General features: G+C 38.3%; 21 protein-coding genes and 3 long non-coding RNA genes across 49 annotated transcripts; 14 read left to right on the top strand and 10 right to left on the bottom strand.

Annotated features, from left to right (window-relative positions):
* Positions 1–10,031: 10,031 nt before the first annotated feature.
* LOC144198778 (uncharacterized) lies at positions 10,032–11,714 on the top strand. The gene is made up of 3 exons (XR_013326779.1): positions 10,032–10,169; positions 11,452–11,523; positions 11,607–11,714. It is a non-coding gene; the product is annotated as an uncharacterized LOC144198778 (long non-coding RNA).
* A 983-nt stretch (positions 11,715–12,697) lies between these two features.
* LOC144198725 (uncharacterized) lies at positions 12,698–16,291 on the bottom strand. Of its 4 annotated transcripts, none has more exons than XR_013326775.1 (7): positions 16,177–16,291; positions 14,945–15,112; positions 14,685–14,770; positions 13,321–13,509; positions 13,150–13,264; positions 12,889–13,082; positions 12,698–12,718 (listed from the first exon to the last, which is right to left on the bottom strand). It is a non-coding gene; the product is annotated as an uncharacterized LOC144198725 (long non-coding RNA). The 4 variants fall into 4 exon arrangements; XR_013326774.1 differs by lacking the exon at positions 12,698–12,718 and adding an exon at positions 12,720–12,815 and having other exon boundaries at positions 16,177–16,290; XR_013326773.1 differs by lacking the exon at positions 12,698–12,718 and adding an exon at positions 12,720–12,834 and having other exon boundaries at positions 16,177–16,289.
* Positions 16,292–16,354: 63 nt separating this feature from the next.
* On the bottom strand, positions 16,355–22,279 carry LOC144198720 (GTP-binding protein 1-like). Its single transcript, XM_077719889.1, has 14 exons — positions 22,132–22,279; positions 21,679–21,862; positions 20,853–20,964; positions 20,075–20,255; positions 19,581–19,764; positions 19,337–19,501; positions 19,028–19,151; positions 18,738–18,852; positions 18,515–18,659; positions 18,139–18,321; positions 17,930–18,065; positions 17,246–17,424; positions 17,048–17,173; positions 16,355–16,858 (listed from the first exon to the last, which is right to left on the bottom strand). The coding sequence occupies exons 2-14, from the start codon at positions 21,853–21,855 to the stop codon at positions 16,727–16,729; spliced, it is 1,959 nt and encodes a 652-aa protein (XP_077576015.1). The 5' UTR covers positions 21,856–21,862; positions 22,132–22,279; the 3' UTR covers positions 16,355–16,726.
* Positions 21,859–25,095, top strand: LOC144197835 (galectin-2-like). The gene is made up of 5 exons (XM_077718501.1): positions 21,859–21,901; positions 22,846–23,009; positions 24,057–24,130; positions 24,212–24,371; positions 24,756–25,095. The coding sequence occupies exons 1-5, from the start codon at positions 21,859–21,861 to the stop codon at positions 24,900–24,902; spliced, it is 588 nt and encodes a 195-aa protein (XP_077574627.1). The 3' UTR covers positions 24,903–25,095.
* Positions 24,442–28,788, bottom strand: uts2r4 (urotensin-2 receptor 4). Its single transcript, XM_077719892.1, has 3 exons — positions 27,785–28,788; positions 26,509–27,129; positions 24,442–26,179 (listed from the first exon to the last, which is right to left on the bottom strand). The coding sequence occupies exons 2-3, from the start codon at positions 27,012–27,014 to the stop codon at positions 25,660–25,662; spliced, it is 1,026 nt and encodes a 341-aa protein (XP_077576018.1). The 5' UTR covers positions 27,015–27,129; positions 27,785–28,788; the 3' UTR covers positions 24,442–25,659.
* Positions 28,789–29,062: 274 nt separating this feature from the next.
* LOC144198721 (arf-GAP with dual PH domain-containing protein 1) lies at positions 29,063–33,324 on the bottom strand. Its single transcript, XM_077719890.1, has 11 exons — positions 33,008–33,324; positions 32,092–32,222; positions 31,938–32,029; positions 31,410–31,492; positions 31,027–31,139; positions 30,661–30,807; positions 30,491–30,574; positions 30,316–30,378; positions 29,654–29,725; positions 29,293–29,521; positions 29,063–29,129 (listed from the first exon to the last, which is right to left on the bottom strand). The coding sequence occupies exons 1-11, from the start codon at positions 33,084–33,086 to the stop codon at positions 29,101–29,103; spliced, it is 1,122 nt and encodes a 373-aa protein (XP_077576016.1). The 5' UTR covers positions 33,087–33,324; the 3' UTR covers positions 29,063–29,100.
* Positions 33,325–38,370: 5,046 nt separating this feature from the next.
* Positions 38,371–93,826, bottom strand: LOC144198723 (voltage-dependent T-type calcium channel subunit alpha-1I-like). Its single transcript, XM_077719891.1, has 38 exons — positions 93,456–93,826; positions 80,532–80,852; positions 75,245–75,357; positions 72,460–72,593; positions 67,686–67,783; positions 64,158–64,317; positions 63,048–63,390; positions 62,606–62,698; positions 60,604–60,943; positions 59,787–60,076; positions 56,965–57,116; positions 55,284–55,469; positions 54,508–54,625; positions 54,265–54,420; positions 54,047–54,134; positions 53,674–53,843; positions 51,830–51,900; positions 51,200–51,671; positions 50,719–50,819; positions 49,163–49,286; positions 48,763–48,831; positions 47,512–47,690; positions 47,305–47,431; positions 46,787–46,912; positions 46,592–46,681; positions 45,643–45,835; positions 45,394–45,545; positions 45,042–45,151; positions 44,710–44,843; positions 43,321–43,391; positions 42,829–42,907; positions 42,518–42,639; positions 41,985–42,434; positions 41,468–41,602; positions 41,271–41,405; positions 40,944–41,154; positions 40,638–40,801; positions 38,371–39,677 (listed from the first exon to the last, which is right to left on the bottom strand). The coding sequence occupies exons 2-38, from the start codon at positions 80,836–80,838 to the stop codon at positions 39,309–39,311; spliced, it is 6,432 nt and encodes a 2,143-aa protein (XP_077576017.1). The 5' UTR covers positions 80,839–80,852; positions 93,456–93,826; the 3' UTR covers positions 38,371–39,308.
* Positions 93,827–101,154: 7,328 nt separating this feature from the next.
* On the top strand, positions 101,155–107,671 carry fam83fb (family with sequence similarity 83 member Fb). Its single transcript, XM_077718630.1, has 5 exons — positions 101,155–101,718; positions 104,029–104,196; positions 104,670–104,791; positions 105,832–106,568; positions 107,332–107,671. Exons 1-5 carry the CDS (start codon positions 101,254–101,256, stop codon positions 107,376–107,378), a joined length of 1,539 nt encoding a protein of 512 aa, XP_077574756.1. The 5' UTR covers positions 101,155–101,253; the 3' UTR covers positions 107,379–107,671.
* On the bottom strand, positions 103,880–118,360 carry cyth4b (cytohesin 4b). 3 transcript variants are annotated; one of them, XM_077718634.1, is made up of 15 exons: positions 118,338–118,360; positions 117,512–117,623; positions 113,038–113,120; positions 112,896–112,966; positions 112,450–112,513; positions 111,900–112,018; positions 111,516–111,596; positions 111,245–111,357; positions 110,847–110,995; positions 110,485–110,596; positions 110,326–110,402; positions 109,589–109,660; positions 109,344–109,498; positions 108,782–108,888; positions 103,880–104,888 (listed from the first exon to the last, which is right to left on the bottom strand). In XM_077718634.1, exons 2-14 carry the CDS (start codon positions 117,579–117,581, stop codon positions 108,801–108,803), a joined length of 1,254 nt encoding a protein of 417 aa, XP_077574760.1. In that variant the 5' UTR covers positions 117,582–117,623; positions 118,338–118,360; the 3' UTR covers positions 103,880–104,888; positions 108,782–108,800. The 3 variants fall into 3 exon arrangements, with proteins under 3 accessions (XP_077574760.1, XP_077574759.1, XP_077574761.1); XM_077718633.1 differs by lacking the exon at positions 103,880–104,888 and having other exon boundaries at positions 108,495–108,888; XM_077718635.1 differs by lacking the exons at positions 103,880–104,888; positions 117,512–117,623; positions 118,338–118,360 and adding an exon at positions 114,044–114,239 and having other exon boundaries at positions 108,495–108,888.
* rac2 (Rac family small GTPase 2) lies at positions 115,980–118,914 on the top strand. Its single transcript, XM_077718639.1, has 7 exons — positions 115,980–116,123; positions 116,887–116,958; positions 117,168–117,285; positions 117,367–117,429; positions 117,558–117,717; positions 118,324–118,460; positions 118,758–118,914. The coding sequence occupies exons 1-6, from the start codon at positions 116,089–116,091 to the stop codon at positions 118,452–118,454; spliced, it is 579 nt and encodes a 192-aa protein (XP_077574765.1). The 5' UTR covers positions 115,980–116,088; the 3' UTR covers positions 118,455–118,460; positions 118,758–118,914.
* Positions 118,915–119,812: 898 nt separating this feature from the next.
* sst3b (somatostatin receptor 3b) lies at positions 119,813–124,104 on the top strand. 2 transcript variants are annotated; one of them, XM_077718631.1, is made up of 3 exons: positions 119,813–119,905; positions 122,353–123,109; positions 123,230–124,104. In XM_077718631.1, exons 2-3 carry the CDS (start codon positions 122,393–122,395, stop codon positions 123,791–123,793), a joined length of 1,281 nt encoding a protein of 426 aa, XP_077574757.1. In that variant the 5' UTR covers positions 119,813–119,905; positions 122,353–122,392; the 3' UTR covers positions 123,794–124,104. The 2 variants fall into 2 exon arrangements, with proteins under 2 accessions (XP_077574757.1, XP_077574758.1); XM_077718632.1 differs by lacking the exon at positions 119,813–119,905 and having other exon boundaries at positions 122,284–123,109.
* Positions 124,105–124,336: 232 nt separating this feature from the next.
* LOC144197916 (protein CutA homolog) lies at positions 124,337–127,261 on the bottom strand. The gene is made up of 7 exons (XM_077718642.1): positions 126,268–127,261; positions 125,583–125,648; positions 125,328–125,476; positions 125,079–125,138; positions 124,655–124,700; positions 124,536–124,585; positions 124,337–124,453 (listed from the first exon to the last, which is right to left on the bottom strand). Exons 2-7 carry the CDS (start codon positions 125,634–125,636, stop codon positions 124,354–124,356), a joined length of 459 nt encoding a protein of 152 aa, XP_077574768.1. The 5' UTR covers positions 125,637–125,648; positions 126,268–127,261; the 3' UTR covers positions 124,337–124,353.
* Positions 127,146–129,237, top strand: LOC144197917 (uncharacterized). Its single transcript, XR_013326619.1, has 3 exons — positions 127,146–127,238; positions 127,378–127,553; positions 129,065–129,237. It is a non-coding gene; the product is annotated as an uncharacterized LOC144197917 (long non-coding RNA).
* A 1,138-nt stretch (positions 129,238–130,375) lies between these two features.
* On the bottom strand, positions 130,376–160,402 carry ift27 (intraflagellar transport 27 homolog (Chlamydomonas)). Of its 5 annotated transcripts, none has more exons than XR_013326616.1 (15): positions 160,223–160,402; positions 160,022–160,101; positions 158,482–158,541; positions 158,159–158,218; positions 157,964–158,081; positions 157,713–157,822; positions 152,410–152,509; positions 149,538–149,640; positions 147,394–147,520; positions 146,552–146,740; positions 134,249–134,329; positions 133,424–133,600; positions 132,211–132,647; positions 131,985–132,073; positions 131,813–131,877 (listed from the first exon to the last, which is right to left on the bottom strand). XR_013326616.1 is itself a non-coding variant. In XM_077718640.1 (7 exons), the coding sequence occupies exons 1-7, from the start codon at positions 160,254–160,256 to the stop codon at positions 157,307–157,309; spliced, it is 567 nt and encodes a 188-aa protein (XP_077574766.1). In that variant the 5' UTR covers positions 160,257–160,400; the 3' UTR covers positions 157,248–157,306. The 5 variants fall into 5 exon arrangements, 1 of the variants encoding a protein (XP_077574766.1); XR_013326615.1 differs by having other exon boundaries at positions 149,549–149,640; XR_013326617.1 differs by lacking the exon at positions 133,424–133,600 and having other exon boundaries at positions 149,549–149,640.
* Positions 133,211–155,556, top strand: cacng2b (calcium channel, voltage-dependent, gamma subunit 2b). Its single transcript, XM_077718638.1, has 4 exons — positions 133,211–133,695; positions 146,051–146,134; positions 151,525–151,665; positions 153,630–155,556. The coding sequence occupies exons 1-4, from the start codon at positions 133,485–133,487 to the stop codon at positions 154,151–154,153; spliced, it is 960 nt and encodes a 319-aa protein (XP_077574764.1). The 5' UTR covers positions 133,211–133,484; the 3' UTR covers positions 154,154–155,556.
* An 82-nt stretch (positions 160,403–160,484) lies between the features above and the next one.
* Positions 160,485–167,293, top strand: LOC144197911 (synaptogyrin-1-like). Of its 2 annotated transcripts, none has more exons than XM_077718637.1 (4): positions 160,485–161,153; positions 164,187–164,424; positions 164,763–164,908; positions 165,204–165,826. In XM_077718637.1, exons 1-4 carry the CDS (start codon positions 161,052–161,054, stop codon positions 165,303–165,305), a joined length of 588 nt encoding a protein of 195 aa, XP_077574763.1. In that variant the 5' UTR covers positions 160,485–161,051; the 3' UTR covers positions 165,306–165,826. The 2 variants fall into 2 exon arrangements, with proteins under 2 accessions (XP_077574763.1, XP_077574762.1); XM_077718636.1 differs by lacking the exon at positions 165,204–165,826 and adding an exon at positions 165,833–167,293 and having other exon boundaries at positions 160,493–161,153.
* A 609-nt stretch (positions 167,294–167,902) lies between these two features.
* Positions 167,903–173,485, top strand: tab1 (TGF-beta activated kinase 1/MAP3K7 binding protein 1). Of its 2 annotated transcripts, none has more exons than XM_077719787.1 (11): positions 167,903–167,980; positions 168,276–168,406; positions 168,489–168,642; positions 168,917–169,012; positions 169,641–169,743; positions 170,016–170,132; positions 170,200–170,311; positions 170,658–170,802; positions 170,960–171,173; positions 171,642–171,795; positions 172,716–173,485. In XM_077719787.1, exons 1-11 carry the CDS (start codon positions 167,921–167,923, stop codon positions 172,936–172,938), a joined length of 1,509 nt encoding a protein of 502 aa, XP_077575913.1. In that variant the 5' UTR covers positions 167,903–167,920; the 3' UTR covers positions 172,939–173,485. The 2 variants fall into 2 exon arrangements, with proteins under 2 accessions (XP_077575913.1, XP_077575912.1); XM_077719786.1 differs by having other exon boundaries at positions 172,713–173,485.
* Positions 173,486–176,685: 3,200 nt separating this feature from the next.
* Positions 176,686–188,697, top strand: mgat3b (beta-1,4-mannosyl-glycoprotein 4-beta-N-acetylglucosaminyltransferase b). The gene is made up of 5 exons (XM_077719470.1): positions 176,686–177,209; positions 182,735–183,152; positions 183,486–184,087; positions 184,623–184,905; positions 185,039–188,697. Exons 2-5 carry the CDS (start codon positions 182,736–182,738, stop codon positions 185,519–185,521), a joined length of 1,785 nt encoding a protein of 594 aa, XP_077575596.1. The 5' UTR covers positions 176,686–177,209; position 182,735; the 3' UTR covers positions 185,522–188,697.
* Positions 188,698–189,181: 484 nt separating this feature from the next.
* epn3b (epsin 3b) lies at positions 189,182–195,166 on the bottom strand. Of its 13 annotated transcripts, none has more exons than XM_077719868.1 (13): positions 194,943–195,164; positions 193,382–193,521; positions 192,878–193,089; positions 192,619–192,777; positions 192,400–192,483; positions 191,944–192,247; positions 191,747–191,868; positions 191,458–191,544; positions 190,696–190,816; positions 190,446–190,568; positions 190,278–190,379; positions 189,860–190,141; positions 189,182–189,778 (listed from the first exon to the last, which is right to left on the bottom strand). In XM_077719868.1, the coding sequence occupies exons 3-13, from the start codon at positions 192,944–192,946 to the stop codon at positions 189,474–189,476; spliced, it is 1,758 nt and encodes a 585-aa protein (XP_077575994.1). In that variant the 5' UTR covers positions 192,947–193,089; positions 193,382–193,521; positions 194,943–195,164; the 3' UTR covers positions 189,182–189,473. The 13 variants fall into 13 exon arrangements, with proteins under 13 accessions (XP_077575994.1, XP_077576002.1, XP_077575997.1 ...); XM_077719876.1 differs by having other exon boundaries at positions 192,878–193,009; XM_077719871.1 differs by lacking the exon at positions 194,943–195,164 and adding an exon at positions 194,637–194,931.
* Positions 195,167–195,249: 83 nt separating this feature from the next.
* On the bottom strand, positions 195,250–201,286 carry mycbpap (mycbp associated protein). 2 transcript variants are annotated; one of them, XM_077719104.1, is made up of 15 exons: positions 201,176–201,286; positions 200,689–200,798; positions 200,383–200,530; positions 200,193–200,311; positions 199,883–200,066; positions 199,623–199,738; positions 199,295–199,445; positions 198,823–198,935; positions 197,749–197,870; positions 197,423–197,534; positions 197,142–197,334; positions 196,834–197,021; positions 196,607–196,717; positions 195,953–196,045; positions 195,250–195,705 (listed from the first exon to the last, which is right to left on the bottom strand). In XM_077719104.1, the coding sequence occupies exons 3-15, from the start codon at positions 200,474–200,476 to the stop codon at positions 195,592–195,594; spliced, it is 1,710 nt and encodes a 569-aa protein (XP_077575230.1). In that variant the 5' UTR covers positions 200,477–200,530; positions 200,689–200,798; positions 201,176–201,286; the 3' UTR covers positions 195,250–195,591. The 2 variants fall into 2 exon arrangements, with proteins under 2 accessions (XP_077575230.1, XP_077575232.1); XM_077719106.1 differs by having other exon boundaries at positions 200,193–200,299.
* Positions 201,287–201,782: 496 nt separating this feature from the next.
* On the top strand, positions 201,783–203,911 carry LOC144198297 (GTP-binding protein Rhes-like). The gene is made up of 2 exons (XM_077719225.1): positions 201,783–202,462; positions 202,941–203,911. The coding sequence occupies exons 1-2, from the start codon at positions 201,850–201,852 to the stop codon at positions 203,447–203,449; spliced, it is 1,122 nt and encodes a 373-aa protein (XP_077575351.1). The 5' UTR covers positions 201,783–201,849; the 3' UTR covers positions 203,450–203,911.
* Positions 203,912–204,761: 850 nt separating this feature from the next.
* Positions 204,762–206,899, top strand: LOC144198733 (GTPase IMAP family member 9-like). Its single transcript, XM_077719907.1, has 3 exons — positions 204,762–205,045; positions 205,223–205,294; positions 205,595–206,899. Exons 1-3 carry the CDS (start codon positions 205,036–205,038, stop codon positions 206,524–206,526), a joined length of 1,014 nt encoding a protein of 337 aa, XP_077576033.1. The 5' UTR covers positions 204,762–205,035; the 3' UTR covers positions 206,527–206,899.
* A 1,026-nt stretch (positions 206,900–207,925) lies between these two features.
* Positions 207,926–208,982, top strand: LOC144198735 (claudin-4-like). Its single transcript, XM_077719909.1, has one exon. The coding sequence runs from the start codon at positions 208,059–208,061 to the stop codon at positions 208,722–208,724; it is 666 nt and encodes a 221-aa protein (XP_077576035.1). The 5' UTR covers positions 207,926–208,058; the 3' UTR covers positions 208,725–208,982.
* An 845-nt stretch (positions 208,983–209,827) lies between these two features.
* On the top strand, positions 209,828–216,437 carry slc25a10b (solute carrier family 25 member 10b). The gene is made up of 11 exons (XM_077719908.1): positions 209,828–210,189; positions 212,043–212,162; positions 212,292–212,406; positions 212,469–212,517; positions 212,595–212,636; positions 212,732–212,775; positions 212,847–212,917; positions 213,394–213,486; positions 213,571–213,648; positions 214,244–214,300; positions 214,365–216,437. Exons 1-11 carry the CDS (start codon positions 210,070–210,072, stop codon positions 214,464–214,466), a joined length of 891 nt encoding a protein of 296 aa, XP_077576034.1. The 5' UTR covers positions 209,828–210,069; the 3' UTR covers positions 214,467–216,437.
* Positions 216,438–216,638: the final 201 nt, after the last annotated feature.

Genomic DNA, 216,638 nt, shown 5'->3' with positions numbered 1-216,638 from the left:
AACAACGGCCTTGAGGAATCACATTGAAAACATCACAAAGGTTAAATGTTTATCAAGTACATACAAAAAATAAAAAAGGCAAAGTGTCAGTTCTAGGATTAAGGTATTAAGGGAGACACTTTGTGTCTTGCCTCGATATAAGCCTCTTAAATAAAAAAAATAAAAAAGACCCTGCCGGCCACCAAGCGGTGAGAACATAACTTCGGCAGTGTTCTCTGCCAGCTAATTACGCTCTATCTGCCGGCTATTAGCTCATGCGTGCTAACAAGGGAAATGGAGATAATGAGGTTGAGAATCTAGAAGAAAGTTTTTTTTTTTGGTTCAAAGAATCTGGTGGATCTTTTTCGTATTAAAAGGGGAAAAAATGTCCGTGTCTTCGTCACGTTCACTAGTTTCTTTCATATGCCAACAATGAATAATTTATAAGAAGACTAAGAAGATCTGTTAGGTATCTTTTTTAGAGTTGAAGTTGGTTTTGTCATTGATCTGTGACCACTGTACAAGACATCGTGAAATCGACACCAACCAATGGAAGCCTTGCATTGGTACTTCACAGTGGCCCTAAAAGTAACTATAGCACTGTTTTATCGTCTTAAGTTTTCTTTTTATTAGACTTCCTTGTCAATGTATAGACTAATATGAATTGTTTATGGTTCTTTTGGTCAAATAGGTTCCTGACCACCATCATGGAATTTCACTTTACCACTGTCAGCCAACGTGAATACTACGGTAAGAAACGAAAATACAAAACTCACATTGCAATACAATATAAAGTATATCCCCATATCAAAGTGAAAAGAAAATGAACACATACACAATGTAAAACAATAACGCCATGTAGAAATGTAAAGTTGCTAGGTAAATAATAACCCGAAATTATAGACAGTTCAGGTAAGTACATCTAGGTCTGTAGTACTCTCATCCTTAGACTTATGGAGGAAGTTATTTGTGTGTTTTTTTACTATTTTCACCTTTTTTTGAACACATGGCACTTAGACATTTTGCTCTATATTTACTTTCTCTAACCTGACTCCTCTCCTTTAGAGATAAGAGCTACTCTTGTGCCTCAACACTTACGGGAAGCAACAGGGCGATAGTTAAAATCCTACACCCTTTTAAAAATGAGTCACTGTGTGCTTTCATGTTGTCGTGCCTGAGGCTCTGCGAAGAACTCATCCATTTTTCAGGCTTGAACAAACCAAATTATGTCCCGTAAATATTTCACAACTCCCTTGAGGAGGCATCTCTTGGGGCATCTCTGCCTTCTTCTGCTACAGTCGTCTCGCTTTCGCCAAATCCTCAGCATATTGGACAACACCATCGCAGGGGCCCCGCTGGGTTATCCATCTCACTTTTGTCCAAAAACAAGAGAGTCAGCACTGTGTGTGTTTTTTTAAGACGTGCAAATATAGTCACTGGCTTGCCTGCAGGTGGTTTGGAAAGCAATACTGTGCTAACTTCTTACTCCTGTTCTATTTCCATCTGTTCTCGCTAATCCACTAAATTCTTAGATTGGGTTTTCACATATTTACATGGAGTATATTGCCCTTTTGTTCTGTGTAAAGCACAAGACATTTTTAATTAAAATTTGGATTACCAAAAGAAAACCAGTAAACACTATCTTTAGTCAAGATTAGTATTGGATAATCAACATGTGACTCCGCTTTGTGGAAGGGATAGATTTCTTCATTAGTGTTGAAAGAATCGAGCTTCTTTTGGAGAACTTGGTGCAATGCACATTATTCACCAGAAAAGCTCACATTAGATACACTACTTCATCCATTTGTGTAACTTCTATTGTGTGTACTATACACAACTAGTTTGCAAGTAGCCTATCGTATTGTAGGCCGTAGACAAACAGATAAAGTACCATATTTCCTGGACCAAGGGTGGGCAAACTTTTCAGCCCAGGGGCCACATTGACTATAAACATTTGATAGATAGGCCGGGTCAGCACAAAATACGATACATATAAAAAAGTGCATCCGTTAACAGTACATATGAAACATAAACAGAAAAAGAGGACTAAAGTATTAACATACTCATCACTCATTATTAAAGTAAAAAGTATAGAGTACAAAGTCAAGTAAAAAGGAATGTAGTATGAAATATTAAAATGTAATTTAAAAAAAAGATAGAGGGGCTGTAAAACATGAAAAACAAATGAGTGGATAGAGCTACTGCCACTGGCTTCTGCGTGACGGCGCCATGTTGGGGAAAAAATACATAATTTGAACAAAATCGGCGGGCCGGATTAAATAGCTTCATGGGCCGGATGTGGCCCGCGGGCCGCAGTTTGCCCATGTCTGTCTTGGACTATAAGTGGCCATTTTTTAATAGTTTTGTGGGACTTATACTCCATGTCTATCACAAGTGAAAATATTCACTTATTATTATATCTTTTTTGCACACTGTCTGTTCTTTGTGTCGTATTTAATCAAATTCCCCTTTTATACTCCAGTGGAAGTTATATATGTTTTTATTTAATCATGAATTACTGTGTTGCCTCAACACCATATTTGATAAATAATTTTGCTAAACAGTTATTGCTGCTTTGTTCAAAAGTGATTGCAACCCAGAAAAAAATAGTGCCATGGGGACATCCGCAGGAGCTAATAACGAGATACTTTAAATGGGAAACAATGTGAGGTAAAAACAAAGAAACACATTTAATTGCGGGGGGTAAGAAAATTAGAAAAAGAGCGGTCATTAAACAGCATCGGAAGAAGTTAAATCGCAGTACCTGTCTACTTGTAATTGTGTTAAAACTCCTTACAAGCATCAGAATCTAATTAAAACAAATTGTATTTCGTTGAACTTGTTTGTGTGTTTAGATTGCTTTTAAGTGCATTTATTACAAGTGTACTTCAAGATAATTTTTTAAAAAATGTTTTGCAGGTATGAACGTCCTGAAAAGCAAGCAAGGTAATGAAATTATATTTTATTTATGAATATTACTTTCCTTTTTTTTGCTTTCTTGGTTTTTATCATGTCTGTCCATGTTCAGATCACCCATTCAGGAACTGTAAATGTTCTCTTTTGTCGTTAGTTTATTCCTAAAACATTTTTTTGCAATATTTTAGTAGTTTTTTTGATTTCTTTAGATTTTTTTGTGCTTGTTCCCTGCTTGTCACCCTTGCTTCCCTTTATTTGGGTTCACCCTGTTACATTTGGCCTTGAAACCTAGCCAGAGGCATTTAACATGAGTCTTTTGACAACCTGGTAAAATAACCTTGCAGTGCCATAACATTCAATACTTCAGTGACATCTGGCTAGCACTCGCCATCCGTTATCATCCAGAGGCGCATAGCCAGACCTCACAACTGGACAGTGGCATTTGACCAGCGTTCTGTATTGACTGGTGGATAATTCAGTTGGCCGCCAAAGCCACAACTCTGCCTTGGGCGTGCTATTTCCAGCCTAGTTGCAACATTTGTATTTACTTTTACTCTGACTCTTGAACTGGCCATCCAGCTCTTGACTTTTAACAACATTTTAGCAGCTCACAAAATACCCTCACTTTCTCCCTGACACAATTGGACAGCAGGGACCACCATGCATGTCCCCCCACTCCCCTTTATGAAGGATCTTAAAAGCCAAAATGGCTATTTGCAAAAATTATAGCATTTTCAAAAGCAGTATTGTTTCTCTATTCATATTGGTTGGTGACTGGAACACCATGTCGAGGACAGATGAGGAGAGTGACGAAATTGACAGTACGGAAATGCATAAATGACTTGATATTAGAAGAGGATGTAATTGGACATGGGCAGGAGGATACAGGGAAGGTCATACAGCTAAAAGATTCCTATTCTACACTATGAAAGAAACTCAGAGTAAGAGACTGTGATGGAGAAATGGATGGAGGGGACAGATGTAAGAAAGGTAATCATGCTATTAAGGAAAGAAGAGTGCATTAAAATAGACCCGTAGAAGTGAGTAATACTGTGGAGAATAGGTGAGGTCAAAACTGCAAAGGTACTTAGGGATGGAAACAGTTTGTAAAGGCGAGGAGCAGGTAGAAAATGCATTGGCATTGGGGAAAATTGTGTGAAGTAATATGAGTTGTGGGATTCTGGTTGATGAAGAGTTAGAATGAAGAATAATATTAGTAATGAGGAATTGCATGCAGTGAAAAACTGACTATGTATACCAGGTTTTGCGACTCTTATTCAACTGAATAGTGAAAAGTTTGAAAACTTATGAAGCGTGAGGGCCCCACAAGATTTATTATTCCCTTTCTTTATTGTTCCACAGATAAATTAGATTCGTTTTGGTAAAATCTCTTTGCTATGTTGATATTTGTCTGACACAAATGTCACTAGATAAGTGGTTTTCTTTCTTGATGGTAGATGGCTTTTACCATGGGTGACCACATTGCAGTCTTGGATGATGTCTTTCTATCTTTTAGCACTGTTTTGGTTTGAATGCACCTTACAAATATGCAACAATTCCAAGATCCTACTTCCTCCTAACTGGCACTACAAGCTGCTGCGACTGTTATTTTGGCTCGGCCAATGCCGTTGGTTGGCTGCCTTGGTGGCAAGATAATGCTGTGATTATCTCTTTGTGAGTTCATTAACTTTACGATTGGTGGCACAGCGACAGGAAATAAACGTCAGAGCTCTCGATTGTGACTGCAGGCTGCAGCTTTTTTTTTTTTTTATACTCCAACAATGAACCACCTGCTCTCTCCTGGTATTGGATGCTACTTTGTGTGTATGAATGTGCACAGTCTTCTTACACTGCTTGCAATCAAGACCTAATTGTCCGCATGGTGAGAGAAAATTGTCGTTGAATGGTTTTAGACACTAATGCTAATTCTACCTTATCCCTAGCCCCTGCAGCATAGGCCTTAAAATCTAAATTTTAAAAAATAAGCACTAAGTTTCAACGGTATTACATTGTATGTGTTAGTCACCAGACTGCAATCAAAATGGACAAATGTTGGGTAATGACACCACTTTTTCCATCATGTTAAAGTCAACTTTTTGCAGTTATGGCAGAAAAATGGTGATTGTTTCAGGTTGGCCTTTATCTGCCATACATGCTGGACTAAGGGTTGAATTGAAGCAAATATGAACAAGCTCTTCTTTTGTCTTTCTTTTGTACTGAAGCCCATTTGGCCTTGTTGTTCTTCACGTTTGAACGAGTCCCAGGAGCGGTGTTTGTTTGAAGCGTTAATTAGCGAGCCCACAAAAACGCCTTTCAAGAGAGACGGCAGGCAAAATAAAAGATGACTTCAAAACATCCATTCCCCTTTACACAGGAACAATTGTTACAATTATGCTTCCTTTTGTCTTTTGACGTTTTTTTTTTGCCGCGAGGACGCTGAGGCTGTTGCTATGGAGATGTTTCCTTTGCCCCTTCCCGTTAAGAATGCCATGTTGTGGAGACAAAGTAGATCTTTGCCAAATGACCATTGTGAAAGCTTACACAATGAACCCTGCATATAAAAAGCCGTACTAAACATTGTATTCATCATGGCATGAAAAGGTGTCCTTCAATATGAACACGGTGCAAAAGCACAGCAAGCCTGCTTTCTTGGATCTAAATGCTCCATATTGAAACCGTTTTATATTTAAATAAATTCTATGTATAGTTTAGAAATGGCGAGTTTTGGTGAATCTATATATTTATTATAGTGGCCTGTCCATCATGTGTAGAAAAACAAGATTCAGGAATCCTTGTAAAACAATCACTTGAGCTATTTTGCTGCATCCTTTTTTCACTTACATAAACAAATTTTGATAGACATGTCTATCATAAGTAAACCCATTAAAGTGTCAAGAAAAATTGCATTAAAAATTCATTGGATAGTCAAATTCAACACAAGGTAATTCAAAGTGCTTCAATGCCTTACAAAACACTGCAATTTTGAACTCTTGTTATTTGACCTATTTACTGATATGAATTCTTTAAGATTTCAATTCGCAGTAAAATACAAACCATGTACACTACAATAATAATAATAATTGGACTTAAGTTTTGTCGTCATCATTAACAACAAAAGCCTAATTGTTATCATACCCAGAAACTACGTAGTGCTTCTCCATAAAGTGTGTTTTCTCGGCAAAAGACCCAAATAATTAATAATTTCGGCATTTTGCCGTTATGGATACATCACATCACCCCCCTATCAGATCACTTACCTCTCACTGTCTTTTACTTACCTTCAGTCAGCCAGTAGGAGGCAGATAACCACCAGTCTTTTCACATTACCTCACCCTGAAGCTATTACACAGAAGGGATTCTGTGTTGTGTTACGGAAAGTTTAGAGTCCTGATGGATATGGGAAAAAAAACTGTCCTTAAGCCTATTTTTCCGTACTTTGTGGGACTTATAGCATCTGCCAGAGGGCAGATAATTGGTGATGAAAAGCTTTTTATAAGAGTTCTGTTCCAAATTGTGTTGGACAACAGGCTTTAGCTTCATTTGAGTTCTCGCCATTAAGAAACATTGTGATTATTTGCCATTTTTCTTTGTTATATTGCTCCTAGGCGATTTGAGTGGTCTCATACACTCACAGCGGTTGCTGTGACTTGCTGAAATTTTCATTTAAATGTGCCGTGAGTCTTCTCAGCATGGAGGCTGTAAACACGTGTGACCCCGCTGGCGACTCGCGTGAGGTCAGTACCGCTTTAATAACCTCGCCGCACGGAGGTAGCCGTGAGCGCAGTGTATAACGCCGTCTGTGAATAGCCCTGTCTTTGCCTATGTGTTAGTGTTTTTTTTTTAAATTATGGACCAGAAACCAGTTGCATTTTCTAAGAAATAGAAGCATTAAAATACATTTTCAGAGAGGGAATGAGGCCCAACGGTATAAAACGATACAATTATGTTAGTATGTGGAATATAAAGTATTCCTGACAATTTAAATTGGAACACCAAAGAATAGAGAAATGCTATGCATTGTGTTTCCAAAGGCAATATACATGTTGACAAGAAAGTTGACTTTAACTGCTGGTTGTATCATTTTTTATACTTTTCAAGCCATTTATTGACAACATAATGAGGCTGCAAATAGCTTTACCCATTCTTGAGAAAACCACAAATAACAATTGTCAGTCGTCCACTCCGGAATATTCAACCTGGAGGCGGCAAAGTAAAAAATAACAACTGATCGTTTCATTTAAATAAACAAAACAAATGGTTTTGCCATATGTTGGGGAAAAATAATTGTAACTTTGGATGTTATAAAAGGAAAAAAACGATATAAAACTTAGTTCTTGGATAGTTTTTAAGTATATTTGATGTATATAAAACAAATAAGCTTTGATATTCAAAAATATAACATTCATTTATTGATTTTTACGCCGCTTTGGATATTTATAAAATGAATAGGCCTCTTTGATGAAAGCTTCTATGTAAAAGTTCACTAGAGCCCTTTAAATGCCATAAATGGCCGCCATAGAATTCAATGCATGATGTTGAGTCATAACTAACAATTTCAAAGTCTTATTTTCCAACCTCTCACACTCATGCAATTGTATAAACTGCTTCTCACATGTTTTCTTATCTTTCTTTTTCTTGTTTTCCCCCCAATGCCTTTCTCCGTATTTGTCTAATTGGTCTTCAGCATTCACCCACCAGCTGTCAGGGGGGGGACAGCATTCATGCTGCTCCAAAGCAGCCAATTACCGTCCAGTCAACTAGGCTCCTACAGGACCCCTTCAGATAGCCGACGCCTCCCCGAAGTGTCTCGCCACACTCGCCCAGTGACAGTGTGGGTCTTCACGGTCAAATATTGGGGCAGCTCTCCTGCCATCCTCGGCTTGCCTCCACTTAATGGAACTGACAAACAAGAACGTAGTGTTGTCAAGGGAGGAGGGGGCAGCTTTGCTGATTCCGTAGCAAACAACAAAGTGTGAGTTGTGACTAATGGAGCGCATTAAACGTCAGGCACGACTGCAAATGTCCAAATTTGAGGTCAGAAAGTTGCAACAGGAAGGGGGGGAAATGTTTTTAAGTTTGACATTATTGGCGTCTTACATCGTTTCGTTGGAATGAGTGAAAATTTGCACAGTTTGTGGAGAAATGTTTCATTTTTTGTGTGTAACATTTGGGATTTCTATCTTTTCAGGTTAAGAAATGCTGTTCACTTGAAGAGAAAGGGCATTTTGTGTGTTAGAGTATGCTTGGACTCAGTCACCCAAGACAGTGCAGTGTGTCTTCTTCACTAATTTTGCAAAGAAGACACAAACTACACAACAATTTGGACTTGGCAACCAAAAAAATCGGGGAAACGGCTGGATTATGAGTTTGCACACTAACTCTGCTAAGACTCTTCCAAGGACAAAGCCAATCCACTGTCTTTGCTGATGTTGATGGCAGTCCTGGTGATTTAGGTATGCATAAGCACCTTTTTTTTGGAACTTTTTTGTATGGCATTTCTTAACCCGAAAAGATATAAATGCCAAATTTCACCCACTAAAACTTGAAACGTTTAAACACAAGCTATGAAAATTTGAAGTCATTCCAATAAAAAATGTCAAAATTATTGGCCTATAGAAAGGGGCCAAACATATTGGAACAACCATGCCTTGATTTATAAACTATATTTCTTAACATTATCTCTTCTCAAGACATTAAATTCCCATTGACAAAGTGAATTGCCAATAATCAACGACATATGTAGTTAAATAAAACACATCTGACATGCATTATCAAACAAATATCTAAAAAAATATATAACAAATTATAATGTATGAATGGCCCTAAAAATTCAACTGACTTTTGTTTCCTGCATAGTAGAAGTGCCCTTACATGTATTCTATTCATAAATCAAAGGCAAAAGCAAAAATTCTGTGTGATCTCCACTGTCATTTTTATTCTGTGGCTGTTTTAATTAGGACCATGGAGGCTTTTCTCGCACAAGAACTGAGAATCGATGCTTTTTTTTTTTTTAATCCCAAGAGGCCCAGGCGTGTAAAGTATCAAATATGCATGCATGGGAGTATAAAAAAGAATGAGTGTGTTAGTATATAGGACTGTGCTAACGAGAGGATTGATCCCTGTGAGGGAATATTTGGACCTTTTATCTAGCAAGATGAAGGACGTCGTGTTTAATAGATTAATGCTCGCTCTGCTGGTAGAATAAAAATAAATCTCATGCATTTAGCATATTTCCATTTTAGGGTTTTCATTTCAATTAGAAAAAATGACCGCTTGTACTTTGGTTCCCCCAAAAATAAAAAAATAAAAAAGGAAGAGTTGTAAAACAAAAACATCTTGATATCCAAGAATCTTTTTTTTAACTATAGAATTTATAAAAGACTTTGTAAAAACTTAAAAACACCCCTGGTGATCCAATAACTCATCATGTTAAAAAGTCATACTGAACTAGACATTTTTCTCTTAAATTGAAATTGCAGAAAACATTTGAAAGTATATTTTGTGTAATAGGCTGCTACATAAAATAGTATCTTCGAGTATTTATTTTGAAATATGATGAAACCAAATTGGGCTCTTTTAAAAGTGTCATCATTATCAGTGCACTTTTAATATCGACTGATTTTGTTGTATTTCCAGTGAGAGAAGGTTTTACAGTACATCCTATGAAGAAATAGGCAGTCCCTGCAAGGTATGTTTATTTATTCATCTGGAATCAACTGCAGGAAAAATAGCTTTGGGCATTTACTTTAGTCAGCACACTTTTCCCCTTTTTCTTTCTGTGCTACCAGACCAGCATGATGAATCCAAAGGGGCCTCGTCAGCACTTTGTTACCTGCCACACCAGAGAACATATGTGAGTGTGCACATACACACACACGCACATGCACGCACGCACGCACGCACACACACACACACACACACACACACACACACACACACACACACACACACACACACACACACACACACACACACACACACACACACACACACACACACACACACACACACACACACACACACACACACACACACACACACAAACACACAAAATGATATAGTATAGTAAGGCTTTTTCCTTAAAAACAACATAGTATAGTAAGGCTTTTTTCCCGAAAAAACGACATAGTATAGTAAGGCTTTTCCACTTTCAATGTGACGGGACAATGTGGGCGTGGTTACGCCCATTGTCGACGTTGCAGAGTTAAATGTGGTCATGCGCAGTGACTCTTCCTTTTTGGAACGCGTTTCCGGTGTTTGTGCACGCCAAGAAGGTAAGAAGTCGAGCAATTCACTGGCCTAAATGCGTTTTTATCACGCGATCGGGAGATTTTTCAGCAATTAGTTGAGCCCAAAACGCCAACAAATCTCTTTGTTTAATGCCAGGTTTAACACACCGTTGGCGATTTAAGTATGGGCTTCTTTTCTTGATCGGCTTTGTGTCACATGTTACTAGTCGGCATTAATGTTTGCGTCACGATTTGATTTTAAAAGCATGTTCTCCGTTTTTTCTTCATTATTGAGTCGTGTAGCAAGATTTTAAACTTAATCAAACAATGCAAGACATCAACCGACAGTTTCCTAGGTAAGTGTTCACTCTAGAATGACATCCAGGGGCACAACTTAGTTCCTGTTGTTTTGTATGTAATCGTTTTCATTCTGAGTGTTAAACACCCGTTCCCGATTTGTATTTGTTCTGTTTTTGCAAAAGAATCACGTGTGCAAAATTTAAGCCAACTCTCTCCTAAATCGCTGGTGTCAAAACAGTGGTCCGCGGGCCAAATCTGGCCCTCTGTCATTTTGTGCGGCCCGAGAAAGTAAATCATTTGTGCTGACTTTCTGTTAGGATCAAATTTAAATGAAGATGATACATGTATATTATGTTATATTACCTCATCTTCCCCTTTTTTTAAATCAATAATTGTATATTTTAATCCATCTTTTACTTTTTGTGTTTTTAAGTTTAAAAAAAGCATATTGTAAAATGCAAAAATACATTTATTTTAAAAATTGATTCCACGCTAATATTGAACATTTTCCCCAAAATGTTTTGTTTCCTTTTGAAATGAACAATAAATTATTACAAAATATTTTCCCTCATGAAGAAAAAAAAGCTCAAACATTTGTTTTAGATCTATAAAAAAATATAGGAAATATATAAGAATATTTAGGGCTTTCGATGCAGTTTTTTTAATCCAATTTAAATAGAAAAAAAATATCTAAATATTTCAAAGATAGTAGAGCTCACATGAAATCAAGTTGACACCCTTGCCCTAGCTGCATATTTAATCGCCTTGTCTGGAAAAGGGGAAATAGCACTTACTAACTTATTTTCATTCTTCATCTTGATCGTTTATTAAAATTCTTGTAAGATTTCTCTATGCTGTAATTGCTTGGCAACCCCCAAATGCCTTGGTTAAATTAAGTTTTCACTGTTTAGCATCAAGATAAAACTACTTCCCATTAAAAAAAAAAAAAAACTAAGCCTACCTGTTGAATCTCCAGGCTGTATATATGCTAACTTGTGCTTTTTGTGTGAAATTTTTCTCTGTTTAGCACCAAGATGCAGCTTTCTGTGTGCCTAGATCACTCTTGAGGTTACAGAAGGGGAGACTGGGACTGATCAAGGTAAAACCTACCCCCACCAAAAAAAAGTTGAATATCCAGTCTCTATATATTCTAACTTTTGCTATTTTTCTTGCACGCAACAGGCCTGAGGTATCTTGGTCGCAGGTTGCCCACTTGAAGATGTCTCTCTTGCATCATATGCTGTCTCTGTATTTCTGAAAATCCAAATTCAATAAAAGCCTAAATCATGATGACATTTCAGTGGCCATTCATTTCCACAGCTTTTTGACTAGATCTTTAAGGTAAGAAGGTTGTCATTTAATGTTGGAGCAAGAATTCTAAGTGTTGATGTTTTCTTCTAAATTTTATTTTTCAAGTGTTTATCCCCACCCAATCTTCTCAAAGATTTATCTTCAAAGTATTTATCCACACTGCTTTTTTCAAATTTTATTTTCTAAGTGTTCATCCCCCCTGCCTTTTTCAAAGATTTAACTTCTAAGTGTTTGTCTCCCTTTTAAAGATTTAGTTTCTGTATTTATCCCCCCTTTTTTCAAATTTTATTTTCATCTCCTAAAAGTTCCCCCTGCTTTCTGTCAAATTTTTTTACTAAGTGTTTATTCCCCCCCCTGCTTTTTGTCATTTTTTTTACTAAGTGTTTATCCCCCCTTTTTTGTCATTTTTTTTACTAAGTGTTTATCCCCCCTTTTTGTCATTTTTTTACTAAGTGTTTATCCCCCCTTTTTTGTCATTTTTTTTTACTAAGTGTTTATCCCCCCTTTTTTGTCATTTTTTTTACTAAGTGTTTATCCCCCCTTTTTTGTCATTTTTTTTTACTAAGTGTTTATCCCCCCTTTTTTGTCATTTTTTTTTACTAAGTGTTTATCCCCCCTTTTTTGTCATTTTTTTTTACTAAGTGTTTATCCCCCCTTTTTTGTCATTTTCTTTTACTAAGTGTTTATCCCCCCTTTTTTGTCATTTTCTTTTACTAAGTGTTTATCCCCCCTTTTTTTGTCTGTTTTTTTCTAAGTGTTTATACCCCCTTTTTGTCTTTTTTTTTCCTAAGTGATTTCTGTTAATCTACAAATGTTTTAAGTGTGCTGAACTTCAAATGTTTACTTGTAAATAAATTTTTTGAACTTTGATTGTGACTTGCATTTTTTGTTAGATAAAGACCAACACATGTAGACATTTCAAAGCTTTTATTTTGAAAAACTTAAATAAAATGAAGTAATTCCTCTAGTCACCAGCAGGAAATCTGGTAAAACAGGAAATCGGCTTTTATTTTGAAAAAGTTTGTAGATAGGTTCCCGCTGGTGTTACAGCATCGTAAAAAATCGAATCTTCTCCACCCCCTGGTGGAATTCAGGAAAACTGAAAAAAGGGGGGTTAGTACAGTTAGTTAAAAAAGCAATGAGAAGGGCTCACCTTTTATTTTGAAAAACTTCATAGACTGGTTCCCGTTGGTGCTCCAGCATCGTAAAAAATCGAATCTTCTCCACCCCCTGGTGGAATTCTGGAAAAAAATGAGAAGGGCTCACCTTTTATTTTGAAAAACTTCATAAATTGGGAGCTCCTGAGGCTATCTGTTCATAGGCAGAAACCAGGTCCCCTGATGGATTCTGGAAAAACAAAAAAAAGGAAGTCAATACACAGAGTTAAATAAAAAAAACATTGAGAAGGGCTCACCTTTTATTTTGAAAAACCTCAGACTGATTCCCACTGGCCCTCAAGCATCATGAAACATGGGTGTGCCTGAGCCTATCTCTAACATGGGCAGAAACCAGATCCCCCTGGTGGAATTCTGGAAAAGAGAAGTCATTATACAAAGTTAAATAAAAAACATTTGCAGGGCCTTACCTTTTATTTTGAAAAGCATTGGGTGGAATTTTGAAAAATAAAAAAACATTCACAAGGTCTTACATTTTATTTTGAAAAAACTCAGATATGCTCAGACAGAACAAATCTGAGTTTTTTCAAAATGAAAGTTTTTTTTGTTTTTCAGAATTCCTGGCTCAGGCAGGAAACCAGCTCCCCCTTGGGTGGATTCTGGAAAACAAAAAAATGGGATCAATACACAATAAAATAAAAAAACATCAAAATTTGACAAAACTACCTCCTACATTTAGCTTTCTTTCTATAAAACACCAAAAGGCAATATTAGACAGTCTGCTATAGAGATTAAAAAATGATCCATCTGTTTACCTCCACAAAAATATAGCAGGATCTTGATCATGTGGTGGGAAATTTGAAAACACTGGACAGGGGTCTACAAGGTTAAAATAAATCCTACCTCTGCCTCAAGTTTTCAGTCAATTATTTCAAATCCCTTCATTCTTCAAAAATTAAATACATAAAGAGCTTCTGTTTTTCTCATTACGTTTAAATGAGTCAAAAATGACACCTGCACTACTGTTAAATAAATCTGTTTTGTCAAAACCACATTTAAAACTAATGTGAAAAAGGTACAAGCCCTGAGGTCTTTAAAAAAGTTAAGGGGCTGAAAGTTTATAATTTCCACTACATGGCAGATTTTTTTTGTAAATTCAGAAAGATGTGAAAAGCCACATGGAAGCTACTCCTTCACTTGCCGCTACAGTATTTCTTTTAAATTAGCTTCAATAGGGATGAGCCTACTTTACAGTGTATCATTTATCTCAGCCATGTCTGGTCTACATTAACCGCGATAATCGAGGGATTACTGTTTATTCCTTACACATCCACTAATGCAGTGCTTCTCAAATAGTGGGGCGTGGTGCGATCCCTGGGGAACATGATTTTATTTGGCCGTACTAGTATAAAGTGTAATTGCGCTCTCATTTTTTTATTTCTGGCATCTATGCACTTAAAATCTTTTCTGTTGCAGACTCAAAACAAGATTTAATAAAGTTATTCTTTGTAAGTTTGACTATCTTTCTTTTTATCCTTTTATTTAATGTTAATAAGGATAAAATGTTGTACTTAAAACAATTTTATAAAATGATTTTATTTATAGCGGGGGGCGAAAAGTTTTCTTCTTGCTAGGGGGGGCCTAACAGAAAATAATTGAGAAGCACTGCACTAATGACTTGTGTGGGTGATTTATCCACAGTTTTTTGTTTAAAAAAAAAAATGAATGTATCATGATGAAAATCGAGCCAATTGCGCAAAGCCCTGAACACTGAACGCTGGCGTTTAAATATTAAACGGATAGAGAAAATCAGAACTATTTAAAAATGACTCACTTTGTTATGGCGTCGACAAGCTGCTCCTTTCTGGTCGTCTTGGCCACATTCTTGATGTTTCCCAGCAATCTGTGCTCGCTGAGTGACTGAAACACACAATGGAATGATTTCTTATTAAACAAGGAGCGATCGGTAACGCAATGTAGCCAATTTGTTTGCAAACATTTTGCCGTCTGCATGCACATGTGGGGCTACATCGCGTCAAAAATCACTCTTAAGACGAGAACTGGGGGATCGAAATCCCCAAAATGACAAGGTACCAAATGTGCAGCATCGTTTTGTGAGAAGTTTGGCAGGATTTCGTCGGCAAATCGTCACTTTTGAGGTGCTCTGCAGTTCACGCACGCACGCCAGTCCTCCATCCTGGCTCCTCTATCAGCCATCTTGGCGTCTGACGTCGGCTATTTGAACTCTGGCCTCGGCCACGCCTATTAAAAAAGGACACATAAAAAATATTTTTGTTCTCATAATAACGTGCATTAGTCAGTATATGTTTGTGTGGAGGGGCTGTAAATGCTTTTTGGTTGGACTTTTAATACTTAAAAGAAAAATACACTGTTTTCATAATAACATGCATAGGTCAATGGGTGGGGCGAGGGCGGGGCTGTAAATACGTGTTTCATACTTTAAAATACATTGTGTTCATCATAACGTCTTTGGGGGAAGCTGTAAATACTTTTGGTTGGGCTTGAATCCTTTAAAATACAGTAGTATTGCACATTATGAACATGGTGATGACATGCACTTTGGTGTTTGTTTTTTTTACTTCTAGACATTTAAATGATACTATAGTAAGGCATGTTGCAACCTAACAGTGAAATACTAAAACTTCATAGTATTTCTCACACTTAACTTGTCACTGACTGCAATCAGATCCTTGCTTAGCGTCGCCACCTCCTGTCCAAGTAAAATATCATGCACATTTTTGTAAAAGACAAACGTATAAGTTTTGCAATCAGTTGTGCAACACAAGTATGCACCCTTATTTTGAGATCAATGTACTTAAAAGTATTAATTACAACATTCCAAAAAGCAAGGACAAAATCCACTATTCTAATTACATTTGCATTATTTCTGCCATTCTTTTACATACATGTATATGTATTTTTTTCTTTTACCGAGCACCAAATTCAATTATGCATGTGTATCTTTATTTATTAAGACATTCATCTTGTGCCCCATCAGGTTTCATCCACTTTTTTTTTTATTTTATATATTTGTAGTTGTTTACTTCCAAGGGGTCTGATTAATTGCTGCATAATGTCAGCGTACCTCGTTTAAATTGTCTGAAAAGTTTGAGTAAGTCACTAGCTGAGGTTTTTAGTGACATTATGCCTCTAGGTCTCTTGGGCTGCCTTGTGGTGTTGAGGTTCACTCATCTGACTTCGTTGCTGATGGTGGTATGACTGAACCCTTTCGAGGATAGGCAGCAAGGGAAATGAAAAATGTATACTAATATTTTGAGTGAGTTACTAGTTATGATTTAACTTACATTATGCTTCTGTCTCTCTGTGTCCTACAGATGACTGGCGACCACTATAAGGTGAAGTCTTCCTTTAGCCTGACAATTGCTGGGTTAGACTCCAGCAACCACCACAACCTGAAAAGGATGGGTGGTATATGGAAGATGAATGAATGATAATTCAAACAACCAACACTGCCTAAATAAGTAAGTTATTACAACAGTTTTATTTAAAGCATTTACAACACAAACTGCAGCAATTTAGTTTTCATGAAGAAATGTGTTCTATTTCTGACATTATTTTTACATTAAGTACACAATAAATTGGGCCAACTTCAGGAGGGAACTTTAACTAAGAGCAAAAGAATGTGTAAACACATTTCAGTGAGGTAACTTGGATAACTCCATGTATACTGTTAATATTTTTAATAGTTTTTTGTACAAAAATACTGACTGATCATAGTTATATTTGGCATATTTTGGGTGAAAACAACTACTTGCTGAAGACTTCTAGCACAGTGTTTCATTTCTTAGATGAAAGTTGTTGTGTTTATCGCAGGATGGACATGTACAGTTGCATTTAAACAATGCCCATTGCTGCCGTTGTTGGGGTTGCAGTGGGGACTGGTGGTGTCAACATGACAATGTTGGTACTCCCTTTCCCTCGTTGCCTTTGGCCCCCTCTTCGCCGTCCTCCGCCTCCCGTTTTGATCTAAAAGTACAAAAAACATGTATGAAGCAAACCAATAGGTCAACGGGGCCCCCTGATAGGAATTGTCACAAGTATCCCCCCCTCACAGTTACTAACAATAACATTTCCTGAACCTCTACATCCTCACTAGGGCCACTGACATCACCGTGATTTGAAACCAAAACAAGAAGAGTAGGAAGGTATACTCACCGGAAGCGAATTGGAGTTGGGACTGCTTGGCCGTGCTTCGTCTGCTCCTTCCTTGAACATTTTCTTGCCTGCCAGCATTTTGGCCTGCTGTGCCTTGGCTGCCTGCGTACTGACCGACTGCAGGAGCTGAAAAAAAAATAATTTAAGTCACCGTAAACGAGCATCTCCAACGCCATGTGGTGGTGCCAAGATGGCTACCTTGGTGATGGTGCCCACGGCTTTGGTACGGCCTTCCCGGAACACCAGCTTGTGGTCGCAATGCAAGTACTCTGGCGTCTTGATGAAGCGGAAATGGACCGCTGCCTTGTCGCCAGTCCTCAAGCAGTCTTTGTTCATTGTTAATATGGTGGCTGTCTGTCTGATGCTGCCGCAGTGGACTAATGGGGGAGAGAAATAGTTTAGCAAGTGCGGCAAAGACTTTAAAGGTTTCAAGAGTGATTGTGGAAGATGAAACAAGGCATACTTAAAGACAATTTAGCAGTGAAGACAGATGAAATGCAATGTTATTCTGCAAACTGTGACAAAGTAGTTAAAGTAGACAGTGAAAAACCAGCAGTAGGTTAGAGGGGAAAAAAGAAAAAGATGGAAAACATTTTCAGCAGTGACAGACAGCATTTTTAGTGTGTTTTTGGAAATGATGGCAAAGTTGTGCTGGAAAAGGTAAAAAGCTGTAGCAAAATAGCAGCAATCCTAAAGACAGAACAGGCTCCAGAATCAGCAGGAGATTTAACAAAGAGCAAACTTGGAGAATGATTTCAGCACAACTGTGAAAAATGTGCATGGTGTCAAAGTAGCGGAAAAACTGAAAGGACTACCAGTGTGAAACGATGAGAAAACACTGTGAAAATAATAACAGAACAGTCAGAGAGAATCAGCTCTTACCCATAGCCTGGTAACGCGGTGATATCGTGGTGGGATGGTGCAGCACCAGAATCTCTGCCTCAAACTCCCAGGTGGCTTGTGGCATAAGCTTGGGGGAAACCATAACCATGCCCTTCCGTATCGACGAGCGCTTGATCTGCGTAGAAAATCCAACTGAAATTAGACATGAATCTGGAATCCTGCTTCTGCTCAAACAGTCTTGAGCTCACCTTTTTGAGTGCAAAAGACGCCGTCTGCCCACCTCGCACCTCCTTGACCGGCATCCTCTTGCGATGGATGGACTTGACAGCGATTGGGATGAAGACACCCAAAGGGTCGGGACCCAGGAGGAGTGTGTCATTGAGGCTGATTCTGCCACGTAACGTGGTGCCTGATACCACTGTGCCCACACCCTGGGGAAAGAGAAAAGTCACTTAGTATAATGAAAAAAAAATGCACAAGAGATATATATACCAATTTATAAAGAATGCAATGTAAAACAAATCATAATAATAAAGTTCACAGCACTCTACATAGATGTCATCCAATAATAATAATGTAAAAAAATAACACTTCAGTTCTACTTTAAGGTTTGATCCTACATACCGGTACAGAATACGTGTCATCTATTTGGAACTCCGCGGGCTCGTTGTCATTAAACGCAGTCCTGGAGGAGAGCAGGTTAAGGAACATTTTAAGGAGGTCCATGTTTTCTCCTGTCACATTGGAGATCTGGAATATTGGACACATCCTGGAAAACAGAGGGGGTGTGGGTTAAATCTAACACATATTTACAATTCCCTTAACTGTTTTGCAGAGCTGAGCCGACCTCTCCGAGCTGAAGTTTGAGGCCGTGACGATGACGTCATCCTTGTTCTGGACTAAAACGGGGATCTTTCTGCAGCCTGGAGACTTTAGTAGTCGTTGCAGTAGTTTGAGTGTTTCTGGAGACATGACAATAATAATTTTAATAAAAGTTTGACTTTAATAAAGTGTGTCTTCATTATATTGGGAAACTCCGTGTTCTAAGAATTGCCATGCCCATGTTGGACATAGAACTGTACTATGTCTCACCATGAGAATACTACATAGTGAAAAATGCAAGAAATAAGTATGTACCTTGCAGAATGTTGGCGGGACACATGTCAATCTTGGTGACCACCACAAATACGGGCACATTTAAGGCCAGCGCCAGGCCTAGATGCTCTTTGGTCATGCCTACGATGCCAGCATTGCTGCCAACCTGGGGGAAAAAAATGCAGACAAAATATTTTTGTTTGTTAATACGGTAGTGTAATTGAACCAAAATTGAGCAATTCAATTCAGTTTTATAGCAAAAATGATTAAAGCTTCAACAATGAAAATTATAAAATGCTTGATTAAAATATGGAATAGCCATAGTTGGAACTTTTTTTGTTGCAAACTTACCATAAGCATGCAAAAGTCAGGCAGGTGTCCGGTCATGCCGAACACAGTGGTCTTCAGATACTTTTCGTGGCCCGCTAGGTCTATAAAGGTGATCACCTTGGACGACTTCTCACAAATTGTTGTCCAGTCCAGGCTGCCACCATGACTGTCAGGCTTGTTGACAACCTGAAGGACCAAGAGGGCATACGGAGTCTTCCATCAAATTGGGGACTGTTTAAAAATTTGGTTTGTCTTCTGTATTTACCTGGCCTTCATGGTCAAAACCCAGAATGTCATTGCCCACACTGCTGGTCCTACCACTTTCCATCTCGTGTTTGTGCCTGAAGAGCTTCTGGCGCGCGAAGCCCCGGCCGTTGTCTAATTCACCGTGGGTCAGTACACCAAGCAAAGTGCTCTTTCCGGCATCAACATTGCCCACTACTGCAACCCTGGAAGAAAAAAATATAATGAGAAATAATTAGTATTTTGAACTAAAAACACAGAACATTTAAAAAAAAATCCAATTATTGATTTAAAACGTGGAAAATGAGGAAATTTAACATACATCTAAACTCTTCATTTTAATTTGATCCTAAAACAGAAAGTCGGCACTCATGATTTACTTTCCCGGGCCACATAATACAGCGGGCCAGATTTGGCCCCCAGGCCGCCACTTTGACATAAAGTACTTAGACAGTGAAGACCTAAAGGTTGAGGTTACCATAAAACCTATGGACTAATTGAAATCAACACACCCACCTGACTTCTAGGAAGTCTTGTTCGCCCACACGGCGTCGGATGAGGTAGTCGCAGATCTTTCCGCCGGCTTCCGTTCGCTCCCTTAGCGGGATGAGATCAGCTTCCACTTGTTCGCACAGTGACTGCACAGTGGCCACTGATGCCTCCATGTCTGTGACATTCAGGCCATAGTCACCTCCATCTGAAAAGCAAACAGAAGACAAATCAGTGACTTAGACTGGCCTTAGCCTTACACTACAATATCTTCTGGAAATAGAAATCTGATAGGCTTTAATGTAAACCTGCTCTTACAAGAGGATTGAGGAAAATCTGCAGTGCTACACACTACAAAATTCTATTCTGACTGCACTGGGCCTATATATGATAATAAATAATGAAAACAAAAGAGCAGAATGACACATGCTGAGCATGTTGAAGGATATATTAAACATTTATGGAAATTGCTATACAGCTGTAATTCCCACCGGGATGGTTGGCCATTTGTACTTGTCAGTTACCGACCGTGGCGCTGCAATTGCCGAGCATATAACATTCAAGTGAATGGGGAGCCACATGCCACTTTTAAACTTAAGTTTTCAATGAAAATGCTTGTCACGTCTGAAACAAAAAAGATATCCCGCGACTCGCTGAACTTGTAAAATGTCAGCTCATGAAAGTGGACTTGAAATAAAACTTTGCTAATAATAAAATGAAATTAAGGGGTGCTGTAAAGGTGCTCCTCAATTTGGGGGGAATGGATGGCGACTGGGTGACAGTGGATTAAATTAGACCATTTTACCTGAACCCATTCCGACCACAAAGATGGTCTCCCCGCATCCCTCATCCAGCCGCTGATGTAGGTGTTGCTGTAGTGCGTCATACTGTTCACCTGTCGGGCTGACCAGGATCATCTGAAATAAATTAAAAACGTGATCTAATTATGTTGCATGAAATTCAAAACGTTGTTGATTTATAAATCTATTTGTAATAATACAGAAACGCTGTTGCTGTTAATATTCCTCAGAGTCAACATTATGGAAAAAGTGTTGTTGTTTTTTTTTACACTTTTTAATTTATTCAGACTCATCATATTTTTTTTCTGTGATTTTAAGTAATTTGGAGCAGTGTAGCTGACACAGTAACGTGGGTTGCAGGTTTGAATCCTGGATGAAACTTTCGGCGGTCAAAGTATTTGTGAGCAAGATATTTATGACAGAGACACTGTTAAACAAATTGGATTAAGATTTAAATTGAACATGAGAAAATAGCAAGGAAATGTTATCATACAATAACAAAAAATATCAGTATTATATATAGTGCATAGTAGGATTTTTGAAAATCTGCTGAGGTTGTTGACATGACACACAATGAGGTTTGTAACGATCTGAATCAATTGTCAGTTTAACTAAATTTAAAACAGTTTTAAAGTACCCTAGGACTAAAAAACGAGTTAAATTCCAGTCCAAAACAATTCCAATGCAGTATGTATTATATAAAATTGGGCAGCCTAATGTACACGTCACGTGTCTCATGCTTCACAACCTGCACACAATCTATGGATCTATAAGCTTAGAAAAGTATTTTTAACACATCACAAAATACAAATCAAATCAAATTAGGCCTACCTTATTGCTCAAGTCCAAAACTTTCGGGGATTCGCCGTTGTTGCCCCCTAAGTCGTCAAAACTCTCACATTCAGCGTGGTCTGCAGCTGCAAATCCATGATCGGGGGCAAACATACACGCCGGGACAGGGCACTCGGCAGCGATCGCTGCCGACCCCGTCGTCACCGACGACGCCATGATATGTCTGTCAAAAAGGAGCAAGAAAAGGACAAAGTTCAGACAAGTTCGCGGCAGATATTAGCCGCTAGTTAGCTAAATACATTGAAAAGTCCGTCTAAGTTAGCCAACGAGCTAATATTACACACACATTCTTCCAAAGGAGTAATAACTTTCTATATGTTTTTGTTGTCATTGCATGTATTTGCAACCATATTTATTTTTGACAAAACAGTTGATGAGTCAAGATTTAAGTATGTTTAAACTATTTTTAAATGGAGATTAAAGTGTACCTACTTCCGTTTAAAATTGGTTGTTTACTATCCTTTGGCTTGGGATATAATGTGTGCGTTGGACTCGAAGAAACGACCAATCACAAAACACGCTCATACTATTGGCTGGAGGAAGAGTTGGGTTCCGTCTACTGCCCAATGTGTTGCCCTCGTTTATGCCTGAATTAAAATCCAATATCTTGACGGACGCGTGATGTGCTGTCACATGATTGGCTGCAGGGCACGCACTGCTGCTACAAAGTAGAGGGGTACCGTTGTGGGTTATGAATTCCCTAAAAAATGAGATAAAGACAAATTAAACCAATTGAAAAATGTAATGTCACATAAAATACAGGGTGTTTTAACTTTTTCTAAATGTAAATTGAAAGAACATCCATTGCAAAATAGTAGAAACCAATAGAAATGATGGGGGGCACTCTCCCATCAATGGCAATTGATTTATGATTTGAAAGAGAATAATTGAGTGTGCAATCACCCTAGCATGCATGTTTTTAGGAGAAAACTGGAGTACCCAAAAGAAACCCATGGAGGGTGCAAAATCCACCCAGATGGACATGACATGGATTTGAACCCAAGACCAGAGAGCTGTGAGGCCAACTCACTAACCACTCAACCCTCCAGGCCACCCAAGAATGAACCTAATTTTGGCAAATGCAACAATATAGCATGAGTAAAATATTTTCTTTTCAATTTTTTTCCCTTTGCCTTTTCCATGTAGGCGTTGTCATTTCAGGGAAATGTTTTACTTATTTCTCCCTGTCGCTTCCTGACCCCTGCCCCTCCTCACCTCACCGATGTCATATAAACCCTAGAACGAGCAATTGTGAGCTCTTATCCCTCAAAGCACGAATCGCTCTAGACCCAATCATCACCGCCAAGATGGTAAGTCAAGAACTTTCATTTTTGTGTCAATTTTCTTTGAATGGTTCATCCAGATATTTTAGATGGAGAAAAAAAAGTATTTTATGACATCTTTTTACTACACAGACATGAGATGGACAATATGAACTGTTGATCTGAGAATGGCTTAAAAAATCAATGTCCACATTTTCAAAATAACTATAAAAGGTAGATTATTATAATGATAATTAGTCTCTGGCAGAGACCCATACTTTTTTATTCACTGATAAAGTGGCAAATAGTATATCTATGTTTATAGGTTACTCTATGTGGGGTGTATCATAAATGTGGGGAGCGGCCAGGATGTGCCAAATACCAGTTGACCATCAGTCACTCAACCAATAGATTCAATGTATCAATAGTAAACTGTAAAGTTTATACAAAAGAATGTATAGGTGTACATTTTATATACATTTACACAATATACATTGTATGTTTTGATGTATCAGTACATGAAGTGAGACTCAAAGTAAACGTGGTTTATGGTGAGGTGTGTCTATATAGTTTTATCTGATGAGCGCATATTTAGCGAACAAACAACGCCTTCTTCTTGTGTGAGTTTATTGTGTGGTGACCTGGTTAATCATCAACAATGATAAGAACAGCTCACAGAATCATTAGTAAAAAAAAATGAGTTTCATTGTTTCAATGAACAGTAAGTCAAATGATGTTTTACTATCTACAAGCAATATATCTATGATAATGTACATATGACAGCATCAATACTACATTCTCTCATCCAATCATCTCTCCACTAATCCATCTAAAAGCAGTTTTTCATTCATTTATATCAACCAAACAGGTTTCATTTATCATCCAACCTTACAATGTAACGTAATTGTTACATTTGCATCTCCTCCATCCATCAATTCATCCATTTATGATTACAATCTATTAAACTTCCCTCCACACATCCCTCTAATGGCATATTCCCATTCAATCCAGATATAAACTGATCGACAAACCATCCAATAATCCACCAAACGTCTCTCTACCTTTCCAATCATCCATTCTTTTACTCCTTTTCAGAGAATCGAGGACATCAGCATTAGGGAGGGCCAGGATTTTAAGATCAGTATCAAGCCCGACAACGACTGCAGCAGGTCAGTTCCACATAGGTACCATTAAAATGTTTTCCAACATCATGTTAAACCATTCACCGACCGTAACTCAACATCTTTTAGATTCTCCATCAATATCGGCCATGACCCAGACAACCTCGCCCTGCACTTCAACCCGCGCTTTGACGATAGTGTCATTGTTTGCAACTCATTGTCGGGAGGCTCCTGGGGAGATGAGCACCGGGACGGAAACCTGTGCTTTGATAAGGGAGAGGAGAGCAAGGTGGGATACTTAATAACACTTTAGACAAAGTTAATAGCATTAAAATAAATGGCTACATAAGTGAGGGTTGAATATGCTTGCAATGAACAATTGTACTATAGTCCCAACGCCATTATTGTGTTCTTGTAATGAATTGTTTATTGATTCATTTCGGTGTATTTCTAGTCATTTTATTCATCTTAAATGTCATTCTTTAGATGAAGCTTGTTAATGGACACTATCTTCTGAACTGTGTCTGTCCTAACTAGGTTAACAATGCCATAATCATATTCCTCTTTATTGGGCCATAAAAAAAAGTCCGTTAAAAAGATAGAAGAACCTCACTCGACATTTCAAAGTCCAGTAACGTTTTTCTTTTTCTCCTCCTCTCTCTCTCTTTTACAGTTCAGCATCAACTTTAACTATGAGGAGTTCTTTATCAGGCTTCCTGATGGGTCCATGATGAGCTTCCCCAACCGATTGGGTGACGGCAATTACTCATATTTTGATGTTAGAGGCGACGCCAAGGTCATCAGCATTAAGCTCAAGTAGAGAGCACTCACTCACCGAGGATTGGTCACTTCGATGTCTGTCTGGGTTTGTCAAGAACCCTTTGAATGACCTTGTAATGTTAAGTTGATGTCTCAAAATGGAGCAAAAGTACACCAAAGCTCAATGGGTTGGCGAATAAAAATGATAAAAATGAAAGTTTTCTTTGTTTTTTGTCTTTTACGTCAGTGGAAAACAGTAAAAAATTAAATAGTGATTACTTTTGTGGAAAATGTTAGCTGGGGGACGGACGTATTTGGGATTTAGACGGTTGTGTGTGTTAAAACACCCCCCTGAAAAAATAAAATTAAATTGACATGTGAGACAATTAGCTAGAGGACTCCAAAGAGTGAGAAGAGGATGAGGAATGTAGCACAGTGACTAGATTCTCAGAAAGAAGACTGTGTCCAAAGCCATGTGGGAATAGCCTGCAAAAGGTTACAAAATATAGATAAAAATTGTAATACAATCTTAAATTAAATGGTCCCTCTCCAGAAGGTATGTTTTCAATCATAAATTGTGGATCTTTTGGATTTTCTCATAAAAAAAACAACATTTTGTCATTGATTCATAGAAAATCAATGAATCAAAATGAGATCAATGATTTATAAAATGTATAAAGCAAAAAAACCAAACTATTTTTTACCCCAAAAAACATTTTTGCCATTGGGAAAAAAGCAATACTATTTCTTATGGTATTTTAGTTGTGTGGAACATTTTGAGAAGCCCTAATACAAACCTTTAATCAAAACTTCCCAGTCTAAGAGTCTAAAGGGGGTGAGCTTCTAGTTGCCTCAACCCTGCTGGCCGCTGTGGACTGACTTTTCTGTGCCAGGTAGTCCTTATAATTTCGGGTGAGCAGCGTGTAGAGAAATGGATTGATGCAACTGTTGCCATATGTCAGAGAAGTGACGAAAAAATTAACGTAGTTGTGTGTGGCTGGGGATAGAGTCTTGAGAGACTCTGGGGAGAAGAGCTGGGTCAACTGCCATCCCCAGAAAGGAAGAAAACAGGCCCAGTAGGCCACCACGATGCTGAAGATCATCACCACTATGCGCTGTTTGAGCCCTCGCCGTCGGGTTGAGTGCCCTCGCCCTCCCAGCTGGGCTTGAGTGGCCCAGTAGCGCTTGGCTAGGCCCACGTACAGCGAGACCATGACCAGACCTGGTACCAGAACGCTGGTCAGGAATAAGATGCCCACGTAGACTTTAAAAGCCTCCAGGGTCCATGTTGGGAAGCACATCCTTTTCACTACGCCGGCTGGAGTTGGCTTGTCCTGTCTGAGTAGGGGAAAATAAAAAGGACATTGAAAAAATATTTAAATCTAATTCTAAAGTGAGCTGGCCAATGGTGTAATAGTTCGTTTGCTTGATTTTGGTGTGGGCATGCGTGGGAAATTTAATATAAATCTATACTTTTCATTTTAATTTGATCCTAAAACAGAAAGTCGGCACTCATGATTTACTTCCCGGGCCACACAAAATGATGCGGCGGGCCAGATTCGCCCCCCGGGCCGTCACCTTGACACCTGTGCTCTAAATTTTCCGTAGGTATGAGTGCCTTCATGAATGGTTAAATGAAGGAATGAAAGTGTATAATGCAGTCTTGCCTGAGTCGGATCATAACCATCATGGGCAGAGTGAGCACAAAAGCCGTGACCCAGATGGCAGTAGCCGCCATCCTACGGCTCTGTGGGGACGAGTTTCGAGTGCTGAGGGGCTGAGCCACCGCCCTGTAGCGCTCCAAACTCATAGCAACCAGGATGAATACACTGGCGTGCATGGTGAGCAGGTCCAAACTCAGCAGAACCCGACACCCGATGTCTCCAAATAGCCAGTCGTGGGCAAAGTAGGTGCAGACCACGAATGGGATGGTGGAGAGGTAGAGGAGGTCAGCCAGGGCTAAGTTGGCTACGTAGATATAGACTGAGCCCGGGCGGCGTGGCGCAGCTGAACGCATGATGGCTAAGGTGTAGACGTTGCCTGCTGTGCCAAATAACCACATGACTGATAGAGTGGTACCCAGTAGGGATGTCACCCAAAGGCCACCCGAACCCGTGCCAGCCACGTCGTCGATATTGATACTCTCTGAGGTATTTGAGCCATTTGAGTTCATGGCAGTGAGAGGCGGCAAGGTCAGAAATAGGAAGACGTCATTTGGGAGTCAAATGATTATTATATTTGTCTTGGGGAGAAAATATCAGGGTGCTCCATGTGAACCGTCAAGTGTCCTGGAAAAGAAAGAAATTTTTTTTTTAGCTGACATTATTTTATGACATATTTTGTAAAGCATATATACAATTCATGTAGTTGTGAATAAATAAGTAATTTCAAATAAGAAAATATTTTGGGGTTAGATTTTGTCATTTAATTTTATATGAAAAATGCAATGCTGCACAATTTTGAATTGGTTTAGCTAGAAAATAAATGTGTGAGGAAATATATGTTTCAAGTTTTTGTGAGGAAAAAGAGACTTAAAAATAATGTAATTGATTTAAATGGAGAGATACTTTCAAAAATAACTACTAAAAAAATCCACATTTTAGATGAAAAAAAAGTGTAATTTAGTTATGGTTCCTCTTAACCCAGTAAAATTTTACACAATTTCACATTATTGCACTATTTAGGAAATGGTAATAATTTGTTTTGTATAGATTTGTAGAAGAACATAATTTAACAATTACATTTCTGGTATTTCTGATTTAAAAAACTAATACACATTCACAATAATTAGTTTATTATGCCTAAAGAATAAAATACATGATTTGAGAAGAAAATAATTGTATTTTAGCTTGGCAGTTGAAAACAACTATGAGAGGGATTTTCTAATAAAAAGATAAACAATAAGTCAAAATATTACTCAAATAAGTAAACAAAAAGTCCTACATTTTCCACGTAAAGGTGAAGTGAAGTGTCACATCCGCATTAGATGTTTTTCTCCATTTTTGCTGATTTTAATTGAAATTCTTGCTTCCTGGAGGTCTCTTCAGTTCATCCAAGATGTCGTTCGCTCCTCTTTCTGTGTCTCTTTTCTCAAAGAGGTGTTAAACCAACCCACAGAACCCACAAACCCCACCTCACAAGCACCAATGTGAAATTTTGGACAGCCTTGAGTCAACGTTTAAACTATTTAGTGTGGTCATCTAGGAATGTTGGATGCACAATTGAAGGAGAAAATTGTACTAGTCAAACTGTAAAGAGAAATGATCCAAAATTCCCATTTTTGTAAAATTATTTTGTTGTCATAAATAATTGAATACAATAAGGCAGAAAATGAAATCAGGGTAAAGTATAGAAATAGTGGGAAAATATCCCATTGCTTGTGTATAATTTATCTGAGATCTTATGAGTACAGCAAGAAATTAATTTGGAGAGGACATTAGTCATGTATTATTTTTTTGTGTTGTAAAAGAAAATAGAAACCAAATGCTAAAAAATATAAACAACTGAAAAACAGGCTTTCAACCTTTCAACGAAGACACAGTACACCACATTGCAGATTTTTCAGGTTTTACTTTAGAGTTTGTAAAATGGTTTGTGTCTCCATCCACTGTTTTTGGTCTCACCCAAGATGTAGTTATGGATTTTTATTAGCTTTTTTAACTATGGTAAATGTGTTTAATTGATTAAAATGCACAAGATTTTTAATCCGCGGGAATATGATTGGCATCTAGTGAGTGTATTATGGACTGCTGTCACACACTTTTCGATGTGGCAGCATCCCATTGAACTCTCAGAGGTATAATATAGTGATTTTTACTGCAAATAGTACTATTAATTGCACTGTGTTTAAGTAGTTTAACTGCTTAACTGACCAAATCATATTATTATTATTGATTGTATTAAATCTTACATTTTTCTTTTATTTTTTTTTCAATGTGGATGGATTTCCTCTAGTTTTGGAATGTAAAAAATTGCCATAAAGGTCTGTACAAATCATAATCTAAAGGTTCAATGGCATTTTTGGAGAAGGACAAATTTGGGGTTAAGAAGGTCAAAAAGTTTAAGCATACCTGGTTTTAGCAACTCACACAATTGAGAAGATGGAGTGCATTGTGTGTTTGGAGACTTTTAGAGCAAAGAAACCACAGGATGGCGCCAGTCGACTACTAAAAGCTCAAAATAATGTGGCACTTGTCTGTTCTCAGTCCTTTTTTTCCCCTCTCCTCTTCCAATAAATCTTCTGTTGGGCATTCTTTGAATCAGTGTCTGTGCTTGAACAAAGCCTCCACTGCAAAAAATAACAACAAAAAAGACAAAAACATATTAAAGGGGGACAGGAATATCATCTTTGTAAAAATGAAAATAGAGAAAATTAAAAAGAAATTCAGGAAAGTGTAACTGCATGGAACTATTTGGAGCCAAAGTTAATAAATAAAGGATAGCTGTCTTACTGGTGTGTTCTTGCGGAGACATTTGAGCATTCATGACGTCGTTGAAGAGCTTGAGCCATTCTTGCTGATCAGTTTCCGATTCGCACGTGAATAGGAAGCAGCGGTCCGGAGTGACGATGGTGATGCCATGCTGCCACGCGCCGTTGCAGTAGGTCCCGGCGGGCAGACCGGGCGATGCACTGTAGTGTTCTTTGCTGCCCAGAAATACCTCACCCTTTGCAAAGGCATCCTACAGAATCACCACCAAAAATGTCCTCAGTTAATGTCCATAAAAAATATAAGGGCAAATTTATGCATCTTCCGAACTGTTTCATTCTCACGAGGGTCAAGAGGGTGCTGGAGCCTAGCGTTTTTGTCTTACCAGAGGGTCTTTAAAGTACATGAGTCGTCTTTGGTCCAAAGTGAACCATCGCTTCTTGAAGCCTTCAGTTTGCTGTATAGAAACAAAAAAAGAACCCAAAACAACACACTTGGTCAACTAAACCAATGGAAACTAGAGTCTATTAACTTAATTTTTGTCACTTTTTGGCAGAAGAATGATTTAAAATTGTGTGTCTGTTGCCCAATGTCTACCACTATAACCAACACTTGAGTGCAAGTGGAGTCTATTCAAAGATACTTTAAATCTATCAATGCATATCTTATAAAAGAAGATATATTACATTTGATATTCTAAAATGTGAAGATGCACCAGAACCCAACACCTGTATTTGACTTTACAAAATGACAAAAGTAACCCACTGTAGGTCTCATTGTTTTCTTTTCTAAATCAGTAAGTGGATGGCAAAGCTACAGTTTTTCCATTGAATGAATAATGGCACCCTTTCAGTTCTCAGATGGAAAAGATAGAAGAGGTGAATGTAAGCAAGTTGCCAATTCAGGTTTCTGAATGGTGAAATGATGACAGAGGCATGTAGTGAGTGTACTGTCTGGTATCATTGGAGAATACAATACTTCATTGTATACAAGTGATAAGCCATCATTTCATAAGAAACATTATACCCTATACAAGAGTGCACCTACCCTGGGACCTGTTTTCTCCATGTAGCCTTCTTTTAGGAAGTTGCGGGTCAGTTTGGGAATCAGCTGAGAAAGAAAAAACAGCAAAAAACTAAACTAAACAAAAAAATTCAACCGATTTCAACTGAAAATTCCCTACTTGACTTCAACTATCCAAAGTGTACTATTCAGTACTGACCTCAGCATCTGTAGCTCCAGGAAAAGCCACCTTCATATAGTGAAGCTGCACGGCTCGAATAGAATTGAGCCAATCAACAATCTCCTGGAAAGATAAGGTAAGACAGCAATGAAACATCTGGACCCCGCAAAACCTAACCCCCCACCATGTAGTAACATCCTAAGGCAGACCTTGCCGCTGTCATGGTAAAGGAAGATGTTGCGGGTACTATAGTCTTTAAGGTAAGTGATCTGCAAGCCATTTGGGTGTCCAATCTTTTCAGGTTGGAAAGTAGCATTGATGCTGTCCACCTTGATCACTGCTTTGGGCTCCTTGGCCTGTAAGGGTTAAGCAAAGTAAAAATATTTTACTATGTTATAGGAGATAAACAAGCATTTACGTTCACACTCATATCTAGAGGCAATTTAGATGGTTGACGTACATAAAAAATAACATCTTAAAAAGAATCAATAAAATGTGGCCTATTTTTTTTCAAGAAAGACATTTTAAGTGTGCAGTAACTCTTTTATTGAGTCCACTTTACTATATTTACTTACATCATGTTTGGTGAAGTACTTGAGCGTGCCCTCACGCTCAGAGAGGACGAAACGCCTGCTAAGGAACTGTCCGTTGTCCCGCCCCATTTTCATCAAGGTGCCATCCCTAGTGGCTACAAGGCAAAAGGTCATAGTCATCAGTATCATTCTTCCCCCAAATAATACAACACACATTCGTATGAAAAAATTACTTCAAAATCCAATTACTACCATTTATTTACCAATATATCTTGCAGGTTTGATAATAATCCCTTTATCCATTCTTGAGTTAAACACACAAAGACATACCAAATACCTAACCACCACATTCCATACGTTTAATCAACAGTTAAGAATGCTTTTCTTTTTCATGTTTTATTTAGATCGTGGTTGTGTTCACTTGCCTTGTTCGTATGTCGAAGTTTTTCCAGGTTCGATGAATTCATTACGCTCGTACTTTGCTCGTATCCATTGCTCTTTCAACACCCTGACGAACAAAAATATTAAAGCAGCAATTAGAATATGCTTAAAACAACATTGAGAATCATGTGGGTGTTCTTTGGACATGTCACAAATCCCAGTGTCATAAACAGATAGATAATAAGTGATATTGATTTATTAATCCCCAGAGGAATCCGCAGCATGTTTTACACTTTTATGTAATGCAAATTAACCTACCCAAGAGTGACTTAGACAATATAGATTTTTTCTCTTCCACATTTTATAGAGATATGGTATTGAAAATAATTTAGTCTGAAGAATCTTGCTTAATTATGCATTAATTTCTTTTATAATTGGTCATTAACTATTTTTTTCGTCTGTTTTAAAAAAAATACAGGAAAACAACACTCAATTCACTTAAACAGCATAATCGTAGCAATGCTATATTTCTATGATTACTTAAAACTTATGTGAAATATCTCTGGTCTTACTGGCAGTCTTTGTGCGATGGCTTGTAGTAGTAGACAGGAACAGCAGCCTCATATTTGCTTCTCATCCGATCATTTCCATTCTCTGCCATAAACTAGAACATAGCACTTTTCATTTTGAAGTTTTGAATTTATAGAATAGAGTTTATGGTGTTACCTGGACCTCGTGGTCTTCCCAGTGGGAAAGACTCAGTGATTTCACTTTGCTCGCGTCAGGAATGTTTCGGTGGATGCCCGAACAGGCCAAGCAGATCAAGACCCCCAACGAGGTTGAGCCCCAGTCGGGATCTGCAAGACCGTAAAACAGAGTCAACCGTAGTTATTATTTCATTCAGAATTCTATAAAAATATTCACAATAGGTCTGTGGCTTGGTTTAATACATATAGTTCGACTTGTTTTTTGAAGAACTATGTCTGTTTGTTTTTGTAAAATTCACTGTCATCATTTTATAGTCAAGGTTTGTATTTTAAATGACAAAAGTTTGTTACAAGGCAAAAATAAATGTTTCAAATTGATGCTTCATTCGCCTCCTTCATATCAAATGAGCAAATTTTTATCTTATCTCAGAAGACGGCAGAACACAGCATTCCTAAAAAGAAGACTAATTAATTTATTTTATTTACTAAATCTCCCCCAGAATACTCTTAACAGTATACTCTGTACATGTCATGTCAGAATAAGGAACCAACTAATAAGGTCATTTTTTTGTTTTGTTTTGTTTTTAGTTTGTTGCAGGTTTTCATTCCAAGAATTTGGGCCTTCCATTCATATTGTTTGTTTGTCTCCTCTTTATCTACACATACAATCTTTATACCCACTGAATTTTTACATCCAAACAATGAAATAGTAACAATTGCCAATACAGGTATTGTAGAATATAGAAAATTGAAATGTCCACCAGTGCATGTCAAGACAACCCGAAAAAGCATGAGGGCGTGTGCAGCATGTCAGAACTTGTACTAAACCCTTGAAACATTCACATCGCACAACCAGAAAACATTTTTCCCACCCAAATAGTTAATCCCTCAACTTTTCCCTTTAAATAGTCTAGAAAAGAAAAAACTCTTCTCACCTGGAGCCCCACAGTCTGCACAGGTGTCATTTCCTGCCTTTTGTAGGATCTCCCTGAGTGCTCGAGTCGACATCGACATGTTGGAAAGAAGGAATTTTCTTATCAGAAGGAAAAAAAAAAAGAAAAACTGGTGATGTGTATGATGTGGTTTTCCCGGGGTGTGTTTCTTGCTTGTTTCCCCGCCAAAAAAAGCGCCTTACATTCGGCTAACAAGATGACAAAGTCCTCATAGGGTAAGCATGTCCATGCTGTGGAAACTGTCTACTTACTTCTAAGTTCTAGCAGTGAGACGGCCCATGAATGTATAAGTATGTGTGTGTGTGCTTTTGTAACTTGATACTGTCAAGGAAGTCCAGGAGGTTGCTTTTTTTTTTTCCTTGCACGATGATGCAAAAATCTATTGCGCATGTATGTAAGAAAGTTGGCCTGGCGCCTAAGCAGGTGGGGGCGGCCTAAGACACGAGGCAGTCAAGGGAAATATCATCAGTATTATTCAGTTTGGCCAAAAGAGGGTATTAATGCACTGTTTTCGGATTTGAGAGTTTAAGTATACTGCATTTACAGTAGCTAAAGAGCAGTGCAAATATTTGCCGTATTCTTGATTTCTGTTTTCTTTTCCTCAATTTGCAAAGGGTTTGTTTTGTCAAAGTAATTTTAATAACAAATAGATTACACAAGGGAATAGAGAATACTGGTTCTGAAAAATAATGTTATTTGGTAAGGAAGGGAGTGGCCCATTGGTTATCGCGTTGGGCTCACAGGTATTCTTGGGATTGCATGGGTTATTGTCCGGCTACTTCGGCTGTATAACACATTTGATCAAAAGGACACATGGTCTAATTAAATTGGGTTGGAAAAACCTAAACCTTGGTGAGAAAAGAGACAAGATAACGAATAAGAAAAAGAAGAAAGCTCAAGTGATTGTAGGGGTATCCTGTCGAGGAGATTTCTTCTTCCTACTGGGAGGAAAAAAATAAGATCATTAACTACTTTTTACTTTGACCAGGGTTCCGTGTTCGGAGCTTTTCAAGTAAGAATTCCATCGCCATGTGACCTTTGCGAGGCCTCACCTGCAAAAGCGTTTGCGCTCAGCCGAGCAAAGAGGTCAAAGTCAGATTAACGAGATCTTGCCAGCACACAACTTCCTGTTGGGGTCATCATAGATTGGATACCTTGTGGATTATCCACTTTGCCCATTGAGGTTTAACAGTAATAATATTTGTTGTCATATATATTCTTAAAGAGCTTTTTAAACTGTTTATGTAACACAGGGCAAAAAATCACGAGTGGGCTGAGCCGTTAACATACATAAATAAATATATATAGTAAAAGACATGCACGTAAACATACAGTACGCTTACAATGTGGGCGTTTTGCACATATGCACATTAAATAATTGACTCGTGGTGAAGCGTTGCCTGCAACGCTTCATTCTTTGAGCGCTAATGCAGTTTTATATTTTGAAGCCTTTGAATATACTCAAGTACATGTTTCACAGTTGAACTTTTAGATAACCTTTGAGCGAGCTTGGAGATGTTAATATGTGGTATAAAAAAGGGAAATGGCTTTTAAAAAGAAATTAAATGTAAAGAAACATTTGGGGAAAATGAAAATAAAAATATTTCAGAATAAATGGATGCTATAAAACAAAAAAAGATAAGCGGTAATTGTAAATCTGTAGAATTCTTCTTAGAATTCCCTTAAAAAAACAAATGGAGGAATTGTGTACCTCACAGTCACTCAAAAACAACAAAATTATTGAAAATCAAAACGGCGGTTGTCACAATATGGCACCTTGCTTTACAAAGAAATGGTAATTGGTTGTCGAGTTATTTTTTGCCTGGTTCTTTGAGAACCTCCCAATAAGTCCTTCATCCTTTTCCTTTTCCGACCTTATGCATCTGCTTCGTTAACAACCAACATCTGCTGCTTGTGTCTCAGTAGCGAGTAATGAATGAGTGGTACTTGATTTTCTGTAATTCCTTCACTGCATTGTTAACATTTTATGCAACCACTCCACTTTGATTGAAGTGCTAATAATTCCGACTATTATGTTTACACAGAAACAGTTTTCTTATCGACGTTGTGGTGTGCAAATATCTGCTGTTTTATTCATGAAACTTATCGCCTAGCATGTTATAAATTTCGAACAACATTGTTAAATCAACCACTTTTTTATCCCAAATGATGCATTTTAATTATTTATGCGGAAACATGGCAATGGATGTTTGAATGACACATTCTTCATAATGTTAATGCTTCTACTGGAGGGCTTACACCAATAGTATTGAGTTTGTTGTTTTTAAACCATCCAATGGGAGGGCTCAAAAGCTAACATGCTTTTTTTTTGCTCTTCTTCTTAGGAATGAACTTGCTACTTTGCTGCTATTTGTGGACTGATCAGAATTAAATTTGGTAGGTATATTTTTAGCATTTTTCTATTTTCTTGTCTACAAAAAGTTAAAAAATAAATTTGAGAGTTATATTCTATTGCTATATACATTCAAAGCCAGTTTTTTTGTCTCAGGGCTGATTAATTAAATAAAGTATCTATGAAATTAAAATTGGTCCTTTCACAAATGGATCTGAATGAAATTTGACAGGTAAATTTACACTTCAATCCTCTGAGAACTATTTTTTACCAATAAATTAGCCCAGTTTGACTCCAATAAAAGTAGCTTTGAAATTTAATGGCCGTGAGAAAACATTAATTTAAGCCTTCTGGCACTCCTTTTCATTGTTATGTTTTTTTTCTTTCTTTCACATCAACATTTAGAGCATTACAAGACAAGAACACTGACAGTTTTATTCTAATAATAATAATAGTGAACATGAAAAACGACATCCAGTTTTGGATTAGGACGCATTTGTTATTTTTTATCTGACGGATTAAAACACGCCGATTCTTTAAGAATGTGTTAGGCTTGAGAGCTGACTTAATAAGATTGTTTGTACCACTGCATCCTCTGAAAGTCTGCAGAATACTCAGAATTCTTGGGGGGTAAATTGTTTTTTTTGTTCCTGTTAGCATGTGGAGAAAAATGGATTTGAGACAGCTGCTGAAAAGATCGTTTTATATGACACCAGAGTGACATTCAGCAAAACAGAAACAGAACTGCACATGCAATTTAGGGGAAAAGGAAGGTAGTGTGTGTGTGTGTGTGTATGTTTGCGTGTGTGTGTGTGTGTGTGTGTGTGTGTGTGTGTGTGTGTGTGAGATGAGGTGCGTGACGGCAGGTGGGAGTTTGCTGATACACATTACATGTCACACAACATCATCTTTTCTGTGACCTTTCAATCCCATTTCCATTTTTTCATTACATAAATAGAATTGTCTCTATTCCTGTTTTTCCCTCAAGTGCAATTCTACCACTACTACTAGTACTATGACTACTACTACTACTGCTGCAATATATTGCATATTTTCAACATGGGGTGGCATGGAGGGGACTCAATACTATTTAAAATTGTTGGTTCTCTGCAGAGGTTCATTGGTGACATCTCAGCTACTAAAAACACAGTGTTGACATCTCTGCGTCATGCATACATGTGTATGTGTATCCACCAGAGGTCTTCAAAATAAAAATAAAACACTTGGTCAGAAGGATCAGACAGATTGGACTAACCAATGAAAATAATTAATACAACAAATGGGAGCCATTTGTTCCATACCACTTGTCATAGTTTGTTTGTCCTTTTGCTACATGTTGGCAGACCTGAGTCAGATAAGAGTTTGCCAAACTAATTAAGAGGGATAAGTTTAGCATTGGTTTAGTAACCTTAAATATATTTATTCGTCCAAAAACACTGCGGTTCTGCGATGTAATGGATTGAAAAACTGTCGTTTCTGCAAATAAAGTGATTTTTTTTAATCCTATTGCTAGAGAGCTGACTTGAACTAGGAAGACTCATGTTTACATCCGTTATATGTGTATATTTACACACACTCTGGTTTTAATATATTATTATTGTTATGCTGACAAGAACTGGCAGGATTTTTAGGGAGGTAATATATTATTTTACAAACTCTTTTGGTGGTGAGGGTTTAGGGAACTGTATAATATATCTTACTCTAAAATATTGCTGTGCATTTTACTAAAGTGACAGTTTCAACAAGGACTCTTTTCTTCATAAGTCAATGTACCTAAAATGTTTTTCCATTCAGTACATTTTTCCTATTTATATATTAGTAGAGTAGTTGTGCAATTCAGTTTTTTATAACCGTTTAACAGATGTAAGGTTTGGAATTTTGTTTGGAAATTCATTTGTGTAACTTTGTGTGAGAGCTGACTCTATATTTTAATGCAAATTTGTATAAAACTATTAAAAAAGTCCCTTTACTACATACACCATCTTTTAGATGCAGAGCAAGAGTGACAAGCTAGAAAGACAATTATTGGTGTAAGAAACACAGTGAAAAGATAACAGAGGATAAGTAAATGGGCAAAAAGTTGGACTAGCCAAGATAAGTGTAGAAAACAGGTTTGACCTCAGGTGGACTGGATGATGAATTGACTGTTCATAATATACTTTGGATAAAACTACTATTCTACGCCTAGATATCAAAGACTGATGCTATAAGTATTTGGCCCCTTACTGTACTTCACTTATCACATATTTTTAGCCCTTTTTTTGTGGGTTTTTGAGAACGTACAAGCTACAAAGACTTGTTTCTTCCAAGCACGTGCATTATGGAACACAGCCTTCCAGGCTTTTGAGGTCTAATTTTAATTATTTGTGAAGGATGTCAAGCATACTGATAAAACTGCTACAGTCCACTTTCAGTGGTAGGTTTCAAGACCCGACGAGTTGAGAAGAACTGTTTCCAACAACATACCTGTCAACTGGTACGTTCTCGCCGTAATTGGTACAACTGAAAGCCCATTTTTATATTGGTACGCTGTACACATGAAAATGGTACGCTAAACGGTGATTTTGAGAAAAAAAAATAAATTAAGGCACTTTCTAGCCATTTTTCACCATCCGCCATTGTTTCTTCCCGGAAACGCATGTCTGCCAAGTGATATATGTACCGGCGCCTCTGATTGGCTAAAAAAAAAAGATCATGATAAACATTTCGTTTTGTAACACTTTCACCATGTGATTTCCGTTTCCTGTTCCCTTGTTTATGTTTACTTTCATTTGATCAGCTGTTTCTGGTCTGTTTACAAGTCAAGAATACACTCTTACACGTGGTACAAGTTGATTTATCTGACAATGGCTTCAATGAAAAGGACTTTGAAATTGGCTGTTCGTGATTTTTTACAAAAAAGTAAAGTGGTAAGATTTTCCATGTATTTATACATATATGTAAGGGCGAAAACAAAATTTGGTAAGATCACAAATGGTTCGAGGTTGACAGGTATGCAACAAGCAGCAGGACGGTTCAGTGCATTAGGAAACAATTTCATTTGGAATTTGTTGACCACAGTCTTTACTGAGAATAAAGCAAGTCAAACATACTGACATATACACGAGCTGAAGCTAAAGCACTTTTTTTGTGGCTCACTTTAAAAGTCGACAAACTTCAAATTCCTTATTCTACTAGGGAACAGTAGTTGTTAGGTATGGAATAAAACCATTTAGATTTCCATTTTTCAAAGCCTCAACGTTGTCCACAGTCTCTACCCTAACCATGAATCGGGTCAAACATAAAGGACATAATACAGATATAGGAGTTTATTTTCAGACTTGACAAAATCTGAAGACATATCTCCACCAAGCAGCAGCAGCAGCAGTGTGGTTTTGGTTTCTGCTTTCCAAAGACTACCAAACCGTAACAAAAGTCAGACATTATCATCAATAATTGTGCTGTGTAAGATTAGGCTATTGATGTACCCTCCAATCCACCAACTGGACTGGGACACTTGGTGGAAATGTGTCTTTGGAGGACACATATACAAACAGTCCTTTACAAAACATAGAACAGAACATATCATTTGTTGCTGTCCTTTACCCAACTGAACTTATCAGTAGGTGAATGCTATTTTTTTAGCAATGTTGCTATTGAAACATGAACGTAAGGCAGTTCCAGTTGGAACCACCACAGTTCTGTATCCATCCATTCATCCATCTTCTGTACTGCTAATCCTCATGAGGGTCACTGACAGCAATAAAATCCACCCTCAATTTCCTGTCATCTTTCTAGTAAGTAAATCCCTTTGTTCGCAACTCTTTCGGGCATTCCAGAGCGGAGAGAAGACAGTCGATCTCAAGTAGCCGTGCAAAATTGAACAGACTGTTCAAAGACTAGACACAATTAGTTGGAAGAGTTCTGAGCATGATGGGATAACAAAATGTTTCATCTGTTCTTCCGGGAGTTTGTGTCCCTTTCCTGGGTCTTTACATCAGTTTGTTGACAGGTCACTGTGAGACTGTTGAGGGTGCTTGAGAGACACTCCCCAGTGTCTTTATCAAGAGGCTCCGAAGAGTTCTGGTGGGGCTGGGTGGGACTCAACTGGTGCCCCTTGGTGGCTTGGAGGGGAATAGGACAGCTGTGGTTCTTCACTGTAGAGTTATTCGGTTGAACTGGTGAAAGATTTGACAGCTGGAAAGGGGGATCCTGGTGTGGAGTTGTTGAGACACTGAGGCTGGGGTCCTCCTGGAAAACCACCTGTTGGTAGCCATCTGGACTACCAGTGGTTGATGACGAGTCACTCTGGGACAAGTGCTGCCCACAGAAAAATACAAATGTATTTTAAACCAGATCTTCCTCCTTGACAACCAAACATGCTCACACTCACACTTAAGTGCAATTTGAGTGTTCAACCAGGGTACCCTGCATGTTTTTGGGATGTTGACATTGAAGTACCCAAAGAAAATCCAAGGCAGGTGCTAAATCTACACAGGGTAGATCGATCTGGGATAGAACCCTCGACCCCAGAAGTGTTTGGCCATCTCTTTAACCACTTTTGTACCAGACGGCTATGGAAATATATGTCATACAATTTGTTGACTATCATAATTTGTTTCTTGGATACAAAAACTTTGATGGCAGCAGTGCAAACAAGAATGAGAATGTTGACTTGTAATCTGGAGGTTAATAGAACCTCAAGAAAGGAGAGATCAGGCACTAAAACAAAAAAAGCAGATGGCCGGAGGAAAAAAATGATCCCCAAACAACAGCTGGCTGTGTGACCGAGAAAGATGTAATGAGATGAAGTAAAAACTGGAATGAAGAATATGAATTAAAGTGTGAGGAAAGAATGGGGGCAGCCAACAAAGATGAGCTGTGGCCATGCAAATGAGCGCAGTGCCACCAAGTGCTACTGGATCACAGAGCTTTGCAAAGCCACCAGGTAGGCGGGGAGATGGGTCGCCATGGATACACAAGAACTAGACAAAAAACAGGAATTCTTTGTTCTTGTTTCATGCACACACACAAGTCAATGCGGATTTAATTTGATTGGGTTATGTTCATAATAATTAATGGAAAGTAGTCTTGATCCCAACACTACCCCATCTCTGTATCTCACTCCCACGGTACATTTATGACATCATCAATCTAACCCTGTTCTAAACTCTTTGAAAATCATATCTTTGTGTGTCTGTAATCATTTAACAAATTGACAATGATGTCCATCCACGCACCACGCATACATCCGTCAATCCATTCAACCGGTCTTAATACCTGTGAGTGCGGCACCCCGCTGATGGCTCCGGGTGAACGGAGGGATGCCCAGGAGGTCGATGAGGCCAGCCGGGAATGAGGTCTGTCTCGAGGGTTGGCGGCAGGGTGAAAGAAATCAGCCGGGAGGTGAAAGACATCTCCATCGATGCAACTTACGTATTCATCTGCAAACACACCAAAATGTCATTGTTTTACTTTTCGTTATATCTCATGATAATCATAGTTTAAATTGTTTCAATCTCGAATTGCATTAAATTTGAAATGTTAATCATATTATTCTGCTATTTTGGCTACAAGAAAACTCACCTGTTTTGCTATCTATGCAATGTTTCAAGATTGGTCTTTCCACTGAGGGGGGACTCAATCGAGAATGAACATTAGTCTCAAAAAGCTGGTGGACTTCCCCCTCTTGTTCTTCCTTAGGCTCTTCTCTGGAAGTAGAAGGAAGAGGAGGCCCCTCAAAACACCCTTCGGTGGGCAACTCACTCGAATTGTGGGAGTCACCACTGCTGTCCCCCTGAAAAAAAATAAAAGCATCATAAATAAAGGTCTTAGCATTTACTATATGTGACTGTGTATCTTTTGAGTTTATGTTTGTGCCTTTGTCTCCATTTATGGGTTGTGTGAGTATACCTGGCTTCCTTCTATCAACATCTGGTAGCTTGCATGTTCATCCAAGCTGAGATCATCAGGCAGTGCCGGTGATGAGGATTTGTCAGACAGCTGCTCCGACATCAGTGAGGTCCTCTCTACCTCTGCCAAGCGAACCTGTGACCCAGACATGGTCAGCTTCCTTATTTGCTTGCACATGCGCATGTTTGAGTGTTTACCTCTTGTGCGTGTCCGTCACAGTCCTTGCAGATGGGAGAGTAATGATGGAAGACAGAACCGGAGAGGTTGTCGATCATATCACCTTCCGTTGAGTCTTTGATTAGCAAAGACACACTGTCCAGCCATTGGCTTTCCTGTCAGTGCACATATACATATAATGTAATTAATGTTATCTCAAGGGGAAAAAAAGTAGCAGGCTGGAGATTACTGTATTTAAACCTTAATTGAACCCTGTGAAACATTTATCCTAGTTTCAAACTGTAAACATTGTTTTTAATCCAGAACCTGTGTTTTAAAACCTGGGACTTAAATTTGATGCCTAAAATCTGATACGATAACATTGTCATGAAACTGAGATTTGAAAGATAATAAACCCAAATCCTAATTGAAAAATATACATTTGACTTCCAATCCTATCTTTACAAATTCAAATTCTAAATTCAAACGTACTCTTGCCACTATAAATTTTAAAAAGTTTCTCAATTTTAACCCTAACTAGTCCGAATATTTTTTTACCTGAGCAGGAGAATAAAGTCGACATCTGTGGTGGTGGTGCTGTCCCTCTTGAAGAAGACCCCCTACACCACCTGAACCTCCTCCATCTTTTGGCACACCCATCAAAGCTCCACTTGCCCCCCCAACTGTTCCTGCCACTGCTGTAGTCTCTGGTGTGCTAACCAATCCACCAATTACCCCACCTGTAGCCCCTGCAATGACCCCAATACCACCCATCATGCAGCAGAGGCCACCTTGGGCCAGTTCTAGCTCAATTTCAGCATCCATTTCAGCATCCTCTTGCGCTTCTTTGTTGGAGTCATCCAGATGCTTCATTAGTACGGCAACCACCACGTTGATGAGGACAAACTGAGCCGTCAAAACGAAAGACACAAAGTACAGTGGAGAGATGAACTGAAGACCTGCGTGGCAGCCAAAGTCGCTGCCTGGGGGGCACTCACGAAGTGTATCCTAAAGGTGCAAAACATACAACCAGCTCTTTAATTGAAAATATATATACATATTTAAAATATAGATAAAATAGATAGACAAACCTTCATTATACCATTCCAGTTGTCCCCAGTAGAAACCTGGAAGAGTGTGAGGAATGCCATTCCGAAGTTTTCGAAGGTAGCATGGCGGCTCATTCCTTCGCACGGATAGTCAACGTTGCAAACTGATGGATTTTAGAGAAAAAAATGTTGAAATCTTTAGTCTATAATGGCGCGTGCCACCGAGTACTAGAGTATGTGCAATCAATTTTTGTCAGGGTTAAGTTTAGTGCTGTAATAAACAAAGAATGTCTTTCAAACTTATTCCATTTCATCTGGAATATTAGTATTTTATACACCGTGCAACTTCTTACCTAACTCTCCAAAGAGTTCCACACCAAGGGCAGCATAGATAAAGAAAAGCAGCATAAATAGTAGGCCGAGATTTCCCACCTGAAACACAGAACCAAAAGAATGTTAGTCATGCAAATAAAAAATAAATAACAAAAAACATTTTTCATACAAATCACATTCTCCTGGCCAAAAAAAATTAATACACTGAATATTTTCTTGTATACAAATAGTCACATTGGCAGTGTCAATCAAATTGAGCTTCTGAAACCTGGAAAAATGTGTCTCATATTTCCTTTTCAAAAGTAAATGAAGCCATCTAAGGAAAATAAAAAAATATTTAATCAAATCATTCATTCTGAAGGTCACAATTCTCAGGGGAACCTCCTCAGACAGTGGCCATTGATCATTCAGCAAATGTTAATCAACTCCAGGGAGTTCCAGTGTTTGTGTGGTGTAAGGTTTAGTGTGTGTATTTGGCAAAAGGTGTAATAGTTTTGTGTTTTTGTGCTAACCTGAGGCAGAGCTTGGACAACAGTATCAAGTAAAGCTCTCATTCCAGTTGCCATTTTAAGTAACTTCAATACTGCAAAGAAAGAATACATACACACACAGAAACATGAGTGGACGATCAAGCACAGGATAGATAAAGCTAGATATGAAGTATTGGGAAAAGAATAGGATTACACATAGTCAATAGATGGAGTATCTCCAATTCCCTGAGGCCCAATTTCAAAATACTGCCAACAGTAAGCAAGAAGTGAAACAATAGAGCTCTCTGATAGAGGGGTTGAAGGGGAGAAAAATATATTCTGTGTACAATTCAATAATGTGTGTTGAACTATGAAATCAGTGTGACTGGAAAATGTCACTATATGATTGTTAATTAGTTGTTTTTGGTGTTGTTGCTCACATTTGAATACATTTATAAAATATATATTAAATGTATTTTTGTTGAAGACGAAGAGGTCTATACATAAGTGTAGAAAGTCAGTAGAATTTAAAAAAAAACTTTGATTAAGATACTTTTGGAACTAAAATAGTTTTTACTGAGAGAAATATAGGCTGTGGTTTTATTTAAACAAACGAAGTAATTTTACACGTATTATAAAGTGTCATACTTTCAAAAGACTAATATTTATTACATTTTTTAAATATATTGCTTTTTAAATATAAAGTTTGCCAAAATATTACGAGAACTTTTTGGGGAATATGACTGCTGTAAAACTAGAAAAACAAGCATTGCAAAAATCTTGCAGGTGAGTGTGGTAATAGACAGATGCTAACAATAAGAACGAGTGATAAAACTGCAAGCTCAGGTGACGGTTAGCCTCCAACTAACCATCAAACTGCCCCCCCAGCTCGCTCGTTAATTACCACCAGATGCCGTTTGATCAGGGGGTGCATTGAACTAGAGATAGAAATGTTGCGGTAGGGCAAGTTGGACCTGGCGGAATAAAGTGTGATTGGTGTAATTAGGTTTTATGCAACTCCATTCCAGCAGTTAATTCCAGAGAGCCATGACCTAAGTTGTGGGTTCGCGTGGAGGTGAATCAAATGCTTGGCTGTTGGATATTGACCAAAAACACAATATCAACTATACAGGAAAACTATATGCAATTTAAATGTCATTATATTTGTATAATGACAATAAAAGCATTCAAATCAATTCAATTCAATTCAAAACAGAAACACCATATTGTCGCCTATACTTTTGTAGAGGAAATTAACAACAGGGAATTTAAATACAGTGTTTAGCTTTAGGAGTTAATGTTTATGATTACTGTGATAGGAGGAGATCTAGTTGCTTAATTATTTAATCATATTTCTTATTTACATTCTTTTACAGAGTAGAATCGTAAGTGTGTGTGCATGTGTGTGTGTGTGTGTGTGTTTGTGTTTACCTCTAGCGATCCTAAGCACCCTCATGATCCTGATAATGGTTGGATTGATGGGCAGCGAGGCATTGATCTCAATCTCCTCAAGCGTGATGCCCATTACAGATAGCAGCACGATAGCCAGGTCCAACTGGTTCCACCTGCATTCATACACACATATAAATGCACATGCAGGCCTGTCATTGTCTGAAGAAGTAGGGGAGAGTCTGTGGTGGTAGAGTCTAGTGACTTGTAAAATATTGAAGCAAAAAAGGGTATGGCCATGACAATTCTCCCCCATATACAGTTTTTTCCCCACATTATTAATTACAAATGCATTTTATTGTTTTCTTCTGTACCTGTCCTTGAAGAAACGTCGAAATCCAAAAGCCACCAGCTTCAGAGTCGCTTCAATGACAAAGGTGGATGTGAAGAAGTAGTTGCAATACTTAAGCGCTGTTTCTAAAGACTGGTGATAAAAGATAGAAGACATTTTGTGATCAGTATTGCTACAGCAATGATTTAGTTGCACGAATGTCTAATTGCATGGCTGACAAGCTCTGTCGTACTCCCACATCACAAATTATTCTATGTTATTGGTCAAGCTGCATGACTATTCAACTTTATTGTTTTCATCATATGATAATGAATGCCTGACATTACATTTTAGATGTGCAAAAGACCATCTTTAAAATGCACAGTATACATTACCTGAGGCTGACTGAAGTGCTCGAGTGACATGGTGATGACATTGATGCAGATGATAAAGGTGATGACCAGGTCCAGGTAGTGGCTGGTGCACAGTGTGTGGATGGCCAGTCGCACTGGGCCATAGGAGGCGTAGTAAGGAAGTTTTTGGGCCTCTAAACATAAGTACATGGTGTTATATGACATTAAAACTGCGAAATCAAGAGAAATATGAACATGCTATTAGTTAGGCTTTTATTTCTGTTTTCTTACTGCGCCTCTTCTTCTCCATGCGTTGTTGTCGCTTCTCCTCACGCCGCCTGGCTTCCTCTACTTCCTGATGTTGGCGACACTTATGGAAGTTCTCGACAACCACACCCACAAACATGTTCAGCACGAAGAAGCTGACGATGAGCAGGAACGAGATGAAGTAGAGAAGCATCCAAGGGCTGTTGTTGATCACCGGCTATAAATTGAGGCCATAAGAAGGTGGGTCAGGTGGTTAAAGTTCAAGTCAGATTCTAAGGTATGCCAGACTTGCCATTAGTCCACTTCATTCATCAAAAAAAGAAGCTGATGTATATATAATTGTGTGAGAAAGAGAAGTGAAATCTAAAACTGGCTTTGTTTTGTTTCCCCCTACCCTGGGGCACCCTGACAGAATCATCCAGAAGAAAGGAGAAAGACTCCCTGTAGTGGATTACTTAATGGCCTTGAAATTAAAGCAATTGCAAGAGAGAATCTGTTCATGTCAGCTGACTTGTACGCATGGAGTGTGTGTGCGCCTGCAGGCAACATAATGTGCCACGCAAAAGAAGCCGGCACTTGAGTGAAGGACTTGAAGTGGATGCAGTGAATAATGCATATATTGGATGTCAAATTTGAAGGAGTGTTTTAATGACACATTTTGGCTCATAGGAGTGATCAGGGTTTATTTGCATACCAGAAAATGTTGCAAAATATGTGTTGTTGACTGCACAATAACCATATACAGGGTAGTCGTCATCAACATACTATCTTTTCATGTCCGGTTCGTAAATCCTTTGAAATACAAATCTTTTGACAAAGTCAGATATCTATTTTAATATATTAAGGTATTGTTAGGCTCCAGCTGCCACTAAAACCTGATTATTGATCTTTGAAGGCCACTTCTACCTCACTTTACGGCCGTAAACTCAATATTTCAGTCATTGCAATGTATTACTTGCTCAACATGTGTTACCTGTTGATCGATGCCAACTGCGTCTAGTCCGTGATACATGATGTTCACCCAACCATCTTTGGAAGCCAGCACAAACAAGGACATAAGAGCCTAGGGTAGGATATAAAACACAAAAAAAATCATTTCAAGCTTAGTTTAAGAACTCTGTTAAGTAGAGTATGTAGACAAAAATCAATGACGTCGGTCACGTTTTACCTGGCCAAGATTGTCAAAGTTGTACTTGTGGTGCACCCATCTGTAGTTGGCAGCCAGGCAATTGGACTTGTTGGTAATGTTCTTTATATCAAGGCCCACACAGTAGTAGAACTTGCCTTTGAACAACTGCCTCACAAGGAAAGAGATTTTTTTCCATCAAGGGAGCTATTGTTGTGATATGCTTTTCTGAAGTTCTGCCATAATTAGCACCCAATGCTACTTCATTGCACAGATAAAAAGGCTTTGACAGCCTGATTTTTCCTCTTGAGGAAAATTGTCATTCAGATGCATAATGGGAGATGCTGAGAACTATATAATGGGTTTTGAAGACATTGTGGAGGAATGCCATCTTTGTATTTCATATAGGAATCAAATTATTCTGAACATAACATGAAAACTACTTTTGTACTGCGACATCACAATGTGGTGACCACAATACTCACATTTTTTGTGAACCTGCATTCTGACTTATTTAACAATTATTGATACTGAAGATTCTCCAATTTAGGATTTTCTACCTGAACTCCAAGAATTCCAAAGATGATGAAGAAGGCACAGCAGATCAGTACAATATTCCCAATGGGTTTAAGCGAAGTAATGAGAGTCTCAACTACCAGCTTCAAACCTGGAGCTCTGCTGATGACTCTACCAAACAAGAGTAAGAAATCAAATTAATATGAAAAAATACAACAATACAGCTCAGGATATAAAAAAATGCCACCCACCTGAGAGGGCGCAATGTACGCAGCAACCTAAGAACACGGAGCACGCCAAGGATTTTAGCGCCACCTGCCATGGAAACTACGATGTCGATAAGAGACACAAAGACCAGGAATCCATCCAAAATGTTCCAGCTACTCCGCAAGTATGCTGCCTCGCCCAGGTAAAGACCCATAGAGACCACCTGTGAAGATAAAAGAACGTGAAGAAGATGAGAATAAACCCTGGAAAAAACACTTAATTAACTCACTTCTTAAATTCATTCTGGACAATATTTTATTCTACTAAGGACAGAATGATTGGTTGACGCTGTGTCAGATGCAAGGAAAACTCCTTGTTTTCTAGTAGGCACATTTATTTGTCCCATTTTTTCCCTCCAAGCTCTTGCAGACACCCAGGCTGTTACAAATGTTTCAACATTTAGCCCATGTGACAAAAGGGAAGGAATAAGAATATCCTAGGGAGGAATACAGGTATCCTGGCGGGCATGGATGACAGGGGAAAACGCTGGGGGAAGCGAGGAGGGGGTATGGAAGAATCATGTGTTTGTTAGATGTTTTGAAGAAGCATCATTTGACACCTGCCAGCACTTGCTTGCTTAAGAACTGTCAGGCAGAACATAATATTGCCTGCTTTCTCAAGGAGATAAAAAGAGAACTGTGTAGAAAAATGGGTAATTCTGTCATGAGGATTTCGGGTGAACAAAAACATTTTTTTGAGATCCATGTTGGATTTCTAGCAACACAGCCATATGTTCTAAAAAATACAGAATGTTTATTAATGGATGAGTTCAGCTCAGTGGCCATAAAAAGAGCGAATTTTGGGTTGTGGCCGTTTTAAATCTTAAGTCTTAAAAGCATTGCATTTTTTCTTTGTATATTTTTTTGTTGGACAAAAAGAATAGGACAAGTAAATATGGTAATCTAAATTCCATCTTTATGAGTGTAAGTCTTTCCCATTTCTAATTAGAGAACATGTAGTTTATGGAGTTACACCAATAAAAGAGGGGTCAAGATAAGAACAAATAATAGATAACACTGCATTTCCTGGACAATGGCCCGGTAAATTAAAGACTGCTTTCGTTGATGTCACGTCCACTAGTAACAGAAGGAGCAAAATGCATTCTGAGGATGGCACGCTTGCTAATTAACCATAATCTAGCTTCATTATCTAACCACTAATGGGTGGGCACAGAGGGAAAAGTCTGCATGAGGATGTTACGTTTCATAGAAAATGAGTTTGTATATGTTTCTTACCTTAAGGGTCATCTCGGCTACAAAGATGGCAGTAAAGACATAGTTGGAGACTGTGAGGAGAAGCCTTTCCTGGAATAGAGGAAGGACGTGTATTAATTTTGTACCATGTACATGGTTGTATGTGGTAAGCGTGCCTGAAAATGAGGAAGGGCGATACAATGGGTAACTTGGAAAACAGCTATAGGTTGGAAAATCTACATAAGTAGGAATTAGGCTGGAAAAGTTGGTACAGTAGACAGGTAGGTAGCTAGTTTGACTTTGGAATTACAGGTAATAATATTTTTATATAGAGGAATAGTCAGGAAAAACTAATGGGTGATAATAATAGATGAATCATCTGATGGACAAAAGTATACCTTTTCAAGTGGTAAGAGGTGAAATTAATGAGATGAAATGTTACCAGGCTGCCTTGGAGAATCCTGGGTCTCTCCAGGGCCACCGTGATGCAATTGAGAAAGATGAAGACCAGGACCACGTAGTCAAAGAGCTTATGGGCAATGATGGACTGGCAGAGTGCCCTGAACCTGGCAAAGGAAAATCACCAGGAGACCATGTAAGATTTATTCTTTTTAATAATGTCAGAGATAGCATCTGAGGGAATTGCAACATTGCTCGATCATTTTGTATATCCAGCAAAATTGCAAGTCACATTTTTGTGAGTGGTTTTGAAACAGGTCAAACAGGGCATTAGTTCATAAACATTTGAAGTCACTTTCACTGTAAGACAAAATTCAGTTGTGTACAAGAGTATTACTTTTGTCCATGATGCAAAACACAATCCCTGATCATTCAACGTCACAATGGGAGCTGTTTAGCATGCATTGCCACGTAAATTGCCACTGGGGGGGTGCCTGGTCTGACAGGCGTAGGTGCTCTCTCACTATCTCACATCACACCTGTACTGTGTTTCCCTTTCAGGGAGGAAGACAATAGTAGGCTGGAAGTAATTTTTCTTGCCATTTCCTTTCCTTTCCTGAAGAGGCTATGGTTTAGATTATTCACAGGGGGTTCTGGAGCCTATCCCAGCTAACTACGGGCACCAGGCGGGCAAATCAGTGGCCAGCCAATCACAGGGCACAAGAAGACAGACAACCATTCAACCTCACACTCATACTTTGGGGCAACCAGCCTACCCTGCATGTTTTGGGGAGTGTGGGAGGAAGATAGAGTATATCCAGAAAAAGACCACCCAAGCCCGGGGAGAAAATGCCAACTCCACACAGTTTGGACTGAACTGGCATCAAACCCTCGACTCCAGAACTGTGAGGCCAACACACTAACCACTTCTCACTGGACTGAAAACTAGACTGAACCAAGCACAATGCTTTCTCTCCCGACTTGCAAAGCCACTCGTTTTTCCCCAGATATCGAGCCTAAATTGACATTCCCTCTAGTATTAGATCATTTGTTTTCCTGTCGTAATTTTTCAGTTTTGGCACATTTTACAATTATAGATAAACATATGATGTAAGTGCCCAATATTCTGTAGGACCGTGCAAAAAATATCCACCCACTACCTGATAGATGGCACCTGCCAGCAATCTAAAAAAAAACAGCTAAGATCCTGACTGGCTTTCTTTAAGTGGCCATTGAGCGAGGCCTTCATGGGCGTTCCCGACAGCAGGAGAAAAACAAAAGGGCAGACGATCTTGGTAGTCAATATCTTTCTGTAGACGGGAAGAAATTCTTGAAATAGTTCAAAGGTGGGGTTTTGAAAAGACATTTGTGCAAGCATGATATAACCAAAGAGTTCCTTATTGATGGGCTAATGCTTGTTTTCAAGGCCATGCTCCCATCAATCCATACAAAGCTTGTTCCGCTAAGTCCTTGTCCTTGCTACCTTTTAAGCTTTATAATATCAAGTGTTTTGGTGCTGATTTGTTAATAAAAGAGTGAAAATCAAACAGACGGGTTTAGTAGATGATAGAAAGTAATAAAACCGAAGGAAAAACTCACTTGTTTTGAGGGGAGAAGAGGTAGACTGACCAGTCTTCTCTGCTCTCACACCAGTCCGGCTTGTATACCTCAATCATCTTTTGCATCCGGAAACAAACATTCTGAATAGGAAAAAATATTATTATATTTCTTCCATTTAGAACAAGATACTTTTAGAACAGATGTTAAGAGTATTGGGTGGATGGATGATCTAATTAAGTGGAATGGGCCCAAAGAGGGTTCCTTCATTTTCAACAAGACAGAATTGACCTTGTTGTTCTGTACTTTAATAGTTTATGATATGACATTAATCTAATTTGAAAGTTTTTTTTAGCTGAGTTTCTAGCTTAGAGTGTTTAGTGACTTGGATGTATAATTCAGGAAAACTGTTGCTTTATTGTTTTGAACTGAGGGGTAAAGTCTGGATTAGTGTTTTAAACCAATATGGAGGGTTGACATTTTTGACTTATATAAACAGGGCTATGATTCTCACACAACTCACATAATCAGTTTCTTCATCCAGGTCTCCTCGCTCCTTCTTTGCATTGACTCGTGGGAAAACATCAACTATCAGTCGGCTATGAGGTGCCTTGCCGTTGCAGTCTTTGTGGTCAGTTCCGACACCACTCTCTGTACCAGAGCCCCCCGTGACAGACCCCCTGCTCCTCTTCCCATGGTCCACCTTGGCATTGATGGGAGGAGGGAAGCCTCCTTGCCCCACTGCCCGGATCAGCTCCGGTAACTCCAGGGACAGAGCCCTACGGTCCCTCCTGGAGAGAAAAAGTCCGGCTGGGGGAGCACCCTGAGTTGTTGGGGGCTGTTGGGGATGCAGGGGCCGAGGGAGGAGAGACTCCTGTTCTGCAGGGTGGGGGCATGTATAACGGGTGTGGGTGCTGTGTAAACGGAGGCTTCCTCCTACCAGAGGGCCCCCGCCAAAGCCGTAGTTCCTCCGGCCTAGACTGTTGGAGCTGGACCTTGAGATAATATGAAAATCAACAAAGAAGCCATTGGTGTAATTATATATCATGAAGCTTTTCATTTACAGGCGCCAATTATTTCCAATAATTAAGCAGGTATGAAGGTAGTATTCAAAATCATGAACAAAAGTAGTCGAGTAATTGCTGTGTCTTACCTGCGGCTCCAGACAGATTGAGGGTGGAATGGGCGACCCCAGTTGTGATAGTTGGAACTGCGACCGTGCCGCTAAAAAAGAAGGAAATTGTGGATATTAATCTTCGATGCAGCTTATCCTTATGAGGCTACAGATACAGATTTCAAGCAGGATAAATGATTAAGAAATTAGGTCTGTTTACCCATTAATAAAGAAATAATGACCAAATCTTGCCATTTCAAATGAGCACCATTGATGATTTGCCATTTAAAAATGCTAAATCCTAGCAAGTGTCAGCCCAATATTACATTTATTTATTTATTTATTTGGTGGAAGAAAAGACAGCCGTGTTTGTCCCAGTATGCGTAATCCTCTCAGCGTGATGGACCTAATTATATGTTTTCCCCTTTGCTAAGACACGATCCTGAGCCGCTCCCCTACATTGGAAAAGAAATCCATGTAGATGTCGCTATGGAAACAGTAATGAAGTGTACAACAAGAGACGTTAAGTCCCATGTGTGTGTGTGTGTGTGTGTTTGCGTGTGTTAAAGCGTGTTTTAAGACACAGCACATTGCTATCAGGATAATTTGTTCCACATTGTAGGCCACAACTCATTGCCGCAAAGTAATATGACAACATGAACTCAGCACTATTGCTGAAATATGTCTTCTCTTTTTTAACTTTAGTAGTCAAAGAGAAAGATACTTTTGGAATAAAGATTGAAATGTGTGATCACATGGACATCTGAATTATCAATCACGTTTTTTTTTTCATGAAGAACTCATTAAAACTGCAAAACAAAATTGGCCATGTTTTCAAAGATCTTATATATACAATTAGATATAGTATATTTTATTGTCTGCGCTTATCATACTGACCAGATTCATGCAGGTTATTGGTTACCACCAAAATGTTCCAGCTAAACTATAGTACTTTTGATATACTGACTATTTTTTGAAAATGTTTTATACATTGAATGCGAAAATATTACATGTAAAAAGTAGTTGTTTAAATAAACTGACTCTGATTAATCTAACTTTATGTATTCTCTATATGGTTGAATTTTTTTGTGGCCATAAACAATATTTCAATAATATTTGTGCATAAATAGGATGTAAAAAAACCTTCACATCCAGAAATTCTCATTTAAAGAAGCAAACCTAAACCTATTCAGGTTATTTATTATCATCTAAGACATGGACAATAACTAGAAATTGTTAAATTATTAGGACGGATGATTAATTAATTTCTTACTTTTGATATAAACAATTGTGACAGTTGTACTTTTGCAGTTATAGTAGTGTATTGACACTATGCACTGTGTAAATTAATATCTTATCAGCGTAGTTAGGGTAATGATGCTACGTGATATCCTACTAACGAGTTAATCATTCTCATTTATATTCTTATTTGTCTTAATTAGATGGAATATTTGGTCTGATGCATCTTCATACAAACATCCTTCATTAATGTCTGACCTTCAATGTGGCTGACACATGGACAAATAACTGACACAGTGATTAAAAACCAAGAATGTGCTGTTATTCACAAGACTGCTGCATTTCAATCAATCTCCCGAGTGTCAGATGAGGTCAATCACAATGAACAGCTACTTTCCAAATCGACAATCTTATTTATCTCTTCATAATAGAAACTCTAGAGAGTTCAATTTTGGAAAGAAATCCAGTAGTTATATTAATTGATGCAGTGGTCTGTGGATGTTTGTATTGGAAATCCATAGCTTTGGAATAAATAAGAGTATAACGAACAAATCATTGTTATGTACTCCTCCAAAACGAGTGGCCATGAGTGTGCTTAAAAGTTAATAGTTTCACCATTATCACAGAATGCATCAGGAATTTACCAATGAAAGTGATCGTCTTTCTAGGCTCCATTTTCCGCCGCTAACCACGCTGCTGTTTCGGGATTCACCAGTAAAGCTCTGCCGTTTGGAAGAGAGCAATCCCCCCCTGGCTTCCGTTAAAGTTCCCAGCTCCACATGTCCATTGGGTGTCAAGGTACAGATTCTGGGATCTGTAAAGAAAACAATAAAATGAGAAGACTTGAAATCATAGATTTAGATTGGACTTTGATCCTAAATGACACTGACATCTTTTAAGCAAGCAAAAAATACAGAGAAAATTTAAGAATAACAAGTTTGTGTGGAGAATAATTGGGAATATAAAGAATTTGGAGGTATAATACATTTTATTCAGCATTCATTCCAAACATCTCACCTGACAACTTGATGGAATCATGCTTCTCACTATCATCAAAGTTAGAAGAGGAGCGGTCATCATCGGAATAAGAGTGATTGGCATCCCCCTGTTGTCACACAAGGCACCATTTGAACACAAATTCTTCTTACCAACACAAGAAACTAAACATGAAGCTGCCTCATGGTGAAGAAAATAAAAGATAAGGCTGCACAGAGTATGATGTGATGATGTTATACCTCTGCCTGAAAACCCTCCACCAAGATGGCTACCAGCAGATTGAAGAGAACGTAATTCCCGAAGGTCATTAGGGCTACGAAATACAATGCAGCAAGTGGCGATGTGGCCGCCATACCGTTGTACAAGACCACATTCCAGTCTTCTTGAGTCAAGATCTACAACAATAGAGTACAGTTAATGATGTCATTTCTGTTATTCAACGTCTCTAATAACAGTATAAATCCATCCGGGCAGCCTTGTACCTGAAAGACGGTGACAATGGCCCAAAGCAGCGAATCAAAGTTCTTCCTATCGGGCACTGTGTCTCCTGTCTCTGTCTTTAGGCTAAACTTGCAGCCAAAGATGTGCATTCCCAAAATACTAAAATAGAAAGATCACCATATATTAACACACATACACTGTACTATATTAATGTCATTACAACTATGGAAAACCACTCCTCATTATTCTTTTCTTTTTTATGTTTAATGATGTTGCCCAGGGTGGAAGCCGATTGGCCGTCAGACCACAGTTGCGTCCCGAGTTTGTACCCTGCACTTAAAGCTTGTCTAAAGCATGACACACAGCCTAAAGTGTCTCCTCATTTCATTGCATTCCCCTCCAATAGTTAACAACTTTGTTACTTCAGGGCTGCAATGGAGACGTGTAAAACAAAACAAATAAAATACTTGGTAGCTAGCAGGAAAAACTTGAAATTAGGATGTCCTAGTTAGTATGCAAGTGGGGAACTAACATGCAATGGATTAACAATAACATTGGGACAAAGACATTCTCACAATAAGAGCTGCATACAAATGACATATCCAAAAGATTATAGTATGTATCATTAATGTGTTGATCTATTTTGATTCAATTGAGCTTAAACAATCGACATCAATTCAGATGAATTAATTATGACACTCATTGTAATAAGTAGAATGGACTACTTGACTGATTGAGTAACAAAGCAACTTAATTTGTCATCAATCAAACAACATAAAAACACAACCTTTACTTGCAATGTATTGAATAGGCTTACCTGAAGATAAAGATGAAAAGCATGAGCAACATACAGAAAGTGGCCACATTATCCATGGTCTTCATAAGAACCACAAGTTGTCGTCTAAGAGCAGGCATGAACCTCACTAGTTTGAGAACACGGAGAAGTCTGAAGGTCCGTAACACCGATAGGCCACCATCAGACTGGCCCACGATTTCACACACGCTTGTCACAGAAACACAAAGCACAGGAGAGAGAAAATGTCAACGTGGGGGTGAGGAAAAGCAATTGTCTTTTCACTCAATGATACATTTCTCAAGGGTTTATGGTCTAAACTTTGTTATTCATTTTGGTTGAAAACAGAAGGCAGTCTTGTACAAAATGCCTTACCCAAAGATGAATGAAAAATGAAAGGTTTCGCTCTTTATTCCAATTCTATGAACGCAATACATATTCTAAGGACTCGAGGAGCACCCAATAAGATTTTTGGCCTAAATATTGATTATGTTCAACATTTTCGATTCTTATACCCAAGCATAAAACATGAGGAAATCCATAGTGAATTTACCACATACAAGAAAATGAATATTTTAGGGTAATCTTATAAAATAATCTGGCATTTTATTTGTCCTTTGACTGAAAAAGTTAAAATCAGCATAAAATGAGCCTGGTTATCCTAATGTATGCTTGGGAGATTTTCTGCTGTTAGCAGTTGGGTCTGTAAATTCCATGCTAATAAAAAGTAAGAACATTTACACAATGTCCATGAAATCCAGGGATTTCCCGAACCTTCAAAAAAATCACACGCTAAGAGTGTTCAATAATTAACATTAAAGCCCAGTGCTCCTCTTCTTTCGGGTCTATCTGTTAAGCATCAAAGTCCCTCCCTTCTGCATCACAAGAGAATAGCGTGGCGACAACAGTGCCATGTACGCTTTATTGAGCACATTGAGGCAGCTGAAGAGCGGGAAATTAGAGATAAGACAGTGATGCAGATACGATGAATGGCCCGGTGTGACGTGACGGCCTCGTCTGATCTCGCCGTGCTCGTGGGGGGCTTTCATGTCTTTGATGGAGGCGTCCTTCAAATGAATGCCGACAAACAGGAAACGTATTAAAAAGCACCTGAAGCCTCACAAAAGACCAAAAGGGGTTTTGACACTGTGGCATTCAAACACTTGACAAGGATTTAAGCAGGTGGCACACAGGCAGCGATAAAAAAAAGCAGAGAGAAGGTGCTTTCTCAGGTTTGCACATTGGCACTCCAGTCCAGCTAAAAAAAAGGGATTCAAGCTAAGGTTATGATTTTGTATTGCAAGTTCAGTACCAAAATCCGTTAACTGTGACATGAAAACCCTACATTGAAGATTGAAAAATGTGCTTGAAACCTTCATTTAAGGCCCAGACCTTTGGCTTTAAAACTTGAAATTCTCTTGTTTGTATAATTGAATCTGGCTTGAAAGCCTAATCCATAATTCTGATCATACTACTTCATCAACTACGGTATTTTCAGGACTATAAGGTGCACCCTCAATGACATATTTTAATTAATTTTTCCATATATAAAGCACACTGGATTATAAGGCGCACTGTCTATTTTGGAGAAGATTTAAGACTTTTAAGTGCGCCTTATAGTCGTGAAAATACGGTAATCATTATGAGACACACTTTTTGGTAAATGCCCATTCCATCAGGGATGGCAGGGTGCAAAAGATCATACCTGATAATGACAATGATGCCATCAAAGACGTTATAGGGGTTCCTCAGGTAGTTGAAAGAGCCAAACGCAGTGACTTTGAGGATCATCTCCAGGGAGAACATGCTAGTGAAGACGATGTTGCAGATCTCCAAAACATTGGTCAGTTCCTCAGGCTGAAAGTGAATAAAAAATGTTATTGTACCATTTGAGACCCCACATGTGCTTGAAAAATTCATTTAAAACCTTATTTTAGACTTAAAATTTGAAGAATTTTGAACTACAGGTCGGTGAAAAGAAGTACTAAGTCAGCCACTGATAGTACTTAAAAATGATGCCCTAGGTCAGTCAATTTAAAGTTACAGAATGTGGAAAAAATCCAGGAAATCACATTTTAAGTATTTATAAAATGCATCCGTTCTCTGAAGGTCACTCACTATTTTTCCTCGAGCCATTCTGGCATTTTTGTTCAATTTAATCCCAAATAATTAATAAAAACACACTCCCTTATTTACATTTGAATTAAAAAGAACCCTTGACATCAAACTGTAATTCAAACAACAATAACCCAAATAAAATGAGTACTAAGAAGCAGTTTGAGTTAAAATAAGTCACCATAGTGCACATTATTTATATCTGTCTTTTTAGTGTTGTGCTTACAATGTGTTTACTGACATTTGTACAGATATTTGTCCTCATACATACACACACACAGACACACAACCAATCCCATCGGCATAACATTTTTTGACATTTCAACATGACCGCTGCAAAATCGATGCGCTGTGTTCCTGAATTTACATGAGTTTGCACGGATGTGCTTGCCAGTGTGTTGTGACAGCGCTAATAAGAGCACTAACGACACTTGCCCAGCAGTTTGGTTAACGACCCAAGAAGCCAGCACAATTTTGTGTTATGGTCTCATTAGGGGCAGACCTGGCATTAGATCTGAAGACCTTCCTTCCGGTTGCTGGACTATAACAAGCACTCTGGTGTGAGGGAACTACAGGAGATTATACTCAGCAAAGACAAGGAAGGCAGTGCAGAGCTGGGATAGGCTAGATCCTAGCACCATAGAAGTTCAATGTAATTTTGTTTTTTGTTTTTAAACAAAGTATTATGAGATTTAGGATACGTAGAAAAGCAAAAACAACTGCCTGGGGTTTTTGCTGCTTCATTCCAGCACTTTTTCCGACAGCAATTTCTCTTCTGAATGAACGTAGTGAACAAAATCAGTCCATGACTCGACTGACAGATTCTTTTAAAGCAAGACAGTAGTGTTAAATTCAAAACCTCTTTTAGTTTTTTTGGAATCTTGAGCCAAGCTTGACACCTTAATTTCACACAAGTACAGAATGTCGACAATTATTGGCAAAATCCATTTAAGCATTACCGGTACTATACTGTCAACATTGGTACAAATCCTGTCTTGTGTCATCATGCTGACTCTCCATCCGCCTTTCATCACTGCAAGCAGCTCTTCATGCTGCATTATTAATTCTTCAGCTTTACGAGGAAGACTGATGCGACTTATGGGATGCAACATTTACGACAGGCGACTTATTCCACGTTTTTGAGCTCATAATTGCAATAACTTAACCCGAAAGCATTCCATGCGCATAAGTCTGACATTAAAACAGTCTTCTACCAGAATGTCACCACCATTTTTTAAAATAATTAGTTTAAGTTAATAAATATAATGATGATCCAAAAAAGAAGCCACTTGGGATTATTTTTTACATATTTTTGAGTAGTTAAGGGGCGTTTTTAATATGAAATTGTGCTGCTAGCCCTTGGTGTAATTGTATTATGGAAGAAATTATATTGTAATTGAAGCCCGATATGATTTATGGTAGACAGTGTGTATGGAGTCAAATTGAACCTGTGATTTTCCAGTTCAAATGGAAACAGCCAATGATTCAAGGAAGCAGCTTCCCCATTAAACTGAGTGGCGTGCCACTGTCATCTGACTATTTTTAGCCACCTTGGAGATGAGAGACAGAAGTGAGGGGGCGCCGCCGTGTATCGAGCGCCGGAGATGTCGATAGATAGACAAAGCAGGAGCGGGGAAATGGGGAATAAAAAGAAAACAAAAGGTGCCAAAAGCCACATCACCACCACTGCCTGTGGTAACAATTTGAGGACACATTTATATCAGAAAGGTGAAAACTAGACTAGACTATTCTCGACTATTTCCAAGTAGTTCTTGCATTTATTTCTATTGTGAAAAGTGCCACTCAAATCTTCCTTTTTAAAAGGTAATAATTAATAAATACAGCATAGTTGAGCTCACAAGAAAATACTTGTTGGAGATGACTGAGCCATTTATAACATGCATTTCATTGAAAATTGAGTTTGGTTAAGAATGATTTAATCAAAGTACTTTTTTTTACATTGTATATGTTATAGATGTTTGCGGTTATTACTAGTTTTGGACAAGATGTCACTTATTTTTAGACTATTGTGAATGCATTTCAATCAAGTAATTTAAAGGCAAAAATATGTAATTTGGCTTACTTCACAACCAAATTTTAGCCAAAGCATAAGTAATTTCTTCACCTCAATATTAAACCTCAAATTCTAAACCATAAATCTAACCCAACTACTTTTTCAGAAATACCTTTTAAACCAAGGAAGTTGTAGTATTTCGCAAGTAAAAAAAAAAAATCCCAAAACAAACTCAAGCGAGTATCTTTAAATGTGTTAGTAGGACAGGTGAATGTATGATATCTGCGAGTGAATAAGAAGTGAGGCACACATTTACAACTGAAAGAGAATTCATGAATCATAAATAGATGATGTGTTGAGCTGAAGGGAACTGAGGAAAAGTTTTTGTAAACGCCTACCTGCTGATGATGCTCGATGCCCATGCTAATTGTATTGATAAGGATGGCGATCATGATGCCTCTGTTGAAGTATTTGCTCTCCACAATGCCCCACAGCTTCATCCTGGTGTCGTACCAAAACCTCCCACAGCGCTTTGTAGTGCATCCGGGTTTGGCTAAGTCTAGCAATTCGCCCTCGCCCTCCTGCGCTGCTTCACCTTCACCCGTGGCGGGTGTTACCCCATCAGAGACGGCTGTGGGGTCCCCAGAGGAGGTTTGGTTGGGTTTCTTTTGATGGTGGGAAGGTGGCCCTTATAAAGGATAAAAATGATGAAATTAATTTGTAATTGTTGCTTAAAATTTTTTGATAATTGTAGAAAATTAGGGCACATTTCTCCATTTATTCCCAACATTGTAAAATATTTGCTTAAATGAAAACAAGATTTTAACATTTCAAAAAAGATAAACTATTAAAAATATAATTTTCCTTAAAAATATAAAACCATTTTTTCCCTTATTCCTTAAAAAACACCTTTCAGAAATGAGTTGCAGGGGTGCTTTAACCTATTTTCTGCCTCTGGCCTGAAGTCAGCTGGGATAGGCTCCAGCACCCCCCTCTGTATTTCAAAAGGGATTAAATTAAAGTCAATATAATCAACAGTGTAACTTATAAAAATGGTTGACCATAAAGTAATAGGCTGAATAGATAAATGATGATATTTGCAGTGTAGTATACACTTGATACAAGATTGCTTTCTATTTTGTTGTATTAGTTCTTTTTCTTTAAAATGTTCTAAGAAGTGCATATCAAGTCTAGTATTTCCTTGTGCTTGCTTACCAGGTCGTGAAGCGGTGCGGGCATCCCGCCCTCCCCTCCCATTGGCCTTGCGTTCCCTGGGTTCACCTGTCCGCCGGCCTCTACCAACACCACGGAAACCACGGGGTTTGCCACGCAGGGCATTGAAGAAGGCAACGGTCTGTCGGCAGATTTTGCGGATGATGTGGCAGATGAGCTGAAAGAGTTCCTCGTAGCAGTCGCCGGGCTGGCTGGCCAATGTAGAAGAAGACGAGCATCTGGCTCTCTGCTCTTGCATCAGCTGGTGCTCGCGCTGTTTGGTTTCCGAAAACTGAGTGGCGATCACCACTAAGCACAGGTTGATCATGAAGAAGGAGCCCACCTTAAAAAACAAAAATCAACCAAAAATGTACACAAAACTGGTAAAATGATTTATTTCTAGATTTCACATGCCAATAACTATCATGTGTCAAAAATAATTTTGAAAAAGAAAATTTGGGGGCTAAAAAAATGATTAAATAAAATTAATAGCTTTTTATATTATATTTTTTTACTCAAATACAGATATACTTAGATAGATACTTTGCATAGTAGTAATATATATATATATATATAATTTCACACATAAGAAATTATAAAAATTGAATCAAGAAATTGGACTGTGACTGTAAAATGTGATTTACAGTGTGTGTGTCCTAACAATCTCATGAACACACAAACACTGGAGCTATTGTTTATTTATTAATTGTTTTAGGACACAAGCAGAGTGTAATCATAAATATGTTTTGTCACATGCTGCCAGGACCTGCTGACTGTCATCAGTGAGTCAATCAAGAGAGAATGACAAAGAAATAATTTTGAAAAATAACACAGCATGATGAAATAGAGTCAAATAAATAATCGTTTCTCTCAAACACATGCTGACATGGCAAATTGTTATCATCTGCCTTTTATTTCATGGAAGTAAATGCTGTTCTCTACAAGATAATAACACACGAGCTGCTTCTTGTGTACTATCAAATATTCATCTTTAAATGAAATAAAACCCCTTTTTAAATCTATTATATAGCATATTTTATTCCTGCTCATATATAATAATCTAAAATAACGAGCTGCAAATTTCATAGCAAGCAATTCAACTTGGATTGAAAATACTTCAAATTTAAACTTGACTAAATTGGGTGGCACGTCCTAATCCAAATTACTTGACTTTTAATTTGGTAATATACAGTATTTATGAGAGATTACAAAAAAAAACTAATGACTAACCGGGTTTTGCACAAACTATTTGTAGCCCATTAACCTTTTCCTTCAATTTAGTCCTGCATTAGATGTCCTGATAATTTCATTCACTCAATCTTCTTAGGTGTGATTACACTAACTGACCTGACTACGTTGCACTCTTCATATTTGCCAAGAGAGCGAACACTTGCTGAGCTTTTTAATTGCTTTTTCTATCCTAATCGGATAAGGGCTCATAAAGTATCCCCGTAGTTGCAACGTGAACACAAGCCTCCTTGTGTTGATTCAATAGTGAAGTAAATTGGTCTATACGGTACATTAATGGAAGTGATTGACTTGTCAGTCAAGGTGATTAGCAAGGAGGGCATTTTTTAAAAACACATCTGTTTCAAGATCAAGTATGAAGTGAAACGCACTTATCCATCTACCTTCATTCATCCCTCTTTGATTTTTTAATCCACCATCAATTGTCTTCATCTCTTTTCTGCATTCTACCTTTCATCTGCCCCATTTTTTCATGGCATTTCATCATATTTCCCAATTATTCCTAAAAAGCAGTCAACATTTCCATTGCCAGGCTTCCAACTTATTACTCCAATTCCCTACTCATCAAAAAGCTACCTATAGAAGCAATAGAATCCATGCTTTTATATAATAACATAAATACTGAAGTGGTTGGTGAGAACATCCATTTAATTAAAAATCTGTCCTGCTGGTGTTATTGTAATTAACAAAAACGTTCTGTGAATGGACTGACATCAAAACAATGATACGAGTTCATGTACTTGTTGTTTGTACTCACAATAATGAGCAGGATGAAGTAGATGAAATTGTAGAAGGAATGTGCATCCATCACGTAGTACATGATCTCCACCCAGCCCTCCAGCGTGATCACCTGCACAAATACACACAGAAGCACAAATTAACACACGAGTGAGCACCACAAGGCGACACGATAATGAGTGGTTAGCGCTTCTGACAATAAAGGGTTGAATCCCAAGCTCCAATCTTCCTGTTCTGTGTCTGCACTCTGACTTATTCCCACATCCCAAAAGCATACATGGCAGCTAAATTCATCTACATTCTCAACAGGTATAATTTTGACTAAGAAATGTTCATGTGCCCTGTGATTTGCTGGCAACTAGTTCAGGTTGAACCTATCTAGGATGCCCTCCAGCACCCCCAAGGCGCCTTATTAGATAAATTGTACAGAAGATCAATAAATGAATGAAAACAAAAATCACCTGGAAGATGACGATCCAGGCGTAGGCAATGTTGTCAAAATTTATGGCGCCCTTATGCGGGTTACTGAATCCAGTGTGACACCTGGTGTAGTATTTATTCCAGTTGACGCAAAGGCCGGGTGGCCCAGCACTGCCGTTGGGTAAGGGTTCCACGCTGAGACCCAACGAGCGGCGGTAGAGGACGTCGTCTTTGTCTAGGGAGCAGGTGCGACCTCCTTCACGGCGCGCTGGCACATCTTGGCATGTCATAATGCCGTTGTCTACAGGGAGGGAACAGATGAACGGGCGCTCGTCGTCCTCATCCGCCATGTAGTATAGGCGGGGAAGTTGGATGCCTGTCATCCTGAGAGAATTTGGACAGACACAAGTTAGGAAGGTATCTTTTATTCGTATATAAATGGATTAAGAGAACTGGATTAAAAACCCTGAATATTCAGTTTTTTTATAGATCTAAAACAATGTTTATTTTAGCATTTTTTAAATATATTTTTAGATTTCATAAAATGATTTTTGAACTAAAAACACAGAAAAAGTGGATTAAAAAATTACAATTATTGAATTAAAAAGGGGGAAAATCAGGGAATTGAATATACATCTATTCTCTTCATTTTAATTTGAACCTAAAACAGAAAGGCATTAATGATTTACTTTCCCGGGCCACACAAAATGATGCGGCGGACCACATTTAGCCCCCGGGCCGCCACTTTGACACAGGTGATGTAGATAGATCAGGCTGACTGTTTTCCCCAGGCTCTTTCAAACACAAATTCTGATCTTGTCAATTTTCTACCAAAAGTGCACATACTTAACTTATTCACCATGACACTAAAATGCAAATAATCTGCATTTTTATCATTATATTTACTGGCAAAATTTGAAATACTATTTTTCCGGGGATTCCGATACATACTAACACACACCCAATATCGTGCATCCGTTTATATATAGAATTGCTCACATCATCACATGAACGGTATCTTCAAATTGGTTGCCATGGCAATGCTTTGACCATCTTGTGGAATGATTAGTTTTCTTTCAACGACATGAACCCACCTCCTGTTGGGGCACAGCCACTCTCTCTCTCACACACACATACACACAAATGCTCACCGGGTAAAATTCTCCTGTGGGTAGCATCGGTTTCTCAGCAGCCCCGCCCACAATTGTACGCCAATGATGCCGAAGATGAAGAAAACGAAGAAGCAAAGCAGCAGCACGTTACCCAGCATGGGTAACGTGTCCAGCAGCAGGTTGACCAAGATGCGCATGCCTATACGTGGAATAAGAAACATTGAGTTAACTTTAGTAAGCACTATTCACCCTGTAATAATCTTAAATTTTAATTCCCCTTATCTTCGTTTCAAATCTAATTCTACCAGGAGTAAATAGTCAAAAAAATCTCCTATTTTGTCCTTAAACGTGAGACCTGAAAGATATTTTGTCCAATTGCAACTAAATTCAAACCAAATATGCAAAATAGATTGATTATCCTAATTTCTGATGCATCTAATTTGCCATCATCCTAAAATAGCAACGTTTGAAAGAGTCTATTGGTTTGCAATCCCATATAAGTCTCATATTAACATAATTATCTGATCAATGTCTTCATCACCTCACTAATTGTGATCCCAAGGTCTATTACTTTGGAACCAAGGTCCTCTCGGGAAACTAAATCAGCTTCCTTGTGCACCATAATCAGATACATTTAGCATTTAGCTGACTAATCGGAGCTAATGGGGACACGGTGACCACTAGGGACCAAATGATGAAAGCTTTTAAATGTGAATAGGCGGCAGAAGGTTGAATTTAATATTAGAGTGATTTAAGAACAAATCATAGATGAGATTATCTTGGGAGAGTTTAATTTAAATACGTGATGAGTGATATGATTCATGTATTTACATACTTGTGCAAGTAGCCAAACAATGATTGTTTTCTAATTGATACTCTTCGAAATTAAATACAATTTAAATAGTGATTCACAATCCTTGTTTTTGGGAACAAAAAGAACATGCAAACTCTAAAACGGCAAAACGTGTTTAAATCCCGATGCAAAATTATATTATTCGCAATTAATAAAATACTAATATACCATTTAAAGCCAACTAATTAAAGTTATTCAAACTCTGAGGCTTGATTGGTCCCCTGGAACACAAAAATTAAAAAAATCAATTATAATTTCTATCACTTTTTATAAAATACATCAGTTTTCATCATTGTAAAAAACACATTGCTCAAATTTCATGTGTCAAATACAATATATTTTATCTTATAAGCTTATGTATAGATACCCATGTTAAAGTACAATGACATTAAAACTCTCAGTTTTATATGAATGCGTTAAAGTGAATAAGCGGAATAAGCAAAGCAAACTATAAGTGGACAAAAAACAAGATCCAATTGCACGTCAACCTTTGCCGCTGGGAACTGGTGTCGGCCAGCTCCCATTAGCGTGCCCATTAGATGACTGGCTGAGTGAGCGCACATTATTCTTAATCCTGCAGTGCTCAATGTTTATGATAACGCTTGGGCCCCTATTGGTCCTGCCACACCTGCTGCTATGTGCAGGGCTGAGATTGAATTATCCTTGAGATGAGATCTGTGTTAAATTGCCCAGAATAAATGGAACCATTGCTTTTTTTTATTTAGCCAAGACATAAAGAGCAGTCAAATAGATTTTGGCAGCTTAGTGTACCATGTTTTAAAATGCTCATTTTAATGTGCTAATGCTGCAAAGATATTGTTGGAAACCATGTGGAAATAAAAGGGGCATACTCCAGTGAGATGAAATGTAAGGAATTATGAGAAAAATCATCTAAAAAAATAAGAATAAAGCGTACATTTTAAGATACATCGGTTCCAAAGTTATTGTTTTTTTATGAGAACTAAAATTAAAATACCAGTAGGAATCAAATCTATGAAAAATGTAAAATATCCAAAAATATAAATATAACAAAAGCAAAAATCGATATTGACATTTTAACTTTCTTTAAATGAACTTTAAAACGTTAAAATTAGACTTTCAAGAATCAAAACTTGCCCATATATCAATAATAAACAAAAATTGCATATAGTCTATGCGTCTTATTTTGTTTTCACGTTGTTCAATGTTGTCAAACTGTCATTTTGGAACAATTTTAATCAAAATCGACAATATTAATCCTAGCACCAGAACATGTTACTAAATCTCACCTCTGTCTGATTTTGACTGAGGAATAAAAGCCATCTGCTTATTAAAAAAACCTTAAGAATAAAAGCAATCTGACTAGAAGCTTTGAGTGTCCACTGCCAGCCTGATGAAAACCCTTATGCGATTCGATGTGGATTAGATGAAACACTACACACTCTGAATTAGAAATTCTTTCCTTGAAGCTATTTCACTTCACAACATAATATTTATTAGGAAAGTCTCTCACCAGTAGAAGCACACACAAAGAAGTACTAATTGCAGAAAAGACACAGGGAGTCTACTTCTTTTGGTTGGATTCGCTAATTAGGGACACAATGGCAATCATTCTTAGCGTCATTCAAAGACTTTGCAATAACATTTGATTTTTAGTCACTGCCTTGATGCTGATTTGGCAAAAATCCCAACTAACTTCTCACTTAAGCAAACTAGTGTTTTATTACACATTTTTAAGAATTATCAGTGTACTGTAAGTCACATTTTGAGGGCGTGTGAGGCTGAGTTCTCACAAACTGCTAAGACTAGTTAGTTGTTATGCCCCAACATTGGAAAAATGCACTCAAATGTGTCTGTCCGTGTTGTGTCGACCAAAAAAAATAACAAAACTTGTCATTCCCATCTGCCGAGGGCAAAAGACTGCAAATCCAGACCTGCACTGGACATCAAAATAGAATGACACTGGCATTGAGGTCAGAACAGGTCTAAAAGGCTTCTAGGGCTGTCATACCAAAAATATGATGAAACTTTGTTACCCACATGCAATACAAAACCTCTAAATTGTCCAAATCAGTTCTAAAATACTAAAGTGCTACTACAAATTAGTCATTAAAGGAATAATGGGGATTTTTTTTTAATTTAATGATAGGCAATTTGTCAATTTCATCCTAATAAGTTAAAGACGTTGTCAATACTTATATTTCTAAGCAATGTTTTAATGTAACACGTGTAGAAGTGGATATTAAGATGTATATCAACATACCACTCAATTCCCTCATCATGACTCCCAAAAGATATAAAACGATTGATGCATATTATACTTGTACACAACTTATTTGTACTGAGATTTCAAGCCAGACAACAAATTGTCAATATCGGCTCTAAGATCTCTGGAAATCAATTCGCCAAGTAAAAGCTCAAGCATTAAAGAAAAATAAGGTTCCAAAGAATATATTTAAAGAAGGATATTCTGAAAGAATGTTTAAAAACTTAGAAATGTCAAGGGAAATCAAATAGGCCAAAACAAAAGTATAATAAATGTTTAGGTGGTAGAAAATGTCAAGGAAACTAGGTTGCAAAGTTTCATGCAAAATCTAAATACATTAAAAAGGATAAAAGCATTAAAATGGTGTCACCCAAATGCTTTTGCAATTAATTTTTTTTCCTTTCCATAACTTGTATTTTCCTGTCTTTGGTGCTAAAGTAAACATTTGTAATGATGAATTCCAACTCACTTGGCACTCTGTTTATAGCTTTGAGCGGTCGCAGGACTCGAACGGTTCTAATCGCCGTGAAGTTGAGGTTCTGCAAGTCCAGTGAATACTCCACCATGCTGAAAGAAAGACACAAAAGAACATTTTAATTGTTTTAAATCACTTTTCTTGAAAAACCCATACAAGTAAGAAGATGCAAAATCCCCATAGCCTCATTTTACTACAGATTCAGTATTTTTCAAGCATTTCACTTTGATTATGCTGTGTTAAATGAAATTAAATTTAAAAGTTCTTCACACTGATTTGCCATTTCTATCAGTTTGGCACTAGGTGAAAATCCAGGGTACTACCAGATGAAAGGGAATAAGCCTTCTAGATTATTGAGCTCGCCAATAAAGTGAAATAAAGTGAGTTTGGGAGTTAATTACTGAGTAGAAGACGAGAGCGGGGGCTTACATGCATGAAGGAGAAGAACAATGCTTGGTTCGCGTGGCGGTTGAGTGTCAAGATGTCAAAAACTCATAGAGCGTGAAGAAATTAAAAAGAAAGGGAAATAAGCGGTCCACAGGAAGCTTCTGATGAGGCGGAAAGGAAAAGGAGACGTTTCCTGGATAAAAATGTCAAAATAGCCTGCCTTGAATTTTTTTTTTTTTTTTTTTTTTTACAAGACTGGAGAAGTTCAAGGTGAAAGAATGTTTTCATGGTTCAAGATTTAAAATACCAGGTCAGATGTATGACGGTGATCGCAACATCTGAGGTGACACCCCTCGATGAGAAGTTCCCAGAGCGTAAAAAATAAGGTTGGAGTTCACCGTGTTTCTAGTAGTGACGATTTAACCGTGTACGACTATTTAAGGAAGGTTGACTTTTACCATATGCGTCATTTCTGCCAAATATTTACACACTATAACTTCAGTTCCTCCTCAAGAATATAAAAACTGCAGAAAAACACATTTCTTCACATATAGGAAAAAGATTAGAAATGTTACAGTTTTCCCCAAAAAACATTTTACTGTAATTTGGTTGGTCAACATTTTCGTCGCATTTGGTGCAATGAAACTTTACAATTTTAGATTCAAATGAGTTCTAATAAAACATGTTTATTAACTTAAATTTGACTGCCATTGTTAGCTGATGAGAGAAAATTACAATTCGACCAAATGTTTTTAACACCAGGCCCAAAAAAAAAAAAAGAGTTATGCAGCCATCCCAAACCTCCTCCAAGTTTCTATTCTCACATAATGAGCATTTCACTGCATTGACAGGCTGTGTTTTACAACTCTTAAACACTTTGTTGTTAACTCTATTCTGGTAGTGTAAATGTCGCATGGCTCAAGTTGGAGAACTAAAATCCTACCTCATGTTGCAAGACGCTAATTAGGCCTGAAATGAAGAAATCCCCTTTTAGGGTAAGCCATTCAACATATTCAAATTTTAAAAAACTATATAAAAGTCAATTTAAAGCAAAAAATAGTCCACACGGCTTCTTGCACTACATCATGAGAATATAACCATGCAAACTATCTATGGTAACTTTTTACCCGGAGGAGTATTTATTACAAAAACACACTTATTTTATTTTGTGAGGTTTAGGCCTTCCCAAGGGGTTGTTCTTCCTCACATGTTTACTTTTTCCTCATCACAATTTGGCCCACAAAATATTCTCCCAGGGGCTTCTGGAGCGTAACAGCAAGGCTCTGGGGATACGCTGACAATTTGGGTTTTGGGCAAGAAAAAGAAGTACTACCAGAAAGTGGAAAAAAAATAAACAAGAACATGTACATACACTAGTTGTTTGAGGATTAAAAGTTTCTTAGTTCCAGAAGAAATGTTTTCAATGTAACTTTTTTTTGGAACCCCTTAACTAACTAAATTTAATGCATGGATTGTACCTTAAAATCACACAAAAAAAATCATCAGATAACTGAATAATAATTTAAATGGATGTTATAGTAAAAATATTTGGCTGTTTCATTGGATTTTGTACAATTTCCATGTCTACTGCAAATAGTACCTGGTATTTTCCTTAAATGCAGTAGGATTTGAAATAACATTACTTCATTTTATAATTGTGAATTTTACTGTTTAACTACAGATTAGAACAGAATCAATACTATAATTTCCATATACTCTGTACATTGTAAAAACTAACAAATCATCCCAACAAAATCACATTAATCAACCCAATCCAAAAATATCTAACCCGATTTTTAATTTTATATAGTAACTCAATTGTTACTGAAGTAATAAAATTTGCCAGCATTTTTATCCTGCATGCATCAGCAATTTCATTGGAGGTTCTACAAGAAAAAGTAACGCTGTAATGTCATTGTATACTATGGGAGTATAATATTATTCTACTCATACCTCGTATCACTGCACGAATTGAACTGTAGTCATATCACAATACAAAAATGTGTTTGATCCTGACAAATCTGCATATATTTACTCTTGAGATAATTCATATCCCTCACAGAAAAAATAAACATATTCATTTAATCATCAGCATGCATAGCTGATGTTTTTACGCCCATTTTTATGTGATTTATGTCAGCAAAAATTATTGTTAAAGAAGTGAATCAGACAACAGATGGCTCATGCATCCAAATATGCAAATACTGTACACATTAATCATTTTGCTTTTCATGACTGCATAATTGCAACAAACAAACAAACAAACAGAAATGTCAATTAGTAGCCAGCACCCAACAGCCACACTTTGTGTGAATGGAACCTACTAATAGAGAACAATCCATTAATTATTAAAATGAGACAAATGAAGGCTGTCTTTACTGTCTAGCGAGTTTAAGACCGGGTGGTCAACAAATGCGCTTTTATTTGCTTTCACGCGTTCCTGATAATGTTTCTTCTTTAGTGTCTAACTTTATATTTGTCTATCACATTTTTTCTCGTTGTTGTTGGTTTGTGCGCACAATTGTTTCAGGATTAAGTATTTATTATTCAACATATTCATGGCCAGATCATTTTTAAAGGCAGTTTTACACATATTATCCACGTTTTTACATTATTTTGGATGCAATGTTGTATGTATCCTTTGACAATATCAACTATATGACAAGCAAAAAGTAAACCTTTCTTCTATTTCCATGAAAAACTGTTATTTCTAGTTCCGTGTAATCTGATCAAGCCAATAGAGTAGTTAATACAGGTCACTTATATTTTAAGCTAAGGACTTGGTGTAAATGAATCATTTCCATTAATCCTGGTCAGATGCAAACACCTTGTGAGGTAAAAGATTAACAACAGGACTAATTGGGGGTCAAGTTGCTTGACACAAAACGACTATCGCACAGATGCTGCATGGCTGAGTAGCATTTAATCACTGGCAGCATCTTTTTAGACAGTCGCCATTAACTCATTGACCCCACGCGTCATCCTACGATTACACTACTTCATTTGAATATGTGCACGGTCAAATGGAAGCGCGCACTATGTTATTAATTCAAAATGTGGATGTCGTAGGGAAGAACACTGTTCATTAACACATCTCTAGTTACAGTGACCTAAACAAGGATGCTAAATACTAAGCCACATAGTATCGTGCTATATTATTGTCTATATATAAAAAGGTAATCAGTAAAGGTAAAGGTATATGAAATTAAGCCATTGTAGTCATCTATAAATGAATAACTACTTGTTGCAATATGTTTATGAAGGTTATGAGATTTTAGAATGTTGCAATTTGTTAAAACATGGAGTCTTAATATATAACAAAGTTGTATTTTGAAGGGCATTGAGAAAAAAATGGCTTTGAAAGGCAGTTTTGCGCAAAGATGACAGGTTTGCTGCACCTTTTCAAACATAACCAATGAGTCATGTTGAAAGATTCCATCAAATTAATTTTTTTGTAAACTGACTTTGGGGGTCAATATTACCAACATAATTAAGTGGGAACTCCTTTATTATAGTTCTGTGTTTTATAGTGTGTCATAAACATCTGCAGCTTCTTCCACTCTTACACAATGCTGTTAACTATTTAATTTGTCACTTTGTTTAAGACATTTGTGTAGTATCAAATATACACATTTAAATGTGGTGAGATTACCCTAAATTATTGCTTCTATACAAACTAAATGGAAGACTTATTGTGTCCTTTTAGATGTGAGTACTTTTTGAAATCATTTTAAGATTGTAAACAAATACAAATGTCATTAGTGGTTGAATTTCAATTGATTTCAAATTATCTAGAATTATAGATATCATCAAAATGCACCACAGGATTGATTCCGCATCTCAAAGGTCAACACTCAAAGAGAAATAATATTAATATGGTAATCTGTTTTAAAATGGTGATGTCTTTAATACGCCTCCAGCAAAACCAAGGGCAGCTTTTGAATGTAGCGACTTACAAAGTCATTTTGACAATGCTTTTCCATGGATCCTTTTAATTTTACAGCATTGTTGAATAAAATATGAAGATTGGAATTATTGTCATGCACATTTAATTGCTATCCTCCATTCTCACAGAGCAGTCATTATTTTTTTTTACCCATCATGCCCGATGAAACATTCATTAAGTAAGCAAAGAAAAAGCATGATAACAAACTCATGTGATGAGTTGAACTACTAGCTCAGCCTCACTGAATGTGGTAGCCAATCATGGTGTCATTGTGCTATTATATTCTTCAATCAAAGGTCAAATTCAATAATAATAATATTTTCTACAGATACAATGTGGCTATCACAATGGTGACTGTTAATTAAAGGTGTTGAATCTTAGGCACAATGATAGGATGTTAACGTACAACCATTTTTAAGATTTTATATTCCTTACCCGGCCATGACGATGAAGAAGTCTAGACGGTTCCAGGTGTCGCCAAGGTAACAACGTCGGCCAAATATTCCCAGCGCCACCATTTTGATGACCATTTCCAGGGCGAAGAAGATGTAGATGAATGCATCAAAGGCCTGCCAGGTCCAAAAGAAAAAAAAAACATCTTATATTCATCACCAAAGGCTTAAAAATGTTATATATATAGTTTCTTATAATGTAACAGGTACTAATAAATACCTTTACTTTTTTCAATATAAGTGTTTGAACAGTGTCTAAAACACTGGTGTCAAAGTGGCGGTCCGGGGGCCAAATCTGGCCTGTCGCATCATTTTGTGCGGCCCGAGAAAGTAAATGTTTTTCTGTTTTATGATCAAATTAAAATGAAGCGTATAGATGTATATAACATTTCCTGGTTTTCCCCCTTTTAAAACAATAATTGTAATTTTTTCATCATTTTTTTCTGTTTTTAGTTCAAAAATGATTTTGTAAAACCTAAAAATATATATTAAAAAAGCCAAAATAAACATTGTTTTAGATCTATTAAAAAACCTGAATATTCAGGGCTTTTAATCCAGTTCATTTAATCCTTTTATAAAAACTAATCTAGATATTATATCTAACCAACCTGAGTCTGACACCATTGGTCTAAACTCTAAACCCTAAATTCCCTTTTGACCTTTTGGAAATCCCATTACAGTCCATCAGTTAAAAACTAGAAATTCATTAGTTTTCATGAAGATTTTAGGTCTAAAAGCCGGAAAAATACCAATTAGAATAAAAAAAAAGCCTGGCAAGGACCACATTTCAGTTGTGATTCATTTTGACGCCCACTTCAAGCTGCTCGCCTTGACTCACCAGCTTAGCATGTGGTTTTCATGTTGCTGTGAGCACCTCACTTGTCAAGAGCCCCCCAACCCCTACACACAAACACACATACCATCACACCCGTGCCAAAGGTGGAAGAGTGGGTGCTGCGTGTAGCCATACGTCTCAAGCCTGTTAGCACACACACACATGCAACCAATTGATCGGTCTCTCCAGGGGAGAGAGGCTGTCGAGTAGGAGTTAATAGAATTCCGCTCACTTGTATCCATAGAGTTGCGGACCCCCATTCCTACTTTTACGTTCGATACTAGCGTGGCTTTAGTGGGCAACGGCGACCGTGATCAATGACATCCTCTTGGAAAAAGTCGACGATGAATAGTGCTGGGTCAATGGCCGGTGCATGTGATATAGTTTAGTTGGATATCGGTGGTGAAGTTACGATAAAAGCATGGAGTTTGCATCCCATTTGTGTTATAAATTTTTGGTGGTGAAAAGCACTTTGGTTGGGTTGTCCTGAGAAACAGAACTACACATTTTATTCACAGTTGAATTGTATTTTTTTTATACTTAACAAAAACAAAACAAAAAATCAAGGGTGTCATACTCGGGTTGGTTTGCGGGCCGCTATAACGTAAACTAACTTGATTTCAGGTGGGCCGGACCATTTTAGATATAATATTTATATATATATTTTTAAATGGATTAAAATAACTGGATTACAAGCCCTGAGGATTCAGTTTTTATAGATCTAAAACAATGTTTATTTTATCTTTTTTGCTATATTTTTAGATTTTACAAAATGATGTTTGAACTAAAAAACAGAAAAATGATAAAAAATGACAATTATTAATATAAACGGAGGAAAATTAGGAAATTTAATATACATCTATAATCTTCATTTTAATTTGAACCTAAAACAGAAAGTCAGCACTCATGATTAACTTTACCGGGCCAAACAAAATGATGCGGCAGGCCAGATTTGGCCCCTGGGCCACCACTTTGACACGTACACTAAATTGTAATAAAAATGTTTTAAATTGGTTTGGATGTTCAGTAATACCTATTAATCACCTGCCCTAATCATGAAAAGTCAAGGATACACAGTGAAATTTACAAAAAGGGCAACATATCTCCCCCAGGAAAGCATTGACTCGCCATTTTTTCACGTTCTTTCTCAAACGCCACAAAAACAAAAGACGACAGCAAGGATCTGAAAGCTTTAGCAAAGGCTCTAATCCCGAAACAATGGTAACAACTGAAGCAGCAGCTGATCTTCAGTTTTCTGCTGAGAGCAGCAATAGCACGCATTAGGGTGTCTTTGATTTATTTGGATTTGTTCTTCTTTTAATTAGATGCTCGATTAGACTGTAGGGAGTGTGGTTGGGGTCTACGTGGGGGGAATTTATCTGATTACTACACCAGCAAATGATTTTGTTACATTTAGACTTTGTGTATACGTGACGGATTTGATTGACATGAGTAAGAGACGAAACAAATCCAATAATCATACAAAATAAAAATAACAAAAGACCAAAATGGAACTGGTAATGTATACTACCCACTAAATTGTTTCATGTAGCCCACTCACTACCTGCTTATATAGAAATCAAAATGTCTATGCTCGTATAATTTGAGTCAATTACTTGTCAGTTTCTAGGAAATAAAAAGGCTTTAGGCTCAGTGTGTCTAATTATATTCATAAATAATGAGGTAAGCTCACATTTGTGGTACTGTTTACCATGCAGTATTAAAGTGGCCCTTACTTAATAGCGTATTTTTCACACTATAAGAAGCACCGGATTATAATGCGCACCTTTAGTGAACGGGCCCTTAAAATGTGTTTTATTTATAAGACACACCAAATTATAAAACAGAGGAATTGTAGTAGTGGTGCTGGTAGAGTAGTAGTAAAAGATTGTGCTATACAAGCTATTTAAATTGAATTAAATGTTGATCTTACCGATAGAATCTGGCATCGGTCGGAGGAGCAGTCGATGTTCTGGCAGGGTTGGTACATTCCAAGAGTGATGCAATTCAACAGGATGACCATCATGCTTACTCTCTCGAACCATGTGCAGACATATAGCTGGTTAAGGCCAAGTACAAACAACTATTTGGTGCCAAAAGTAACATTGTGATGTAAATATAAGTCATTCTTTTTCATTTGTTATCTGTTTTTCATCTTCTTGGGTTTGAGTTTCCGATCTGTTCTACTGCACTTTTCTCAAATTACCCAACCATAGTCGCATTCATTCTTAAACCCAATCAAAACGGGCGGCCTTTAATGGCGGCCAATAAATTAATAAGAAACATTAAGATAGAAGACGAAAGAAGCCTGAAAATGCCCAAAACCAAGAGAAAATAATCCAAAAATTTACCATCACTCTGTAATATTTTTTCATGTTATTCCACCCTTCTTTTATTTATTCCATTAATATTACTTTGGAGCTATTGGATTCTGTAAATCTTTAAATCTCTGTGGAAAAAAAGAGTGTAAATAACAAGATAACAAGCGTATCCCCAATTTCCCCAAATGGAAAATCCATGTGCACATATGTACCATTTTCCCCAAAGGGCAAAATACATAACCCAGCAATAAAAGAAGCAAAGTGTTTATAGGAGCGCAAAATGAAAGAAATAAAGAAGGCGTCAGCGAACTGTGACCGAACCTTTCTGTGTTCTGAAGAGGGAGTCGACACAACGCTTGGCTAACTAGACACTTTCAAGGAGGAGGTCCGAGTCATCCCTCAGGCTTTTCCGGTGAAAGGATGGCGGAGATCTCTAAAGCCCACTGGATTTAAACACACGTACGGGTAGCACACAGGCAGCCACTAAACCGTGAAGACAGATTTTTTTCTTTTTTTTTGTTTTGTTTAAGACTAAATCTTCAATAGGGGTCCATTAAAATATTTTGCTTTCCAGGAAAAGTAATCATCCAAGTCACTGATTGACTGATTGATTGTGACATAAAGAAGTGGGTTTATACCAGAGTTGTGATACAAGAATTTGATGGCAAGTTTGATTGTTGGCAACACAATATTTGCTGCAGTTAGTTTGTATTTTTCATATTGTTTAAACATAAAGTTAAAGTTTGATTAAAATATTGTGAGAAGACTTTAAAAGTAGAAAAGTGCATTTCAATAATAACAAGAGCTGAAATATTCAATGTTTTTTTTTGAGCCAAAAGGCTTTCTAAGAAAGATTTTAATCTTTGAATAGTATATTAATGATTAAGAAAGAGCATTTACATTAATTAATGAAAATAATGACTATCTGTAAAATTGAGTTTGTGTTTTTGTCATTTATAAAACAATTTAAATGCATTTTAAAACATCCCATTTCGACCTTTACTTCCAAAACAGTCCTTTAAAGTTTGACGGAAAATACTAAGATAAAAATTATGTAAAAAACACTTCAATTGAACACAACTTAAGCCTTTTTTAAAATGTGTTCCTTCTGACTTAATATAGCAAAACCTTATTTTTTACTTCCTAACTGATTGTGATGTGCCTCTGCACAGCTGCCATGGGATTCCAGAGATATCTGTCACCATGGCAACCGGTACATTAAAAAATATATTATCAGCCATATGAGGTGCATGCGCATTTTTGTGGACATTTTAATAAGTCCCACATTGGCAAATGAAATTAGCACTTTATCAACTCCAAATCAACGACAGTAGAACATTTGAGGACTTTCGTTTTAAACCTGCACACCCACGCAAAGACACCTATACCTTCAAAAAAGCTGAAATAGGTTTCATTGGCACTCAATTCACAGTCTATCCCATCCTAAACTTGCCTGAGGGAGCTAAAGTTAAAAAAAAAAACTCAGCAAGCTGTATGACAAACTGGTTGGTGAACTACTGGGAATGTTTAGGAAAACTACTGTAACCTAACTACTAAGTATTTATGTGTATTTATTTCAAACAGAGGTTTGTAGACTCTTATGTTCTGTCCCCATTTTAACCACTTTTTTTTTTTTTTTTTTACACACAAAAAATATGTTTTTTTTTCTCCATAATAAATACTTCAGTTTAAAAAGATGTACTGATAAGACCACCTGCTGGGCTCCCTTCCCTTTGGTGTGCGTGATGTAGCTTGTTGCCAAGTTTGAGTGTGTAGGTTTCCTTGGAGCAGAAACATGAATACACACACACACATACGCACTATATTCATTCTACTGAGTCATCACAGAAGAAGACTGCACTTGAAACTCTCATTTGAAGTCCTTACCTTCCTATTATTAACGTTTTAGCAAAGAAAAATGTATTCATCCATTCATTTTCTATACTGGGGTCACAAAAGGTCATGGAGGGTGTGTGTTGGAGGACTCAACAACAACAGTTAGCTTTAAGAATGCATATAGAGATTGTTTTTGTAAATTTGTTGAATTTAATGGTCCACTATTGTATTACTGTATTTTATAGTAACTGTGCAAATGGGTATGTACTTTGTGTATGAGCCACTGAAATACTGAAATAATTTTCAGTGGTATAGTGTCCTTTATCTTAGTTCCCAAAGAATTTTGATAAAAAATAGTTCTTTTATATATGAAAAACTAGCAATGAGTCTTCAATCATCCATGGAAATCTATTAGTAAGCTACCTAGTGTAGTTGTGCAATTCCTTTTGCATTTTTATCCACTTAACGTCATATTGTTCCTTCCAATTCTTCCTGTAATGCCCACAGTTTCCATACTAATAGACGCGGTGGAGAAGCAATTATCTTTCCGGCACAAATGTTTTAAGAAAACATTAAAAATGCCGAACATGCCATGGGGCAGCAAAGTAGACGTTTTAATAGCCTGCACATGCTCCATAAAATGGCTCTTTTGTCATCGTCAGAAGATACCTGGAAGGCTCAAAAGGTTGGCGTAAGGATTTTTCAACACGAGATATGTCCGTCATTTGGAAGTAAATATGAGCTATCGATTAATTTGGAAGAATCAAACATTAACTGACATGTGAAATTAACTAATTATACCCTAAAAAATGCAACTTTCCTGCTTTTTTTCAGTGTACTGCTTCAGAATCAGTTCACAGCTTGTTTGGCCTGTAATCCCCCGCACACACATCCATTAGTATGAGTCATACAGCGTCAATTTGCATGGGTTATGTAGAAAAAAAACAATTTTCACTGATAAAGATAAAACAATGTATAGTTTTTAACAGCTTATATCCAAGTGGAATGAATATACATGCATACTACATATACACGCGTCATATAATTCCTTTTATGTACTAATTTGTGTAACGAACGAATGCAATTTCCAGCTACTATTGTGTCTATATTTTCTATACTGACCGGTAAATTTGAAAACAATCAAATTGTAATAGCGTGACAGCAAATTTAGCAATTAAGGCATCTGAAGGATATTTCTGCCTGTTGCATGATCCACCAGAAAGTCTCTTTTTTTCTTTTCCTAATTGACTCATTGAAGAAATTTGATATTCAAGTCTCATCAAAGTAAAATCAGTAGGCTGGTCATCAGATTCAATCTCCCAAAGTTTGATGTTCACTTTGACTGCAAATTAAATTTCTTTAGATCCCCAAACTTGACATTATACAACGAATTCATCTTCATGTCGTTAAAGTTAAAAAATGAAGCGGACGCGCTAGATTTTTTCTAAAGATAAACGTTTAAACCAGATTTAACGGGTCTGTAACCCGACATGGCCCTGGTGATTAATTCTGGCATTAATATAGGGAACTGATAGCAGAATTAGCATATATAGCTGAAGGGGCTCAGACATGATTCAAAAGTTTTAGAGCAGGTTTAAATTAAAAGTTTGGATAAAAGCATTTTTCTTCCTATATTTTATTGCTTTTGTGGAAATAATTACTTTTTAGACCAAACCCGGGCAATAATCAATTATTTTTATACTTTTAGTATTTAAGAGGGAGAAATAAATCTAATTTTTGGTTTAAAAAAACTGAAATATGAAGTGTTTGTCATTAATTATTTGAATTGAATGCTCAATAGCTCTTGACAAGGATTGCTATTTAATTATGTAACGCAAAAACTAGTTTAACATCTTAAACGAACAAATGTGCAGTATTAGTATTTCTTTGAAGTGCATATATTTTAATTTATGCATTGTATGTCGTTAATTCACCCTCCAAAGGCTTATTTCTTCAAGCACAATGTTCAACAGGTAGACTAGATTAACTATATATTTAGTAGTCTCAGGGAATTTGGCATTAATGAGGAGAAAAATAATGTCACATCATTTTCTGCTCGTTTGTGAAGTGGTTTGACATTCAGAGAAAATTGCAATCAAATAACAAACAGAAAAGATGACAACATTCATTCAGGTCATAACCTCCTTTTGAGCCATGATGTGCATGAAAAAGCAGTAAAAAAATAGAAACTCCATGAAAAATAACTATATTTCCGAGGTATTAAGATAATAAATCTTCTTTTCAATTAATTCAACTGAGAAGAAATGAATTATATTAATCTAGAGCGTATTTTACACACCAAAAATGAATGCTAAGAGAAATGAGTTCACTTCAATGTGTAAACTATAGAGTAAATGTCATATTCTCTGCTTCCATTGTTTCCAGATCGATTTTTTATATCACAAAGTTGACGGGAGGTGTGATGAGCCAGTAAAAAGCACGAATTGCCATTACAAAAGAAAAAGTCTGCCTTACTAGATGACAAGCAAAAGTAAAGCTGTGGACAAATATAGTGAAAAAAAGGCGCGCTCGTGCAGGCGTGAAAATAGCTGCATCATCTCGCTTTTCTTCTTCTCCCTTAATATCAATTGATTCGGCCTTTTCTGCTCTTTAGTTTCACAATTTGCAGAAGAAAATGTATACGTTTTTTTTTAAACTGAAGATGGCAAGGAAAAGATCAGAAATACCAAATGAATAAAGTGAAAAAAGTGGCTGCTGACTCTTTATAATAAGTAAAAATCAGTAAAAAATGTTCTCTCACAGTTCTCTGGATTCATTTTTTGCATGACACTTATTCGTCAAAGCACAATTTTGAGAGCCAATCAAAAGTGATTGCAGTTAAATTTAAAAAAATATATATATCAGTCGCTTGTTTTAGACAAAAACTCTGATTAAACTGTCCGTTCTGGATCAGTTGGAACAAAAACCTTGGTTTAATAGCTTGGACACGCCTGATTTCAACTATTATGACCATTTCCGTAATTAAAAATGAAAAATGGGATTCCTACCGTATGCCTTGGTGTGTACCTCATATGCTTTAAACTTGTTTAACAAAAGGATATGGATTGGAGACCATGCGGATGCACCAGCTGCGAGGGCAGGTGGTCTGCTTGAGGCAGAAGAAGACCACTGGTACCAATTCAGGATATGGAACAACCAGTACACTTGTTGCACTGCTACCATCATCCTCATCATCATCACGGTCCACTTCCTCTTCCTCTATATCTTCTTTCTCCTCTCCTTCACCTTCTTCCTTATGCACTTGATACTGGTGGGGGGAGGAGGGGTCAATGACATCATTGACCTTGTTCACCCGGATGTTGGTTGCCGCTGTCGAGGGTCCCTCCTCCTCCTCCTCCTCGCTCGTCATGGCAACGCCAAGCTCTGATCAAAAAAGAAAGATTTTTTTGTTAAAAAAAAAAAAACCTTGCCAAAAGAATCGATGCAGCAAACAGCGGGGTCATCCTGTGCTATTATGGGGAAAAGGCTAAAAATGCATTCACTATTGTGTTGGTTTTTTAGAGGGTTTTCACATGCCAAAGCACCTGAGATGAATGAGTAGATGAAAGTGAGGAAAAAAGGGCTGCTGAATAGTTACTAATGATGACTTTAGCCTGTGTGACTGAATACCAAACCAGTGAGTTTAGATGACAGATATCATATGAAGAAGTGCAAGATGACATAATGAAAAGATCAGCAAGTGTAAGTCAAATGAGCGTAAAATGAGAGAGAGTGTAGTAAAACAACTGAGTGTGAGACAACTTGAGTGATGAGATGACAGATGGCGGAACGAATGTGCGTGAAATGACCAAATATAAAATGAATTTGTGAAAGCTGAATGAATGGCTGGAAAATTGAGTGGGGTGATGATATAGTACTGAGATGAATGTGCATGAGATGGCGAAGGAATTTTGCTAAAAAGCCAGATGAGGAATGCAAGAGCAATTTGATTAGTATTAAGGAGACTAGGTTTTTGTATTATACTGACAATGAAATGACTGGTTGGCAGGACAACTGAGTGATGAGACAAAATAGCTATGAGAAATGTCAGAGTGAAAGATGATTGGATATCAACATGACTGAGAAAAAATGACTGGAATGAGGAACTTTCTAGAGAGTGGAGAAGTCAGAGTGTGTTAGGTAAGTGGGTGGCAGGACAGCTATGTTTGACATGACATCACTTTATATCTTCACTCATAGACTATGAATGCACAATGTCCACCACACATGATCCAAATTAAGGTTCCAATGATTCCTCAAGCTATCCTTTCTGCTTACAACTCTAAAAAGTGACTCATTTTAAGAAGAATCCTAACTCATCATCATTATTTCCCTTATTATCAAGCTACTAACCCCTGTTTTTTAGGAATTGTTGGGCAAGTTTTGGCACAAACTTAATTGGGTGGTCATATTGTCTTTGGAACTGCAGTGCGAAATGGACAGATGCAACGTGACCGCCTTTGAATTATGTATTGCAGTCTGGCTCCTTGTGGAGAGCAAAAGGACACCAAAAAAAGTTGTTTTCTTTGCTGTCTAGCTGCTGCTGCAGGCCAAAGAAGATGTATAAATATGACACTGTAACCTGTGGATACACACAGATAAGGTTTGTCCTTAGAAGCTATGTACTTTTATGTCTTTTATTGCAATAGGATAGATGCTGCTTGGTCTGTAATTCTTTTTTTTTTAACCTCAGTATTGCACTACTACTAGAATTCCTAAAGTGTGGGCCTTTGCAGGTTTTTTAATTCATTACTTCCTGCACTCCATGAAATAATCATGACTGCCTCACAAGGTTGCTTGCTTTCTCAGTAGGCAGAATTGCTCTAGCAACTATTTTACAAATGTCATGACATTTTGTGAGGGAATGCTAAATGTGACACGTGTTTAAAATGAACATACTCACTTTGAGATAAAGGTCACTTAAAAAAGGTGATAAGAAGTTAAAGGGAATGTGCATTTGAAGTCAACATTAATAAATGATTTGATCGGTTGGTTGAAGAGAGTGTTGTTAACAAGCCTGGTAAATTTGAAATAATATAATTATTAGTATATAGTATAAAGATTAAAGATGGAGAAAGACTGACACATTATGTGTCAGACACTTTAGACGTGTCATACCAAACTGTCTACTTGTTTCCATAATTTGTTAATAATCTGTAAATGGATAACATTTTGACAAGATGTTTCCTAAGTATACACAATTATCTACTCTATCAGCAAGGCTGTGAGACAAACTATGGAAGAAACATCTCTCCCCAGCAAGATTTCCCGAGAACAAAACAGTCATCTGGTGGCAACTAGCCGCGACTCTAGATATCGCCAAGCCAAGTGGCGCCCTACGCAGCATCGGTCGCCAACAGATGCAAACACAATTCACTAAAAATTCAGTGTGTACACAGCCAGCTGGCGGCCAGCAGTCGCATACACAATTCACAAAAAATTCAGCGTGTACCGGCCAGCTGGCGGCCAGTAGTCACGTACACAATTCACACAAAAATTCAGTGAGCACACGGCCAGATGACCGCACACATCCACCTCCAGCCGTCACCACACGGAGCACTGCTGCCTTGCTACTGACCATATGTAGCCAACCATATGTTGTGCTTCTTATAAAAAAGCCTGCATTACATGAAGTACAAAAATAGGCCACTGACAGAAGAAAACTTTCATTTTCGGGGAAATAACGCTAGAAATTAAACAAACCCTTAGAAAAAACAAGCTAAATCGTATGGTATGTTCTACAGCAAGTTCTGGGGTTCAATAGAGGAGGTGGTCTAGGACCTTTTGTGAGTTGTTGATTATTTGAAACTCTGAACAAGGCAATCTCTGCACTATGAGAAGAACAAACACAAAATTAGAATGTTTTTCTAATTAGTTACTGTGTCCGAGATGATCACATACATTGATAGAATGCAACAAGCTTTTCTAGCACCATGGACAGCAACCGAAGTTCATATACTTCAGGACTGAAGCAAAAAAGACAGCAACATAGAGGGGCAGTTACACTTACATTCACCTCGGTGAATGATGAGCACACAGAAAAACATCCTAGTCAGATGTATTTGTTTTGGTTAGATGTCAAAGTCCAAAATTGGATTTTTGGGAAGACTCAAATGTTGCAGTAAATGACAGAATATCAGAGGGAAAAAAACATCCAGTACACTTTTGCAAGTGTCTGACAAAGACATATCGTGTACATGTTTATCTTATGTAGGTTGCGTATATTTATACTGTTTTAACCCGGGAAAGCCAATGAAGTGATCTGTCACTACCCACAGCTTGAGTGTGGCTACGTAGACAAATGGTACTAATTCTGCTCACTGCGCATGCTACAGCTGCCCTGGCTGTCTATTTTTACAAGCTATAGATCCTCATGCTCTGCTACTGTCATGCTGAGAGGAACCCTAATATAAAACAAGGGACTCAAATAATAGCACCCTTGATGTTACACTATTGTTTGCTGGTAAAATGTTGGATTTGAACAAAACACTGTTCCTACCAGCCAATCCATCACTAAAAAGATGAAAACTCAAAAGGTTTCATCTTTCAATACTGTGGTTAACTACTAAAAATGTCAAGGTTGTGGCAAACAGTTATTCATAACTGTATTATTTTCTTCTACTTTATATGAATTGAATTGAGTAATTTGGGTATTAAAAAGCTGTTACTCCTATAGTCATGCCAAAGTAATTATAATCACAATAGTATTATTTCTTTGTGTAAAAGCCAAGTTAGTCACTACAATGAACAGCAATTCAAAATTAGTTTTTTTCTTTATGCATTTGTCAAAATTAAACATCAGTACCAATCATGAGGTTAATTAGAAAAAGGTTTCCCCATCCTTTTGTACACTGTAACCTAGTATCCTTTGAAGAGTCATATACTTTTACTTATAAATGTGTGACAAAGTATTTCGTCTTTTCTTTAAAAAAAAGGGTGGCACAATAAAGGGTCTGGGAAGCAGAAGTATTTCTTGGCCACTGTAGCCGGTTGCAGTAGGCGGCGTGCTGGTTGTGATAAAAATAAAGCTCGCCTTGAGTTGAACGCCTGATGGATTAATAGTTGAAGCCGCATATGGGGACCAAGTTGCCTTTTGAGATGACTTTATCTGATAAATAGTCTTACCATGAAGCCGGGAATTGTTGTCGTATTAATCCTACAAGTAACGACATGCCAGATATTGGATTAGAGCATGTTAATAATAAATAACTCACCCTGCAGACAAGTGGTTATACTGCTATATGATTGGTTTGAAGTTGCTGGGGGTGGGGATGTCAATTGAAAGTTGCCTGTGGTTTTTTGAGAGGATATTTGGTGCAGCCTTAATGTGATTTTTAAAGAACACGCCTGAAATGAATGCCTTTTGTTTGTCGTTTGTCAATATCAAGCCTTTGTTTGATGGCTCCTATACAATCAATGATCTCTTTCGTATATGTGCACCTTCATTTTCATCATCATCCATGTGTGACAGAACACAGTGAGTGCACCAGAGAAACTAAAAGTTCAATAGAATCACTCCCCTGGTGAACTTTTCTATAGCTGTGTGCGGGTTTTGTTGTCAAAATGGGGTGTTTGTTATTATTGTGGGATATTTAATTCCAATTCATTCTCATCTGTAAGTAGAAATTTCAACATTCATGTACAAATGGGTGTTTTTTAAATGTTCAATTTATTTGTTTTTCATTGGTTTTGTTAACTTATGCTTTATTTTTTCCTTTCTTTTGTTAGAAAAAGGAATTGATCTGTTTTTTGATTTGTAAAGTGGGAAAATATTTTATATGTCCAAGTGGGTTGCTCTGTTATTGGCACTTTTACCCTTAGTACCACAAAATTTTAATTCATTAAACATTGACAAAGTTGAGGGGAATACACACATTAGTAATTTATCCGGATAAGTGTACCAGTCTGATTATTTACTGCTTTACGTGTCCATCCTAAAGGAAATTAATACATACAGGCATACTGTGGCAAATAGAGGGTATAAGCACATGCATGCTATGAAATTAGAGGACATGTCATTGACACTTCCCAGAGCCGCATAGAGTATGCGTACCCAATCTCACACATTCACTCACAGACAAGTTACACAAAATCTACTACATACACTCTCACATACACACTCTCACATACACTTAGCAAGGAAAATGTACATTTGTCAGACCCTCTCACAAATCACCATCTGTCTTTAACACTAATGCACGTCTTGCCTTGTGCTCAGTAAATAAGATGAATTGCTGTTTTGATCACTATGGCCCAGCAATAAACACATTGCAAGTTAATTCACTTGATTAAAGTATTTTTTTCTTCTGCTCAGCAAGTTATCAAACGCTGGACCTTGCTCGAAACAAAGTGACATTTAGTGGTTAAAAACTCATTCTACAGCAAGGATATAATAGAGTATTATCAATTTTACAATACTCATACTAGGCTCCAGCACCCCTGCTCTATAATCTTACCTATTTTCATGTATATATATGCTCATTAATATGTATTGTTGCTTTATTTGATAAATTAAACTGGAACTCAAACCCCTGTGAGGATAAACGATGAGGAAAATGAATATAAAAAAATATGTACATAGCTAATCCAAGTCATCTGGATCTTGATCGGTAAATCTTAATTATAGATTAAAGGGATCAGCAGCAAAACCCTGAACAGAGTAACTCTAAATTGTGCTGATATGAGAAAATATTCTGCTTTGGTGGAATGGCAACCATATATAAGAAGTCAGGTAGCCTAACTTAATTTTCAATTCATAAAAATGGTCAATTTCAATAATGCCGCTCCACTACGATTAATTGACTTGTGATTGGCTCCTCTCTAAGCCCCTCATCTCACCATCATCTCTGAAACCATACTTTTCTTTTTCTTATAGTCGCCATCTTTCTTTCCCGCCTGACTGGCACGCTTCCCTCTCACTCTGCTTCCATTTCCTTTCTAATTAATCCTCACTTGCCCAGCTTCTCATTTCGAAGCCTCCGTGTAATACCGCTGTGATTGTTTACGGCCCCCACCAGTGTGTGTATTTGTGTGTGTCAGTTTATACTTGGTATATGAGTCCTATTGTTCATATCTGCTGGTGTTTCCTATTGTTTATGTTTATGGAGGCGTGTGATGGCGCACTGTTAAAATATGAATGTGTGATATAGTCAGTGTGTACTTGTGTGCATGTTTGTATATGAGCACCTGCCCGTCAGATACATTTACAGACTGATGATGGCCACCAGATTATAATCAAAACGGAATTGCGTCAAAAAAAGATAGACGGCAGCGCAAGAGAAGAGCAGAGAAGTTGACTTTTATTCTTCCTGCCTCCAAATAATTATCTTTCCGCATCTTTATCACTTTTTTTTTTCCCTAGCACACTGGTAAAAAGTATACCCGCCACCGCAGCCAAAAAGCGAATCCCGCCCACTTCTTTTGGAAGAGAGCAAGATGCTATTTTCTGCCTACAGTTTGTATCTTACTTAATGCCATTCCTTTAAGAACTCAATGTGCTCGGCTTAAAAAAAAATCAATGGAGTTCTTATTTTAAATGATATGAAGTAGAAAGGTCTGCACTTTGACACGAAAACTTGACTTTAGCCATCATATCTATCTTGTGTGCGTTAAACTGAATCTCTCCATCAAAATCCAGAGTTTAGACAAAAAGTAAAAATATTCTTATATGGATGGTTACATGGATGGAAATAAAGTTGCAATTATTTCTTTTTTTCCTGCTTAAGAATGGTAACAGGTTTAAAACAAGTGTGGTTTTGATATATATAAAATTTTAGTCATTGCAAAGGGGCATCCAAAATGACATTTAAACCAATTGGCATCTTTAAATGTGGTGCCGTGAGCATAGATAATGACAACTAGAATTGTCAGCACAAAACAATGTATTCTACCTAGAAATTCCTGTTCTTTATGTAAAATAAAAGAGCATAAAATTTGCATTTCTGTAACCGAAAATATTCATGCATCAGTTAACATTCATGAAAAGCCAAACTTTTTACTTTAACATTGAGTAAGAAGATCCAAAAATAACACAGTGGGGAAGTGAGTGTCTGCTGTATATTTTTGGATAAAAATATATCGACGCTGCCAAAATTTGTAACAATTCGGGGTTATTTGGATTTTTCATTGTGGTTAAAATGCATCTAAAAGCAAAATATCCCCAAAATATTAAATAACTACTCTATTTTTTGGTTTGTCAGCATCGATTATAGTTAATTAAATGTCTATTTTGGATTAGAAGCAGTTTGCTAAAATGCATAGCTCTATTCTTTTCAAAATGTATTACAAAATCATCAAGATACTTCTTTTTATGACCTTACACAAAGAAAAATATTCAGTAACGGCTTAAACTACATCTATAGAGCAGAGTAATGACCAAAAAAATATGAAGACATTCATCTTTTCCCCAATTTCCTCCTAAAACATCAAAATAAAGTAAAACTCAGGCATATATGCCATTGCTGCATTGAAGCTAGACAGTTTATATTCTATAATTGCCCACAGGGATGCATGCACCACAGGTCAGGTATTCCTACTGTGCTGAATTTACTTAAGCCTCACATGATCCTATTAGAACAATGAACTTGCACACCTTATTGCACTTGAGAGCAATTCATCAAAGTTTTGCCATCAACTTATTTCTTCTATAAATGCCTCCAGTCTGATCTGATTCTGGGAATGGCAAACGGTCATGATTCAGTGATTGTGCGTCCTTAAAAAATAAAAAAAGAATGCATCGTATTTACGCCGGTGGGTAAAGTGTTGAAAGAACAGTGCAGGATATTGGAGCCATTAGTCTTTGAGTCATGTCGTTTGAGTACAAAATAAAATCTGGTTGTAGCTGAGACAGCTGAAGATGACAGAAGCGCAAAGCAGCAAATTCCTGAACGCCACTAGAATTTAGTACAGAAGAATACATGCCGGAAGTTATTAAATTCATGACGAGGCGACATAGTGTATTTTGTAAAGTCAGGAGTATTTTTGAATATTGCAATAAAATTGGGATCCCTTGATGATTATGATAGGGTTATTTTTTAATTATTTTTTATGTTTTTGTTAGTAATTTCATTTTTTTTACATAATACTTGCTGTATTTTCAATTTTGTCAGAAAATGTATAGTTTTTTGGGCTATTTTTCCAGTTTATCTAACAAAACTCAGTCTATTAAAAAATATATAAATATTTATATCACTTGTGTACTTCATAATACTATTTTGCGAGATAATATGCAACATAGAAGTATATAAAATGTAAGTTTTAAGATTCAGTTTAGAAATGTCTGTTCTTAAAACATCACCTAGCCTAATGATCAATCTTCAGGCTAAAAGAGCACCAAATCCAGTTTAAATAAACCAATCAAGGTTAAAAAAAAAGAGTTTGGTCGCAGATGGATGACCAATTTCTTTACAGAATTAGGACAGCGGCTGAGAGAAGCAGGAGCCAATCAGACGGCAATTTCAAACGGAAGTGGAATAAGGTCGGTGGAAATTGAAACAGGTGCACTTGTAGCCCACTTCCTTAATGATTTTTTTAGCATCACAATGCAAGCCCACAGCCATTTGCCCTCCGCAAGATGACAACGTGGGCTATAATCTAATTTTTAAGATAATATTATGATAAAATGGCGATTTAGTACTTTGATACTTGACGCCCACCGTGCCCATTACACCAAACCGCAGTCCTTACAGGGTGAACCTCATCGTAAAAGTGATACAACTTGTTATAATATAATCATCATTTGGTACTTTCAAACAATATTATAGGAGGGAAATCTGTCATAGTAAGCAGGCTTTTTAGAGAGGTTTATTTAATTCCTCAGCAAGATGCCTCAATCTGCAGTAGCGTAAACAGCAAGTGGGAAACATTAAAACTACCCGAGCGATTAGCACAAAATCCAGCGTAGATGCCCAGGATTTAGTGCAGAACAGATGCTGTGAAAATTGCAGAAAGTCAGCCATTTCCTTTTTTATTCGTGGTAAAGTACAAAATCTAAAGGGAGTATTACAAGATATCACTAGCTGACATCTGGGCATTAAATTTGCATGAAGCCCAGGTCATGTTAGAGTGATCAAAGAGGAAAGGAAAGGCATTTAAAGTTTGGAAGGGTCATTTGGGGGGAATTGGTTTATCATCATAAGGTGACAAAGTAAATATACTGTATTTTTTCTAGAAAATTTTGAGTAAAGAGCTAAAGTTTGGTGATTTGCTTGAATTGACTAAACGGCTGGTGTGTTAATTTCAGTAGCAGTAGAAATTATATCTACATAGATCAAATTTGTGATACATATATTAAATGAAACTATGCCTTATTCACATCTCAACTCATCTCTTTACCTGCCAGAGGGTAAAATCACTTTCTAGGTTATGCCAGTACACAAAAAAACTATAAGTCATCCAATGGGACTAATATTGTACACATCCACAAGATTTTTAATGAATTATCGTTCCAAAATTGAAGTTTCATACCCCCAGAAAAATTACAAATGTAGTGTGTGGCAACTGTGCTTCAGATTGACAAGAAGTGGCAAAGAAACCACCCATTTTAATCATTTTTTTGCTCAAAATATTCATTTACTGATGGCATTTTACATTAGATTTTTGGTACTCATCCAAAGAGAAAAAAAAAAAAAGTCGTAATAATCTATCATTGCTTTAATGCTCACTGAATGAAAGTTCTTTCTGTTAAAAGGTTGCATTCTGTGCTTTGTGGGGGTATTTTCTGGGTATTCTGGTCCAAATATATGTAGGGTAAGCTCTAAAAATGTCTTTAGGTATTATTTTGAATCAGTTTAGAGTCTCTATAGACAGGTAGGATAAGCTCAACAACCTTAGAGGGGTTAACTGGTATAAAAGATAAATAGATGGATGGATGATGGGGTTACAAAAAAGAACAAATGACTATGCAAAGCATCGAGCGATCTGTCTGTGAGTCAATTGTGTCATGTGTTTGCCAGCAAGTAGCGTGTTGCAAAGGCTTCCATCTGCTCGCCGCCTTTGCCACCATTTATCAGCACAGATTGTCTTTAGCTGTTTGCTCAAGCTGTGTGCCAACATACACTAAGACGTCGGAAGCCGCCATCACACGTGTTAACAATTAAAAGACTACTTGCTTGCTTATCAGATGCTTTGATTCCTGTCATGGAGTGATTTTCCATGCAAAAAACAGGGCTTTAAAAAGGAGATGTGAGGAATTTAGAGGCAAAATTACAACAATGCTTTCTTAAAACAAGTATGACATGTTTTTTTTCTTCTAAAAAAATACCAAAAGACATTTCTATCAAGGATAAAAAAGGATCTTCCTGTTGCATTATTTCTAAAACCAGTGATTACTACTTTGACCTTTGAAAATATCTAAACAATCGCCTCGGTATTTTGGATTTTTACGAACCGAGCTATTTTCCAAATGAGCGCTCACTCTCACGTATAAGTATAGAAAATAAAAACACACATAGCCAGCAATATTATATGTGGCATAGCCTTACTGCTATAAACCCTGCAAAAGCTTAAGCGTGTCATCATGTTGGGTTAATTAACAGTGACAGGATGCAATGTGGAAGCCAGATATCCCTCATTGAGTCGAACGTCAATGTGGCTGCCACGTCACCCCACACAGTGACATGATGACTAAATGATACCAATTATGCAGTAGGTTATTAATGTATTTTCATTTACTCATGGTTGTTTTGGTCAAGTCCTGTTTAATAACATTAAACATGAAGGTTAAGTTGTTTTGTATCAGGATTTTAGGTTAAAAAAAATTTGTAAAGGAAGGTTTAGTATATATATTACGCTACCTAATGTACCCTAACTTTTGCATGCTACTGCATACTCAAATGACAGATCAATTTAAACAGATAGGCATGCAAGTATGGGTATTTGGGAGATATCCAAACGTTTTCATGCCACTGAAGAACTTGTTATGGTACTCACCAAAAGAGTAAGAGATATAAATGAATGTAAATTATCTCTGGGGGACTTGAGGGTGTTTATATTGCGCTGTTGAATTAATGAATTGGTTAATTAATGAATCGTCATTGTCCTTTTTACTGAGTTGGAACTGAAAAAGCTTTGAAAAAAATATAAAATAAAGCAAAATGTGCATCCCTCAAAAATGAAAAGCATCCTTAGTTTGTTGTTTTTCTACTGAAAAGATGCAATAAGTAATTGACTGTTTTTTGTGGCTATGTTGGTGCCAAAAAACAAATATTTTTCTGTTTTTGTAAGTCATTTAAGTCACTACATGCATCATCCTCATCTTTAAATCCTCTAGCAAATAAGCAATTTCTCCTCCTTTGGCAAGAAAAAAAATATCTCGATACTATTCAGAAAAGGCAACAAAATCTTAGCTCTGTTGACAACAAAATAACATCTGTCCACTACTGTGCACCAAAAGATGCTTCATCCCCCATGTGCAGTTAAGTAAATGACGTGCCCCTTGCTCCCATTTGCAGCAATATGGTCGTTTTTTTTGCTGTGTTTTTTTTTACATTTATAGGAATAAATTGCAAAGGTGTGTGCGTGTTCCATCCCTACGGGGCAATAAAACCAGTCATCAGGGTCAGTGGGCTGAGTTTTGAGACCATATTGATCGAAGCAAAGGGGCTTGCAGAAGGATGACAGGTTGCTGTAACTGTTCGCATCAGGAAAGAAAACGTGGAGCTATCTACACCCTAAAAACCTCCGGCGTTTAAGATTCGGAGAATCTTCTCAGAGATCTCCAAACTGAATCTAAGAAATCCTAGCTAGAAGTCTTCCTGGAAATTCTCACTACCCGAGATTGGACTGTAAATTATGATGTACTTATTTTTCTAGAAGGAACTGATTTTTAAACACAGTGCATCATGATTCTTGACATCCTGGATATGCTGCAGAGTATAGAATGATTTGAATGCACCTTCAGTACTTAAAATTATCAATGCAAACTGAATGTAGGCATTGAACTGATCCCCCTGTGACATCTTTCTAAAAATCAATTGTGCACTCAGCCATAGTCCCTTAAGGAATGTGAAGTGTGTATAGCCTGTAACTTGTCACTATTGAACACTAATGTAGCTAAAAGCTTTCTTGCCCTTTTATTCTATTAGGCTATGTATATTACTCCATTTATACTAGGTAAACCGTGTTAGGCAATGTATTGATGTAAGAAATATACCAGCTAGCTATCAACATTTTTTTGTACTTGTTTTACTGCGATTAAAATAAATGTTCAGCAATCTTCTTTTAAAATAATTACATATTATGATTGTTTGGATTTTACTGGAGAAAAGATGGTTACACTCTTTTCAGATTTAATAAAACTCTTCACTATAGTGACATAAAAAAGCAGTTTTTCAAGAACTAAGACATATTTGAGAAGACAGTAATGTAAATAACCTGATAGTTTCCCACTTAGTGATTTCTGACATTGTATGTGACTCACAAAGTATGAAAAAAAGCGTCATAATAAAAAGGAAATTTATAAAACATTTGCAACCCCTAAATACCAAATCTGGGGACAAATTGTAGAAAAAAACTGGAAAAAACGAGATAAAATGTTGTGCCTTTGAAATTTGGTAAGTATATGTGGAAAAATATATATATATTTTAAATCCTGTATCCATGCAGCTGAAAATTCATTCATCTAAGATATAAATTACATACTAACAGCAATAAAAAAACAAAACAGTAAGCCAATTATTATGAACAGCATCCATATGTGTCCACCCCAATCTTGCAAATGTTTTTCTTCAAAATGTTTTGGACGTACACAGGTGTTCCAATGAAATAATGACCAGCAAGCATAGTTTGAACACAGATAGCGCCCCCTGTTGTAGCAACTCCACCAAAATCAACCCAGGTGAAAAGTATCACCTAATTGAAATCCCCACGCCCAAACATTTCCAGACTCATCACACATGCAAAAAAAAACACAAAATCCAACTCCTAATCCTGCAAACAAATCATGCAAATATGTGCAATCTTTTAGATGCCAAAAAAACTGTTGCTTACCCTCTCCTTCCACATGAAATCTCCACAATCTTGCAGCCACAAGAAAAAAGATAAATCCTGGTTAAAAATAAAAACAATCCAAATCCAGATCCACTCTGCAACTGTGTTAGGATTCGGTTGCAAATCCAGAAAGGGTCTTCTGTTAGGGTACTCCACGTGCACAAATGTCCGCAGTTCACAAGCCAAGCGCTGCTTGGAATCCTGTTGCACCTGTCACACACTTTGTGGGAAACGGGTGTGCGCGCGTCGGGCGTGCATCCACCCACGGGCCGCCTTGGCGGAGGGATCCCACGTTGTGCTTCGCCACTCCGCACCCCTTTTTTTGGCGGAGTCGGTACGATGTCACCGTGGCCACAAGCAACCTAAACGGGTGCAGGGAGTGTCTCATGCACCTCTTCTTTCTCCTCGCCCCCTCTCTCTCCCTCTCTCTATCTCGCAACGTGCACTCGACAGAGTGATCCAAAAGGCTGCAGGTTCGAGTCTGCCGCAGATGTATTCATCCGCCTACTAACCTTCTCTGAGCTCAAACTCTGGGAATTCCTCAAGTAAAGAGATTTCCTATTGTGTTCCTTCTTCTCATAACTCCACATGAATGTATGTGTGCAATTGTTGGAATAAAAAGAAAGAAAATAAATCAACAGTTCATCACTTGATGCTCAGAACCAGTTGAAAGCAGTTTGAAAGCAAGGATGGATGAGGGAATGTATTTTGTTTATTTATTTTTCTATAATGTCAATATTGATGTTAATGGTATACTAATAATATTAACTGGGCAAGTTAACATTGATTGAACTACCTTATTAATTGTATAATTTAATTGCATATTAAATATACCTTTTTTTAACACATTTATTTACATTCATTTTTGTCGTCTCTCTGTGTGCCCTACTGGCGACCAGTCAAGGGTTTATTCTGTCTTTTGCCCGTAGTCAAGTGAGAGAGGGGGCTCGAATAACCCCTGTGAGGATGAGCGGTACGGAAGATGAATGAATGTATGGGTGAAAAAGTCCAATATTTGATGTTGTGATTGGGGACATGTGATCCATTTTTAATGCAAGTGTAGGTGGAAAGTAATGTTAGTATCAATGTCAACTCTGCTAATCCCTGCTGATGTAATCTCATCATGTTCAAGTTAGCATATTGATTTTCTGCATGCTTTCACTTCTTATTTTTATATCTCCTATTTTCATCATGCCCTTACTGAACAGCACTCGGTTATTCATTTTTTATTTTATTTTTTGAGCTCTCTGATTCAGCTTCGTGGGAAGAAAAACAAGATGACCTGACTATAATGCTTTCCTATTAAAACTAAATACAATTACCAGTCAAGAAAACACACTTTCTTAGTTACCTAACTTCAATTTAAACTCTACTTTTCAAGATATATTTCAATCTCCAACACTCACTTATGTCCAAAACCTTAAATTTGCTCATTTGAAAGCCAAAACAATCATTTTTTCTTTCCTAAATCTAAATAAAATACATTTACAATCATATTTTCAAACTCTAACCCAGGATGGATGCCACATTTTACCTTCATTTCATTATTTCCTATTCACAAAAAAAATCAATCAGTCCTTCAGTGGGTGGGTTTCTTTCTTGTCCGGCATCCAGCTCTACCCTGTGTGCTTAAGCGCCACAACCATGGGCATTATGATGCTAATTAAATGTGCCATTCTTTGCTTGTCTGCATGTGTTGCCATCTGTCATCTGCCTGTCTGATCTGAACGGCCATTTATAATAAGCCACCTACTGCAGACTGGTTAGTAGCCTCTGCACTACTGCTGTGTCTTCAATATTCCACAGTGTCTGCATGCAACCTTAACAAAGTAAAGAGGCTTTACCACCACCGCAGAGATTTACCTGTCAGCTTTCAGTCACACTACCTACCGTCAACCTACAGCATCTTCAAATGCTCTATGGATGATGACATAACATCAGAAAGCAGGCCCAAGTGATTTGGCTTACTCCATACGCCTGGAGGAGTTTTGCTTAAAGTCGTGTTGGTAGGTATAGTAAAGTAGTTTTGGAGTGGAGGTGGAGAAAACGGTTGAAAATTAGAAACATAGGTAGTTAAATTATGAAAATGTTGATTTTTTTTTCACTCTGACTGACAACAACTTATTACGTTTAGATTTTTTTTAGCCTATACTTATGTCAATATGTTAAAATTTTACGTTTTGGTATGTTGGTGGCTTTAGTTATGATAAAATTGATACTTTACGTACACAATTGTGTCTGTAGAAAGGACCCACAGAAACGTGAAACAACTTCCAAGTATACTAGCTCTTCAACACTTATATAGGAGCATATCAGGCAGACATACACAAGGTTATATGGAGCGTTATAGGCAAGATTTAAAACCAAGTGTTCTGGTCATGCCATTGCATTTTACTGTCATGTGGCCAATAGCTAAACATTTAAAATTGTTCGTGTGTGTGTGGATGCATGTGCCTGGCAATAAACATCTGTCACGCTGCCATTATATGACTGTTCACATACATTATTCATGGTTTCTCATGTAGAATATTAGAGGCACACTACTGTGCTCTTTGGGTGTGATGGCATGTGCATGCTCTTTTTTGTCCAATACACACCAAAATACATTTAAAAAATGTAATGTGGTCAAACCTACCTGACAACCCTTTCCCATCCCTATCAACCTTGTATCAAGCCTACAAATATTTACTTATCTATCCCAATTGACAGTATAAAAACATCCGTTATTGTTCAACTCCCTCATAATACAATCGTACAATAGAATATAGGGATATATAATATGGATTCAAAGAGAAACACTTTCTAAGAGCAAAACTTCCATTTACAGGGATTCAACCTTTCTAAATTGCTTATTGACCCTCTCATTTATCCAACTTGCTGACCAAGCGACCTACCAACCAGCACCTAAATAAATAAACTGCCAAATTAGCCTGTATCAAGGTTTGTTTCCACCTCCCCTTACAGGGCAGCTACTTTAGGGATAGATAGCCACTCATCTGGGACCTCCATTACCTGCCAAAATGACCCGTAATCTACCCGGTTTTGAGACATGAGACAGGAAATGTACTGGTATTTTACCAACTCGACCGTGTTTATGCGGGAAGGAAATGTAGAGCCACTTAACTGGCTCTGCAGCGTTCACATGCAACGTGCAAGTCAGACATGACATTTTGAAGATACCTTCTATTGGCTCCCATCATTGAGAATACTCAAGTGAAGGAGGGCTGATCTCTAGGCATCAATCTGCTTCCGAGCCAAATGTCAACCAAGGCAACAATCATCTCCCTTACCGGCCTCTATCCTCTTGTCTACTTGGTGTGACACATCCTTTTTCGTCTTCTCAATGTCCCCCCTTTTTCTTCTCATGCCTATTATCCCATCCTAGATGACATTTAACACCGAAGGCTGTGATTTATGGCTGATTCCGCTGCCAGTCTAGGCATCTGAGGTTAAGCATGTGAGATTAATGAGATTGATTGGTATTTTGTGCCATGCTCGCATCAAGAGCGTCATCTGCCTAACTTTTAATTTCTAAATTGGATCTGGAACGCAAACACTTGAATTGTAAAATTATCTGAATAAAGTCATTTGAGATCATAGTCTACGATTGGCTGGCAACCAATACAGGGTGTCCCCACCTACTCCCCAAAGTTAACTGGGATAGTCTCCAGCACCCCCAACTTTACTGCTTTGCAGAGGAATTGTTTTAATAAGAGTCAACCTTTCTTTTAACTTCAATAAATATACGAGTTTTTAGTTTATTCTAAAACTTTAGCAGTACATTTGTAATATAGTGACTGCAAAATTGGGACAAAGAGTTCAAAATGTAAAATGCTTGTGTAATCTGTGCATCAAATCTTATAGAAAGATCTATCACGGGGTGGGCTGAAATGGAGGGTGGGTGTGTGGTCAATTCCTGTGGACTCACCATCTGGTTTCCCTGGCAACTATGAGGCACCATATGACCTGGACTATGTTGGACATGGCCCACAACATGGCTGGTACAATCGGGCTTATTAATGAAAGTATTATTTGACTTCAAATAATGTCCAATAACCAGCCTTTTTTCTCCTCAGTGAGGGGCCAATTCAATTTCCAACCCGAAGCAAATTGGCAGAATCACATGCTGTCTCCATCTAAAAATTCAGTGAAGAGCAAGCAATTATAGTCATATATACTTATAACACAACTAACCAGCACAAATAACCAAAACTACTTTAAACATTGATACATTTGCATTGATGAGACAGCTTGACTTTCAGCACAAAGGGGACTGCATATCAGAAGACCTTTTATACTGCATTGTGTGGGTCTATTCGTGCAATTTCCAACTGTTGTTGGCAAACAATTCATATTAACCTAATACATGCATGTTCCTATATTTAGACACAACACCTAATGATATCAACATGACATAATGCACCGTATGACACACACACACACTGAAGACCTCTGCACTATTGAATTATTCAACCATCCTGCTATGCCTGACCATGTATTTGTGTGTATGTACAGTATTTCTTTATCCTGCCATCCATTGCCCTACTTTGACCTGATCTTCTTCTATAATGAATAGCCATTATATTCAAATAAGGGTCATTTTGCTGCATTTCCAGACGTAGGTGGTGCAAACATGAATAGTGTCACCATGGTGATAGCTGATATCAATGCACAGTAAATCTCCAAAGACCACCCCATCAACAACAACTTTGAACAAATAGAATAAATGGGGTTGGAAAATCTTGTGGGAGGCCAAGTGAATGAATCGTTTACAGTATGTTCGGGGTTAGCATTACAGATTGGAATTTTCTGATGTAGTTTCAAATCAGGATCCTAATTTGCAGTTGATGGTCAGGGTTTTGAATTATTGTATGCATTCATGGTTATGGTATGACATTGGTATTTTAAAATTGCTTTGCCATGATCAATAAAGGACATATTCTCATTCAGAAGCCTCCACATTTTCTTTACAAAGTCCCTGCTTATTTTTTTGCCTTCTCTCCCATTGATTCCAAACTCAAACTGGGCATTCAGACAGACAGGACTTTGATGAATGGTCGCCCTACGCTGATGGATGAATTCGGAGCCAGATTGTGTGCAAAGAGGGACAGCCTTCTATCCATCTTCAGGTCCAAAGTATAGTGCCAACACATGACTGTTTATCAATTTGCTAGACCATGTCACCAGTTAAGAAGGTTTTAGCAAAATTGAACTAAAAGCATATATTTTTTCTTCGAAGACATCATGCTTACATGGTTATAGGTGTTTCAAGCTGTTGTAAAGAAGGTTTAGGGTTTTATAATTGGGGCTAACGTGTCAAAGTAGGGTTTCAAATCAGCAAGGTTCCAAGATTTATGAAGAAATTGTAATTGTCTCAACAGTAAATCCAGTGCCAGTGTTTCAAATTACTTTTGCAAATTAGGGATTGGGTTCCAAATTAACTTTTAACCTGTGCCTTTATGCTGTTATCCTCTCAAAGACAAAAAAAAGGCAAATGGTAGATTCCATCCTCTTATGCATCAGCTCTGATGCAACAAGGCAGCCAAGTAAACAATCGAACCTGAAAGCTGCCTACTCCCCAATGAATTGCATTCAATTCATTCTATTCTTCCTATTCATTCCATTCATTGCCTTTTATGGCTCCTTCCTACTGTATAAGAAAATAATTTATTCTTTAACCAAATTGTTTTCCCATTTCATTTCATAGTTGTTGACCAACCATGGACATTTACTGCTCTAGGTGCATTTACAATGTGTTCACATCCATAAACACAACCACCTTTTTTTTCCAGCAAGAAAATAAAAAGGTTGTGCTTCAATTGGTGTTTTTTTATATCTATTCTACTTCTCAAACAACTGAAGTAAACACTATGCCCGGAGAATACTCCTCCTACCAAATCTCTTTTGCTCTTTTGTTCCTGGCCTCTCAAGAGATACTCTGAAGCCTCCTGGTGCCAAAAAAGATGCCACTGTCAAACATATGCACATGCAAAAAAAAGCACCCACACTGTCAAATGCACTCTAATCCGAGTTAGCGGAACCGTTAACATTGAATGGCACCTTGGCAGCGAATGTTCACTGAGGTGTTTCCGCCAATTTAAAAAGAGCAATGTGAGCAGTGAAACAGGCATACACATGTACGGGTACAGCCCAAAGGGAGTGCAGATACAAGACAATGAATGGCATTTGCAAAGCAAACTTAAGTAATATATCCTCTCATAAATATGTATTCATTTAAGCCATTCATTAACTAAACTAGTAGGTGTTTTTTTCCAATCTGGAACATGCTTAATGTATTTTATTTGCTTGCTGTCAACAACTCATCTGTCATTTGGATACTAATAGTTTCATTGCCTTGACACTGCAAAAGCAACCCCTGTTTAATTTGCTGTGGCACCAGAGGACAATGCCACCAAATTAAAGTATTGCAGCAGTTATTATGACTGGGCTCGGCATGAGGGTTAGAGGGTAATGACACACTCTTAAATGGATACTGGCCATGTATCTGAAGGAATAATGAGATAGTTGCTACTGTCTATCAGCAACCAGAGTCAATTAAGGGATGTTGGTCTTTTCTGGAAGGCGATACTGAGAAAGCATGTTTGTGAATAGATATTTCTGTCCTCTTCATTATGTACACAGTTTATTGAAATTTAACGGGGTGGGTTTTATCAGAGATTTTGTTTAATAGCAATGCCTCAATTTAGTAGCTATATTACTACCTGTTTAACTGATTAGAGGATCAAATTAAAATAAAAAATGAGTCACTTTTAATTATCATGCATGAGTTTACTTTAGATTTCAGTTTAATGGTTTTTAGTCGGCTTTTATTTTAGTTGAATGATCAAACATTTGTAGATTCCATTGATTTTGCTGATTTAATCAAGTTGAATAGATGAAAGTAGTGAGTCAATCATACTGTCAATCATGCTGATTTTTCCCTAACTGGGGGTCTATGAACTAATATGAGACCTTTGTTGTAATTAAGGGCAAATAAATGTATGTGATGAATAAATCACATGTATTGGCCCTAGAATGAGTAATTTTTTTCTTGCAATCTGCTGCTACCTTGTGGCAAAATAAATAGTTACATCAATAGCACAGTAGTATATTAAACTGATTAATATACGTATTATTATTGTTGCTATTATTATTATTACTATTTTGATAAGAAATGAAAGTAAACAAGTATTATTTATAACACTGTAACATATTCTTCTGGGAAAAATACTTTTAATTAGGCTGTTATTTTTAATCGTTTGAAACTAATTTTCATAGACTAATATTTGATATGTAATTAATGTTTGTATTTTGTACATTTCAATCATACAATAAGGCAAATACATACTATTTGTGTACATATTCGCAATGGAAAGCAGGTGGCAATTGTCAATGCATTTCAGTATAACTTTGTACTTTGCTCTTTTATTATATAAGTTATTAAAATTGAAAATGCATAGTGTGCAAACAAGAAACATGTTCTAGCTCTAGCACTAAGGAGTGGTTTTGTTTAATAGTGATCATAAATTAAAGGTCAGAATTCGATATGTCAACTTTTAAATGTAACACTTGAAAGAGAATATTATATATGAATAGAATTGAAATAAATAGTTTGGAATTGTTGAATTCTGAAGTTTACAAAGCGTGATGACGTGTGTTTAGGTCCGTGAATGCATCACGGTTTGGCCAAGCCCCTTTCTCTACTCACCGGCTCAGGTAACTTTCTCCCGGCTTCCTCTTGACGTGTGGATCGCCTCTTCCCCTCCAGCTAGGAAGGCCAAACGATCGGGCTCCAGCCATGGCCGAATCCCAGCTCGTGTGCATGGAGGACGGACACATCGGCGTCCAAGTGCCCGAGTCTCGGCCGGAGTTCTACTACAGCGAGGAGCAGCGCGCAGCAGTAGAAGAACTCCTCAAGAACGGCGACGGAGCTTTCAAAACGCGCCTCAGGGACGACAATATGAAAGACTTTTTGTCAGCAAGAGAAGTTAAAACATTGAACAACAACTTTAAACACTACGATGAAACCGGCGATGATGACAAGGGGGAGGCGGGGGCGTCGGCGGGGTCGTCAGACTCAGGGGTTCACTCCACCTACTGGCCCCAAATGTCCGATACCGAAGTGCCACCACTGGACATCGGGTGGCCCAGCTCGGGGATCTTCAGGGGGGTGACCCGGGTAGAGGTCCATACTCACCCGCCCAAGAACAATGGGCCTCATATCAAGGAAGTAGTACGCAGACTCATTCAGGGGGCTGCCAAGGTGAGCATCGATCGTCAACACTAATAATGATAAAAAATATTACACCATGTTTTTAACATTTTTTTCTAGATCAAATGTCAGTTTACAGCAGTGCAGTAATTGACCTAGTATAATAAAGTATAATTACCATATACACACACACACATACATATACATACATGCATATACATATATAGTTTGTCTTATAGTCCGGCAAATACGGTAGTTCCTCTTGTTAGTTAATTATATAATAGTGTGCACTATGACAACTATAATTATGTACTCTACCTGAATGCATAAAACATCCTTTCATAGGAGCATCATCAACTGCCCACATTAATAATAACACATCCCAGTGCTTACCACTTTGTACAATAGAAATCAACTGAACATTAGTTTTGTTTTACTTTCATAATGGTTATTTTAACAAAAGATGGAGCTTCAACAAGGCCCGGAAGAGCAGAAACAAATAAACTAGTTGACGTCTATTGTTTTTTTTTTAGATGAAGAAATATACTTAGTTAGACTTGTGCCAAATGGCCTATATTTGTTCATGAGTTGTTGAGTGAAAGAGCACTACTAAGTAAATAAAGCACATAACCTAATTCCACTTAGGTCATGAAAGGGTGTGACCCGGACCAAGAACCTGGTAAACATTGACGCGTAACTGAATCCTGGAAGTTTTTGACACACTTTTTGTTTTTCCTCACCTGTTTCCAGAGGTGTATTCTATCGAGAATTTGGCATTGGTCAAAATACCTAGGAAAAAGAACAGTATATTAAGGCTTCACATTTAAATTTAGATTTGACTGAACTGTCTTTTACCCTCGAGTCACAATGCAATTCTGGGTGTGCTGTTTCCTGTCTAAAGCGTGTAATCGATAATTGATTTAATTTTGTATTTTGGACAGCCTAAAACATGTTTTGGAATCCAGAAATATTTTAGCAACCAGGTGTCAAGAGAGACCAGATCAGACTTGTCAATTATAAAATATAATCCCAGATATAGATGGTGAAAAAGGACAGTCCCACATTCACTCCCTTCTTAAATTGTATAGTATGGCAGTTCCCAAGGTGAATTATAAAACAATAAAATCCAATGCTAAGAAAAACCTAATCTCAAGGGAATGAAATCAGCATTCGTACTGTATGGGTTCCTTTTAGTTGTGTATTTGTCCTTTTTACTACAGTTGGATGTGAAAGCATACTGCTGTTTATTTGTTGCTCAACTGGTTGTACTCTAGTGTTTGTGTTTAATTTGAGCATGATTCTACTGAATGACATGAAAAGAGTAGTGTGTATCATTATTATTGGCGCTTTCGATTTACAGTGGTGTGCAAAGATTACAACATCTTTTAGTTTGCCAAATAAGGGAAAGAGTGCTGACGTCCTCAAATTCTGATCTTGAAGTTCAAGTCACAACAAGCTTTCTTTGAAATCATACGAAGATTTGAACCTTTAAAAAGGATGAATACATGTATGCAATTCATTAAAAGCTTGGTATTTGTGGATTTGAAAAGATTATAGATGCAATTTTAGTGTTGAAAAACACGTCACGAATGAGTTTCCCCGAAATGGCTCTTTTGACAATTGAGGGTCTTTGAGACCACTTTTTTAATGTGTAGGCCTTCCCTGTAGTGACTTGTGAGGCCCTTCTTTTTTAAAGAAAGCCAGTAGCTGTCAGCAGCAAGTTCAATCGAAGAGCAATGCTCCCAGTCGTAACTCCTCTGAAGGGAAATAATAAACAGGCTGGGGGCCCAATGAACAGTACACAAGCAGATAAAAGCGAGCACTGGGGTTCGCCACTTAAAATTCTAGCAGAGTGCCTGGGAAGAAGTAAAGACTTTTCAAACATTAATTATGTTGTGCAGGGGTGGTGGTGGTGAAACAGCTCTGTGTGCCTGACCTGCTTGTAGGTTGGGTTTTTCAGCAAGAAGAATGAGTCAGTGTTGCCGTGAAAATAAAAACTCACAGGAGCACTTTTTGGAACTGTGAGCTCATGCTAATGACCCAAACTTTTCATAACAGCCAAGAACTTGTATTGTGAGGCCTGCTAAAAGAAAACTAGATTAGAAGTAGCAACTTATTTTGATTGGATTGGATAACTTTATGATTGGTGTATACATGGTTTACCAAAACTAGATTGTTGTTTTCATTTCGGGATCATCATAAATATACAATTTGTCACTGGTTATATCACAATTTTTCAATTTGTGAATAATACTGGTCTCCAAAAAACAATACTGGATGTGATTGGTGTTATGCCAAATTAAAATGTTGTTTGAAAAGATGAATTAAATGCAAATAATGTCATTTCTTCTGTAAACACAGGTGATTGCCATAGTGATGGACCTGCTCACTGACCTCCAGATACTGCAGGACCTGATGGATGCTGCCTGGCGTCGCTCTGTGCCCATCTACATCCTGCTGGACAACAGTGGCGTGCCGCACTTCTTGGACATGTGTTGCCGGCTACAGATTGGCGCCCAGCACCTTCGGGTAAGATGTTACTGTTTCCCACTGAGGTGAAGATTGTCACAGATGTGAGGAATTTTCATTGGTGCTCAGCAACTACTATATAGCCACACATTTCTAAGCTAACCTTCTTTTGTAAAGTATCTCAAAACGTAGCCTAATAAAGGTTAAAAAAAAACATGACATCGGGAATATCACTGTAATATTACATTGTTTTGTGTAATATTTGTTTTGGGTTGACACGTGTGCCTTATTTATTTTCAAAATTATTTCCTGGTCTTGCAAAATGAAATGTGCACTTACCTCGCATACCACAAAAATGCAAGACAGCAAACCAACCTCAGAATGACATTTGAAACTGTTTGATGTTATGACGGTATGAGGCAGAGGCACACAGTGTTCTTAGGAAGCAACTCATTTTTTTAACTCAAATAATAAGGCTATTTTTTTTGCATTAGCTTGGCGTTGTGTTCATAATGATCCACTTTGATTTGCAGAGCATCCGTGCCAGGACACTTAAAGGAGTGGGCTTCAATTTATCCTTTGGCAGACTCCCTGGCGCTATGTGTTCCAAGTACATGCTGGTGGATGGAGACAAGGTGGTCTTTGGATCCTACAGGTGAGAACCCAATTCCTCCCCATTTAAAATATCAGCACAAATAGCCACTCCCACTAATCATTTTGGATTTTGGGAAGCCACATGAGGCAAATAATTCCTGAAAAGACAAGGAGAGGCCAACATCTTAGTTTAAAGGTTAATTTATAGTAGCATTCAAGTCAGTAGGGCAACTGCAACTAATTCTATTTGTCATACTTTGGAGCAGTTGACATTTTATGACATTACATGAAAGATGTTTAATTTTTGCAGTGATAAAAATGAGCAATTAAATGTTTTATATAGAATAGAGACAATAAGTTTAAAAAAAACACCAGTAAATATGTCCTCCTAGAAAATATCCATGGTCAAAAAACTGAAAGACAGAAACAGATTAGTATTATTTAACATAAACTATTCAGCTGCTTCTACCAGGGGGCAAATAAAGGAGTTAAAGTATACTATAAGTGAGAGCAGTAATTGGAGCCATGACAAATTTACTACCACACCTAGGAAACCGGCTTTAGACTCGATATTCTAGTTTTAAATGTTTAAGCGAAGTTCTTCAGAGTGTCATTAGCACACAGTGATTGACGGGATCGACTTAAAACTGGAAGCAGTGCCACCTTTCCTGTCAAAAGTGACAGCTGGACCAAACTCATTAAGAGAAAGAAGAGATAAAGAGTGTAAAAGTGGCTGATTAAAACATACTTGTCATAAAATTCCCCACCTATCAGTTCCTCTTGGATGAATTCGTTATGATAAGTTCTGGGTTTCCACTCATTTTCAATGGTAGCAGTCATATGCAAAAACTGGTAATTTATGATCTCTTGTAGCATCTCATTTCCCAGAACCTGACTAAGCTTGTTTTAAGAAACTGACAATTTGAGTACAATAAGTTTCAATCTGAGCCAAAAGACAAATGGAAGTAGATAATCAAGTTCACTTTGTGCAAAATAAAAGCAAAACTTGCCAGAATGTTAAAAATGCGCATCAACAGGCATGTGGTGAAGGTTGGTGACCTAATGATGTGACACTCAACTTGTTTTTCTGTTCCCTGCCAGTTTCTCATGGTCCACATCACGCATGGACCGCAACACCATTATGGTGATGACAGGCCAGGTAGTGGAGTTCTTTGACCAGGACTTTCGTGAGCTCTACGCCGTGTCAGAGAAGCTAGACCTCTTCCGCGAGTTCCACGTGAGCCCGCCAGCCAAAGTAACCCCCAAAGTAACCCCAAGCGTGCGTTCCAAGGTGGCCTCAAAGCGCCCTCCACTTCCCGCCACAACATCCCGTTTCCAAGTCAGCCTTGGCGATGCCCACAACGTTAACATCGAGGTTCCCGCTCACAAGTACTACAACCCCAAGTACTTCCTCTTATTCCCGGACGTCCCGCATCCAGCAAGGTCCTTGCAGGCACCCACTAGACCATCTGAGCTCTTGCGGCTTATGGAGCCCCCAGACCAGGTCACCAGTAGCGAGAAGCTAGATCGCCTAAGCCCGTTACCGTCTCAAGCTCCTGTGGAATTCTTCAAAAAACCCAACGGATTTCCACCGGAGAAGAAGAGGCTGACACTGAGGCAAAGGATCACTAAAAAGTTATCGGCTAGCAAGCTGTCCATCAATAGTGGGAGGTCAAGCCCTGGCCCAGTAGAGCCCACCGGACAACAAGGCAGCCAGGACCACCTGGAGGTGAGGGTCAAGTCACCCTCTAACAAGCTCAAGCTCCTCAAGAGGCCATCCACGCTTGGGCCGAGGACGGACTCACTGCAGACGGTCGAGGTCCCTCAAGACAACATTAGTGAGTGATGAAATAGTACACTGGATATTAAACATAGTGCAGTGGATATTAAACATAGTACAGTGGATACTGCCCTTTGTTTAAAGTTGGGTTTTTGTTGACCATTGATCTGGAAAAGACACCTCAAATCCAAAAGGAAGATTTGAGATGGTACACTAAAAGTGGTGGCAAAGGGATTCTTGTTTTATAGATTTAAGGAAAGCACCTGTTGCCATACAATTTTGACCAATGGGGAAAGCTCATTTGTCCTTGACCAATGGTCAATACAATATGACTTGCGTTAAGATGCAACAAAACAAATATATAATAGGAAAAGCTTATGTGTGTGTGCTAAATCACACAAAGGCCAATTTGAAATTCATTTAAAAAAATAGGGTTTTCAAAATGCCTTTTTTTGGGTAGTAATTATAAGTATAAATTCATTGGCTGCCATTGGAGGGAGATTTTGATTGGGCTGAATCAAAAGAAAATGTCCACCAATAAAGTGCCAGAAAATCACCATCAATGTAGCACAATTTATAAGATTCTATGTTTTCTATAAAAGTAGTGAAGTCAAGTTACTGAGGGCCTATAAAAAAATAGGCAGTGGACCACAGTTGGACCACACGCCGTAGTTTGGAGATTATTTTTACAGCGTTATTTCAGCTATGAATTACAAATATACACGAAATACGATCGTACTTTAGCTTTTAGTTTTATTTTTTCTAAGCTCACACACTTATTCTGAGAGTTTGTTAATAGTTTTTTTCTTTTTGATCATCAGGCTGCAAGAGTCAACGTCAAACCAAACATGGCTGCAAAGTGTCCTGAGGTCTCGTTTTGGAAGACAATTTTAGTTTAAGTAAATATTTTTAACAGTTTACAAGCACTAAAATCACTTTTGTTAGTATATAATGTGATGGAATTAAGACTCAGACGTGCCACTACTCACCTTGGGCACCACTTTCCTTTTTTTTTTTAGCAGGACTGTATCATTCAAGCTAAACGGCTGACCGATCAAAAGTGGGTAATAAAAGCAAGACGTGCGTATGTTCTTCATCGTTGGAGGACCAATAAAAGATCTTTTATGAGGTTACTTTTGTTCAGAATTTAGCTTGTGTTAAGTTTTCTTGTTGATGTTTAGTTTGTGAACTCAAGGTTCAATCTCTAGTAAGGTTGTAGCCCCTTAAATTTTGGGTATTATTAAAAATTTAGGATAATATTGAGTTATTATTGTTTTGAATCTGTTGTTTTCATATTGTTGTTATTAAGCCTGCAGTGGCTGCTCGAGCCACTCGAGGGTAGCAAATACTGCTCGTTTTTTATATTAGGTTGATATTTTTAAGGCTGTTTTGCTTATCACTTTCCAAAAAAATGTTGGTATAACATTAATTATATCATTTTTCCTAGTAGTCATTTAAGTAGCTATTAAGCTATAGTTGAGAGAAGCAGGTGTAAGTAAGAAAGTAAGAAAAGGATGTGACCAGAGCAAATATGCATATGTCCATTGTGTATACAAAGCAAAGAACTTGCTTTGTATGTTTCGATTATAAAAGAATACCTTATTTTGAAAAGATATATGCATGGAAAAGGAAAAGCAGAAGCAAAGTAAAAACAGTCGCTGTACACTAAGAGGAAATGATTCAGTATTTCAAGTTTGTAAGAATAGCTCCTTTAAATATCCACCTTCATTTGTCACCCATCTTCCCCATTCTATAATTTTTAATGATGAAAAATGATAAGCATGATCTTCATAACTGGTTTAAAATCCTGATCAAATATTTATATAAGTTCACATTTAAACTTCCTTCCCAATTTATCTTGAAAATATAGACCAACATGTCAGGTATCTTACAATTACTTAGGCTTTAAATAGGGGAGATAAGTAACACTATCTAGTGAATATTAATAAATGAGCAGTCCTTATTGATTTGTATTTGTACTATATTAAGATGTGAAATGAGAACTTTTATTTAAATAGAGTTGTTTTATAAAACTTGTCTATAAAATGTGTATTTGAATAAAATATACTGCCAAGAATTCTCAAAAAAAGGTTAAAATCCAGTTCTCCAATGGCTACTTCAAAAATAATCACAACAATACAAAAGAGTCCTGCTATGAGTCTTGGCATGTAGTCACTTATGCCTTCTCCTGGACATTATTACTGTGTCCTGGTCTTAAAAACAAAGAGAAAACTTCTCCATCCTCAGCCAAAAATATTCACCATTGAGTACCTTCTGTCCAAGTTTTGGTTCAGTCCTGTTGTTTTTGGTTCTGCTTGATCAGCTTCTTCTTGCGCTGAGAAACTAGGTCATAGAAGGGGTCTTTGGTGATGCTCGCCCTTTAAAAAAATGATGGCTTGTTTAAAATCATCGCTGTCAACACTAAAATGCATTTTTTTTAATGGTTCGTAGCACCAACCAAATAAAACATGATGAAGAGGAAAAAAGTAAATATTCACTGGAGTATTAGTCGCATTTTGGGGAGGGCATTTTTAAAAATTGGATTAGAAACCAATAACCAGCATATTTTAAAGTCAACATAGTTGAATGGAAACAGGCTAAAGAGGCAACATTTACAGTGTTTTGAATTACTATAGCCTAAAAACATAACAGGTTTTTGGTGTTCAAAGAGTGACAAAAATAAGCATTTAAGTAGAGTATTAGTCCAAACTATGATAAAACAAGTGGGACTTACATTTTGGGGAAAAAAATGGTATATACAGCTGATACTGAATAACAGAAATGCAATTTGTTAGGTAGACTTGCATATAAATCAAGACGGATTCTTGGGTACCTGATTGCATTGACCCATGCATCTCTCTCGGGGGCACTTGCGGCACAGATGGCGTACGACTGATGTTTGCCCTCAACCACACGGCCGTCAGCCTCTGTCTTACATGCTTTGATTTTCTGACCCCGGCTGTTGGGGTTGTACAATTCCAGACAGTACTACAAAAAGGAATAAAACCATTTTAAAACCAACTAAATAATAAAATATCCAGACTTAAGCAATTATCTTGCTACGTGATGTACACTCACAGGTTTCCGAGGCATAGGGAGGTCTTTGACACAAAGGTTTTCCAGAGGGATGATGCCTCTGGGCTCCTTGTCCTGCCAGGAAAAATCAGACAACTATTAGAAGCAACCTCATTGGATAGAAGAAATATCCACACTCTTCTTGAACCTGGCTCTGTGGGTGTGTTCTACATTAACAAGTGGGAGTCAGCACATGCCTGCCACCATTCCAAGCTCTTCTGATTGACCTGTTAACCCTCCTAGCACGTGCTTGCCTGATTGGTTAATTATGAACTCAAGCATATTCTAGATAGGAGAGGTTCTGTAACCTTGTCTATGCAACTACATTAGCTCAATTATTTCTGCTTTCACATTTGAAAAGCTGATTTTTTTTCTTCCTGAAAAATTGCATTTTACTTATGATATATGAAGTTTCTATTTCCTTCTTTAGCACAATCTTTTAATGTAATGTAAACCATTTGCTATACAAATATATAGAAAAAGTAGCTTTCTGAGACCGTTTATATATTTATTATGAATATTAATTCTTGAAAAATGATTTTTGGGGGGAGTTTGAACAGCTATTTTGTTGAGGGTGATTATTTCTTCAAGATTCTAAACATTATTTTTTATTTCTACAGGGTGTATGGATCATGGCGCAAACGTCAATCCATTTTTGGCCTCAGGTGCATTTTTGGCCTGTCATGAGACTATTTTTATTAATACTTAGTATGCAAATTGCTTGTGATGAGAAGACTTACAGTAGTGAATTCGAAGTAATAGAGACAGTTGTCAGTAAGGATGAACCATCGTCTCTTCCACGTTTTCACTCGTCCACCTTCAAATGAAAATATAAGAAAAAGTTATCACAAATGACCATTTGATTTTGAATATTTACACTTTCACTGATTTTTTTTTACCAAGTTTGAGGAGCCATCCTTCTCTGTCGGGGTTGAAAAACGTATGCGTGAGGTCATTCCCGTCATCTTCTGGGATTTTAAATGGCTCGTTGCGGATACTTTCGTACAGTTTCTACACCAAACATAACAATAAATTAATTTAAAACTGAACATCTAACAAACAAATACCAAGTGAGGAAAATTCAAGAATTAATAATAACATATTTAAAGAAAAGCTAAGGAAAATGCAATATATCATGACAATAATACTACAAAACCACCCCAAAATAATAAAATATTATTAATCATGGAGGCAGGGTGTAAGAGTGGGTAGCACATCCGCCTCACAGTACTTGAGATCAATGTTTGATGACCATGTTTACCGAAAGAAGCTCTCCAGGGAGGTCAAGGCCATTGTTGATGCCTCTGTTCATGGACACGAATCGATCAAGCGTAGTCTTGTCTTTCACGTTGGGATTGTGGAGGCTGGTGTTCAGCATAATGATGGCGAATGATAATATGTAGCACGTGTCTGTGGAGGACACAGATGGCAAATCACATCACGTGGAACTCACGTGCAGCCACAATAGGAAGCAAAGCCAGACCAGCAGAAGTGAAAGTCCCAAAGGAAATTGTTTCATGAACAAAAGGTATGTGGCATCATAAACTGAATTATTTTAGTGTTTATTTGTTTTCAGCTATTATTCATCTGACCAGTGGATGGGAGATTTAATCTGCTAAATTAAAAATATGTGCATACACACTTTAAATCTGAGCCTACCTGTGGACTGGAAGACGTTAGCATTGCAGTTGCAGTATCGTAAGGCAAATGATTCCATCATACGATCGATTTTCTGGGCCTCGCCGGGCAAACGGAAACTCCACAAGAACTGTCTGTCATGTAAAAAGACACTTTGGTAAATCTGTGTGATGGGATGTCACAGTTTCACGTTATCATGCGTTGTTTTTTTTGGTGGAATTATTCCTATTTAAGTTTTCTCAATGGGAGATATTACAATATTAATTCCAATACTTCAAAGTATGTGACGAACCTGAGCGCTTGAACCAAGTTGAGGTCAGAGAACTCATGCAGTTCCACAAAAGCCTTCAAGGTTTGTAGGTGGATGTCATCTCTGGTTAAAAAGAAAAATGACAATGGAACATCTTTCTCATCTTTCTCACATTGGGATTTCCTCAGAATTGATCAGAAAATATCTCTATAATAAATCTTTGAAGGATTTTTGGAATCAACTGAAATGAGCTTAGAACGTTTATTGTACTTCAATACAAAATCGCATACATTTTTTTGGTTCATATTGCTTTTTAATAGGTTTTTGCTCACTTTTTACTCTTACTTGAATCAAATTTTAAGGGTCACATGATAACTTATCTTGCATTTTTGGCCTGCATGGAATGTTCAGATTGAAGTCGCTCACCTATCTCCAAGAAACTCCCCAATGGCCGTCTTGTTGAGGCCTTCTTCCTTGTAGAGAAACTCAGCGATACATCTAGGACTCATCTCTAAAAGCTTGTTCTCCACCAGATAATTGATACCCTGAACCAAAAACACAATACATTATCAGGCCATAGCAATGGTCTTTGAGTTGATTTTTCTTTGACTATGATCTCATCTTCTTCTAAAATGTGAACGGGAACCAACTTCTGAAATTCCGATTCCCTAAAATCACACATTGTTCCGCTTTCACGTGTAAAAAAAGTGCACTTAAAATTTCTTTAGCACTGTAATTGGGGAAAAAACTGACAAAACATACAGATTTTCCAAACCTACAAAAATACTGGTGTACTTAAGTCAATGTTTTCAGTAGCATTGCTGTTATATGTTTACTTGCAAATACAAAGGAAACCACAAACACGGCGGCCCTATGACAAACAGGAAGTCCCCGCTTTGCCGAGATGGAGGCGAGAAAATGCAACCCAGTTTCAGAAAATTGCTTGTTACACCATAAAAAATATTTCTAAGCCCACCTTTTTGGGGTCCATGTTGAACTTCTTCTTCCCATTGGATAACTTTTTCCTTCCCATGTTTCTGCTGGGAAAAAAAGCAATACAAGAGTCATTTAATCTTGCTTAATGTGACCTAATGATATTCAATGATGGAAAAATTAGTGGTTACAAATTAAGACATGGCTTTTGGCGTAATAAATGAATGTGGTTCAACATTGGTAGCAATAAAATAGCTCTAAAATGCTTACTTCCAATACAAATGGTACACATTGTATCTTAAATTAATCCAGATTTATGAGTCTTCCTGCAAAAACTCGATGGAGTTTATTCGTTTATGCACTTAACATTTGTGTTATAAGAGAATTTCACTAAACTAGTCTCTAATGCAAAAAAAGGGGAATATGGACCAGATATCTATTGGAACTAATATTTGTAGATCATATCAGGATTGGCAGAGTATTTCATACCTTTCTTCAGTCTCAGACGACTCAAAGACGAGTATCTCTGCCATGACACTGTCGATTTCTTCCTTCAGTTTCTGTAAAAATCAATCAACATCAATTTTTGCATTGATTTGTTTGTGTGGCGAAGAAATTAGTGATGATGTACCTGGATATCAGCCAGAAGTCCCTTCTTGTACATCTTGATATTTTCTAGCTCTAACCTTTCAGCCGCTGTGAAGTCTGACAGAACTAAAAGAAGTGACAATGTGTTATTGCTTTTTTGTGGAAGACAAAGATGAGTTTCTATTTATAATTCTTGCCTATGTTCAACTTTGTGTATGAGGGACTTCCATTCATATTGGACTCGGACTGCTTTGTATCAAATAAAATAATATTTTGTCTGAATATGTGATCATGGAATCATCAGTGCACTTCCTCTTAGAAGCTGCTTGTATCTTGTGGACGACAACATGAGCTGCACGCCCTTCCGGTGCTCTGCTTTTGCAACATGCATGCATATGAAAAGTCATCAAAGATGCTGCTGACATTAAGTGAAAAAAGAACTGGCATTTAAATGGTGACCATATGAAGGAAATGACACCACATTTTTACTTTGTTTAGAAGAAACACTTTCTTACTGTGTTGTAGTCTATAAAATTTTGACCAAAACAGCACATATTGTAGAATTTCTGTTTCTTACGCTGATCTTATGAAAAAAAATCTCATTATGCCATGTTATTGTTGTAATAAAATGATGGCTAATATTTTTTTTTTTAAATCTGTGCATGCTCATTTTGGCAAATAAAATTATGAAATGTATTTGAATGTTATATTTTTACTTCTGTTAACCAAATCACCTTCTATAATAAATAAAATCACTAAAGATTAAGGTCTAACTATTCATACTTTTTAAACAATTGTTGTTTTGTGTAATCAAATCTACTATTAAAACTTTTATTTTCACATGACGATTTAAAAATAACAACAACAAAATCTATCATTTTAACAAAAAATGTATCTCTATATACATATATAATCATCATTACCATATAAACTATTAATACATTTATATATTTTCAAAACCAAGAAAAACTAGAATTGTATATATTTTTTTAAATGTAAATTATTGTTAAATGAAGCAAAAAAATGAATTTCATTAAAACTCTTCTTACCCATTTGGCTGTCAATCATGAGCTCCACCAAAATGAAAGCGCAATAAGTATATCAAAATAAAATGACTACATAAACGTGCCTGGATGCCGCATCAGAATGAAGTCAACACAGTGTGGGCAACACCTGAATGAGTGATGCGCTCTCCTTTAAATCGCATGAACATCGACACCTCCAAGCCTTCATTTCATGAGGAAATCATCCTTTCAAATTAAAACCTGAGCCTGAAACATGTCTAACTGGCACATTGGTGACGCTTGTCCTTTTTCTCTCTTTTTTTGTTCCAGTTGCAACTTCCTCTTCCCTCTGAACAAAGTAAATATAGTAGACTACATTTAAAAAAAGTCAATACATGCCTGTTAAATATTTCTATTGTTTTCAGCAAAGGGACCAAAAATTTGAATGGCTACTCTAAAATAACAAAACTAAAAAAGCTCAATGTTAAGACAAATTCTTGAGTATTCTTCTAAAAGTATCCAAATATCGTAGTAGAACTCTTTAACAAAATTCACAGGGCAAAGTATTACCAGTAGCAGGTTGAAGGAACAAAAAAAATGTCTTTTCCATCTCAAAGTGCCTAGCAAGGAGGAGATAAGATTTTCCAGTCTGCCAGGGGGTTGTCCCGCCTCGGGGACAAAATTATCCAAAAAAAAACCCTCTGATGCTTGGAGCCGTGAGATAAATTTTCCATGTTGGACAGAAGCTTGTTCAGTGTCGCTCTTATTTCAAGCTATCGTAATGTATGTCTTTCTTTCTCATCTCATTATCTGAACCACTTCTTCCTAATTAGGGTTGTGGGGGTGCTGGGGCCTATCCCAGCTGACTTTGGGCCAGAAGCGGGGGACACCCTGAATCGGCGCACACACACACTCATACTTAGGGGCAATTTAGAGTGTCCAATCAGCCTATAATCCATGTTTTTAGAATGTGAGAGGAAACTGGGGTATCCAAAGGAAACCCACGCAGGCCCGAAGAGACCATGCAAACTCCACACAGGTGGACCAACCTGGATTTGAACCCAGGAACCCAGAGCCATGAGGCAGACATGCTAACTACTCGTGCCACCGAGCCATACCATAATGCATTTTCACAACAGGATCCGCTTGTCTGATCATTTTTGTCATATGGAGGTGATGAAAGTTGGCAGTGTCATCACATGACATCACTTCAAGTGTTCAAACATGACCGCCAAATCATGCAATAAAATCAGAAAGTACAAGATGAACTATCCTTCGTTTAGTTTAAACAAGTTTATCTTGAAAGGATGTGCTAAAGTGGCGTGGAACATATTTTTTTAGAGAAAAAGACTAACATCCTTATGAGGAAAAGATGACATGATTAGGGAAACTCATTGATTTAGGACCAAATAAGAACTGCAATGCCACCTTTTGGCTGTAAAGCCAAGCTACAGATTGGAAATCGAGGTTAATATTTTGTTTTGTTCTGGTTTTGTTTAAATATACGGTGGAGGGTTGTAGAAGATATAAGGGAAACAAATGAGGGCCTAGTTATTATGGCACTAAATTAATCAAAATGTATCTATTAGTTAACCAAGAAACTAACCAGCTAAGTACACGTATTTTAGGTGTGTGAATAGTAATGGGAAGCAATTTGAATTTGTGAAGTTTAAATGCCAATCTTGTGACTACATTAATATACAACAGTTCTGTTTGCATCATTTTCTATCTTATAAAAATTGTGATGTGAATCATTTTAGTTTTATTAATGAATACATACCTATTCTAATTCATACATACATATTACCTGCATGTCAGTATTTATATAAGGACGAATAGTCAGGCAAACATACAAATAGATAGACATAACTAGAGTTGTTTTTTTTTTAAGATACGAATGGCCATTTAGGAGAGTGAGATTTTAGGTATGAGGAAGTTGAGCGCAACACACTGCAACACTTTACCACAACGCACACATATTGAAAAGAAGTATGATTATGTGCGTGTGTGTCTGTGTTACAACTTCCTGTAGTCTTACAGGGTAGAAGGTTTTTGAGCTTGTGTGCACCTTGAGTGTGAATCCGAGCAACATGCAGGCCATCAAGTGTGTGGTGGTTGGAGACGGGTATGATTTACATTTCTTTTCAATGTATATTATAAATATTGTAGTACTTAAGATGGTTATGTGTCAAAACTTTTGTTGGAATTGGGTGTGTGAGGTTATAAGTGTCAAAGATGATTTGTTTTAGAATCGCTGAGCTTGACTTCTAGATTCTGATGAAAAAGATTAGGTAAGGTCATTGGTCAAGTAAATTAATTGTCCGGTATGCTATCATTTGAAACTAATTGTACACCAATTGTTGAGACTGTGCTAGAACAATTTGAGCAACTTCCTTTTCCCTTCAAACAGCCCTTTTCGTAAGAATGAGCATTCGTACTAGTGTCGTGTGGAAAAAGTGTTAGATGCTCTTCAGTGAGGACCAATGTCTTAAAATGGATCCCCAAAATCCCCTATTGTAGAAAGGCCCCCTATATTTTAAAATACCTGGCTGTGTTTTTGTCTCTTCTGTGAAAAATAATGATTTCTCACTTTATTTTACAATGATCAACATTTGGATTGATTGTATTAGATTGATGTATTTCTCTAATAAGCACTCTTGTTGTCCTATACTTTCTTGATGGTCATTATAAGGCAGACATCATTCAGAGAACATGGTTGCTGTTCACATAAAAAAGTAAAAGACGAGATATGGGTTTGTGTAGCAGCTGTGACGACACCGCATCAATCAGACCGCTTCCTGTTTTCACAGTCTTCATTTCCTCTCTACACTCACACAACTTTTTTTCAATGTCACATAAGGGTGCATGTATTTGTGTGTCTGTCCCAGGGCGGTGGGGAAAACATGTCTACTGATCAGTTACACAACCAACGCCTTCCCAGGGGAATACATCCCCACTGTGTGAGTACAAAAAAAGGCACTCACGCACAGAAAACAGAGGCTTCCAAATCAATCAGGTTGTAAAAAACTGACACAACTCCAATCGCTTCAGGTTTAAAGGACAACTCCATAAACTGAAATGTACAAAATGAAGTTTTCACGTCATATAATATGTTTAAATGTGCATAACACCCATCCAAAAGAGCAATTTTTCTATCCTGATCCTGAAGCTTTGACAACTACTCAGCCAATGTGATGGTGGACAGCAAGCCGGTCAACTTGGGCCTTTGGGACACGGCAGGACAAGAAGATTATGACAGACTGAGACCGCTGTCCTACCCACAGACGGTATAAATAGATGCTAACAATCAAACACACACAAATAAAGCCTCACCCTTTTTTTGGGTGTGTTATGATGTGTATGCGCAGGATGTGTTTCTGATTTGTTTCTCCCTGGTGAGTCCTGCCTCGCATGAGAATGTCAGAGCTAAGGTGAGGCTCAACTTCTACAGAACAATACATATTTATATACATATTAGGAGAGCTCACCATAAATGAGGTATAAATATCTTACCGATCAAAGCGCCATGTAACTGAAGATTTGTGAACTTGTTTGTCAGTGGTACCCTGAGGTACGCCATCATTGCCCATCTACACCAATCATCCTGGTTGGCACCAAGTTGGATCTGAGGGATGAGAAGGACACGGTGGATAAGCTCAAGGACAAGAAACTGTCTCCCATCACGTACCCACAAGGTCTGGCACTGGCCAAGGAGATAGGTAGGTCCTTGATCATCCTGCACAGGTGTCAAAGTGGCGGCCCAGGGCCAAATCTGGCCTAACGCATCACTTTGTGCGACCCAGGAAAGTAAATTATGAGTGCTGACTTTCTGTTTTAGGATCAAATTAAAATGAAGAGTACATACTTATATATTTCGTGATTTTCCCCCTTTTAAATCGATAATTGCTATTTTTTTTAATCCATATTTTCTTTGTTTTTAGTTCAAAACCAATGTTGTAAAATATAAAAATATATTTAAAAAAGCTTAAATAAACATTGTTTTAGATCTATAAAAAACTGAATATTCAGGGACTTTAATCTAGTTCATTTAATCCATTTATACAAAAAAAATCTAAATATTATATCTAAAATGGTCCAACCCACATGAAATCGAGTTGACGTTAAAGCGGCCCGCGAACCAACCCGCTGGGTTTGACACCCTTGATCTACTGTGTACATGTGTACTAAAAATCTTGATGTATTTTGAAATCTTAAAATCTATTGAACCCTTGCTTCAAACACTCAAATATGCTTGAAACTCAAGTTACTCTGAATTCATGTTCAAGTTATTTGATCAGTTCCATGCAAATGAATGTGTATTCCAGATGCCATCAAATACCTTGAATGCTCTGCGCTGACGCAGCGGGGTCTGAAGACTGTTTTTGATGAAGCCATCAGAGCAGTTCTTTGCCCGCCCCCAACCTCAATCAAGAAGAAGGGTTGCACACTCATCTGAGGAAAGGTAACCATCAAACACGTTAGATTTTTCATGTTAACCAAGAAAATAATTACTGTTTTCATAAAAAGGCAATACAGAACTATTATTTTACTATCAATCCAGAAAACAATTTCATTAGTATTTGAAATTTTTAAAGATTTAACACATAATGGGGTAAAAAAAAAAACCTTCATTACATTATAGATCACTTTTTTTTGTAGAAATGTTTTATTTCCTACTGCTATAACAGATACAGGAAATGTATTTCATTATCAGAATCAATCAGATCAATCTGATAACTTCTTCTTTTTTCTTTACCAGAGTATATCAAAGTCCTCCATTGAAGTTCTTGCAAAGGATTTAAATGTCAATACATAATGTGGACACATATTTGTGTCAAACCTTCTTGCTACTGCTCATTCATATATACAAATGTTATTTGTTGTGATTAAAATAAAAAAAATGAAAATCAAGCATACAGTTATTCAAGTGTAAGATTATTAATCATTCTTATGATTTGTCATCTCAAGGCAAATGAGATGAATGGACAATATGCCATTTCTCATTTATCTCAAAGCATCCCTGCCACCTGCCACAAGCACAAGTAACTTGCTGATTAATCACAACTATTAGCATGCATTAGCATTCTATAAGGACTGATTAAATCATTATCTGCCGTTGACAGCCATTGCTTTCTCATCCATTTTGACTTGGAGAGCTAACAGCAATCATTCACTGCCAGGCTCTCCCAATTAATCTGGTGTCAATGGCACTAAAACATGAACACTCTCATCCAGCCCTCAGTTTAAATATATGTGACATCGCTGGCCCCAAATGATTTATAGATTTGAAAGATTGACTGAGACGTGAAATGTAATTGTCCAATTGTTCCAACCTTCTTGTGTGGAGTTTGCATGCTCGCCCTATGCCTGTGTAGGTTTTCTCATGGTATTCCACATTCCAAAAACATGCATGTAGGCTGATTGAACACTAAATTCCCCATAGGTGCGATTGTCAATATATATGGCTGTTTGTCCATTTTTGCCCTGTGATTGTCTGGCAACCAGAAGATAAGCGGTCCAGAAGATGGATGAATAGATATAAATATATCACATATACACACATACATTTAGATAGAAGTATAATGACTCTGTACAGGTAAGATTGTGACGATTAAGGTCTGAAATTGTTGTTGATCTCTTTCCCAAATGATTTTTCTGCGACTATTGATTATGAGCCAGTGCTGGAAATCATGGTATCAGACATGGCTTGGTCGATACGCTATTACAGTAGCATCGCAATTATATGTGTGATTCTGTGTGTATGTGTGCGTGTGTGTGTGTGTGCAAAAGCAAAAGGTGGGCGGCACCACCGGTGCGAGGTTTATGTTTGCAGGGGCTCTCAATATTTTCACTCTGAATCTCCCGCTTCCCCCTTTGAGTCGTGTTTCTTGATGGTTGGGATCTGAGGTGAGTTATTTTCTATTTATCAATTTAAATTCAATCAGGCATGTTGCTCAGTTAAATAAAAAAGGAGTAGCTATTGCAAAATCATCAATTACTTGTGCAGCATTTAGTTTTTTTCATGTGAGGAAAAAAATTATTAATAATGTGTGTGTCAAGTCTATCAATCTGATTATTTTAAGGCATTTTGGGGCATGTGTGGCCAAATTTAATATGATAATTAATTTCCAGCCATCCAAAGAATACCAATCAAGCAGTTTTGGAAAGGTCTGACTGTTCATTTGCATGATTTGCTTAATAAAGTGGCTTCTCATTCATTTACTGCTTGTCATACATTTGTCTGTCTTTTCATGTACGCATTTACACCTAATGGAGATCTAACATTTTTGACATTCACATATTAACATTTGTCCTTCTACATGCATATTTTCTTCACATTAAAAACCAAATGCAATGTAAACAAACAGCAATTTTCCATTTTCTGACTTCAAGAATGTGTTTCTCCATTCAAATGCACTAACTGGAAATATCTGTTCATTCACCTATAGACAAATAATGTAAACGTCTATTTGTCCATGATTATTATCTGTCCAATCACTTATGCAACCACAAAGCCATTCACATACAACCACAACAACACTAAACATAATCTATAATTCATTAATCTATTATAAAGATACAAATCCAATTCTCCTTTCTTAACACACGATTTAAGCCACGTACAAGTAAAACACTTGTGTATTTTCTCACATGCAATCCGCATCAAACTGTCAATAAGCGTAATTTATTGTAGTATACGTCAAGCCATTAAATGGTTGATTGCAAATACTAGTTGACGACCAATCGTGCGTCACATTGTCCTCCTGTTGCCTGTCACCACATTGTCAATCGACTATGCCGTTTTATCAGTTCGGCCCAGTGTTAATTAGTGCTCGGATATATTTAGCATGAATCCATAGGCCTAGGTTAGTCTACTGAAAAGCGTCGCAATGGAATAAATGTCAGAAAGTCATGGGTAGCCAACAAAAGCCTCTGACAGCTGCTCAAATGGAGTGGTTGCGCCTGGCTGCGCTTTCCCTCGCTTATCTCTCCAATGGGATTTTTGTCTTGACCCTTAATTATAACGTTAGAGGAACTTTTAAGACAAAAGAAATTGTCTTGTGGAAAGACATACACTATCAGCTATATGGTGTGGCTTATTTGGACTATGTATTTTATAGAAAATTGATATGGCCTTTGCAAGAAATCACTAAGTATGCAATGTGGAATATCATTATTTGTGAATTGGATTGTATCATTTTCTTATCATGTTTTTAGTTATCATCTAAATTACAAATTAACACTGCAAGGGATGTGTGTAATGTCTGGGTATTCATTCTCATACACACAAATAATAGACATTTTTAGAATAATTATTAAACTATAAGACTTAGGGTTATTATCGTTAACAAAAAAGACCAAAATAAATTTCCTTAACTGAAATAAATATATAATAAAAACAAAATAGAAAAAAACCTACTGTGCGATTACAAAATTAACTAAAATGAATGAGTAATGAATAAAGAAATCACTTCCTATATTGTTAATTTCGGATTCATAAAATTTAGATACTTTCCTTTTTTTATTGACTGACAATATGCTACTATAATACTACTAAAAAGGAAAATGGGCTGTACTGGAACAAAAACTATCTACTTAACTGGTTTCAGAATAAACAAATATGTTTTTTGTTTATTGAGAAATTTACATAAGGTAATCTATTTTCTGTCCCTTTCCACAATTATGTGATCGTAGCTTCAATAAAAAAACTAATAAAACAAAAAGCCTCAGGGGTCCATCACGTGTGGGCGTTACGGTTTAAACAAGCTGTTTTTATTCCATACGTTGGTTCATTTTGTACCAAGTGAAGCTGCGACCAATTATCTGCCATTAGAGCGAGGGAGATATGGGTGTGCCTCTATGCACTGCAACAGCGATTAGATGGCCGTTGTTTTGATAGTTCTAACGCGCTATGATAATTTGCTTCTTATTATTTATCCAGCACCTGTCACATCACTCCATCTATTCACATACATAAATTAATCTGTCTATCCACATGTAAACACAACCCTTATTTGAAACCTACCCCTTCAAAATAACCTTCTTCAAAAGACTCACTTCTTCTTCTTTCTAACCCAAACTCAAAAGGTTTCATTAATGGAAAAAAACAAGGTGCAAACAAAAGCAGGACTATCTGAAAATAAAAATAACCAAACATAACAAGGCAAGGCTTTAGACACACACCTAACACTCACATGACATTGACAAGGATATAACAAGAAAGAAAGAAACAAGGGGGGTCTTAAATCCACAGACATGAGACACATAGGGAGGGGGGAGTGCCAACTGGTGAAATTAATGATAGTGACAACCTAACTCCCAACTTTGTCCGAGTTTAAAACTTTACCTTACAGGTTTTCCAGATGCTGTCCCAGGTTCCTCAATGACATAGCCATGGAGCTTATTTCCGTGACCCAGGATGCCATCTCTTCATCCGGCTGGAGACTTCCCTCGTCCACTCTTTCCAATATCACCGACAACTACAATGAGACAGAAGATTCAGAGGCATCATTAGATTCAAGGGGACCTCTTTCTGGGCTTGCTGGGGTCTTCATCCCGCTCATTTATGGTGTCGTGTGTGCCGTGGGCCTGGCGGGCAACACTCTGGTGATCCACGTGGTGGTCAATCACACACGGGGGGCATCAGCTACCAACATCTACATCCTCAACCTCGCCGTGGCTGACGAACTCTTCATGTTGGGTCTCCCCTTCCTGGCGGCCCAGAACGTTCTCTTGTCCTGGCCATTTGGCTCGCTTCTCTGCCGGGTGGTGATGACGGTAGACGCCATTAACCAGTTCACCAGCATCTTCTGCCTGGCTGTTATGTCTGTGGACCGCTACCTGGCCGTGGCGCAGCCGGTCCGAGCGGGATGGTGGCGGCGTCCCTCAGTGGCTAAGGTGGTGAGCACTGCTGTCTGGTCTGGTTCCTTTGTGGTGGTGCTCCCAGTAGTGGTGTTTGCAGACGTAAGGCGAGGGGAAGGTGATTGCGGCATCATGTGGCCAGAACCGGCTGAGATGTGGAAGACGGCGTTCATTGTGTACACATTTGCAGTGGGATTCTGCTGTCCTCTGATGGTCATCTGTATGTGCTACCTGCTCATTGTCCTGAAGGTAAGAGACACATAAACCTGAAGAAGGGATATTTGGCAGGCTTGTGCCATTAAATAGCAAAAATAACATAGATTAGTACAACTCTGATTGAACCCCAATACTTTAACATTGTGTCATCAGGTCCGCAGCGTCGGCAAACGTGCTCAAACAACATCCACACGCCGGCATCGTTCTGAGCGCAAGGTGACCCGCATGGTGGTGGTTGTGGTTGCTGTTTTTGTACTGTGCTGGCTCCCCTTTTATGCCCTCAACATCATCAACCTCATAGTGGTTTTACCAGGAGACTTGCGTGGCCTGTATTTCTTTGTGGTGGCGCTCTCTTATGCCAACAGCTGTGCAAATCCTATTCTCTACGCCTTCCTGTCTGACAATTTCAAAAGGGGGTTCCGCAAGGCACTGTGTCGGGCCTCACGTCGGGTACAAAGCCAAGAGAAAGCTGACGCCAATGGGAGGCGGCCTACCGAGGAATGGGCAGGCATGGTAATATTGAGGGCCAGGAACCGGGAGGAAAGGGTAGAGTGCCAGGAAGAGAACCCGCAAAAGGTTTTAAGTTGTGCGATAGCATGTCCAGAAGGTTCTGGGGAGGAGAAGACTCCCAATGTGGAAGATGAGGAGAACATAGGAGAGTGGAAGGAAGTCAAGGCACAAGAAGGGAAGGCGGCAATGGAAATTAGTTGCCTGTGACTGTTTTGTTTTTAACTTCAACTTCACTTTACAATTGTTTGGTGGTGTCAAAAGGGGACCATAATGTGGATTAAGTGTGTGTAAATATTGTTGTAGTCGGGAAATATGCTGTCACAATGATGTAATATTTAATAATATGTGAAAACTATGTTTTAAGGTTTAATATGAATAGGAAAGAATGATTTAATTCAGTTTTATGGCAGTGAGGTCATGCCCACCACATGTTTTAACATTAATGCTCTTCATTTATTCATTCTTTCGTTTTTTTTGTACCACTTTAAATTGTATATAATGTGGGTCAAATGTTTTGATTTTTTAATTTTATAATTTTAGGGAAATAAAATACTGCCCTTTTAAAGCTAAAATTTTGACAGTGTGAGAGTGTATCAGTTGTTTAATGACATAAATGCAATAGAATACAGGAACAAAGATGCCACCTGATGACCAAAATGTGAACTCCTTACTTGTTGATTCAAGTCAAACTCAAAATATTTTTGTTCATGTTGTTATCTAAGTAATTAGCACTGTGAAAAAAACACCAACCCATAAATAATGCATCTTCACTCAGGCACAACATCTGAGATCCACTTGAGGTAAGGTGGGTTGCCCTGGTCGATGGGTAGGCTGATAACTTCAGCCACCTCATACGGGTGGTTCTTCCTGTCATATAGAGAAGTGTTATTTAACACTGAGTCCAATTGCAAAGATGTAGAAATAGATAAGATATGAATCGAGGACCTACCGAACGTAATCAGTAAGCGCAGGAACCTTAGAACTTCTGGTCTTTATCATCTAAATGACATGTTAACATGTCTTACACAACATTTTTAAAAGGTCTTCTGTTTTAAAAGCTTAACTTACCAGTAGAACCTCATTGTCCTCCTGAATGCTCCCCTGCCATTCATACCTGAAATGATTGACATTATCATAGATTGACTGGAGGCACATCATGATAACAGTCTGTGTAAGTCGATATTTAAAATTGTACACCGTGTTCCACATTTAAAAATACTGACCTATCAAACATATTTTGGGTTATTTTACGGGTTGTCCTGTATTTTCAGGATTTAAAGTATTTTTATTCTGGCCATGTCAAAATGGGTCAAAATATTTTAGTGGTGTTTTACAATTTTCATCAAATCCATGCTCTTTTAATAGACACCCTTACTGTTGAATAAAATTATGCCTGTCAAACATATATATTTGTTTGAAGTTAAAAAGGGGGTGGGCCAACAAGAGTAGTTCTAAGGAAGTGAGCAGTATTCTGTGAGTGCAAAACACTTACACGGACATGATGGAAGGTACAATGTTGACGCACGCGGCCAGCTTTTGCTGCACAATGCCTCTAGTAAACAAACACAAAACAATATTGCAAATGAGCATCGTTTACTTAAAATGTGCATTTTTGCACGAGTGCTACTATCCTTTCCAGTCAAACTTTATTTAGACATCTAGAGCCATTTCGGAACCATTAAAATACACAATAGGATAATCTAAATAAACACCCACAATATAACAAGAAAACAATTCTTACCTGGCCAAGTCTTTGGCTACCGTATCATTGGGGCAGGTGATGAAGGCGGTAGAGTGGGTGCCAGATTGGTAAGTTTCAGAGGCCATGGAGAACGCCCTCAGTCCGACACTTCTCAACAGTTGGAACATAAACACACTCAACAGAACTGTCTGATCAGGGAAAGAAGGGGAAAAAGGTCACATGATTTATACATTAAGTTCGACAATAGGGAGAAAACAAAGGCCACACACAAGAATTAAAAATCTAAATACTAACCAAAAGCCAACTACGGCAGGATCCACCCTCAATCCAGAGAAATGCACTGGGCATGCCACAAATACACTTAAAGGACAAATGACACTTTCAATTAATGCATCATATATTCATAACTAAAAATATTGATTCTGCAGTAGTACTAGATTTAGTCCATAAACAGAAATACAACATGCAGTGTCTGTGAAAAGATCTTATATTTTGCTACATCCCATGCACTAACGTTTTGGGTGACTGGGTGGTAATTTAAACTTTATATCAGCAAGCCCAGTAGAATAGGATCTACTTTGTCATATATCAACTCAAGTGGGAACACACTTGACCTGACGTCATGGTTGAATTGAATGCACAAATTGAGAGTTAAACGCAATGACACATGAAAAGAACTATGCCTGCCCTAAGTATTTTGTACATTTATCTATGTCGAATTTATATTGCATCATGCCCACCTCAGACACAATTGCAACATTTTACTATTAAAAAAAATCACCAAAGGTTGCATTTGTGACAAACACATGCATGCACCAGACATGTGCGCGCTGGGCAATCGGCGATCGTCGAGAAAAGCAAATAAAAAAGGGGTTGTTGAAGGGTAGTACAGTAGCAGTATGCAAATAAATGGCATCTGGAGTATTATTATAAAGTATATTGTTTTGTTTTAGTAGTGCGAAACATAAATTCATCTCACCAGTTGTCAACAAGCGCCTGGTAGGCGTCTACACTGCCGCAAAGTGTGCCAACTGTCGTTGCACGCCGACTGCTGATCACAAAACTGAGAAATAACCACGGCATCGGTTGTTTGAAAATGCATGATATTATTTATGTTTTAAAAGATGAATACATCTTTACGCACCCTTATTCAAAACCTCATAAATGAGGGATCTGCAATGAAGACATTTGTTTGTGTGGCGACAAAAAGTCAACGTTGACGACACTTCTATTTCTCAGACTATTTTGACTGTTTTGACCATCAAATAGCGATCAAAAATAAAATTAAGTACTGCTCCTTTTCTATAAGGTAAAACATTTCTATATCTAAAAATCTAAAGAAAAGAAACAACCTGATTGTTCATTTAAGGAAGACAAAATTTGATGACAATAATGACCACTGGGTGACGCCGTCTTGTCACTTGTCTGATGGAATTGGGGGGAATTGGACTCTCATCAGCTCTAGAGAGACCCCCAACACACACATACACACTCACGTGTGCCATAAATTTTTGTAGGTATGCGTGTGTGTGAGTGTGCAACCACTCTGTTTAATAACATCCTTTTTACCTCCCTCTCACGTCATCTCTTGTTGCCTATTTTGGCTTAAGCAGAATGAGTGTTTTATTAACACACATATACACACACACACGTATAAACACAAACGGTTACTGAGAGTACACAAATACACAAAAGAAGCAGGAAACCATATTAGCTGCTGCTTTTTTTCCATTGATGCCGGCAGTGGTAGAAGAGAAGGATGGGGTGGAGGGGAGCCTGTTCCCATGGAAACTGTGCAGTCAGCACATCTGTACATCCTCACTCGTAGGCATCCTGTGGCCTTTCGCCACCACAGCTGGACATGACACAACACACACACACATTCACATAAACACATATAGTACCCTGACCACGTTGCTATAGTAACAAGGCCCCCCACCCACTGAAAGTGTGAGTATTAACATCAAGTCTTTAGTGTTTTATCAGCAGATTTGATTCTCTTCTCCCTCTCTGCCTGTCCATCATGCATCCTTCCATCTCCTCTTCCTCCTCCGAGCATGAGGAGAATCAATATGTTTTCAATTTGCAGCAGAGTCGTCCTCCTCTGCATTCTAATCAGCTTGCGCCGTCGGCCCTTTAAGTGCACACCGCGTGGCAGAGGACATTGACGCTGACTGCAGACCCCCACCAACCCCCTTCGCTCTCTTCTCTACTGTTTCCAAAATGTGGCGCACCGCAGTGTTGTTTCATCCTGAAGCGTTGGAGGTACACTAGGGAACTTGTTGCATTTTGTCTCATTTGGAGCCAAATTTATCCTTTAATCTCCATCGGAAAACAATGTGTGAACGGTTTGCTTGTTCATTAAGTAAATAACTGGGAATCACATTACATTGGGCTACAATTCATCAACTGTGTTGTATTCACACATCTAAAATGCTGCCTAGCAGTTGCCACAATGGGTTTGATTTTCTCTATTTGTTCTACATTGTCAAAATTGGCTTCAGTCATTGAAGTGGAGAACAAATTATCATGTAATCTAGTTGTTGTTGTTTTTTAAATCCAAATCATTTGAACCAAAAGTCTTGTTTAAATGTGTTTTCACATCTTTTGACCTTAACATATTAAGGATAATATTCTCAACACAGAGTCAACCCTTGCATTTATTAATGGATCTTGCACCTTTGAACAGGAATAGCCTCAAAAAAAATTTTCCTGATCAAATGTTCACTCCATGTGGATGCATTTCCAACTATTCCTCTCTGTAACACTGTTCCAAATCATAAAATTCCTGGGATGTCTCCTGTAAACTAGTCCTTTTAAGGTCTTGCCACAGCATCTCAGTCAGGTTACGCCAGTGCACAGCCATTCAAGAGCAATTTTCTTCTACATGAGTCGGTGATGTCAAAGGTTTCCTCCATTACTTTGGTGTAGCACCTCAGGGATCTCCCCCATGCCCCCTTTAGACATCTTAGAGATAAACTGAGACCTGCCATGTCGAAGGTCTGCCAGGCCATCTTTGTACAGACTACAATTAGCTTAGCACTTCTGTTGTCTTTGCGACGCTGGCTCTTATCTGTTCATTAAAATGCACGCCGGCTTGCTCATTAGCTCTGTGACCCTGGGTCATGACAGCAGACTCATCAGGAAAAAGACCAAGGTGAGAATAAACGATGGATGGAGAAAACTTTAAAGAATGTAGTGCACAACAGAATGGCCTGTTGCCTAGCAACATCGAATCCAAGACACATTTAAACCATGAAAAGTCCACTTGTAGATGCACAGGAATGCACAAGATGTTCACCTAAGGGCTCTAAACTTTACATTGTCGCGGTTTTTATATCAAAATGTGCATCATCCGATATGTTGAAGGTTTAAAACTATGGGAATCATAGGGTATGGTTAAACTCAATTGTCTTTAGTGGTAACTACAATATACATTGCTGTTTTGGAAAATGAGGGATTCCTATCTAAAACTCCAATGTTGGCTGAATTAATTTATATAAGCGTATCAGCATAATTATCATATGTGCCTATTTCTGCACTTTTTACATACTCACGACTCTCTACACAAGTTTTTCTGTTTGCTGCTACTGTAAATTACAAAACATGAGCACCCAAGATTGCATCTTTCCATTAGTGCTTTAAATATTTGCATTCATTAACTGTACCGCAGTCAGATTTCATCAAGTAGTACATCTATCCATCACAACTTGATTGACTTAATGTTTTTTGTGTGTGCTATGAATGAAAACAATCTTCCTGCTTTTGACCTTCAGAGCCTGAGACAACAACGCGTCTGACGCAGTGGCTGATGCCATGATGGAAGGCTTTTCCCAGCCTCTGCATCCAAGGAAGAAAAAGTGGCAGTATGCGGGGGCGCATCGGGAGAATGTTAAACATGTCCTTTCAACCCCACAAGAAGAAATAGAGGTAGAAGATAAAGGTGAATGTATGCACTATGTAACACTGATTTGGAATTTTTGTCAAAATATCATTAATAAAAATCGGTGTTTACAATTGCAAAGCAACCTCATACTTGTATTCTAGTTTACATTTAATATAAAATAAAACAATCTGAAGCAACTGAGTGCAACCAACATATTATGCTTCTAAAACACTGGATGAAAAGGTAAAATCTATCATACATTTACTATGTTATTTCAGTTGACCTTAACCACAGACTTCATATCTAAAGCCTCATAAAAAACAATCATTCCCATTTTAGTCATATGTATAAAACAGTTCAAAAATAATTAATAGGAGTTTTGATTCAACCACAAAACTGAAGACGGAGGACAAAAATCCAACTGGTTGAATGATATCTTATGTATACTTGATGTATGTAATAAATTCACTTTGACTGCATGTCATAGTGAAAACTATTGTAAAATATTGCTGCTAAAAAAGTGAACCTAAATGCACTGTGAGTGTGCAGCTGTATATAATATTCCAGGCGGGTGTGTGGGATGTCTGATGATGGAGTTTAAACGCTGCCTCTCCAGGCTAAAAGTGGACAGGGTAGCTATTGAAACCCAAAAGCTTTCAAATGCTGTGTAGGATGGACGCTTGCCTTTGTAGCGGGCTGCATAGCCCACAGCTAACAACTATGGCTAACACTGTATGCTTGCTTGTATGCATGTGGAAGGTCAACTCACAGCAGTCTCAAAATTCACATGCGAGCTTCATTTTCTCTTTCATTTCTACATTTATGATGTCACAACTCACTAGGGAGATGTCCAGGTGATACCCTAAACAGATGCCTAAACCACCTCCTCTGGTGTTTCTCATCTGTTCCGGATGACTGAGCTTCTCATCCTATCACTATTTGACAGAAAAGAGAACGTGAGACATGCAGACTTGGACTTGTGTCGACCCGAGTTGAAAAATTGATCACTTGCAACTCAACGTGGAGTTGGAGAAAAATACCACAGAATTCAATTTGACTTGTTTGGGCTGGCATGAGCGGAGATTCGACTCAATTTAGAAGGCAGTGACTCAATACTTGACTAGGGAGGCAATAAATCTTGTGACTCAAACCAGACAATTTTTGCAATTGTCTGCTATAAGAGAAAGATGAGATAAGCTGTGGGGGAAATTCAATACAGCTGCATGTATCAATGTTCATTTTCTTTTGGGTGATGAAACAAAGATCATGTCCCACAATGTAGGTATAGATATCTGTCTTTAATGTTTCCCGAGAGCACGTTTCTGCAGTTTGTCATTTACGGAATTGTTTCAAATCCGTGGTTCAATGTTTTGGGTGTTTAAAAATGTTCAGTTTGCTGAACACTTCAAAATATTTGTATCTACACAAAGGTACATATGCAATATTTAGAAAAACATACTAATATTGTCCAGATGTTTCTGTAGTAGCCTGCGTGTCTTTGATATTTAAAATATACAAGTATTTAGGGTGTCAAATCCTAAATTTGAATTATTATCAAATCCTACGATACATTTTTTAATCTTATATTTGAAAGCAGATCAATTATTTAGTCACAAGACAACATTTTTTGGCCTGTGAGTGGTCTTTGATGTTAACAAAAAGCACACTGCTTCGATTAGCAATACAAATCTTCAACTGTTAAGTGGGATGGAAAATATAATCCTGTTAGTTGTGTGGAGGCCAGTGGGACACATCAACGCTAAACAACACAAAAGCGACGAAAACAAAAAGCGCAGCACCCGCTAGCCATGAGCATGCGCCGTCATGTGTAGCACAATGAGAGCAGGGAACAGACAAAGTGTGTTCAGCGTAGTGCAGCGTAATGTAGAGTTGCTGCAGGGCAGCCAGGCAGAGCTCGCCATGCACACTGCACTGGACTGCACGCCGTTCTGTGTGTGTGCATCTTACTCATGTGACTACAACTGTGACCAATGGTGGGGCAAGATGTGGCAGGAGCTGTCCGATTCAGCACCACAAGGAGGCAGCAGGGAATATATGAAGATGAACATGGATGGGGTCAAAATTTGGTACATAATGTATATCAGTTTACCTATTTTGGTACTCATAGAAAATAAGACTAAATGACTAGTACTTTTTCTCGTTTTCTATGTTAATGGAGTTAAAACTAAAAAGTAGTAACCAAAAACAGAATAGCACAAAATGGCCAATCGACAAATACTGGACCGTATTTTACGCTATGTAAGGTACACCTTCAATAAATAGCCTACCTTAAAGACAATTGTTTTGTATGTGAATTATAAATGTGTTTGGGATTTCTGCCAGTTAGACAGACATGGAAATTGAAAAGCCAATCAGCGATAGGTCTATTAAAGGGCAGGAATTTTCATTTCCAGTTCGGGGAAGTCTTTCCTCAAGATTTGTATTCAGCTTATAATGGTATATAATTATGCACTATGGGGTGCATTAAAGCAACATGTGTCACAGTCAATCACTATTTAGTTTAGCAAAGCCCACAGTTTTGTTAAACTAGATTCCCACAAAATAACATTGAAATTTGTTGACAATGTGCCCTCTAGAAACAAAAAAAGTGAGTATTCTAAAAATGTTCTCAATTTACCTGAGAGATCTTCCAATAGATGTTGGATGAGTATTCCCAAACGTCCGTAATCTTGTCCTAGCTTCCTGCAATAAAATTGTACGTTAATGATTATTTGCTAAAACAATAAAGTTTATGACTGTGAATAGTAAATATATTTCCTTCGTATTGAATTCCATTAACCATAACTTACCTTGTATAAATCATTGTATGTTTAACACACTGTCCCAAATGTGATGGTTTTGGGGTTATACAAGTCTTTTTGTGGTTATTTGGTTATATCTGTGTGGAGAAAAAATATATTTTATGCAGTTGGTTACATTGTATTTCATTATGGTTTGTATGCTAAAATTCTGGCATATGTCAATGTACATACATCGACTTGTTGAAAAGGACATTATTATTTATGAACAGCCAACCTCTTTCTCCTCTTCCTCTCTGCTTGTGTCGATTTTTTTTTTTTTTCATCCTCAGCTTCTAAGCATCTTCCTCCTCCTCCACCTCCTCCTCGCCTCTTCTTCTCCTCTCAGTTCTGGCGAGAAGACGAGCGAAAAAACGGCGGATTGGCGTGTCGCTCGAACGGGCTAAAAAAGACTCCAAAAGGGGGCATAAAAGCATCAAGCTGAAGAGAAATTTATGCGAAAACATTTCACCGGGACGTGCCATCGTGCAGTGACCGACAGAGGAGCTCCTGGATGCGGCAAGACTGACGCGTCTCCCCGCAAAGCCCCCAGCAGCACCTCCGCGTCCATCAGCACCTCACCGCCTTTTTCCTCCTCCTCCACCGCCGCCTTCGCGCTCCACGGCCGGCTGTATGAGCGCCGATGCTCGGCCTGCTCTCCGCCTGGATGCGCCCCTTCAGGAGTCCGCATGGAAACCGGAGACCAGAATTTTAGGAGCAGGGCCAAGCAACTAAGCAGGCTACGCGTTGATCTCCATCTTCTTCAATTTCTCCTTTGCTTGGATGGATTATTTTGATATATTGAGAGGAGCATCCATGGTGGGCTTCTTTTCAAAATGGCAGTTATGCATATATATGGTTCTCTAAATTATTTCATTTAAGGTGCTTGTTTGTTTGTATGTTTGTTTATTATTATTTTTTCCGCGGAGGTGTCATAAGTGACAAGTGAGTGAGTGGTCATAGATTGATGCTGAGTTGGTCTATTTTCCAGAATCGTATGTCAGTGCATGTGCAAACTCGTTAAGTTTCTGCAGTGTTTGTGTGTGTGTGTGTGTGTGAGCGAGTGTGTGTTAGACTGTGTCTGTGCTACATTAGCATTGAACAGCATCTAAAAACGGAGCCCCAATCCCATTTTAGGGGGTTCAGCCTTTAGAGGCCTTCCAAAGTAGGACTCCCTCCTGTGGGATCAACTTTTGTAGGTCGCTTACTTGTTCCACTTTGGCGACTCTTTGACCGCCCCCCTCGCATCTCCCCCCCAGCCCCTGCCCCCTCCTTCGAGGGTCCTTCTTATTTCTCACCTGGTCAGCGACCCCCCACCCAAAACCAACCATACGATTTCCCCCGAGCTCCCCTAATTCCCCCGCCCCCCCAGCGGCTCCCCGCTACCGCCGCCCCCCCACCGCCGCTGCACACCCCCCCTTTTCCGAGCTGGCGTGGCAACGCAAACTCACAAATATTTACTTCCTGTACGTGAAGAGGAAAGGGGGGCCCCCCTTCGTGGAATGCGGCAACATGGGCGTTTTTGACCGCGGGGTTCAGATGCTGCTGACCACAGTGGGGGCCTTCGCTGCCTTTAGCCTCATGACCATCGCTGTGGGCACGGACTATTGGCTCTACTCACGTGGCGTCTGCAAGATCAAGAGTAACAACGAGAACGAGACTAGCAAGAAGAACGAGGAAGTGATGACGCACTCGGGCCTCTGGAGGACCTGCTGCCTGGAAGGTGAGATTATCCGTCAATCAGTGCGACCAGTCAGTGGGTGTACACACTTAGTTGGCTACTAACACATAACATATATTGAGAGAGGCCTTGTTTAAACTGATTTCAACATTGAAGACATTTTATGATTCAACTTAAGTCCAATTCAAAGGCTTCAGAAGGCCTAACGTACAAAGTTTGAGTACCATTAATGCGAATATAAGGTTAAATCTTGGTAAATATCAAAGACCATTGGTATACATTGGAGACAAAGAGGTTTCTAAACATTAAAGACACATCTTCAACATGCCAAGTTAGAAAAATGCCGTTTGTCCGAATATCAAACACACAAAAAAAGGCTTTATACTTCTCTGGTACTAGATCTTATTATATTTTGCTTTCAATGACATGCTTGGAAGTGTAGAAACGCTGCCACCGAATTGTGCTTCGGTAGCCAAGTTTTTGGGGTTTTATTTGAATTTGTTTCCAGTGCTACCAGTCAAAAGTTAGTCACAGTCTATGATGTCACATGAACAAAGTGGCACAAAACCTGCTGGCACAGCTATTTTCCACTCACCTGCATGTTTCTGGAATGTTTTTAAAGTGACATCCTTGCCGTGAACACTGCGGAAAGATGAGAGGGAAGAACCGGGATGAGCTGTTTGAGGAAGAGAGGGAAAATGTAGAAAAGAGGTTACTCCCCGCACCCTATCCTCCAGGCATGCTGTGCTATCTTAAAAAAAATCAGGCTTAATTCGTTGACAATATTTTTTGGATTCATGCAAGTCTCATGAATATCAAAGACAATTTAAACTTCTCAATGCATTTAGCATTATGTCACCCTTTGTCAACGTCAGATAATGTAGTCTTAAGTACTTGATAGAAAACCTTAATGTACAAATATTTTTGAAACATAAAGTACAAAGTACAGGCTTGAATCTTACTAACAGACATTGCATTTAGAAATTAGTCAGACCCCTTGAAATGTTTCACTCGCTGCGGCATTGCAGCCATTTTGCAAAATAAGAAAATTCCATTGTATTTACATTTAATTCATTTTAGTTCATTCATTTGATTTCTTATTAATGAACACTCAACACACTATATTGGGAACAGAATTTTTGAAGTTGTAGTAACTGAAATATCCATTTCTTATGAGAAATGGTTCTGCTCCTCTATTGAAAACCAGTTGTTTAAATTAAAGTGATTTGACTTGATTAGAAAAGGCACACATTTGTCTATAGGAGACCTTGCTTCAAGCGCATAGTGCAAATGGAAATTATAAGGTCAAGGGGACTAAACTAGGAGCTCAGAAAAAGAATAGTGGAAACTCACAGATATGGCTAAGATTTCCAAAGAATCTCCGCAATACTTAAAGCTTCAAAGAGCACAGTGTCCTTCATAATCCTCAAATGGGAAAAGTTTGGAATGACCACAACTCTTCCTTGACCACGTCCAGCTAAACTAAGCAATCATGCCTTGGTGAAAGAGAGGTAAAGAATAACCCAAAGATAATTCTGTCTTAGCTTAAGAAACGGAATAGGGAGATGGGTAGAAAGTACACCACAAAATCAACTATCACTACAATTCAATTCAATTTATGGCATAATGGCCCGACGGAATCCTCTTGTCAGTGCAAGACACATGAAAGCCCGCATAGAGTGTGCTAAAGAACACATGGGGGACTCCCAGACTATAACAAATAAGATTCCCTTGTCTGATAAGACTAAGATTGAACTTTGTGGTGTTAATTCTAAGCGGTTTGTATGGAGAAAAACAGGCATTGCGCTGTTTTTCCAGCGACAGGAACAAGACCACTAGTTGCATTTGACGGAAAAATGAATGTTGCAAAGTACAGACGTATCCTGGAGGAAAACCTCTTCCAGAGCGCTCACGACCTCAGACGAGGCTGAAGGTTCACCTTTCAACTGGACAATGACCTGAAGCACGCAGTTAAACGACTGCAATTCCAGAGAATGAAATATTTCAAGGGGTCTGAATACTTTCCCTACCAACTCTTCATATATTTTATGCCAATGTCAAATACAGTTAAACCTTTTACATATCGCACAACATCAGTTTTTGCATGTTTGATTATAAGATCATCGGTTATCTTTATATATACACTTACCATCTGTACTTTAAAAAATAACACACATACCCATCTCAAATACTCCTATTTTTATCTAAATACCAAATATGAATTACACATTAGAAAGCATTTGTTCAAATAAATCAGTGTCACAGGTACTTTTTGTAGATATCTGGACAATAGAGTAATAAATCCACTTGATTTTGTGATTTATGCGAATATCGAAGCCAATTTTTCAATAGTTTTGTAATCATTCGGTTGAGAAAGATTCTAAATGGCTAATTTAGTGAATTTTGAATGGCAGGGTTTTTACACCACACGCATTCCTTTTTGGATTGTCCCGCCTCGGTGGCCAAGCTGCTAAGTCTGACGGACCAATTCCTTCATAGATCTATCCCCCACCCATTGTGTGGTTCCAAGGCGGCCAGCACGGAAGCCTCGGGGGCTTGCAGCCTGTAACAGGTGGAGCTCAGCGGGCTCTAAGTGCCGCTATTAATCTCCATCACGCTGCCGCCCTGTGTGTGACAGCAGATATGTTTCTGGGAATGAGATGTGAGCGTGCGTGTGCGAATGTGTGTGTCTGTGTTCATCATTCTTCCTACAGAGGACATCTGAAGCCAGTGAACCTCACAAGGTTAAACTCTTTTTAAGCTGTGGAGACAACACAATGTCTTTTATGTGCTCCTTCTTTTTTCTCCCCGAAACTTCACCCACTTTTTATCACACACTCAAACAGATTACCTTGCTATCATTTGGATGTTTTAGGGTGGTTGTGATCAGTTGAAAATTAGTATTTACGAGAATGTCATATTTCATTGGTTGGACCCTAAAATGGACTGAAAATATAACCAAAATATAAAACTATAGAATTTACCTAATGGACCACTAGAAAATACCAAAATATCAACCTACAAATGTGAAAAACACTAGCAAAAAACTCCTCTAGTCATGAGTCAGAACAGATACAACTAGTACAAAAGGACACAGGAAGAACATCACAAGGACATATTGCGAAGAAAACAAAAGTAATGATTCCTCAACAAGCATGTGTGCTGGCTGGACTTAAAGGGACAGACAACACATTTGTCATTTTCCTACTTAAGAAAAGAACCTTGTTTAACAAATCAAAGCAAAAAAATAACGTTTCTGCTGCATAATATGGGAAAAAAAACAAATATAAATTAATGATCAGATCAATTTAATAGACTAGCCTGCCCATTTCAATACTAAACCCCATTCTGCACATGTTAACATAAAAGCGAGCTCAATTCATTATATTCTTTAAAAAAAATGGCACACATGAGTCAAACAAGGACATCCAATACAAAAATATAACTATATTAACACCTTAGAAATTGTGAATTCAACTCTATATTGTTCCCAAAGCAAAGCCAGGAAGCGGATAAAGCATCCTTGTGGCATCACAGTACTGTCACCTGATGCTTGCAGTTGCTTCACGTGGCAGTGTTGTGTGTGCTCGTGTTTGTGTGCTTTTCTGGCACCTTCATGCGCCCTCTTTAACGCTTGGCGGGAAGGTGCTGACAGGCTGCCTGTGCCGTCATCCTGCAGCCAAAGGGAGTGACCTCTGTGTGTGTGTCTCTGTGTGTGTGTGTATGTATATGCTTGCAGAACTCTATCTGGATATACTCATTGTTGGTGACCACAAAAAAGAAATACCGTCATTGCATCTGCATCTAAACATTAGCATCCAATTTCAGTTGTTTTTCTTTCTGGGGCAAGATACTGAACCCTACAATTCTCTTGACAATGTGTCACCAATAGGTGAAAGACGATATCGTGTTAAAGTGCTTCGAATTCCGTGAAGGTAGAAAGCTATACTTATCATACCTGAGCCATAGTGAGTTATTATGATTTAATATACTGTAAAATTGATCAAAATAAAGCCGTACTGCCAATATCGGTCGAAAAATATTCTTATGTCATCATTTTGTGTTGCTTTTCTATAGCCCACCCCCAACTTTAAAGATGTAAATAAGAAGTAGAGTGCACATACGCTGATGAGGTACGATGTAAGCTACATGAGTCACAAAAGTGTGTGTATGTGTTACATGAGACATTACATTAGCGCATTGATTGCCAATGATGCACTCAGTAGGACAAAACATCAAAGCTTGTACACACACAAACACACATTTAAAGCTTACGAAACATCAATGCGTGTATTTCATTAAATTAATTAAATTATGATTATTTAAAATCTATTTACAATGAATACATAACAACACATTGGAGATCCAAATTGAAAATGACAGTATTAGTTTACTGCCAGCTCTCCTAGATATAATAGAATGGTCATCCATCACATGCAATGGCAGCCAATGGGTAATATTATTATTAACAGACCTTGACATGTCAGCATGATTCCAATACATGTATGTTCGCAATCTAAAGACACAAATCACTGGGTTGGGGATATTATTGTATGAGTTTTGGCAGTTCCTTTCTTAGACGCCTCATGACGCCCCTTTTTGCGATTAAGAGGTCAATTTCTGGGTTGAGTTGGAGTTTGAATTATCCTCCCATTGCCTGTAAGGGTTTTATCTGGATACTCCGATTTCCTCCCAATACAAGCATGGTGTCGTGACTGAAATCTAAATGATCTGTACAGTAGGTGTGATTGTGAGTGTGGTAGGCGTCTATGTGTGCCCCGCGATTGGCTGACGGCCAATTCCCGACTGTACCCGGTTGTTTATAGTCAGTAGGATTAAGCTCTAGCTCCCTTGTGCTTCTCATGAGGATTACAAAATCATGGATATTATAAAAAAAATACAAACTTGGGACTTAAAATGGGAAATAATATTATATATTCATTATTAGTGAGTAGATGCTACCTGGGCATCATTTTTTTTCATAGTAACAATAATATTTCATAGCGGACGGAGGATACTTGGCGAATCCAGCAGGGGCGCCACCATAATTACTTTGACAACAGTTTAGTTTAGTGAACCACAAACAAGAGCACCAACAATGACTAAAATTCTGGGAAGGTGTCATAAGATCTCTCTCACTCCCTCTCTCTATCTCACCCTGTCTCCCTCTCTCTCTCTCTCACACTTGCTGGTATGATTAATTGGCCACTAGCGAATGTGGGTGCAGAATCGAATAAAGTGAGAAAGCAGGAGAGCAAAGAGGAGAACAGGAATGAGGTGAGGAGGTCAAAAAAATGCATGAATAATGAAACCAAAATCAGACAATTGTAATCAAATCCTAAAATAAAGATCAAGACCTGAAGGGTCTCTGTAGTGAAACAAATACTAGACATATTTTCTAAGTTATTTACAAGAAAATAAGAAAAAGAATCAAGCAACAGGATGCAGTCCTGCCCTTCACGTGAGAAAAGACGGCTCAATAACTTTTTGATGTTTTACCGACTCAACACATGAATGAATAATCAATAGATTAATCAGCTTTGAACTGTCGAGTGCCGAGTCAGCTGAAACTTTGCGCAAAAACGACAAACCGACAACAGGATGAAAAGGAACCCGCTTTGCATATATTCAATACTTTGACCTCTAAAAGTGTTTAGTTAAAAATGCACTAAGACAAAAGCACAAGACTACAGATAACTAAACTAAAATGAAGGTCTTCTAGTTTAGTTTAGTTCACTTTTCACTTTCCACTGGTAAAGTACAGTAAGTTATAGTTATTCATTCACCAAGCACAAGACTACAGATAACTAAACTAAAATGAAGGTCTTCTAGTTTAGTTTAGTTCACTTTTCACTTTCCACTGGTAAAGTACAGTAAGTTATAGTTATTCATTCACCAAGGTAGATTTAGTTGCAGATAAACTAGTAAAAATATACACAAACATTAAATAACCAATGGCACAAGTCAATAATAAAACCAGGACTGCAGACCACTGACAAGCAATCAAACCAGACAAATGCACCTGTCAAGGATGCATAAAAAATATAAAAAGATAAATAAACATAAATAAAACTACCCCACCATATTGTTTCAGAGAAGAGTGGGTGGGATGCGTCGTTTATGGGTTTTATGGAGTGAATTCGTTCAAAATGGCTGCATCAAACCAAAATGGCCGGCTCCTTGTTCAAATCCCTGGTCAGCATGGTTTATCTTGCAACGACAAACATGTCCATACATTTCCGTGTCAATCAATGAGACTAATGTCGGACATTTTGTGATTAGTCTTATATTAATCGCATATTTTAGTCCTGCAGTGTCTGCCATTGCATCGGCGTCAAAAGAATCCTTCGTGGAAGTGCGAGCATACGTTTCAGACATACATAAATCCACGTCCCTCTCAAGAAGATTAAAAAATATACTCAGAAGAAAAACAGTCAGCATGCGAATGATGGGGTGAGGAAAAGGATAACATAGGATTGAAGGGGAGGATGAGGCATAAGAAAAATGTCTGGTGAGAGTGGGAAGAGAAAGAAGGTGGAAGAAGGTGGGAGGGAAAAAAATAAGACTGGTTGTGGAGGCTTGGGTCTTGTGGCGAGTCATCATTTCTACGCTTGGTCTACACTGAATGAGATAAATTCAAATGCATTGTAACTTATTTTACTTTATCTGTCCAGAATACATGATTTAAATTTAATTACACAGGGTCAAAGTCTCGAGGACTAATTTGTTTTTGGAGAATCCTCTGGAAACATGGCAAACCGGCAAATAGGTTATTTTAAAACAAAATTACAGTCTGTTTTTGTCTTTTCAGGCAGTGAATTTTTAAAATCATGATTTACTTTTTTTTGCATAGTTATCTGATCACAATTATTATTTTTTGGGTAAGAAAAATGGGCGAGTTTTGTCAAGAATAATGTTGTGCTGTCCATCCTATCATAGTGTGTATAACTATTAAAATGTTATGTTTATAGATTTTTATCTCTGCCATATTATCGGTTGATTTACATTGTTTCTTCTTGATCTCAATCGAATTAAATTCTCCCTAAAAATGCATCACATACTCCAGGGCGACTTTTTATGTCTTGGAATCTGGTGTGACTTATAGGCCAGAAAATACAGTTACCATTTTCGGATTCCACACACGATGGACGACATACCACCCAAATTCAAGTAATGTGAACGGTAGATAGTCAAAATGGTGGCACACTATTTGGGCGGAAGCGCAGTGACATCACATGAAAAACCTTCACAGGCCACTACACTATCGGCGCTGGTTGCCATGGACCTATTTGAGCCTTTGAACAGCCGTTGCTATGCAGCGAGTGAGCCAGGCAGAGCAATGAACCAGAGGCCCATGCAGTGGATGAGTCATAGCCCCCCTTCTACCGCCCCCAACCCCGCCTCTTGCCAACCCAGACATCCCTTCACTTACACTTGTACCCCCCTACTGCGTTCCTTACACACACACACACACAAATAACGAAACCTCCTGGCGTTCTTCTGACGGCCGAACCTGTCAAACATGGCTGACGGCGCACATTCAAAGATACACACCTGGACTTGGCGGTGTTATTCGTCAAACACACACTCATTGTAACCTGTTGTGATATGTGAACTGCGAAACCCACTACTACCACAGAAGCATGGCCAGCTGACCTGCTTTGTATCTTTAAATCTTCCCGGAGACATTTTGTGCCTAAAGACATTTATTTAATTTTCAAAGACATCCTTGTCTGTAGGTGTAAGGCTAAAATTCTTGTTTATCTCTTCGTGATGAGCAGTAGAGAAAATGAATGAATGAATTTGAGTGTGGTCATCATATCCATTTTTTTTTAACTTAACCTATATTGCCCATCATAAACCTTATTTTGAGAGTTTAGTCTTTGACTCTTGTTTGACCCTTAAATGTTCCTGGATTTTTGATTGGATGACTCAATAGACTATTTTGTGCCTCTATATATTTTACCATAAGTTCATTAGACTAAAGTTCATGTTGCCAATAGAATGTTAAAACATGCTAGAACCTATTTTTTTCCCAGACATGAATTCTTGAGGCTTATTTAAGGGTGTATTCATGAAAAACATGAGTTCAAGATTTCACATAGATGAATAGAGCAAATTCCATTTGGAAAAAAAGATAGAAAGATATTACAATTCACCATCTGTCTGATTTACATTGTTTGATTTGGAAAGGAATGAGAGAAAATATGTAGGGCATGTTTGACTTTGAAGGACTCCAAGAAATGTTACCTTCAAGTCGGGGCGACACAAAATGACTTCCTTTGTCTTTTCAATTATGATTTTCCAAGTCTTATTAATGGTTCTATCTATACCAGACATGGCTATGAAATTAGATTTTTTCTAAGTCAAGTAAGTGATTTTGGGGTCAAGACAATTTATAAAGGTTGCCCTCCCACCATAATGATTCTAAAATGGGCACTTGCATTAAAAAAAATAATAATTATGTGACTTTCCGGCCACTGATCTTTTGTGGATTTATTTGTGGTAAATATTATTACCATTCATGATTACTTTCTTGAGAATTTGGCAGAAAATAATGAAGTATTTGGAAAAAGAAAGTGAAAAAATATTCCTACAATATCTTTCGATATGGGTTTTTGGATTAGGTAACAAATTATATCTCTGAATAGGATTTTTTATTTTACAACTTGAAGATTAAGTTCCAAGGATACAAATATAAATAGTGTAATCAGCAGTACAGTATTTTCTTTCTGTACCAGAGCTTGATACACACAATAGGAGTAGCCTTCCACCTAATATCCACCATTAATTCAAGCTCAAGTGAGTCGATGGACAAATTAGGGCCATTCAGATCAAAGTAAGAGGAGTGTGTATTCATAGTGTCATAAAAGTGTGTCAGGATTAAAAACAACAAGAACACGTAATCACCCTGCTGCGTCTCCAAATGTTTTTTTTCTTTCATCCAGAGGAAAACATTTCCATCCCCTCTTAACAAACCAAAGCCAAGCATAGGTTAAGATATAACATGGAATATATTTAAATAACTTGGCTTTTTCCATATTTTATGTTCCAGCTTTTAAATTTAGGTTAGGCATTAAATTACAGGGTTAAGATAAGAATTGGCATTGACCTTAACTGCAAACATTTTCAAAACCGTTGATATAATTCATCTATATGTTTATTTTTCTAAGTAATCTAAAGCTTGTGCTAGCCATTAATTTTCATTAAATTCCCTTTAAAAATCCTGTGGGCACTTCACCTTGCCTATTTTAATAGTCAATGTCAAAGGCTTTAAAGGCATAAAATAAAGCAAGGAAACATTAAACCAATGTACACATTAAGTGCGATGCAATGTAATGCATTGATTACTGTAATATAAACGAGCATATGCTGACTGCCAAAAGACATCAAGCCAAACATAATTTTTGTAAATTTGGGTTATAGGAGGAGGTAAAGCAGTACGAGTTTGCTAGCATTCTTTGAAACAGAGGTCATCAAAGTATATTTTGCCATTAATTTGCAATGAAGACATAGAAAGGGAAGAATGGGAAAGGAGAATTTTCTAGAGTCCAAATGTTTAAACTACAGCAAACAAAGATTTCGGTGAAGTTAAGAATATTCTGTTAAAATGTCAAATTCATCATCATCAATCATCTTTGGAGTTGAGTTTTTGATAGATAAAAGTAGAATATTAATTATCCTTATGTCCATAAGGTAGTTACATTTCTTCTATACACTGATGCTTGAACATGGAGAACATATAATATCTAATTTTAGAATTTAGAATATCTAATTTTGCCTTTTAAAGTACTGTTATTATTTAAAATATCATTATAAACAGACAAGAAAATTAAAGTCAAAAATAATCCAAGACTTTTCCAATGCAAATGGTAGTATAGCGCTTATATTCTTTGTGGAATTTCCTTTTTAACAGAATGTGATTCCATTTCCTAACTGAATAGATGGACAGTATTTTTTTATGAATTTTAATGACCATTTAAGAAAACTGTAATTGTAAAATTTTAATTATACTTCACACAAAATAGTTTTACTGAGTTAACCGTGTCAGCCACAAAGCATATTAGTGGAGTGAAGATACAAGTACAAAAAACTACTTTTGAAAAGCTAAAGGGGAAAAAAGCATTACTGTGTTTTCTCACTCCGGTAGGCCACACAAGGCCACTTTGTATAAAGTATTCAGAGGCAACACGAGGCGTTCATGTGGGCGACATGTCCGACGCAGGACGGGAACGCAGCGACGACTTAGCAGCCTCCTGAGGTGTGAAATGCATACACAGATGATGACGAGCTTTTTATGGAAACTTGTCATTGCGCTCCCGGCTTGTGTATAATTCAAGAGGGTGGGTGGGTATCTTTATGTATTGTCGTTTTTAGCAACGTAACGTTCAGTTTATTCATCCTTTTAAAACATTTGGTATTATCATATAGTATTTTTTTTTCCTGACCAACAAAAATAGTCCAAAATGGAGAAAGTTTTGCTTTTAGCTTTGTGAATGACCTACATTGCTCTATACTGCATGACTTTGCAGTGCATAATCTGTTTCCACACTCAGTGTCAATGCAGTGTCCATATGATCATCACTACATCAATGTGCTGTTAAATAATGCACAAGCTATCAAACATGTAGCACATATTATTATTGTGAGCCCCACCAGGACACTATCATCATTTACTTATCGTTTAAGCCTTTTACCGCAATGATTAAAACCGATAGAATGACACCTTAGTGACCTAAACCAATCAGAGGGCAGCTTGTTGGCTGACCCCTATGCCACTAATGACATGGCCATATAGCATAGTGGCACATAGTACATTAATACAAGGGAAGACAGATTATTTTTTAAATATCATAATTTGAGCTGCATATATGTACTTGTTACCATTCAACCTAACTATCATCATTTTAGGATTGGACATTTTTAAAAAGGTGGCAGAATTGAATATGTAAAGTCAGTCCAAGTCACCTGAATTTCCAAGTTTTGATGGAAAACTCCAAAACGAGTTAACAACTCAATTTTGTTCATTTTAAGGGCCCCACAATGGGAGTGCAACACCTAGACAAATGAGTTTAAACACTGCCTGACTTCACACATTGAATTGCCCATAAACTTGATAATGTAAGATGTGAACTCCCTCAGTTCAGTTAACAATGTTAACTTGATAAAACTAATTATAGTTTTCCATTGTTTTCCGAAAATGTTCACATATGACCTGCCCAATTATCCTATTAGACTAACGATTTATTACAAATGTGTGCGAAAATGGGTGAATCTAATGTAAAGTGCTCGGGGCATAGTAAAAACGTGTAAATGTTAAATGTGTTCAATAAGTACTTTCCATTTGCCATTTACAATTTGTATCATCAATTTCTCCACCATTCCATACGTATTGGAAAAAACATTAGATACAAGTCAACGGCCAATCAAAAGGTAGTTAGAAGTCTGTTTAAGAAGGATTCTAAAACAGCCGGATACTTTATTTCACCCTACTGCTGAGCTCTGCTCTGCTTATATGATCTGCTTGTCCTAATTCTTATTTAATAATGAAGTGAGTCTTTCAAAGAGGCAGTGGGATTAGCACTAAGCTGAAAACATGTCTGTAGCGTCGTGACGCGCTGGAGAAAAGTGTGAAGAAAACACACATACACAGCAGTGGATTGATCCATCGATTTCACGCGGGACTATGAGTGCAAATCACAGTTTAAGTGAGACGTCATCTGAGTGATGTTTCATTGATTCCTAGTTTTAAGGGTGACCTCGATGGATTCCAATTTTTTTTCTGACTGTTTGGTGCATTAAGCTAAAATGTATGTGTGACCTTCATAAAATGTGTCATGTACAGTATGTGGTTTGTGATTTGATGCCAATCATTATTGTTAATCAAACTATTCTGCAAACGTGTAGATTGAAAAAGTTGACATTGTCCTTTCTAATGCAAGTAACGGCCAAAATTCATATTTTCTCCAAGCCCACTCGTCTCAGAGCAGTGAAGAAGAAAGGAATCTTACCAATGTCTTTTTGACATGCAAATCTGAATAAAGTCAGCTAAACTCAGGCGAGTTTATAAATGCCTTCAACTTATTTGGGGAGAAATCCCTAAGCTTTGCGGAATTAGGATTTTACCATATTCAGGCCCATTTTGTGCAAACAATATTTCTCTATAGGACTGCTACCATGCAAATAGAGTATGTATATACATAATTGCATACATGTGCATTTTTGGTGGTTTATTATTACTTATGACGGTTTATACCTTCTCTTTATCCAAATGGACATCTTTGCTTTGCAAGCCTGATGAAATGACATCAAATATAAATAATGTGAGAAAAGATCATAAAGCAAGGTCACCTTTAAAGTTTGAATTATTTTTTTGTTGCTTTTTTATGTCTGCCAGGTTCCTTCAAAGGCATGTGCAAACAGATCGATCACTTCCCAGAGGACGCCGACTACGAGGCCGACGCTTCAGAGTACTTCCTACGTGAGTCCAAATTCATTTCTTATTGTCATATCATTTTCCCTACTGTCATACTGACATATCATCGTTTGTACAAAAATATCTCCCTACTTTTTACAACATATCATGTATTGATAGGTGTATATACATTGAATCTTACCTTACCAGGTAGTGTTGGACACGGGACAAAATCAATAGATCTTATCCGAAAACTTTTGTCCTGAACTTTTGAGTCTTAAAGACCACTTGGGACAGACAAGTGAGATTGCGCGGTACCATAAAAGGGCAAGAAGGAGAAGGACTATGTGACACGAGGGTAACGTTTGAGAAGTGAAGGGCAAGGAGAAGGGTAGCGAGGCTGTCGCCGTCTCCCAGCGGCCCGCCAATTAGGACACTTTGGTCTATAAATACTGCCAGGCGGCTGCGTTATGTGGGTCAAACCTCCTCTCTCGTTCTCTCTGGCGTCCTCCCTGGTGTCCACCCCGCCCATCTGTTTGTACATCCCCGTCGAGGCCCGACAGCTGGTCCACGACGGGCGAGCGGCTGGGCGGATAGACGGAGTGACCGGCATAGATGGCACAGGCAACAGCATTGGTGTCTCCGCTTTTTGCGAGAAATCTTGATTTGGGGCTATGGAAAGAAAGATTCGTGATTTTAATCATCTCTCTTAAGATGATTTTACAAAATATTTCTGATATGCACTCATTTTGTTCTACCGTTAAGATGAATCTTGATATATATGAACATTTAACGTTAGATATTGGACCGTTAGCAACATATATATCTGTAAATTCATTTTCATAGCTTCCTGTATTTTAATTTTACACAAATATTCACCTAACAGTAACTTCAATGTCCATGCATGGGTTTTTATTGATAAAATATCTATCTTAATAATCATTTTAGCAACATATTTTAATCTTGAATACACTAATTTTTTAGAAACATCTTCCTGCGTTATTGTTCGAGTAATTCATCTTGGTTAAATATCATCTTACATTGTCTTTCCATTTTGCAATATATACACTATAGCCTTATTTTTATGCCCATCATAATTAGAAACATATGGATCTGCATCATGATATTAGCAATGTCTTTCCAAAACCTTCCTTTTGTTAAAATATGTAACAATCTTTTCTCTTTTTGACATGCTATCTACCCATTTGTCTCATCATATATACCTGAATCATTATTTTAATAGAATATGGTCATCACTTTGGCAACATATGTTCCCTATTCTCATTGTAGCAGCATAGTTTGACAGAATCATTCCACCAATGTACCAGTAACCGTTGATCCATTCCCATCTCAAGACGTTCTCCTGTCGTGTCTTTGGTCATCTTGCGTGCCAGGCGAATGCACTTGGTGTCCGCTGACCTACATTGTGCCGAAACAGATGCACTAGAAAGGCTGTAGGGAAAAGGCAAGGAGAGTGCGACAGCCGTTACATTACTACTACTACTACTTCTACTACATAGGTTAGCAGCAAAACAAAATTCAACAATATCGTTACTTTGCTATTTTCATGTTCATGTGAAACCATCTGCCTTGCATTTCTGGAGTTACCATGGCAACCCCTTGAATCCCATTGAAAGCAAAACCTTCATTTTGGACACCTTGATCCATAGATTTCAATAGTTAATTCCAAATCTTCACTAGATATCGCAGATGTATATTGAGATACTACATTCCATTTAAAAGTGACTTTAGTGCCTTTTTTAAAAGATTTATGTGTCTATTGTGCCTGCTATAGAATAACCAAATCTGAAATAAACAAACATAGTTTTTTTATATTAAAAAATGAATTAAAGATAAAGGGGCGGGGATGATCATTACACTGGATGACCAATTGGATCATGCATTTGTCTCTTAATTTGGATTCAATTCTTCCCAGAGGCTCCGCATCCCAATAATAATCATTATCATTATCACCATCATTATCATTATCATCATCATCATCATCATTAGCATCATCATCATCAACCTTCAGCCACTCCAAGTGGCTACCCCCCACTGTCCTGGCCTGGTCAGATGTGTACATGTGGACATTATGTAAGCGAGAGCAGCCTGTCTTTCTATGAGCACTGAGGGAGAAACTTAGCTCAGCCCCCCAGCGCACACCGCATCACCCTCCTCCCCCACCGCCTCTCTCCAATGTAGGCAACAGAGCCTTCTGGCGCCTTCTTGGATTTACACTGAACATTTGATATGTTCCTCATGTGTACAAGATCAGAGGAAATTAAGTGTTTCATTTTAAGATAGGGACATTCTCCACATTCATGGCAGTTAAAAGATAAAATAACCAGATTAAAATATTTTTGAAGATATGGCAGATGATCATAGTGTAAAACCAATGCCCCTGAATTTTAATTTATACACTTAGGTTTGATTACCTGGTTTGTTTGTTTACCAACATTATTAGAAGCTTATCTAATAAATTATACAATTTTCTTGTTTAAATTTGAGTACATAAATTTGTTGTCCAGATTCATGTTTAAATGTTTTGTATAAATTTACACTCACAGGTTTTTTTTGGGGTTTATCTCAACCATCCTGAAGATTTTTCATTGTATCTTTCTTTCTTAATTTCATTCTATCTTCCTTTTTTAAATATCAAAATACAGTATATAGCTTTTTTACACTGATTATTATACATTTTGTGCCAATCCTTTTTCCTTGGAGTATGCATATTTTCTCTATTCTTTTTCTACCAATGGGTAGTTTGGATTCTTCCATTATTTTTTTTAATAAAAAACTGAAGTCTACTTTACTGACATAAATCCCATCTTGACCTTCAAAGCACATCTTAGACACTAATCTGTCCAAACTGACGTCAGAAAAAAATTGTTTTTATAGAAATTTGTCCGATTTTGCTCTGACGTGCTCCCGCTTGCTAAAATTAGACCGCTGGATCATGGTAACATAATTCTAATACTATTCGGGTTGGCGGTGAGGATGATGTTGGTTGGCTTTAAGGCGAGGTAGTGGCGCTTAAGCAATGACGTCATCGTTTCTACTGATGTCATAGAGGGCTATATTTGGGGACAGGGAGGCATATCACCATTTACACCAGTAATGTGGCTTGATAACCACTGGCAGGCAGCACACACACAATCGTGTCATGTTTGCTTTGTGGAAGATTACGTTTGTGACCGGGTTACTGTCACTTCTGACTGACAGAACCCTGAAAAGACGGATTCTTAGTCCAGGTCGAACATTGTTTACATGAATTTGGAATAATATTAGATGGCAAGATAGCACCACAGGTATAAAAATAATAATATGAAATACGTAAGGCTTTTATATGGAATTTTTGAGGAGTTTATGAGATGGGATTAGTTAAATTTTAAAAGTGGGTGTGCTAATTTTACAGTTTTCAACACATTATTTTCCATTGTTATAATGTAAAAAATAAAAGTCGACTAACCAGATACGTACATTTGCCTGCAGTCGTCATGTGGGTCTAAAGAACGAGCTCTGTCAGCTGTCTGTCCGCTTGCATGCACGTGTCAGCCAGATTGGATAGCACACTACAAAAGAAAGTCAGACAAATTAAAAGGGTTTTCTTACACCACACATGGGCATTGAAAAGCCTCTCTGGGGTCACATCCTGGGCATTTCTAATTTTTTTGTTTCTTTTTATTATTTTTACAAATCCGCCTCACAGTTCAGAGATTAAGGGTTCGATTCCCGACCTTACTGTGTGGAGTTTGCATGTTCTTGTGTGGGTTTACTAACAGTATTCAGTTTTTCTCACATATCTAAAAAAAAATGCAGGTTAGGTTAATTGAACACTCTAAACTTTAGATCTGGGTATTAATTTGATTATCATTAGTTTGACTGTTTATTGTATTTATTTGATAAATGATTCATGTATATCTTGAGCACTTAACTGAAATAGTATTGTAGAATGTGCCAACAAAAAGGTTTCAGTTAATTAAACACAACCTGAATTCATATATAAAAGGCCATAGCGTTATAAGGACGCAAAAACATTTTAAATTATACTTTATCGCTTATGACAGAAAACATTTATCTATAAATATTTTACATTTCATGCTGTAGTCAGTTCTATATCAAATGAAAATGAATCCAACAGTCTAACATTCGCTACATAATGGTTGCAATTTTACTGTTTTTCCAGTATTTGTAACAAAATCATGTTCTTTCTGTGTGTCCTCCCACATGTGCAGTGTTTAAGCATGCGTAGGTAGTACATAGTGTGAACGGGGAACACCCCACTTCAGCAGGACAGGTCGAGGATGTGGGTGGGCGGCTGATCGATGAGAGTGTGTGTGTGTGTGTGTGTGTGTGTGTGTGTGTGTGTGTGTGTGTGTGTGTGTGTGTGTGTGTGTGTGTGTGTGTGTGTGTGTGTGTAGCTTGTTGCTGTTAGTCTGTTTCGTGTATAGAACACACACACGGCTATGCACAACCCACACAAATCCACACAGGGAGCTCCCGTGGCGCCCCTCTCTATAATTCAGCTGCAATTAAAAGGCTCTCCTCTACCGTAGCTAATGAAACCATAAATCAAGACTACACACAAACACACACACACCCAGTGCAGCATATGTGAAGGAGATGAAATAGACAAGATGTCGGAATTGGGAGTTGTTGTGCAACGTGTCAGTTGCCATAATTTAGTAGACGGTAATAAGACCTATACGCTGTACTGTACTGTATTGCTCTTCTGTCCTAAAAAATGAACTGCAAGTAACCAACAAGACCTTGGGTGTGGGTGTGTGTGTTCAAATTGAATAAAAAAATGTGTCAGAATGGTGTTTTATGTTATTGCATTGTGTCAAAATGCAACACTGTTGAAGACATCCCGTACAAATTTGATTGAAGTGTATATAGCATTACTGTGATAAACCCTGTGTGTAGTTGTGTGTTGTGTAGCCCTTGTCCACCTTCAGAAACAATTTGCTGCGACAGTGTGTCAATAAAAGAGAGATGGGGTTAAAACAAATAGGATGAAGGGGACCGTGTATGTGTGTGTGTGGGCTATTGGTAGGCTGCCAAATGTGAGGTCACCTTAAAATGTGATCAGTGAAGGCAACCGTTGCATACTCAACCATCTATGCAGTCAAAAGAAAAGGTGTATTAAATTTCTTGGCTATCAGAAATAACCCAAAATTCATTTTATGAGGACATGACAGTCAATTTTGTTATGGTGGGCATTTGTATTGATTTTGGCCAGGTTAGAGGTTGTTATTTTCTGATTTTGACTTCCAATTGCCCCCAACATGTGTTTTGTCGTTCTTGTTATGAACTACTGGATAGGGAAATCGAGCTACAGATTAATATACTACATTTTTCACATCCCACATCTTCGCAATGGAGATGAATTCCTGCATATAGTATTGAGCTCTGTAATAAGTGATACTAATGATAAGTTATATTTGTGTTTATAGGTGCCGTGCGAGCCTCTAGCATCTTCCCCATTATGAGTGTGATCCTACTCTTTATGGGGGGGCTTTGCATTGCTGCCAGTGAGTTCTACAAGTCACGCCACAACATCATCCTCAGCGCTGGCATCCTATTTGTCTCTGCAGGTAAGAGCCATGTCATAATTTCTTTATGACAAATTGGAAATAATCTAAACTTTTGAGAACTGCATAAACTGAACCAACAATTGCTCGACACCCCTTACCAAAATTTGGGTTGGATCAGTTAATTTGATAGTTATGACAAAAGAAGGAGTAACTTCTTAATGTTTACATCCACTAACCACCAAAGGGTAGATTGAGTTTTAACATTTATTTTGAAAGACATAAATCACTCAAAGCGGCTAGAGTTTGAGGTTTTTTTGCTATGTGGTCTTAACTGGCTGCCCAGTCCACTGCACCAGATAGATTGCACTAACCCCTTCAAGTCACGGCTTTCGCTCTCTATCTCGCTCGCAATGTGTGCCTCTCTCGCCCCTGTTGCCAGGCTAAAAGGAGCCATTGGGATTACACACTAAAAATAAGGTGTCCCTGATCCTCTTTTGCTCTTTTTTTTCTTTCACTGAGATACATATTTTTGAGGGGCGCTGTGTGGATATGGCTCAGTTACACTTTGCACACTTTACCCCACTTTTAGAACCTTTATTTGCAGTTTGAACGGCACTGATTGGGGTTACATGAGCATTGTCATAGATGAGCAAGAGTAGATCCATACTGAATTTTGTTGGGTAAAAAGCATGATTTGGTTCATCTTATGTTCCCATTCTCAAATTCTGTACAATTTTGTGATTATGAACAATTTTAGCACCTTTATTAGTGTAAAACAAAAAAAATATGCAAAGAAGAACACACCTGATGTCGTGAGGGTTCGATTCCCACGCAGTTGCGGTGCAATTCAACGACCCTGGCAAGCAGTCTGGATGTATTTTGATAGGCTCCAGCACCCCACGACCTTAAGAAGGACAAGCAGTGTTTAAAAATTAATGAATCAAAAACCAAACTGTGGAATTGTCTCTTAAAATCTCAAAAAAGAAGTCAAAGCTTGTTTTCTCCAGCCCTCCCTTTTCTCTCTTTCTTAACCGGGTCAAGGCTGAGCTGGAGTCTCATCCCTGCTGACAACATTCGTCTTTTTCAACTATCAGTCCATATTTATGTCCATGTGTCTATTTCTGGTGGATGACCGAAATAGAGGAAACAGTGTTTTTCCCCCATTTGAACATCTTATTGGGGCACAATGTGTGACAATGTCAGGCAGGGGGAAAATTGGTTGCCTGCTCCAGTTCAAAGCCCATAAAGTAAAAGGGGACATGAGAGAAGTTCAAAAAAGAAAATAAGAAAAAACTTTAGGAAATGTATACTAGTAGTTGGTAAAGTAGATCAAAACCAATGCAGTCTTTTGCCTTGACAAACTGTAAAGAAACAAACCAGTCTTTTTAATTAGTTCCAAGCCGTAGTTTTCTAGTTAATCCAGGTAGACACATTTCAGCAATGCATACATTACTGTTTAATTTCCTAAGTATGTCTCAGGGTTGACGCACATTTTCAGACCTACCAGTAAAGGGACAGAGCCAATTCATTAACAAGGGGTCAGCCAAGGTATTTGACTCTTTTAAAACTGCCACATGCATCAGAAGTTGTCATTCTAACACCTTAAGTACTTAGGTACTTGTATAATGATTGATATAATGTTTGTCATCCATCAGTTAGCTAAATGTGATCAAGGATACAGTGACTTTGGTCAATTGAGATGATGTTCTAGCTCTCTCCCTCTTTCTTAGGGACTCTCCAGTCTGGTCATAGACTCATTTTCCAATGGTTGTAAGATATATTATAATATCCAAGGAAAAAGACATTCAGGTTTAATTTTCGTAGCACATTGTCAGTCCTTAACGAGAGTAATTAGCAACCCAACTCATCCCAAAGTGTCAGCCAAAAGTATGTGACTTAAAGGTTGGCATTTGATATCTCATGGGCAGGCTTAACATCAGCAAGGATACTTTGACTTTGGTCCCCTCACATCCCTGCTTTTGATTGGAATCATCTAAACTCCTATTTTTCCTTTTTCGCCTCAGGCTTGAGTAACATCATCGGCATCATTGTGTATATATCAGCCAACGCCGGCGACCCTTCCAAGAGCGACTCAAAGAAGAACAGCTACTCCTACGGCTGGTCCTTCTACTTCGGCGCGCTCTCCTTCATCATGGCCGAAATGGTGGGCGTACTGGCCGTGCACATGTTCATCGACCGCCACCGGGAGTTACGCGTGGGCGTGCGAGCCGCCGACTACCTCCAGGGCGCCGCCATCACGCGCATTCCCAGCTACCGTTATCGCTACCGCCGCCGCTCACGGTCCTCATCTCGCTCCACCGACCCCTCGCACTCACGCGAGGCCTCGCCAGTGGGCCTCAAAGCCTTTGGGACGCTGCCTTCAACTGAGCTGTCCATGTATACGCTGCCCAAGGGCCAGACGGGCACGCCCACGGCTGCCTATAACTCCACGGAGAGGGACCACAACTTCCTGCAGGTCCACAATTGCATCCAGAAAGACCTAAAAGACTCCAGCAACGCTGCCAATCGACGTACTACGCCCGTATGAAACTAATGGACACTTCCAAACGGGGGAACTTCGGGATGGGGGCGGGGTTTGGCTTGGTAGCGGAAAAATGGCAGGGTTTAACGAAGAACGGTCTGGCACTTCAGTTTCTGTTTGAGTGAAGCGGAAGAAAAATGCCTAAAAGTAAAAGAAGCATGCATGATTTTTCCCATCTATCATTGTTTAACAACTTGATGTTTATTAAGAATTCCTGGGGTTTGGTGGAGGGGTGGTTTCTGAGGGTGGTCTCTTCAAGCCAAGAGCCCAATGTTATATTTTTTACTCAGCGGTCTGGTAAAAATGGGCCCCTGATTTCCCCTTACCACCCCAGTTTGTCTTTTTAGTTTCTATATCTTATTTTCTTCTTGATTTGCATAAATACTGTGAATCACTGCGGTGTACGATTTTAGCAGGGAGCACTTCAGAAGCCGCAAAAAAAAGCAAAAAGAACAAAAAAAGCAAACATGTATTGATGATATATATCAAACATACGAACATGCGAGTATACCTTTTAAGACGTCATGACCAGACTTTCCTGGTGCAGCGATAAAACAATTAAAATTTAAAAAAAACTATCTAAAGTAGCAACACTATGAGAGATGCTAAACGGAAATGAACCCAAGACGAGACGTTTGTTTGGGGGAAAAGGCTCGGTTAGGATTACAGCATTTTTTTACAGCAAAATCAAAAAGAAATAAACAAAAAAATTAGACAATCTTTTGGCCTTCCGCCAAAAGACTGGCTGCCATCTTTGTTCAAAGTTAAGAAACTGACTGCTAGGGGGTCGGGTTGAGTTAACCTCTGAGCAGATGAATGAAGACGACTGTGGACTATGCGACGATTAAATCGAGTCCCTAAAAAAATCATTAAAAATGAAAAAAAAAAAATGAATTTACATGCATGCAAAATCCAAATCATCCACTCTGCTTTAAGGAACTTTTTTTTAAATCAATGACGCCATGTAATGGGCAGAAAGTGTGACAAATTTAATGTTACAGTACTGTGTTTACGATCTTGGTTCTTGAATTATTTTCTTATTCATGTTTTATTTGGGTAGACCATTTTGGGGGGGGGGCAAGGGGCCTCATGATGCTTCACACAAAAAAAAGAGTAAGCTTTGAAGATCTTTTCACTTCATTCTTTCAGTTCTTTCAAATTCACACAGCCTTATCATTACTATCAACGGGAGTCCTATTTAATGTTATTTTGGCGTTTCTTTTCTTGTTCTTTAGTTCTTGCGTTGTGTTGTTGTAAATTACAATTTAAAAGAAACCTGAAGTAAAAAAAAATAATAATAATAATAACAAGCATAATGTCTTTTAAGGTGCCAAAACTGAATGATTCTGAACTTGGATGCATCAAGTCCTGATGATGAATAAACATTGAGCCCCCTGTAGGGAACACAACGCGTGTTTGCGTGATTTAAAAAATATATATAAACTTACAATGCCTGAAAATAACATGAACATTCAGTTTGCATTACATTAGTATAAGCCAATCAGATTGTATAGCTAGCTCTACATTCAACTTACTTTGCCAGGCAGTCCGGGTTCAATTTTCAATGTAAAGGTAAGAATCTGACTGCAAATGGCTGCATTAGTCTATAGTAAGAATTTATAAAATTCTCAGTGCTTAAATAACTACGCAATATTGCTACACCTATACCAAAATTCAATACATTTTATGTTATGATGAGGCTCTAACAAACAATAAGTTGCAACTACTGCAGCGTGCAGTTATAGCGATCTATACTTACGCATTGAAAATACATTCTTTGTTGTTAGGACCTCTGAACTCCTTTAAGGATTACCAAGTATTTTTTTAGTATGATTAAGGGCTTCATTTTGGAAAATCTCATCTCAGTTTTTAACATACTGGACTGCTGATATAGGTAAGTGTGGTTTTAAATAAAATGTGGGTGAGAGACACTGAAAAAAGATTAACCTACTGTGTTTACCACAGCTTACCCTCAAATCTTTAAGTAGATTTAAACATTTTAAATCTGGAAAAGCTGCTCTGGCCATATTTAAGACCTATGATAATTTTTTATGATTGGTACTCTCACAGAGGCATGATGAGGAAGTCAGTGAGGGATGGAAACAGTAAAAAATAAATAAATAAGATGGTGTAGTGGTTCATTCGCCTAATATCAGTGTGGGCAGCATGGGATTGATTCCCACTGAGTAGTAGTGTGATTGGGAGTGAGAGTGGTTGGTTGTCTGTCTAAGTGTGTCCTATGACTGGCTAGGGCGACCAGTTTAGGGTGTAGATCACATTTTGCACCAGCACCCCATAACTCTGACATGGATTAGATTTTTGTAATTATCAAAGCAGTTACATGTTTCTCCTTCAAAAAGGCTTCGGCCTTAGATATCTGCAAAAAATCCTCCAAAATATTTTCCAGATTCCTTGAAAATGGTATATACTTTGACGAAAAATGATTAGTTACAACTGGCACATTCAAGATAATCTCCATCTATTGCCTTTTTCAAATGGCAAGTGCCTTTAGCTATGTAATAAATCTCCGAGTGGTTGTCTTCTCAGCGGCCTGCTGCATTGTGCGCCTCTTGTCGTGCCTTCGGCCCGTTTGCTCTCCCACGATGCTATGATCACAGCGGCCGCATGTCTCTCTGCAGTGTTGCTGTGATCAGAGCAGTGGGGGAGGGTGGAGGTTTGGATTGGGAAGGGTGGATGAAGGGCCCTGCAGCCTAGATAGGATGACTAAAACAGCTCCATACTGCCCACTACTGAAGTGGAGGCTTGCTGTTTATATCATTACCAGTGTGGAGCACCAACAGTTGTATTCCTTTTTCAATCTGTGCGTCAATCAAAAAAATTCAACTGCCAATCCAAAAAAAAAAGAAAAAAAAGATTTAAAGTCTCCTGATATCGTGGACTCAAGATGTCCTCTATTAGGCTGCATGTGATTACTCATGTTTGTTATATTTGAAAGGAATCACGTTTAATATATTTGTGGAATCATACATAAGTGAAAAAAAATCTAATATTCAACAAGCATCAGGAAGATGTCAGTTAGTAAACCACCATATAGAGTTAAAGCACTGTATGCAACAATTACTCAGCCAATATATCAACATAGTTGATATTTACATACATTTATTGTGGACCGTTTTTGTTTGTTTGTTTGTTTTACGTTCAGCCCGGACGCAAGTTCTGTATGGTTTCTCTGCGTTCCTGGTAGAGAGAGTGAAAAGCACGAGCTAAGCCTAGGAGTGGGGCCTCACAGTTCTCCATCTCTTTCTGTGACACAAAACAAACAAACAAAAATGTGGTTGGTTGATGTTTTGTTTTGGTTTGTTTACAATTTTAAGACCTATGTAATGAAACTATGAAGGTGATACCGTGGTAAAATGGTTCAACTGACTAGTCGACATCACTACTACGCATTAAATTGTATCGTCAAATAAATGCTGTGTAATTTGGGCATTTCTTCCCCCCATAGGCAAAGGTAGAGAAGACTTTTGACTTATATTGCTTACGTCAGCGACGATTATGAAATGAAATTAGGGGAGGTAGAGAGGTAGAGGTAATGTGCACTCACAGTAGAGGTTTCATGGTACTCCAGCCCCTCAGCCTGGGCCCACTTCTGCGCAGTACTTGTTTGCACCTCCCTCCTGGCTGACAGGTCACACTTATTGCCAACTAAAACCCCTGAAAAAAATACACAGGCAACATTATTCAAAAATACTGAAGGATAGCTTCATTATCTGTACTATATTTTATGAACAAAGCTGTTGTATCTTGCTCTAAGTGTCAATAAGTTAAGGCATTGGTAAGTTCAGCCAACAGTACCGAGGACTTGGAGATCTGCGCAGTGGGCCCGGACTCGTTCCATCCAGCGACTGCAGTTGGTAAAGGAACGCTCACTGGTCAGGTCAAAGACCAGGCACACCAGAGACAGCTCGCCCCACTGAAAAAATGCAGTAGCGAAATTAAAAAACACCAAATAACACTGAAAAAAGCCAGTAATTTGTGTAGGTGTCTCACCATTTTCTCAATGGCATCCACCAAGCAATCCTTGCCAGCAGAGTCAATGATGTAAAGCTCCTGTGAATCATATGGATTACATTTGGGTTCTAATTAGGGCATTTTGAGAATATTTGTAGACCTTTCTATTAACCGAAACAAACATAAAATGCTGAATTGGGCTTTGTGGAGGTGAGTGGGGCAGAATGGGGGATTCATTTAACCAGATTTGTATTATTATGGATTGTAATAGACTTCTCATTGTAATCTGAGTAGTTGAGCTGGACTACCCAGCTTCCTAGCAGCAGGTGTTTACCAGAGAGACACAAAAAAACCTAACTCACCACACTGTCGCTGCTGTCGGGGATATTGACACTTTTGATGAGCAGCTCCACTCCTGTTGTCTGTCAAACAAACAACCGCCGTGATAATTAAAAAGTCGAGTAAACATTTTCTCTGTGTGGCTAGACAATGTGTGTTCTTCCACAGTGACACACACACACACACAGAAACGAGTTTTCAGCATGAGGTGTTCCAACCAGCATATACAAAAATAGCCCAAATAATATCAAATTGGATATCTAGAAAATGCACAAAAAATAATTGATATATCCAATAGGTTGAGTTCTGAACAGATCGGTAAATACAAAAAAATATATTGATGTTGGCTTTAAAGGCTGAAATAAAAAGTTGGATAATTTCTAATTAAAATAACTAACCAATGACTCCATTAGCAAAATACATAGGTGTCCAATATTTTGATTATTGGTTCATTGTGAAATAAGTGATTGTAGCATCTGTGGCTCTGAACCAGAACCTGACATTAAAAGACCTTTGAAGAGTCCATCATTATTTTTTTACTTTTGTTTGAAAAAGAACTGCAGGAATCCCCATCATACAGTTCAAAACAGACATTTACACACACATACATACACACACACATACACACTGCAGTGTTGCTCTAATGAGCTACCATGACGCACAGAAGCCTCTTTCTAGAATGCCAACGAAGCCCCAAATACACTGGGAATATAGGTAACGGCCCATCTGACATTTTCAACAAGGACGAGGATGTGAGCGGAATGGCTGCCGAGCCTCGCTGGCCTCCACAAAGAATGTTGTGGAAGACGAGGGAGGAGATAAATGAACCCAGTGGTCACTTTTGATATATCAAAAGCAGATGGTAGAGATATTTTTTTTTCTATAAGGGTTAGAGGTTATACTTAGCAAAGATTCATAACCCAATAGATTGCTGATGACATGGTAGGCTTTTGTGTGAGGCTTGCCTAAGGACACATTGACAAAAGACAGTGGGAGTCAGGATTTGAACTGATAAGCCTAGACTGATTGGATGACGTGCTCTACCAATTGTCCCATAGGGGCCATACCAGATTCAACACAGCTGAAACAAGAGTAATTTGTAAAAAAAAATGGCATGCAATAGTCATCCTTAATAATTTCAGGGCTGTTCCAATGGCATCAATAACATGTACTGATGTATTTTACTATGGGAGTGACCAGGGAAAGGAGGTTATTGGGAGATGAGCAGTGTAATGAGATTAGTGTTGAACATACGCATGGGGCTTAAAAAGTCTCAGGGTCTGAGGGTCACGGGGTGGAATCTTGACAGGTTTGAGGTGGTATGCAGTCATGTCTTGCAGGTACTTTTCCAGTGGCATGATTGATTCTTAGACAGGGGTGGCCAAATCTGTTCCTCGAGACTGGATTTGGCCACCCCTGCACTCCACAGCATAATACTTCTACGATAATCTAATTCAGTGGCGAATACAAAAATTGCTGGTAACTCAGATTCAAATTAAATTGATAAGATTAGGCACTTCATTCACTTTATTAAATTCCAGTGATCAACTGACACATTCTTACCATGCTGTAGTTCTTTTGGAAGAGAGTCCCATCACTGTGAAACATCTGCGAAAGGGCACTTTTACCCACTGCTGGATCTCCTGCAAGGGTACCCAAACAAAATAATCACAATACATAATAATACTAGCCAAACCGTTAGCACAACTGCTAGCTTGTTTCTGCTTTGCCATCCAAGTACAAAAATAGTTATACGTAACGTACCGATCACAAGACATCTCGCCCTCAACCTCACCATGACAAAAGTTGGAGAATAAAGAGAGGATGGATCTTATTTATAATGCATTTTCATCATTTTTTCTTGAAAACGCTACAGCAACAATTGAACACAGCACGTTTCCTAGCAACCCCTGAAGGAAGCCTCTCATTGGCTACATCGAATCTCACGTAAGTACGTGATCGTGTCGTCATCAGTTAAATTTCCTGTGCAGCTCGTTTGTTTTGTACCTAGTGTCACTTTTCAGGGCACCAACATATTTCCTTATTCTTGATATCTATGGAGCATAAATGCAACGTTTTGTAGTTATATGTATCATCATTGTTAGAATTTGCTCTAAAGTAGCGAAAACATGTTTTTTACGTTTTATAGTGTCCACAAGAGGGCACTAACTCCCTTCAGAAATCAACGCACGCCAGTGTGGCAAAGATAGCAATGGTTTACTTTATTCCATCATTATATTTTGCTGCATGTGGTGAATGTAATTAAACTTAACCGTATGTTTAAAAAGCCAAAATAGAGAGTAACATGGGTGTGCAAGCAAGCGCGTGACTTCATGTGAGTACGTGCGCGTGGCCGATTTGCGCGTCTGAGGCGTGACACTGGCTTGCGCGTTCACGCACTTCTTGGAGCGGTTGATTTCCATCACGAGTACCGTTCGTTCAAAGTAAGATATTTTCTTGGTTAAATTAACTAAATATCATCCTGATTAAAAACTAAAACAACACCAACAACAACCCGAGTTCCAAGGATTAGTCTGGGGCTTGATCCAGCAGTAAGTCCGGGGAGGAGAGGATCAACCCAGGCGGGGGTGCCATGGAAGGGATGCAAGCATACGGAGCCGGGAAAGCCGGAGGAGCTTTCGACCCGGTCACCTTCTTCCAGCAACCTCAGACTATATTGCGCATCGTGTCGTGGGTAAGTTCCGCATAATCATATAGCTCATAATTGGCCATTATATAGTCAATCCCTGCTGTGACAATGAAGGGCAGCAGTAAACAAACACATATGGTGGAAACTGCATGGGATATTCCACAATAAACACATAATAATTGTTGTTTTCTTATCTTAGAATAGATTAAGGACTGCAACTAAGTGTCTATTTATGTAAAAAATGAAACATTTATTAATTGATACAATTGCTCTACTTTTATTTTCCTGCACGATTTCAGTCGTTTTTATTTTTGGACTTGCCAACAATTTATAAAGAAGAAAATGTCATGCCTTAGAGTACTGGATCTTATTTATATTTATATTTAATGTAGCATTTTGGAGAGAAAAAAATGCTGTTTACAACCTTGACGATGGTGTTTTGTTTTCAAGACAGGAGGCCTGTTTCTTGGTAGGTATAAAGGAATCTCTCTTTAACCCACTTTCAGTGTGTTTTGAGGTAATGCTTTAGTCGTGTAAGTGCTCAATGAAGTGTGGAGGATTATGATGGTAGTGTGGATTTGTGTGTTGTGAGTTATGTGCCTTGTGTTAACTTATTTCCTCTTTTGCCATGCTTATTGGTCATCAAAACAAGCAGTAAATTGGTGAACAGTCTCAAACTTTTTAGTTTTCCTCTTTTTCATATTGATATACTATATATTCATGTAATTTATATTAAATTACTCTGTGAGTAAAGGAAGAACAGGAAGAAATAGCATGGAAATTTTAGATGACAGGCATCCAAGTATGCCAAAATACCCCTTGAATATGACTAGAGCAATAATAGTAACCATAGCAACATTAAAATTAATCTCAAGGAGTCTACTAGTAACACGCTTTTAAAATTCACACAGTATCAAAAAATTATGATAATAATAACATCACATTTTCTTCATCTCAGCTAATATTAAACCTGTTTCTGATTGTGGGGTCGCAATATGTGCAAATACACAAATTCTTACCCAGACCTCCTTCCACTGCTGGGTGTGCCAATGTATATGTATTTTGTAGTGAAATTTATACTAGCATTAAGGCTAGAGTTAGTTTGGTAGTTTGGCTGGAGAATGCAGGTGACTGTAGCAACACAAAAGCAAAGAGTGGTGTGGTTCAGCAACATTCTCTCATCAGCTTGCAAGCATTTGTTAGCGGAGGCATGTCGGAATTTTTAAACACAGTTCTATTTGCATGTTTGAACCCAGTGATAGTGTCTTGTGTGGCTTACTGAGTCATCTGACCTTTGTGAAACATGTAACCTGTAAGAATGGGTTGTAGGTGTTACTTGCTGGCTGCCTTGCTCATTATCTACAATGCATTGCGCCTTCTTTAAGGTATTAAATGAGTTTTAGGATTTCTAGTTAGCATTTGAAGCCAATTTAAGGTTTTTAAATAAGGTTTCAAACAATGATTAGGGTCGCAAGTTAGCATTTTGGTTTCAGAATGTGATTTTAAAGTGATGGTCAAGGTTTCAAAACAGGATTGTTCTATAAACCTTGGTTTGAGTGCAAATTTTGAATTATATATTGGAGATTCTATCAAAGGTTAGGGTTCAAATCTTGGTTTGCTAGTTCTTGAAATCATTTCTTCAGGCATTGATAGGGTTTAAATAGATAAAGATTTCATATCAGTACTTTCAATTAGGGTTTCAAGCCAAAATTGTGTATTATAGATCATAGAAATGAGCATCCATCTCTCTGATTGTCACGAGACAAGAGGTCTACATGCAGTCCTCAACAGAGCTGCCTTTCATCCCTACGGGAGTCTTGTGATTTTTTTTTGTGTGTTTGCGTGCATGTGTGTGTGTGTATGTGTGTGTACTTGAGACAGTACGTTGAAAGGAAAAGACGAATGTGACCAAAACATCACATGCTCGGATTAACGGAAACCAGGAATGTGTCAGCTTAGTTTAGTTCCAGAAAGTTGGGAGTTTTCCTTTTTTCGTTCTTTTATCTATTGTGTTAAATGTTTAGATTGAACTGAAAGTTAGGATTTTAAGTAAGTGTCATATTTGGGTCAAGATTATAAACAAGAGAGGTCTATTTAAGAAGGGTTTCAAAGGGGGGTTTGTTAAAGCCTTGCTTAGGGTTTGAAATAAGGATTTAAAACAATGGGCAAGGTATCAAAGGAGAGTTTCCAGCTGGTGTTACATTTTCAAATGAGGGTTGGGGTTTTACATTAAAATTTTGTATATTTGTTTGCATTTGCATTAAGAATTGAGATTAGGTTGGTGGTTTCAACATATTAGGGTTTCAATGGAAGGAGACGAGGCTCACAGACAAGTGCTTCTTTTTAATTGGATGAAAGATGGCTGCCCAGAGCAAGTTGTCCTCTTGACTCTTTCAAAACCTTCACAACATTTGTGATTGTGTCTTGACGCGTGTGCGTCTGTCCAGTAACAAGGGAGACGATGATGGCGGCGATGATGCAGGCAATGCTCTATAAATAGCGTCGCCTCTCTGCCTCCACTTTCCCTCAGCCAATCGGCTCCTTGCCTCGTCTTCATGAAAAAAGGTTGCTGGTACGTGTCCTAGAGGAGATGAGGAAGGGAAAAGATGGAGATGAGGAAATGTCATGCACTCTGCATACCTTTCACATGTCATGCACTCTGCATACCTTTCACACAATCTTTGACCCCCAAAATGTTGAAATCCTACATCTGGTTTAGAACCTGAATTTAAATCCTACTTTTAACACAGTAGCACATACGTGGTATGGTGTTTTTTATGTTATTGTATTACACTAATGATGTTCTGGCTTCCTTTTGTGTCTGTGTCATTCATTTGCAATGCACACACACACATACACACACTAGAGGAGCAGCTGGGTAAATTACACAAACAAAGACTAGCAGAGATGTCTAAAATTGTAGTTTTGTCTCATACATCAAAATGCAGGGCTGCAGAATAACTGGTTTTATTTAGAGTGGAGTCCCTTCTAATCTGAAATTTTAAGAGTGCAGTTTGGGAAACATCTTTACGCAGTATTAATGCAACTCAGTCACCTTTTCTTTTTCTCTCACCACAGCTCTTCTCCATTGTCATCTTTGCCTGCATCACCAATGAAGGCTACATAAACAAACCCAACGAGGTGCAAGAGTACTGCATTTTCAACCAGAACCAGAATGCCTGCAACTATGGCGTCTTCATGGGCTCCATGGCCTTCCTTTGCTGCTTGGCCTTCCTGGCCCTGGATGTCTACTTCCCGCAGATTAGCAGTGTCAAAGACCGCAAGAAGGCAGTTCTGGCCGACATTGGCGTGTCAGGTACAAGGACAAGCACTGAAAAGCCTAATCCTGTTCCAAACATGGCAACTAAGGCCAATTATGTTTTTCTCTTAAGAGCCATATGAGAACCTGGAAGAGTTTTTTAAGGAACATAAGAAAATGTTAACCTTGTTTGTGTTGGATATTGATTAAATTTTTGGGTGTTGTGAGCAGTTTCTTGTGTAGCCACACATATTTTTTTGATGATTAGGTTGAAAAAATAAGGAAAAACTGGCCAAAACTACATACCTATATACGTATATGTTATGAGAAAGCATCTTGAATTTTAGTCCTGTATTTTTTTAGAAGTGTGACTCCACATTTCTTCTCACCTGCAGCCTTTTGGTCGTTCATGTGGTTCGTGGGTTTCTGCTTCCTGGCCAATCAGTGGCAGGCAACCAACCAGGATGACGACCCTCTGAGGGAGCGCGGAGATGCAGCCCGAGCTGCCATTACCTTCTCCTTCTTCTCCATCTTTACTTGGGTATGTGTCCCTGGCTTCAATTGTCTTTTTAGTATTATAGACTGCTGAATAGAATGATTAAATAATTTGACATCAAAAAATGTCAAGTGTATGTGCAAAGTAAAATCAAGAACCAGACGTAATAAAAATAAAACCGCTTAGAATTTGCTACCCATTAAATTATTATTATTTATTTTTATTTAAGGAAAAAACAATTCCTGGATTCCTAATAAAGCCACCCAATGTATTTTCTAATATGCAGTTTTCCCATCAATGTCATTCATGTCTGTGTATGATATGCATATTGTTCCATCAGGGTGCCCAGGCTCTGTTCTCCATGGAGAAGTTTAAGAACGTGTCCTTTGAAGAGGAATACACAAAGTTATTCCCACCACAGCCTCATCAACCTCTTGTCTAATACTGAGATTTTTATTAGATGATTTTAACATTTCCCAAAGCTTAAACAGGCACCCCAGTCATTTCTATCATTTGTTCCTACATACACCAAATATTTTTTGAAGATCGGTGCTGAAAACATGCACAGACTGAAAACAATAGACTGCTGAGTTATAGAAATAAACAGTTTTCCCTTGTTTTGCTTCCCAAGATTTTTTGGGCAAGCCTATATAGGTTGCTGCTGGCCAACTATTGCTCTCTTTCTAGAGTGTGAGTTCACAAAATGTGGTTAGCGTGTCGGGCTCACAGCTTTGGGGTCCTGGGTTCAAATCCAGGTCATATCTATCTGTGTGGCATGGCTTGACCAAAGTCAATGTTCGCACTTCTCTGAAGTAACTGACCTGCTGACACTGACTAACAACTAATCAACTTTTCCAGCTTTTCTAGCCCATTAATCAATGTTTTCTTATCTCTCTTCTTTTAACATATCTCCTTCACTTCTGCTTTGCATCTTCGCTTGCACCCAAAACACTACTCGGCCTACCCAAGGCGGGGCTGGGCTTCCTGGGCTACCAGAGGTACAAGCTGGGGTCCGATTCGGCCCTTTTCTCACAGGAGTACACTGACCCCAGTCAGGATGCGGCAGGTGGAAGTGGACCCTACACTTCCTTTGGCAACGATGACCCGGAGAGTGGCGGAGGAGGCAATGGACAAGCGGGGGACAGCGTTTTCGATGGTACCACTGGATATCAACGTCAGGACTATTAAGTGATAGATGGTGGAATGAATAGGAGTAAGTTCTGATGGGGCCTCAAGAAACTGCTGCTTTCAAAGATTGTTTTTTCCTCATACATTTTAGCTCTGACAGTGCCTTAGGTCAATCCAAAGTCTTTTGAAGGCAAACTGAATCTGGACCAATGTATTAATGTAGAGAATTGAGTTGAATGTGGATAATATTTCTCTATATTGTCCATTTTAGGTCAGATGGGGCATCGAGTTATTATCCAGCAACTGTTAAATATGATCTTGAACCAGAAAGTGAAGTGTCATAACAAACTGGTCAAGATTTACATTTCAGATTACAAGATGTTGGCCCTAAATGGAACTGGAGCCTTTTTCCACACTAAATTGACTCTGTTAGCACAATGGTTCCAGATTCCATTTGCCATAAACTACTGTTGGATTAGCTTGATGCCCAATCAGGCTTCATTTATCACTCCTAAATTTGAACAAGTTGCAGTTTCACGTTGCCTTTTTCTTCCCATTAGCTTAACTTGAGGCCTCATCTGACCTGACACCAATTTGCAGTTGAACAGAAAGTGGGCCAGATTGTCATTATCTTGGATTGCCATGGTATTGACTTGAGGCCTCATTAGACAAGATGATCTGCTTTCAAACCAATTTGGAATACAAACACAAGCTGATATATAATTATTTTCTTTTGTTTCACTGAGTGAAGTTGGTTAACTTTTTTAAAAATCATATAGTATAAAAATACCTACAATACTAGGGCCCACCAAAACAAGTAAAACCTCAAAGTAACTTGATAAATACTCACATACTGTATATTCTTATAACATGCATCAATGCATACAGTACATACATAGCTTTCTAACAATAACCAATTTAAATATGGAGCTGCACTTTAAACTAAGCATAAATACTGTAATTAATCATTTTAGTATATTAAAGACAGATGTTAAACTTTATTTAAGAAAATTATGATAACCAGAAAAAGACCATTGAAAGGAGACAAATTATTTGATGATGAAATGTTTTGTTTGGGGGATAATAAAAGTAAACATTTATGACCAAACCTTCAAAGATGATACACAAACTGTACATACATGTACTTTATTTATACTGTGCAAGTGTGTAGCTGTAGACATCTGCAATGTTGCCTGTCAGATATGTTAAATCAAAAATATGTGTGTATTTGAAAAGGTTTACGTGTATGTTTTGGATGTTTATGGTTTCAACCAATGAGAATAAAGATATAACAGAAGCTAATGTTTGGTGGATTTATTCTAATGGATGGAGGTTTTATAGCTTTTCATATTATTTGGAAATGCTTTAACAAGATCTGTAGTGTTACTGTATTAAATGAATTATTTAAATGACTGGATGGCCTATCCACCTCACAGTACATACTGTGGTCAAAGGTCAAATGCGGGCTCTGTCAGGCCTTTTTTCCCTGTGACATTTTGTTGGGTATTCCCCTTACATCATTCCTCCCATATGACAAAATCATGCATGCTTGGTAACCTATGTTTATTGAACATTCTAAAATAATTTCTGGGTGTGTTTGCCCTTCGAAGTGCAGGCAACCAGTTCAAGATGTGAATTTTGTGCAGTAGAGAGAGGATGGTTAACTCCCAAGGAAGTAGACCATATGCAATCCTCACTGTAGCCATGTGGTGGCGTGACAGGTCAAAACAACGACTGAGGTAACCTTCACGTAAACGCGGAATTTATTAGTTCGTGATTTGACTTTTATAAATCACAAAGGTTATCGATCGAGACGAATTAAGAAAACGTGTTATCAGTTATAAACAATACGTGTTACTATCTACCCAATATAATTAATTCATGTTGCCGAGGACAATATTGAAACATTCGATTGCGAGAAGTCACTAAATGCAACTTGTCCTGCCCACTTTCAATATGGCAGCCCAGCTCAGGCATTTGATGCAGAGTGTAAGTGTAAACTTCAACCTTTTTCCCCTTACAAAACTCAAAATCAATATCGATTTTATTTTGTTATATGCTTTCCTTACCATGATTGTTCGGTGTTACTTAATGTTTTGCTCATGTCTTGGGTTTTGATCTAGTTTTGTAATCTTAGCCTGAGCTAGCTCCAGCCTGACTTTTATGTGGCCAATAAATTAGTTAAATTTCAAGACGATCGCCTAATTTAAACATTTTAAGGACTAGTTGTAATGGTAATAATGTATGAAATAGCTCTTAATTTGAGGCTGACATTTTTTTGTAGCATCAGAGTTGGACGGACGACCTCCCTCTGTGCCAACTCTGCGGCGTTGGAACTGCACCCAACTGCATGTATGGCACAGATGGCAAAAGCACGCAGAGCCACCCTAATGAAGATACACACCTGCGTTTCAGGTAAGAGTACCTGCATTTTATTCTGGCAACAGTATATGAAGTCAACTATCTTGTATCTCAACCCAAACGATTTTCTTTCCAGGAGTGAAGATGGTTGTTCCCTGTATGGTGTCTTCAATGGTTATGATGGTAGCAGAGTGGCCAGTTTTGCCTCCCAATTTCTCACAGCCGAACTCCTGCTGGGTCAGCTGAGCGCTGATCATTCAGACTCCGACATCCGGAGGGTCCTGACGCAGGTAAGTGCGATATAGAACAGGTAACAGTTAAGAAATGTACTTCCGCTTAAGTGCTATTTTGTACTCCTGCCAACCAAAACACTTACCTGTCAATCTCAGGCAAGTGCTCCCTTATTAAGTGATGATAAATCATACAATGCAACGTCGCACATATTTACACACGTAGTGCGTATTTAAAAGTCCAAAATAGCAACAAATACATTCAGGGGCCCCTATCCATGCCGGTGCATAAGATATGTAATGTGTTTTTTTTCCCAATATGGTGTTTGTGCAGGCTTTTGAAGCAGTGGAGAAGAGTTACCTGCACACCATTGATCATGCATTGGCAGAGAAAGCTAACTTGTCCAGCTACATGCTACCCCATAGCGAGGCAGGTGTACACACACACACACACACACACAAACACACACTCGGCTTGGTGATATAGACACAATTGCATAACTTGATATTCATCCCACATTTATTGATGATGTTTACCATAGTTAAATTTGAATAATTTGCAGAGCAAATCTAATTCCATTTCTATTTGTCTGATATAGTGATTTACTTTCACATATAGGTAGTTACAGTTTCTATTACTAATCTTAGATATAAGAGGTCCCTCAAATACCATTTTGCTTCTGGGGAGTTAGAGTTGTGTTCTGTTTTATTCTCTTTAGATACATTACAGTCATTCTCCATCTTGTTTGCTGTATATAATTGGATTCTCTACCAGAGAGAATTTTATTGCACTCCTATGCGCTCATTATTGCATTTGGTGACAGTACAAGTCGCATTGGCTTACAAGTTAGCATTAGTGCTTTCATTCCTGGATCTATTTTACCTTCTGCACCAGATCATTTTGTTGAAAACTGCTGTGACAGCCATAACTAAAATTGTGTTCCTCAAGGCTATGTTCAGTTTGACAGGGCCCATCACTCTTATCAAATAACCTAAGCTAAGTTTTTTTGTCCTGATTTATTTTCCTTTACTTTCCTTCTGCCCCTACGGCCTGACAGAAGGTGCAGGAGCGTCTTAAAGAGTTGGAGCAAGAATTGTCAGGAGGAGCCATGGCAATTGTGGCGCTCATTCTCAACAACAACCTCTACATTGCTAACGTCGGTATGAAATTAAAATATGTTCATTCAAAAAAACACATACTTTCCCGGCTGCTGGCACTGTACTTCACCAGCAGATGTCCTATTTGCAACAGTTTTTCAATTAGGTCTCTTTAGCTGCACCTCATTGTCAGTACAAAATGCAGTTGCCTACACATGCCATAAACTGAAAATAAAACAAACAGACATATTCTTACTCAAACTTCCAGCCTTTCATAATCATGTTTTAAATTCTGTTGTCATTTTATGTTAACTAACTAAATCAGTATTTCATAGGGACTAACCGGGCTCTGCTGTGCAAAACTACCACCGATGGCCAAAACCAATTCTTCCAGTTGGGCAAACCTCACAGCACCGATAACGATGATGAGCTTCAGAGACTTGCCACGCTAGGTAACTTCAGACCTATAGTTTCTGTTCCAGTTCCATCTTACTATTTTCCTGTCTGCCGTTTTTACAGGATTGGATCCTGCCCGTGTCAAGCTTGCAGGCCACATTGCTGGGCAGCGTAGCACTAGGAGACTTGGAGACTACCGCGTCAAAATCAACTATAATGATATTGACCTGCTCAGGTAGAAAAAAAATACGTACATGCATTTATAAATGTGCAATTATAATGATAAAAAAGGCTTCCTTTTCATCTGTGCATGGAATTTCATCAGTTTATTGATTTTAATGGATATTTCAGCATAAATCGTCCATTACAATTCAATGTTTTACCCAAAACCCTGCTTTTCCAACTAAAAAATATATTTCTTACTTGTACTATTGTATTATGTACAGCTCCTTCCCCTTCCAATTATGGAATGTCGTGTTAAACAAAAATTAAAAATTCCACATTGGTGAAAGCACAAATAAAAGAATGCACACAACGTGACAACAATATTAATGCCTTGTGTGTGATTTTTGTGTTTTCAGCGTAGCCAAAACCAGGCCCATCATTTCCGAGCCGGAGATCTACGGCAGCCAGTCTCTGAATACCGTTACAGGCTTTCTGCTGCTCATGTCAGAAGGACTCATCGACGCCTTGGAATGTGCACACGGGCCTGAACATGTCAATAAGGTAGCTGGGAGTATGCTTTAGTAAATTTAGGCAATTTAAAATAATGACTTTTTCTTCCCCTGAAGCGCATTTCATGTAGCAATCTCAAAGATTGATGAGAATAACACAAGAAATTAATCCAGCATATATCATCATGGCCTTTTCTGTGCCATTGCAGGAAATTGTTGCCATGGTGGCAGCAGAACTGGCGCAGCAGACGAGCCTGGAGACGGCAGCGCAGTCGGTGGTGGACCGCGTCAAGAGGCTGCACCACGACGTCTACACATCGGGGCGCCAGAGGGCCACCTTCTGCTCCCGGCATGAGGACATGACCCTGCTTATCCGCACACTCAATTACCCGCTGGCGGATGGTGTCCTCACACCCACACAAGGTGGGTTGATTTTTGGGAAAACTCAAAAAATGTCAAAATATCATATCATATCCAGCATACTCCTTGGGGAAAATGAAGAAAATTAGGTTTGCCCCAAAAAAACAAAACAAAAAACACACCTAAAAACACCTAAAAGTAAGAAAATTGTCGTTTTCTTAATTGAGAAGCCAATGGCTATGTTAACATGGTGCTATTAATTAGTGTTAAGATTAATATTCAGTTTTTTTATATTCTGACTTGACTTAGTGCAATATTTGCCTTGCCTAAAACAAAATTACCGAGGCTTTGTTTGAGATTTATTCTCATCCCTGCTTACAACAAACAATTCATGTCGATGTTTCACTACTTTGAGAGCCCATCTGTTGGAAACTCAACTTGATGCCATTCATTTTCCATGCCAATGCTTTTGTGTGTTTTATTCTAAGAACAATTCATCACCATGTATTTACTCCTGTGTTGCTTTGCTAGGTGGCCGCATATACCCTGTATCAGTGCCCTATTCTAACAGTCAGAGCACCAGTAAAACCAGCGTTACTCTGTCGCTAGTGATGCCTTCACAGGGCTCTCTGACCAATGGGACCAACACGGCTTCCACTCTCGAAGAAGGCACACCCACTCCTGGGTAAGATTCTGTCTACTTTTCTTTTCACTCCCTACTCTTAAAAATGGTACCTTCACATTTTGAACAGTGGATCTTGGGTTCTAAAAAATGAGTTTTAAATGTTGTTGAGAGAAAGCATAAACCTGGCAAGTGGAGGTACAGCTGTCTTTTCCTGCTATTATTGCCTCCATTGTCTGTGTTTATATTGGCTCCACATCATTTTTGCCTGACTTCCTGTGTTCGCTCCCTCCCCCGCTGCTGATTTTGATAGTATCACCCCCACCTCCCTTTTTTTTTATTCGTTATGGGTCAGCCCTTCTTTTGCTTCCTGGTGATCCTCCACTGCTGTGTTTATTTTTATACACAAGTTTTCCCCCTTGTCTTTTTGCTTAAGCACTAGACGTAGAGTATTGTAGAACTCCTGCAGCATTTCAAAATCCAGCTATTGTGAAATGTTTTAAGCGATATCAGAAAAAGTGCTTTTTTATTAGTAAAAATGAACTACTGCCTTTTTACATTATAAAGTGCAATTCTTAAAGTATCCTTGAGGCATTTTTTTTCCTGGAAAGAAAAATGCTTCCGTCTCTAGAAGCCCAAATAGGAGAGATTATGGTAAACTGTGTTTTTCGCTTGAATAATAACTTTAACAATTTACTATCCCCCATCAATCTTAAAACCACTTAAATCTCAAAAATGTAAATCTTACTTCCATTGTGTGTTTATAAATGACCCTGATTTTCATATGTAGCCACAAAAAAAATAAAGCAGGAATATTAATCCCTAGATTCCATTAACCTTGCTATACTCCAAAAAAGAAAAATATGTTATCCAATTCACATACCCATCATTACTCCTCCTTTCACCATTAATCCCTCATCTTCTATTACTCCCTCTCGTTGCAATTGAACTCCTGACTCTGCTCTCACCTTTCATGCCAGAAGCCAGAGCCCCACAGCCACACTGCAGTCCACCATCACACAGACCCAGAGCTCTAGCTCCAGCTCAGGAGATGGCAGCCTTTTCCGTCAATGTGGTAGCCAGGCGGCGCAACCGGATGAGACGGGACGCGTGCCGCCTTACGTAGACTTCACACAATTTTACCGCTTGTGGGCCAATGACCACAGCGACGGACAAATGCCTCCATGCGACATTGGATCACAATGATAATGTCGTGTAGGGCATTTTTTTTAATTTTTACGATGAATGTGAGACATCTGGACACAACGATGGAAAAGCTCGAGCAGTTTTTTTTTTAAATACCTGCTGCATGGGATTTTGATACAGTGTTTGGATTCTATTAGAAATGAGGACAATAGTTTGTGCCATTTCTTCTGTCCAGAATCTAAAAGCTTCAAAGACTTGCTCGTTTCTTCTGGTTTCGTAAATGATGAACTCGTCATTTCATTTGGTGCACCGTCGTCGTAAGGAGTTGTTTTATAAATCTGACTATGCATAGAAAATGATGCGCACTTTTGTTTTACTCTATAAAAAAAGACAAGACTCAACCGAAGGCATTAATATTGACATCATGGTAGAAATGAATTTTTAATTCATCAATATGTTGTTGGTATGGAATGTTGACATTTAACTAGAACATTTTAAAAACAAGCATTGGTGTGCTACTACAGGCTGCAGACTGCTGTCATTGACTAGCTTGTAAACTACAGCAACAATAAGGTTACAATTAATCTGCTATCATACGTATATTTATTCAATGATTGTCCACTGCACTTATTCTGGCAAGGGTTGTGGGAGCTATCATTGGAAAAAAAATCTAATCGAGTTCCATGGATTGATAGATATTGACCGATGCTACGTAACGATCAAGTTTCAAGACAATCGGTTTGCAAATGACGAATAGGTAGGACATCAGTGTCCACAAGAGCAACAACAACTAATTGAGTGGCAAGACAAAGAATTATATTAACACGACCCCCCTGTTATGACCAGGCTGACAATGTGGTAGCTTGCAGTCTTCATTGGCACTGATATTCAGTTAAAAAAATGCTTTGGTCAATCAAGAATCTTTGGGTAATTATTAAAAATCAAAGATATTGTATATATGTGATATGTATTGAATGTGTGATGAGTTTTCTTAAAATGTTTTGAATTTGGCTACAGATTCATTGCATTATATCAGTTGAAAACTACTTTTGTACTCTATATCTTGTACATATATATGGTATATACTATGTATCGTATATACCATCTTTATCTGAATGTATGATATTGTTGGTGGTCAGTCTAAAGAGTTTTTTATTATTATCATATTGGCTCGCAATGTACTGTTTTTTAATTTAATTTTTAGAATTATTTTCTGTGTGGACTCGTGAATGTCCATTTTCTACAAAATTATGGTTACACTATACTAAGCAAAAATATGATACATTCTGTACCATCTGAGTTTTTGCTATTGTGGCAAAAATCAAAAAGGCTGGAAAAAAATCACTCTTATTTCCAAAATTGTGCCCTTAGAGCTACTTTCACATGAAATTTGTTAGTCAAGTCTATCATTCATAGACCCACAAAAGTATCCTAGTATGCTGCTGTCACATGGCTGGACCGCAAGAGCAGACTTAGTGTCAGTTTTGTCCATAAAAAGTAGGCTTTTAGGAAGATTTTGGCATATTAACAGATTTACCCAAAGTATTTTTAAAGTATTGATAATGGTTCCAAGGGTCATATGACAAATTGGGTACAAGTGCCCACTGTTCTTATTGTAGGCTTGGTCCTTCCTGTTTTCCATTGGTGAAGACGGGAAATAGAAAAGAGGGAAATGCAGAGAATTAGGATAAGAGAATACTTACTGTACAGGCTGGAAATTCTTCCAGGTTTTTCTTTTGTTTTCAACTGGATTCAGTAACATTCAAGTGGGAATTATTCAACATATGTATGTATTGTGATGTTGGAAGAAATGTTGTAACTTGACACCATTTTGACCGACAATCATTAAAACTGATTTAAAAACAAAAAACAAAGAAGCCACCAGAAATGACCTTTAATAATAATAATATCACAGAAGCCTTTAATCAGCATCTGTGGTTATTGTTGGACTCAAACGCCACACTTGTTAATTGTGCCATTTAGCTGTAATTAGTTGGAGTTTTTTCCACTCATGCTGTAACCCAATTCTTAAAAAGTGGTTTTAATTAGTGTAATTGCTGTTGAATGGGGGAAATTGACAAGATTTTGAAAAACTCTGGTGGGATTTGTGGAGAGAGGGTCAAGTCTCAGTTATGGCATTTAGTTGGTCCTCCTGCTTACAAGATTAAGTAATTGTGTTTTGCCTTTAATTTAAGACCTTTAATTTTGGTTTGCTCCATATTTAGTTTTTTGCTTGACGACTAAGAAAATTATAACTTTCGCACAGCTGCTTTTTAGTCTCATATCGTCCTTTTTCAGGTATATTAAACCAGTCCCTGAGAGCTTGTTCAATTGCCGACAAATTACAAATACTTATCCTGAGTGGAACTTTTATGATAGGCAGTTTAATATTAACCATCATAACACAAAGGGTATAATATTAACGGTATAATATTATTACATTTTAAAAAAAATGCCATGACAGCCCAAACACCTGTCGTTACCTTTATTTTCTCCCAGAAATATAGTCCCTAAAATGTATCAATTCGCAACATGCAATGTGAAAGGCAACAATGTCATTAATCGACCCACAATTAGACTCAGCAATGTTATAGCATGCTTCAAAATTGGTGCCTGTTTTAACCCCATTAGGTAAAAAAAATATCAGAGAACATTTATGCTCACTCAGCAAGCTTAGACAAGCCCAACTTTTATTACTTTTCACTCCATTATTTATTAAAATTACCATCTCTTTCCATATTTTTGCCCTCTAAGCATATTATATTTCCAGGATTTTGCGATCCTGGTCAATGACTAGCAAGTATGACTTTTGTACTTAACTGTTCAGGTGTGTTATCTGTACATTTCAAGTTCACTTTTTACAAGCTTTCAAGTGGGTGTGTTCAAGAGTGCAAACAAGACGCTTTTTCTTCTCAAATCATCCACATACACTCTTCTTCTTTGAACAATGCATGTGATGAGAGTCACTTAGAAAACAACAGCAAGTCGGGATAACATTTTGTTTATTCAAAAACAAGGCTGGTGTACAAAAAAAGGTAACTTTTTTTTAGTATTTACCGCATGTGAATAACTTTGTTTAGAAACATATGATAGAAAATTGTGCAATATTGCCAAGACGGTTTGATTTCATCCAACTGGAGCAGTTGTTGACAACTTGTGAACTGCTCATTGCGGGCAAAAAAAGTTCAATTCTTCCTATACTACATGGTACACTATTTACAAAAACAAAGTGTACTGGAGCCTATCCCAACTGATTTCAGATGACAGGTGGGATAGGCTCCAGCACCCCATGTGATGCTTGTAAGAGAATGAATTAATGAATGTTTTTTTGTCTTCGTATTCGTCTGGGATCTTGTTCAGTCTTTGCCATATCCAATAATCCAGGTTTTGGTTGTTTTGAATGAAATAGTCTTTTGGCAAAATAGCAATTCTGTTTGGACTATACAGAATATAAATCTGAAGTCCACCTACTTTGGTGCCTCTTGGCTCTTACATCCCACCAAGTAACCCCCCGACCTCCCAAATTGGAGGTAAAAAAAAATGTTAAAAATAGCTCTGGGCTACTCATGTTCCCATGTGTGTTGGAATCCTGATGTATGAATGCATGGGCTATACAATCCGTATTTGTGGTATAATAGAAAGGGTGTTCCCTTTTATCACAGGGGGAGAAAAAAATCAAAAACATACACGTTCATTGCCAAACCTCCTCCTCCTCCTTTATATCTGCAAGCCCCTCTCATATTTCTGCCCCCCACCACTCCCGTGGTTGCCCCTCATTCCACCCCCACCTCAATCCAGCCCCTCCGCCCCTTGTCCGCGGCGGCGTGACGGGAGAAGGCGGAGCTCTCTTCTCGTTTGGCTGCCTTCATTCGCCTTCCTTCCAACCTGCGGGCAAGATGGTCAATCGGTGCTAAAAAGAAGAAGACGAGAACCATTTTTCTTGTTTTTGAACGTTGGGCGAGGAAGAAGGACCGAGGAAAGGATTGCAGAGGCCGGTAAACACGCACCCAAATCGGGCCAAGAGGACAGAGGACATCGGCGGTCGACACCCCCGCGAAGGCTCCCCCCACCCCAGCCACCAACCATCACAACGAACCGCCTCATCCTTCCACATCCCTCCATCCTTACGAAGTAGGATATAAAGGATTATAGTCAACGCCGCCATCGATTTGGAGCTCATCCGAGCCCCGGATCTTCAGTGTTTTAGCCCGGCCGAAGCCTGGTTCTTCCTAGCCGGGGATGCGGCGCCTTGGGCGGGCAAGAGTCGGACGACCAGTCGGGCTCTCATCCGCAGTGGACCCATGAAAGACATCTGACACAAGCACAGATGGGTAAGAGGAGATAGTGCACCGTGTGTTTGTGTGTGCGCGTGCACGTTTGATGCTGGATGAAGTTGATCATAACAAGGAGGACAGATGGCCTTCTCTTACCGTCCTGCTTGATTCCCCTATATAGTGATGTCTGTTTGAGGTATTGTAATATTATTTCTAAAACGGCAGTGGCTCAGTTAAGATTGTTGATTGAGGTGAATGATTGTAGTTCATGCTCTAGAACCCTCCTATCCCTTAAAAAAATCCATATACACTGAAAAACAATGCAGAATTTTAAATGTGAACCCAAACATTTATAAAAGGTAATGCAATTAAATTGTTTTATAAGTCACACTATAGAATTGGGATGAATCACAACCAGGTTGTTTGTCAATTCAATGATCGCTTTCATCATTCTCCTTTAGATGGCTCTCATTTTACAGTTGTCTTTGATTCTTTGTGCTGTTTAAAAAAAAACTGAAAGTTAGTCAACCCCACTGAATAGTAGTACGTATATATGGATCAAGTCAAGTTTTTCACCAGCATTATGAATCTAGTATAACTGTTAACACCTCGTCAATCCTTGTTTTCCCCTAGAAATAAATTAAATGCCATTTAAATGTATACCGCCCCACCAAAAAGTTTGGCATAACACCTCAACGACAGACATACCTAATTCGCTAAATAAAGAGTAACAGTTTCAAATGCTTCCCTTTAAATAGAACTCAAGTGTAAATTATCTTATGAAAAGCAAATTTTCCCTCACTGGTTGTAATTGGCAATCATTTAGCTTTTAGTAGCCAAGTAGAGCACAATACAGTGGCTCCCAAAAAACACCATATTCCTCTTTCAATACCAGTATCGAGGTGTTTTTTGCCCGTACTCCCAATTCTGGTATTCTGACAATACTTTTTGCAAATCCCATCCTGCTCCTGCTTTATTCCACTATTGCTGTGGCAATTAAGCTGTGTTCCTCCTCTGATTTGGCATCTACACACACCAGGATGTGGGCTGTGCTTACAGTTTTCCTAGAGAGAATCAAATACCAAATTTCTTAATGTTTTTTTTGTTTTTGTGCAGTTTACCAACCAGTGTTTGTGCATATTTTACCTTCACACATTCACAGATGCGCCTGCTTACATTTTTGTGAATGTGTGTGTTATACATGTACTTCCTGTTATTTTGACCTCCCACTCACCCTTTGCTGGAGCTTCCAAACAAGTTAAAGTTGGCCTTATCGTTACGTTGCTGGGTGTCAAGAGCAAGATCTCATGGGAGCCAAGAAGAGTAGCTCACGTAGGGTCGTCGTCGTCGCACCCGCCCTGATAAGATTTGTTTTAAATGGACGTATTATTGCCACAAGCAACGAGCCACATAATTGACTGATTTAATTAGACACTCGCCTGAGACGCTCAGGTCCCGGAAGAGAGATAGGAGGTTCGCTTCATTTGCAAGCCTTGGAAATTGGTTGTAAAATTTGCATTGGAGAAGTTATGTAGGAATTCTGTCCCCAAAACCATCTTCAAATCCTGCTTATAATTAGTATAACCATCATCTTAACCCTAGTGTCCAGTTTACTTAAACTCACTAACTAACTCTGCAATGACTTGGTAAGTTTTCCATCAAAACTTGAAAATTCAAGTGAAATAGGTTGACTTGAAACTTTAAGTTCTGATGTTATTTTATTTTTAAACTCAAAGTAGTGCAAAAAATGTTTAAAGTATCTGCGTTATAATCGGCACGATGCTTCTGTTTGGAAAGATGTTTACCTTCGCAAAATAAATAAATACAATTACAACCTTTCCTTCCACAGATTGTCCCTTGGAACATTCAACCCAGCACCTTCCTTCCTTACCCCCCTCATTCACCCCACCCCAACCCTTTCCCCAAGCTCCAGTTTTCTAAATAAGGCCTTCCACCCCCCCTTCAACTCTGCCTCACACCAGCCACTAGCCACCCTTTTACTCCCACCCCTCACTCGGTGCTGTCAGACAGCTCGCCCCAGTTTAACCGCCCACCAGAGCCAAAATAGAAAAGCTTTCTCCTTGACAATATTGCCGCCGTGTCCTCCTCGCTCTTCTCGGCTGCCCCCCGAAAATACTCATTTTCTCACAATGTCGTTTTCCACTCAGCCAAAAAAATGCCAGGGTTACAATGTGAGGCATTTTGCTGCGCTCCGTGTCTTACCAAGAAATCCAAATCCATTCTTTATGTACTTGCTGCCAGTCAAGTTGTGTCTCAACTATTTAAGAGTAAGGACACACCGTACGGGAAAGGTCTGGTAGTCCCATTTGTCTATATTTAAGGTTTGCTTTCTTTTTTCTCCTTACTCTATTTAATGATGCATAGCATCAAGCAGGACATCATTCACTCTCCTGATAATAAAAGCTCTAAGTATTCTCATGACAATAATAACATTCAAATATATTGTGACATAAATGGAACCTGTCCAACATTCATTTGCATCTACCTGCAGTTTGCAGAGGTTTATTTGCCTAATTATGAGAAAAAAAAATAGAAAAGTCCGGCTGATTTCAATGTTCATTTTCTTGCTGTTTATATTCCACCATCATTCATTGACATAATTCTACTTTCTTGTTGCTCTTTTTAAATGTCACTCATGTTCTCACGTCATTTTCACATGTTAGATTGAGCATTTCTTTTGAATCCTTTGAAACAGTGTCCAAGCACGAGTGTAAGGACACCTCCAACCCACGTTGTAAGTCAAACATGCACACCACTACTTATGATTTTTGGCCCAGAAATGCTTTGACAAAGATTCTTCCTAAATGAGAAGCATGTGCTGGACATTTTTCAATTATGCGGGAACACATGGAAAGACCCCGCAAGTCTGGTTCTGTTGTATCCCAAACATTCCAGGAATTTGGACCCAGCGCCGCAATTCTTCTTGGAGATTACTATCAATAAATACTTCACCTCACTTTCCGGCATATGGGAAAGGCTTGTGTGTCATTCTATCATGGTCATTGAGCCTTCAACAAAAAAAAAAGACATTAAAAAAGCCTTCTTCTTCCACTCCAATTCTTTTGGAGCCATTTTCCAGTGACCCTACCGATTACCATTGCCCACCAGCAAGGGGGTAACTATGCTTTGGCCCCAATAGCCTCTCTAATACTATTTACTTTATTTATTTACGGAAATTTGGAGCACATTTCCTTTAGTGCTTTTAGATGCTCCCTGAAGATTGCAGTTTTTGACTGGTTTGGTCATGAATTCATGGATGGATTGATAAATGGATGGATGAAATTGATTGGAAATAAAGTAAATAGAAGTCTGTCACCATTTCGAATCCACTCAAAAACACATTTTCAGTGTTGAGTTGCTGGGTTTGGTTTGACCTTCCAAACACACACGAATGTACACACACACACACAAACAATGAGGGCCACTGTACCGGAATCAACAGCCGTCTTGTTCTAGCGCGCGAACACACAATACACACAGAAATGCACACACCCAACTCCCCAAACATGTCAACACAGGAAACAGACATGGTATTCCATCAGTGCAGCTTATCCAGTTTGTTGAAAAAATGACCTTTCTTGGTCTTTTTGTTGGCAAAAGTGGAAGTCTCCATGGTAGAGTAATTTCGAAACACATGACGGACAATAGTCCATGTGTTATGCAGGGCTGTCTGTCTGTGCGCAGGCACTGTTGTGTACTGCGCTACAGTAGAACACAGACATACAAACTGTGTGAATGTGGAGTGAATGGCTGTGTGAATACAAATGAAGTCCCAAGAGTGAAAGTTGTTGTTTTCCTGTATTTTCTTAGTCATTAAATTAAAGCAATCCACAGATTCCGTTTGACAATACGCCCCCTAGTGGTGTCTAGGTTAAATGTCGAGTGTGAAAATCTAATTACTAAGATTTAAGAATCCCACTATCTGCAGCTCCAGCCTCCCATGACCCAAGGGGGTCCCCCAGACCATCTTTGTCACCACCAACAAACCTAAAGGAGAAAACCACTGACGCCCACCCATTCGGACCCCCAACCACTGCCATAGCGAGACTCCTCCAGCCCACTAGACCCAGGGAAGCGGAAGAACCCTATCCTATGGTGGCAACATCCAGGAGACCACTAACCCAGAGCCCCTGAATCCTGAAGACCACCCTTAATTGATACCCTACCTAGATGAAGCAATATGGCAAGCCTACCAAACGATTAAGGCACTGCCAGTAAAACAGTGTCTTATTGGAGACTTAAGGTGATGCCAGGATGCCCTAGACCCTGCTCTGTCTTTATTCATGTAACTGAAGGCCCCCTATTGGTTGGCAGGGTTGTTCATGAATGGAGGAAGAAGAAGAGCGCTTTTGTCAGGGGACACTCTCTGCAGGCTTCTCTGTTTCAGCAATATAATGCAGCATTTTATTAGAGAGAGTGGGGGAGGGAAGCTCAGTGGTGTGTTCACTGACACGTTGTGTAATTACACTTGCATATTTGTTAGTGTGGTAAAGTGAAGTTATAGAGGAACACAAAAAGAAAGTCGATGTTGACAGAAGGAAAAAGAACGGACAAGATAGAGCTGTCGTTCGGCTTGCTTCTGCTTTGAACAGACACACACACACACTCACGCAAGCAGGAAATGAAGATGATGATGCCAAAACACACATTCAAAAAAGTGCAACAACATTTTTATTATTATTATTTGGAATATTGAAGCCAGACATGTATTTCTTTGGTTGCAATGGGGTCTCTTTGATTTAAATATGATTAAATGGGGGTGACCTGCACCTTGTCTTTGATTTTCTCTGTTTAAACTCCATCAAGATGGAAGAACAAACACACACACACTCATACTCAACACATGTGCATTATTTAAGAGTCACTTAGCACGCAGGCTTTTCTCTGCATGTTTTCCTTTAGCCTGCCGCTGACCCGTGAACTCACAAATGGAGGAAGGAAAAAGAGGGAAATGCAGAAGATAAATAAAAGCAATAAAATATGATTGGCCAATATGTCACTCTAGGACAAAATGCTGCTTAGTGATTGGTTGAAGGCTGAGATGAGTATCCCAAAAATGCAAAAGTTTACACAATTTGGTATTAGATATTTGGTATAAGGTCAGAATGTTTTTGTTCTTTTATCAAAAGATATCTGTGAAGAATAAGATTGCAAAGAAGAAGAAAAAAGGAAGAAAGAAAGGGGAAGTTTACAGTTTAAAGTTTCTCAAACATTTGCAAATGGAAAACAGACTTGCATAGACGGTTGGGAAAATGGTGACCTGGTGTGAGTGTCATGAATTGTGAAAAAAAACAATAACAAAAAACCCTTTTCCAATATTTTAAATATGAGTACATATTTTTTAAATGAATACATATTTTGGAGCTTTGTAAAGTATGTCCACGATTTTCACGTTTTATTTTAAATAGAAAAATGTGTGGAGATTTACATTGTATTGCACTGTATATTCCAAATATTCTATATAATGATGTATGAAACACCTTGTCATAACAAGCTATTAGATATACATTAATGTTAATATATATGCTTGTTCTGAGCTGTTTTCTTCTTTTTTTTTGCAGGATGAGAATGCGGCGCCACAGGGTGTTCTTGCTGTGCACGGTGGGACTGTGTGTCATCTCCTTCCTGCACTACTACAAGGCCCTCCATTATGTGTCCCTACTGCGTGAGTTGTCTGCACCATACCCCAACCTCAAGTCCATCATTATGGTCACTGGATTCTTCTGGCAAGAGAAGAGAACTGAAACGGGTACGCAGCTCAGCCCAGCTTACCCCGAGGAAGCGCCCAAACTGCCTGTCCTCTGCCCGTCGGAAACCAAAGCCAGAGATGGTGCTTCGGTGGGGAGGGTGACAGACCAGAATGAGGTGGCGGCCGGGTCTAGCGTGGCCAACGGGGCACTGGAGATGAGGGCCGTGGAGGTGCCGGCGCCTCCTCACCCTTGGGAGAAACCAGATGACAACGCCAGGGTGAATGTTCAGGTAATATACAGTAAAGATCAATCCATTATGGGTGTCCAGACTATTCCACACTGTGGGTGCAGGTTTTTGTTCCAACTGATCCAGCATTTTCTTCTAAAACCAGCAGAACCTGACGGCAATCAACTAATTACACTTTTAAGACACCAGATTGGTGAATTTGTATCATCTTCTTCAAGTGGGAATAAAAACTTGCAATCACTATGACCATTGAGGACCAAATTGGACGCCCGTGCATAAAATCCTCCACAAATTGTCCATTTATAGATTATTAAGAAATATATAGATTAGAACAGAAGTAAAACTATCATGTTTTTTTTTCTTTCCCCCTTCCAGTCACAGCAGGAAAATCACCCTCACCCACCTGTGCACACTCATGCGCCACAAGACCCAGCCCACCCGGCACCGTTTCTCAAAGTCAAACCATCTTTGGACACTTTGGAATCCATGGGCGATTTACACACTCGCACTTTCCAACTGCGGGATGACAAGACGTCGTTCTTTGCTCGGACGCGAGCTGGTGCGCTGTGCTTTCGGCGGGGCACTGAAGTGGCGAGCCCCAAGGAGACTGCAGGAAAAGTGGGCGTTGCCAAGGAAAACGGTCGCAACGCCGGTCAGCGAAAACCTCTTGAGGTCCATCAGCAAGCCTCAACCAAGACCAGGTTAACTCGGGGTGGCAAGCGGCTTGTGAAATGCGTGTGCCGGCCTGGCTGGCATGGACCCTACTGCGGAGTGCCCACCATGGTGTACCACTCCAACCTGCCCACCAAGGAGCGGCTAACTCCCAGAGAGACCCCTCGCCGTGTCATCAACGCCATTAATGTCAATCACGAGTTTGACCTCCTTCACGTACGCTTTCACGAGCTGGCGCAAGCTGTAGACCTTTTCCTTGTTTGTGAATCCAACTTCACAGCCTACGGAGAAAAAAGACCTCTCAGGTGACCACCTCACTGACAAGTAATTTACGAAATTTAATAGAATGAGAACTGCAAGAAATGGGAAAAAGCTTAGGAGTACAGAAACAGAAAATTAGGTTCGAAAAAAGCCTTAAAAACAATTTTAGTGACAGGAGAGGACTTCATATAGTTACTCGGTCTGACTTATATAATAACACAATTAGGGGGGGGGGGGGTTTGGCTATTCGATGTATTGATTAAGGGTGTAACAAAATTGATCTATCAATTTAGAACAACCTAAACAAAACCATTCAAAATGCTGTTAATCTTAATGAAATGAATGATTTAGATGTGTAGTCTTAATTTGTTAATATATATTTAACCAAAATACTCTGAAAATTGGAGCTATTTAGGGGTAGATTTGTTCACAGTATTGCATTATCGCCCACTCATTTTATTGCTCTTTTCAACTTAAGTTTTACACAAAATAGTCATCAAGTCATTTCAATATTATTAAAGTAGGCTTTGAAGTACGTCTGACTACAAATTGAAACGTTTCTACATTTTTTTTTTGCAGTTTTTTGCATCTTCTCCTGAACGGTACTTACGACTACGTGCGTCACAAGATTCTGTACGTTTTCCTGGATCATTTCCCCGACGGTGGCCGACAGGATGGCTGGATAGCTGACGACTACCTTCGCACCTTCCTGACACGCGATGGTTTGTCACGGATAGAAGGCGGCCGGCCTGACGACGTCTTTGTCATCAATGACGCGGATGAGATTCCGGCCCACGAGGGCCTTCTCTTCCTCAAACTCTTCGATGGCTGGACGGAACCTTTCGCCATTCACATGCGCAGGGTGAGTGTCTTTGATTTTGGTTTAGCAATCGGACCCATGTCCAAAACGATGCAAATCCAAACTCCCTGTTGTTGTTTTTTTAACATTAGAAAGTTTTTACCTTGGATTAAATATCAACTCTGTTTTTGAGCAGTCCCTGTATGGCTTCTTCTGGAAGCAACTTGGCTCCCTGGAGGTGGTATCGGGCTGCACGACAGGGATGCTGCGAGCCGTCTACGACGGCGACGGCATCAAGCTTCGGCGCCGCGAATACTACACCATGCCGGGCTTCCGCAAGTACGAAAACGACACGGGTCACATCCTGGTACAGTGGTCGTTGGGTAGCCCTTTCCACTTCGCCGGTTGGCACTGCTCCTGGTGCTTCTCACCCGAGGGCATCCTCTATAAGCTAGTGTCGGCCCAGAATGGCGATTTCCCACGTTGGGGCGACTACGAAGACAAACGCGACTTGGGTTACATTCGACAGCTGATCCGAACCGGCGGCTGGTTCGACGGCTCGCTGCAGGAGTACCCACCTGTGGACCCCAAGGAGATTATGTACGCCCCTAAGTACATGCTGGACCACTACCCACGATACCACTACCTCCTGGAAAACCCATACACCGGACAGCGTTGAGACAATCGCTGGTAACGTCGTACAAACTGGATGCAACCACTGGATTTACGCAAGCACTCATTTCCTGCCGCGACCTATCAACGCCGCACTTCTTCTGGTTGTGTATGGCGTTGGATTTAAGTTCATTTTTCGAGATTTCCTTCACTTACTGAATGATGACACTGGCACACACCCATTCCACGTGCACCTTTTCCTATGTGTGTGTGTGAGACGGATAGATGAACGACCTGGTTTGTTTGTAGCAATACGAGTTTTGCCGTAATTTTGTCGTTTCCATCTGTAAATTGTGAGTCTGGGTGTACTAATCAGTCGGAGTCTTGAATGTGTTGGCTTGAGGGTTAAAGGGAGGTTTTAAAGTCATTTTGTTGAACAAAAAAAAAAAAAAACAGCCCTCCTCCCCCACCCTTCTTCATCACAATTGCAGGTGTGTGCATGTGCGGTTGGGTAGACTCTTGTCTCCTTGGAAACAAAAAGAATGTAACGGGAAGATGAGTGGGCAGTTTTGTGTGTGTGTATGCGTGCTTGTGTGTGTTTGGTTCAAGAAAGGCCACAGTTCCTTACAGCTATGTTAGTCACGCAAGTTCAAATTGTGTTAGTCACGGTGCCAAATGAAGAAAAATGAAGACACAATACACACTGAATGACAAAACGCAGTAAAATCAGATATTACTTGGAGGGCAAGCGTAGGAAAAAGGTATAATAATAGTAATTTATTCTTGAAAATCAAGTAGAATCTTCCATCTACCTGAATTTAGAAATTAAATGTAATTCATTGCCCATATATTTTTTACTTGATATTATGATTGATTATGAATTCAAATGCTTAAATGGTCAAACGTTTCATTTACCTAAATTTAAATGTTTTAATCCTATTTACATTCGATAATTAACATTACATGAAGTTTTTTAAACACATTATTTATTTTATTTTGGAAATAATTATGGGGGAGCTGGTGTAGAAGGTTTGCAATACATTCTTTCTAGAATGTTTCTGATTTTTTTGTTTTTTGTGGATGACCAGCAAGAAATCGATGATACACTTAAAGTGGAAATGGGGTTGCGAGAATCAAGTGATGCTAATGGAGCACAAATGTTGCGTAAACGTCAAAATCAATTGGTCCTTCCACTCAACCACTCATAGTTTTTTTTATCTCATTTTGGAAAGTCTTACCGTTAAATGAGTTAGTTACAGCACAAGGCGAAGTTTTGATCAAATGTATCCCACTGGAAACAATCATGTTCAACAATTCTAAACAATTGGCATAATCTATATAGTATTCAGCAAAATAGCAGTTGTCTGACATTTTAAAATAACAGATTTTAGACAATCAGATACTCAATATCTGTAATCAATACTTTAGTATGCATGTCAACTGAAATAAAAGCATTAATGCATCCAGGAAGTCAAATTCCATAGGCAGATATAAAAAAAAATATGTTTTTTGTCAGTTATGTGAATTTCTAGACCAGTTGCATGAGCCATCCCCTCTGTTGCGAGAGTTAGAGTGTATTTATTGATCTCTCCGTTTGATTGCCAAAGTGTTGAGCACGAATGATCAATTTGTTTTGCCCAAACTATATCAATAATTTCCCCCAATTATGACCATTATAAAACAATGCTAAAGGCATGCTTTAAAAAGCACTTCTTAAGAAATCTAAAGCAAAAACTACTTTAATTCTTTTTCTTTAGACAAGTCTATTATCAAACAATTAAAAAATAGTGTCCCATAATCTAGTGATAGTCTAAGAAATCACATCCAAAATAAATATCAGGCCAAACCAAGACTAACAAAGCGTGATTGAAATTGTTTGCGTGTCTGTGCACATTTGTATATGCCTGCAATTTTCATTCCCTCAATCCTTCCAGTCCACTTTTTTTAAAAACATAATCATATTTTTACCAGGTGGAATTGTTGTTGGAGCAAATTCCACACAATCATGTATTTTCTTTTTTTTTGTCTGCACTTTTTTCTGTCTTGTTATGATAACATGTTTCCCTTAACAGGAAAAAGACTGTGCGTATGTATGTGTGTTTGTATTTAAATTTTGGCAGCTTGATATTTAATATCTTTTTTGAGACGTCGCATGTGTGTTTTTGTGCGTGTGCATCTCAGCCTACTGTTAGGATCGAATTTTACCTCCTCCAAGGCCACAAAGTAGTTGGTATAACCAATCACTGAGGCTTTTGTTGTGATCTGGGTTTTTTTGGGGGGTTATTTATGACTATGTCTCTACCTGGGATTGGTCATCACTATTATGAGTGCTTTTGTTGTTGTTTTTTATTTCCTGAAGTGTTTAACAGTATGAATGCACCTTATTAATGTGTTGTCTTTGTGTAACACAATTCATGATAACTATTTGGTTTTTAACAGGGTTGTTTTTTTTATGTTTTTTGCCTAATTTTTGTAAAAACGTGGCATTTTTCCATCATTTTTGTGTGAAGTAAAAAAAATGTGTTGAAGCCAAAGTGTGGTAGCATTGACACAAAATATCAGCCCCTTTCACACTAATTTACAGCTTCTTTTTGGTCACAGTTAACAGCTCATTTCACAGGAATTCCACCTTTTTGAGGTCATATCGGCTGAATCGTATTCAGTTTTTTAGTGTGATAAGTTCTGATGGCTTGCTTTTTTTTTAAAAGAGCTAGTGTGAGAGGAGCTTTTGTTTGTTGGTGTCTGATGAAAATATCCAAATAATGACAGCTTTATGTTGAAGGCCTGCGGTTCAAAAAAAGAAAAGAAATAAAGAAAAAAAAAGATGTGTGAACAGAATTTTGAGCCACTCCGTCCCTGCACTGATTGTATAAACTCCCATAGTTTTATTTTTTTAGATCTTTTTCGTCTCGTTGATTTTGAAGGAGTGTGTGCATGTGTTTGTGTGTGTGTGGTCCAGTGGCTTGGTGTTCCAAGACTCATTGGGGGGGGGGGAGAAGACCCCCCAGCCCATCCCCCTCAACCCAAAAAATAAGAGAAGCATGGGGGGTAAAAGAGGAAAAATAGATCTTTTTTTTTAAACTGAGTTTTTGGTGGTGGGTAAAAAAAAAATGTTAAGATCATCAAGCATTTGGGAATGAATTCAAATCATGTGTTTAGTCACATGACTGGATGTATGCTAACCACCAACAACAAATGAAGCTCTATGGCAATGATATATAATAAATTTAAACATTTCCACAATGCTCTTTTTCTTTCTTTTCTGTGATGATGTGTCAAAGTTTTAGTGACAATTGTATGGTACAAAATTTGGCTATTTATATAACCTATTTAAATGGAAAAAAAGCAAACTTTTATGTAGAGGTTTTACTGTCAATACTGTAGAGTGTTTTGGCTTCCATCAAAAGGAAAAAATCATCTTTTTTTCATTATAAATAAGCACCACGAGCATGTTTTAATCAGCTAACAGGACTCATCCTGCTATCTAGTGGTTGCATTTGTGCAAGGCAGCCAAGCGTTGTCAAGCTGCAGCCGGAACTATAAATATTGCACTGCACACAGTGATCCTATTCTGATCTCTAACCAAGTAACAGATGAGCCAAAAGAATATTTACTCATTGTATTACTTGTATTGTGAAATGCTGATTCACTTCACCTAACATTAACTATTTTTTTTATAAATCCAGGCTTTCTGAGTTAGAATCCGGGACAGAGAGTACAGCTTAGATGATGACATGATCTTCATGAGAGTATTTATTGCAAGGCTGCATACGTAATGTAGAACTTCTCAGCGACATGAATACTGTGACGGATCAGTGCGCATTAATTTCTTCAAGAGTTCAGGTGTGGTGACATACAGAATAGAATAGCAGCTGTTTCTTTTTGGTAGACACAAATACCTCCAGGGTGCATTGGATGCATTTCATTTGTGCACAAAAAGATGCATCAAGATCTTCATACTGTTTTCAGGCTCATATTACAGTCTAGAGTGTGCAAATAAGAAAAAAACTAATGTCATCTCAGAGAAATGGGTTTTGGGTCTGTGTCTGTGCTTGGGATTGAGATTGAATACAAGCAACTGGCCCAAGTGAGAGGGGAACCAAAGGTTGGGGGAGGTCTGAGGGAAGGTCCGAAATTCTGGAGGCTGGTTGGGTATGCGAGGAGGGAAGGGCTGCCCCCCTGTGGGGAAGAGGGAGTGGAAGTGAGGGACTGTAGGGGAGCATATGTGGAGGCAGTGGAGATGTAGACGATGGACGCATTTGGTTGAGGGTAAGTCGAGGTTGGTCACAGTGGAAGGGGTTGGTGGGAGATGGAGCATTCAGACCTGTAGGTAGGGGCAATTTGCGGGTTAAAATACCACTTACATTGTGTTGGCTATTGTTGTTGGTTTTGTAGAAGTAAATACCTGAGAGGAACGGGTTGCTATGCATCTTGCTTGGCGGGTTTGGAGTTATCAGCGCATTCAAATTGACCAATGAGGCCCCAGTAGGTCCGAGGAAGGCCTCGGGGGTCCGACAAACACGGGTGACGGTGTTTAGAGCGGGCGCCAGGCGTGATAGATCAAACATTTCCGGACTGGCAGAGTCGCGTCCATTCACGTGGGGTCTGACCGGTGTTTCATTCCTCAATGGATCTTTGTTGAAATCTGGTTCAGATGATATGTCTGCTGCCGCACCCAGCTCAGAATCTGTAAAGAGTGTCATGGTGTCAAATGAACAGAACCTAAGAATAGCTATTCAAATATAAAAAATGTACATGCCTATATGTATTAATATGTAGAAAATGTAAATCTAGAAGCCCTATATTTTGCTTATTTGTTTTACCTGTAGGGCTAGCCTCTTGAGGAGAACCCAGGTGAGGAACGTCACGCTGAAGCACCTCCTCTCCGTGTGCAATGACTTGATAGGCTCCATCTTTCTCTGCATCTAATCAAATGAAGCCAGTATACTTACATTGTATTTTTTTTAAACAAAGGTTATGTTGGAAGATACCGCTCTCAGAGGTCGCATCCCACACATGATTGACAGCAGGGCTGCAAACCGGCCCCGCCTCCCACAGTTCTGTGCGTGATTTGGCACATGGAGCCCATGGATTAGCAGCATTTGGGCAAGGGGCTGAAGTTGTCAAAGGATTTAAGAAAAACATAGACACGTTTTGTTTTGCCGCACATACAAGTGAAATTGAAACAAGATTTTATTAAACCACTGACTTCAGTATAAGCAGATATGACAAGACGCTCACCTACAGAAATCCATGGATCAGAAGTAGCATTATACGTAGGTATAGCACAATCCCAGGGGTCCTCAGGTGGAGGTGGTCTCTCAGAGGATGCTCCAAAAAGGTCTACTGGGTCCATACTTGACTACAGAAGAAATAATAAAGCATTTTTTTGTAGATTTATACAAAACATTTGGTGTTTTAAAATAAATACTGGCAGCAAATGGAAAAATATTGGGGTTGTTAATCAGTTACAATGACAATTGAATGAAAAATGTCAATGTTGAATTTTAGGGTGAACCATATAGTTCAAAGCATTCCCACAATTGTCTTACATCTCTTACTATGTGCACTTCAATGGCAAACCGTCAAATTACACACATGCTGATGAGGCAACTGTGCCCAACTAAGCAATTTCATTGCAGCAACCTCTAACAGTTGAGCATTACAGCAAATGAGCTCTTCATCAAGATTTGGCTCTGCAGTAATGATGTTTTCAGCGTCCATAAGCCGTGGCACTAAAGAAACCAATGTGCACATCGACTGACTCCAATTGGCTTGTCAATAGCCCAATGAGAATAAGCGCTTCTGTGCAACCAGATAAGAAGATTGTGCTGAAGGGAAATGTCACGTTGCGCTCAAGGTTAGGCAAGATGAGCAGGTTCTCATTCAGCACAGACCTATTTCTCCTTTCCCACCTTTAGCTCTCATTATGCTGATCTATGTCCTTTTGACTCATATCACTTTCCAGCATACAAAAGGCTGCACAAATGTTTTCATACTCGCCTCCGGTGGTAATGACTGGCTGCCTCTCCTACTCTCATCCAGGACCTTCTTTAGGAAAGACTCGTCTCCTTGGTGACAGTGTTGCTCCTGCAGGGGAAAAAATCATTAGTATTACCATACTGTAACCTTCTTAATGAAAAAAAAAAACGCTTGAACTTTGCTATGATGACATTTATTCCTCCAGGCTGATTTAGAAATGAGATTATAGACATGGTAGCATGAATTTACTGTACTGTTACATCAGTACGTTTTGTGTAATAGTCAATTTTCATGTGAGTATTAGATTTACCTTCTGATTGGCCTCTCTACTCATGGCTAATGCCAGTTGGAGCTGTAGCTCTTCTTCCCCGGTGGTTTGAGGTCGAGCATGTTCCAAGTCTGAGGCACCCCGAGGAGATGAAGTAGAGGCTGCTGAGTAATAACAAGGAGGATGAAAAAGAGATATAAAGTGACCTTAATGTGGGGAATTCCCATCTCTAAACTCACAGTTAAAGGAGGATGGAGAACCTCTGGAACGGGTTAACTCCTCCCCATAAAGTACTGCCATGCTGGGTTGGCTTGTTCGCCTGCCCGGGTGATAGGATGGAGGTATTCCTCCATACATGCCCCCACTATTTCCTCCTACCCCACTTCCCCCGGCCATTCGCTCCTTGGTCTTTAAAGCTTGACTTCTTTCTTGTCGAAGACGGTCTTCGTCCCGGAGAAGACACACTAGTTGGCGCGCTTTTTCTCGGACGTTGGCTCCTTGATCTCTGCCATCACGGTCAACATACTGAAAATCACGAAGCGTCTGAACCAAGAAAACGACAATTTTGTGGCATGATTTATAAATAAAGTACATTGATCACTTTCCATATTACTTTCCATTTGCAGCCACAACTGTCAGGCTCTGCCGGATAATTCTTTTTTTTTCAAAATATTGCCAACTTATTCGGTGAATACCTGAATATTGAAGGCGTTTTCTCGACACTGTTGAGCCACTCTTTCCGATCCCGTCTTCAAGAGATAGTCCAATAGTGTCAGGGACTAAAGTTAAAATGCTCAGAATCATTACATTTATTTTTGCAGAAACACAGGAAGCTATCCTCACCAACAAATACCAAGAGCACTCAGTAAAATTGATTGAATTTCTATATTGCACATGAATTTGCTGAATGTTACCTTGTAGACATGCCTCCAATTCTTGCCACTGTCGTTGAGACGCTTCCACACCATTCCCATAACTTCGGCAAAAGCCACCACATTGAAGGTCAGATCGGCAATTTCCGACATTAGAGATGATGACGGCCCCCATGGATCATTTGAGGTGGCCTCACGGACCTAAAGACCACAGCGAGGGAACAAAGACTTTCCTGTAAAGTGTAACATTAACTCTTTTGGGATCAATTTTCCACCAACTATTACAGAAACCACTCAGTACCTTAATCTCTGCTTCGGAATAGTTGTGCACTATGTTCTTCACCTGCCTACGCAGGGCTGAGGTTGTCATGTTGATTGGTGATGGAGGAGTCAGAGTGATTGTGAGTGAAGAGCAGGCCTTCAACAGGTGAAGCTGAAAAGGAGAACATGGACTGAAGAAGAAGCAAGGAGGGCAATGAATGCTCCTCTTCTGTCAGGAGATGTTAGACAATCCTGTTAGGAAGAAATGAAAGCCAAATGTCAACCACATAAAATCCCAATAGAACATAACTGCATGAATCTTTTTCCATCTCTTTGCATATGTTATGAAAAAAAGCAGTGAAAAATCCCCCCCCCCAAATTGAGATAAATAAAAGAAAAAAATGGAGAAAAAACAACATTGAAATGCTTGTAGAATCTTAAAGGTGGAATTTCTACATAGTTCTTATTTGTATGGAATTGGACGGATTTATGCCAATATGCATGGAAAGGATGATTGATACTAGTAACTGATTGAGTGGCTCACATTTGGTGCACACTCAGCAGGAAGTAGGTCAGAAGCAGTGGCAATCAGGTATCTGGTGACGCTTCTTCATAGCTAAGCTTATTGAGGTCAATGCAAAACATTTTCTTCTAATAAAATGGTTCAAGGCTCATCAGGGACTCCTGCGGGAAAAAGTATTCTTAATCTTTTAAAACCAAGTACTAAGTCAAGTCCCCATTTGGAGGACAGCCTCAAGGGTCTCATTGTTTATGCATAAACTGAAACCATTGGAGGGTAGTTGCGAGATCATCGTTGGCATCCTGAGAAACATCTCTGGGCATACAATTGACAGTATAGGCACTCAATTATTATACTAAAATCTATCTGCCAGTTAAGGGAACCAAACCTGGTGCTCATTTTTCACTAGCCACGTTCAGTCAAGGTTTTAGCATTGATTGCCCTAACATAAAAAATAATAATAATTATTATTATTATAGGGCACAACAGACAGGATGAATCCACACTTATGTGAGCCTCTACACAACAATGCCCAAAATAAGCATATGCTTGTAATATTACTTCCCATTTGAAGTGTTGTATGAGAATTGCATTGCATCATAGAGAGTGATGACAATGATGTTTAATGTTTTGCCATCTCACAAGGTAAGAAAATTCTTAGAAAAGTCTCTGCATATGATGCAGGGCAGTTTTACATGACAGAAAACAACAAAAACATTCATTCATCTACGATGTTTCTCGGTTGGATTGTAAGCAGCCATGATTGATCACAGCACCAATGTTATTACATTATATACATTTTCTTTTTTAGTACTGGGGCCTATCCCATCTTACGATGGGCACCAGGCAGGGGAGACGCTGAATTGTTGGCCAGCCAATTGCAGTGCACAGATTATATTAGATTAGATTAAACAACCAATTATAATTTGGGACAATTTTGTTGTTCAACCAGCCTACAATGCATGTTTTTCTGGATTTTTGGAGGAAACCAGAGCACCCGGATAAAACCCACACAAGCCCGATTGCCAACTAAACACAGGAATATTCTAAACTAGGGATTGAACCCTCAATTTCAGAACTGAGGTTGACACGTTTAGCACTGTTTTTCGACCGAGCGGCCCATGTTAATATAAATATAACATTAAAAGAACATTTTTGACTTCATCCAAAGATGGATTCAGTCATTCATATCAACAATGCTCGACTAGTATATAATGATAACCAAATTGTCTCCATTTGTAGTGGAAACACTCATCCTAATGACCTTTACATCACGTACCAACCACCTTACCACTGCCTGGCGTCCTGTCTCGTGGTCCCCAACCTGATGTGATGTGGTCCAGTCACACGCTCAAACGTCACGACGATGGAGCCCCGTGAACGCATCCCTTTTTTCCGCATGTTTCAGCTAGAAAAGCAGGGCGTCCATGGTGGCTCTTAACATTGCATGAGCATCTTCACGACAATCGCCCACTCGCCACCTCCACACGTTCACGTCACACACACGCCCCCTCCATGCACCGTATGCATAGCGTCATTCGCAAATCGAAATAGATTGGGGAGATGACGATAACATTCCGGTTACCTTTCCCATCGCTCATCCCCTCGCCGCACCTTGCAGGTCCAAATGATGTCTTCCCTTGCCACGTGACCTGCAGTGGACCACGCACTGATGATATCATGCAGATCGGGACAGGATGGGAGACAATCCAGGTGGTTCCTGTACGTGAAATCCGCATAGGACGTGATGGAGCCCACCCACTGCTTTTCCTCTCCCCCCTACCTCACTCACCGACACACCAACGCGGTTCACGCGTGGAGTAAGGGGCGTTTTTGCAACGTCAGCGGTGCACCCACAGTCGTGACTGGTGCGTGGAATGAATGAGTCAGGATTCACCAGCATCATTGCTGGAAACTGGGAAACTCGAAAGTTTTATTAATGCACAACATGGATATCATTTTGAGGGCTCTGTTAAAAAGACGACCACATTTTATCATGCAGCGCCACATAGTGTTTAAAATAGGGTGTGAATATTTTAGAGTCACTTTTTTGCAGCTTTGCAAGCAATATGTACAACTTCAATATTTATTATATGATGGGATATTTTAGAGTCACTTTTTGTAGTTTTGCATCAAAATGTAGCAATTTCAATATTTATTTTTGAAATAACACGTAGATGTATTTTGGATGATTTGTCTTTGCAGTGGTTTGATACAGCAAATATGTGCAGAAGTTATTCTTCTGCTGTATTAGTTTGTAGGTCTTCACAGTTTGCAACTTGTTCATCATCATTGAATTTATCCATTGAGGCTGGTTGACCACCCATTTCGTCATCCAGAGGAGCATTCTGTCAAAAAAAGGAGTTATATTCAAAAGGACTGAGTAATGAAAGAACCATTTCAAATTAAACCAATATATTTTATATTAGTTACTGATCAAAGTCAAACAAGTAAAATCCGTGTGTGAAATGATGAATTCCTGCATGCATCATTAACATGACCTTGTGTGCCAGCACAATAAACAAGTAAAGAGAGCAGAGTAGTAACTATAAACAGGATGAAGTTGTTAATTTAGTACATCGTTGTTGTTTATACCTTTTGAGTTTGAGAGATGTCCCAAATGTGTTCTGGATTCATTTCTTGCAGAAGTTTATTTAGTTCTTCCTCTGTCTGGTCAAGATACTGCAACTGCAAAAGTAATGAAAGCAATGTCTCTAACTTATTAAAACATGAAAAAACATTTTATATATAATAAATGATTGAATAACTTTAGAATAACAAATAGTTGTGAAATAGTAATTGCATTGGGAAAATGTAAAGTGATAAATCACATGATTTTGGTACCCAGATTAAACCAATGCAGGCAAGGGGAGAACATATAAAAAGGCCAATCTGCAAAGCAGGAGCCTGGGATTGAACCCACAATCTCATAGCTGTGGGGCAGACGTCCTAAGTGAGCTCCACATGGCGCCACAGTTTTATCACCTCAACTTAAATGTCACTTTCCATGCAAATGTTTCCTGTATGTGAGTCATTGGGTCATGGCAGTTTTAATACTTTTGGCAACGTTCTATATTGGTTCTAACAATCTAATCAACCTATCAAATCGACCTAGTTAGGTAACATGACTTTAAAAATACTTATATAGAGTAGGAGAGAAAAATAACCGAGCATGATCAGATAAGCACTAATAAATAACACAATAAGATAGAATCTGGTATGAATATAGTGAGGGATCACATTGGTTACCGTGTATGGTTCTACAGGAGAGTTGGATTTCTCTGGTGTCCGAATTCCCCGCAGTGCCTCATATACAATCATTCGGCAGATATCCAATCTTGTCATCTCTTCCAGTTTAGTCTGTAGACACATTAACCCAACAGGGAAAAAAATACATTGTATTTAATCTGAGTAATTGCGTTTGCTCAAAGCTTGAACAACAATTGATTAATTGTTATACAGATATATGACCATACCGTTATGAATTCTCTCTGTCTTGCAGTTGTGTCCTGGAATTGGGACACCCCCTTCAACTTGACCTGAATACGTGCACCCTGAAGCAGCAAAGGGTGTGTGTTGAGCTGCCACTGTTCAGTTATGATGCCAGGCCTTTCTGACTTAAAAATAAACTTCACTTGCAGGGTTTCACCTGGATAGATGGTTCCTGGATGGAGGAGAATGAATGACGGCAAGTCTGTCACCATCTAGTGCCAGATCAAGTTGTTTTTTTGTGTCAAATATAACTGTTAAAGGATGGTGGGAAAATATGTGTTGGCATCTGTACCAGAAGAGGTGTTGAAATAGAAGTGTGGGCAGTTTGACTGGGATTGTAGGTTGGAGAATTTCTGTGGCAGGGAAATCTGTTGCCAGCTGAAGAGGAGTGCAGCGCTACCCACGTTGCTCATCTCCAGTTGAGATGAGACTCGCTCTCCGACAAGAGCTTCAAATATTAATGTAGTTCTGATCCCGATTGATTCCTGCTCAACTCAAAAAAGTATTTGCAAAAATGACATTATTGATAGAAATCAAAATGCTCCTCACACTGTACAAAATAGCATTCTTTACCTGGTGACTAGGTGCATTTCCAGTCCAATTAGCAAGATAACCAGCAAACCTTATGGCAGGAATGGGGAGTAGACTCGACTGACCATTGTTTTTACTATGTGCTTCTGGATCACTATGTAATAAAATACAACAGTTATGTATGAATTCTAGCCTGGGATAGACTCCAGCACCCCTCCCTTATGAGAATAAGCGACACGTAACATGAAAGAAGTGAATGTAATTCACTACCAATGAAATATTTCAACTTATTGCAATGGAATGTTATCACAACTCATCAAAACTGTCTCACTGTTACATCAGCGAGACAACACAAATAAATAACTCACATATTTTCATTTGGTGTTACGGAACACTGTCTGTTCATATAGTCTTCATCTTCCATGAAAAGACTGTGATTCTCTTTAACAACAGGTTTGTTTGAGCCTATCACCTCCAGTTTGTTGAGATCCTAAAATGAAATGACACATTCTCCTTATGAAACACTGTTACACCACATTTTCAGTGTCATGCACATCCTTAGTATTGTAAGTGTCCTACTTCTATTTCCCTCAAGTTACAGAGTCAATGTTAGTGTTTTAAGTCAAAGGAATATTACAATGTTTTCTTTTGAAACTTCTGATCAAACTTATATACAGTTTAGTCAAGTAAAGTCTCATTTTTTTCTGTTGTTTTAACGCACATGAAGCTGAAGTCTCTCCATGTTCCATTAAGGTCTGTTTATCACAACACAATAGAACTATATGCAGTTTTCCACTCATGCCAAGAACACAAATAATTGAACAAAAGGGACAATTATGAATAAATCGCTCCTATAATAAGCACCTGGTACTTTTGTGTAATTGGAAACTGGTTGCCTTTGCTGATATAATAATTACAATGTAGATCATTAATGTTCCAATGCCTTGTGAATCTCAGCTGTGGACTGCTTCATGTCTTATTGTTTGGACATTTTGTACATTGTCTTCTTTCTTAATTAAACTCATGATACAAAATGTTTTCTGGGTTTAAATTGGGATATATTCATTTAGTGTGAGCTCAGCAGAACATGTCTAAAGATTTTGGGTCAATCATTGTGATATTTTCTTAAACTAAATTGGGCATGAGTATAATAAATCTAGATTTTTTTTACAGTTGATTGCAAATGATAAAAATGCATTAAGGCAAGCATCATGGAAAAACACTTACGTGATTTAAAACCTATTCTTGCCCTGGATATCAAAAATACAAGTCTGGATAGATATCTTGCGGATCTAGTCTATTCTTCTGTGGTTTTAGGTTTTAAAATGCATCCTTGAGATAGAACTAACAAGCATAGAATGAATCTAAAAGAACCAATCACATGATTTGTGGGGTCCTTGTTAGCTATTGAGACATAAATTGTATAAATGAGCAAGCAATACCTTCTTGTTGACTTCCAAGCCTTTCATGAGCACTTGACGCGCACGTTGCTGTACACCCATATTTGGGTCCAAAATCTGAGACGCTTGACACAGCATTTCAGCACAAGTAATCCCTAATTATTGCACAGAATTAATACAAAATATTAAACATTTCATTAACAATTGGGCTCAACAACATGTTAAATATTTTCCAGATTATAAATCAAATTTTTTATTCATAGTTTGGTCAACCCTGCAAACAATACTCAATCAAGAGTGACCTATATATGTGGGGTTAGGGTTAATATGGTCTAGTATGTACTAGCTCTCTAACGGAAATCCTATTTTTAAGGATGAAACGTTCTACTTTGTTTTACTGTTTATGTGTTAAATTACATAATTTGTTTTTGCCTTTCTGACAGTGTAGAGCAAAATCTGATTACAGTTGAACAGTGTGTTTATGTGCATCATGTGCATGTAGAAAAGAGTATACCCGATTCCTGGAGTATGCTGTGTGGTTGTCCGATAATTGTGACAGGTTTCCGTTTGCCTTGTTCTGTTTGTGTCAGAGTTGCTCTGATTCCACTTAAATCATTTCCATAACGCTGGGGAAGACTCCAAAATTCACTTCCTACACGTTGCCCCTATATGGCATGGAAGAAAAATATAGGTTTGAGATCATATCAAGAGATCAGAAGCAAAACTTGCCATTACAAATAATAGATTGGCCATCAATTCAGGGTTCAGACTTTGGCGGAAAGTCAGCTGGGATAGTCTCCAGTGAGGAGAAAATGAGATATAAACATGGAAAAGGTTCATACATAGCCTGGCTGTATGAGTGGCAAGACTCGACGTAGAATTTCTCTCTGCTCCTGTAGTTCTTTGAAACCGTGATCTCGGTTCATCAGCAGGTTCTCGACTGGTCTCTGGAGCCGTTCTTCACACAAGTGAAACCAGAAAAAAAGATTAGCTGGATTCTGTGACATTTTTTTATTTAGTGTTCTTGGATAAATCATTGCTGTCGTTTTGCTTGAAGAAATAATGATTTTAGAATAGAAGGGCTCAAGGGTAATAAACTCACCAGATAAAACATTCTGTTGCCGTTTACGCTGCTTGATGCTTTCATCCCAATGTTGCAGGGCATTTGATTGTAAGTTTCTCTGACCACATGCAATATCTCGCTGGTTCTGTTCTCCCTCTTTAGGAGATTTTGCAAGACCCTGAGAGTGAGGATCCTTTCTGGAATTTGGTATTCGCCTAACCAACTGGAAGAAAGAGGAGGGCTGCTTATTTAATATTGTTTTTTGAATTTTTGTTAAATATTTGAATCATTTTAAAATGCTTCATGTCCAGACGAGAATTTATGCATGAAAACATTAGTAAGACTTCACCTCTGTCTCTCCTTTCATTTCCAGGTATTTTTTAAAGCCATCCAAGGTACCCAAGATGCTGTGTTGTAGAAGCATGCCTCGATCATCAAACTGAAAGCCTTCAGATCCTAAAGATAGACCTTTGGCAGAATTGATCCATTTCCTCAGTAAATATATTCACTGACAAGTGCCTATGTAACATCTAACACACCTAATTGAGCCATCGTTTGAGATCCAAGGCGTTGAGTTGCTGGATGGCCATTTTTGCTTAAATCAGCTGACTTAGGTCTGATCTCATGAGCCATGTTCTGTTGTTATCAGTTAGTTTTAACTTGGTTGTATGACTCTGCAATATAAGTCTTAAACAATAGAGTTAGTTAGTGTAAAATTCATTGACACAGATTACACAAATTACAGAAGTGCTGCTATGTACATTTATATCTTTAAATGTCTTTTTATTGGTATTAAGCAATGATGGTTAATGTAGAAAAATAAGAACCCAACATTCTTTCCATGGTTTCATACTTTCACCCTTGCATGCCAGCTCCATCACATCCAATATGGCGGACTCGCTGACGTGTACCCACAACAGATCATTAAGGCTTTCAGGTATTCATTACTGCATATCTGTCATATGAATGAATCACAACAAGATTTTACTATTATATCTTCTTTAAAGTGACGTTTTTCAGTTTTTAATGACATATTTCCCAATTTTAACCGTTTTACCTATTTACACGATAATATACTACGGTTTTCCGTTGCATGTACAGTTATTATGTTAAAATACGTCAAGAACACGTCCACTATGAATCATCTTTAATAGAAAAAAACATCCAGTATATCGTAATGTCGTGACAACCGAAATTATAATGTATCGTCATCAAAAGTAAAGTTAACAACCCCAATTTGCTTTCAATCATAATCTGTTTATCTGCATAAATATATGCAAAAGATCACTCCTGCAAACATCTTTGACAAATAAATAAAAGAATGCTACGTGCCTTTTCGCTTCTCAGTTGTGGGTCCCAAACTTGCCGTCGCTTGTAGTGAAGTGCGCGCGTCGAATTGACATCAAATGTACTAGGCAACCAAACAGACGTATTTACCGTAATGTTTCATCCTGCAGCACAGCTACATTTGATAAATGACTAATACAAAGCTTTAGTTAAAACAAGAGAAGAAGAAACAAACACCATTTTTGAAAATAGTTGTCTAAACCTCCAAATAGACGCAGCAATAATAGATACAGCAAAAGTAAATTATTTAAATATTTAGTTATACTTCTTTTTGTACTCATTTTGCTTGTTTTCTTGGGAAAATGTCTGCATATCCCTGTCAATACACTTATTTTTCTATGCAAATAGACTGCAGTTGCAGATAACACACTTCAATGAGCCAACAATTCAATGTCATTATGATCTCATTTTTAATGTCCATGTGTCCGGTATTACACAATCCCTCATCAATATCTGCATGATAGCAATCAGGTTTATGAACATCAATAGAAAACCTCATGTTGACCACAATACAACACGATTATGGTGACGCAAAACAGCCTAATCACGTGGTTAAGGTTAGTCTACATAAGCTCAGAACAGAGCACGACACAAAACATTCCCTCACCACCTCATATCAACACCTAAACTTTATTTATCATTATTTATTTTTACAAGACATGGAATTCGGCAGCATATTAACCAGTGCGCATCCACCCACGATTCCATATCAGTGCAGTACTTGCTACTCTTCTTTAGATGGTCTCCATCGGGATGGCACCAGAGACGCGCAGAACTCCAAAGTCCTCCTAGCATTCAAAAACGCATCGCAAGATCTCAACTCATCGGGGATTAAAATAGGTTTGGGGATCGTTAAAGTGGCTGTTTCGCGGTGGAAGCATGCCGTGACGATGATGCATGCAGGAGCAACAACAAAGCAGGCGAACTGTAAGAACCAGTCCAAGCGTTCTTGCCTGGACCAGCTGGCGGCCCTGATTCTCCATTGCCAAGCCAGGCGACGACAAATAGGAGAAGAACCTCGTCCGGAGTTGTTGTTCTCCACTAAACCAAAGAACTGTAAGCGAATTGTGGTTCTCGGTGCACCGCGCGTCGGTAAGACTTCTATCCTGCGACGGTACCTGCGAGATGGATTCGTGGAAGAGTATCAGCCTACATCGGAGGATTTTGTCCGAAAACTGTTTCGCATACGTGGGGAAACTTACCAAATTGATGTATTAGATGCTTCCAGGGAGAGGGACTTCCCAGCTAAACGGCGATTGTCTATTCTGACTGGTGCGTATTTTTTTTTAGTATATTGATTATTATTCTAATGTAAATAGTTCAACAAATGAAGGCAAAAGAAAATCAAACATTTTACCCAAAGTTATTAGTTTACGTTTAAGTTATAAACGTAAATGAATCAATTTATTTACATATTTACATTGTATGATATGTATGTGCCTGTTTAAAAGAACAACATGCCCAAGTAAAGACATATTGTAATACATTTTTTATGAATAAATACATTTGCAAATAATTGAAATGCTTATATTAAATACGTTAATATAATTGCAATCATCTAAAATTGACCCCAAGCGACACTAGTTGCTTTTTTATCATAGTACATTATCGTAAATAGAAGCATATTTTAGATATAGTTTTTCACAGAAGTGAAAGAAAATATGGTTCTAACCAACATAATAATGAAGGCATTGAGTTTGGCACTTGTAAAATGAATTGCTCATTGAAATTAATCTTTTTATTTCTCCAGGAGACATTTTCTTGCTTGTCTTCAGTCTTGATGATAGAAGCTCATTTGAAGAAGTGTGTGCTCTAAGACAGGAGATCCAGACAGCCAAATCCAAACTCACGAAATCATCACACCATTCCAGACAGCAGGAGCTTGCCTTAGTGATCTGCGCAAATAAAGTTGACCTCTCAGAATCTAAAGTTGAAGTCTCCCAGGCAGAGGTTCTCCACGCTCTTGGTGAAAATTGCGCCTACTTTGAAACTTCCGCAAAAGACAGTACAAATCTGGAGAAGGTATTCGAGGCGTTAGCAAAACGTGGTGGGCTCCCGACAGAAACTGGACCATTGCTACACCGCAAAGTGTCCTTCCATTCCTATCATGGGGTTAATACGATGGGACAGGATGATGCTTGTGGGGTTCTGTACCCACTTGCTCAGAGACCGAGCTTCAGCGCCGATCTACGAAAAGTCATTGGACAACAAAATGCACCTAAGGCGAGCAAAACAAAAGAAAGATGTCCGATTCAGTAACCTAAATAACACAAAACACTGTAGTGCAATATACGGTGTTCATACATTCATTGATTATCCTCATAAGGATTGGAAGGGTGCTTGAGCCTATCCTTGCCAACTGTGGACAGTAGCTCCTGAAATGGTGGCCGGACAATCGCGGGGTCAAAGGAGATGGACAACCAATCATAGCAAGGGACAATTTAGAGTGTTCAACCAGCCTACCAATGGGTGATGCAAGAAGAAACCGAGAGAAAACCCACGCAGAAACGGGAAGAACATGCAGACTCCATACAAGAAGGATCGAACTGGGGATCAAACCCTCAATCTCAGAACTGTGAGGCAGACGTGCTAACCACTTCTCCACCCAATTTAGCACACTACAGTACAAAACTGTCTAAAAACATATGTAACCTACTTTGTTTTTTGAAAAAAACTGCAGTTTGTATTTTCTGTTTCATGTTTTCTTAAAATAAATCTGTTTTCCAGTCTTAAAGTCTTTTATTGAGTTCTAATTCGCCATTGGCATGTTATATAATGATGTTCTTATTAATTTGCAGTATTTTTTCCTTTTTAATTAATATAACCCCATTTGGACAAGAAAACAATTGTATTTTTTTCCTGTGTGTTTGTTCTATTTCAATTTGGATTATGAGCTTCCCATTGTAGATAAATATAGGTATTTATGATCATAATATTTAGAAAAGAAAACAATCACTGACTAACTAATGATGGTTACATATTGATCAGGTTATTAACCTCTCTTAAGTCATGCTGTAGTCTGGCTCTCTGTTTGGCACCAGACATCTGGTGGAAATGTTATCATATGACATCATTGTGAGGGCGATTGTGTTTGTCAACAGTCAATTCAAGTCACTAATTTACAGTGGCCGGGTGATAACAGTCAACAGAGAGCTGTGGACAGCTTGTCACACAACCAAATGAAAGGACAGCGATATGAGAAGCAAAGGAACAAGTACATTTCGCAAACACACAAGCCTGCCACCTGCCAGTTTTCAAACCGCTTATCCTATTATTTACTTTTTGTGATTACAGTCTGATGTGTATATGCAGTACTGATTGTACAGCAAATACGTTTTTCAGTCTGGTTTTGTTATTTTTCCAGTTACCTGTATGTGTAGTATTGCTGAAATTGCATAATACTGTAGGGGTATTACGCATATGCTTCTTGTAAACATACGCTATTGTGTCTTGCTTTAAATGGAAGATGAAGTCACCAAAGGAAGTATATGATGTCTTCTCCCTCCCCTCTAAGCAAATTGGCCCAGCAAAACTAGCGGTCAAAATGACAAATTAATCAGTGGAAGAACAGACCTGCTGCCCATTGGTTTACTCTGTTTTCCCTGAAAACATGGCACTTACATTGAGACTCAAATCCGCTTAGTTTATTCAGAGGGTTTTGGAATGCCAATGTGCATATTCAGTCTCAAATTCAATTTTAAGACAATACAAGGAAGTAGGAAGCTCCCTGTGCCGATCCCTGGTTTCCAGAATTTCCCCCAAGTCGAAGGGGAAAGCTGAGCTGAGAGGAGAGATATATTCTTAACTCAATCCTGAAGAAATACTTTAACATTTGACTTTAAATAATGGCTGAAGGTAAGACAAAGATATGATCATTTCTAACAATTTGATTGTGTGGGCGTTGAGTAAAGCTGCTTTTAATGGAACAATGGTACAATGAAAAGAAACAAAACGTTCTTTTTGGCTTTGCAAATGTTCTTGACTAATATTCTCCTTGCCTTTATGTTTCCACATGATTATTTGACCTTGCAGCGATACCGTTACGAGAAAAGAAGGTGAAAACTCTGTCTCGATCTGATGGGTGTGGTCTGAATAACTTTGACGGTACATGCATATCTCTATCCATAATAGTCTTCAATTTATTGCCTATATCTTTTCTCTCATTAAGTTGTTTATTTTATGAAAAGTACACAAACCACTTGAAATAAAATGTAACATTACCCGAAAGCTACCCATTACTATCATCTGTAATATTTGTTCTTGGTGTCTGATAGTAAAGTAAGATTCACCCCCAAAATACAACCGCAAAGTCTTGTATGACATAAATATATGGTTCTTTTTGTAGGTGAGCCTACAAAGCCCAAAAATACAGGCTTACATCATGACTATACATCTTCTTTACAGCTCTGGATCTGTCTGGCGGGTTGAGAATAGTCCTCGTGGGGAAGACTGGCTCAGGAAAGAGCGCATCGGGAAACACCATACTCGGCAGAGCTGCCTTCAAAGAAGATCCCAGCCCGGTTTCGGTCACCAAACACTGCGAGACGCAGAGAGGGGAAGTGGACGGAACCACGGTACAGGTCATCGACACACCAGGCTTGTTTGACACTGCCATTACGGAGGAAGATTTAAAGTCAAGAATAGAGGAATGCGTCAAAATGTCAGTGCCTGGCCCTCACGCCTTCCTATTAGTGATTAGGCTCGGAGTAAGGTTCACAGAGGAGGAAAGAAATGCTGTCAAGTGGATCCAGGAAAACTTTGGCGACGATGCATCTATGTATACCATTATGCTATTCACCTGCAAAGACCAGGCTAAAGCTGACAATGCTCTAAAGGAGTGCAAAGAGCTTCGTAGACTCTCCATCACGTTCGGGCGTAGATATCACGCATTCAACAACAATGACGCATATGATCGAGTTCAGGTTAAAGAACTAGTTACAATGGTCAAGGAAATGATTCAAGACAACGGAGGGAAACACTACACAAACGAAATGTACGAAAAAGCCCAGAGAATGTTGAAAGAAGAGGAGGAACGAAGGAAACTGGAAGAGGAAGAGAAGAAGGAGGAGGAGAGAAAAGTATGGGACGCCGAGAGGGAGAAGGAAGAAAAAGTACGGGTAAAGAAGAAAAAAACTAAAAAAAAGAATATCGGCGCGGCATCTGCGGCTGCTGTGGTGCTAGTTTTGGCCGGTATGGTTATCGCAGTGGGGGCCGATACGACCGTGGCGCTGGCTCTTGGGGCACCTACTCTGGTCTTGGGGGTCTTGTGTGGTTTAACTGCTCTTTGGTTTTGGAAAGGAGATAGATGCAGAGCTAAATCGGATTTTCAAATATAAGGACAGTATGAATTTTTGATAATACGGTCTGATTTTGAGGGTGAAAAGCATTCAATCTATTCCAATAGGGAGTAGCTGTCGAATAATCATTGCCAGGCCCTCCTGGTTCAAATGGATTGGATATTGATAAAAGTTAAATTAACAGCAGAAGTTGAAATGATCCACATGTGGCTCTGGAGCCAAAGCTTGTTTGAGATACTAAATGAAGACGACGATACTGCAATTTAATTTAAGGAATCGTTTTGGTTGTATCCGTTATTGAAACTGTCATGTATAGTATGTATAGTTAGAAGCATTTACAACCACACTTCCCTTCAGGAAATGAATGACAATGGGAAATGTCTGTATGCCAACATTTATATTAAAGAGAGGAAACAGCCTGAAATGTAAACTCACATTTTTGGTGTATTGTGTCATTGAGAGCACATAAATATCTCCCCAAATAGGAGTCAAGAGTTCAGTGGATACAGGAAAGATTTGCCTCATGTTCTGCCACTTGTCATTAACATCAATGTCTTTAAAAAACAGACAACTACAAACATCTTTAACTCAGTTGATGGTTAATTTCTCATGGAATTGTCTATTTTTGGAGTTGGTAGGCACATTGAATACTTCCTAAAAGAACATAAGGCTGTCAAAGAGTCATCAAGATTTGCTCAATTTGATGGTGAATTCAAACAAATGACATCATGGGCAGCAATCTTTAGAATGTTCTTCTGGGGCATGCTTCCCTAACAAAGTGTCCTTGTGTTGTCATGTGTGGCATAACTATCTGCGTGTGAGTATTAAGTATGCAGTATGACACACTGCAGCCCTCCTACACTCTTCTATACGAGCGATGGACAAACAGGCTGGCCAGTCACAACAGTGCAAGACTTTGTGAGTACACTGATGTTTCACACTATAAAACTGGTAAGGTACTTTTGTTTTTTCTTGTCTACTGCATAGAATCACTTATTTTACTAATATTACTGTTGTCTAAAATTGTGTCAGTCATTTTTAATTGACTTAGTTTAAAGATATATATTACATCAAAACATTAAGGTGACAATTATATTGGATGAGTTACTGTTATTAATTTTTTGTGAGACAAAAATAAGAGTTTTAATGAATAATCTTTTGATTGATGAGGATAAAGCTGGGTAAATATGTGAAGTATGAAATATGAAGTATGAAATGTGTGTTAAAATATGAAAACAAAATGAGTTTGAAAGAACAACATTTTAATTGATGAGGATAAAACTGCTATACAGCATCCTTTTTCAAATTGTTATCAATTTATTTTATTATTTCAAACGATAGCATTTCAAAAACATTATTCATCATAAAAAGTCCTTAAACACAATTTCTGAAATGCAATGTATTATTATGTGCAAAATATGTCATTTCTGCAGAGCACACTGTTGAAGACGTGGCCTCAACCAGGAGACATTTGTTGTTCATAAAATATTTCAAGGACTTCTTCACCCAAAGACTCCTAGGGCAATTCTACATATAAGTTTTATTTTGGAGGTGAGACCGGCTGAGCAAACATGGCATCGACAAGTCTTCAGTTACTGGGTTTGGTGCTGGCGATTCTTGGCTGGGTGGGTGGGATACTGGTGTGCGCGGCTCCTCTGTGGCGCGTGTCGGCCTTTGTGGGAGGGGAGCTAGTGATCGCCCAGGTTACGTGGGAAGGATTATGGATGAACTGCCTATCTCAGACCACAGGTCAGATCCAATGTAAGACATACGACTCAACGCTGGCCCTGCCCACGGCTACTCAAGCGGCGCGGTGTCTTACTGTCCTCTCTCTGATGCTCTGCATTCTGGCCCTCCTACTTGGGGTGATGGGGGCCAAGTGCACCCACTGCCTGGGTGACAACAACCAAGAACCCAAGGCTCGGCTTTCCAGGATAGCAGGGGTGCTTTTTATCGTAGCCGGTTTGGCGTTCTTGGTACCCATCTGTTGGACAGCGTATTCAACCATTAGAGAATTTTATGATATGAATGTGGCAGCACCCCTGAAGAGAGAGCTAGGACCGGCGCTCTATTTGGGCTGGGGAGCCAGTGTGCTGCTGCTGCTAGGTGGCGCTCTCATACACATTGGTTCTTCTCCAAAGGGAGGAGGAATACTGCCTGTGGGGAGAGCAGCAAAAGACATCCAACATTCAGGGGCAGCAGGGGAGGCAAAGCCACAGGAAAAATCATTTGTGTAAAACTTTTTTTAAAGGTTGTTTTTGGGTGATCTAGCCGCTGATTGAAATGTGTTTGATAGCAGATGTTTTATTTCAGTGTTATTTCACTTAAACAACTAATACATAGATTTTTTTTAAAGAAAAACAACAACAACTTGATTTAAATGGATGGTTTTATGTGAGGCCACGGGTATTTAAATGCTGTGGTGTTTACTAATATGCACACATTTGTAAAATTTCAATCGGCGTGTCCTAGTGATGAGAGTGGGTGGTAAACCAAACAGAGGACTAGTGTGTATTGTTAATGCGTGTGTGCGTGGATGGGAGGTGGGTTGTGTGTGTGTGTGTGTGTGTGTGTGTGTGTGTGTGTGTGTGTGTGTGTGTGTGTGTGTGTGTATGTGAGGCAGAGAAAGAGAATGTGAAAAAAGTGATAGTTCTGTTTCATTGTTTTCTATGTAGTCATCTTGAATTAGTTGATTTGTCAAGAGTATTTCTGAGGATTTTCTACACTAATACAATGACATTTATTTTGATTATTGCCAGGGTTATTTGTAAATTTGGTATTTTTAAGACTGACAATGTGTTTTTCAATTTGCATTCTTATTTATATCACATGTTACTAACAGTTAGCACCCAATAAAACACATTTGTGTGAGTCCTTGTTCATTTTGAAGGGAGCATAAAAATATACAAATACAGTTTGACATCCATATATATATACATATATAGAGGGAGCATTTGTTCTCTGTCCCTCAGTTATTATTATTCTTTCTTTTTTAGCCATGTGTTAAGTTTACGTCCACTAAATTCTCTCAAAACATTTGGGGGGCTTAAATTTCTCAGCTCATAAAATCGAGTGACGCCCCTGCCTGGGCGGCCCAAGGTCTGACTGATATGCAACCCCCCCCTATAAAATGATTGGAAAGAAATAGAAGGAAAGGTTTTCTCTGCAGAGAATTGCATTGAAGTCTAATCTAAAATCCAACCTTTTTCTTCATTCGATCGCTTTTTGATCGTGGGAAAAAGTGGAGTGAGAGTGGTTTGCATTGTGGCCAAGTGTGAAGGGGCGGGTAGGCAGCTCCGGCATCAACGCTGTCCATTGGCTGATCTTCTCTCTCGCGTCTCAGCTGCTTCCTGAATCGTTGCACATTGAAAGTGAGCTCCGTGCGCGCACGCACGTTCTCGTTTTGACTCCAAAATATGTGACGGGGTTGTGCCAAGTCCACGTGGAGCCAAAGTGCACGCCTCTTATCGGAATGTTTGAAGATTAACAAGGTTATCGGCAGGTCCGAATACATCCAGCGGCGGTGCAGAGCCCGTACGAGCGCCCGTGCTGGGAAGCAAGAAGGCGGCCACCGCTGTTTAGATGCAACGCGCGACTCTACCAGAAGGAGCCATGACGGAGAAACGCATGTCGCGCTGGTATTTTGGTGGCTTGGCGTCATGTGGAGCAGCTTGCTGCACGCATCCTCTGGATCTCCTCAAGGTGAGGGGTTGCACCTCACCGTTCGATGAGGTGTTGAGGAAAACAGGCCTTAACCCAGCCTGCAGAGGGCAATCGCGATATAATCTATATCGGTGCGATTCGATAGTCAATTATTATCGCTTGTTGGAGATGGAGACGTAGCAAGCCACATTATTCTGTGTGGTGCAAGTAATAGCAGTTTTTTAAAGTAGTGCAGCAAAATAAAACAATAATATTAATCAGGTATTCAATTCTTGGGATAATTTGGTAAACAATTGTGGTCCTGATCTCTCAAATCTCCAAATAAAACTAATCATATTTGGGAAAGTGGTCTTTAAATTGCAGCCTACGAGCCAATATAGTTTGGGTAGTAATCCTTGGCTTGTCTTTGACATTACTTTGGTTTTAGTGCAGCCCAATAGCAATACATGAATACATTTTTATGATCAGATCTTTGTACCCAATTCTGATCCTCTGATAATGAATTGATTAGGCCCAATTTCCAACCAAATAAGCGGATCAAGGACATCCTTAGTTTAAAATTCCACAAAGACACCAAGAGAAATATATCTACTCATGCTGTAAACTTGTTGGAGTCTTGAATTATTATCCTAAAAGATATGGTTATTTGACCCCATACATGTTTAAGTGCATCCAAATAGAGCATGGTTTTATGAGGTAATAGTTAAATTTTAGGGATTATGAAAAGGTAACACCAAAAATGTTGCAACTGGACTTTGTCATCTATACGAGTCAAAGTCTGATTCACTGAGATCATTTACGTGATGGGTACACAATCCTAAGTATGTAGCAAATATAGGAATAACCCACGATAGATAGTTTTAGCCGTAGTGCTTTAAAGTTTGCTTCATGTTACCGATTTTATGCACGTTGCTTCTATATATTGCATCTGGGCAAACTGCTGCATACCAAGACATTGACATACTTGCACTTGAATGACATTGTAAAAACAAACACAACATCACATGACCTAACGTTCAGGAGTCATGTGGTGTGTAATTATTGACAGGACGCCATTGATTACAAATTTTTAGTAGAGTGTGTGGTCCCTTTCTTTAAGCTAGAAATTCAGCCACATTGCACATTCTGATTGTTGAAGAGGAAGACAGAAAAACAATCACGACAAAAATTCTGCTGTGTCAGACATTATTCTGCTTCTACAGTCTACACTCTCTGTAGGCCACCCTTTTCTGCTATTCCTCCAAAGGGCAGATGGGTTTCTATTCACTTTGCCAAGTTCTCAGAACCAATCAGAGGAAAGTGGGCTACTACAGGAGGTGGGGGCTTTTAAAGGACAAAAGCTTAGCAAAGCACATAAAGTTCATCCTTGCAAAAGTCACAGGAAGTTTTTTCTGGTGTCAAAGTATTGCAAGTGTTCCCTTTTTCACGTTTGCGACACAATAACGTGCAGTTAATGGTTTGCAAGTCTTTTGGTATATATTTGGGTTGACAATTTGAATTATAGCCCATTGGAGTAATGTATCTCTCCTGGTAAAGGAGTACTATGCCACCAAACTAAGGCCCGCGGGCCATATACGGCCCTTTAGGCTTTTCAATCCGGTCCGCCGACGTTGTCCAAATTATAGTAAATATCAATGACCTCATTCATTTCCCTTTCCCCTTTAATATACTTCTCTCCTAGATAGATGGCGCTAATTCTAAACCTAACCCAGCGTGGTATAGGGTTACATTTAGAATTAGGGTTATGTTTAGAATAGATGAAGAAGGTATTTACTGGTGCAGTATAATGCACTTATGCTTGAAAGAAAAAACATTTGTTTTATGCCGATCGAAGTTGTAATGGTGGTAATAAGAGAATGGATTTTTCAATTGTGCTTTTGTATTATTTGAAGGTGCACCTACAAACACAGCAGGAGGTTAAGCAGAGGATGTTTGGCATGGCCGTCCAAGTGGTAAAGAATGATGGAATTCTTGCTCTATACAATGGCCTTTCTGCTTCCCTTTGCAGACAGGTATGTTGACATTTTTGCTAACTGTTTTATTAATGTTGTATGGAAACCTCCCATTAAATTTGTTTCCTGTGATAAGTTGCAAACTATAGTTACAAACATTCTCTTTTTTTATAATCCTTTCTTTTACAGATGTCATATTCCCTAACCAGATTTGCCATCTATGAGACAGTGAGGGATATGATTGGAAATCAAACCCAGGGTCCCATGCCTTTCTATCAAAAAGTCATGTTAGGAGCATTTGGAGGTTTGTGTTTGCTCATCCACAGGAAGATATTTCATTCAATTTACTACTTTGTATCTTAATAGGTTGTACTGGGGGTTTCGTTGGCACGCCAGCAGATATGGTGAATGTCAGGTAACCTGCCATGAATGACGAATATTCTGTCATTTATTCACGTGATTAAAATCTTCAAATGCATTTTTTTGATTCAGGATGCAAAATGACATGAAACTACCAGCTGAAATGAGGAGAAAGTAAGTAACAGACTTTTAATGAACATAAAATGCTCTTATGATTTCCTCTGTTTGATTGCTTGTCTGTAAACTTAAACCTAAATGTTTTTCCTCAGCTACAAACATGCCTTAGATGGGTTGTTCCGAGTCTTCAGAGAAGGTAAATAATATACATGGGCACTGACTTGGTATTAAACTATTGTGATTTGTAAACTATTAACTGTTCCACAGAGGGGGTGAGGAAGCTGTTCTCAGGAGCCAGCATGGCGTCCAGCAGGGGAGCCTTGGTCACTGTGGGACAGGTAAGTTGATCTACTTGAGGCATATTACCACCAAAAAATTCCATTCTTTGGTCTGGACCGAAATCCAGACAGTTTAATGTGGTTTCATTTCACCTCTACATGATATATATCATATTGTCCCTGTTGTAATTGCCGTAATTCAACTATTTCTCACCAGATTAAAGCATCCAGAATTTAAAATCAGTGTGAGTGACCCATTCAGTATACTTGATACTTCCAAAATACTACAGACAAGGTCACGAAAGCCATTAAAGATCATTGGATTTCAATCTCTCAACATGTGTTCTGGAATGTGTTCAGAAATTTCCAGTGTGATTGTTAAGCAGCTGTTTTAAAACATACTATAGTTCAAATTACCTTTCCAATTTTATATGTATATAGTGGTAGTTTACTAGAGTTCTTGAAGACTAATTATGAGCACCAATGAAGTTTCTTGATGTGGTATTCTCCTCACCATAATTTACCTCCTCTTTCAGTTGGCTTGCTATGACCAGGCAAAGCAGCTTGTGTTAGGAACGGGAATGCTGGGAGATAACATGTTCACACACTTCCTCTCAAGCTTCATTGCGGTAAGTGTTTAGTTCAAGTTCAAGTGCTTACAGAACAGTTTTTTTGTTGTATTTAGCAAGTGTTTCAATGTGCACTTTATGCAGGGAGGTTGTGCAACGTTCCTTTGTCAGCCTCTTGATGTTCTAAAGACAAGACTCATGAACTCAAAGGGAGAGTACACTGTAAGTTGTTGTTTTCTATATATTTTCGTTTTTGCAAACTACAACGTATTAGTATTATAACTCAAAAACACCCACTTTGTCAGATGTACTTAAGTTTCATAGTAGTCACTGTTTCAAAGGTTAATTATCACAGAACAACAAATTAAACAGCATAATTTCCAAGTAATTAGAACATTGGTACACTCCTAGATAACTAGTCAACCTGTTGTTCTATTCTATTTTTATTACAGCGACTGTTTGTGGTGACTGTTCTTCCTGCTCCCTTCTTCATTTTATGTCATGTTTCATTTTTATCAGTTATTTTATGTCCACATGGTTTGGTCAACTGTCAGCATACCGCCTTGTTTAGATCAATTGTCTTATTTAATAATTTTATTAGCCATCTTTTATTTATAAAGCAATACTTTTTAAAATTATGTATGGTTAGAAATACATGTAATAATGGAGTGCATAAGAAATACTTTTCTGATGTAGTAGTAACCTTTAAACTTATTTAAAATTTTGTATTTGAACATTATGGAAGTCTGACTTGATGGAAAAAAGAATAAGTGACATTTTTAGGCACTTGGACTAACCAGTGTTACTTTATTTTCAGGGGGTGCGACATTGCTTGCAAGAAACTGCCAAATTGGGTCCTCTGGCATTTTATAAGGTAGTAACACGTACTTGACTTAAATGTACTTGACATTAAAGTAATCTTCTCCATTGTGGTGCAGGGCCTTGTTCCTGCAGGGATTCGATTGATTCCTCATACAGTGCTCACGTTCATCTTCCTGGAGCAGCTGAAAAAGAACTTTGGGATTCGCATCATTTCCTGATGGCAAAACGCAACTGGCCATTATTCATCTACTCTGCTGTGATCGTCGAATGGAAGGAAGGAAGAGAAGAAGCCTCGTATGAAGGATGGCTTGGGCTTGCTGCTTCCTTGTGCTCTACCTCGACCTTTTCATATGGTGAGAAGCGTGAGTAAGAAGGATAAATACTGGAACAAACTATTATACTAAGGCAAATTTAAACCTGTGGAATCAGGATTTATAGAATGGATTTTTAGTGTAGGAAAAAAAGCTAATTTCAGGTTCCTTAATGTGATGTTTTAATGACTTTTGAAGGTGCTATGAAATGGTGACCATTTGAAAGGTAAAAATGACAGCTAATGTCATGTAGAAAATTAATTTTAATGTTATTGCTGGCCTATTTCATAGAACCTTTAAGTGTCAGTTGGTACATCATAATTAAAATGACTAACATTATTGTGATTTAAAATACTTAAAATACTAAAATACAATCCTATTGTTTTAAAATCTAGATCAGCAGATCTTAAAGTGTGGTACAAGTATCACCAGTGATAAAGGAATTTAGCCGAATTAAAAAAATAATAATATTAATAATAATTTAGAGCTGAAAGAGATCGAAAAAAAAATTTGCTTGCCGGTTTCTTCCTGACAAACGAAAATACCACAAGTTGGTAATCCTCTAAAGATAGAAAAGATTTACATTTCTAGTTGAAATAATATCTGACAGGAAATCAAACAAGTGCCATATTTGCCAAATAAATATGCATTTTTATAAACAAATACAATTTAACTAAATATGCATGCTCAAAATGTGGTATCATATTCATTCCCAACAATACTGACCAAATGGCCTAAAATCTTCAAGTTGGTTTTATACTGATTTTAGAACTGGAAATCAAGCAGAAGTCTAAGTTGTGTGGCCTCCATTCCATCCTGCTCAGTTTAACCCAGTGGTTCTTAACCTAGTTGGCGCTGCTGAACCCAACCAATTTCATATGCGCATTCACCGAACCCTACTTTAGCGTAAAGTAAAATATGATTTTTAAAATGTAAAATTCCTGGCAGCACTGATTGGCCAAGCAATGTCACATGATCATATGTAACCAGTGATGGTCAAGTGTGGACCAAAGTGTCAAATTTTAACATAAACGATCATTCTAATCATCATAGTACACTTGGCAGCCCACCCCACACAAACCTATCCCCATTTTAAAGCATATTTTAGAAGATTCCGCTATTTTTTTTTAACAAAGACACTATTGAAACCCTTGAATCTTACTAACTAAAATGACCTTTTGAACCTGTTTTGGAATTTCCATATGTAACTGCTTCAAAGAGAGCAATAGTTGTAGAGTTTTTGCCATAAATGTGGCCCCCACATTGAGAATCCTTGTCATGTGGCCTTACGAAATGTGTCCTCCTGAGGGCAGTAGAACTATATAATCAGCTTGGAACTCTTCTCTTGTGTGCATCCAAACAGCCTTGCACCTTCATCCCAGCATAGATTTTTAAAGAACCACCAGCTTGGCTTCATGTCCTAAATAATGTGACCTAATGATCAGCCTTATTGAACTTGATGTGTGAACACATGGCTGTTGCTGTTTGTTGCGTTTAACATTTCAATGTAAATGAATAGCTTTTTAATGAAAATAATTATGAAAATACATGGATCATTGATTCTTTCTTTTGTTTAAAGAAACGTTGATTTATATGTACGTGTAGTGGAGCACATGACTAATATTCATCATCTGAATTGGTTGCTGACTCTGCAAAATGCATTCATGCACAAAATGTGTAATGTGAATGGCTCAGTTCCCAAGGTCGCATTACCATATACTTCCTATAAAGGTATAGTGTTAATGCAGATTACCTTATTTACTGTCAGATGTGTGTGAAAGAATTATTCTCCTACAGATGACATTTTTCAAGAGTTTTGGAAATTCAAGTTCCTTTTGTAGTTTTATCTTAAAATTCTGATTGAGCCCAATAACCCCACTTTTTTGTTTTTTGTTTCATGCTATCATTATTGGTTTCTGATAGATTTTCTTCTTTCAGGGACATTCTAATACAACTCCTTGTTCTGAGATTCTTTTGATTATTGTCAAATTCTATTCTGTGTCATTCGGTGATACGTCAGCTATTCATTTACTTACAAGGACGTTGTGTGGGAGCCAGAAAAGCAACAGTGAAATTACT

This window comes from Stigmatopora nigra, chromosome 6 (genome assembly GCF_051989575.1).
Source record: "Stigmatopora nigra isolate UIUO_SnigA chromosome 6, RoL_Snig_1.1, whole genome shotgun sequence".
Classification (NCBI taxonomy): Eukaryota; Metazoa; Chordata; class Actinopteri; order Syngnathiformes; family Syngnathidae; genus Stigmatopora; species Stigmatopora nigra.
Note: the sequence above shows the minus strand (reverse complement) of the source record. Positions and strands in the feature narration are given on the sequence as shown.

Excerpts from the sequence above, each read along its gene's own strand:
- LOC144198733 (XM_077719907.1), top strand. Across the intron at positions 205,295-205,594 it reads TGGTCTGAATAACTTTGACG|CTCTGGATCTGTCTGGCGGG; the intron begins GTACATGCATAT and ends TCTTCTTTACAG.
- LOC144198723 (XM_077719891.1), bottom strand. The coding sequence starts at position 80,838 with ATGACGAGCGAGGAGGAGGAGGAGGAGGGACCCTCGACAGCGGCAACC. Across the intron at positions 54,421-54,507 it reads CCATTGTCACCGTCTTTCAG|ATCTTGACTCAAGAAGACTG; the intron begins GTACAAGGCTGC and ends CTATTGTTGTAG. Across the intron at positions 40,802-40,943 it reads TTGCATAGATAGCAAAACAG|ATGAATACGTAAGTTGCATC; the intron begins GTGAGTTTTCTT and ends GTGTGTTTGCAG.
- sst3b (XM_077718631.1), top strand. The coding sequence starts at position 122,393 with ATGGAGCTTATTTCCGTGACCCAGGATGCCATCTCTTCATCCGGCTGG. Across the intron at positions 123,110-123,229 it reads ACCTGCTCATTGTCCTGAAG|GTCCGCAGCGTCGGCAAACG; the intron begins GTAAGAGACACA and ends TTGTGTCATCAG.
- fam83fb (XM_077718630.1), top strand. The coding sequence starts at position 101,254 with ATGGCCGAATCCCAGCTCGTGTGCATGGAGGACGGACACATCGGCGTC. Across the intron at positions 101,719-104,028 it reads TCATTCAGGGGGCTGCCAAG|GTGATTGCCATAGTGATGGA; the intron begins GTGAGCATCGAT and ends CTGTAAACACAG. Across the intron at positions 104,792-105,831 it reads GTGGTCTTTGGATCCTACAG|TTTCTCATGGTCCACATCAC; the intron begins GTGAGAACCCAA and ends GTTCCCTGCCAG.
- ift27 (XM_077718640.1), bottom strand. The coding sequence starts at position 160,256 with ATGGTGAGGTTGAGGGCGAGATGTCTTGTGATCG. Across the intron at positions 158,542-160,021 it reads TCCAAAAGAACTACAGCATG|ACAACAGGAGTGGAGCTGCT; the intron begins GTAAGAATGTGT and ends TTTGTTTGACAG. Across the intron at positions 158,219-158,481 it reads CCGACAGCAGCGACAGTGTG|GAGCTTTACATCATTGACTC; the intron begins GTGAGTTAGGTT and ends TATGATTCACAG.
- mycbpap (XM_077719104.1), bottom strand. The coding sequence starts at position 200,476 with ATGGCTCATGAGATCAGACCTAAGTCAGCTGATTTAAGCAAAAATGGC. Across the intron at positions 199,739-199,882 it reads GCAACAGAATGTTTTATCTG|AACGGCTCCAGAGACCAGTC; the intron begins GTGAGTTTATTA and ends ACTTGTGTGAAG. Across the intron at positions 197,022-197,141 it reads CTATTTCAACACCTCTTCTG|GAACCATCTATCCAGGTGAA; the intron begins GTACAGATGCCA and ends TCCTCCATCCAG.
- LOC144198720 (XM_077719889.1), bottom strand. The coding sequence starts at position 21,855 with ATGGCGTCGTCGGTGACGACGGGGTCGGCAGCGATCGCTGCCGAGTGC. Across the intron at positions 18,066-18,138 it reads CGTCTTTTGCACTCAAAAAG|ATCAAGCGCTCGTCGATACG; the intron begins GTGAGCTCAAGA and ends TTTTCTACGCAG. Across the intron at positions 17,425-17,929 it reads ACCGCGTTACCAGGCTATGG|TCCACTGCGGCAGCATCAGA; the intron begins GTAAGAGCTGAT and ends CTCCCCCATTAG.
- mgat3b (XM_077719470.1), top strand. The coding sequence starts at position 182,736 with ATGAGAATGCGGCGCCACAGGGTGTTCTTGCTGTGCACGGTGGGACTG. Across the intron at positions 184,088-184,622 it reads GGAGAAAAAAGACCTCTCAG|TTTTTTGCATCTTCTCCTGA; the intron begins GTGACCACCTCA and ends TTTTTTTTGCAG. Across the intron at positions 184,906-185,038 it reads TCGCCATTCACATGCGCAGG|TCCCTGTATGGCTTCTTCTG; the intron begins GTGAGTGTCTTT and ends GTTTTTGAGCAG.
- tab1 (XM_077719786.1), top strand. The coding sequence starts at position 167,921 with ATGCAACTTGTCCTGCCCACTTTCAATATGGCAGCCCAGCTCAGGCAT. Across the intron at positions 171,174-171,641 it reads TGTCCTCACACCCACACAAG|GTGGCCGCATATACCCTGTA; the intron begins GTGGGTTGATTT and ends TTGCTTTGCTAG. Across the intron at positions 171,796-172,712 it reads GAAGGCACACCCACTCCTGG|AAGCCAGAGCCCCACAGCCA; the intron begins GTAAGATTCTGT and ends CTTTCATGCCAG.
- cyth4b (XM_077718634.1), bottom strand. The coding sequence starts at position 117,581 with ATGATGGCGTACCTCAGGGTACCACTGACAAACAAGTTCACAAATCTT. Across the intron at positions 113,121-117,511 it reads GTTACATGGCGCTTTGATCG|TTCTGTCAGACTTCACAGCG; the intron begins GTAAGATATTTA and ends CACTTCTTTTAG. Across the intron at positions 112,514-112,895 it reads TCGTCTGAGACTGAAGAAAG|CAGAAACATGGGAAGGAAAA; the intron begins GTATGAAATACT and ends TTTTTTTCCCAG.
- LOC144197911 (XM_077718636.1), top strand. The coding sequence starts at position 161,052 with ATGGAAGGGATGCAAGCATACGGAGCCGGGAAAGCCGGAGGAGCTTTC. Across the intron at positions 161,154-164,186 it reads TATTGCGCATCGTGTCGTGG|CTCTTCTCCATTGTCATCTT; the intron begins GTAAGTTCCGCA and ends CTCTCACCACAG. Across the intron at positions 164,909-165,832 it reads TCTTCTCCATCTTTACTTGG|GCGGGGCTGGGCTTCCTGGG; the intron begins GTATGTGTCCCT and ends GGCCTACCCAAG.
- cacng2b (XM_077718638.1), top strand. The coding sequence starts at position 133,485 with ATGGGCGTTTTTGACCGCGGGGTTCAGATGCTGCTGACCACAGTGGGG. Across the intron at positions 133,696-146,050 it reads GAGGACCTGCTGCCTGGAAG|GTTCCTTCAAAGGCATGTGC; the intron begins GTGAGATTATCC and ends TATGTCTGCCAG. Across the intron at positions 151,666-153,629 it reads CATCCTATTTGTCTCTGCAG|GCTTGAGTAACATCATCGGC; the intron begins GTAAGAGCCATG and ends TTTTCGCCTCAG.
- uts2r4 (XM_077719892.1), bottom strand. The coding sequence starts at position 27,014 with ATGAACTCAAATGGCTCAAATACCTCAGAGAGTATCAATATCGACGAC. Across the intron at positions 26,180-26,508 it reads ATGGTTATGATCCGACTCAG|ACAGGACAAGCCAACTCCAG; the intron begins GCAAGACTGCAT and ends TCCCCTACTCAG.
- LOC144197916 (XM_077718642.1), bottom strand. The coding sequence starts at position 125,636 with ATGCCCAGTGCATTTCTCTGGATTGAGGGTGGATCCTGCCGTAGTTGG. Across the intron at positions 124,586-124,654 it reads AGGACAATGAGGTTCTACTG|ATGATAAAGACCAGAAGTTC; the intron begins GTAAGTTAAGCT and ends CATGTCATTTAG. Across the intron at positions 124,454-124,535 it reads GCGCTTACTGATTACGTTCG|GAAGAACCACCCGTATGAGG; the intron begins GTAGGTCCTCGA and ends TCTATATGACAG.
- LOC144198735 (XM_077719909.1), top strand. The coding sequence starts at position 208,059 with ATGGCATCGACAAGTCTTCAGTTACTGGGTTTGGTGCTGGCGATTCTT.
- epn3b (XM_077719865.1), bottom strand. Across the intron at positions 191,869-191,943 it reads TTCTCCATCCTCCTTTAACT|CAGCCTCTACTTCATCTCCT; the intron begins GTGAGTTTAGAG and ends GTTATTACTCAG. Across the intron at positions 190,569-190,695 it reads TGATCCATGGATTTCTGTAG|CCCCTTGCCCAAATGCTGCT; the intron begins GTGAGCGTCTTG and ends TGACAACTTCAG.
- LOC144197835 (XM_077718501.1), top strand. The coding sequence starts at position 21,859 with ATGTCTGTCAAAAAGGAGCAAGAAAAGGACAAAGTTCAGACAA. Across the intron at positions 23,010-24,056 it reads CAATCATCACCGCCAAGATG|AGAATCGAGGACATCAGCAT; the intron begins GTAAGTCAAGAA and ends ACTCCTTTTCAG. Across the intron at positions 24,372-24,755 it reads ATAAGGGAGAGGAGAGCAAG|TTCAGCATCAACTTTAACTA; the intron begins GTGGGATACTTA and ends TCTCTTTTACAG.
- rac2 (XM_077718639.1), top strand. The coding sequence starts at position 116,089 with ATGCAGGCCATCAAGTGTGTGGTGGTTGGAGACGG. Across the intron at positions 116,959-117,167 it reads GGGGAATACATCCCCACTGT|CTTTGACAACTACTCAGCCA; the intron begins GTGAGTACAAAA and ends CTGATCCTGAAG. Across the intron at positions 117,718-118,323 it reads GGCACTGGCCAAGGAGATAG|ATGCCATCAAATACCTTGAA; the intron begins GTAGGTCCTTGA and ends TGTGTATTCCAG.
- LOC144198297 (XM_077719225.1), top strand. The coding sequence starts at position 201,850 with ATGGAATTCGGCAGCATATTAACCAGTGCGCATCCACCCACGATTCCA. Across the intron at positions 202,463-202,940 it reads GCGATTGTCTATTCTGACTG|GAGACATTTTCTTGCTTGTC; the intron begins GTGCGTATTTTT and ends TTATTTCTCCAG.
- slc25a10b (XM_077719908.1), top strand. The coding sequence starts at position 210,070 with ATGCAACGCGCGACTCTACCAGAAGGAGCCATGACGGAGAAACGCATG. Across the intron at positions 212,407-212,468 it reads CATGTTAGGAGCATTTGGAG|GTTGTACTGGGGGTTTCGTT; the intron begins GTTTGTGTTTGC and ends GTATCTTAATAG. Across the intron at positions 212,918-213,393 it reads CCTTGGTCACTGTGGGACAG|TTGGCTTGCTATGACCAGGC; the intron begins GTAAGTTGATCT and ends CTCCTCTTTCAG.
- LOC144198721 (XM_077719890.1), bottom strand. The coding sequence starts at position 33,086 with ATGTCGATGTCGACTCGAGCACTCAGGGAGATCCTACAAAAGGCAGGA. Across the intron at positions 32,223-33,007 it reads TGCAGACTGTGGGGCTCCAG|ATCCCGACTGGGGCTCAACC; the intron begins GTGAGAAGAGTT and ends ACGGTCTTGCAG. Across the intron at positions 31,140-31,409 it reads AACTTCGACATACGAACAAG|CCACTAGGGATGGCACCTTG; the intron begins GCAAGTGAACAC and ends TTTGCCTTGTAG.